General features: G+C 32.2%; 22 protein-coding genes, 3 long non-coding RNA genes and 2 pseudogenes across 64 annotated transcripts; 12 read left to right on the forward strand and 15 right to left on the reverse strand.

Moving 5' to 3' along the window:
• Positions 1–1,739: 1,739 nt before the first annotated feature.
• LOC145973478 (uncharacterized) lies at positions 1,740–62,691 on the reverse strand. The gene is made up of 3 exons (XM_083102905.1): positions 61,194–62,691; positions 16,149–16,380; positions 1,740–7,815 (listed from the first exon to the last, which is right to left on the reverse strand). Exons 1-3 carry the CDS (start codon positions 61,314–61,316, stop codon positions 7,487–7,489), a joined length of 684 nt encoding a protein of 227 aa, XP_082959031.1. The 5' UTR covers positions 61,317–62,691; the 3' UTR covers positions 1,740–7,486.
• Positions 62,692–75,983: 13,292 nt separating this feature from the next.
• Muted (biogenesis of lysosome-related organelles complex 1 subunit 5) lies at positions 75,984–81,913 on the forward strand. Of its 2 annotated transcripts, XM_083102906.1 has the most exons (6): positions 75,984–76,035; positions 80,354–80,414; positions 80,745–80,881; positions 80,989–81,071; positions 81,467–81,655; positions 81,746–81,913. In XM_083102906.1, exons 1-6 carry the CDS (start codon positions 75,999–76,001, stop codon positions 81,911–81,913), a joined length of 675 nt encoding a protein of 224 aa, XP_082959032.1. In that variant the 5' UTR covers positions 75,984–75,998. The 2 variants fall into 2 exon arrangements, with proteins under 2 accessions (XP_082959032.1, XP_082959033.1); XM_083102907.1 differs by lacking the exons at positions 75,984–76,035; positions 80,354–80,414 and having other exon boundaries at positions 80,750–80,867.
• On the reverse strand, positions 77,814–79,682 carry LOC145973484 (uncharacterized). Its single transcript, XM_083102917.1, has 4 exons — positions 79,525–79,682; positions 78,989–79,133; positions 78,626–78,697; positions 77,814–78,306 (listed from the first exon to the last, which is right to left on the reverse strand). The coding sequence occupies exons 1-4, from the start codon at positions 79,575–79,577 to the stop codon at positions 78,178–78,180; spliced, it is 399 nt and encodes a 132-aa protein (XP_082959043.1). The 5' UTR covers positions 79,578–79,682; the 3' UTR covers positions 77,814–78,177.
• Positions 81,914–82,028: 115 nt separating the features above from the next.
• On the forward strand, positions 82,029–82,990 carry LOC145973482 (vacuolar ATPase assembly protein VMA12). 2 transcript variants are annotated; one of them, XM_083102914.1, is made up of 3 exons: positions 82,029–82,455; positions 82,547–82,641; positions 82,727–82,990. In XM_083102914.1, the coding sequence occupies exons 1-3, from the start codon at positions 82,029–82,031 to the stop codon at positions 82,730–82,732; spliced, it is 528 nt and encodes a 175-aa protein (XP_082959040.1). In that variant the 3' UTR covers positions 82,733–82,990. The 2 variants fall into 2 exon arrangements, with proteins under 2 accessions (XP_082959040.1, XP_082959039.1); XM_083102913.1 differs by having other exon boundaries at positions 82,547–82,990.
• Positions 82,991–82,996: 6 nt separating this feature from the next.
• Positions 82,997–84,351, reverse strand: Chrac-16 (chromatin accessibility complex protein 1). The gene is made up of 2 exons (XM_083102916.1): positions 84,040–84,351; positions 82,997–83,864 (listed from the first exon to the last, which is right to left on the reverse strand). Exons 1-2 carry the CDS (start codon positions 84,175–84,177, stop codon positions 83,475–83,477), a joined length of 528 nt encoding a protein of 175 aa, XP_082959042.1. The 5' UTR covers positions 84,178–84,351; the 3' UTR covers positions 82,997–83,474.
• Positions 84,352–84,863: 512 nt separating this feature from the next.
• On the reverse strand, positions 84,864–86,393 carry Unc50 (Unc50 RNA binding protein). The gene is made up of 6 exons (XM_083102904.1): positions 86,038–86,393; positions 85,801–85,952; positions 85,543–85,729; positions 85,307–85,440; positions 85,118–85,219; positions 84,864–85,020 (listed from the first exon to the last, which is right to left on the reverse strand). The coding sequence occupies exons 1-6, from the start codon at positions 86,127–86,129 to the stop codon at positions 84,884–84,886; spliced, it is 804 nt and encodes a 267-aa protein (XP_082959030.1). The 5' UTR covers positions 86,130–86,393; the 3' UTR covers positions 84,864–84,883.
• A 486-nt stretch (positions 86,394–86,879) lies between these two features.
• Positions 86,880–93,923, reverse strand: Man1 (LEM domain-containing inner nuclear membrane protein MAN1). 4 transcript variants are annotated; one of them, XM_083102899.1, is made up of 12 exons: positions 93,618–93,923; positions 93,277–93,509; positions 91,925–92,586; positions 91,221–91,335; positions 90,926–91,167; positions 89,595–89,818; positions 89,386–89,514; positions 89,181–89,310; positions 88,412–88,682; positions 88,113–88,334; positions 87,814–87,998; positions 86,880–87,450 (listed from the first exon to the last, which is right to left on the reverse strand). In XM_083102899.1, the coding sequence occupies exons 2-12, from the start codon at positions 93,465–93,467 to the stop codon at positions 87,299–87,301; spliced, it is 2,523 nt and encodes an 840-aa protein (XP_082959025.1). In that variant the 5' UTR covers positions 93,468–93,509; positions 93,618–93,923; the 3' UTR covers positions 86,880–87,298. The 4 variants fall into 4 exon arrangements, with proteins under 4 accessions (XP_082959025.1, XP_082959026.1, XP_082959024.1 ...); XM_083102900.1 differs by having other exon boundaries at positions 88,412–88,670; positions 93,277–93,512; positions 93,618–93,922; XM_083102898.1 differs by having other exon boundaries at positions 93,277–93,512; positions 93,618–93,922.
• Positions 93,924–94,680: 757 nt separating this feature from the next.
• Positions 94,681–103,532, reverse strand: LOC145973480 (transmembrane protein 47). 5 transcript variants are annotated; one of them, XM_083102909.1, is made up of 7 exons: positions 101,800–101,869; positions 100,235–101,190; positions 99,913–100,099; positions 99,695–99,844; positions 99,522–99,584; positions 99,151–99,398; positions 94,681–96,658 (listed from the first exon to the last, which is right to left on the reverse strand). In XM_083102909.1, exons 2-6 carry the CDS (start codon positions 100,286–100,288, stop codon positions 99,184–99,186), a joined length of 669 nt encoding a protein of 222 aa, XP_082959035.1. In that variant the 5' UTR covers positions 100,289–101,190; positions 101,800–101,869; the 3' UTR covers positions 94,681–96,658; positions 99,151–99,183. The 5 variants fall into 5 exon arrangements, with proteins under 5 accessions (XP_082959035.1, XP_082959037.1, XP_082959036.1 ...); XM_083102911.1 differs by lacking the exons at positions 94,681–96,658; positions 100,235–101,190 and adding an exon at positions 103,084–103,532 and having other exon boundaries at positions 96,666–99,398; XM_083102910.1 differs by lacking the exons at positions 94,681–96,658; positions 100,235–101,190 and adding an exon at positions 102,853–103,531 and having other exon boundaries at positions 96,666–99,398.
• Positions 103,533–103,820: 288 nt separating this feature from the next.
• On the forward strand, positions 103,821–110,420 carry LOC145973488 (uncharacterized). Of its 3 annotated transcripts, none has more exons than XR_014439486.1 (4): positions 103,821–103,982; positions 104,445–104,488; positions 104,717–108,985; positions 109,739–110,420. It is a non-coding gene; the product is annotated as an uncharacterized LOC145973488 (long non-coding RNA). The 3 variants fall into 3 exon arrangements; XR_014439485.1 differs by lacking the exon at positions 109,739–110,420 and having other exon boundaries at positions 104,717–108,651; positions 108,783–109,708; XR_014439484.1 differs by lacking the exon at positions 109,739–110,420 and having other exon boundaries at positions 103,853–103,982; positions 104,717–106,698.
• On the reverse strand, positions 105,557–113,032 carry Crebb (Cyclic-AMP response element binding protein B). Of its 16 annotated transcripts, XM_083102920.1 has the most exons (9): positions 112,616–113,032; positions 112,045–112,180; positions 111,560–111,772; positions 110,917–111,066; positions 110,635–110,758; positions 108,844–108,933; positions 108,158–108,301; positions 107,689–107,758; positions 105,557–107,582 (listed from the first exon to the last, which is right to left on the reverse strand). In XM_083102920.1, exons 3-9 carry the CDS (start codon positions 111,749–111,751, stop codon positions 107,438–107,440), a joined length of 915 nt encoding a protein of 304 aa, XP_082959046.1. In that variant the 5' UTR covers positions 111,752–111,772; positions 112,045–112,180; positions 112,616–113,032; the 3' UTR covers positions 105,557–107,437. The 16 variants fall into 16 exon arrangements, with proteins under 16 accessions (XP_082959046.1, XP_082959045.1, XP_082959052.1 ...); XM_083102919.1 differs by lacking the exon at positions 112,045–112,180 and having other exon boundaries at positions 112,616–113,031; XM_083102926.1 differs by lacking the exon at positions 112,045–112,180 and having other exon boundaries at positions 111,659–111,772; positions 112,616–113,022.
• On the forward strand, positions 112,211–115,332 carry LOC145973487 (uncharacterized). Of its 4 annotated transcripts, none has more exons than XM_083102935.1 (5): positions 112,234–113,154; positions 113,783–114,166; positions 114,435–114,539; positions 114,630–114,722; positions 114,816–115,315. In XM_083102935.1, exons 2-5 carry the CDS (start codon positions 114,040–114,042, stop codon positions 115,097–115,099), a joined length of 609 nt encoding a protein of 202 aa, XP_082959061.1. In that variant the 5' UTR covers positions 112,234–113,154; positions 113,783–114,039; the 3' UTR covers positions 115,100–115,315. The 4 variants fall into 4 exon arrangements, with proteins under 4 accessions (XP_082959064.1, XP_082959063.1, XP_082959061.1 ...); XM_083102936.1 differs by having other exon boundaries at positions 112,234–112,671; XM_083102937.1 differs by having other exon boundaries at positions 112,215–114,166; positions 114,675–114,722; positions 114,816–115,330.
• A 601-nt stretch (positions 115,333–115,933) lies between these two features.
• LOC145973495 (uncharacterized) lies at positions 115,934–117,600 on the forward strand. Its single transcript, XM_083102949.1, has 4 exons — positions 115,934–116,426; positions 116,708–116,815; positions 116,902–116,994; positions 117,069–117,600. Exons 1-4 carry the CDS (start codon positions 116,294–116,296, stop codon positions 117,275–117,277), a joined length of 543 nt encoding a protein of 180 aa, XP_082959075.1. The 5' UTR covers positions 115,934–116,293; the 3' UTR covers positions 117,278–117,600.
• A 223-nt stretch (positions 117,601–117,823) lies between these two features.
• Positions 117,824–121,308, reverse strand: LOC145973500 (annexin B9-like; annotated as a pseudogene). The gene is made up of 6 exons (XR_014439489.1): positions 120,633–121,308; positions 120,119–120,454; positions 119,807–119,895; positions 119,488–119,737; positions 119,161–119,341; positions 117,824–118,581 (listed from the first exon to the last, which is right to left on the reverse strand). The product of XR_014439489.1 is annotated as an annexin B9-like (transcript).
• Positions 120,995–123,045, forward strand: LOC145973498 (uncharacterized). Its single transcript, XM_083102951.1, has 4 exons — positions 120,995–121,675; positions 121,957–122,064; positions 122,155–122,247; positions 122,323–123,045. The coding sequence occupies exons 1-4, from the start codon at positions 121,579–121,581 to the stop codon at positions 122,532–122,534; spliced, it is 510 nt and encodes a 169-aa protein (XP_082959077.1). The 5' UTR covers positions 120,995–121,578; the 3' UTR covers positions 122,535–123,045.
• A 21-nt stretch (positions 123,046–123,066) lies between these two features.
• Positions 123,067–126,521, reverse strand: LOC145973499 (annexin B9-like; annotated as a pseudogene). The gene is made up of 6 exons (XR_014439488.1): positions 125,868–126,521; positions 125,361–125,696; positions 125,049–125,137; positions 124,730–124,979; positions 124,399–124,580; positions 123,067–123,266 (listed from the first exon to the last, which is right to left on the reverse strand). The product of XR_014439488.1 is annotated as an annexin B9-like (transcript).
• LOC145973496 (uncharacterized) lies at positions 126,180–128,894 on the forward strand. The gene is made up of 4 exons (XM_083102950.1): positions 126,180–126,910; positions 127,192–127,299; positions 127,390–127,482; positions 127,558–128,894. Exons 1-4 carry the CDS (start codon positions 126,814–126,816, stop codon positions 127,770–127,772), a joined length of 513 nt encoding a protein of 170 aa, XP_082959076.1. The 5' UTR covers positions 126,180–126,813; the 3' UTR covers positions 127,773–128,894.
• Positions 128,080–131,803, reverse strand: LOC145973494 (annexin B9). Of its 3 annotated transcripts, none has more exons than XM_083102946.1 (7): positions 131,745–131,803; positions 131,141–131,183; positions 130,609–130,990; positions 130,306–130,385; positions 129,979–130,225; positions 129,639–129,820; positions 128,080–128,276 (listed from the first exon to the last, which is right to left on the reverse strand). In XM_083102946.1, the coding sequence occupies exons 2-7, from the start codon at positions 131,168–131,170 to the stop codon at positions 128,226–128,228; spliced, it is 972 nt and encodes a 323-aa protein (XP_082959072.1). In that variant the 5' UTR covers positions 131,171–131,183; positions 131,745–131,803; the 3' UTR covers positions 128,080–128,225. The 3 variants fall into 3 exon arrangements, with proteins under 3 accessions (XP_082959072.1, XP_082959074.1, XP_082959073.1); XM_083102948.1 differs by lacking the exon at positions 128,080–128,276 and adding an exon at positions 128,308–128,507; XM_083102947.1 differs by lacking the exon at positions 128,080–128,276 and adding an exon at positions 128,552–129,052.
• On the forward strand, positions 131,452–133,547 carry LOC145973501 (uncharacterized). The gene is made up of 2 exons (XR_014439491.1): positions 131,452–131,988; positions 133,200–133,547. It is a non-coding gene; the product is annotated as an uncharacterized LOC145973501 (long non-coding RNA).
• Positions 133,548–134,073: 526 nt separating this feature from the next.
• Homer (homer protein) lies at positions 134,074–142,553 on the reverse strand. Of its 2 annotated transcripts, XM_083102945.1 has the most exons (7): positions 142,055–142,553; positions 140,945–141,101; positions 140,723–140,854; positions 140,388–140,639; positions 140,145–140,291; positions 139,792–140,067; positions 134,074–139,688 (listed from the first exon to the last, which is right to left on the reverse strand). In XM_083102945.1, the coding sequence occupies exons 1-7, from the start codon at positions 142,078–142,080 to the stop codon at positions 139,503–139,505; spliced, it is 1,176 nt and encodes a 391-aa protein (XP_082959071.1). In that variant the 5' UTR covers positions 142,081–142,553; the 3' UTR covers positions 134,074–139,502. The 2 variants fall into 2 exon arrangements, with proteins under 2 accessions (XP_082959071.1, XP_082959070.1); XM_083102944.1 differs by having other exon boundaries at positions 140,145–140,639.
• A 454-nt stretch (positions 142,554–143,007) lies between these two features.
• Positions 143,008–146,046, reverse strand: Pngl (N-glycanase Pngl). Of its 3 annotated transcripts, none has more exons than XM_083102940.1 (7): positions 145,816–146,046; positions 145,339–145,687; positions 144,894–145,165; positions 144,607–144,825; positions 144,340–144,514; positions 143,812–144,231; positions 143,008–143,685 (listed from the first exon to the last, which is right to left on the reverse strand). In XM_083102940.1, the coding sequence occupies exons 2-7, from the start codon at positions 145,555–145,557 to the stop codon at positions 143,122–143,124; spliced, it is 1,869 nt and encodes a 622-aa protein (XP_082959066.1). In that variant the 5' UTR covers positions 145,558–145,687; positions 145,816–146,046; the 3' UTR covers positions 143,008–143,121. The 3 variants fall into 3 exon arrangements, with proteins under 3 accessions (XP_082959066.1, XP_082959069.1, XP_082959068.1); XM_083102943.1 differs by having other exon boundaries at positions 145,910–146,042; XM_083102942.1 differs by having other exon boundaries at positions 145,339–146,046.
• A 12,052-nt stretch (positions 146,047–158,098) lies between these two features.
• Positions 158,099–158,917, reverse strand: LOC145973002 (uncharacterized). The gene is made up of 3 exons (XR_014439330.1): positions 158,846–158,917; positions 158,443–158,512; positions 158,099–158,152 (listed from the first exon to the last, which is right to left on the reverse strand). It is a non-coding gene; the product is annotated as an uncharacterized LOC145973002 (long non-coding RNA).
• A 4,341-nt stretch (positions 158,918–163,258) lies between these two features.
• On the forward strand, positions 163,259–166,825 carry Ilk (integrin linked kinase). Of its 2 annotated transcripts, XM_083102260.1 has the most exons (8): positions 163,259–163,444; positions 163,557–164,132; positions 164,507–164,672; positions 164,763–164,955; positions 165,031–165,111; positions 165,183–165,625; positions 165,735–165,965; positions 166,128–166,822. In XM_083102260.1, the coding sequence occupies exons 2-8, from the start codon at positions 164,044–164,046 to the stop codon at positions 166,272–166,274; spliced, it is 1,350 nt and encodes a 449-aa protein (XP_082958386.1). In that variant the 5' UTR covers positions 163,259–163,444; positions 163,557–164,043; the 3' UTR covers positions 166,275–166,822. The 2 variants fall into 2 exon arrangements, with proteins under 2 accessions (XP_082958386.1, XP_082958387.1); XM_083102261.1 differs by lacking the exon at positions 163,259–163,444 and having other exon boundaries at positions 164,029–164,132; positions 166,128–166,825.
• A 402-nt stretch (positions 166,826–167,227) lies between these two features.
• On the forward strand, positions 167,228–169,200 carry Su(p) (prostaglandin E synthase Su(P)). The gene is made up of 5 exons (XM_083101448.1): positions 167,228–167,557; positions 167,629–167,703; positions 167,924–168,261; positions 168,339–168,450; positions 168,529–169,200. The coding sequence occupies exons 1-5, from the start codon at positions 167,267–167,269 to the stop codon at positions 168,889–168,891; spliced, it is 1,179 nt and encodes a 392-aa protein (XP_082957574.1). The 5' UTR covers positions 167,228–167,266; the 3' UTR covers positions 168,892–169,200.
• Positions 168,870–171,062, reverse strand: LOC145972672 (uncharacterized). Its single transcript, XM_083101449.1, has 9 exons — positions 170,759–171,062; positions 170,532–170,687; positions 170,293–170,423; positions 170,090–170,222; positions 169,901–170,023; positions 169,751–169,834; positions 169,500–169,652; positions 169,237–169,365; positions 168,870–169,151 (listed from the first exon to the last, which is right to left on the reverse strand). Exons 1-9 carry the CDS (start codon positions 170,898–170,900, stop codon positions 169,042–169,044), a joined length of 1,161 nt encoding a protein of 386 aa, XP_082957575.1. The 5' UTR covers positions 170,901–171,062; the 3' UTR covers positions 168,870–169,041.
• Positions 171,063–171,128: 66 nt separating this feature from the next.
• On the reverse strand, positions 171,129–176,729 carry Oseg1 (intraflagellar transport protein Oseg1). 3 transcript variants are annotated; one of them, XM_083101445.1, is made up of 17 exons: positions 176,316–176,727; positions 175,986–176,095; positions 175,791–175,911; positions 175,502–175,712; positions 175,330–175,403; positions 174,978–175,248; positions 174,743–174,904; positions 174,329–174,626; positions 173,823–174,193; positions 173,357–173,749; positions 172,809–173,223; positions 172,511–172,737; positions 172,295–172,382; positions 171,995–172,210; positions 171,702–171,871; positions 171,447–171,608; positions 171,129–171,366 (listed from the first exon to the last, which is right to left on the reverse strand). In XM_083101445.1, the coding sequence occupies exons 1-17, from the start codon at positions 176,366–176,368 to the stop codon at positions 171,280–171,282; spliced, it is 3,429 nt and encodes a 1,142-aa protein (XP_082957571.1). In that variant the 5' UTR covers positions 176,369–176,727; the 3' UTR covers positions 171,129–171,279. The 3 variants fall into 3 exon arrangements, with proteins under 3 accessions (XP_082957571.1, XP_082957570.1, XP_082957572.1); XM_083101444.1 differs by having other exon boundaries at positions 171,130–171,366; positions 171,995–172,382; XM_083101446.1 differs by lacking the exons at positions 171,129–171,366; positions 171,447–171,608; positions 171,702–171,871 and having other exon boundaries at positions 172,056–172,210; positions 172,284–172,382; positions 176,316–176,729.
• Positions 176,730–176,933: 204 nt separating this feature from the next.
• LOC145972673 (hsp70-binding protein 1) lies at positions 176,934–178,579 on the forward strand. Its single transcript, XM_083101450.1, has 5 exons — positions 176,934–177,112; positions 177,203–177,428; positions 177,511–177,913; positions 177,985–178,222; positions 178,316–178,579. The coding sequence occupies exons 1-5, from the start codon at positions 177,069–177,071 to the stop codon at positions 178,524–178,526; spliced, it is 1,122 nt and encodes a 373-aa protein (XP_082957576.1). The 5' UTR covers positions 176,934–177,068; the 3' UTR covers positions 178,527–178,579.
• A 330-nt stretch (positions 178,580–178,909) lies between these two features.
• LOC145972674 (putative glutathione-specific gamma-glutamylcyclotransferase 2) lies at positions 178,910–186,731 on the forward strand. The gene is made up of 4 exons (XM_083101451.1): positions 178,910–180,419; positions 183,574–183,609; positions 183,730–183,992; positions 184,974–186,731. Exons 1-4 carry the CDS (start codon positions 180,252–180,254, stop codon positions 185,233–185,235), a joined length of 729 nt encoding a protein of 242 aa, XP_082957577.1. The 5' UTR covers positions 178,910–180,251; the 3' UTR covers positions 185,236–186,731.
• The last annotated feature ends 21,556 nt before the right edge of the window (positions 186,732–208,287 follow it).

Genomic DNA, 208,287 nt, shown 5'->3' on the forward strand with positions numbered 1-208,287 from the left:
GTAAATATAAATATGCGGATTAAAATGGAAAATAAATAATATCTGCGGGATTTATAATATCTAGAAATACGTCGTCGACTGTATTAATTGATTACTCAAGTGAGGTTATGATTGAAATAAATTTCGCGAATTTACGCGCTTCAACAAATCACGAATATACAAATGTACACAAAATTGCGTATATTCCGCGGTTTGCAAATATTAGTATACTTACAATTAGTTGTAATATATAATTACATTTGTATTTATTAATTAAATGCGATGCTGCTTACGAAGTCGATTTATTTCACATCCGTGTCGCACCGTCAATAATCGAAAACTTCATTGTATTGTATTGTCTACGACGCGAGTCAAAGACGCGATGGATATTATATGAACTCTCCACAAAATAGATATAATATTGAAATTCAATATCACACGCGCAATATATTTCAAAAGCGAAATACACGTATTATTAATAAGCAATATCACGCTTTATTTAAATCATTGGAAATCCGGAGATTCTTTTCATTCTCCGGTAAATTAGATTTGAATCGGTAAAAGATTCAAGATATATGATTCGTGCCATATAAAAATTATATTAAATGGAAGGAGAGAGAGAATCCAAACGTAATCAAAGAAATAAATATCTCGTAATTATCGTAGAGGAAAGCTAGTAATAATTTATAATTCTCATCTTCTATTTCGTCTGCGCGAATTCTACTTCGTATGAATAAATGACGCGCAATCTACTTTCGTATACAGCAAATCGCTTGTTCGTGTCATTAATCGCGAGAGATAATTAATCATGCAGACTGAGAATCAACAAAATGTAGTGATCGCGTTTACCGTGTTCTTTTATTAATTGATACGACCGCCTTTCGAGAAATAACGCTACAATCAAAATGGAATGACGCAGCTACCTGTCCTGCCCGTTCCAGCCTCGCTGCTTGAATGACAAGGTCAGCGCGCGTAAGCGGAATGGTGGGGGAAAGGAATGCGAGCGAGATGTAAACATACTTATGCCAGTGTTGTTTTCCTTGACATTAAAATAAAAAATTATCAAATAATTTTTTCTCTATTTTCTTTTTAGATTTTGAATATAATTTCAATCATTAATTTATTATCGCGTTATTTTGTATTAAGAGGACAGCTTAAGATGACAGCCAAACGAAGATATAAATATTCTACAAAATATATGTTTGATATTATATAAATAATTATGAATAATAAAGAAACATACGATATTTTATATTCTATTAAAAAATAAAATTTCTCTAATATATCTGAACGTCTAACATTTATACTATTGATTAGCATCGACGATTGAACTTCCGCTTTACGTCGATGTAAATATATTCGCGGATTTGTGAAAGGTCCCTTTTTCCTTTTTCTTTATTTCTTCTTCTCTTTCTTTTTCTCCCCCTCCCTCTTTCATCTCGGCTTTCTTATTCAAAGAGTTCCTTCCTATTCGGCACAGAGAGTAAGTTTCGAAACTTTCCGTTGCATTTTGTAAAACAAGTTACGTGACGTAACATGTTACAGAGCGCATTATATTGCCCGCTGTAGTGTTGAAGTTGGTTCCGCGTGCGGCATCGTAACTTTATGTTGTCGGCAAGACTTCCGTAAATTAATATCGTAAGGGAGAAAAAAGACTCGGTCTGAAAACATCTTTGTCACCGGATATACCGGTGCATTATTATTGTAAAGAGAAGGTAGAAAAGAAAAGGATGGGAAGTATGACAGCTAAGAGCTGCGTGAAACGTCCAAGTAATTTTTTTATTGTTTCATATATTTATACACATAATAAGCATGTACGATTACATCGTATTAGGTACTATTTAGATCGTATGTTTTTATAATTTATATACGTGTATATATATATATTTATATAATATTCAGCACTTTTTGTACAATAAATAAAGACTTTATAGAGCATTTTAAACATAACATCGCGCGATTTCGTGCAATTGGCGCATCGAGTATACAATAATTTAATTTAATAACGAGCTCTCTAAAAAATATCCATCATTACATTTAAATTATCACGGAAATTTGCGACAGTTTTCACGATCGATATCACGAATATCTTGTTTTTAGCTCGAAGTCAAGATATATACAGGATACATTTTCGCAACAGATGTCACGGTTTTATATATTCTTATTTGATCACGTTTATTCGTATATTAATTAATTAATAATTAGTGATGTGCTAACAAACGCTATCGATTATTTCAGATATGTGATGAAAATTTTGAATCCCGTCCAATTGTTATTTAAGAACGATATAATTTGTGAAATTTTTTAAAGGTTTAAAAATACCTGCAAGGGAGAATTAAATGCCCATCATTCTCTCTCTCTCTAGATGTGTACAATATATTAATTCTCGTCGAATACGTAAAATCAATTAACAATTTCAATTAAAGTCATCCATAAGCAATATGCTCAAACTAAATTTTAGAATGTTAAAATTTAATTTCGCGCGCGCGACAAACGTGATTAAGTAATAAATTCCGGACAAGTTGGAAATTCCGATGAAAGCATCGAATCGCCGTCTCGTCTCGAAATTCAATACAAATCCGAGATGGGAACCGATAATAATCCTCCGATAAATGACGAGACATGGAAAAAAGTAACGACAATCTCGACCGAATGCGCGGATAGAAATGAGAAATACGCAGCTGCTTCGTAAGTTATAGGATTTCCGTGTAATCGTCCCGATAAATCCGCGACGTATGCTTAAAAAGAAATATCGTGTTTAAGCTTAATTCGGAAGTGAGTGTGATAAAAATTGATGGCGCGGGCTCTCGTGTGTGGTTAGCGCCGTGGCCTCATAAATTCTGCATAATGGCACGACGATGTTAACGGAAACAACGGCAGCCTCGGTAGACAAGCTCTCGAACTAGCGAGGATCGATAAGCCGGTCTTCTTTGGAGACCGAGTTTATCGAACTACCCTGGGCTTAATCACGTCCCACCGTAAGCTTTAATTGTTTACACGTCCCTCCACTACGTTACTGCGGAATCGATGCAACATTGATATTCAATTATAACAATTATCGCGACTTAATATTGATTCAATTTCCATGTTCGCGATATAAGCTCCTATCAAATTTATCTATATCGATACACGTAATTATTTTACATCCTCATATCTTTGTCACAATACCCTTAACATGTCGAATTAAAATCCAACATTGAAATAAGAATACGAATTGTCGAGATTATTCATTTTATTATCCTATTATAATATTTATTTATATTTATATTAAATATTATCTCTTTGAATATATTTTTGGCAGTTTTACGGACATCCAAATGACTTATCAGACTTTTTAAAGAATGTATTTGTGTATGTGTGTATGTATGTGTAAGTGAGTGTGTGATCGTTATTATAATAATATGTATATTAATTTAATTATGTCGTTAATTACAATCTCACTTCGCACTTTTGTATAATCGATCGATAATCATTCTATATATCTTTATGGCATTTATATATATATATATATATATGAGATTATTTTAACAACTACATTATTTTAATAAACTTTCTAGTAATAACGGCATCCCGATAATTAGCAATTTATTCTATAGAGTTATATATATTCTATAGAATTATTTATATATATAAAAAATTAACAAAATATTAAATATAATTATTGTATTTCTCGCGAGTAGCTTTATTTTAAAACGAAAATATTATATTTCACATTATTTCAATTATTACTCGCATTTTCAAACAGTTTAAACTATTATTTTCTTTATAATTTATATAACACTATAATCGTATATCTCAATTCGCCAAATTAAGAAAATAACAAAACCTAAATTAATAATAATTTTTCTAACGTTAACAAAAGTTCGAGGAATAACGTCGTTTAATTATGCGTTCGTAGTTTATCAATAACAGACGTTCTTAATTCTAAACGACTGTAGAGAAAACATTCGAGAATCATAGATTGAATATGAAATTGTCACGATACATCGATATCACGCGATATTTGGTTCAATAGTTCAGACTTTAACAGATAAATATGACGATTCACTATCTATCATCTTCGCAGAAGATCAGCTTGATCGCCGACATCTATTGTCATTTTATGTTTGCTAACGAAGACATGTACGACATGCATTTCTATCTATCATATCTCGAGTTTATGCGAAAGAACAATGATAGACTCATTCTTGAAGACACACGAATCATGGAATATAATTATTTGCATCAATGAGATCGGAAATCACGCAAGTCCAATTTTTTTTTCAAACATCAGCTACTGTCAGAATCTTATTCTTTAATCGTATTACGTATAAAAAGAAATAAAATGAGTACTATAATCTAATATTTTGCGGAAAATAAAATTCTTACACTGAATTCTTAAAAAAAAATACTCATGCGATTTCTGATCATACTGATTCAATTAAATTGAACACTTAGATTTCCTACCTAAAATTACGAGCAAAGTTTCGAAAAGTGTCCACTTTTAATTATCCTAATCTAGTATCGCGAATAAAAGTATTTATTAAAACATCTACTTATTGATTGAAATTTTATTTAATGTTTCAAATTACTAATTAAATTAACATTTTACAGAATGCAAAATTTCTCTCTATAATACTGTTTTTTATTTCTCAAAAAGACGTACCTACTAAACTAGATAATAATCAGTGCACAAACCTTTTCGAAACTTTAATCAAAATTACAATTATTTATCGTAATGCAATCGGTCCGCAACGTTGGACCTATCTCGAGTGATTTGTATAGATATTGATTTTCAAAATATGCGCATGAAAATGTCAAGCTTATATTTTCTTTTCTCTTAAAATATTAGAAATTTTTAAAAATATACAAACATTCAACAACTGAACAAGAGTTCATCTTATTTGTTACTTTAGATGGTTTTTTGATCAATAATTATGCCAGAATTAATTTACATAAATTTGTTTCTTTCAATAAATCCAATAATTATTGACGATCTTCTAAGAAATATAGTTATCTATTTGCGCGATTTGAAAATTTGTCGTTTGAAAATTCCAAGCGCAAATACGGAGATTTCGGTGATTTCGTTACGCGATGCGGCAGAAGAGAAGGATGACGTTGACATCGCAAGAGCGTCGCGATATTCGCGAGTTATTCGTGACTCAAGTTGGAGCGGAATAGTACAGGGTGTCTTGAGAGATAAAGAATTTACAATCTTTATTTACTCAACCAAGGAAAATATCTATTATCTCAGACATTAAACACAAATATATAAATAAGTAATTTCTTAAATTATCTGCATCTTTCTGCACGTATGATAAAAGTAATTAAAATATTCTCAAGCGTGAAACGAGAGATTAAAAGATTAATAAATGCTGATTCAAGTCTAACTCAAATAGATATCGATTTCCACTTATTGGGTTTGCATGATTTGTGCTTACCTTAGTTAATTCCTTTCTTCAAAACACCCCATATATGAAAAGCTCCGGAAGAGGCGAGAGCGAATCTCGCGGAAACTTCTTCTCGCGGAACGACATTATCGCCAGACAGTTCTGCAATCTGCATGAGGTTGCTGCATCAGTGGAACTTGAAATCGTCGAGAACATACCTCACTCCGTTCACTCGCGCGACGCAGACACATACGAGGATGCAAAAGCAACTTCCGCATCCTCATTTATTTCCCTGTAATCCGTGCTCTTCACGGCAGAAACACGAACCGAGCATGATCATCGAGATGTTCTCCACGATAAAGCAATTCGAGGGAACTTTTCTGACGGACAAGTATCGAAGAAGGGAGGAAGAGGATACGAGAGCGTAAGCGCCGCTCGAACATTCTTCAGCCTTGGTCAAAGAGATGCCGAGAAAACGCCAAAGAGGTGCGCATCCCTCTCGGATATCGGAAAAGTATTTGCAGAAAATCCTCGACGCGGTACTCGTGCGGCGAGATTCCGATATTCCGTCATTCTTAGTGCCCCTCTATTGCGGATTTCGCTGAGATTTGCGCCGCTAATGGGGACGAGGGACCACGTGTTTTTGCAGCAGGCAACTAAGTAGATAGGGTGACTTTAACGAGTTCGCTTAAACTTTGAGATTACTTTTTTTTTGCTCTCTTGCGTGAAAATCCGCTCGTACAAAATTATATTCGCGACTGTATCTTCGCGTTTTGCAGAAAGTAAAATTAGTCAAAGAATAATTATTATAGCATAAATATATTAAGTCGCACGTAATAGAGACATTAAAATAGATTTTAGTGGTCAACAAGAACCGATGTAAAAATTCCCCTGGTTAACGAATCTTATCATGGGAAAAACGTTAGCGTTATAACTCAAGATGCCACACGTGACACACACTGGGAAAAAAGATTAACTCCGCAATGTATATACAGTGCTTCCGTGGCGCGGAAAATATATTTGTGCGGCGAATCTTTTTTACACTCGCGTTTTTTGTATGCGGTTGCCGCGAAGCGTTTTTTATTAAGAACTTGACAGCAGAGAGCGAGGCAATGTCCTCGTCGAGAGCCCGGGATGGTGGAGAAATCGCCTAATGGGTAATTTATTCTCGAAAGGAAGGAACAAACGACGAGGATGTCGTTGAAAAATATTCAAGTGGCCAATCGATCTAGGGATCTGGAAGCTTCCATGAGAGAAGCCGATAATATCGATGTTTTTCCTCCCTTCGATAGTGTCCATCTTACACGATTTGATCCTTTTAAGGTTCGTCGAATCACAAATCCCGTCAACGAGGTCCGTTCTTTCTGTGTGATTGCTTTAGAGACCGGGAACGCTGCGGATCTAAATCGCAATTCCGCTTTTCGTAATCGAATATCCATGATAAACGAGGTTAAGCTAATTGTAAAAGGAATCTTCGATGTCCAGAGCGTCCTGTCGCGATATAATAAAATTTAACCCTTTGAATGCGATTCTCTCGTTTTCAAGACTTTATATTAAACTTTATATGTTAATATATATTGAAAAGGCGCGTTAGAGAGAGAAAGAAAATATAATTGGTCTTAGCTTCCTCAAAAAGCCTTTTAAAAAATCATTTCATTAATATTAATGTATCTAACAATTACTATATAAGAGTATTCGTTTCGCTTGTATTTGCCACATATTATTAGCATGTGTTATGTATTATTGATTAAAATAATGTATCTAGTAAAAAGCAATGACTTTTATAAATTCAATTCAATATTGAAATTTTCTAAAAGAGAAACGATGAAAGGGAAGAGGATTAATTAAAAATTATTTCATAAGAGAATTGAAATGATGCAAAATACTATAATACAACATGAAAATTATCAAGAAAATAATACGCTGAATGTTTAATTCAGCTCGCGAACGTTTTATAATTAACTTGAACGTACATCGAGCGGAATCACGGTGAATTTCCTGCGATGTTTGAGATTATTCGCGCGCAGCATCCAAAGTGTTAATAATCGTGTTAATTAATCGAGACAGAGAGAGAGACACTCGAGCTTGGTTGGCGATCGCGCGCCAAGGTTCTCGATATCGATCGTCTACCTAATTCACTACTGCCAGGACCTAAAGAGGAAGCTCGACGAGAGGAGACCGACGAGGGTCGCCCAAGTGACGAGATCGAGCGCACCCCTTCTGGATCCGGAGCCACCGTTCATACAGGTCTCCCGGATGCTGATGATCTTCAGGCCGCGGCGGCTCAACAGATTGTGTACGCCTCGTTTGTCGCTCTTCTGTAGGATGTGCTGGCGCGACAATAGCAGCGAGTAAAGCTGACTGTCGGGATGACGGGAGCAGAAAGTCAACACCATGTCCGAGGCGACGGCCTTCATTACGTGCACATTGCCGGTGAATTGCTTGTACTGCTTCTCCGTCAAGGTACCTGCAAATTAAATCAACCAGTTAAAAAGCAACGACGCGATACGCAAGGAAGTAGAGAGGGAGAAAGGGAGAATCTTTCCTATCGAATTTCCGGTTTTTCGCCTCAGTTCCGCGCGTCCGCTATGCGCACGGAGTTAGAATCTCTTGTACAAACAGAGCTGTCGCGACTGTAGAAATAAATGTCTGCCGACGACAATTCTATTTCTACAAATTATTTTCATTTCTGCGACGAGTGCTCTTGAAGTAGGAAGGAGGATACGATAAAGAGTGAATCATTCTTAATATTTACTAATTTTTAGTTCATGTAGAAACGATTTATGTAAAAATATCATAAAAAATATAAAAAGTATATAAAAATATAAATTGAAAAAGCAAGTTTTTTTTCTTAAAAAAAAGTATAACACACGCACATTATCTCAATAAAGCTTAATGATTAAAAATTGTTTCAATGATATTTAAATAAAAACTTTCTCCGAAATATCTAATTATATTTGATCAATAATAATATTGGGAGACAAATATTTTCACGCACGTGCGATTTGTATTTTCATATAAAATATAAGATATAGGTATGAGATATTGTCAAGTTAGGAAAGGCACGATAATAAAGAAGAATCAAGCAAGCAACAACAGCTTGACTTTTCAATTTCCTGTCTCCATTGATATAATGAAAAAAAGAACGTGATATGATATACAACATACATCTATGTATGTACATATGTGTAAACATATTAACAATATTAAGAAAAAAATAATAAAACTCAATTTTCATCAAGAAATATTAAAATATACTTATACATATTATGACCATTTTTTTTATCTTCTTCTCTTTTAATTAATCTGCTTATAGTATTTGGAAAGGGCTACTTCGAGTAATGAATACAAGTATTCCAAAGCAATAAAAGCTGATGCAAGTACTATCCAAACTAAAGTGTTTTCTTTAGAAATTTCTACAACGAGTAACAAATAGTATACAATACCATTGTAGTTAGTATCATTTATCACAGACTTGACACTTTTATCTGAACATACTTAATGGACTAAATCGCTGCTTTGACAAATATAAGTTTCAACTACTGTATTCCGGAGATTCCCAAGGTATAAACTTCAAACTGTGCACGATGTTTAATCTACGGAAATGTTTAATCTACGCAAGGAGAGAGTAAATTGACTTCTGACTGAAATACAACGATCGATGTTTCACCTAATGTAATCATTTATTTTGCAAACAATATAAAGAAATTCAGAGTCGTGTTTTCTTTGTCATTGTGTCAGATTTTGTTTTATCTTGTCACAAATATTTCAACTTTGAAGAATTTATTATTTAATTAAATAATTAAAAATCATTAATTTTCAAAATAAAATATTTGAGTAATTGAGGAATTGCAATGATTTGATTACGATGCCATTCCATCGAGACGATGTCTAGATGTATTCGATCATCTATAACGCTACGCGAGATGTACAAATGTATATGGAAATATGTAATATTACGGCTTATTACGTAGTTGAGAACATACTTAACGTTATGAATCGATGTTTTACCTAATGTAATCATTTATTTTGCAAACAATATAAAGAAATTCAGAGTCGTGTTTTCTTTATCATTGTGTTAGATTTTGTTTCATCTTATCACAAATATTTCAACTTTGAAGAATTTATTATCTAATTAAATTTTAATTAAAAATCATTGCTTTTGCCAAATAAAATATTTGAGTAATTGAGGAATTGCAATGATTTGATTACGATGCCATTCCGTCGAGACGATGTCTAGATGTATTCGATCATCTGTAACGCTACGCGAGATGTACAAATGTATATGGAAATATGTAATATTACGGCTTATTACGTAGTTGAGAGCACACTTAACGTTATGAAGGAAATATATGGAAACGAGACGCGCGCGCAAGCACGCGTACAATCTATATGCGCGATGTGCGACCATAAGCGATGTACACGCATTCCGTATTCACGGGACCATCGCGATGTCGGAAATATTTCACCAGGGATAGCACTCGGCATTTAGAAGCATCCGCATTTCGAAGCAAAGTGGACTTACATATAGAGGAAAAGCGATCCTCCTTCCACCACATTAACTGCTTTTAATTTTTAATACAATCTTGATAAATCTTTGACAGTAGTTTCGGAGCCAAAGTTTCTTATCAGCAAGAGAGAAGTTGGAGAGAAAGAGAAGGAAGTCCTCGCATGTGTCACAACTATTTAATCTTCTTACATATAATCTTCTTCTCCGAAGTGTATACGTACATGTATTTGTCTTCTCGTTATATAAAATACCTATGTATACCTATGTAAAATATTTTATGCCCTCGTCGGTTCTCGGGATCGGAGAGGAAACACAGAGCCTAATCGAAACGTCGCTGAATGCGATGACGTTTCGTGCATGTATTATAGATGTGTGACATATTGATCATTGCCGCAAAGCGCACTGACAATTCATCGGAATGACGATTTACTGAAACGGTTGCGAATGACATTCGCCATACGACTAGATTGTTCCGGCTGTTAAGCAAAGCGACATGAATGGCAGAGGCAATGAAAATCGAAAACGCGTGATCACGAGCGATATCAATGTAATTGCGTCATGAGTAATTAGATATTTATCTCCTCTGCGTTGCGTCCTTCCCGATTGTGGAAGTCAGAAATTAAATTAAAGCGACATGGTAATTAGATACTGTACTAATTGCATACACTGCGAATGCGCCTGCGACGTCATCGCCGTAATCGCTTCAGTCGATACATTGTCGTGATTAGTATTCAAATTTGTTCCCATAGCGTGACATTATCATTACATTTTGCTACAACTACGGCTCTATACATTGTTGCTCAAAATTGAGCGGTTGAGCATTGGATCGCAATGTAAACTTCTCTCTTGCATGCATATGTAACCAATTATACATTAATGTATACCTTATCTATGAATTAATAATCACGTGTATTAACAAGCAAACCAATTAACCGATTAGTTCCGTAATTATGTTTCAGTCTTCATCCCATATAAGTATTACAATATAGTATTGCAGTATAGTGATATGTTTACATACACACAGAGAGGTGTTTAAATTAATTATTTAATTTATTACAATATAGTATTGCAGTATAATGATATGTTTACATGCAGAGAGATGTTTAATTTAATTAATGTTTAATTTAATTATTTAATACTAGAAAAATATATTTTATTATTTTTATTAATTAACCGATTAGCTCCGCAATTATGTTTCAGTCTTCATCCTATATAAGTATTATAATATAGTATTGCAGTATAGTGATATGTTTACATACACACAGAGAGGTGTTTAAATTAATTATTTAATTTATTACAATATAGTATGTTTACATACAGAGAGAGGTTTAATTTAATTAATGTTTAATTTAATTATTTAATACTAGAAAAATATATTTTTGTTTTAAAATTATGAAATCGTTCCTTTATACAATTTTCCATATAATAATTTTATTTCTTTGTGTGTGTATAACATCAAAAATATTTTTATATATTTATATGTATTTACGTGTAGCTTTTCTAGAAAAAAACATTGTTGGTTTACGAGTTGAAAACTAGGTCGATCGTATAATGATACGAGATTCTTATTTTGTTTTATTAAATTTTGATTACACTTGCAATTTCAAGTAGATAGCACTTACATCGATGGCCTCTTCAGTATCTCGTCCCGTCAAGCGTCGCGTCTAGTAACCGTAAAGTATGTTGCATGAAAATTACAAATTCCATCGCGAAAAACTATCCTAGATCTCCCTTTTTAGAACCTAAAATACGGCAGCTGCAGCTTCTGATGAGATTCCCGGTTGAAGTCGAGGGAAGTTAGATTCGGTGAGAGGAAGATGTCGGAGAGGAAAGTTTTCATTTCCGCGTTCTATAAAACGGCAAAAACACACTCGCGGCGAATCCTAGCGGAGTCCTAGTACTTCCGGTTTAAGGAGCAGCTAATGCACGGAATTGATTTAACTTTCTCTAATAAAGTCGCTTATGTTGTGCCGAAAAAATGAGCGTTTACCACACCTTCAGCTTTTTTTTCTCTGTTAATGCAATCCGAAAGACAAGAACACATTTTGTTTTTTTTTTTTTGTACAGTTAAATACATGCATAAATATAATTAGATTTAATATTTAGGATATCGATAAAAAAGGGAAATGTATTTTAAAATTTTGTGAGAGATAAAACATTATATTTTGAATTATTAGCAACGTTCATTTAATTTCAGATACTTCGTTTTTATCAAATTTAGTTTTTAATCAGATTTTATCAAATTTAGTTTTTATTGTTTTTCTATTTTTTATGTGATGCGTTATACCTAAATTTAATTAATCTGTATCTGAATTCAATTATTTATATATACACACACATATAATCGCGCGCGCGCGCGCGATGTGTTAAAGTGCAATAAAAAATTAATATTAAACAAATTAAAATTTTTATTTCTATATGTGAGGAAAATAATCAATTATTGTATTTGTACAAATCACTTAAAAATATATCAAAACTATTTTATCGCGTTTGAGTTATATTCTTCTATAGAAGATATTTCCCCTTCTCAGGAATTTTATTACCCTGGAATTTTCCTGGTGTCTCGATATTGAAATACTGGGTCAAAATTGGTTTTAACAAGAACTTTCTGATATACAAAACATTAAAATTAAAAATATTCTGTAACAATTTAATAGAAATGCATTCATGCTTAAAAAAATAATTATAACAGTCATTTTTATGAATAATATTATGATATATATAACAACTCATTAAATTTTTTATTAATTACATTTTTACAAATCGATTCTAAAGTGATTAAAAAATAGATTTTTATAATATTTAACAATTTATTTTAAAATCACATCATAATAAATTATATAATAGTCTATTATTTGATTAAAGTGAGATAGAGAGAAAGAAAGAAATTTTAAGAATAATCGTTTTTTAATTAATTTTATTAGTAATTTTATAACTATATGTCATACGTCGCTTGTAAACAATGCGTAATCACTCTTACTTTACAACAGGAAACTTATTCAATCTCTTTACGTTTCAAACACAAGAGTCTCCCACATTTCGAATTTTCTTGATTAGAGATCCTTTCGTGAAAGGATTAATACAAGAGCGAACTTCAATGTTGACGTTTCCCGATGCCGTCCCGAAGTTCCAAGCGACTTTACAAACAATGTCCATATATCAATCGAGCATACACTTGCAAATTCACGATGCCGAGGCATATTATCCCGCCAGGAGCTAGCTTCGGTTTTCAGTTTTCGGATTAGTATGCTCTAGCAAGTAGACTGAAACGAACTCGCGTAAACCTCAATCCGTATTATGTACGTTCTCGTTTACTCGCGCGCTATTATATACCGGATCCCGTATTTGCTGTTGGCTCCGATTGCGAAGAATAGCGAGGACCAGCCACAAAGGGTAGATGCTTTCCGAGGGACGATAGAAATAGGAGAAACTTGCAGAGTCGACCGAAAAGAAATTAAAAAGAGCAGATGGTCGTGCGACTTTTGAAAAATTATTTTCCGCGTCGTCGACCGCTTTCTCCTCACGAGAGCTCCTCGCGACGAATTTTTCGCGTTCTCCCGTCATTTTACGACAGCAGGCATTCGTAATTGGATGCCTCGACTTTACTGACTTACGATGGCTGAATCTCTTAGCTCGACTGACGGTTAACCGATAATCACATGGACGATTCCACGAATTCATTAAGATCATTATCCGCAGGTTGAGATTTTAATTATCGTCAGCAAATCGTGTTCCAATGAATTATATCGATGTACGAGGTGTTCAGTCTGATATAACTTTGTTTAATATCTTCATTTATATGTTTTTATTTATTTAAGAATTTTGTACAAATGTGTGATCAATAAAACAAGTGTATTATTGTGTCTCCCAAATAATTTGTATAATTGATAGATTTTATTAACTCTATGAAAGAAAATCAACATAAATCATTAATGTATTTTTTTCTTTGGAACGATCATATTTTGAGAAGATACTCGTGAGATTTTTATACTTTGCATAACATCGACTATTTCTGAGTGCAAAACAAATTTAAAAAAATACTATTTTTGTGTTTCCACTTCAACTCTAGATTGACGTTAATATGCTCTTCTTTTTTTGCATAAAAACTTTTCAATCCATATTTTTAATCCATTAGCAAATGTAAACATAGTAAAGAGGTCAGGCTTAAATAAAGCACTTAATGAATTAAATAATTTCATTGAACCAATTTAATTTTTACTTATCTTTCTTTTTTTGAAATTTTTACCGTTATTGATATCACTAATTAGTCCGACTATTAAACAAGTATGTGACTCATATTTCTTTCTCTATTTTTTTACATATTGCAAATTATTCTATTATAACTATTATTATTATTATTATTATTATTATATTATCATTCTATTGTAACTACTATTTTATTTTAGTTTCCACTTTTCTAACGGTAAAGTAATTTACTGTTCGGCAAATTATTGTTCTATCAATTTTCAATAAAAAAAATACAATTGATCAAAGAGTTTATACATAAAAGAAAACATGTTTAAAATGCTGCTAGTAATCTGTATTTTTATGTTATATAACTTTTATTTTTCCCTTCATGGAGACAATTTATTGTTTTAATTTTTGTTGTTTGTTTACGCATTTAAGGATTATTTCGAAAGACTCACAATACAAATTTTGTTAAAAAATAAACTTCGATTGTGATTTTTTATGAGTTCTTCGTTTTCGAGCTCAACCTTGTATAACGATGCATTTAGAGGATATCAATTGTCCTGAGAGTCGCTAACCTAATGGCATGTCTCTAATACCGACGTAACTTTGAGTACAATCAAGTCGGCCGAATCATTAATTCAATTTACTCCTCCGCAAGGAGTTACCCGAAACTTTCGACTATCCACCTGGCAAGTGCGACGTGATCGGTTATTTGGACCTATGATAATCATCCTCGGAACTTTCAACTTTGCGTCTGTTTGTTCGCCGTCAAAATAGAAACTTTTATACGCGAAAGAGAAAAAAGCGATAATTTTATTCATAATTTTATTTATTAATAAAATTGTATAAAGGAGAAACTCTTTTTCATTACTTAATCTTTTAATACTTTTATATCAATTTTTAAAAAATACTTATTTAAAGAAGAAAAATTAATATTATTCAATTGTTCTTTTAAACTTTTTCTAGTGGAAAAAATGACATTCTAAAAGAAATAATTCCAGTTTATTCTCTACGTTCAGTTACTGGCTGATGTATTTCTTTGGATATATAGACAATGGATCAATAAAATCCAGAATACGCACGAGAGAGAGAGAGAGAGAGAGAGAGAGAGAAAGAGAAAGAGAAAGAGAGAGAGAGAGAAAGGAACAAGAATGTGACGCGCAACAGCGCAACACGTTTCCGTCGCAATTTGAAACAAATTGAAAAATTCCTTCGTGGCAAAAGCTGAGTTCTAATTTTGTTCCCGCAAAAGCGATGAAGGAAAATACTATTCAAAATCTAGCAAAAGTTCATATGTTAAAAATTTACAGACGTTTTATCAAATACTCGTCAGCTTTCCTCGCAATTTCATTTCTTTAAAGAGATCCTTGGGAGAACATCGATAGAACGCTACTCGAGAATAAAAAATTAAAAATCTCCGTTTTATCATGAGAGGTTTTTAATTCGGCTAACTGTGTTGAACATAGAAAATCAATTACGCGATGAGCGTAACTTGTCTTCTGATTAAAACGATCATGATACTTTGAAACTTGTCGTGGAGAAAAGCAGAATGCTGAGAGATTCGATTAAGATATAAAGAAGTAAGGGATCATCCTCGCCCTTTAATCGACTTCCAAAAGAAATTGTAACTTGAAATTGTTACTCTAATTTCGCTATATATTACTAATCACGATTCTCACTTTATATAATTATTCATCAAATTTCACAATACATACTCTCTGTCTCTCTCCCTCTCCCTCATGTTTACATGGTTCATTACATACATCTCTAATATATGAATACATTAATTTGCACATCAACGATAATACATTTCGTTTCAATATTAATTTACATATTGGAAAACCATCATCTATTAGATTAAATTTTAACTATTGCGATGTTAAATTACTATTACATTTGTGTTCTTTTGCCATTTAAATTTCTAATGAAAATTAACTATATGAAAAACATTTGTACATTTTATTATTATTAATAAAAATATATCTAAAAATTGGATAAAAAATATAAGACAGCAAAGAAATAATAATGAATTAAAGTGATATGCAAATTAACAATATCTAACTAGTTTATAAATAGTGCGAAAATGAACGAAGTCTTACCGTTTTGTGGACTCATAGTTTGCCAGTAACCTTTTCTTTTGGCAATATCTGGTATTCGAAAGGTGTACTCCAAATTTCCAGCCTCCTCGTTCCATAATAATTTCAAGGAAGCATAGTCTAGTGGCTTCAACTTTACGATTGGACACGTATCAACGACGTATGATCCGCTCGTTCTTTTCGTAGGGTCCAGTCTATGTTCTAGTACTTCCACGACGTACCATTTGCCCATTATCTGTAACAAAATATTTTCACAAAATTAATATAAGCGTAAGATATGCTAAGTGCAAGTAAATAAAAAAATATTATTCCTTCGATATCAAGCATCCATTCTTTTTTCTTAAAAAAATATTTCTCAATATTAAACAGTCGCAAAAAAAGATTAAATTCTCGTTCAGAAGAAACTGGTCCTAAATTGGTCAAAGAACTTGCGGAGAAAAGGAAATGCAGGACTTGCAGTATATGCGCGAGAGAGTCGAGGTAATCCAGCAACTTTGGTGAAGGTAGGTGTAGATAATTCCGTGAGGAGCTTAAAGCAAATTACGGGCGATTTATTGGTTGAACGGCCGTTAGTGATTAAGCCTGTGGAAATAATATCGGAGCTGAATCACCTCCGAATACCGATCGACATAATGCGCATGGGATTTTATTTTTTCAAACCAGCCGTTTCAATTTCATAGCACCATGAAATCTTATTAATCGGATATCGTAAAAAGATCGCTTAGTACTAATCTCCTTTATATTTATTTATTCTTCGCGCGTATTTATCTCTCCTTTTTTATTACTATTATCGGGAAATAGATCGATGCCGCAACTCTTCAGCTTCTTGCTTCGTCGCTTTTACGATAAACAACAGCCAGGCAAGGGTTAATCCCACAGAACATTAGTTCTAAGTTTCATCATCAAGGTAATAAGGAGTTCGTCGATCTTACCAGGATACAATGACGTTGATTGATGTGTGTTAGATCAAAATTCGGTCAAAGATACGCGTAGATAAGATTTAAAGGTTAATCTTCTAAAAATTCGGCTCGATTGTCGAGAAAATCAAATTTTTGTTATCGCAACAGGATACAATAACGCAAAATTGACTTCGAACTATCGCAGGTCGAAAAACTAAAAGCTAATTTTGACAATCTTTCTATCTGCAATCGACGGCTATCTATAAAAAAATTTGATTTATAAAAAACATCCATACGACTCTTTCGCCGATATTATTATAAATACGGTTTATACTTTTCGTAGCAAGATTCATTTTAATTTAATTTGCGCATAAAGCTGGTATTATGCACAAACATGATTGTTTATTCAATTTGCGCATACATTTATACATGCTAATGTATCCATTGAAAACACTTAATCGTCAAGTTGACATAATGCAATAATGTAGATTATCAATTTGTTGAATTTAGATGATACGATACGCGGCTTCACTCGCGGAAAATGCTAAAGAGAATTCGTTCAACAGTGACCGCAATAATCTCGCGAATACCTGAGATACGTAAAAGCTCCTTCGTACTTTGCTTTTATGATACCAATGAGTTTCTCGCGCGAATGTACCTCTGCTGCTTTGAAATTGTTCATAAAAATATGAAATATCTTTCTCATTCCTATTACACATTTTTTTTTATTATTTATTCTCTTTCTCGCTGTTTTAAAATTTTATTCAATGGAAACTCTTTTTTATTGAATAACATTTTAATTATTCAGAAAAATCCCGATATTTTCCCTAATGAAAAATATATTTATTTATAAGATATTTTATATACACGAACACACACATACACATATAACATTAAAGAAAACGCAAATCGAGCAGATATCAATGTATCACTATATATGCATGTATATATATATGTAGGTACCCTATCTTTATTGTACCGGAAAAGCGCCGTAAATCATTGTCGTCGAGGTGTACGCGATACTGGGTCACGGCATGTGTGTGGCCGAGGGATTAAAATTAACGAGATAATAAATATGGCCTTTGTCGAATAAGCCGCAAAAAATTTCAATTGCCTTTTCGAGGGAGTCGCATCGTGCGAACAATCGCGCTTATTCGCGGTTATTCGCTCGAAAACGCTCCCTTTTTTGTAACCAAACGATTGCGATTGTATATAAAAATGCTGTTGCTATTAATTGGAAAGCAAAGAGGTTATTTATTTGATACAAAAACGTATCTGTAAAATTTAAAATTTATAGATACGAAATATGCAGACTACGTACAGTGTATAAATAATGTTGCTCGTCTTAAGAAACTTTGATAGGCATCCAATAATGAACTTCGCCAAGTTGTTTTATTATTCAATCTTATAAATGTAAGACCTACACAATATAATCTCGATACCGGTCCGTTGAAATTAAGGAAAGTTTAATCAGTATCAGTCTTGAAAAAGAAGAGACTATACAGAACGTTCGAGACAGATAGCCCGCATCATCATCTCATGCGCTGGTCTTACAATTTATATCGCTAATAATGCTAGATAAATACAGGCCTTTGTTCAAGTTGCGGAAGTAGTTAGAAAGTTTAATTGATCCAGCAGACCATTATTACATGTAATGTGATTACGTCACACGTCCTGCTTGAATCGTTTTCGATTAGCCAATAAATTACGATCGAAATCTAATCCTTCGCTTGCGCGTGTTTCCGTTATATCCCGCAGAGTGTGAAACATTCTGTAAACATGTAAGATTATCGTTGAAAATTCCATTAAAGCAGAACTGCATGTAATCATAATTTATTGGCTAAAACGAAAACAATTCAAGGAAACCCAAGGATGAAAAAGAATTAAAAAATCTAGAAAATAATAATCTTTACATTTAATTATATATTTATTTTAAAAAAATTGTCACCTTTTTTTGAAATAGTGATTACTTAATTTATATAAATTCATTTTACTAAAAATAAATTGAGCCTTCCTTCCGTAAGATATTTTTACGTTTTATAATTGTATACATTATTATTCTTATTTATTATTTGTATCATATATTATTCCTACCAGATATTCGATTTCGTAAAAATTTTCTGATTTTATACTCATAAAATTTAACCTGTTATTCCAGAAAAGTCACATTATTTGTAGAATAAATTAATATACTCACTGCAACATTCTCATTGGTCTACATGAATGTAATAAACATGTTTTTTCCGTGAATTGAATCACTAATATTCTTAAAATAATTGGAATTTTAAAATCCAATATTTCGAAAAATCTTACATCTCTTTAATAAAGATTTAATATTTACTTATTTCTATAATCAGTATTTTTCACAGAAGATTTGTCATGTAAAACCGGATAAAAATCGCCAAGCCACACACGAAGGTTTTAAGGCCGACATATTTGCAAACTAAATCCACATTTTTTTCTATATAAGATTTTCAATAAAAGACGTAAAAAATGATCTTATTCTTACTTTTTTGAGTCAAAAAAACTAAAATTTATAATTAATACATACATATTTCTCTCTTTTTAAATTACAAAATTTTTACAGATATGTCTGCGCGTGCGATTAATTTCACATTTTGATAAATCAGAACATTGCAATCTTTTAGATTAATATATTCGATATTTTGTATAAACTGTACAATATCATACACGTACATATTTGGTGTAATAATTTTTACTGTGCGTTGTGTTCAAGAAATTAATTCGGGTTTGATTCTGTGTAAGGTTTGCGGGTTATAATTGCAAGCCGAATGACATGCACATGCGTTTCATTTGGATGCAGCGGTGAGCAAAATTACGGCAAATAAACCAACGGCGCATCGTACGAGGATAAATTTTCGTTTATTAGACACTACCGGATGCAAACGTGACTTATGCATTCACTATTGTAACGAGGACGTCAGCATTTTTACGGGAAAGTGTTGCAGTAATTAGTAGGAAGAGAGTAAATTACCGTGCGCGTATGCTGTCTAATAGCGGGTAATTTCCGAAATAAAGAAAAAAAAAGAAGCGACGTGAAACGTGTTTTTTTCATAGTTACACTTCGTTTCTGTTGCCTCATCGATCACGCAGCAATGGAGAGAGAACCCGCCCATCCAAATATATTCAACTGCTCAAACTCGGTTTACTAGTCGTATTCGTTTCGGAAGCTCTCTTGCAGCAGCGCATACTTTACAAAGTTGAGGAATATACTAGTACATATTCACTCGTACTGTTTCCAAGTGTTTTATCGAAAATATTATTTTATATATTTCTCTCCTATATAACATCCTATATAACATTCTCGCCTATATACATACATCTTTATAAATTGAGGAGCTGGACTCAAAGATGGAGGCACATAACTTTTAAGGCGGCACAGAGAGGCTGGAGGATTCATTGGTTTTTGGGCTAGTTTTGGGGCTGTCGTCCGACAGCTGGCAATTTTTCCGGGGGAAATGTGCATTTGCATTTTTACGACTTTCGACGGCGCTTGCCGTCGCGACGCCTCTTTCTGACACCGTCGAAACGAGCGGCAAAAATTGCGCCGAGTGGGGTCGCGTACGATCACAATTTGGAAAAGAGGAAAAAGGAATACAAGAGAGAAGTCGCTCCTCGAATCCATGCGGCACATTATTGTATTTATGCGTTTATTAAATTCTACGCGACATTATGGACGCTGAATTCTTACAATGCGACACACGCGCGATATGAAATTCAACTTTTACATTTTACATATTCCCGCCACATTTGATGAAAGTAATAAGGAAAAGAATTTTAATACAGCAACATCAGATATAATATATAACGTGATAATCTATTTTTAATATATTTTCTTTCGTATATTAAATCAGAGATATTAATATTTTCAAGTATGATATTTTTGACATTTTTTTTTTTTCGTATACAAGTATTATTATCCAAAATTTTGGATAATCCACAAAAATGTGTATTATGTGCGAACAACTTTCGATATTAAAAACCACAATAGATATTGTACATGACAGCGTCATACGATGTATAAAGTAAATTAGTTCTTCAATGGTATGTGTACACAGAGGGGCGGGAACGTCGAATTTTTAAATAAATTGTCACGTTGCGGTGTCTGCGCAAAAGGAATTTAATTAAACACGGGAATTTGCTTCTCATCGATTCGGCATCTCGTTTAAACGCACATTGACTTGTTATCGGTAATTTCATATACAAGGCATTCCAGAATCGAGACGATTTAATCAAGACGATTCTTCGATCTATTTGGAATCTATGTTTTTTGAAAAAAAAAACAATGAGAATCCAATAACTTCCGAGTTCTGAACGATTAAAAATTAATAGTTCCTTAACTATTAAGAAAGTAAATTTTGTGCGTGTATATTATATGTGGAAAATAAAAATAAAAATATTGAAATATATATTATCAGGAAGAAAAATAATATATTATCAAAATTGCTTCAAAATTGCAATATTATAGATTTCTTCTCGATAAAATAATATATTTTTATAAGTATTGAATGCATATATATACTAGCACGTGTTGTTTACGTTCTTTCTAGATACTATATTTTCTCCAGTCACGTGTCTCTCTTCGTCCCGCCGGAAATAAATCGACTGGCGGACGTTTCTTGTATACCGGGCAAGACACAAGGAGGGTGCGAGAATACGGGTGGCTTAAAGGGAAAGAGAGAAATCTCGAGGTTCATGGGACAAACCCCTCCGAACACAGAATGTCGTGGCACGAGGAGCTTAAAAATGAAAAAAGAAGAAGACTGTCAAGATACTGAAGCCTCTCGTATATCTTTTCGCCGGTATCGTTTTTATATTTAAATCGATACTCCAATGGCGCAGGTGACAGTTAGCCCTTTTTCATCTCGATCCGAAGGTCGATTGCGAGTCGTTGATAGTCTTCAAGCGTCTGCGCCGCTTTTATCCCGTTAAATTTATTTATCAGTATACATTTTTTATTATAAAATTACTTGCAGTATATTTTAGATACGTTCAACGTTAATTCTCTTTTAAATAACACCAAAGACTGGTTTATCTTGTAGGCTTTCTATTATAAATTATGAAAAACAATACGATTTCTCTTTCACTCTCTCTTTCTCTCAATAAATTTATTTTTTATTATGGATTTTTTATAAATTTAATAAATTACTTAGCCATTCGCAGCTTCATAACTGAGCTCTTTCACAAGATTGACAGCTGAATTTCAATAATACTGAGATGTTTATTACGTATTTTGTAGCAGGCTGCTTCACGTGACCAGTAACATTTTAATTATCGGCCATTTTCACAGTCTACAATAACAAAAACAGAGTTGCGAGTGGAATAAAAATCGATGGATCTCACGGAAAACACGGAAAATGAACACAGTAAATAAAGAGTTAAAACAACCCTTATTGAAACTTTATCAATTTTATAAAGATTTCACGAATTCGAAGTTAATTCTATCGCTAAAAGAATCGCTTTAATATTTGCATTCTTCGAGCTTTTCTCGAGTATTTATTATATTTTGAATTCGCGCTACACAAAGAGACGATAAACAAAAGTTTGAGCAATCTCTCCTCTCATCCCTCTCCTCTCATTTATTCATACTCGCGTCACGCGTCTCCAAAGTGGATTTTATTATCCTAATGAACCGGATTAGAGCCGCATGATTCGACAAGGGTAATTTGTAGCGGCAATTTGTAGCGAAAATGGCGTGTTATTTCCCCATGCATCCTGATTTTCTCGAGCGTGACAAAACGTGTCGGGTCGGTCGGATCGGTGACAAAGCTCCACTGCCTGCCGACAACTTGAATTAATCAAACTAATTTTACTTTGTAACAGTTTAATATGCGCTCGGGCGTGCAACCGTAGCGGTGAAACGGAACGCGTTTCGTTCTGTTTGCCGTTATACAGGATGTCCCAAAATTACGTATTTCTTTTGTAACGATTTCTTTTAATCTTGTTCCGCTCTAGCATATTCTCAATCATTTTTATTTTTGAGAGACGTACACTTTCACACATGTGCGTCCGCTTTTGCTCCTAATATATATTGCTAATTTATATAATTCTTGTCCATTTTCATTTTTTTAATACGTATTTACGAAATAAAATTTATATAAATTTTATTCGATTAAAATATATCGACGCATCAAGTTCCCTTTTTTTTTTTTTTAAATCAATTCTGTGCATAATGAGTCAAATAATGAAAGTGGAGGTATTTCTAAGACACCCAATACACATAGTACACCATGTCGATCGCAAGCTGCTTCCGTAATTATATACGCTGTAAAACAATGCGCTTGAATCTCAATGATCAATGTGGTCGATCAGATTGAACAGAATGTGACGCGTATATACGATTTCATATGTAATCCAGTGCATTTCGATACTGTTTGCAACCGTAGAGATTGTAGTTGATCGAAATAGCTGAACCGGTGAATGACTGTTTACCAATAAACGATTATGCATGCATCTTTGTAAACACATATAAAGTAATGCAAGTTTCAGAATTTTTCAAAATCAATAACAAGTTATTCGCGTAAGTATTATATAAAGAGGATATATATTCTACACACACAACCATCATAATACTTGTAACGATTAAACATATGTAAGAAAATTATATTTGCAATTAATATAATATTCTATAATTATTGAATAATTTATTCGTGAGTTTAATAACACAATTAAAAAAGATTAAAAAGGATTAGTAAATAATATATATTCTGTTATTATATTTATAAACCATTAGAATTATGATAAAGTTATAATTCTGATTTTACACAGCACGTTGATTCTAAGAGAATTATTATTATGTGTCTCGCACTAACAATAAGACATCAACGTGTTTTTATACGAGTTTATACTCCAAAAGTTTATTCACTCGCAAAATTTCAGTATGCAGGCAGAACTACAGCTTAGAAATATTATTATTATTTTCATTTATGTCTTCAGGCTGCGCTCATTTTACATTTCGAATCATAATGGCGTACAATGGATATATATATATATATATATAATGTTATATATATAATCGGGAAAATCGAATTAATTATTATTAATTATTATCCCGAATATGACTATTGAGTATTTAAATCAATGATTAGGATTTAGGATTATTTAATCTGTAATTATATATGATTGATATATGACTGGTATATGATGAAAATAATTAAGTTTAAAATAATTTTATTTAAATTAACAATGATTAGAAAATTATGATTGATGACATAATAAGTTTGCTATTATGATACAAATATTGTGGAATTTAACAATTTATACAAAAGTGATTTGAACTATGCAATGGCAATCAAGTGAAACGAGACAGCTTTAATTAGTCGAAATTATCTTATTATTAGTCCACATAAAATTTAATTTTTTATTTGTTGATAAAAGTGCTCCCGAATAAAAAATACTTTAGTTTTGAGAAATGTATTGAAACGGAAGATAGCTTCATTTCACGTATATCCTTACGTCCGCTTTCCAATACAAAATCAGTTGTCCTAGTCTCGTCGACGAACAGCCCTTATTTATGCTAAGCCCTTACTTATGCGTCACATTTGCATATCGCACTCAACGACATTCGCGGATGAAACGCTGACGCGTCTCTCGCCGAGGCGGATCTCACGCGCTTTTCGAGATCTGATATTAAAATCCTCGGTTGGAATATCCGCGAGTTCGTAGAACACAATCGTACTTCTCGATCATGTGGCTTTTCTATTGTTATAGCGATCCGGATGTCCAATCGTGTGTGTAACATCAGTTGGAAAGCTCGAATGCTGAAGTTATTAAACGTTGCACTTCCTCGCTGTTCGATGCAAATGGGTTCAATGTAGTCGTGCCCCGAAGTCTCTGCTCGGGGGTGGAAAGGTGAGAAGCGCATCTCGAGTTTATCGAAGAAACCGGGAGGTTTCCAAAGTTTCTCGCTTCACGTTTATGGCTTCATGCTTAAAGTCTGTATGCTCGGGAGGGTGGCGAGTCACATACGGGGATTGCGAGGCACTCGATCCGTGACCAGCTATAAGATTTCGTGAAGTTGTACGATCGCAATTCTCCAACGTCTTCCCACCATTTCGTGCTATTCCGCAGCCGAAGATCTGTTCTCGCAGTAAAAGGAAGAAACTACTCTCTCTATATACGAGTATATACGAAAGAAGAAACCACCCTCATCCCTACATCGCGCCAGCAGGGGCTTGATTGGATTGGCGACCGCAGCTAAATAACAACTCGGTAGTTCATCGATACCGATTCAGGACCCGACAGCTGAATTACGCTGCATTCGGAGAGGCAGCTTTCCTTTTCAATTAACCATTTCGCATCTTTATAGGTCCTTAATTTGAGATCCTTATAAACGTTTCGAATTCTCGAAATGATTGAGATAATCATGATGTATAAAATCAAAATAATCGCGATGTATAAAATCGGGAATTTGATTATTAAATATATTATTTCAATCATTGTTGAGAGACTATTGAAATAGCTGAGTTTTGCGCAAAATTTTAAAAATAGAATTATGACTAATTTTAATAAATTTATATATATACTATAATTCTTGTTATAAATTATATTCAATTATATAAATATTCGGCTTGTTCATTTTTCACGTAGATAAAGCTCGCGCTTTATATCTTTCGATCTAGCCTAACGGAAGCCATTAAATGTTCCATTAATCATCTATCTGAAATAGAACACCGGCAATCTAGACGCCATTGAAAGTCGATTAATTGCGCCCCTTTCTTCTTTTCCAAACGCCGCGGTTTGATAAAGAAATCGATCGGAAACACTTGACGATAAACTGCTCGAGGGATATTTCGGGCCTCCATATTCTGTTAGGTTCGCGATTCAGAATATGGCAAGCTGCTCAAAAGTTTTTCAATAATCCTTTAAAAGCAATACATCCGCGATATTGTCAATGTCGATTTGACTAACAATTTCGCGTCTAGTGATATTTCATGAATGCAACTCAAATGGACAATAACGCGACACTTTTAGTTTAACGTAATCCGACATGTGACGGGAATAATTAAGACGAGAAATTCCGAGATTAGCCTGTGGAAACGAAAATTTGTCTCGAAATAAAATTCAAAACACATTAACGAGATTAGCCTGTGGAAACGAAAATTTGTCTCAAAATAAAATTCAAAACACATTAACACAATTACCGTTTTTCTTACTTGGCACATAGTAGAAAACTGAAGAGTCCATTATGCAAAATACGACACGCGAAAAAATTAAATGGCCATCTGTAGACGGCGCGATTCATTCATGAAAAGTCGAGAGACGCACCGAATTAAAATTACCCCGTATTATTTCTTCGTCCGCGAATAATGAATAAGAAAGGGAAATTGTACAGTGAAATAAAGAGAATTATAGAGAAGGAAAATTTAAACACAACTTGAACGTACACATCCTGAATTCCTGCGCTCGATTACGAGTGTAAACGACTCCAACTGCAGTATCGCAAATGCCTGAAAGAAAATCCAATGACTTCGACGTCTACGAATGCGCCTTTATCTCCCTGTAGCTGATTCTGATCGTTTCGCAGTGAAAGAAAAAGCGAGGAAAAATAAAACAATTCCGAAGTAGACTATGTACTTCGATTGGACCGGGGGATTGAAATCAAGCGACATCCGTGGAGAAGTTCCTCGATACCACTTTGAATTGTGCCGAATAGCAGCGCGGTTCGAATGGAGAACGATATAATTAAATGTCTGTTTCCGACATCGGAAGAAACGCGAAAAGAAGTCGTGCTGATTGTCCCACTTTTGCTTGTTTAACGAGAAGTTGATTAATTCGATAAACACGTTCTTGCTAATACGTTAAAAGCTAATAATTAATTTAAAAAGTTGTGGACTTAAAACTTCAAAAGTGAAATCTCAAAAATGAACAAAACTTTCATTTTTTTTCAGTTTCACATAGATTTTGCTGTAACAAATAGTATATATCTTGCACATTATTGTACTAGAAATTAAAAAATTGTGACCGATAAATAATCATTATTTTAAATATAATATTAATACTAATGTCAAAAATAATACTAATTTCAAATTTATTTGAAAAATCTATAACATAAAAATATAATAATTACCAAACATAATTTTTATTGAATTAATATAATAATATAATTAATCAATATAATATATTCTTTTTCTAATGCATTTAGAGAGAGAGAGAGAGAGAGAGAGAGAAAGTGAGAAAGAAGTGATTAATTATAAGCAAATGTGTCAATAACATTTGATCCTTTATAGCTTATAATTTATTATATCATCGAAAAATACAAAAATATTAATTAAGCTATTTTATTTAATTACGATTTTCCAGTGTATTAATTTAGTTTATTAATTAAAATACCTTTAATAATTATCATTTTTAATTTCTATTCTCAATTATTTGAATCAGTTACATCTTGCGTATCTAAATCCCAATGTAATTTTTCTTTCCATCTTCTGTTCATTAGAATTAATGCATTACTACACATTTCCCTAGTGTACTTTTCATGACATAATAATAAGAAATTAGTATACTTTTCGAATATAAGTTGAAAAATTAGTAGCTCGATTTGACATAAAAAAGATAATGATTAAATATATAGCAATGAATAAAGAATTATTAATATTTAGTGATTTTCGAGATAAAACATTCTACGTAAACTACTACGTTAAAATTTTTGATATTTTATCCATATTATTATGCATTTATTAACAGTAATTTCCACGCAGCAGCGAGTTTATCTCGGCATCAATTGAACATTACCATTCATATCATAATATTTATATCGCTATTTTATCCAGGCCTGGTACACGCGATTACATCGGCTATTTCCCCAATAATAATTATTCGCTTCGCTAGCATCCTTTCGCCCATTTATATATTAATTTGATAAACGCGATTGGAAATATATTTGTCATGTTGCCAGCTCATAATGCATATATCATATGACGCGTTGCGTGAATAATTTGCATGATATAACAAGATTAAGTTTATCATGCGCGGAAAACATCAAATTAATTACATTAATTAGCACTTGCGATTAGCCGAATAACTTTTCCGCGACAAATTTAATACTCGTAACGTTGCTAGCAGTTATAGTAATACGTGTATGTACATAAATCGACAAAATATTATCGCGAAAACTACAAATATTTTCCAACATTCTACGTCGCCTGCGGTTAACGTACGAATCTCTTCGTGTAGGATGCGCATCGTTACGTGTCACACGCACACGTGCACGCGTGCAAACGCATACACACGAACATTTGGCTAAACTCGCGTCTCGCAAAAGCTATTTACAAAACCCCGCGTGTAAAAATGGCGATACGGACAAGTTCACCGCACGAATTTGAATCTTATGCATACTGTAGCAGTGTCGGTTTCCTGGCGTCGTAATATCAGCGCGAATGTGTGTTTGTTAATCTCCGTGAAATCCCGGATTGGCGGGCTGAAATCTTCTGAAATCGAGAGCTTTCACCCCGTAGGTAGGATGCTTTTAAACCCCTCGCACGAGGATGGGCACATTGCTTGTATTTTTTAATGCACATTCCCATGCATAGTGTGTGTAATTTCACGTATGCGTAATTTAAATAAAATTGAAGAATGATACGCAATATGATACGAGATGAGATGAAATGAGAAGTATATAATATAGAGAAGATTATAAATTAATATGCGAATAATTATGCAAACATCAGTTGAAAGAATATTAAAATAATATACTTTAGCTGGAAAAAAATACACATATAGGATTAATATGTGAATTAAAAGTAATCGGACCGCAATAATAAATTTAAGTTTACGTTGCTGTTATCTATAATTTTTTCATGTGTAAAATTGTGTACTTTTTGACGGTAAAGTATTTATTTATTTTTATTTATTTTTATTATTTATTTATTAAAAAGTATCTTTCGTTTCATAAATCATTAAATAACACGATATAATGCGCAATGAAAATGATAATACAATCGAAAATTATTTTGATTGCGTCACTCTGCTGAAAAGTAATCCATCGATGAATGAACGCTCAACATCGAAAAATATTGACTTGAAACCGAAGTGTTTGTTAAATTGACAATGTCAACTTAATCCGTTCTGCGCAACGTTTCAAAATCCGACAACGGACGCGTTTCGTAACTGCATCGGATCAGGCATTCACGGAATTTCCTATCGTCGGTGGATGATCGATTAATTTTTCGATCCCGACGATGCGAAATAACGACCGGCGCGTCAAATGCTTCGCACGCGCACAATAATTTCCGGCAGGTCCCTCGGGGAATAATTAGACAGCAGTAATTTTAGCACCGTGCGTGCGTGATTAATAGCTGGACTGAAATTTCTCGATAATGTGCAACCAATGCATCATTTTCACATTTTCTAAGGAAAGCGACATAACGAGTCGTTCGCTCCAGATTGATTAAGAAGACTAATTTCAAACTGCATTAAATATATTACAAACATATTGCGATATTATAATATACAATGTAGTCTTTTTTTATACAATTTATAATTACAATTAAAACTTCTTTCCTAAAAATATTTTGTCTTGTTTTAGCATAAAAATAATTTCTTCCTAAAAAAAAAGAATTCTTCTTTAAAATTCTGTTAAACATCTCTTGTGCAAATCGTGAAATAAAAGTGCGCATGAAATCGCATGCTTGTGCAATCGTATGAAAGTGAATTTGACAAAAGTCCGTTAGTGATGCAATACAATGTAACGTGCTTGTAACATGATCGATTTAAAAGAACTATGTAAACAGTGTAGAAAAAAAAAACAGAATGACTTTTGCGATTGATTCACGTTAGCAGCATGTAGTAAAACGCGAACAGGAAGCAGAATGAATTGTGTATCAGCGAAAACGTGATTGGTTTTTGTACAAAAAAAGGCTTGCGAACCAGTGTTATCCATTAGTGGTTTGCTGACACTATTACATATATATATATATGCCATGTAAGCCTTTAATCGAACATTATTTATCAAGCACTTCTCGAGGGATAAGAAACCATCTTATGGAACGAAGCCGTGGTATCCGGTGGGAATTCGGCTTAAGAGACTAACATTAAATTTCATCCTGTTCAGAATAGAGAAAGTTCTTCATAAAGTAGGATCAAGTGTTATTAATGTGGATTTATTGTATTTTATATTTGAGTAAACTTTAAAGAGATCTCTAAAGGCCACACATAATGCGTCTGTTGTTCATAGAATTTTTAATAAAAAGAAAAAGACAAAGGTAATTTTTGAAGCAAGTGAGATTTTAAATATCGAGAGATCCCACGCAAGAATTTGTGAATCGATATTTTCTTGACTTTAAACTCAAAACCTGTCGAAAATGACATTTACAACGATGCAAATGGATTGTATCTCATGAATATTCGAGTTTTCCTAATTGACTATGAATACGATAAATTAGCGGGACATTACTATTGAGTTACGATACGATTGATTCAGGGAAATCTCCTTTTCGCATATCGACCAAGGCTTTGCGCGTTGCTTCAGCGAGAAAAGCAAATGAAGATAGAAAGAGATAAAGACGGAGACAGAGAGAGAGAGAGAGCTAAGATTTGCATTTAAACTTAGGTGGTACAGACCAAGTTTTCTATGGCTTCGGTGCCGCGCGCCATTAGTACGGCCCATGGCATTATTATATTTTGTATTTAACCAAACTTCGACGCTTGTTCCCCAAGTTAAGCCTGCGCCGCATCGCACGGACCCAAGTTTTCAGTAGTTTCCACGTTTCGCACCCGTTGATGGAGGAATTCACTTCATCCGCGAGAAAAAGAAAGAGGGAGAGAGAGAGAAGGAGAAATAAACGGTAACGTTTACCTTTCAAAGGAACTGACGATTCTACCATCTTTTGTTGGTCCTTTTGTCACGTTTCTCTCGCTTGCACTCTCGCACGTCTCTTCAAACTCATTGCGTCTCTTCTATCTTGTTTTCTTCGTCGAAACAATGACTAGAAATGTTCCAAATTTCTTTCGTAATTCTGTTCAGCACATTCTACTCGAAAACGTCAATTAATTAATAATAGTAAATATTTATTTCCTTGTAAAAAGGGACAACTGATGATCACTTTCGTAAAACTATTTAAATATTCTTTTTAATATTTTTTTAAATATATATATTATTTTTTAAAAGTATTTAAAAATTTGTTTATATTTATTTTTTTCTATATTTATATTATTCTATTTATACTATTTTATATTTATACTATAATATTTATCTAAATTGAATTGTTGAAATAAAAGTTAAATATGAAGCATCGATATTCTTCGATTTTAATGTAAATTGAAATTTAAACTGAAACGCTTATATACGAAAAAATACTCGCGCGGGTCATTCATTTTTAAAAATTATATTATACATGTAACAAATATACGCGCGAAGAGGTTAGAAAAAGAAAAAAAGATTAATAATTGCGCGTTAAAAAAACAACTAATTATGATTACACATATTAGTACGACAAGTAAAACAATCTTTCTCTTTACACTATTAAATTGTATCAAAGGAGTTAATAATTTAATAATTATTCAAATGACAAGATTACATCAAAATACACGACGATCAGTTGAAAGATATTTATTTTTAATATCTTGAACATACTATTTTTAAAGAATGACCGCAAAAATCGCCCGTTTCGTGGACCTCGAGTTTTGATACGATTTTGGTGGTAAATGATTGTATATCATCAAACATTCATCCCCTAAAAATTTCGAATTGAGCATACCTTTTATTGCTGAGATATGAAGGGTTGAAGTTGGTATTATTCACGAATGAAGGGTACGCATTTTACACGTTCAACACAAGATACTTTAAGGTTATTCACAATTTTGAATTAAACGTCGATTTGAGGTCACGATAAATTAGTCTTCTAACAGATAAACAAATCTTATCTGAAACATTTTTTGATATGAGAAGTAACCTCGAGGTATTTTGTGTTGAACGGATAAAATGGTATACCCTTCATTGATGTATAGTGACCAATTTAACCCCTCATATCTCAGTAATAAAATGCTCAATCTGAAATTTTCAGAGGATTGATGTTCCATGATGTACAATCGCCCGTTTCGTGGACATCGAAGTTTGAGTCGATTTTGGCGGTAAATAATTGTACCGCCAAAATCGACTCAAACTTCGATGTCCACGAAACGGGCGATTTTAGGCCTGTTTTTGCGATCATTCTTTCTACAAATTCATATCAAATTACGAGAGAGATTAAATTATATTTACCTGATATACAGGGTATCCCGAAACTAACGCTTGATATTTTAAAGGCAGATTCTCTAGCCAATTTAAAAACGATTTTTCCTCAGCGAAAATGTCGCGGCACTAACAGTTTTCGAGTTATAAACAATTGAAAATAAAGGGTTTTTCTCAAACTAAGGCTTATGGGAATAAAATATTAATAAAGTCACATTCTTTAGTCAATTTTAGGTAGAGTTTACTTTAATAGAATTTTAATTTAAGGCTTAGTTAGAAAGATACATGATGACAAAAATTGGGAATATGCAAAAAATAATGATCTCCCTCGACATTTTCGCTGAGGAAAAATCGTTTTTAAATTGGCCAGAGAATCTGCCTTTAAAATATCAAGCGTTAGTTTCGGGACACCCTGTATACATACTGGCTCGAATTCGTACGTTCGTGATCATTGAAGGGAACAATAACAATAACAATGTCACGCGACGCGACGCGCGTCAATGTTTCGTTTGACTAGTGACGCATGCGACCTCTGACGTGAAAGTTTATTACGTCTCGACGTCCTCGCGATCAGTCCGTATCTCGCGCACATTTTTCCCGGACCGGGAGCGAATGCCGCGGCCGAACAAGTATCGGAAAGTGTCGAAACGAGCTACTGTGACGCGTTAATTAACTCGCACGATCGGAATTAACGGTATGCTCCCCGATATTCGGCGCGCGTCAATGTGTCGTTCGACTAGCGTAGTGATTTACACGTGACCCGGTCATCTGGCGCGGACTTTATTCCACTACGTCGCGTCTCGGAGCGTCTGCAGTCATGTGTCATGTGTCGCGATCTCTCCGTATTTCGTGCATATTTCGTGCATATTTCTCCGAATCGGATGCCACGGCCGAACGAGTGTCTACATCACGCCAATTAGCGCACGCAATCGGAATTAACGATGCGTTCCTCGATATTCGTAGTCGAGGGAATAAGTGAACTTGATCGCGCGTCGCGCTGTCATCAAGAGCACCGTTTCCCGCGCTATTTGCTCGCGCAACTCAGAATGGTACGATGAACCAGTGTTGATTATAATCAGTGATATTTTTCCATGAACATCAACGTCCAGTGAAAACGGAAAGACGACAGCGAGTGACGGCGAATCGACGATGGTGAGTCCAATTATTACGTTTGTACGACTGATGATTTTCTGCCCGCGACGATTTGACGTACGCGAGGCTTTGCGGATGAAAAGGAATGCGTAATAGGGAATGCAATTGGTTTGGTTAAAGCGGCTTGCACCGGTTATAGCGGTTAATGTCGTCGACGCGGCGGGGAATTTGCGAAATGGTCGCGGCGTAAATTTCACGGCCGCTTCGCGGCCTGAAACGCGCGCGTAATTTATAATTTTAATAACCGCGGCGCCGGCGCGTCTCCCCGGGGGCCGACTTTGCTCATTCCACCTTACGTGACGACAATCTGCCTGAGTAATGGCGCTAACGAGTGGGAGAAGAAGTTTCAAAGAAATTCAGCCGCCGTTCCGGCGTCTTGTGTGTACACGCTTTAACCCATTGAACCTATTATCGTGTAATATACAGTATATATTTTTATTTTAATATCACGCACAAAATTATTCTTTCTTCAAAATTTCAGATTAGTATTAAAATTATTACGTAAATAATTTTTATTGATTTTTTCTCTATCTGAAAAAAGTTACATTTTTAAGAGAAAAATTAATAATCTCTATAAATTATAAAGCTTTTATAAATTAAAAATCGATCCTTGAACAATCGAAAATAAAATTTTGAAAATACAAACAAATAACAAAATTTAATTATTTGTTTAATTCGAATTTTGTATATTTTAATTGTTTTGCATGTTAAAATGCAATAATATACTTTACGAAAATTAAGATTTATCGAAAATTAAATTTTAAAAGTACAAACAAATAACAAAATTTAATTATTTGTTTAATTCGAATTTTGTATATTTTAATTGTTTTGCATGTTAAATGTAAATAGTATTTTGCAAAATTTAGAAGCTAATATAAATAATAAAATAAATAATATTTTTCTTATATTTTTAAATTAATTTGTAATTTAGCTAAAAATCAATTGCAAATTTATCGAAGAACATCTTGATCCTGGACCATTTTGTATACACAAATAAGTACGTAAATAGTTAGTGCAGATATATATATAATATACATTTCAAAGTCATAACAAAAGAAACAAGAGATGCTTAATTGGTTTTATAATTTTCTACGTTCTTTTTTAATGTGTATTTTAGCCATGTAAATGCGCATATAATAAAAAGGAACGAAAGTTTCATGATTTTACTATATATATATTCGCGCCTTTAAAAACTTTGCAATGTCTTTACATGAGAAGTTCTCTTGTGGGCAGTATGATCTTATTAAAGTATCATCTTTAAGTCGTACTACGCGTGTTCGAAAACTTAAATGAAAATTTGTAAGTAGCAAAAAAATTTTTCAGGCAAATGTTTTTCTTTAATTATTGGCTTTCAGTTACATCCATCAGTTCATTTTAATCATAAATCCTTTTTATTTGCTCGCTAAAAAAAATATTCAACCATTCTGCTGTCAATTTTTTTATTGTATCCGTATCAAATTGATCATGATAAACGTAACTGTCGTAAATATACATAATGGCATAACTGGATAAAAACTATAAGATGTAAAATATGAGCCAATTTTGGCTCACCAATTTTATTATGACATGAGAAATATATATTACGTTAACAAACAATTGCGACAAAATTTTGCGCTTCGATAATATGCACGTCGTTTTAGACATTCTATTGACATTTTGTTAGGAAGTTATTCAATTAAGTATGGATATTAATTGGATTAATGGAAGAGCTGGAAGAAATATAAAAACCTATAAATAATTTTTAATTGTTTGCGTACTAAATTGATATCTTTTTAAATGTCTTCATATATATATCAAATCAGATAAATAATATTAAAATAAATATTAAAATAGAATAAATATTAAATATATATACATATGTGCATATATATATATATATATATATATATATATATATATAAAATATATATATATATTTATTTATTTATGTCTAATATTTATTCTATTTTTATATTTATTTTATCTGACTTATGTTAAATATTATTTATCTGACTTATATTAAATATATATATGTTCACACATATTTATATCCTCTGAAATAAAATATCTAATTATCTTCTTCAATTGTAATAACAGAAAGAAATGCTTGATAATTTAAATAGCTGAACATATTTCAACGCAAACATGAAAATGCAAGAATTTAAAATATATACAAGGGTAAATTAACATTACCGTTTGCATAACGGTATAATTTCGTCAGAACTGCCAGAATAATATGGACGCAAGAAAGAAAGCAATTTTCCATTTTCAGAGCAACTAAAATAATACAAACGTATATTCTTCTATATATTTCTGTTTACACTATGTGTTTTAAATTTCTGTTCATATTTTAACAAGTTTCTCGATAAAGTACACTGTAAAATAAAAAATAATGCGTTAAGAAAAAATTACTCAGAGAGAATATTTTCTATATATTTTTCTGTGAACATGGTTTTCACATATTTTAATGTTTAATACAATTATTTAAGAGAATATTAAAATCATGTATTGTGTAGAATTAATACATCGCATATTTACGTAAATTTACGCTATTGAAACGTTCGGGCATCTCTATGAGATATTGCTGAGGATATAATCATCAGAGATTTTCCTCGATACGTCGCATATAATCGCGTTGACCTAAACATCCCACAATACACAATGATATACATGTTCGCTACTAATGTTGGCGATTGCATTTGCGGGAGGAAATCAGGGCAGGCGAGGGATTTGGGAAGCATCGAATATAGGTCACGGTACCTGAATTTTTAGGTTTGTTGTTTTTAATTGAACTAGAAAGGAAAATAGAATGAAATACAATAGATATTTATTTATTTAAAAGTTTGAAAGAAAGAAAGGAAAAATGAGAAATGCACGTGCACTATATGATGTATCTCCATTAAAACGAACATAGAGATAGGATCAAACTCGCATGTAAATTGGAAACATGCACATGGCGATAGGTATGTCAAAAAGAGCAAACAATTCGAGACATCGAATTGTGTAAATATAAAATATTTATTTTTTTTAAATGTAGATTGTATTTTTTAAAATTGTCCAAACAATAAAATTGTTTAAATATCTGCGTAATTTTACGTAAAAATTTCTAGTCACAGATAATTTTTATACAATTTTGAATTTAATCGCAGAAAGCATGAAACTATAATTCTGCATTTTTACTGAGAGAAAGTTCCTCTGAGAAGTTAAGCTCTTTAGAACTTACATCCTTCCACATCCTCTCGGAAATATGTAACGATCTGATCTTATTTCAAGTGAACAGAACGACTTTACGATGTTGTAATCACATTGGCCACGACATAGCATTTTCCCATAGGCAAAATGATTACGCAATCGATGTCGAGGGAGTAGCTATTTTTATCTCTAATTTATGCGTTAAATTTACGATGTATCTCGTTGTATCGGTGCACGGATAATCGCCACTATATAATTCTGCAGCAAATCGATTTTGTCCGAATGTAGCAAAACAAAGCATTCTATTCAGCTTCATTTGAAAATAGCTCAAATCCTAAATCCTAGCCTGTAATTATTTTGTAGATATTCAATGCAATAATTAAGTAGCAGTTCTATACACTAGAATTTTAACATGTTTCCTATAATTAGTAAACTGAATTCTCTGAATAAAGTTTATAGATTTCGAGATATCTGAGAGAAAACATTTCTTTCGATTTTCATATTTTCGGTAAAAACATATTTTATTACATAAAGTAATACATTTTTAAAGAACGTTATCACATACTACATTTCCTTTGTATATTATTAGATTATTTCGCGTGCTTCGATGATGCGGATACACCGAAGTTTAGTTTCCTGAATATCTGCTAAAGTTATTATCTGTTATCGTGTAACTATAGGCCAGTATATCAGATGATATCAGATGATATCAGTTAATGATTAAACATTGCAATCGTTAATACACAAGATTAAAATCTTTCCCTCGGATATCACGTTATTCTTATACCAATATATTTGTACGTATAATATTAACACAGCTTATAATTAAATTGAATTATCTATCTTTAATTAAATTTTAATGTTTTCGAATTGCTTCTGCAATTGCTTCCATTTATAAAAGCGATATTTCATATGCAGCTGTTCAATATGCATATAATATTTGATGTGTAATTATTCCTGTTAAATACAATGTAGTAAATCGTATCGTACATTCTGCGAATGTACTTGCATATTACAATCCAGCATTAGGGAAACCATAGTTCAGTCCATAATGGAACTGTACGGATGTACGATTTCCTGATTCTATCGTGTTCGAAGTTACTATCTAGTGTCTCGTCTAGTACAGTCCGCGACAAATAAAATAAGGACTTACAATGCACATACACACACTCACACAATTGGAGATTAAAATTATGTTTAATATAATTATTGAAAACTGACATTTAAAGTTTCTTCTTAGAATAAATATTAGAAAGCAAAAACAAAAAGTTTCTCTCTAAAATAGGTCGTTATAAATATAAAATTTAGAATTGGAATATTACGCAAATAAGTGTCTACTTTTTATAATAATTATTGCATTTAAATCAAGATAATTTAATAAATAGTGCTAATTTTAAAATAAATATTTAAATAGAAAAGAAAGGGGCAAAATATCTAATCGATAAAATCAACGATTGCGTCTCTAGTGCACATGACACGGTTATGAAGGCCATGAACGTCAGATATATAGGTCACGCAATGCATTTTCTTGCGTCCTGTGCATGGTCAGATGAATGGTTATGTTGCAATTTTGTCCGATTGTGTAATTACATTTTGTTTGGTAACATATCTGTAATTTACTAATTTTTTATCTTAACATATTAAATAAAAAAAGCGTTTGTCTTCGATTTAAATAGTTTTCTAAAAATTAAAGAAGAAGGATACACGAAAAATATAATATGAAAGACCTGAAATATTCATATAAAGTCATCAATATAAAATAAATTGTTTAAATATGTAATCATTATATTAAAAATATCCAAATTCCTTCAAGTATGTATATTGTATGAAATTATTCGTAATTTGCATAGTTTTTGCTTCAGAACATCAGATAAACGTCGTTAGTCATAAATTTAATTTGAGCATACTTTGATTAACTACATTTTCATGAGAGTTCTCAAGAGTTCTCAGTTATTATTTAAATTTTTACACACTTTACTCTAAAAATGTATAATTTAAATATAATGCAACTAATTTGAAGTAGCAAAAAATTTTGAACTGAAGCAGAGAAAATTTTAATATATAATTATTAATACATTAATTAAAATTTTTAAAAATGCTGTACAACTCTGTCATAATGTTATAAAGTAGTGCAGTGTTATTAACATATTATTAACATATTATGATACACATAAACACACACATACACACACATATATATATATATATATATATATCATCACTTGTACATTTATCTTTATATATTTTCTTTACGGAATCGCAAGATATATTATTTGAAGTTCTTGATAAAATTAATTTTTAAATTTTTATATTTCCCTAAAAATGCTAATTAAGTACAAAAAACTTATTAGCTTTGATGATTAATTTTGTACGATCAATATATAGAACATAAATATTATGTTGATATAATTATTATTATCATTTCCATCTTGTATAAAAAAATTTCTAAAATTACGAAGTAAAGATTTCAATTTTGTCCCAATTTTTGGCGTCGACTATACAGCTTCATCGTCGCAATCTGTGTAGTCAAACCTCGCGCGTGCACATGTTGCAGCGTATAAATGATTCCGACTAGAACTTCGTCGTTCATAGACTAAAGCGGCGGTGACGTTGAAAGGGAGACGGTGAAAAAAAAATTCGTTGCAATCGATATTCTCTCCACCTCGCACGAACTTCCCTCCCCAGCATCCGCATCGCGCCGCTCTTGCGTTGATGTACCTACGTATACGAATTTATCAGGCACTTCTGCGAGAGAGCTCCTCTTCTCAGTCCGACGTCACAATATAGAATGCATTTCCGTTTACGGCTGAGTCGTTTCGCGATCCCTTTTGTACGCGGTCTTTTTCATGCCAGACTTTCGCGCTTGACCCTTCTACTACCCCTCTTTTTGCTCAGCGCTCATCCACGACGGGAATGTTTTACCTAGCGCGAATGACGTACACGTATCCCGAATATATTCCTGTATGCAAATCGCGCGAGAGGCGAGTATTTGCGACGAACTGTAGGTTATCGATGAGAAATTCCGAGAAATGAAACTTTCCGAGTAACAAAAAATCGCGCTAACATTATTATATTTTTATTATATAAAAAGTAAATATATTTATTTATTTAATGAAAATATCGAAAATTTGTGTATACTTATTTAGTAAATTTAATTTCTGCGATTTTAATTATTCGACATTTATCGCATTTTACTTAAAGTAATATTGTTTACCAAAATCTAGTGACCTATATTTGTGACATAATTGAAATAACTGAAATATTTATAATTTTAGGTGCCGTGTAATATATAAAAGAAATTTAAGAAATTTAAAGAATCAGAATCATAACCTAAATTCTATCTCACGATGTATAGATTTTTTAACGTGATTTTTTAATATATGTATAATATTACATAACGTTCTTTGCTTCCTGTTATTTTCGGGCAATCTTGAAAAATAAATTGCAAATTATAATTAAAAAGCAAATTAATTGAGTTTACAAAAATAACTATAGAAATAATTCGTAATATATCCTAAAGAATATTTTATAATTTCTGCTCCATATTATTTTATGAATAATGAACACGATTGTCATCAAGACACACGATTCTATGAGTTTTTTGCAATCGTAATCTCATTAGAGCGAAAAGTTATGCGAGCTTAATTTACAATCTATGAGGAAGTTAGCAATATACGTGTATATTGGGGCAGTTCTTGTCTCGGATATTCCGCAATCACTTTTTTATCTGTGATCGTCTGCAAACGATGTAAAGTGCCTATACGCCTGGATCAAAAAAGACCGCCTAAGAAAACTCTTAGAAAATTGAATTTCTCTTAAATTGATGCAGCACACGATCCTTGAACTCTTTGAGAATTATGTTGCGATAGGTTTTCTATTGTAATGATATATCCTTGTAAACATCTCTTTTGGAAGTATTTTGGAGAGAAGAGTTTTTGGAAAAAACTCTTGATTAAGAAAATTCCTTTCGTAATGAGATAGATATTGTACGGAGTCAATAAGAATTAATACATTGTAATGCGATACTGTTTGTGTAAGAATAGATGGATGTATTTACATTCAATGCAATACAGACCGCAATCGATGTGGATTAGCGTCGAACATTAACGTTACCTAGCTCGGCAACATGGATTACCATGTTCGAAAATCCACTGTTGCTTGGTTATGTAATTAAATTTACTTCCCTATGTAATCGTGTGGAAAGCAGAATATAGTCTCTACATTAACTATTAACTCTTCTATCAATTATAAAGCTTTTTTCGAACTTTCATGCAAATGGATATTAATTATATAGTCAGTCCACTCTGACGCATAAAATTTTTACTATGCTCTTAAAATGTACACATTTTTTCAACGGTTAAAGTGCATGGCTTTTCATTATAATATAAATGCGAAATGATGTTATAATGTGATGAATTGAAATTAAAAATATAAATTAAAAAATTAAAATATTTTATTATTATAAACTTTATTAGTTTAATGGACATGAAGAAAATATACACGAAAAAATTACAGAAACACATTTTTACGAGAAATAAATTAATTTCATAAATAGTTTATCATTTTTGATATAAGATGTTCCTAAGTAAGTATCAACTATAATTCTTTTTTATCATAGATTTTGAATCATATAAATAATTGAAAATATATATAAACAACTTTGCATCATAACATCATAATTGCTAATAGATAATAAAATAATTTTAAAAAAATTTTATTTTAACCATATCACTTATTTTGAACGATTGTTACTTTACATTACTAAGATGTTTAACATTGAAAATTATCTTAATTATAAAAAACAGTATGTCGTAAAAATTTTTATAAGGAATTACTAACTTAAAAATAATTAAAAAATATATATATTTAAAGAATAAAGTGGAACATTCTATATCATTTATTGTTAGAATAAATAAATGTACTATCTATGTATGAAGGAGATACTATATAGAGATAATATATGATTGGTTTAATTTTAGATCAGCACCGCTAACAATATTTAAACTTTAAAATCGATAATTTTAACATATTATAAATATCTCTTTATCCGGCTGCTCTTTCAATTATGATATGCAAATCCGCTTGATAACCTCCATGCGAGAAGTTTTTTTTTTATTAAAACTTCTATCGACGTCTATAAAGTACCCGGTTCATCATCCAACATTATTTTATTTCCCAAGTGTACAAGCTTACTGGTTAATTTATTTTCGTTTATTAATGAACTTGTTATAAAAAGTATTATATTATAAAATAAGAAAAAAGAATTATGAAAAATAGATTATAATGTGTAAAGATAAAAAATGTATAATTATATGAAAAAATTTGCTTTTAATAATTTGCTTTTTCTTCTCTGATACATAACATTTATAAGTTCAAGATTTGTAGTAGCGAAATTAATTTTAAAGATTTAAACTGGATACATGATTTGTATTATTCATAATGTATCTACGATGTATGGTCGGGCGGTGTCAAACTTCCGAAGTATATGTCAGAGGGGACGTCGAAACAAGTTAGGATGATCGAGTAACATACATTTGGCATTCCTAAATATTTAAAATATGTCACAAGAGATATGAGATATATAAATATTTATAGGTACTTATTTAAATCATAGTAGAAGACATGATGCATAGTAAATACGATATATAGAAAACGAAAGAACCAGCAAAATAGCTAACAAAATTAATAGATTATTTTCTCTTTACATCGAAGAAAAATCAGAATTAATTATTTTCAAATATAAATTAATATTCTTAGAATAATCGTATCACGGGAGAATGCACATTGTAATAGAAGTTGCGCTATGTGCGAAGTGTATTTCCATTCCTCAGCACTTCGATGACCCAATTTATCTGGTTATGCGAGTACAATACGCAAATATCGCACACGTTCAATATGACCCTTTCTCTACCATTGCATCTCTCTACGTATAATGGTCAGGATTCTGCCGTGCGGTTAAAACTTTTTAATTTGTAACAAACCTGCAGTTTTTGTTCCCTCAGTCTTCTCATATACGCATCATCATATATTTGCTTGCATTATATTTTTTATCTTTTTTTTCCTATCGTAAAGCGCCTGCATTTTACAATGTGCATGCGATGTTATTTGAAGTAAATGTGTCGTATTTTTCTAAATGAAACGGATAAAATTACGGAGAAATTTTCCGTTGCAAAATGTGAATCATTGTCGCAAGGAGAAAAATATGCAAACGCTAACGAACAACATTCGATAGCAACGTCGTCTTTCATCGTCTATCAATGGACGTTATCTCACGAAGACAGCTTTAGCAGCTCCCGTCGACCGACACATTTTACGAGTCGCAGACTTTATCGGATGTACCGTACGTGAGTAATGAAACAGACACGAACTATTGCCGCATCACGGCAGGCTAAAAGCGCGCACTCGAAAAATAACTTTTCTAAATTGGATTACGCTTAGCTCTTTTCCCTTTTAATGAATTTCATAAATCGCCTGATTGAACAATTCGTGCAACAAATAACTGACAGTAGGCCAGTCGTTCGTACATCATGATTTGGTTATCACGCGTACCGCGAGTGGTACTAATAGCATACACGCCATTAAATTATCGACAGTAATTACTACTACGTTTCGCGGGAAAACGCTCCGCTACATGTTGCAGAGAGCTAGTGAGAAAAAAGGGTCTGAAACGTGTTTAGCTGCCATATAATTTACGATTATTTGACACGGTGTAATTTCGTTTCGCAGAATAGAGTATAACGAAAAAAATCTAATTCAGGAAGCTGTCTTTTAATAATAATAAAATAGTTTTATTTGTCAGTTCTATTCTTTTTATCGAATTTCTTCGTAAAAAAAGCAAAGAACAATTATCGAGATAAGAAAGTTTGTTCTTTCACATTTTATCTAATTGAAGATAATGAAATTTTTAAGTCTAAAAAATGCAAGCAATAATATCAGATTTGCTTGAGATATTTAATCGTATTCTCTGAAAATCACTTAATTTTGAAGTTAAATATTTCTAATTGATAATTCGGAGAGAACCGCATCAAAACTAGAAGTTGACAGAAGGATATTATAGCGCGTTGAGCTTAATATTATCGTTTATTATCTGTTTCGCGATATTGCATTTCTGTCGGCCACGTTCATTATTTTTAACTACACTAGTAATAAATGCATTCCATTTGCATGTTGGTTTATGAAATCCCATATCACTGTTAGCTGCAGCACCTTAAATTGATGTTGTAAAAGTTGTGCTTGCGATAAGGGAAACCCATTTAAGTTGTGCTCTTTCCGCGATTAAATCATTTTCGTCTAAATTTCCTTCTGGCAATTCTTAATTTTCAAAGTTGCCAAGAAATTAAAATATGTTTGCAAGTAATAGTAAGTGAGATGTATTCTGTTTTCTCTCGTAGTAGAAAATATTATATAATATTATTTAACGATAATTCTGGATAACGTTTATATTTAATTTTAAATGTGGCAAAATGTAAAATAAAATTCTAAAAAATTGCGTTTATAATAAATATTTGCTAAAGACATATGATTAAACAAAACTTATATATGATTTAAAAAATTGATCTAGTTGTATTTAAAAAATCAAGAGATTTTTGAAATGCCTATGTAACATAATTTTCGAATATTATAAATGAAATAAAATCTAGATTTTCGAGTAATAAAAACTTTAACATATATTTTTTGTGCAGTTAATTAAGCGATTTTAATTTGATTGCCAATCTCTAACAAAATTAATGCATATTTAATCGATAACGTTCACCATTTAATTAAAAGATATTTGCAGCAAGTTTAAAAAAAAAAATAAATCACATTTATGTATAAAACTACCTACACGCGCTGTCGTTCATTTTACAATAGTATAGTTTTGTTACATGCATTCGTTACTCGTACAACAGTAATGCACTTCAATTACGCGATCGTTTTTGAAATTCCATGTTATTGCCGATTGAAATGGTTATCATTGATAGAAAAAAACGGTACATAAGTTACGTTGACAGCATTACTTATATGGATTTGGGGGAGAGAAGAAAATTTTAAATTATTTTTAAATATTGTAACAAGATTAAAACAATTTACAATTACATAGATTATAAAAACTTTGACATCATTTTTCTATTCATTAACCAGACATAATATTTTTATATTATATTTTAATTATATTTTTATATTCATAAGTATTAAAAAATCATTAAATATCATAAATCATTGAATTAATTTTCTATACGTGCAAACGAATATCTATGTAAAATGATATGCCTCGTAAAAATCGAGAAGAAACGCCTCCGAGTTTTCCCTCTCAAAATATATTTCCATCGTTGAATTTTTTTACGAGCAATTTTAAAATCTGTAGAAAGTCTATGATAACGCCCTTACGATTCCCTAGTTTTACGATATTAGATATAAATATGTTAATAACTTGCACACATGAAGCAAGAATATGAAATTTCTTTTCTTCTATATAATCTTTTTACAAAATTCCGTAAAACCTTCATTTCGCGCCTCTTCTTTTATACTGATATCGACTAACAATAAGGTATTCATGGGTTTGCTTATTAAAATTTTTAAAGCTAAAATATAAGAAACAAGAAAAAATAATCACGCATCATTCAAAGTGATAATGAAAAATAATAAACCTAATCTTATGTATATGTGCTTTTTTCACATTTTAATTTTCGAACGTCATAAGTTTCTTGCTTCGTCTCATCCAATTGCCAATGTCACTCAGTTGATTTCTTTGAGCTTCTTTCATTTCTATCTTATCCGAATTTTGTATCGATGCAATATATGCATAAATGCTAACTCGGCGTTATGTGTGTTCGTGCATGTCGATGTGTATGCTCGTTCAAGTAATAAAGAGGATAACACATCGTGTATCGAAATACATAGAGTTTCGCCATATATCGTACATAGTGCATACATGTATATACTGCAGCGTGATGCATGCAGATTGGATTGAAGTCGTAAGAGAAAAGCACGCGCAGCGACGATTCTAGGATCCAACATCGAGGCGCAGCCATCTTGACGAGATACGGGATGATTCGTACGATTACTGTACAAAACATATGAACAAGAAATAAATTCCTTATTTTTATATCTTGAAGTAAAAGTTTTTTTATAGAAGAAAATGCCGGTAAAGCCGGAAAAAGACGTCGTTTAGCACTTTTTTCACATTTAGAAATTTAATTTAAGTTTATTTATTTATTTATAAAATTTATTTTTTATTTTGTCTTATTAAGAGATCTGTGTAACTGCTTCTCGTTCGATAACATTTCAATCTCAGACATTTCTCAAAGACAGATAACAGAAAATTATACAAATTCTGCATCGCCCGGAAGTTTCGTTTTGATGCCCGACAAGGCAGTCGAGCGAAAGGTTGTGTCTAGAAACCGCGGTAAATCCGCAGTTAAAAGCTTCTCGCTTTTCCGAAGATACAGCCCGAAAAGCAGATATGCAGTCTCTCTCACTCTCTTTCTCTCTTTCAGCGTGTCAAACCCGCGAAATAATTCCTGTGCACAATTATTCATCCTCGCGTCTGTCGTTTGTTTATTTTCGCTATGAACACACGCATGTATGTACGCGTGATTCCGTTATTGGTGTAGGCACACTCGCGCAAATATGCCAACCAAATAATTAAGCTCTTGTGCTTCCGGCTAATACGTGTGTGCGTGTATGAACATTAAGGAATTAACTACCTTGCATCAACTAATGAAATGCATTTTATGTTATGACATTTTATTAGTTATACTTTTAAAATTTTCTTTTATCTTTCCTCCTTTAAAACTAGTGTTTTCAAAAAAATATTTTTATTATTAAGATTACTATTGTTTTTTCTCATTAACAAATGAAATTAATTAATGTTTTGTATATTATTTGATGCTTTACTATAATTAATAATACAAAATTTTTAGATTTTATTATGCGTTGGTTTGTGTGTGAGATATAATATTTATAATTTAAAAAATTATGAATCTAAAAATTATATATAAAGCTTGAAATTAAATTAAAATTGCATGAATACTTTTACAACTACTATATTTTTATATTGATATATTCTAGATATTTGCGTCTCTTTGGTCAAATTTGCTGTTGAATTTTTCAACTAAATCTCTTTTATAAAGTCTGCACGCACACATACATAAAAAACTGTTGTAATGTCATGCAGTATAAATTTAATTTTAAAAAGAGGAAGGGAGTACTTCGATAATAGTAAGATATTATATAACATGAATGTTGAAGAAAGACAGAAGTGAGATTTATCTGAGTTTTGATGTAAATGGAAAGCACCTATTATCTCAATAAAAAGTCTATTTTGGACATTACATACATTTTATATTGTATTTTAAATATGCACATCTTTTGAGGGCTCTGCATCGCTCGCAAAAATATCGAGTCATATAACTTTTACATGATGATAAATTCCAAATTTACTTTAATTTTTCAAATTCAGTCATATGTCTCATTTCTTTCATTTTACAATTTTACATCAAAACATATTTAGCATAGTGGCGAATACATCCTTCGACTGTACGAGACATTCGGTTTTTTTTAATATGTACAGTAAGAAAAGAATTTCATTGACACATTTTTAATAACTTAATATATTCAATCTAAATTTTTTATTTTTCTAAAAATAGTATCTCTTAATTTTTCAAGATTTTATGTCACATTTTTATTTACAAAATTTTATTCATTAAAACATTCATGATACATTTAATAAATGTTACCATTAAAATTATAAAATTATTTCACATAATAAGTTTGTTAAACAATCCATTTCCTCGTGAGAGAGTAAGCATCAAAGTTCAAAGAATTGTTCATATAAAAGGACTGGTAGTTTAAAATAACATTTTAGCGCAGAACAAACAAACGCTTTCATAAACACATTAATGTTGTTACGCATGCAACATTATCTACCTGAAATCTTTTCTAAGAGCTTAGTATTTTTTTAAGTATTTTTTTGTGTCGCGGTAAGATTCATACGGTATATCACAACAGTGTCTCCGCTTCAGAAAATAAAGTCACCGGCTTGTTCGCTTTGTTTTGCGGGCCAGACAATGCGGATCTTGAATACAAACAGACTCAGCAGCCTGTCAGAGAAAAGCATATTCTTTCGTCGCATCCATACGATGACGGGCAAATATAGGAAAAGTTCCTTCAAATTCGAACATGATAGAGAATTCAGAAGCTTAGAGACAGATGTACGACGTAGCGCATACGTTGAAGATACATTTTCAGATGCAAATTCAATATGAGAATTATAACAAAACTTGCAGAGCGAAAAATCTATAATCTTAGAAAATCCGTAATTTTGTTTACAAAAGACTTTTAAATGAGATAACAGGATTCGAAGGAGGACTCGAACTTTTTGAAAATTAAGAAACACATACGTTTCCGTGTTTGTCGCCGATTCTAGGCACGTTGTACGAGACAAGTTTTATAGCCGTTCGAAAAGAGTTTACGCGGCGGAACAACAGATTCGACGTTTTATTGCGGTATTAAAACGTAGTATAAGTGCATATTCCGCACGCATATGCATATGAAATAGTAGTGGCGCACCTACAAACTCGACGTTTGTCGTTGCGTCATGCCGGAATGTCGTCGGCACGATAGTCAGGAGTATTCCCTCGTTCTCGTATGACATTTTCACCGTTGTCTCGGAATCTTGAACAGCCACGTCGCGTCGGAGGAAAGCTCGGATTTTCGCTTGCAGACGCGACGTGCGGCGCAAAGTCTCGTCGAAATTTCTTATGAACCTTTCCGACTCTCCGGCATCCCCGGGAGGTGACCGAGGAGGGAAGTTCTCTCGGAGAACGCAATCTTGAAATGCGCGTTTCACCGCAAGCGGGAAGGCGACGAGAGGTCGGCGATGTTTCATCGCGAGATTATATAGACGACCGCTTTATTAATGCTCGGTGCACGTGAGCTTGCGTTATTCCGAGCTTTCGGAAGGAAAGATTCCTGGAATGCGCGCATTCCGATTCTTATGGCCTTTCTGTAGTCTCGCGTCTTCCGACGATCCCGGCTACGACAGAGCTCCTTTCTCCGACCCAATAATTCTTATTGCGAGCTTTTTAGCTTTAATTATAAAAAACATGAAAAAATATGGAATTATACTGTAAAGTTATATGAACTATTTTTCTCTTTACAAAGAGTTTGTTAACATTGAAAACCATTGATAAAATAAATTTGCACTGATCTAAATATACAAAGAAATCTTAGACGTTTTAGATTATTAATGCAAGCCAAATTTAATTTTTTTGTTTAAAGAAACATTAATTTTTTTGCAGTTAGTTACAAAAGTATTTTACTAACAATGCTTTCAATAAAATTGGTTTTTGCGAAAGCCGATTATTGCCAGCCATGCTAACTCTTCTTTTTACCTGGGAACACATTATGGTAACATATTATCGGATTACATTGTTAAACTCCGTTATATCGCGCATTCACCTATATTCACGTAAATTTTATGTTGTACATCCATTAATGTGTATATGCATCATGATACGAGATAGCCTCAAGGGACTTTGCCCCAAGGTATAATAAAATGCTCTTTTTCTCTCTCGCTATTTCTCTCATAGACATATACTCATGTACATTCTCTCGCACGACTTGCATGAGTGAGTTAAAACGATGGAGAAACAAAAAGCAATGTCCGTTCATCTGTAGGACTTCCGGGTCGATCGTGATCGATCGGAAAAGAATCGCAGGGGCTTTGCGCTACCTCATCCGACAGAAAGCCGAGGGTAAAAAGGGGACGTTTCTTGCCCTATCGCGGTAGCAAGTTAACCGCTATCTGGAAAATGTTGAAAAACTTTCTTTCTTTGCGCAAAAGAGATCTAGACGAAGCGCCAATTGCGCAAGTTTCTATATTATCAGATCGAGTCATGTCGAATCGAATGTTTGTCGCGAATTGAGTGTTATCAAATTTTTCGTTCGGAGCTTTAGGCATGAGAGAGATGGAAAAAAGCAGATTATACATTTGTAGAATGATCGAGGATTGATAATTAAATTTTTCGCTGAAAAACAGCGAGAGAAAATATGAAATTAACTTCAAATTTATTTAACACATTTTATTTAGTGTATATCAAAGCTTATACTTGAATATGCGTGATGAAAAAAGTCTTAAAACTATATAATTTTAATTTGGTTTTTTTATCACGTATGAAAAATATTCCCTGTTTCTCTCGCGAAGAACCGGTAAAATATCATTTTTCGAACTCATTTCATATTGATCGAAGAGACTTCTATCAATATTTTATAGTGGGGCAAAAAACAATAGGATTGCTCACGCATTTTGCTAAATTGGTAATGTCATGCAAAGAAGATAAATCATCATTTGATCTTTTTATTTTGAAGAAGATAATGAAAGCTTTATATAAATTAAATATCAAAAATACAATAATTTTTAAAAACTGCTGTTGAAAGATTTTATATATATTCTATCCTTACAATTTTGTACTTCATTTTATATGAATATTTTTCAGTGCAAAATAAATTAAAGTTGATGATAACACGATTATCAATCAAAATGCGAGAAGAAATTTGTGCTCGTATTACTGAAAGATTTGATTAAAAGTTATCTCTGTTTCCGATTCATACAGTACAAGTTATTAAATTCATTAGATATTAAGTTTTCTCGTTTTTATTTCGTGTCACATTTTTCGTGCTAATCTCATTTTTCTTACCTACGTAATCGCCATATCCTGCAAACTATATTTTAAAATTCTTTTTCTGCGTGCGCGGAAAGCATCCTTTCGAAGCGGCTAATCAGAAGTTTTCACGGAACATTTACTATCGTTTTTATTCGCAGCATCTTCCTGGCCTCGATTCATTCGACAGCTACCGATCGATCATTCACCCAATACATATTATGTAAGAGCCCATCAAGCTGATCAATGGCATAGACGCGCCCACTATTTCTATGAGTATCAAACGAGGCAAAGAATGAAAATGTGCCTATCGACAGAGCGTTTTACTATTATCTATTGGAAATAAATTTAGCGCGACTGATACATTACGGATAAATTTAGAAAATACAAAATCAATTCTTTAAGTATTTTTATTTATCACTGAACTAATAAAGCTATCTTAAAATATCTCGTAAGATTTTATCAGAAAAATGTACCATAAAACTTATCTCTACAAAAAGTAATCTTCGTTACTTTATAATTATAAATTCGCGTAATCGTACGATTTAAATTATTGATTAATCCTATTATTATAATTATTAATTACGAGATAATTATGTGCTATATTTGATTATTAAATAATTAAATATGCCGCAATATATTAAACGCTAGATTAAGTTTGTAAAATATATTATATATAAATTATTAGGATTTATTACGAATATCGAATAAAATAGTATTATATAATATTTATATCGATAAGTAATTTTAATAGGCAAAAGATATGAAACAATATTAAAAATTTTAGCTATACAGAATTTTTGTCACAAAAATTATAATTTTTATGGCAAAAGTTTTAGAATCTCGTTAATACGCTATATATAGAACTATATATAAAAACCTATCTATAGAAGACTATATATAAATAACTACATATAGAAAAATAGACATTTATGCATCTGGGAAAAGAACCTCCCTCCAATAAAGACGTCTGCGTTCGAAACGCAAATCTTCTCTGATCTCTGACGGTCATAAATCTCGGAGAAAAGCCACTTCCTGGATTTTCCTGGGCTTTAAAAGCGAATTTAAAATAGATTTCGCAGTAATCGCCCGGTATCCCGCTTTGTTCGGAACAGATAGTTACGACGAACAGATCGTGCACGCAATTCGACAGTCGTTCGGAATCTACCTATTGAACAACCTTGATTCCCTGATAATACGTAAAATAGTTATAATTTTATTTTTACGAACTCGAAAATATCCATCATATTTAACATATAAATATTATATTGAAGAATTATTTCGATTTAACAATATCGTGCAATTATAAATATGTAAAAGTGTAATGATCGATGACGACGAATAACGGCCATATGAAATATAAAGTGTCGATGTGAAGTAATGATTGTGTGCACGACCTGTAAGTGTAATTGAAAAAATATTTTATACGAGATATTCTCTTCTCTTGTGTGTGTCTTGACAGTCGATTCATCGCGCGTGGTCTTTTATTCAAACGCGGCGAACATGCGTCGAGACGACGAGATCCAAAGTCGCACGCGATCGGTGAGGGGGAGGATCTTCTAATAAATCTTCTCGCAATCCCGATCGATCGTAAATCGTCGAGCTACAAAGAAAAGCGAGCGTTTCCACCCGGTGGCACGGAAACATTGGATTCTTTTCCCCGGGCTTGAAAAGCGAGCCTCGCCTAAGCGGCTGCGGCTATGGCAGCGCACCAAGGTGTCAGGATGATGTTTCACCCATCCTGCAGGACGACGCATCGTCGCGGCGGCTTGTGCATAAGCGTGAGTCTCGGTCGCTTTATGCTCTCGCCGTGTGCCTTTTAAACGGAATTTATGTTAATCCATTCGCTCGCTTTGGGGACTTGTACCGCGAATCTACGGCATGAGGGAGGATATTTTTGGCGAATTGGATCGGGTAAACCCAGAGGATTAATCGTGCAGATATATGAAATGCACCGTAGCCATCGAGGATTCAAGTTTGCACAAAAAAAAACCTTTGCCCGAAAAAGCATCGGTATTTTTTACAAATTAATTATATACTTTTTTAGAAATTTTATTTTTTTTTAACAGATCTTTGTAACCACACATTTAGGAGACACTTTATTCAAGTAATCTAATACTCAAAGTAATGTACAATATTTATCATAATAATAATAATACATATAATATATAATAATATAATATAATAATAAATATTTAATTTTTATTTTAATATTAATTATTATATATATAATAATAAATTATTTTAATATATATAGTAAAAAATTTTTTGAATTTGTGAAGTATTACTTTGATCGTATTAATATATTAGAATAACTTGATATTTAGAGAAATGTAAATGTGATACACATTTAAAAAATATTGCATTTTTTCTAATTTGTACTTTTATGTTTTTAAAAGGTAAACTGATAAATTCAAAATTATATCCTGTTTCGCATCAATATTTATTCGAAAAATAGATAAAATAGAATAATTTTGAAACTATCAATATTAAAATAATTGTATCCTAAATGTTGTGATTACTAATATTTGCTTAAAAAAATTAAATAATTAACATATTATTCCTAATATGTATGTTAAATAGAGAAAATTGAATCACTCAAATAGCGAATATATTTAACTGGAATTAGATCTGAGTAAATGAATTTGATGGAAATTTGATTTGCGGATATATACTATACCTCATGCAACCAAGGAACAAGTTATAGCGAATTCGACGAGAGGGCGAAATTGGGACCATCAAGTTCGAAATTAGAAACTTTCACTGTCTCAATATGGTGCTCGCCTACAGTAATTCAGTAATCCTATACCTCCTGTAACATTTCATGTTAAACTAATACATAGAATAATTCTAATAATATTATTAAAGAAATAGTATTATTAAAGATTACGTAGAAATTGCTATATTGAATGCAATTTATAGAATATCACACATTGGATATTTTATTTTTTATTAAACATAAAGGATTTATTTTTACTTCCAAATAAAAATATTATATATTAATTTTAAATTAGAACTAAAATATTATAAATCTCTTTTTAAAATTATATAATAAATGAAAACTTTGGAAAGATAATTATTTTATAAAGAGAAAATTTAGAAGTTGTATAATGTTCTTAATTCTTGTAACATAATTTTTTTACGTTATAATATAACTTTTTTTATGTAATATTGAGTACAGAAAATATTCTGTATATTTCTTATACGCACTTTCAAACTGATAAGATATCTTAAAGATTTTACAACATCCAAGTATTTCTCATTCTTAATATAGTTTAAGTGTCAAAAATAAGTCTCTTGAATTAAAATTCTACGAAAGTAAAGGTAAAAGAAGTAAAAGTAAATTCTAGCAAAATTTGTTTTAAATAAAATCCGTTTTAAATTCAACAAGTCTTAATAGAATATTCACCTATTGAATCACTGAACCTCGTAAGATGTCACGTAGCGTCTTTGTAATACACGACACGTGTGTTCTTAATGACATGCTAAACTGTTAAAAGCACTCAGAGAACTTCATGAAATAGCACACAATAGTTCAGACTCCTTTTCACACGGGAAAAATTCTCAAGAATGCACTTACAAATGCAAATGACACAATATAAAAACTTTTGTAACACTTGCACATAATTCGAGTTATACACGTACACACAACATTTTCTCATTGTATATTTAAAGCATATATTTTAACAAATCAAGTTTAATTTATGTTAATATTATGTTAATTTAAATTTAAATATGAAAAAATTGAAATATATAAAATTGATTATATGATTTTTAAAGACATCGTTATGACGTTACAGTAAACTTACAGGGTAAACCCTTTAAATATACACCATGCATATTATTTTAATTGTTTTAACATTCTAAAAAACGGGATATAATTTCTCTTTTAAATTTATTATAAAAATATTTTTCTTATTATTGCACTTTCTGGCAAGATATGATGTAAAAATAATTTGACTGATTTTCACATTTTTTTCGTCGTTATTATTTATGTTATTGACAGATATTTTCTGTATGATATAATACGTAACTCTCTATTTCCCTTTGACGGTTGCATTTGGACAGGCGGTTTATTGCAAGCGTACCTTTTTGCACGCACAATCATTTTCGATATCAGCAGATGCATCTTTGACGAACGAAAGCATTGTTACATCCAAAATTGAAAACGAACACGTTGCGAGTGTCCTTTTTCAGAGGACAGCAAAAGGAAAGAAGAAGAATGAAAGAGAGAGAAAGGAAGCCGGAAAAAGGTAGGCCGGCTCTTTTTCGTCTCGTGGAAAGCTGCCAACGCGCGCGAGCATGTCTGCAATTATAACGAAGTGCACCGTTGAAACCGATTCAACGGTTGCAACAGCCTGCCTGTAACTTCGACCGCGACAACGTTTTGTCGCTTTGCATTCAGTTCATATTGTATATCCAATGGAATGTTAATCGTTAATAGCCGTTCAGAAAATAAGAAAAAAAAGCCCGTGATATAAAGAGAATACTGAAAGAGAATTGCTTTTGCTTCACTCGGCGATAATTTCTCCGTAACTTTCAGTAATCGCGCTTTTATGAGAAAAATGGATTAGGGCATCGCACATTTCTTTCTTTCGAACGAATAGGAAGCTGCTTAAAGATCGATAAGGTCGAAAAGTCAAACTTTTCGATTCTACCTCCGAGTTCGTTCTCCTTGGAAAATGTACCGTGAAAGCCTATTAATAATAAAAGCGACGGATATATTTTGATGTTTAACTAACGAGCGACTGTCTGTTAGTATTTCATCGTGTGCAACATGTGTGACAGGGGCTCGTTTATCATCCCGGGATTATCTTTCCTTTTTGCATAAATGACGCTTTCATTATAGAACAGACTCGCATCTGAATTATTTTATAATGTATATTACATTGAGAAAAAAATTGTGAATTTATCTTCTTTTAAGTTGAAAACAAAGACCTCCGATTATCGATAAGAGAGAAAAGATTTTATATAAAACTCATATATAAAATTATATAATGAAAATTTGTGTAATAATATCCGTTTATACATAAGACTTACGAGCTTTGCATAAACTTTGCGAATATACGCGGCAATCCACAATTATTTAATCGAACGTATTTGGAATATGTATCCAACCTCAAAGAGAGGCCGCTCGAGAGACGAAGAATTCGTTCCAGAAGTTTAGATACGAAGCGAGGGGCGAAAGAGAAAGTTTACTTCTTTCTCTCCTCCCTCGAAAGTGCAAATGCAACGCGTCGCTGCAAAACAGAGCGGGCGTTTTCAGCTGCAACAGCTTGCCCATAAGCCGTTGCTGCGCGTAGCAGCTATAATTTATATTCGGTACATATATTTATATATATAAAGAGACTTTTGCGCGCATAACCGGCTTACGTAGCTCGTCGTCAGGACAATAGGAACGATATATATACATGCGAGAGGCGAAATCTTTGATTTTGTCATGATATCGTGCTTTTCTGTGATAGAAGGATAGATCTTTTCAGTTTACGAAACGTTAGTCAATGTTTAAAAACGTACATGTCAAGAGGCCAAAAGCTCTTTCGGCCATGTACGCGGCTGAACGAAACGGAATCGGGTAAAGTTTCAGAGATTCCATAGCATTAGAAAGGAGATTTCCATAAATAAAGAGAAGAAGAGCAGACGCTTTATAAAATTTCTCCGTGAAGGCCGCAAAGGCCGAAACAAGTCGAGATGTTTGCCTTCAAAACGAACGAAATTGTACTGACAGAAGGACGAACAAATATTTAGACAGACGATGATTATGTGTTGGTGCGTTATATAATAGATACATATATTTTTCTGCAAATACGGAAACGTGTAAACGGATGTACGCGATTAATCACGGCGAAAATGATCGAAAATAGAACATACGACGATACGGAAATCTTTGAAAACGACGAGACAAATAAACGGCACGATGTGACAATTATGTTCATTCTGTTCGTCGCGAGACACATTATCCGGTATATGTCACGGCATTTGCATACTGTTATCAACACGCGCATACCCTAACCCGCGTACTGACAAGTGTCTATTAGTCAGCGCATTTGAGACTCGAAATTATTTTGGAAACAAGATCTCAAAGTGTCAATCAAGTAATCAGTGCGAAATTAATACAAATCGAAGATTGATTAATAGCACTCAATACTATAAAGAATTTTTATCGGAATATATTTGATTTAGAACCATAGATCCCATCTCGAAGATCAAATCTATCAGATTAAATTGAGGGTTGTCTTTCTATAAATTAAAGCTCGCCGCGCGCGTGTTTTAATAACTGTTCTTTAATAATACCTCAATTCGCCGGGTTTGCATATAATGCAAACACCTGCTACTTGTACAATAAATTCTAAACCATGCAAATTACCGGTGCGAAAAGTTTAAGGAATAATTCCGCAAATAAATTTCGATGTCGCCGGTGAATACCCCTCTCTTTCAATGTGCTGTACGCACAACGGCACAATGAGAAATGGCCATGGTTTATTGTCTGCCGCGAAAACTTACACCGAAAGCCTTTTCAACAGGAAAGCACGGAGAAAAGTTTCCTATTTTTTCTTGTTTCTTTTTCTTGTTTTTCTCTCGCGTGAGCAAGATAACGCCTACCGTCGTTGCCGCCGACGTGGCTGCTGCGATTTCGCCGTGTGCCGCGATTACGACGCGGTCGCAAATGAAAGCGCCGCAGATGCAGTTTGCAGTTACGTTCGCTCTCAGCACGTCACAGGCGGGCATTTGCAGGAACAGTTTATTACACGCTATTTCTAGAGCGACAGGCGAAATGCGGGCACAAATCCACAAATGTGAATATCAATTCGCTCGATTTTAGAAACTACGGTCATTAAGCGCTTGTTTTTTTTCGCAGAATGATAATAAATGGTCTTTTCAATATAATGTAGACATATTCAAGGTTAATTAATTATGGGGTGCAAATTATAAGTTTGTACAAGTTCGAAAGTTGATAAGCATTCTGTGAGATCGTATCTGGAATTTAAAGAATTTTGATATATGCATAATAAAATCAATTCTCTTATTCTCTGCTTGATATTCAAAAAATAAAAAAGTATGTATTTAGCTGTAAAATACGACGTGAATCCGATTATATTTTAGGTTTTTTGCGCAAAGATAATTTTTGGGTCTATATCCTTTTCTCTTCGCACTTTGCACATATAGATAGTATTTTCATCATCACTTTATACTCTCATAGATCATAGACAAAGTCGGATTTTTCCCTTGGCTCATTGCACGACTATAGAACGCAACTCATAGGAATCCTATTGAAAGACGACGAAAAGAGAAACGTCGAGAACTGGCTGTACGATAGAGGCTTTTGATAATAATGTAGCGTAAGTCCAGTTCGTGCAGGGGATATGAGAAAAGCTACGAGAAAGAGTGGTCTTTCAGACGTTAACTCGGCATTGAAACGAAGAAACGAGATAGTTTATGAAATACGCGAAGAAAGATTTTGTTAAAGTTACGTTTTCAGGGACGATGATAATATTACCTTTGCAATTCACATTGCGATTTTTCTTTAATTTATACCTATAAAAGAAGAATAAAGTTACGAAATCGAAAATTTATGTTTATTTGGAATATGAAATTTTCACAACGGTAAATTTGCGTTAAAATAATCATTGTAGGGAAAATAAAAATTACGATATAAAAAATACTACAATTTATATGAATAATTTACATTTTTTAAAACAATAGATGTATAGAAATTATTTTTTCACACACATTTTTACCCGATTGAATCCATAAAAAATCATATTTTCGTTTATTTGTATCCTTCTGTTTCTTATAAATAAAAATATTATCCAATTATGTCAAAGCATTCCTAACAATTTAAGTTCGGGGGGGGGAATAAAGAAATAATTAATTTAATATCTCGCTACACAATCTCGGTATATAAACTTTCAAGAAAACTGTTGTCAGTGACTAACTTTCTCGCGTGATATTAATAATAATTGAAAATAAAGTTTTAACTCATTAAACTCTATATTATAAGAACAACTTTATATTAAAGTTCTTGATATAAACATACATTTAACGATTTAAAGTTTTTAAAGTAATTTACATAATATATATTTTTAACTTTATAAGTTTTTAATATATATTTTTAACATTATAGGTTTTACAAACTTAAAAGCGATAAAGAATTCAGAAAATATTGTTAGCTACGACATGATTTGTCTTAGATGAATATTTAATGATACTTTAGAATTATCGATCGCCACTAATATATAGCGAGCACAGCATGCGTTAGCGTATGAGTAACCTTGTTCCATTGAAATAACGGGTCTTGAACACGTCGATTTAATTCATAACGACCACTTAATGCACCCTGCGTGAAGCTCTAAGCCGACATAACTTTGATAACTTCATACATATGTCGATAATATATATAGACATTGCAATATTATAAGAACACCCTCGAATTATACATATAATATAAATGATACAATATAAAATGTAATACTGAAATAATTTGAATAATTAAACATCTTAATTCGCTGTAAAGTGCTCGAACTTATTTGGATTAGTCGATCTTAGTACGATCCCTAGAGAATATTTAAAACGTTCAACAATTTTTGTAGCGTTATGCACACGTGGTACTTTGCTTACTGCTACATATGATGGAAAGTTATGCACAGGAAAAAGTGATACATTAATTACGTAGCTAACCTCGTGGGATTGGAATTACGAGTCTTGGACGCGACCATTTAAATTATGACCCGCACTTAATGCACTCCGTATGTAACTATATAAGCTGAAGCGGCTCAACAACTTCGTAGAGGCAGTGTGCCAGGAACCTCGTAATTGTTTTGAATTAACGATACTTTAAGCTGCACCCAACTGCGAACCATTACGCGGTTCGTCCATAACGATTGTAGGTCCAATTGTAATACTTGTACACAGTTATATAGTCTCTATGTTAAAAAAAAGGAAAGGAAAAAAAAGAAAAAAATACTGCTACATATTCGCGCTATCAAAATTATCTAGGTCTGTTTTAGTGACATTTGCATGTTGGTTCATCTAATCACTTGTTTTTTATGCGACGCAAGTTGAAAATAGCGTTTCATGTACTAAAATGCAAATTTGCATGCGTCCATTACCGTCGAATTAAATTTTGGCAGTTCTTTGGTAAGGAAGAACTGGTTGACCCAATTTTTGAGACCATGACACACAGCGTTAAACCTAGTTTGATCAATGAACGCGTCATGTTGCACACACATGTATAGAGCGAAACATATACATCCCGCGTAAAAAATAAAACTAATGTATCAAGTTTGTTTAAATGAATTTCAGGAGACACATTTACAATAAATTAAGAAATCTAATTTGATCGAAAAAAATAAAAATTCTATTAAAAACAATATCTATATATATAAAATTAAATAAATTTGAGTTTCTTATTCATCTCCTCTCTTAAAAATTTAATTTCTTTAATTTGCCAAAATTAAAGTCACATTTAATTATTAATATGATAATAATATTGATGCGGTGATGTTTTAAAAACAGTCGTTACTGGAAAAAAAATTAAAAAACTTAGTATAGTAGGTTTTCTTTTAGTTTGGAATATAAAAAATCTGTAGCAAAGCAAATTGAGTAAAACCCCCTTTTTTGCTTGAATATAACGCACAAAGACTCGGATTTCAGACTAAATCTCACTAAACTAACGAGTTTCTTCCGTTATATTTTTTTTCTTCTATGTGCTTGTTATCTTTTATTAATAAATTTTAAGAGATACAATTTTAAAAACAGTACTGCCATATCATTAATATTGCTAATTTATCAAACTCGCTATATCCGATATATCCAGGTCGACATATCCGACTTATTGAGATCTGTCATTTCGAGTTTCGAGTTTTCTGAAAACGCCAATGATTAGAAAACTTATTTTTTCTGTAATTTTTGTTACGTGTTTTAAATGAATTCCCTCGTGCGTCCCTCGAACAAAATCAATACAAAGTTTATGGATGTTTTAAACTCATTTATAATACGTTTATTGGTATATTAAACAAGCATATTACGTTAGAGAAAATTGGCGACTATATAATATTGATAAAGTTTATCTTTATTAAATGCGGAGAAAATTAAATAACGTAATTAATTAACATGAAATAATAACCACGCAATACTGCGTGGCAGAATATTGAAAATTATGTTGACAAACGCTATATGAAAGTTAATGGCACATTTGTATAATGACGAGTATTTTTCTTTCCCGAAATGCGAAAGTTGTATTAAGGCAAATGTATGCCGAGCAGCCACGAGTGATGCTTATGACGCGCCAGTGAATTATCGGCGAACATCATGGATAATGCTTGTGACGGGAAATATATTAAAAGCCTGATATATTATCCCTTTGCTTATATAGACGTTTTATCCAAATATCATCTTAAGTGTCGGTGACATCTAAGATGCGCTATATGTCACAGAAGATGCACGAATCTTTCGTAATTATTCTTTTCAAATGCACGCTCTTTATGAACGAAAATGGCTGTCATATATATTTTCTCGACATTTTTAAGAATCATATATTTAATATAAAAAACGAGTTTGAATTAAATTTATAAAGAATGAATAAGAAAGGAAATACTTTAATTATATTTAATTAATATACAAATTATTCGTAATTGTCATTGTATTTCAAACGATGTTCTTCCAATTTTAAACAACTAAATATTCTCTAAACATTCTTAAGAACTACATATTTAATAGAATTTATAAGAATTATAAAAAATATAAAAAACATAATAGATATATAAGAAACATATTTATAAGAATTGAGTTTAATGAATTTTGTTGGATTTATTAATAAATGTAGAAAAATGAAAAAGCTATAATTACGTACAATATCTATACTAAAAAGAATATACGTATATAGAAATTGTGAACATATTTCTATAGAAATATTATTGTTATTCATGCGTGCGTGTTATGTGTGAATGGATAGAGTGATAGATAGCGAACAATGATAACAAGACGCACGTACCTTGTCGAGATCTATCTCGTCTTGAGCATTGAGAACCGGGCAGTGAGAGATCTTGTCTGCACCGATGGTGTTATCGCCTCTAGTCAGACCGGCGAATACCAACACTAGCACGCACCACTTCATCGTTCACCCGTTAGAGACCCCGAACTAATTAAGCGCGATCCCTACAAACCTCAATTACGACAGGCGATTAATATAGTAGCCCTTGCGCGCGGATGTTAAAATTCCCACTTTTATATATCGTTTATATCGCTCTGATGACGTTAATTCTCCGCGCAAGTAACTCAGTTACATCTATTCAACGTTATTATGGACCATGTGACGCTTTAAGGAAATTCTTTTTTCACGAATATTCGGCACTCTTTATGTTTTTCATACCATAAACATTTTTTTTTTTTAATTATGTTTTCTTTTTAAATTGATCGAGGTTAAATCGATCTTTTTCTCACGGATATGTTACTTGTAATATTTTTTTACTAAGATGACAAAGCACTCTTCTGCAGCAGCATCGCGATATTTGTCGCTCCAATTTAACCGAATCACGCGACTCCGCTCCAGCTATCTTTCTCTTTCACTCTCTCGACTTATGCTCGTTTCTATCACGCTATCTGCTCGTCTATCCCGCTTTCGATACTGAAACGATTTAATTGAACATCCAGCGCGCCTAGGCCGCCCCGCTTTTGGCCCGCGATGATCGATGCTTCTTCAGCGCATCGTGCTTGATCTCTCGCAATATTCCACCGATTCCAGTTTCTCCCACGATTTCCAACAAAAATTGGAATAGTGCACGCTTGAAAGGGCACAGCACCAATATCGGAAGTTCTACGAGTGTCGCTTCCTCCAGATATCCATCCTAAATCGATGAGGGTGATTTATCGATAGTACACTCGAAACTCCTGCTTTTTATTTTACCGCAAAATAAATCGCTGCTTCGCAGTAAATCCGTATCGAGTGATTATATTATTGCTGCTAACATACAACGTTAACTCCGAAAACGTTCGAAGGATCAAGATCAGCTCGCAAATATTACTCTGGAAGAAAGTAATTGTCCAGAGAGTATCTCTTTCTTCTCTCTTTAGTAAAATCTTCGATAATCGTACTGGATGCTTCCACCGAACGGACAGATCTTGGAAGATAATTCTCAGAGAAACGGACAGAAATTCCGTACCGATGTAATCGAGAGAGCCCGAAGGCGAATTCCACACGAAATGAAGTCCAGTTTCTCTCACGGTATCTCTACCGGATTGCTCCGTCGTTTTCAATTTCCGTTTCGCTCTTCGTGACTGCCAACGAACTTCGCTTCCTCTCGAAACGGGATTCGCACAAAATCAACACAAGTATACCGATATTCACAAATGTGCCACGTTGTTTTCGCGGTAATATGCGATTTAAACGCGAAACGTAGGACGCGATTCGCGAAACGTAGCTATGCGCGATAGTCGCGATTCAGGAGGGATGTGTACGCGACGAAGTCGGAGGGCACTCTGACGTTCGCAGTCTGCCTGCGCTGGTCCTCGTTCGGTACGGCCGTCCGTCCGTCCTCCGTCGGCGTCGCCAGAACGAACGGAGAGCAACGAAGAGAGAGAGAGAAAGACAGATATCGAGGATAACGGGGGATAACGAGACGGAGGGCGAAAGAGCGATGGCTGGGAGAAACGCGAAGGATCGCGAGGGAATCTGAAAACGGATACAAACTAGGACAAAGTCAACGGATTGTTATTTCCCTAGAAACGCCGTGAAGACGATGATGGTTTGGATTCCCTACAACGCGACGAAGATGCTTTGCGGTAGCAAATTACGAGATATAAATAGAAAAGGAAATATTTGTAGAATCGACCCACGGATTTTTTCAAATTTCATTAGTAAATTGCAGAATCTAGATTCCTGCTGAAAAAAGAAGACTCGTCATCCTTGCGTTTCTTCTAGTCTGTAAAATATAATTATGTTTTAAAAATAAAAATTATCTCTCGTGAGATATATATGATATATATTCTGATATTGAGAAATAAATTAAAATAAATAATTAGATATTGAGAAATAAAGTAAAATAAATAATTAGATATTGAGAAATAAATATTTTTAAAACAAATTTTATTCGTAATGTTAATTCAATATATTCGTAATGCTAATTCATCCTTAATTTGAGCGTAAAAATCACATAATTTTAATTTGCATAATCGCCGTCAAAATAAGTAAGACACTTCTTTTCTTATGAAATTTCTATTAGATTTATTTCCGAATAAGTTAAAGATAAAGTAAAATATAATTCGCTGCAAAATGATAATGCTATTTTAACTTATCGCGAATAAAGATGCGCAAGTAGCACATTATGAGATGTAAATGCGAAGTTCCGAATGGAAATAGAATTTTCTATTTGAGAAGCGGAAGAATGTGAAAAGGGAGAAGGGAAAATTACGTATGTGAGGAGAAAATTTTACGAATATTGCCTTCAAAATTGCAACTGTGTTGGGCTTCAGTTTCCTCGGCGAAACTTCTTTTTCGAGCTTTCAACGATGCCATCAGAATCGTATCGACCGCACCAAGCATCTTACTCTTCAAATAGAGTCACAATGGCTGAATCAGGCACCAAACGAGATAGAGTTTTCCAATATCTTAATATCTCACGCCTCATTATCTCTGTCGCTTGAGAAAGAAGCCTAGAATTCAGAGCTTCGTCATAGACGAAGGATGAATTATCGAGAATGATTATCGAAAGATGATATAATCAATTAAATCCTTTACTTCCAATATAATTATTTCTTTAACCTCCGACATCAATAACTACATCAATAATTATAAAAGCTTGATTTTTTAATTCAATTTATTTGCGTGTATTTTTATCTCTCTCTGTATTTATTCGCGCAATTTATCTGAAAAATGTAAATTCATGATTCTAAACTTTTATAAACGTTCCTAAATATATATTTTACAGTTACATTCTTTTTACATTAGATTCTTACTTGTAATGTTCCCTACTACTTATATAAGTGTGCAATGAGAATAATTCTTTTCTTATATCTAATGGATATAATTACGTAACCAGAATACACAAAAGGGAATACCTCAATGACAATTATAACCGACAATGATAGGCGGCGAACAATGTCAAAATGCAATGGGAACAAAAACGCGGAAAAATATTGAAGCAACAATGTGAGACCGTCAAGAGCAAAATGTAAGTAATAACAGAAACGAAAAGAGACAAAGAGAGCATTACACCGGAAACGGCGAACGAGAAGCGCGCAAATCAAGATAATAAGACACGGGAGAAGAATGGACCGCGAGAGAACGAAGGGACGAAGACGATGTCCCTCGTGGGGACCACATCGGTGCAATGAAAGTTTAATTCGCTCATTCAATCCGCCGTACGACAGCATCCCGCTACTACTACCGCTGATAAAGAAAGAGCAAGAGGACGAGAAGAGGAGAGAAAAAGAGAGTATCTGCAAAGCGCGCCAAGATGTCCGGAACGAGGCGGAAACACGATGGTCACCGCACGTTATGAAGAGTGATGGGAAGTACATATGGAGACAAACATCTGTACTTTTCCCTCCAAGTATGTACTTAGATCCACACTTAGATGCCCTGAAAATAAAATAATTTTTACATCTAACATACACACATGGATACACATTGACAATAAGAGTAACACATGTATAATATGTCTGCTTTTATTAATGTCAGTATCGATTTAAAAATGAAATTACCATTGTTGAAAAAATAATATTAAATAATATTAAATAATATTAAATAATATTATATAATAATATAATATTATATAATATTATATAATATTATATAATAATATTAAATAATAATTTTTATACTAAATAAATATAATATGCTTACATTAATTATATATGATAACTTTCTGCGCTAAAACAATACAATAAATAGAAAGGCAGTATTATCCTAATTTCTATTATTCTGGTTTAGCATTATCAATTCTTCTCGCTTCGCAGACGTCCCGCGAATTCTCGACGGAGAAATTGAACTTAGAAATTGTTGGCCCGTGCTTAACAGAACGATATGTTGTCAGTTTCGCTCCTTGGGGAGATCGATTGTTGACTCGAATGTTCGCAACTCATTCGTTTTTGTCATCGACCGCGTTTCATGAGTAAATGCTTTATCGGTACTACGCGAAAATACATAATTATTTACATCGTACAACATATCATTGATGACTGATGCGAGTTTGCAATGTAATTTTGTATATTTTTTCGACTGCATTAGCAATTTGTTATTGCAATTATACCTTTGACCTTTGCAAACCTTTATAATTAAAATTGAGCGGTGCATTTTGAACATAATATTATCCGACCTAATGGTCGGCGTAGACAAATTTTTCAAGAGCTAAATTAAAATATTAATAGAAAATTGAATTAAACGTACTCCACGTTTGTGAACAAGAAAATTTTGTCGCGACGATTTGTCATGCGTTAAATATTTATACGTTATACACTCAATATAGAATCAAACATGGCGTATTTACTAATTATATGCGATGAATACAAAGCATCCGTATCGGTCAATACCGAATTACATTCCATCATCGAATGCTATGTAGCGGTTATACATTTCGGTGTAAATATTTATGAGGCAATTTCACTCGTATATATCGTTTATATTTGTCTATTTCACATATATGAAATGAAAATTATAAACTTTATCAGATGCTGATTAAAGAGAATATATCTCACTTGCATCTTTCCGCGTTTTTTCTGAAAATAAATCGGTAACCTTTACTTTATCGTTGTAAAATTATTCAACGTAAAATTTATAATGTTCACGTGCAGCATCGAAAGCACGGTAACGCGGTCATTTATCGAAATGACGAAAAGAGTATAAAAAGACATGAAAATATGATAAGCTCGTTACGCGCTCTTCGAATTTCGCGCACGCTCGCCAATCTCGTCGAAATGCACTTCTTGCCAGCATTTCGCACAAGTGGATTAATTAAAGCAGGAGGAGATTATCAACTGTGCGCCTGAGTACTGTTAAAGCAGTTTTAAAATACGGGAACGAGCGGGCATTAGAGGGAGATTCACGGGGTAGTCGCGCCAGAGAGCGGTGCTAATTTCTCGAGAAAGAGAGGAGGATTCTCTTCTTCACAAAGTGCTTTAGTGACCTGACGAGCCGAAGGCTAAGATATATGCGCATAATTTCATATTCAAATTCAGTTACCGTGAACATTATAAATAATTAAATTTACAGTTTTAACTGGCAGCAAGCGGGACGTCTCTGTCGAGAGCGGCGATTCAAATTCCACCCTCGGTTCGTTTATCTGTTCGCGCCGCGAATCCCGTCTGTCAGAATTTTATCAAATGCGTGTATCCGTACATCTCGTGCACGAGCAGGATTACCAATTAACTGCACAAAATGCGCCGATGTTGTCTTTAACGTTAATGAACATTTATGATAGGGGTAGGCGAATTATTGTTGCATTTAGTTTAAAAATTATGCTCTCGACGATTAAATATTTGCTGTTACAGGCAAAATGTAACTCTCGTGAAATCAAAACGCGCCTCGTGCATTCTCAATTTACCCGCTAATGAAAGCTAAAGTTTTGTCCGACTGGCACGTGAGGCTATACACTTTGTTTCTGTTATTATATAAGCTCGCTGCAATAAATCTGCCTATTTTCATGAAAATTATACCGAACAAAGTATTTGCTATATATTTACAATGCGCTCTTGTTGCAATTTATCCTCTCTTTAATTAGCGATAATTTCATATAATTTCAATATGTGAAAAGTGAGATAAAAACGGCAAAGTGTTAATTGTTAATTATTACAATTAAACAAAATGTTAACACGGCGATATGTATTTAAGACAACTTTCGTTAGGATGGGACAAATATACGAGTATTTTCTAAGAATTTAAGTTTTGTTAGAATAAGCATAATAGTGTTAATATGTCTATAGCATTTCCGAGAGACTTCAGAAACGAGATTCAACTGCGTTGCGCAACATGTAACGTCACGGATACATTCGTCTCCGTTGCTCTCCAGGAGATTTTCGCCGTAATAAAATTACATCCGTGCATTGCTTCTCATTTTCGTTCGTGAATTAATACGTATCGCGGAGCGAAAATTCATATCAAAACTTTCCACGAGGTTAAATTATGACACATATATCCGGGGAAAAGTCGCAAATTAAAGTACAAAACATCGCGGTTAATTCATCAATTATGGCACTTTGACAGTCGCAAATCGCAAATACGAAGAGGGACGAAGAGAAAATAAATTCCTTACAATTAGATGCGGTAAGGTATTCCAGAGAAACGATAACGGTTAAGCCGACTTGTCTCGTTCCTTTCCTTGGCTGCAGATGCTATCGAGCAGCCGATTTTATGTAAACGAGAGAGAAAAGAACGATGATTATTTCGTCGTAAGGTTTACGATGACGACGACGGCGTGAAATAAGAGAGAGATCGCAGCATCTATGTGTCAGAACGTGCTGCATCGACGTTGCAGCGAGTAGTACGAGTCGACAACGGGCCGGACCATTATCACTCGGGAGGGGAATACGAGAGGAATAACGGCAGACGGAGGGGGAGATCGTTCGCTTTTCGTTTAAATTAAACTCGACGATATCTTCGATTTTGCGCTCTATTCCGCCCCCCTTTTTTAATTTCGACAACAGGTTGAACGACGAAGGCTTACCGGGTTAACGAACGCGAGTAGAATCAATTTATTCTCAAGTGAATATGTCGAACGGGGGGCTGGTGTTTAAGGAACGCCACGTGCGAAAGTATATACTGCAAAATTGAAAGAAATGAATTATTTCGCAGGATTCGGATTGTATTCGTAGCAGATTTTAATTAAATATGGAACGTCAAGTTCGGAAGGCAAAAAATTCCAGCAGTTTGATACTACTTGTATAATTGGTAATGGCCATTTTATCATTGTAAGATTTGTATAACTATTGTAATGACTATTTTAAGCGCTGGGTTATTTATTCGTATATATATTTATCTAATGTATAAAAGAGAGATAGCTTGATTCGATGCCTTGTTTTTAAAAATCACTGATAAAATGAAGAAGACAATGTTTAATTTGGATACTTATACTCGGATATATAATATTATACTACACTTTAAATCAATTAAAGATTAATTTTAATATCTATTAAACATTAGAATCAAACAATTATAAATTATCTATTTGCAACAACAGTTTTAACTATCTTTATTGTTAATGTGGTAATAATTAAATTAATTAATAAAATTGCGTTAGGCTTGTTAAATTGCGAAAAGCTTGTTTCCGTTTAAATAATTATTAATTTGCGCATATTTAATAAATCATTTCATTAGGGCAGCAAATGTTATGAACTATGGATTATAAAATAAACAAATTGTTTTTGTTAATTTATCTATTAAAATGAAATAATATAATTTTTAATAATTATGTGGTAAATTTTCAAGTTTAAATTAAATATGAAAAGTAAATCTTTGGTAAATCAAATTTATATAGAAATAATGAATAGAAATATTTCTTTCGTATATTTTTAAAGTGGATTTTGATAGAATTTTAATTCAAAATCTAGTTATTAAAATATATAACGAGAAAGCTATAAATGATAAGCTCTTTTTGTATGCTTTTCATTAAAAAAGACATTACTTCAAATTAATTAAAGAAAACATGTATTGTTAAAAAATAATGCTAGAAGAATGAAAAGCCTATATACAACGTTATTAGGTTTCAGCATAGATGTTTTAATGACCCCGAAATAAATCACTGTAATATATGTTACAATTTTGAAGCATAATACCACTCGCCAGAATTTGAATCGGAAATTCCCAGATTCATGTGGAAATATATCGATCGATTCAATGTGCGGCGTTCGACCAACTCCATGAATAAATTTACATCCATCGAACCGGCAAGTCTCTACTTTTCTAATTGCAATCTCGCTTATTTGCTCGACACGCCGGCGTTTCTAGCGTATCGAAGCAGGAACGTGCATGTGTACGTCCGCTAATATTTTAATAGTCATGACGGTGGCGCCGGTGACTGCCATTGTCGATGACGGGAAGAGATTTTATCGACGTGTTGACTTTAGCGCCATTTCGCTGGGGCTGCCGGCTGCCGACTCCCAGCTCAATCGCACCGTGAAAATCGGATATGACGTTTGCTCTGTCCGCTATCACGAGTATTCCCGGCAGCCAATCAAGATCATATTACGCAAAAGTTCGTACGTGAAAAATCACGGTATCCAATGAAACGTAGGTAATATTCGCGCGCTCGCCTTTTTTTTTCGCAAAACTAGAAACAAAGCGAATAATATCAAAGATTTTGAGTGCAATTTTTTCGTAAACCTTTGTCGCTGCCAGGAATAAAAAAGTCTTGATTTATCTATAGATACTTATATCTTTATCTACGAATTTATTAATCTTTCCCAAGACTCTTCTCCTTTCTCAAATTAAGTTATGAAGTCGGAAGTGAGAAATCTCATGTGAATTTTTTTCTTAGATGTGTCGAAATAAATTACATTTTTAATATACGTCACCATTTGATAATTCATTAAAATTGCTCGATAAATATACATTGATGAAATATACAGAATTTTTTTCTCGATATTTATGATTAATAAATAATGGTAAATCCTGATTAATAATCATAAGGCTTATTTTTGCCAGTACACGTGCAGATTGAATTATATTTGCATTATGATGCAAAATAATAAAAAAGAGAATTTTCAACGTACATTTCATTAATCCATATTGTCAAACGCGACTAGTGGCATATGAAAGAACCAATTTATTTCCACATATTTTTTGCAAAAAATTTACATGAATTGAAATTTCCCATTTTTGATAACAGAATTCAATATGACTGTAATGAAAATACAAATAATACATTTTTTGAGATATGTAATTTTAAAATATTTATTATTATAAAATCTAAAAAAAAAGAGAGTCTCTAGAATTTTTTTGTTAAGTTTTCTTATTTTTTTTCAACATGTATATTCTCTGTGATTTATCTTAATTTCTCTAAAAATATTATTCTAAACGGTTTCTTCTTTAGATTAGTGAAAATAATTCTCCTCGAAACACTACAATTTATTCTTCAATAATCTTAATGAATAGCCCGTAGACTTTAAAATGTTAAAGTCAGGAGAGAGTGGAGAGGAGAGAAGGAAAAAGAAAGAAAAAGGAAATTACGTTAAATCCAACAAATGCTAATATTGTTCCACCATGCGCGAAATCCGCTATTTAATCCAAATCTTCGCGACTGCACGAACGGCAGAGATATCTTTCTGACTTTCTGAGATGAAACGCGCGGAGCTCCTTGAAACTTTTTTTTTGCACACACGCATACATACACGTACACACAATAATCTTTTATGGGGAAGAGTCAATAGATTTATTTTTCCATTTAACTTCGCGACGCTAGACATAAAGCGGGCTTTGGCGTAAGAAAGGATACGGCGATTGCGAGCGCGAGTGTCAATAGCACCGACGCGCAAATACTCGGCGGACGAGAAAACATTTTCGGCAATGCCACACTAGAGTTTGCGATGCTCACAAGTCCAAAAAGCTCACCGGGTACCGTCCTCCACGGCAAACACAGATCCTCGTCCGTCAAGTACGGTATCCCGGGAGATAAGCCGGGAAATACTACGCGTCGCGCTTTTGAGATATCGCGACTCAGCATGAAAAACTGATATATTATGTATTTATTTATTTCTCTCTCTTTCTCTCTCTCTCTCTCTCTCTCTCTCTCTCTCTCTCTCTCTCTCTTCTCACGTATTCGTGCACAGTAATGAATTATTCACCTTGATAAGATTACGGGTGTCCCTTTCGCGTATGCAAACATATGCGCTGAACTACGTGATTGGACAATACGGATGCAAAAACGCACTTTCGACGCGGACTGCACACGAAGCGTATTCGCGTCGAATAAAATTGTCGCCTCGTTATTGTACGCGAACATATAGAAGCGAAAAATCTCGTTCGTACGCGCGTAAATCACCATCGCTCGGTAAGATTTATTGCGCGAACGCATCTTCGAATTTTCCCGGGAACGTATAAGTGACTATATATGCATCTATTGCATCTAGCTGTCGATCAAACTGTCGCACCTTATTTTTAGTTAGATTTGAAACGCGGCACGATATGCGTATCTATCATTAGATAAATACATATAAGATATTTCAGAAAATATTTTATATACATATATATATATATATATATATATATATAAAATATTTTATATATATATATATATACAGGGTGTTTCTTAATAAGTGCGAAAAATTTTAGGAAATGATTCTTTGTCGAAAATTAAAGGGTTTTTTCATATAAATATATACCTACATCTCTCCCTATGGAGTTACACTCCTCCAAAAACGAGGATAAAAATTAGATTTTTATTTTTTTCTCAAATTTGGAACAAGTTAAAGAAATGAAATTAGATGGATATTTTTTACTAGAAAGGTTATTTATTAATATTTTTTTCAGCCTCCCGTATTGTTATAAGGAGACGAAATTAGCAACTCCCATTCAATTTTTTATTAGAACTTTCTAATGGGCCAGAATATGATCATCTAAAATATGCATTAAAAATATGCATTAAAAAGTTTGATTTATTTAGAAACTTTTTTATTTCTTTTAGTTTTTTCATAAAATCAGTAGTTTTCAAGAAAAAAAAATAAAATACGTTATCCTGCACAGCACGATGCTAAATAGCATAGGTTCGAATTACGAGAAGTTAAATTTTAAAATAAAAGTAAAATTAGAGTAAATGTTGGAAAAATTGGAACAAAACAAAATTATAATAAAAACCTAAAAACCTAATTTTTACTCCCATTTTTGGATAAGTGTAACTCCACAGGGAGGGATGTAGGAGTATATGTATATATGAAAAACCCCCCTTAATTTTCGACAAAGAATCATCTAAAATTTTTCACACTTATTAAGAAACACCCTATATATATATATATATATATATATATATATATATATATATATATATATAGGGTGTTTCCTGTCTAAAGGCTATTATATAAAGAAATTATATATATATATATATATATATATATATATACATATATATAATTTCTTTATATAATAGCCTTTAGACAGGAGAGAGAGAGGAAGTAGCTTGAGGGAATCTGGTGGTAATACCGGAACTCAAATCTATTTCCTCCGTACAATGCGGCAAAATAGAAAAAAAGAAATGAGAAAAATCGTTCCTTTCAAAAGAGATTCGCACAGAACGAGATTCAATAAGGTCTGTCGGGCGTACACGTAGTAGCGCGACAGGTTTGTATAAAGGGGAAAAAGAAAGAGGTGCCGGACGACACGTGGGCGGAAAGAGTGGCGAAAACTGGCGGAAAGCGGGTCGTTCAGAAAGTCCCAAGCTCTTGCGGTGGATCGAACGGGGAGGCGATGCACGAAGAGGGGCGGAGGGGCGAGTAACGCGGTAATTAATATCAGTTTAACGGCAACTTGGAGGATGCAATAAGTTAATAAACGGAGTCCCGCGAAGTTTCATGACCGCGATCGAGCATCCGAGCGGATCTGAGTGTGCCTTTAGCTACTTACACACACATGTCCCTACTTATGTATAGATCCCAATCATGATTTCCTCGGTTAAGGGTGCTCATTGCCGTAATTACGGCTAGGGGACGATTTTACTTTAAGAATTGTAATTTCACACTCTCTTTCTCTGCGTTAATATTTCTTCGAGAATTAGAATTTCGTTGAAATCTTCGTTAACTTTATCTCTTCCTGGAATTAATAATTTCAGAAATTATGGATTACGCTTTTTTTTAATGTCTCTTTCGTTTTCGAGGCGATCTAATTTCCCTAGATTATCAAATAGTTATGATGCTACGAAAGTTCTCAGAGAACGTACGCTGCAGGAGCGGAAAGAAAGAGCTCACGCAAGTGGGAATCTCTCCTTTCGTAGATCGGAACTCTATCTAAGCAGGCACGCTTATCTGCCTCATGGGTTTTGCCAAACTATTGCTCGCACATCCTCTGTAGTCGATTCTCCCCCCTCTTTGCCTCTCTCTTTATCTGTCCGTCTCTCTGTCGGTCCACTTATCTATCTTGCTATTTCTCCGTGTTCCGATTAGTGCTCTGGTATTGATCAGAATGCTTGTAGCTGAGATCTTGTATAGCTTGTTAAACTCGCTTCTCAAATCATTCTAGAACGGTGTACATATTTGCAATAGCATATTCGCGAAATATTTCTTATCTATTTATTTATTATAAAATATTGCATTGTTAACTATTACATAAGAATAATAAGAAATTATTTTGCTAGAATGATTTCGATTATACTTTGAAAAAATGTGACTTTACATTTTCGAGGCATCATTATTCCATTTTTTCAAATTTCGGAATTGTAGTCTTCTTACCATTAATCTCTTATGTTACTGATATTAAGATAATTAAACTATATGTTTTTATTTGGAATATATATGCGCGAAAATAATATACACTAACAAACATGCACTGGAAAAACGTCTAAGCAAGAGCGGCGTAGATGGATGTGGAAAGGTGCAAACTGTAAGGGGAGAACAATCACAAAGCTTGTTAGGCGTACCGTCGACTCCGACGTGTCACTAATAGGTATACACACGTGCATAAACATACCCTTAGCCTTCAGCAAAAGACGTATATGCGCTTAGAGCACACCTATGTGCCTGCATCAGTTCAAACCAAAATTACATCGACAGAACGCAAAACTTTCGCGGAAGCCTCGGATTAAAATCAATAATCTGATTATATGTTTGCATAATATACAATCCTTATATAATGTACCTTACATAAGCGAGTCGAAAAGTAAATGCGAACAGCACGAGAAGGGAGGATCTAAAAGTTTATTATAAAAATGTTTAAGAGACGTTTTAATACTTTATAATTATAAAATTATATAAAAAACTGTTGCCTCCTTTTTCCTTTGTCACATTGCGCGCACACAACTGCTATTTTTCTATCTAATAAACATCTGCTTATAAGAAAAATATAAAGTGGATATCTACGCAGTCACAAGAAATATTTCTATAACTGTGACACACCATATGCGCATATTCATCTTGCATATTTTATTCCTCTTGCAAAAGTAATGAACGCGAGATTTGTATTTGCTGAATAACATTTGTAAATATGATAAGCATCCGCTAGTAAAAATATGATATTTGATCATGCAATAGTATAATATTTATTAACAGATCAATCAGACTATTTGCAAATCATTTTACTGCTAATGATTGGATTCATGAAAATTTAATCCAATAATTATAATTTGTTGATAATTTATTAAATAAATTTAACTAATTATAAACTTTCTCTCTCTCTCTTTCTCTCTCTCTCTCTCTCTCTCTCTTTGTTTTTCTATAGAAAGGTCTTTTTATAAGTGAGATTTTAATCCCTCTTTCGACCCCCTCTCGTTTCATCTTAATCCACCCTCACTTTATTTTGATCACTTTTTCCGTTCGAAAGCATCCATTATGCCCAGCCCTGCTGGTGACTTTGAATTAATGGCTCAACGTGTAATGTGTTTTATGATGAAGACACAATTAAGTCCTGAGTAGAAATAATAATTGCAAATATTGATAAAAATTATTATATAAGTATCATCTGTTTTATTTATAAAAAGACTAATATTTCACACAAATATCTTTAAATAATAAAAAATATAAAAAAATATAAAAAATATAAAAATATAAAAAATATTTGAAAATTTATATATGTATCGAAATGACTTATTGTTAGTTACTTATCAAAAGATAGTTTGATTGAAACAACGCGATTGCTTCATATTTATGCTTTATACGCTATAAATGATCAGATACAGACAGGTCAGATACAGACTGTATGACGATGTCGATGTTCGCCGATGATTAATACTCACTATTGCAACGGGAATATTAACGGCGAAGACATCGATCCTCTTTACAAGCTTTGATGTATGACATATGGAAAGGGAGCAAGAATCGATTTAATCGAGAATCGAGGATTCGATCAGCATGCGTGTATTTGTGCACGCGTGTGTGTGTGTGTGTGTGTGTGTGTGTGTGTGTGTGTGTGTGTGTGTGTGTGTGTGTGTGTGTGTGTGTATGTGTGTTCACATATCTCACATGATGAAGGGACTGAACCGGAAACCTACAATTAGTCACCTCAATTTTCGTTTCGTTTAATTATGTCAGAACGACAGACTGATATGTGGGCGAACGCAAAGAGAGATATTACTGAATGAATTTTGCCGTTATACAGAAAGTCTCTGAAAATTACAGACAATTTCGAATCGTATTGAAAATTCGAAAGAGAAAAAAGTTCCCATAATTAAATAAAAGCTTGGAAATAGCAGTCAGAAAATAGAATCATTTATTAGTAATTTTAAAATTTCAATATTCTATTTCCATTAATTTTAAAAATCTTGAAAAATTTAAACGAAAAAAAGATAATTATATCACGAGAAAAATATAATTTATTTTACAATAGAACTGAATTTTTTAATGATACTCCATAATCCGTTCACAATAGGAACAAGCTCGGGCATATCTCTCTCGATCGACGATCCGGGAATTGTGAGATCAAAACTCTTCTTCGAACTGGCACAGCCATTAAAATCGATCGAAGAAAAGACGACAAAACCTCGGCTACACAATGGCTTGTGCAACTGGCGAGTTCTATACACCTATCGGGTGCATCGAAATTTGGAGGACTCGTTTACAGGAAATCGGAGAGAGAGAAAGCGATAACAAACCGTTCATTCAATACGATGGCTTCTGGGACAAGACTCTCTGAGAACGCTATCATCGAAATAGAAGGTATCTCGAGTCGAGGATGAAATGGACTCACTCCATGTTCATACTTGGACACGGTAAGATCCACGTATTTGACGTATACAGGATAGGTAGATTGTGAAACGTGAGAAACGTTTATAATAGTGTTAGAATCAAGCTCGGATCGAGTTTAAAGTCTGTCTTATTCCACGTTAACAAAACTCTCATCAAGAATTGTTTATAAACTAACTTAACTTCAATACTTTCGCGCTTGCTTGACAAGTTTGAAATTAAATCTTTGTTAAAATAAGATGAAATCAATCTGAAAATGAGATTTTATTATACTCTGGTTATATTCTTTTGAAATTTAATGGAAAAAAAAATATCGAAAAATCTCTCTTTAATGTTTGATTATTTGATAACTAAATTTTCGTTGAAATTTCTGTCGAAGAAAGGCCGATTGTACACTTATCGAAATAATATGTGATGCATGCATGATTTCTGTATCTAACAATGCATTTCGTATGGTCGATCATAATAGTTGTACTTTGCGAAAGGAGATTCGGTTGAGAACGAATACCGTTTAATGCTTTCAAGCATGCTCTCCTTGGGGCTTTGACTTTTACACGAGAGAGCACAAGTGCTGGATTAAATCTCTACCGATAATCGGCGCTTGGCCTCGTAATATATCGTGGAAAGTACGAAGAACAGATCGTTGCGTTTTTATCGAACACACATTATCGAAAACTGCTTCCAATAATTTCAAGAACACTTTTTGTGTATTATTTTTTTAAATAATAAAATAATCAGATAAATATCTACAAGAATTAAAATATCTTTTATATACATCTTTATTACAATATTTGTTATATATTTTAAATGCGGATAAAAAATTATAACTTTTATTTTGAATTGCGGATAAAAGATTAAATTAACGATAAGATTGAAACAAAATTTTGGAAGGTGAAAAGACATTAAATAAAAATTACAGGAAAGAATATGTGGTTTATCAGAAGGAATAAATTTTTTATAATAGTTTAAAAATTTAAATAAATAATAAATTTTCACAAATCTTGTAATCGTGTAACTTTGAAATTTACAAACAAGTTTATATCCTTATATCTTATAAGTTGAAATCTTTAATAACTTTTAAATTTATATCGTAAATTATAAATTATTAGAGTATCGACGATATTTTGCTAAAACAAATTTATTCAAAACTTATCAGAGAAACTATCATATTAAAGTAATGAATATTATGGAATATTTGTATGTGGAATGAGAAATATTATATTTAATAATAAATATAAAATTTTCTAGTCGAAATATAATCCGTAATTCGTTATTCGCTTGTTTTATTTTTATAGAATTAAGATTATGTTATTTATCTTTTCAAATGCATTATTTTTTTCACTAAAAACATGCAAGAAATTTTTATTAGGATGTTTATTAAATTTTCATGAGTAAAAATTAACAATCTTGTATATTTTTTTTGCACGGAATATCGTAAACGTTAATTAATTCGATGGCTTTGAATTAATTAATTCGAAATCTTCTCTCTTGTCAAAGATAGATATTATTTGTAAGATACGTTTTCTTTTTCATCTTCTCTACACTTTATTTTGATTTTATTAATTATTTAAAATTATTAATTATTTTATATATTATTTAAAAATTAATTTTTATATTCAATTTTTTTACAAAAGGACATAAGACAAGTTACAAACAAATTTTTCACTGGATAGATCTTTCATTCCGAGAACAATTAGATATTTTGAAAGCGTAGAACCAACATTATTATATTTTAAGCTAGAGGTTTACCATCTAATATAGAAACTTTAATAGTAGATAGACTTCTTCGCAATCTCACAATCAGTCTTGGCTCAGTCTCCGAGCTTTATTGAAGGGAACAAAGAATACAAATGAATAACGTCTCCAAAACGGCATTCTTTAAATTCATTCTTTAAATAAATTCAACAGATCTGCTATTGTTGCTTATATATTTATTATTAGTATATATATATATATATATATATATATATATATATATATATAATTGCTTTCTTACTCAGTTATTATGTATAAATTTAAAAAATAATAAAAAGAAAAAAATTTCTAATTACAAGTATTTTATATTAAAAAATAAAAATGTATATAATGTATATTCAATAGCATTAATCAATAGTAGTAATCAATAGTAAGATATTCGTTAGTAAATGAACAAGAAATAATGCTTCTCGTTAATTTTCTATTGTTGGCATCGCTTCGTTACAAGAAAATGCTTCCCCTTCGTGACTGCAAATAGGCTCTGCACTTTTCAAACCAGTGAATACCCAAAAAGAATCACATGATTTTATATATAGAGCTACCTATAAAAAACAAAATAAAATAACAATAATATTTGTTAACAATACTTTAATTACAAGAAATAACTTAAAAAAACAAATAATCGAAAAATAATATAATTATATTTTATTTATTTTTACTTGAGAAAAATAATATTTTATAGTATTAATATTATCATTTGTATATATATGGCACAATTGTTTATTTTTTCATATTATATATAGATAAACACTAATTAGAAGAGAAATCCAGCAAATATATATATATATTTTTCTACTCCGAGTAGAGGAAATAATCTTATGTATGTATAATGTTAATGAGAAAATGAGATATGTTGCTTACTTTCAAATTTTCGATATGCATGTTTACTTTCTCACAAATCAGCATTGGTACGTTTTCTCGAGCGGTACTTTTCTTCAACCTGGACATAGAAATATCAACTTTATTATTACCTTTTATTTTTAAATTTTATTTTTATTTTTATTTTTCATTTTTTATTTTTTCATGTTTTGATTGATTTCCAATACCTTTAATCATATATATATATATATATATATATATATATATATATATATCGCAGTTATAATTTAAAATTATGTATGCGTATATGTATGTTCCCTCCATATTGGAATATAAGACACATAGTTGTAAAAAGTAGGTGTATATGAAAAAAATAGTATAAAAATAATATAGGCACGAACTCACCAAGGCAATACATAATTTTTGACATTTTTCAAGACCTTCTTGATCGCAGATCACATTGCACGGAAGCATGTGTTGTATTATCGGTTCTGTGCCCGGAACAGCGAACACCGCACAATTACAAGCGCTCTTCGTAACTTCCTTTTGCCTTGAAGAATAGAAGAATTTTTTACAAACATACAATTGCAATCGTATTAATGATTGTAAAGTGAAAAATAAATACAATCCATTGAACGCTCTCAAAGGGTTCTATTGAATTCGCAAAAAAAAACTTTTAATTTATCAGTAATAATTTCCAAGAGAGAAAGAGTATATAATTTATCTTAAATCAATAACTATTCGTAAAAAAATTAATAATTATTATTTCATTTTATTTCAATTCATTATTGAGATTAACAGTTTCTAATTAGTATTAATATATTTAACGTATAATTTAATATAATTCGTTCAAAAATTGATATGTCCCTTTTATATAAAAATACATAAACCACAAAAATGTAAAAATACTAAAATATATGTTTCAAATTACGATCTCTTACATTGTCAAACGCACAATTGTAATTACGAAGATAAAATACACCGCTCTTTTCATTGCACTCCAATTAGATCTCGTTACGTCACGAATAAACCTCACCGCGATTATCACGGACGATCGAACGGAACGTAACACAGGTATATATATGTATAGACCCGCGTAATCACCTCTACCCTCCTCTAAGTACACGCAACGGAATGCACGCGTAATCACGTGATACCATTGTTAATCGCGGCATCCTCTTCGCAACAGATTCGAATTTTACGTCAATATTCAACAATGCATTCTCACAGTGATAATCACCGTCACGCAACGTAATTCGAGAATATATCGAACAAGTTTATTGATGTGTACGTGTCGTCTACGTAACGATACTGTCGCTTTGCTAAAAAATGTACGCAAAATTCCCATTAACGCGAACGCCATTAAACGAGCACACGTGGATGCATTGTTTTGACATTTTATCGATCCCATGTGCTCGACTCTTTTGTGTATCCACACCTTTTTAAAATTCCATTTATTCATACCTTCAAAGCTTAGTTCCTGAAAAATCCCCTTCATCGGGGAGTTTGTAATTATAACTTTTTGGAAGTTACATATAAAGTAAGCGAAATTGTTTTGTTACATTTTAAACAGCAATTTACTCCAAAATGATCAAAGAATCTATCTTAATAAATATGAAACATTTTCTAATATACATATGTATATAAATCAAATTAAAATTCTAGATGGATGCAAATTAGATTCAGGATATTCAATACTATATAATATTATTTATTTATTTATTTATTATTAATTAACTTATGTTTTATTTTAAAAATCTTTGTGTGCAGTTAATCAAGTTGGCTACGAATTTCCAAAGAAACAACCGATAAATATTGACATCGATAAAAAGTATTATAATTTGAGCTCAGAATTCTGTAACTTTTCAGAAAATTTATTATAATAATTTTCTTTCCGATAAAAGTCCGGAAATAAAGATTCTGGAATTATATATATTTATATTAATGTATAATAATATATTATTATAATTATACATATTTAAATTAATATATAATAGGTGTATAAAAACTGTAAATTTTTTAAAATTGATACGCATTCTTTATAAATAAAATTTTATCAAGCTTCAATGAAACTGTCGTAGAATATTCTTATCCAAAAATGCAATTATAATACATTTTTTCGATGCCGTTGAATTTTCTCCACCAATTCTGCGATACCCAGTACAAGCGACGATGCAATCAGTGCAGTGGCACAACCTAGTCATGTGACCACGAAGGAGTGCCTGACGATGCACCGTCTGTTTCCACTCCTCGCCCGATACCGACATGGCGGCTCTAACCAAAGGTGCGGCAATCATTGTATGATTATAAATACATACGTATCCCTATAAATACAAAAATAAACATTTTTATCGTTTAAGTATTATATCATAGTCACTGTATCATACGCGATCACGTTTCCGTAGACACGGGTGAAATCTGGAGCCGATTATTCGACCATCGTCCCTTCGTCCAAGGAGAAATAACATTTTTCTTACGAGAGTTTCAGGTAAGCGCCCCGATTGCGAGCTCCAACAAACAGCAATATTATCTTAATCACTAGAGCAATGTTGATAGACTCTAAACTAGATTTAATTAAGAGATATTTGATTAAAATATGAATATATATGAACATAACCTAATGTTTGACATTTAAAATATCATTGTAAATAAAGATGTTAAGAAACTATAATTGCTGTTGTCCACAGTCGCAATTTCTTTAATTTAAACTTCTTTTAATTATTAACTATCAGTTTTTATGCCATTCTTTCCATATAATATTACGAAAATAAATATCGATGATTTAATGTGTTTGAAATTTTTATATATATATTAACAATTTAATTTAAAAATATTAAATTGTGTAGATTTCTGAAACCGTTAAATTTAGATAATTGTGTTTAGGAAAAAAGGGCTGATAGAGAAGTGGAACGTCTTTTTAAAATACTTGAATATTCAACAGAATTGAAAGAAAGCCAATTGGATCGTACTGAACAACTCGGAGATTGTCATTTACCTAGTCTTAAAGCAAATGTGGATGTTGCACTGAGTATGTGTAGCCGTGTTTTACAAAGAGAAGAAAATTTTGATAGTGTATGTGTATTAAATATATTTTATGTTTACCTAAATTGATATTTTTGAGATTGTAAGGCAAAATTTTTAATTCATACTTTGATGTTACAGGACAGTGTGTTGAATGAAAACAGATTAGCCAGAAGAAAAGAGTGGGAGAAATTTATAAATGATATGAGCGATAAGTGTCAAAGAGTAGATCAAACGTTCCAAGAAAAAGAAAACGAGATACAGGAATTTTATGTTGATTTGGAAAAAAAGTTACACATTACTCCATAAGATTAAGCATTAATCCTTAATCTATACATTATCTTTTAGTACTTAAACATTTAATAAAGATTTAATCTATGCAAGTTATTAAAAAATAATAGTTCACATAAAAATTTACATAAATATGCCATTAGAATCAATTATAGATCCTACTATAACAATAAAACCATCTATAAGATTGATAGATTTTATCTTAAATAATGTAAAAGACATAAACGATGCTCCAGATGGTATCATATTTTTATGCAAATCTAAGAAATCTAAAAAAGAAAAGATTGCAAACGCTATATTAAAAATTGAAGATCTTAGCTGGTTGAATAAATATTTAAAAGAATATAGAAAAACCGCGACAAAAACGATTTACTTGCATGAACTTTTCAATGATTCTGATGTGATATTGCCAATACCAAAGGAGTCGCCAAGAAATCCAGAGTTGGAGGCCAGAATACAAAAATTAAAAGCACAACAAAATGCTAGGGAATATCAAACCATGACAAAAAACATCGATTCTACGCGGAAATTTCTACCAGAAGATAGCATTGCATATCAAAGTAAACAAAATACTATTTTTTTTATATAATATTAATCATCTATCAATATTAGCATAAAAATTTAATGTCTCTTTCTAATGTTATTTTACAGTGAAGCAGATAAATAAACAATTGATTGCTGTTGCACAATTTATAATTTCTGTGATAACCGGCTTCGTTTTTGGATTCATCGGAATAGAGCTTATGGTTGGAAATCTAGACTTCGGATTTAGATTACTCCTAGGTATAATTTGCGCATTGATCATTGCATTAGCCGAGATTTATTTTTTAGCTGTGAAATTAAGCGAGACCGATACATCTAGACCGATAAAATCACATCAAGACTAGGATTCAAACTGCATTTGTCTATTTAAACATATGTATTTTATTATAATAAATATAGACAGTATAATTTAATATTCATACATAAGCTACATAATTAACTTTATTATCTTTATATTGTACGAAAATTTTAAAGACGTACGCTACATGTATATTGATTGTTATATAAGATACAAAAATTATTAAATACCCTAAATAAAATAAGATATAGGGATATCTGCACAATTTATTTTTTATAATATATAAAATCTCCAATTTTATATATATACTAAGTGTGCAATTATAAATAAATACCATGATTTTTAATACAAGAAACAATAATCGCATAATTAATTAAATGAATGTGCTTATGTGATATCAATGAATATTATGAGATATATATGTACAAAAATATTATGAGATATATATAAATATAAATGAAAGCAATATATTTGAATATGCTTATTATATAAAATGGCGATTCACATTTATGATCATTTACAGACATATAAAAATAGGATCTTTTCTTTTAAGATAAGTTTTAGTCTTTTGGACCATTTTGTTATTTGATTTGCTTAATTATTTCTATTGATATAGATATGCAAAAAGTCTTGATATTAATAAATTTATACAGAATTTTATCAAAAAAAAAATACTTGTAAATTTGTTAAATAATAATCAGAACGTTTATCTGCTGGATATAAAGAGAGCAATAATACTCATCTCTTATTGTCTTCGCTATCACTTTTTATACTACTTTCACTATCTGAATGACAAGCACCGTTCTCTTTAGTTTCACTTTCTCGCTCACTACCTGACGTATTCCCATTCTCTGCTTTTGTTTCATCACTGTCTGAACAAGAATCTGTATCCGAATCACTATCGCTGTCTGAATCCGAACTGCTCTCGGAGGAACTACTGTGAGATGCATTCTTAGCTGCCATCATTTCCTTGAACTGTCTGACTGTAATCTTTCTGGGCATTATTTCTCTGAGAAATTCCAATGTGTCGTTTGTCTGTACCACTTCTGCCAAGTGTTTATAATCCAAAGAAGATCCTTTGTTACTCTGCATATGTGCCTCTTCTGTTATATAATGTATGAAGAGTTCCTATAAGATATCGAACCAATACTGAGATACTAATAAAATAGTGAAATCTATATTATAATTATGATCATAATGCATTATACCATTGAATTCCTACTGAATTATTCTTAACAAACTTATCGTAATGCGATTACATAAATATATTCTTTGATTTTTAGTTTATATACTTCATTCTTACCGTAGCTTTTGTAACCAAATACAATCCATCCTGTCCGACAGTATCAACATAAGGAGAACTTTTCATGATTGTTTTTACCCTCGAGATTGGTAACCGTAATTCTTTCATTTTTGCAGAAGAATGTGCTTGTGCACTCATTATATATTCAATAGAAAAGAAGTCAAGCAAATAAAATTAAACACGAAGCCACAAAAAGAATAATAATTGCTGATAATAATAAATCATAGATACACAATTTGAAGTATACAATTAATTCATTGATACTCGTAGATTGATGCTTCGGAGTTAGCGTCAGTTATAAAGCATAGATTCAAAAGTTATGATGAAGCTCTACGAGATGAAAATTTAGTTCTTGCAGATAACCAATCAATTTCTTCTTTTACTGGTAAGAATTATATGACAAAGATGATTGGTTTAATTTTCACTAGACTAAGGTTACTAGACATTTTCCGAAATAAATTATCTAAATTTCCATAAATCATAGCTATTTTTATATTTATAAATTTTATTCATATTTATAAATTATTATAGTATTATATATAATAATAAAAAAATAGTATTATACATGTTATATTGAGATTTCTCTCATAATAAATTTATATATAAGACTTTTTTTATTATTACACAAATTGTATTTGAAATGTCGCATTTAACAAAATTTCCTAATATAAATACATAAAGAAAAAATAAATATTAAAAATTATACTTTTAACGCAAAATAAAAATATTACAAATTTTATCGCATTTAGATGTAATTTAGATGTAATTATTTTAGTATCCATGCAAGAGGCGGATATTAAATAAAAAATCGATACACATCGCAGTCATATGTGACAAAACGTATTTATAAAGCCCGATAACGATAAAATTCCATAACTAAGTAACTAACGTTAATACCTGCACATAATGTAGTAATATATATTAACAATATTATTGGTAGTGTGGATAATATCAGATGCGTTTTATGAAGTATTTCAATATCTGAAATATGAAAAAAACAATAAATATATATATAATAAGAAAACAAAAATCAAATTATCCAAAGTAAAAACTTTGCACTTTTAATGTATATACTTACTTGCATAACCAAGAAATGTAATATAAATATAATAACTGACAGCTATAAACCAAAAAGTATTCCCAACAAATCGCGCTGAGAATGTATCATTGTTTATCAAAGCTGCAAAAGAGAATTAAAAATATTAATTAAATATTATTTGAAATGATAAAAGAGAGAGAGAGAGAGATAACATGTAAGACCTCATACCATTGTATAGAAATAATTGTAAGATATGAAGTATGATTAAAGGAGGAAATACTGCATTTAAATGAATATCAAATGCATAGCCCCATTCAACATCTTGAGTTCTATCTATCCTAAGATAGCGATTTGTTATAAACCTTATAAAAGAAAAAATATAAAACTTATTATATAAAACTATCATAAGATATAATTTGTAAAGACAGTGCGACAAGAGATCTGAAGATATTTAGTATACTTACCAAAATATTGTTGCTATTAATAATCCCACACCTATATAATCGATGAAAACCATATAAAATAACAACTTCACAAATTGGAAGAATCTTAAGCTTAATACTATAGCAAAACCAATGGTTGAGATGCAGAGGCAGCATGTAACCAGCACTAAAAATGCAGGATCATCTCTTGCAAATTGTGATTTTGTTTCTGCAAAAACATATAGTGCATTAGGTAAGTCACGGTATACCTTTTATCATACTTATTAGGTGATAACATACGTTTTCTGTTTTGGAAGTTTCTGTATACTTTTTGCGGTGCTACAAATAGAAATATCATTTGCCAGACAGCAAATTCAAAGTCCATTTGTTCGAATTTCAGTAGTTTTCTCAAATACTTGTAACATTTTGTCGCAGCACCCATACAATTATGCCTATAATGTGAGTCATCCTTTTACCATAAAAAGATGTTCAAACGAAACAAAAAATAATACGCATACAAATGACATGACATAGTACCTGTAAACGATGGGCATTGGCAATGAAGATGAGAATTCTGTCGGGACAGGTGAGTGACATCGACTCGCCGGTGGCGAGGTAGAATACTTCATTTTTAATTCTTTTATATGCAAAGTTTTCCTTCCTCGCTATTCTCTTAACGTCTTATATGTACAATTATTTTGAGGCATTTAGCTAAGTAAGCGCACTCGTAACACCCTCGTCATTCGCGAATCGAGTTCTAGGTTTTAGGTTACGTTAACGTGTTATGACAAACTTGAAAATCTTGTCGTGCAACGCCCTCGCGGCAAATATCGCGACCAAAAAAAGTCAAATCAGATGGCTGATAAGAAATTTCACGGAAAAAGAATGTAATACAAATTTATGATGATATCGACGCTCCTGTGATTATTAATATCTCAATCAAATTCATTTGATATACTACATAATTATATCCTTCATATACCTTTTACTTACTCTTTAAACTTACTCTTTAAACAATATTAATTTTCCCATTCTCCTCTTGTACATTAACATTTTTCTTACTTTACAAAATTATTTAATTTTATATATTTTTTAAATACAAATAATAATAATAATAAACTATACATTTCTATAGTATACATCATACATAAAAGATAAGTTGTATGATTATCAAGAAAAGGCATTAACTTGTTAATATATCTTTAAATCATTGTACCTTTACTAATGATGATGTAATCATAATATTCACAGAAAGTCAAACAATCATCAAGGAAACTGTATTACAATTTTCTATGTACATCAAATAAATAATTATTTTTTCTGTGCATATGTTTTATATTACTGATCAATTTGGATAGGCCTATAAAAAACGCGATATATGGTGTTGTTTATGCACATATATTGCTACTTGAAAATACTATTAAAAAAACTTGGATTAAAATATTTTTACAGTTCTTTAAAAGTATAATTAATTATATTAACATTACTGTTATATCATTAATAATATTATAATAATAATTATTAAACTATTAAAAACACATAATTTCTCTGTCTTCATGTTAAAACATATAAAGTAGAATATAATATACAAATTAGCAAATTAAGGAAAAATGTTTTTATAAAATCGAAGCGTTTTCAATCCTGTAATATGTATGTATTGTGCTGTAGCACGCAAAGATATTTTATATTTTGAAACGAAAAAGAGTAAAAAGGTCAGTTCTGGTCAGCAAGTAATTATGCGTATGATCAGATACAAGAGTTCATATTTTTGTGAGTATCCAAACAGAAACGTCAGTTGTTAATTTGCCTCTGCAGGACTCTGCCAATAATGCGCTTGCAGGGATAATCGTTGATTGTTACTTGGTTTGAGAGGCGTTATACAGCGAGCAGCATCCGGAAATCGCTCGTGATAACGTTCTAATCTCAGGTACTTCACAGTTACTAATTTACCTAGGAAAAAAAAGAAAAAGAATCTATTAAACATTCCAGTATATTAAGACATTGACTGTTATTTAATGCATGTATGCATTAACATTGAGAATTAACATTGGCACAGGTTGTATGAAACACCTCCATTATTCTATTAAATCAAGTTACACTATATGCATATCTACTTTTAATATCCTTATATTAATATCCTTATATTTCATATATCCTTGTAACAATTTTTACATTAATATCATCTAAATAGTATGCGCAAATTTTACATAATATTTTACAGTTAATGAATAATCATTAATACATAATTTTTAAGCAATATCTTGTTTAAAAATTAAGTACAGAGAAAATAGAATATGAGTTTATAACACATACCATCAAACCAACATCCATGTAACGCTCTATAAGCTTCACCGGCATCTTTTTGCGACATACACTTCATATAAACGCAACCTTCACGGCTACCGATGTCTATGCGAATATGGAGTATCTTTACGCCCTCCCCGCATTTTTCCAAAATAGCGTCCTGTACTCTCGTTTCCCAATCATCTTCGGTTTCACTATCAACAAAGAACAATTAAAATCAATCGCAGTTTAATGTTTAAATCATAACAGTTTAAATAATTCACATTGTCAATCTCCCTTAAATATACATATACATTATTATGACTTACATATCTGGATCAAACATATGTCTGATTTTCAGGCAAGGTGTTGGTGAACAAGTCAAACTATTAACTGAACCCTCCATCGTTTCAAATGCTTGTCCTTGCCAAACTTTCGGTTTTTTACCCGAAGTCGCGTTCTGTACAGGAGATTTATTTAAAGCATTATTCGGCAACCATCGCCATACATGAAACTCTTCTCCTGCCACTTGTTGTACTTCTCGTCGAATTCTGAAAATCAGAATTATATCCCGTTATTTTTTTGTATTTTTGTACGCATATAAAACAATGACGATGGATTTTTTTACCTAGATTCATTTTCGTCTAAAAACTTCACTGCCTTCTCCCAGAGACTTGTCATTCTTTTGCGATCTTTTGGTGGAATAAGATTGTCTCGCACATGATTTATGGCGAGAAAACTTTCCTGTGCACCACCAGGTTGCGCGGACGCATTTTGATGATGCGTCTCAACGATACTTATGATTTCACTAACAAGCTTAAATACCTCTCTTTCCGTACATTTCTTATATTTTAAATACCAAAGATATGATTTATAAATTCCAATACCTGTTAATAAAACTGAAGATGCATAGCCACTATTACAATCTTTCATTACATATATATTTCTATTTATTATACAGAATATATCTTATAAGCAGATATTATTTTGCAAACAAAAATTTTGTAAGATGGCATTTCTTTCTTTTTTCATCTATTTATTTATATCATGTATATGTAATCATTATATATCCAAATATTAATAGATTACACTATGCAATTGTATTATATGATAATTGTAATTAAAGAAAGAAATGCTTTATTACAGAGTAATATCAGTTTACGAGATATATTAAAAAATAAAATTATATCGACAGAACATAAAATTGTTTTAAGACATAACTGCTTTACTAAAGTATAACATATATGTATCACACATAATAAATAGTGATCTTATATAAGTACATAAATAATGCATTATCATCAATTAAGCATTATCATCAAAACATGCATATGAGAAATTTCTAATGAGATAGAATCAATAGGTTTTTTCAAATAAATAGTCTGTTAGAACTTTACCAATTGCCACTATAAGGAGAGAGGAAAAGATAGTAAAAAGCTTGTTCTTAACAAGGCATTGCATTGGCAGCTCAGGATTTAGAATTGTCATTCCCAGTTTTTCGTTATGACGAGCAAACAATATCTCTTCCTGCAACAATTACAAAAATAATTAATATATTTATATAATATGAGCACATGATGGATTGACATATTATGTATTTACCAAAGCATCTAATACTTTGAAAGTCTCTCCATTATCGTCATTTATATCAATAAGCGAAATACCCCATTTAGGATTTTTAAAGATTAAAACTTGTGCACTATGCAGATCATCCTTCACTTCAAGGCTCGTCTAAAAACAAAATAAATTATGATTATTGATAGTATATTATATATACTGTTATGTATAGTTACTTTTAATATTCAACTTACCACTTTCTCACTCATAAACATCTCTATAATATCCTTATCGATTAAATATGGTTTAAATGGTTTCTCATTTGAGTTCTCACATATTTTAGACACTGCCTTTTTCATTAGAATAGGATGCAGGCGTCTTATAAGTTGCAATACAGACTCTACGTTTTGCTTCATTACACAATTTACTCCAGGTTGCTTAAGATTCAGAGAGTCGAAACATTGTGGTATGTTGTTATCTATAAATACAGGAGTATATAACATTATAAATTAAGATCATTAATATATACATATATCATATATATAATATAAAATAAACTATATAATACATATAACACGGACCAAATAATAATTTTTACGTGTTTTCAAATGACAAATTACTAGCTTTTTAAACAAAAACCATGTTATAAACGAGAAACATTCTGCAAATAATAAAACTTTTATTCCGAAAAATAACTGTAATTCTTTAAAAAATTGATCTAAAAGAGAAATATCATTCATTGCTTTATGATTGAAAGTATCTTTCCTTTTTCCTCTATATATAACACAAATAAATTAACTAGATTTAATAAACTGCAATTGCTAAATAGATTACTGCACATAAATTCAAAAAAATATTTGAATACTTAGAAAAATAATTGAAAATTTTTCACTAAGTTTTGTAGATTACAAAATTCGATAAATATAACAAAACCATATTATCACATCTTTTGACAGAATAATAAAGAATTTTATTTTAAAACTAAAAAAATTAAGTAATATCTCTTACTTAAGTCAACAATTTTCTCAAATTCTTGAAATAAATTTATTTCTTAACATTATATATATATATATGTGTGTGTGTGTGTGTAAAATTATATAAAATGTGTGTGTGTGTGTGTATGTGTGCATAAACGGGCATTATATTGTGGACTAAATTAAACGCCTGTTCGTAAATAGTGAAATATATTGAAACAGATATATAATATAGCAAAGAGATATATAACAAAGAGAACGGGAAAAGGAAATAAAATATCCAAATTAATTCAAGAAATATGTGACATTTATTATACATGAATGTAGAGAAAGAAAAATACATATTTGAAGATCTGCTTGCATATCTAACTTATAATCTTGGTAATCTTGGTTTTAATTTTATAAAAATAGTAATGAGAGAGATTGATTAGTAATAATGATTAGTAATAACAAAGAAGTATACAATAATTTTCGACTTTATTATAGGCTAATATTGATTAAAAAAAAGCGTATATATTATGCGCTTTGTGCTCCGTTATCTATGAGAAGCAAACATATATCTTTCCAGAGCTTTTGTTTTTAAATATTTCTTTAAATTTCTGCATACCTACCCGTTGAGATTGATGGAATGGTCTCAGTTTTCCCGCCTTGATTACCAAGTCCCAGATATATTATTGCAAGGACTACAAAAAATAGAGCAAGTACTGCCACAAGGCCCATTGATACAATATTCTGATTGTTTCGTACATCTTCCCTTGTATTCGTCGTCGATGGTTTGTAAGTCGTTCTATTAATGATATCCCGGACTCTATCGGCGGATGACGCGTTGTGTCTCGAACTAAACAACGTTTGCCTACATTATATTATACATATAATAATTCAAATAAAATAATAATTCATATATACCTTGATGGTTGACTCGATGGTGAATACATGGTCCTTAAAGATGAAAAATGACCATTTGAATCTCTTTCTTTTACTTCTGGTAGACCAGATGACAGAGTGTGTCGTAATGTAGGATCTAAATATAAAATTATAAAAAAATTTTGCAAATTAAAATGTGCAAATCAACAGGCGATTTTTATAGCATTAATATACAATATAATTATTAAAATTCTCCCATTTAAACAACTATGTTGTCAACTGATTTAATCAGAAATATATGCTTTTCACAAAAGTGTCAGCAAAATGTGCATAATAAAATTATAAATTTCTTTTAATTTTCATATAATTTAATAAAATTTTAATTTTAAACTTAATTATAAAGATATATAATGTTTAAAAGTTATATGATAATTTCTTCAACATTTCTCCTGAAGGAAAATTAAATTGATTAATAAAACTATGATTATATAACAATATTTAAAGGCTCTAAAATATAGAATCAATATATTATATCAGCAATAAATTATACCTAAATTTGAAATAAATAAAATTAAAACTCATTATAAATATATTTTCCCCACATGATACAATTTAAAAAATTCTTTTTTCTTTTTAATCAAATTTTGTATGTATAACTTTTATACTTTTCTTATGTTTGAAACAAATAATTTTAATAATTAAAGTATATTAGATTTTATCATACATATAGTAGAAAATGTGCTTACTTTTTAATGTTGATGGTGATGTATTTATCAGCGATCGTGAACTAAGTCTTCTTGTAAACTCTGATAAAAATGGAGTTTCATAGTTTGCAAGAAGGTCTCTCTGATTTGTATCTCTTCCACTCGCGTCTTCTTTTGTAAATTGAATCGAGGAGACACTTGGTTTTAAAGGAGAAACATTATATTTCATGTCCTTTGTTATATGAACAGGTCTGGTTTTCGATGTTTGATCATAATCAAACATTCCACGATCATGTACTCGAGAATCGGATAATCTACTACTCGGACTGGACAGGTACCTATCGTATGAACGTGCATGTGTGCTTCCAGTATCTTCCACTGCATCCGAGTCTGATCCAGTTTCCAAACCATCTGACACATAGGATGATCTTTGTGTCTTGATAAGTTTATTGTGTGTAGTTTTTGATGTTACACGAGTCGTAGAAGACACGTTCGAATTATCGAAATCTATTGCATTGGGATCCTTGAATTCTGAATGAGATGGCGATAGATTCTCTTTAATTGGTTTCTTTGTTACATTTGTAACATCAGGAATAATCGAAGGTGGAGGCATGGGATTCGCTAGCGTTTGCCGACGCAAATTTGCACTCTTTTTCTTCTTAATGACATTGTTTGTGTCGTCGTCTGTATCATCGCTGCTATATCTAATACACAGATGGAAAAAAAATATTGGATAAAGATGCAAATATAAAATATATATGTATTTCTTATTATTATTTATTACTTAAAAATATTCTAATTATATAATTGAAAATAAAGCAAACTTTTCTAGAGTCCATCTTATTATTATTGAAATTCTTTTTGTGAGATTTTCTGATACAAAAATAAATGCTTTTAAATATTATCCTATCTACTTCAAAAACATAATAATTTCAAGAAAATTAAATAGTGACTCATGCAACAAGAAAAAACTTTGTGTCATATTTCACAAACAAAACAAGACATAAACATTGTGTCGTTCCATACATTTTTTCTATTTAATATTGAAAACAATTATAATTTCTGATATAAATACACGAGAAGAAAATTATGTTTTATCTATCCACGAATAAACGTAAGAATGACATTATCGCATGCTAATATATGTGAAATTTAAATTTTACTCGACAAAATTGTATTTCATTTCTGATTTAGCATTTGACTTTTTGTATTTCATTTCTGATTTAGCATTTGACTTTTTGTATTTCATTTCTGATTTAGCATTTGACTTTTCTCCTTCTTTTTCTCTTTCAGATAGCAAATACATGCTTGTCACGAGCGCGAAGAATGTATATAAATATGACATAGCTAAAGGGGAAGCTTCTTCAGGATATCTTCACTGAGGAAAAGCTCACCTTGCGGCCAAAGATTGCCGGGACCCTCCTCCTCCTCCCCCGCTGTTACCGCCGCGGGTCTCGATGAGGTTTTTCAATTTCTTAATGTATGTACTGCGGGTCGTATGCGTCACCGGTCCCACATCGTAACCATACTCCTTCAGTTTCATCCGCACTTCGGAATCGCTCAGCGTGTCCACGTTCACCGACATTTTGTTCCTCGCTCGTGAGTCTTGTGAGTATAATCGCGGTCCCTACTATAAAACAAGGTTTAGCGGCTCGGCCGTGATTACATGCAACCAGGCAGATCCCGGACGCCTGTTTTCGTTTTCTCGTTTATTTCGATCGATGATCAATCCCACCTGCTCTTGGACGATGCTCTCTGACCGCGCACGTGGACGATTATCCCACGAAGTTAACGTAGAAACGGGAACTAAGAACTCGTCCGTGCGACCTGGAACACGGCTCCGAGGACAAGCTCCCGGTCGTCTTTTCGCGTGCACCCGATTACGCGGCTACTTTCCGCTAAACAATTCGACTCGCTCGGTAACTGAAAAAAAAATGGCGCAATTTCTAACGGTCGAGATCGCGCGCATACAAGATACGCGCCTCGTGCGCGTATCTCTCGACGTCGGCGCGGAATCGGAGGTCCTTTAGGTCCACGATTAGGTCCTCCAATCATTGCCTCTTGCAGGCGATCGGATTGGTTAGCAGGATGGCGGCAACTTTCGAAACAAGACACACCGAATCCAGCGAACAATAGAAATCTTATGAACAATAGATGTCCAATTAGTAAATTTGAGAGACATCAACATTATTTTAGATATAAGCGAGACTTAAATATGTATCTATCTCTATTTTTCTTTCTAAATAAAGACAGATATATATTTAAATCTCGCTTAAAACCAAAATAACACTGGTGCAATTAGGTCTTAGTGATTAAAAATTGTTGAATCTAATAAACGGAAATATAAAATTACCCGATTAATTAATATTTATAATTATAATTTTGGAATAAAATGTGAATTTATAAAAATGGAGTGCAAGCTTATAAAGAAAACTTTATCATTTTCATTTTGCTACACATATATATCTTGGATAATATAAATAATTTATATATTAAATAATCTCGAAAAAAAGCAAGCGCTATAAAAAAAAATGTTAACATTATACATTTCCCTTTCATGAGCTTATACGAGATATCTAAGATTAATTTGAGCTTATACGAGATATCTAAGATTAATTTTGTTCAAAAAAATATTCAACAATATACTTATCATTTAAAAAGATAGTAATTGTTTCAAAATTGAAAAAAAATTATTTTGAAAAGATTTTTAACATAGATTAGAAATATGCTAAACAGAAAATTAGAAATATGTGACAGAGAACAATTTAAAATTGTTAAGAAAAAATTTAGAGTTCATCTCGCTTGAAATGAGATATATACTTATACTTATTTAGTTACAGCTTTAACGTTATATTATGTTCTTTGTACAATACAATACGTTATAACATTGGAATATGGCGCACAAATTATATGTTAACTTACGATCCATACTTATACATGTAACGATATACTTATTATAATACGTGCGATATGTATATGCTTTAAAGTACTATACAAAATGTCGCTGAATGCCTAAATAATCGTGTGTAATATAAGTCAGCGATGACATATTTTTATGATCGTTACGTGTATTGTTGTACAATTCTATTTAACCAAAAATTGCCTAGTAAATAGATTAGAAAATGGCAAATCTGGACTACGTAGCGATTGTGATTCTGTCGCAAATTTGCAAACGTTGACGCGATAAGAAACATTAAATATATGTAAACTTACATCCACACATCATTAATCATGTGGGAAAACTTATTTTGAAATCTTAAATATTTTTAATCTATATATGTATATCGATTCCTTAATTTTATTAAAACGTATATTTGCGGATATGTTTCATTATAGATAATATATTTTTAACTTTTATATATTAATATATTTTCTAATTATATTTTATCGCGTTCCTCTCCTTTTTTTTGCAAATAGATGACAGAATTACATACAGTCAGCATACACAAGACTGACATAACAGATTGTCTTATATGTTATGTGCATATGATATATATAGAAATCACGAATTTATTACACGTACACTTTGTAATCTTTTACTAATTCCTTATATCGCAATATTATTTCTTATATAATAGAGTACTATTGTAGTAAAAAGGGGGATTAAGCAGTTACAGAATATAAAATCTACCGTATAAGCGGAATATAATTTAACAATATTGTACTCAATTCTTAATAGTCTCTCAAGTTTCTCTCGTCTTTTTTCTCTCTTAACTGTATCAACCAAAAATGTTCAAAATTTAACATACAAAAGTACTTTTGCACGCCTTATCTTATTTCTTTTAAAATATATAAAAATTGTATTGTGATAATTGAGCTTCTTCTGAAATCAAACCGATCAATTTCACTTTTTGTAAATTTCTTAATTATAATATCAAAGCATGATTATTGTATTAAAATCAACAAATTTACAAAGAAAGAAATTGATCAATCTGGCTTCTAAGAAACTTATAATCAGTTGTAAGTCAATATCAACTGATGGAGAATTCAATGCGTTAACGTAGACCGTATTCACTGTATATTGTACGCATCAGACTATTACATATTTGCGTGTGTGTATATAATGCTAAAAACTACATATAGTTATAAAATATTATATCTATATATATATACACATATACGTACACGTATCTAATGCAGTAAATAACGCAATAAATAACATCTGCCCGAGCTGCCTCTGTCCCATCCCATACTTAACGTTTTGTGCTTTATAATTAACTTAAAAGATACATGAGGTAATAAGTTCAAGATTCGCTACAAACGATGGACATCGCTATGCATCGCTTTACAATGTTTAAAACTTTGCTTTCAAGCATTTGAAAGAGAATGATTGCTGTTATGCTGCACAAAATCCATTTCGATATACATTATCTTTTTTTTCATAATGTTGCAATCAATGTAAAATGGATGAAGATAATGATCAGCATATACAATAATTGAGTAATGAATATATTTCAGTCAAACCATTTGTTCTATCACAAGGAATATCTATTTTTTTCAATTAATTGATTAATAAAATTCATAAATAATTAATGTTTCAAAACAAGACTTATACATCATCTCAGCTACACCATCGTTTTAATATTTGATAATAAATATTTAAAGAGCTGTCTCAGTCTACAATAAAGTTGCTTATTATAAATCAAAAAAATTTACAGCCATTATAATAATAAAATATAAAACTAAAATTATAGGGCTCTCTTTAGCTTAAGTTTGTTTCACACCGTATATATTAAATAAACTATGTTTTCTTCTCTCAGGATGTGTACCCTCATGCTATACATATTGAAAATTTATAACATGCAATAAAAGTGGCAGATTTCAATATATATAAATATATATACTTATATATGTATATATTAGTAATATATTTAGATTATACATACAAAAAGAAACAGAGAAGAAAGGGAGAAAGAGTAAAAAGAACCAAACGAAAAATGTATATATGTGCATAGAAATTGACAAGTTATTAGAGTATATATAGTATGTATACTATATATCCTTTTACGGAAAGGTTGAGAAAGATAATATATCACAACATATATTTTATCTTTTCTGACAATTCTTTTCTGATAAAGGTAAAAAATAATAATGTATAATTAAAGTAGCAACTGAAAAAAAAGATACATAGGCAAAAATTCTATATTTACTTATCTTACAGAATATTCATGAATTATAACTGCAACTATCTAATTATAACTATCTTCACGCGAATATTCTGCAAGATAAAACAAAAATGCTGTTAATGCATTTTTTTTCAAAAAATTTGATGTGCCCTTTTATAGTAAAGTTACATCTGATTTACATATGTATCTCTTTTTCAGTTATGATATTACTTATAAGAAAATAGATATAAATTTTGTAATAAATTAGTAATTTGTAAATATCTTCTTTCTGATTATTTATAAAGTTTCGATTATGAAAATGTACAAGTTGTCCCAGTAGAAATATTCTGATTATTTGGACGGTGTTACTCGAGTGTTTTTAAGAAAAAAAAATTTATATTTATTAAATAATATATATTTTTAGCATATTAAAAAATGTCTATTTAACCAATATATTGAAAGTATAAACTTCTAGAAGACAGTAATTTGGTACTTTGGTAATTTCTAAATTACTAACGATTTCTCTCTACTTTTTTATGTTTATTAAAATTATTACGTTTTTTCAAGCCAGATTTATATATATCTATATTACTTTTTTTTCTTATATTTGAGTAATATCTCGACAGATTTTATTTAATTTTCTCTGGAACAACTTGTATAAATAAAATACAATTAAAAACTACATAAAACATATGATATGTTTATCATTGTAGAAAAACATTAATTGTGCAGGAAGAATGACAAAGAATATTGTTATAGAACGATAACTTAGATATAATTGTTATGTGTATTAAATAGCGTCTAATGTATCAGGATTGAATAAATCTGGATTTTTTTATAGATCAAAAATTTTATCGGATGCTGTTTTGGTAATTTCTGTGTATGCATTACTAAAGTTCCCAAAGTAAAGTTGAAAGTAAATCTGTGTATCTCTAAAATTTGGAGCTTTCAGCTGTAAATATTAGGGATAAAGTTAACAGGAACGCCATTTGTTTGAAAGCGAGAACAATATATTTAAGAGACTGGACGAATTTTGATATCATAAAGAATATATGTATCAAGATATTTTGACATTTTGAAAATCTAGTGCACACAATAAGAAATCTTATTCTTTATCTAATAGAAAATAAACTTCAACAGAAAATCTATTAATTTGGCTGTTTCTTTATAATTATATTTAATATCACTTAATTATTATTTAATTATATTTAATATTAAATAAAAGTGAATAAAAAAATATAAAGATTATTAGTAAACTCATTAATTGATATTAGTTGTGTACATATGTTGTTATTTATGCAAAAGAAAGAAATTTTTGCTTGAATTATTCTTTATATCTCAAACTCGGTGGAGTACGATATTCTTATTCATTTAGTTTATGAACAATAAATGTAGCATCGTCGCATATATTATACGCGCAGAGAGATAAGCCTTCCAATTTTAAATTGCAGTAAAAAACATACATGTATATAAAATTGTCCAAGATTATGCAAGATGTAGGAAATACATTAACAGAATCAAGCTGATAATGGTCCCGAAATTGTTAGTATAAAAATTGTGACTGTTAAATAAATTTAAAATGAGAAAATTGAAATGCTTGTTACTCTTTTTAACGAGATGTTATGATATATTCTATGTCAAACTGATAATAATTTGAATATACATTTGTCTAATGAACTCAAATTATGTCTATTCCAGATATCTCCAAACAGCTACAATAAAAACTGACTTACAGATTCTTTGACTAGTTTTAAGTTCAATGTTTCTCAATAAAAATTTAAAATGCCATTCTTTTCCTCATCTCATGAATTTTCAGTATTAGATAATAAAGTATCTTGATAATAAAGTTTTTTTTCCTCATAATTTAGGATTTAATAAAATATTAAATAACAAAGGCGAAAATTTTCTATCTCCTTATGAACATATAATAAACATTATAAAAGATTATTTTTTGTTTTTATTTTTATGTATGTTATTGTGAAGAAACATTAATGTTCTGATATTTGTATATTATGAAAAATTTTATCAGAGAATCTGTAAGAATAGTTTTCTTTGCATTAGAGTCAAGAACTCTCTATCAAGAAACCTGTCTTATAAGCTTGTATGTCTTCTCGTATGCACATGTGTCGAATTGTGAGAGCAGAAAAAGACAAAATAAATCACCTAGAGAACAACATCGGGCAGGGAGCAATGCCACTAGGCTAGCTGCGTTCCACTTCGTCCAGCGTGATGTCCCATGCCAATCATGGAACCACCACTTCCTATATCATCACGAACAGTCTTCTTTTCCTTGTAATAAATTTCTTCGCTTTCCTTCTCACATAACAGCAGTACTGCTCCACCAACCAAGAAAATGACTGCGCCCCAACCAACGCCATATGCCCAACCAAATTCCCAATTAGTTCGATTTCCTAAAAATTATATATTTTATAAATTTACAAACATGTATATTTACATATTATTATATACATGATATATTTGTTTCTTTTTGATCTATCAAAGTCATACAATGAAATTAATTACTGAAATCTTACCAAGATTCAATTCTGCTGCAAAACATATGGGATATATGATCAGTGCTATCAAGAGAGACACCACTGAAACAAAATAAGATATATCATTGTATAAAAATTATATAAAAAAAGACACACACATAGAGAGAAAAAACTGTGAAAAAAATAGGAAAGAAAACTTATACATTACTCACATGCAAGAGCCATACAAAACACTGCAAATCTATAATATTTGTGTTTGTCTCTGTGATCCTGTGTGCGCAAACCCAGACCAGTGAGAATTGTCGCAGCAATGTCTGTTAGAAGGCAAACTACACATAAGGCTGCAGCTGCTTTTATATAAGCTGTAATGTAAAGTACAAAATAGTAATCTATTGCCTCTTGTTTCATTCAATAATAAAATGAATAATACCGCTATCTCTTGCAGGATAACATCCTGGAGGATCAGGCATGTTAAAGGGAAGTGGTGTGGGGGCACCTTCCTCGATGCAATGGGCGAACAAGCCCTGTCTCCATCCCAAAGCCATCAGCCAGTCAGTCGATGCCAGACCCATTATCATCAGCAATACCACTATGATGCCGCATATAAATGCAATTACCTATAAAGAGACAAGCACATAAAGTAATCATGTGCGATACTTATTGTATCATCATTGAATATTATCTTCAGTTGTGATATAATACAGAAAGATCTTAAGGACTTTAGGAAGAAAAGTATTTTTTATAGACGATACCTGCGCGATCTCGTTATCGCCCATGTGATCTTCCGCGACCGTATACATAATCATTTTACTTTCGAATTCGCAATCCAACTGTAAAGACACGCGCGAAGGAGAGCGTAACTTCGTAGCCGAGATCGAGAAACTCTCTTAAAGACGAACGACCGAGGACATCGTCCCGGAAGGACGCTCTTAAAACATCGTCCGCAGTTTTCGACCACGTTCCAAGTACTGGCTGGCGCCGAGACAGAACCGAGATCCCGAATCTCTCTAAACAGTACCGAGATACGATGCAGGTCACGAAATAACGTACGAAGGTTTCGAGGGTTTCGCGCGACGATCGTGATTTCGCATAGTAGAGAGGGGAGAGAGAGATAGGGTTGATTAACGGGCGCGCGGGTCAACGGCTTTCATCGCGGCTGGCCTGCGATACATATTGTCGGAGGGCAACCCTTGCGCGAGCTATTTTTTTTTCCTTTTCCGGAGCGGACGGAATGACGGACAATCTCTCACAATGGCAGTGTCGGTTGGCGTCGACGTCGACGAGATACGGAGATACGGATTTTAATAATAAAATTGTAACACGCGTGCACTGTACGCACGAAAAACAAGAAGAGAAAGAGATAGAGGCGAGGAGGGAAAGAGAGGAAACCGCGTTTCTCCAACGGGAACGCACACTCTCCGCTGGGATTGGGAGGAAGCAATTGTGGATTCCAGGTTCCAGGGAGGCTGCGCCCATCAGCGCCCATTAAAGGTCGCGGCGCATTGCGCGCGAGTGCCAATCTCTGCGCTCTCCTGCCTTCTTTTCTTCCTTTCTTTGCCTTTTCTTTCTTTTTAATTTTCCTCTCTCTCTCTCTCTATCTTTCTCTTTTCGTCTCTTTTTTTCGGTCCTCCTACTGTGTACCTCTGTCTATCCAGTCCATCTTCCCATTTTTACATTTTTGCCCCGTGAACCTCCTCATTGTGTTGAACTATATTCGAATAATTTTTGTTTTTCAAACAGAAACAAGAAAAATAATCATTTCCCGTAATTTTTTGGACACTAATACGATTTCAAATGTTATATCACAATTTTGAAAAATTTTGCGATTATAATATACAATAGTTTTTAAAAAGAATTTATTGTCTCGATTACAATCAATATATTCATAATTAAATAAGCATTTCAAAAGAGCTGCAAATTAGATTATTAAGGATCTATCAAAATTTTAAAATATATTGTTCAAATTAAATTGTACTTGTTAAATTAAGTGCTTTTAGATCACATTTATGTCACATCAAATTCAACAAATTCAAACTAGCAGAATCAATATAATAAATATCTAAATTTAAAAATGTTCGAATTTTCACAAAAGATTTATGTATACATTTTATTATTTGTAAGATTCAATACTTTGTATCATTTTGATGAAAATTTGCAAAAAAATAAGAAAAAAAATTAATCTATGTATTATATAAAGTTTAGCTCTGAATGATAGCTATAAAAAAATTAATATATATATAAGTAATATTTTATAATATGAAATAGATATGTTTAATTTGTTTATTATTAATTTGCGTAATTAAACTTTTTAACTTACCTTAAGCGGTCTGGTTATAGTAAGAGTTTCAATAGTAGTCGTTTGAGACATTGTTTTTATTTTGAATTAGCTGTAAATAAAAGAGAAAAAACTTATAATTAAAAAAATGATATAAATTTTGGAGAAAAATGTTTGCATAATCTTTAAATTATTGTGTCAAGTTAAGGAGAATAAAATAATATATTTCAATTGCATAAATAATTGCAAAAATAATGTAAAATTATCAAAATATTTTACTTAAGATATTTTACAGAAAATAAATATTATAAACTCATTTTTCTTAGGATATCTTTCTACAGGATTCTAAGAAAATATATAGAATGGATTTATATTTTATAAGTAAATTTATATATATAATTATATTATAAATACAGATACAATCTATACAAATTTTAAACTTGTTTTTATTACTCTTATATAGAATTAAACATGAATTTAATAACAATAATATTGAATTTATAATATCTTAAGTATCATAAATACAATATATTACAGAATATAGATATTTTACTTAAGGTAAACTTTATTGGCATAAACTTTATTGGCATGTATCAAAATCACAAAACTGAAACAAAAAATATTGTAGTTATTGACATTTGAAAGATCTAGCTAAGAGATAATTTCTTAAATATTAAGTACTATTTCGAATTGAAATTTTGTTTCCATTGTCTATATTTTAATTAAGTCTATTTATTTTAATTATCCTTCTAATTCAATTTAATCTTTTCATTCTTTTTTCCAAAACTTGAATATATACACTTGCTTGCAAAAGATGCAATTAAAACTATTATTTTGTTCTTTGCATATATATTTGTTACTTCAAATTAATCAAATCGTTGATTAATCTGAAATAATAAATACAAATGATTCAATAAATCATATATAAAATTATTAGTTCTTGCTAATCCATTGGAAATATATTTTTAAAAAATCATATTCTAACCTCGACACATACTTTCTCAAGAGGAAAATTAGCATATTTATGATCAAATGTATCGAAAATTTTTATCCATTTTAACTATTAAAAATTAGATGTAAATATATTACTACTACCTTTAGATAGAAAATTCTGTTTGTCCTATTGTATATGCCAACTACTGGCACAAATTGTGGATTTTAAAACTAGATGAGCACTAGATGATTACAAAGATCTCGAGAACAAATCTTGATTTTGGACACAATATGTTTGTTTGGGCTAATTTTTCATAGAACATATATGTAATGTACACGCACAATAATAACAAAGAGACTGTTCGTAAGCGTTAATTATTGTATAAAGCTAACCCTTATAAGACTTCGCGTTTTTTTCACCGATTGCAATTAGGATTTTAGACACACACCACTTGCTACCATTTTTACAAGTTTATAAAGAAACATAAATTTTCACATCCTTACGAGATCCTAACGAGATGTAAATAAAGAGATATAATTGAATTAGCTCTTATTAAAAAAATATTTTAAGACTATGTGTTTAATATTTAAATGACAAACTTCGTAGAATCACGATGCGTCATTTTGACAATTTACGCTTTTCTACACTCTGTCATTCAAGCTGATTCAAGCTATTCATTACAAGTGATTACAAGTAAGCAGTAGATGAATCACTACACTTTCTACAGCTAGGAAATCTCACTCATATCTGAGTGCAAATAAGCAAATAGAATGACAGTATCCTATTTTATTGAGTCTATGCACCAATAGTCATGCGTGGGGTGAATATCTAACACACAATGCGTCTGTTGAAAAAAAATTTTTACTGCACATTTTGGCCCATATTCTGAATCCTCTTTTAATAAAAGTGCCTCTAAAAATGGTTTATAAGCCTTCTGATTGGCTACAAGCCACTTTTAAAAGCATTTTTATCGATAAAAGAAAATTCAGAATATGGACCTTTAACTTTTGTCAAATTCTTACACACTAGCCAATCAATTGTTCGCTTATGAATTAGCCGTAAATCGATTGGCTATCGTATCGCTATCTTGCGCTTAATGCGTCCTATGTGCAAGCCCTTAAACCCCTCTCTAAACCCATATTTGCAACTAATACTCTATCTATAAAATTTATATCTATGGTTAGCATTTTTTTTACTGGTTACCATCTTGTGTTGGTTACTACAATCGGCCATAATGCAACAAGGAGTCTTACGAGGATAGCACGAGGGAGGATTAAATTGTGTTTAAAAGGTAATAATCGAAAAAAATTATAGTCTATAAAAAGAAAAGATTTTAATAATCAATAATTTTTTATTAATTAGTCGTTAAATTATTCTCAAATAAAAATGAAATGTATAATAGTTTATTGAAATAATTAAACTCCTCGCATTATGTATTCTTTGTAATCCACGTGCATCCACTGTAATTGTTTGTCCCATTCTAGTATATATGCTCATAATAGAATTCAGCTTAAATAATTAAATTTGAGCTGTATTTATTATAATTTTTTTTTTAAATAAAAGAAAGCGACTATGATCATTTTGTTATAAAGTATGCATCGTTCTTTTGTAGATAGATCTAAAAGGATGAAATTTTTTAAGTATGAAATTACATGATTATTCATACATGCACTACCAACTGAAATATTTTATATATAATTATGTTTAAAATGGAATTTAAGCATATAAATTATATTAATATTTTTTGTTTCAGAATTATATGATGCATATAGACATAAATTCGATATTGTAGCAAAGGTGAGGATCATTATTTATTTTATATGTATATTAAATGTTTTTAATGCATAAATACAAATAATATATGATGAAATATTAGATGTATGAAACAATAGGATGAAATTCTTAACAAATTTTTATCCTGTTATGATTATTTCTACATGCACTACCATCTGATGTAAATTAAAAATTTTTTATGAAAAGTATATTGAGCGTTGAAAATATAACCAATTTATCATATTTTTTCAGGGTACAGTATAATACGATAAAAAGGTCTACACAGGTAAAAATGACGACAGAGGTTTGGTGATGAATAGTGTAAGTATATATGTAAATAAATATACAAAAGGGAATATTAAAATTAATGAGACTAATTATGCCAAGGAATTTAAAGATTATTTTACTTAATATGTTTATTTGCCGCATAATAAAATTTGTGGAAATAAAAACTGTGGAAATATTTATATTTTTTGATCAATAAATTGAATTTTATATTTTAAATGTGGTACAGTAAATGCAACAAAACAAATGCATATTGCAATGTAAAAGGACTGTTTTTTAAAACAGATCATATTAAAGATTAAATAAATAATAAGTCACTCAAAATTTTGTCTGATTACTATTTGATACATCCTCCAACACATAATTAATCATATAGAATTGCTGTGTAATCAATATATTACATACATTTTGTTTAATAAATGTCAAAATATATATTTATATACTTTTTCTAAACTTGTAAAATAAATATATTTTTAATATATACAAGAAATAGAAAAATTGATACTTGTCAAACACATTGTAGAGTTAACATCAAAAGATGCAAGATTATTAGTTATTCTGTGTTGTATTATAGAGACGAATTATTATGAAGCAATAATTAATTAATATATATTGCACAAGGTTTTCAAATAGGTAATCCTCAATTTTGATAAATTTTTCTAATAAGGATTATAATATTTTAAAGTTCACAAAAATTGCTTTTAAAGCACAAAAAGGGAAGGCAGTATAGTCTAATAAGTAAAATAAATAAACCTTTAACAAGTATCAAAAATTGATAACTGCAATGGCAGTAATAAAATGCACATGTAAAGGATACGGCACATTTATTATCTCTAATGGTTCTTTCACTTTGTTTTCTTTTCTTTTTTTTTCTTAAGCAATGTTTCATAAATTGACAATGTTCAGTATGCATATCAGCATTACAAAACTACGAATGATTATGGATTAGTAAAATACGAAACTCTAAACAATTTCCACTGAAATACGAATTTTCTGATACATATTATTTTAGTATAAATAATTTTTTAGTATCTCTTTGTATGTATCGGAAAATATATGATATATAGTACATATATTTTTGGAAATAACACAAATGTCATATATAAATTCAAAATTATTTATATCAATAAAGTAACAACTAAAGTTTTCATTTACACGCTACGTTATCAATTGCAACGAGTCTTGTTAAAAAAATTATTTTCTTTATTTGGATTTAACGTTATTTCTTCATAGAATCACGCATATTATTCACAATACATTGCGCGAAATTCCAATTGTGTCAGTAACTGATTTCGGTTCGACAACGATGAGATTATGCAGAAACGCGAGTTCTGTATTATTTTTAAAAAAATAATACAATTCTCGTGATAGAGTTGCATATGTGTGTATGTGTATGTGTGTGTGTCAAGTATACATAAAACTATATTAATATACTTTAAAAATATCATATATATATATAATATATATATATATATCTACCCATATTTACCTACAACATATTTTCCTTCATACGTATATACATACATATACATATATTGCGCGTTGCTTCTTTTTTGTTGCAATCAATCATATGTATATGTATACCGCAAGTATACTTAAATCTTCAAGGCACTCCTGATGTATATTACATTTATATTTTACAAGTATTGTGTTGTCCAGCATTTGAACGGGGCATTTTGACGAGAGACGCAAAACAGAAATTATTTTACTAATTTTAAGAGCGATGTAAAATACCGCCCTGTGTACGAGCATTTATACAACAAACGGAAAAGCGATGCAGACATTATGGAAATTGGAGAGATGCGTCTTTTTTTTTCTTTTTTTTCTCTTTTCTTTTTTTATACCACTTTCAAATTGCAATTATCGTATAACTATCTTTATAATTTTCTATGTACGATGCCAAGATTCTTCCATAGAATATTCAAATTTAAAACAAGCATATTAAAAGCGGATCGTTTTCAGCGTTGCATTGCATGCTTCCCAATTTTTTGTGAAACCAATATATAAATAATATATAAATGGTTTCATTATTTTATTTTATAACACAGATCTTGCATTAAGGCCCGTTTCAATAGTAGAAGAAGGCGCGTCTTGCTTTCTCTTTGTCGTCCCGCAACACGATTTCCACAAATATTCATAATGGAAAGAAGTTTCTTTGTGATCATTAAATAGCTGATTTTTATCCATTTTTAGCATAAAATAAATTGCAAAGCAAGGCACATCTTTATCTAATACAAACGGGCGGTAAACAGTAATTACTAAACAGTAATTACTAAACACATGTATACTACATGCCAGTTAAGTTATTAACGCGATCCAAGTTTCAAACTATGAAATCAAAATTTCTTCAAATATGTAGATTTTATTCCGAATGCTCGGAATAAGCTATTAGATTTATCCAAAAAATAGATTGATATACCAAATATTGCCTATATACGTGTTTGCTGCCTCCGTGTCTCATATAACTTTGGCTTCCCGCTTTAGTAATAGCAAGTTTCACAAGCCTTCATATTCGTTACTTAAATACAGTATGTTACAGAGAAACGCTTATTTATAAGAATGCATGTACATCACCATCACTTACCCCTAGTAACATTTAGGTATTAATGTACACAAACAAGACATGTACAGATTCTTCGACTGGATAAAAGTTTTGATACACTGTTGCGCAAACTTCAAATACCAATCTCAGTCGGTTTTCTGCTGATATAATTCTTTTAATGATTTCAGTTCGTCGATTAACGTCTGATTCCTGTTCTCCAATACCGCAACACGATTTTCTAAGCACTTTATATATTCCTTCTTTTTTCTCCTACATTCACGCGCCGCCTCTCTAAACACATTAAAAATGTAGAGATAAGAATATTTTTCATTGCAAAAAAGATATTTATATTTTTATATAAGATTTCTCTGTACGAATGTATCTGTGGAAATCTTACCTATTTTTAAGCAACCTTAACTCTCTCTTTCGCGCCGCATCTTCCACTACAACTCCATGACCTGTGTAAGCTGGAACATTGTCAGAGACTGCACTTTCCAAATTTTTACGTTACGCGCGTTAAAATTTTATATGACTTTCTATTACTTATTTTGCTTGATAAGAATTGTTATCATATTTATCAAAAGAACATAGCTTAGACAATATTGAATAAACTGTATTATCAAATTTTTATAATGTATGTATCACTAATATATTAATGCAATTATATATTTTGTATATATATACTTTTTTATATATTAATCAAACTATAACTATACATAATAAAGCAATATTAATGTGCTGAAAAAAGAGAGAAATTACAATAATGTATTATTTATAATAAATAATACAATATTGTGTTATAAAAGCAAAACATCGAGAAATAAAATAAAACTTTCTGACATCTCGGAAATGATGTAAAAGCACACCTGGGACAAAAAATTGAGTGTCCTGGCCCTGTGCATACTGCACTATAGCTCCACCCGCTGTCGCCGCGTTGCTCATAGTTAATGTGTGAAGCCCCGGAACTCCCTCCCCTTGGGTCGCAATTTGAATAGTACCGGCAGGAATTACTGTAAAATAAATTATATCGGAGATATATAACGCATATATAAACGAAATTAATTTGTAAATAACGATATGTCGCGCGTGCATCACAATAATGCAATGCTGAAAATGATAATGCGCTTGCATTGAAAAAGATTTTATATGCGTGACAATATGATGCTCTTATTGCGTCTTTAATATCTCATTCGAAAGATAATCTTTTAAGATATATTAGCGCTTTTTCCCCCGCATGATTCGAATGAAAAAGTATATCGACAACATCCCATAAGCAAGAATGCCACACCAAGCGAGTATCGTGAAAAATGATATATCACGTATTAGGCAGTACACACAGGGATGGAAGACAATTGTAAATGTGAGAGTGTGCATCTTTTGATTTATACAATTCGTTTTGTTTTTCTTTCTTTTTTTTTAAGTACCCTTCTAACATCATCTCCTTTAGTATGCAGAAGAATACAAAAAAACTACATATATATATCTATATAGACAGCCTGTGGAATGTAATACAGCCAGGAAAGATATGTAAAAGGAAGATAAAGTAACCAACCTGTTTGGTAATGGAGCGAATGGGAAGACACTTCACTGTCCACGTTAGAATCACACTCGGAAGATGATTCTAAGGGGGGCAAACGACCGTCTGTAACACCGAATCAATCCAAACCCCCATTAGCTCGTAACCGATATTGCTAGTATGTATGCGTCATTCTATGTACAATGTACCGCATTTTTCTTTTTTTCCAGAGTAATTTTTTTACCATAATGATAAATGAAAAGAACAAAATAAGAATTTGTCATATGGCTGTAATTTGTTGATTTCTTTTCTGGCTGTTGATTATAATTGTATATTTATCATTTACGCTATGTGCAGTCAGCTCATACAAAAAAAGAATAGAAAATATTTTTATTAAATTTATTTCGAAAATAATTTATTTACCATTAGATAAAAAATAATATCAAAATAATATAGAAAATAATGTAGATTTATCAAAATAATCATTTGTATAAATGAATGCAAAGTATATTCTATGAAAATAAATTTGTATAATTACATGTTTTGATATATCTTATTTCTATATAAATTTTGTGATAGAATTTTGTGACACAAAATGTACTAAGAGCAAGAGAATGACGCGGTTTATAATTCGCAAAAAGATTATCCTACTTTTAATTTGCTCGAGAAATAAATTTAAAAAAAGTTTATTTTTATTTATGTATTTGATGCTATATATAATATCATACATAGAGAATTTTATTTTATTTAAATATCTTTGTGTTATATAATATATATTGTTCTTTTCATTTATCAAAAATCGATATTTGTAATATTGATGTCACCTGATCTTACCTCTTAATATACTCTGCATACATTAGAAATTAATCAAAAAATGTAAATTTCAAGCTAATGAATTATAATAAAATGAATTATAATAATATTTCCATAGTGTATCATAGTGGACAACAATGTGTTTGCTGATGAAAAGAAATTATTTTTTCCGAATCAAGATTGACAATTTTGGGTTTCCTTTTATCCAATTTCTTTTGAAGTACAGGTTTTATCTTTTCTAATCTTTCTTAAATTTCTTCTTCAGTTACTTATTGTTTAATATAACATTATGATAAGTCAAAAGAGCAATCTATGCACAAATTCTTTCAAAATCTTAACTTTTTCACATCTGAATTTCCACATTTGTTTTCAAAGTTAACAATTTACTGTTTCCAATATGTATATATTGTACAGTACAAGCTTGGTATGGCATACTTTTCTTATACATGCAATGGCAAAATATACAATTATGGTATATAAGATTTCTCAACATTGTATACATTTATGTATATTGAAAGACCTTTTGTTATTTGCGATTTAAATTACTAAAGTGTGTTTAAAAGTTTTAACATATTAAGTATTCATCATACTACAGCTGTTGGCAACAGCATAATACGTATGTGACATACATATCTCAATATTTACAAGGATTAAAAAAGAGAAAAGGATACTCTCTTTGAAATATCATTAAAATTAAATATAATTGAAGTTCTTTAGACACATACAATTTTGAAAAATATATATATAAGAATGTACAAGTTACTACATTATTCTTCTTGTATCGACATATATATTCATATTAATTTGTATGAACTGACATGCACTCAAACATCTTATATAATCGAGTAAAAAAAGCTAATGTAATTATTTATCTGTTATATTTCTTCTACAATTTGTATTTGCAACGAATTGTTAAGTAAATTATACAGATGAAACAGTTTTTCTTGATATTGTGTAAATTTCTATCATATGATGTGTCTATGAGCATTTAAAAAAAAAAAAACATTGTCTTACCTGTAATTTCTCCCCCGCCTAAATCGTTGAGGATTTTTCTATAAGATGGTCGTCTGGTAAGAATATTCCTCTTCTTAGGTGAATCTTCATCTGAGAAACTGTCATCGCTACCAGTCTCGACAACCTTAATCAAAAGAGAATTTATCAATTATTTCTAGTACTTTATTATTAAATTATTAAAAAATATCTATTTTTTTACATGTACACTAGATATAATTAAATTATACATTCTGATATCTAAAGAAACAACAAAAAAATAATAAGAAATTGATACAAACTTACCTGAAGAGTCTGCAAACTCCCCTGTGCAGTTTGTATAACAGAATTAGGTTTGCTAACCAGGATAACGTTTCCTTTAGAGATGGCAACAGGCTGTATATTCGTCGCGGTTTGTATTACAGACTGTTGATTGGGTTGTATGACCGATTGCACCTACATAAAGGTCACACAAATGTCAAGTATTACAAAAGGTTACATTAAAACTATACTTATAGATACACATACAGACACACATGGTCACATTATTCCTTATATATATATTTGAAACGAGTATAATATTATACAAGCATCAATATCCAATGATATAATTATAATTAGTTGTAATAAAAAGGAATAATGTACATGTAATTTGTCTTGTATAATGTAAGGAGAATTGCACAGAGCCTACTTAAAACTTAAAACGTATATGATCAATGTCACATTTGCAAAATGTATTCCTATCTTACCATCTAAGAATGAAGGTGACTTAAGGAAACTTTGTAACTTTTTAAGATACAACCAGCATTATGCAAGATCAGATACCTAAATGGTACTTATGTTGTAGAAATAACACAATTCAAGAACAAAATAAATGATATATGCATGCTTCGAAATAAAGAGGAAGCAAATTATCGGACATAGATACACAGGAGAGTCTCCTGTATACCTGTGTTGTTCCTGACGAAGGTAGTGTCAGTTGCACAATGCTGGTAGAAGCTACCAGGTGGTGAGTTTGCTGCTGATGCGTTCTATCGATAGATTGTACCGAAGTTGCAATTGCTGGTGCAGCATCGCCACTCTGGGAGCTCTGGGACAACGGATCGACGGCTGATCCATTTTCCTCGACCATACTTTCCATAGCCCGGCTACCTCGCGAGCTCTGCAATATAAGAAACTTGATATATTATACACATCTGTGATGAGTAAAATTACAATCCGATATATATTCTATTAAAAACTATATATAACAAAATTAATATCACGATAATATCAACTTTATAATACGTATACATTTAAACGATCCAACACTTGTACTCTGGATGCAATAGTGAATTTTTTAATTGAAAAATTGCCATAACATCGTCATAAATTTCCGATTGGATGTAAACAGAGGAAAAAACACGTGCGAATAATACGTAAATACGTTCGTACGCATTTCTTTTACGGAGAATCTTCGCGGGAGCCTCGTCGGAGTGAGAAGAAACGAAACGCGAGTCGTCCTTGCGGTTCAAATTTGCCGCCAGCGACAAGTCCGGCGATGCTTACTGCGTCATTTACATAAGCGGATCTAAAAATAATACAGGGAGAACAATAAACACGCTCGACGGTACGACTGTCGAACAGCAAAGAGACGAGGAATCACGCATGAGGGAAAACGCGAGAGGTATCTCTCGCCTTAACGTCCACCCCGGAAGCGCGATCGCGACAGTCCGATGACGATCCCGCGGAAACGGACGTCGAAAGGTCGCTCGCGTAACCCCCCTGTTAGCCTGTTAGCGGCGAGAGATACGTGCGCGTTTCTCGTCGGGGCGCCATATTTCGCGGTATCTCCGCGCGGTATCACAGCAGACGTAAACGCGGATCGTCTCGCGGACACGGCGGAGAGAAAAGCACGAACGCACGCCCGGGTCGGGCTCGCGTACGATCTCGTCGCGCGTGAAAGTCGTACGCGAGCGCGCTGGTCCATGCCCGATTGTTATTATTCTCCAGCTGGGGTACTTACCAGTTACGTATTTCTCGTCACCAAGTTTGCTGCAATCGGAGTGGGCAGTCGGGCAGGTACGTAGCAGCCACGTCAAAACTCCAGTTGCTTCGTCACTGGTGGAGCCCGCGACCTCTAAGTTGCGCGTCACGATCAAGATGGCAGTCGCCGTTGCCGCGGCTGCCTCGTCTCTCGTCGCTGCTCGCTGGCTCGGCTGGCTGCTGCTGCTGCTGGCGGGCTTTCGCTCTTTTTCCGCCCTCCGCCCCCTCATAATCCGATCTCTCGTTACGTTCTACGCGCGGCATGTGCGGCTTGTGTGCACGATCTCGCGTCTGACTCCGGCCCCGATCGCGAACGACGGTTACGACGATTATGTTCGCGTATTATGTTCCATCGCGCTCTCCGATCTTTCATTCCGCACGCGCGTTTTTCTCCTCTCGCTCTTTCCGTCCATGTTTTCTTTTTTTCCCTTCGTTTGTACACAGTTTCTTCCGTCTCTAGGGCGAGGGTAACGAGGACTTATTTCGAGGAATATTCATACGGGATTTCTTTCCCCGAAAGTAAAAGTCGAAAAAATTATAATACCTTTTCCTAATTTTTTTTTACTCTTACATTGTTTTTCTTGATAATTTTATTTTAAATAATTCTCAACAAATCTAAAATGTCATATATGTGAATGTTGTTTTATAATAATATCATAATTTTTATTTTAATCGTAAGAAAGTTCTTGGTTAGAGGAATTAATGTTCCTCTATAGTATTAGGAATATTATAAAGTAGAATAATGTCAAATTTGAGAAAACCATACTTCAAAATTGTATAGAACAATTTCTTATATACATGTATACAATATTTTTCTATTAAAATCTGCCTTTTCTTATAAATTTTTAATAAACAAATGATAAAATTTAAAAAAATATCAATTTTCTTATGCAAATATATTTTCTGCACCGTAAATAAATCTATAAGCCGTTGAAATAAATATAAATTGTCAATTTATATTTATATTAGGTTATTGTAAATGGTAGGCTATTTTAACATAAAATTTGTAATGATTGGCTATCGGATAGGAAATTTCTAGAGAATTTCTTTCAATAGCAGACATATTGAACACATTTGATCGCAGCTAGATTTGTCCCTTGTAGCTGAACTTTCTGCACTAAATATGAGATGGATATATGTGTTATAGAAGTTGAAGGAAAGAGAAGGGACAGGAAAAAGTGCAAGTTCAAATACAAAGAACAAACGTCTGCGCGGGAAGCATTTCAGAATTTCTCCCCCTATCTTTCTCATTGTTTACGTTTCAAATAAGAAAAATGATACAATAGGATAAACACGATAAAGATCCATTCAAACAGTGAAGTTCGAAGTATACGGTGCTGTACAGAGAGTATCTGAGTATTTGATAATTTTCACAAAGTATCACGATAGTAAGAAATTAAAAATATGAAACAGTTACATTGCATTAATATGCGTATTTGCATCGTCTTATTATTATTCTTTTATGCGGAAATTGTAGAGGTGATAGGTCAAGATATGATAATACAAACGGCAAACTCTGGAACACTCAACAGTATGTATTGAATATATGTATAAAATATATATATAGTGTTTATAATATGATACGTTTTTATAAAATATTTTTTATAGTAGTATTTATTTTCATTAAGAATACTATATTTATTATAAAAGAAATTTCACATACAATATTTTATTTAATTCTTATGAATTAAAGGATCTAGAAAATTAAACTACTTTGAGAGCTACTTTTAGATTTCTATTTCTCTACTTTGCAAGTTTCTAGGTTTTTATTTTAGATATCTATATTTTTTTTTCTTTAGATAAATCTGTTATGAAAATATATGATAATGGTTGCGAATGTATTAAATATCATTGTGGATGCTGTCAATCTATAGAATGGGATGCAGTTTCTTTAAATGGAACATGTAAGTAAATATTCTTAAGCTATGCAATGCTATTAGTTGCTTAATATTAATTTATGTGTTGCATCTTATTGAGACTTTATTTTCATATAGTATGTGCAAATGCAAGTTATTTAGATCGTGATTATGGGATTTCAGTTACAATAACATACAACCATATTACTATTATTAATGAGACAGTTTCAGGTAATATTCAATTACAAGTCAAATAGAGATATGCAATTTAAATATTATATTTTAATAAATATATTATATTTTAATAAATATATATTTTTCCAGCCAGGGACCCACCACCTATCTGTATAGGAGAGAATATTGTGGATTCAGTCAAAATTGATATTTGCTTACAAATCTATGACATAGATGTAGATTATAATAGATTTCATGCATGTTTTGATATTTTAGGAAAAATTATGAAACTTAAAATCTATAAATTAGAGTTAGGTTGCATTGGCAGTATGCAACATAAAAAAAAACAGTATATAAATAATATCACTTTTAATTTGTTACCCTTATTTTTTCAAAAGAAACATTCCGTATCACCTAATGTGATTATGGTATAGATATATATATTGAATAGAATATAATATCTGAATTTACATATAATATATCTTTTTTCTTTTCCATATTTACATAATGCTTAATTTTTGTTTAAAGATATAAGGTAGTAAGATTTGATAGTTTTTTTTATTCTAAAAAATACACTAGTGTTTATTTTTACATAAGACAATATAATAAGACTGTATAATAATTTTATAAAGTATATATATTTTTGTAATTATAAATTTATAACAATATATGGAATAATAGCACAAGTGTTTTATATATTTATCTCATATATAATCAACGTTCCAAACACTTTTTACCTTTTCCTAATTTTTTTTTTACCTTTACATTATTTTTCTTGATAATTTTATTTTAAATAATTCTCAACATAAATCTAAAATATCATGTATGTAAATGTTGTTTTATAATCGTATCATAATTTTTATTTTAATCGTAAGAAGGTTCTTGGTTATCGGAATTAATGTTCCTCTATCAGTAGTAGTATTACAAAGTAGACTAATTATGTCAAATTTAAGAAAACCATATTTCAAAGTTGTGTAGAACAATTTCTTATATATATGTAATATTTTTCTGTTAAAACCTGTCTTACAAACCTTTTCTTACAAGTTCTTAATAAATTCTTAAATGATAAAATAAAAAATCTCAATTTTTTTTTATACAAATATATTTTCTACACCGTAAATAAATCTATAAGCCGTTGAAATATAAATTATAAATTTATATTAGGATATTGTAAATGATAGGCTATTAACACAAAATTTGTAATGATTGGCTATCGGATAGGAAATTTCTAGAGAAGTTCTTTCAATAGTAGTCATATTAAACACATTTGACCGCTGCTAGATTTGTTCCTTATAGCTGAACTTTCTGCACTAATGTACATTAAATATGAGATGGATATATGTGTTATAGAAGTTGAAGGAAAGAGAAGGGACAAGAAAAAGTGCAAGTTCAACTACAAAGAACAAATCTCTGCGCGGGACTGCAGAAGCATTTCAGAATCTCTCCCCCTATGTTTCTCGTTGTTTAAATTTCAAAATAGAAAAATGATACGATATAGAATAAAGATAAAGGACAAACAGGATAAGATCATTCAAACGGTGAAGTTTGAAGTATACGGTGCTATACAGAGAGTATCTGAAGCAATTTTATAATTGTCACAAAGTATAACGACAATAGGAAATAAAAATATGAAACAGTTACATTGCATTAATATTATGCGTATTTGCATCGTCTTATTATTATTCTTTTATGCGGAAGGTGTAAAGGTAACAGGTCAAGATGTGATGGGACAAACGGTAAACTTTAGGCCACTGCATATCAGTATGTATTGAATATATATGTATAACGCAAAATATATATATATATATATATATATATATATATATATATATGCGTTTATAATAGTAGTATTTATTTTTATTAAGAATACTATATTGATTATAAAAAAATTTCGCATACAATATTCTATATAATTCTTATAAATTAAAATAAAGGATCTAAAAAATTAAACTACTTTGCAAGCTAATTTTAGATTTCTATTTCTCTACTTTGCAAGTTTCTAGTTTTTTATTTTAGATATCTATTTTTTTTCTTTTCTTTAGATATATCTTTTCCAACAATATATGATAATGGTTGCGAATGTATTAGTAAATATCATTGTGGATGCTGTCAATTTATAGAATGGGATGCAGTTTCTTTAAATGGAACATGTGAGTAAATATTCTTAAGCTATGCAATGCTATTAGTTGCTTAATATTAATTTATGTGTTGTTATTGAGACTTTATTTTCATATAGTATGTGCAAATGCAAGTTATTTAGAGCGTGATTATGGGATTTCTATTACATTAACATACAACAATGTTACTCTTCTTAATGAGACAGTTTCAGGTAATATTCAATTACAAGTCAAATAGAGATATGCAATTTAAATATTATATTTTAATAAATATATATTTTTCCAGTTAAGGATGCACCACCTATCTGTGTAGGATATTTTGTGGTTTTTGATATTTGCTTACAAATCTATGACATAGATGTAGATTCTAATGGATTTTACGCATGTTTTGAAATTTTAGGAAAAATTATGAAGTTTGAAATCTATAAATTAGAGTTAGGTTGCATTGGCAGTATGCTTAAATATTCCATATCACCTAATGTGATTATAGTATAGTTATATATTGAATTGAATACAATATACCATTTTTCTGAATTTACATATAATATACCATTTTTTTTGTTTCATATTTACGTAATGCTTAATATTTATTTGAAGATGTAACAATAAGATAGTAAGATCTGATAGCTTTTTTATTATTCTAAAAAATACACTAATGTGTATTTATGTTACTTATGTGTGTTTATTTTGACATAAGATCTTACCTGTCTTTATAATAATTTTGTACTTTTGCAAAATATGTATATATTTTTGTAATTTTATAAATTATTATATAAATATTATATAAATATTACATAATATATGGAATAATAGTACAAGTGTATGTATATTTATTAGTTTTGTATATTTATCTCATATACAACCATTGTCCCAAACACTATTTTTATTCTCTCCTTCATGTATATTCCCTCATGTTATAACTATGTTAGTTATAATTATTCATATAATTATAACTATTTTTAATTCAACATTGCTATCAATAGTCTTTTCCATTCGGCAGTGCAATCGTTCTGGAAAAGAAAACAAAAATATTCTCCAGTGTTATCAGTGAAATAAACTAAAAGTTTATTTGCGAAAGTATACATTAATTGCAGATAAAATGTATATTTTTCATATGCATGCTTTATATTATTGACGAGCGAAATGTCTAATTGGGCTCTTAGTAACAGAAATTATTCTTCTCGATCTCTTTAATTCAATAACGCGATCAGAAGCCGCTTAAAGTCTTCGCTGCAGTCGTTCTGTAAATGCAAAATAATGTGGGAAAATTAAAGCTAGCATCAACTCAAGGCAAATATAGACATTTATGTATTTATGTATATGTTACTGATACAAGCGTGCATGCAGTCAGAGATTGGTAGTAATTAATAGTATTAGTGCAAAGAGGGACAAATTTTTCGTTTCGATCAACAATTTACTTGTGCTAGTATACAGTGCCAATCAATAGATCGATTTTTAATTTTCGATCTTTACAGAAACTCATGTTATTTTATAAATAACACTCTCTTGTTATTTTATAATAACGTTTTTCAGATGTTGCATTACTCTGATAAAGCGCAAAATATAAATAACACGAATAACACTATATTCACTATTAACGACCAACAAAATATAATAAACTAAATTAACCAAGGTCTTTGTATAATGTAACAAAACGTTATATGATATATATAATTTCCGGGACACTGAAGTAGGTTTTCGATATAAGGGAGTGTTGCGTACTATCGAAATATTTTCATCCGAGAAGAGTAAGCAAGAGTCTCTTGTAGTCGTCCTGAACAGTCTCCTGAACAATCGTCCTAAAATTTATGGAAAGTTATATGCAATGCTGAGAGTCAGCGCGAGTTAATAAATTACACGTGAGTTAATGAATTGTTGTTAATTATTATTGTTGTTTAGTTCAGTGACTATAAACGTTATATGCAATGCTGAGAGTCAGCGCGACTTAATAAATTACACGTGAGTTAATGAATTATTATTAATTATTATTGTTGTTTAGTTCAGTGACTATAAACGTAATTTTTATTGATCACGAGTTAAAGAAGTGCGTTGTATACGAATGTGAGAAAGAATAAAATTAAATATGACATACGTAACTAATACATTTTTTATACAGAGATAAAAAGCATTATTGTCTTAAATGAATAAATATATAAAAACTATAAAAGCGCTGACAATAAAGTTCAATTTCGATTGAACAAAATGAAAGAATTGAATTAAAGAATCTGTTTAAAAGAGATACAAATTTTATATTCTGTGAATTATTTGTTTTATCAAAATTTTATATCACTATGGAAACAAAATGAAGAAGTTGTAAAAATGAAACAGCTATTCTCAAATAAAATTATTACAATTGCAAGAAGTAGCATATCTCTTACATTGATCGCTTCTGCATGAGATTTCCCATAAAGTTTTTCGTAAGTCTCTTTAATGTCGCCAAATCGATCTCCGATAGTGTTATAATTATGCGTATTAATGTCGAATCGATGGTACCAAATCCGCGCATAGCTTTGTATAGTCTTTCCGCAAAAAAAGCAGTCTTGTCGCGAGCGCATTTCACTGAAAAAGAAACTCGTTTATATAGTTTGAAAACGATGAAAGTAGACAGATAACATTAAGAGAAGAAAATATTTCGAGAGATTAAATTAGCGAAGAGAGGCGCGAGTAATAGCAAATAGATTCTTTTGCATAGCTAATTTAATCACTTTTCTTATCCACAGCTAAGTAACCGTCCTCGAGAGCAAAATTTTCGCTTAATAACGTTCTCCAAACTGTCCCCGGCGATATGTTCGTATTCCTTAAAAGTTCTTCGCAATTGGGATAACTCTTAGTAATGAGAATTGCATTGAAGGTGCTTTCATCGGTACCCCATTGTCCTTCACCCGCGTTGAGAAGTTTTTCGGCATCCTGAAGCGCGGCCTTCTTATCGACATCAGTATTCTCGTTCCTACTGGCCTATATATCCGATTGTTTATTAAAGAATAGAGAAAAACACTAACGAAATGAATGCACGTATTTATCAACTTATCAATTACAGGACAACGATACTAAAAGCCTCTTGAAGTGACCGGAAGTATCACTCTTGAGGTCGTCCTCCAATTCTTTATCGTATACTAGTAAGATAAATTAAATACATATAGATCAGAATTTATAGAAAAATATAAAAAGAAATACACTATATTCTTAATTATTCGAAGTGAAAATCGTAGTTTTCAAACTTGTTTAGATAACATTTCTACTTCACATACAAAAAATACTAAAATAAGGGCAAAAAGCTCTTTAGAAAATGCTCTGCATAAAAGCTCTTAATCTATTTATATTACTATGACTACTTACATTCTTTGTAAACAGCCGATATCGTCTTGATACCGTAATTGCTCAGAGACGCCAAAACCTCGATAAGTGCACCTTCGTCAGTACCCATACCGGAAATGGCATCGTGCAATTCCTTAGCATACAATTCGGGAAGAGGTGTCATCAAGGCGCAGATGGCATTCTCGAAATTTCCGGACAATTCCGACTTCAGCTCGGAGACGAGGTCCTTGCCGTACATCGTCTTGAATTTGTCGGCGATCTCCAATCGTTGGACGATCCCTCGATGAGCGAAAACGTCAATGATTGTCTGTTCGTCAGTCCCGAAATCCTTCATAGCGATGAGCGCGCGCGCGTTTACTAGAAGCATTTATTATATCTTAAAAATATTGCAAAAATCTTTGTAAAAGATCATCTACTCATGCCGGCAAAAAAATTAAAACGATGAGATGAATCATTATGTTACATTCACTATTCTATTTAAATCTCGCTAAGATATTAACATAAATATCTGTACGACATAATATTGAGTACTTGCCATCTTGACTGAAATTATCTGAAAACATTATTAATATTATTCGATTATTTTATATTAAATATAATTAAATAATTTTCTTTCAAACTTTTTAACATACATGTATATTTAATGTTGGAATATATTATTTAACTATTTAAAACGATACTAAAGCATTAATCTGTGATCTTTAGAAAAATAAAAATAATTGCGGTGTTTAATTAAAATTTATATCATAGTGTTTTAAATTATGTAAATCGTAATAAAATTATATTTATATCGTTATAAAATTATATTAAGAGTATCTACGCGCGCTGATAACTCATCTGTCATGATTAATCCATGTAAATCGTGCGATCCGACGATGCGATAGTTTGTCCTTGATTCATTTCAGATACACGTCATGTTATGGACGATCTCATCGTGTAAGGCGCTACATCCATTTGCTTGTTACTTAACGACGGTTACGACGATTATGTTCGCATATTATATGTTCTATCGCGCTCTCTGATATTTCATTCGGCACGCGCATTTTTCTGCTTTCGCTCTTTTCGTCCATGTTTTCTTTTTTCTCCTTCGTTTGTACACAGTTTCTTCCATCTCTATAATAGCAGTCATATTGAAAACATTTGATCGCTGCTAGATTTGTTCCTTGTAGCTGAATTTTCTGCACTAAATATGACATGGATATATGTGTGATAGAAGTAGAAGGAAAGAGAAGGGATAAGAAAAAGTGCAAGTTCAACTACAAGGAACAAATCTCTGCGCGGGACTCCAAAAGCATTTCAGAATCTCTCCCCCTATGTTTCTCGTTGTTTAAATTTCAAAATAGAAAAATGATACGATATAGGATAAAGATAAAGGACAAACAGGATAAGGTCATTCAAACGGTGAAGTTTGAAGTATACGGTGCTATACAGAGTATCTGAAGCAATTTTATAATTATCACGACAATATAGGAAATAAAAATATGAAACAGTTACATTGCATTAATATTATGCGTATTTGCATCGTCTTATCGTTATTCTTTTATTCGGAAGGTGTATACCCTAGGACACTGCATATCAGTATGTATTGAATATATATGTATAACGCAAAAAAAAATATATATTTATATATAGGCGTTTATAATATCTTTTTATTAAATATTTTTTATAATAGTACGTATTTTTATTAAGAATACTATATTTATTAAAAAAAAATTTCGCATACAATATTCTATTTAATTCTTATGAATTAAAATAAAGTATCTAGAAAATTAAACTACTTTACAAGCTAATTTTAGATTTCTCTACTTTGCAAGTTTCTAGTTTTTTATTTTAGATATCTTTCTTTTTCTTTTCTTTAGATAAATCTTCTCCAATAACATATGATAATAGTTGCGAATGTATTAATAAATATTATTGTGGATGCTGTCAATTTATAGAATGGGATGCAGTTTCTTTAAATGGAACATGTGAGTAAATGTTCTTAAGCTATGCAATGCTATTAGTTGCTTAATATTAATTTATGTGTTGCATCTTATTGAGACTTTATTTTCATATAGTATGTGGAAATGCAAGCTATTTGGATCATGATTATGGGATTTCAATTACATTAACATACAACAATGTTACTCTTATTAATGAGACAGTTACAGGTAACATTCAATTACAAGTCAAATAGAGATATGCAATTTTAGTTATTATATTTTAATAAATATATATTTTTCCAGTTAAAGACGCACCACCTATCTGTGTAGGAAATTTTGTGGGTTCAGTTTTTGATATTTGCTTACAAATCTATGACATAGATATAGATTCTAATGGATTTCATGCATGTTTTGAAATTTTAAAAATTATGAAGTTTGAAATCTATAAATTAGAGTTAGGTTGCATTGGCAGTATGCTTAAATATTCCACATCACCTAATGTGATTATAGTATAGTTATATATTGAATTGAATACAATATCTCAATTTACATATAATATACCATTTTTTTTGTTTCATATTTACGTAATGCTTAATATTTATTTGAAGATGTAACAATAAGATAGTAAGATCTGATAGCTTTTTTATTATTCTAAAAAATACACTAATGTGTATTTATATTACTTATGTGTGTTTATTTTGACATAAGATCTTACCCGTCTTTATAATAATTTTGTATTTTTGCAAAATATATATATATATATTTTTTTGTAATTTTATAAATTATTATATAAGTATTACATAATAAATGGAATAATAGTACAAGTGTATGTATATTTATTAGTTTTGTATATTTATCTCATGTATAACCATTGTCTCAAACACTATTTTTATTCTCTCCTTCATGTATATTCCCTCATGTTATAACTATGTTAGTTATAATTATTCATATAATTATAACTATTTTTAATTCAACATTGCTATCAATAGTCTTTTCCATTCGGCAGTGCAATCGTTCTGGAAAAGAAAACAAAAATATTCTCCAGTGTTATCAGTGAAATAAACTAAAAGTTTATTTGCGAAAGTATACATTAATTGCAGATAAAATGTATATTTTTCATATGCATGCTTTATATTATTGACGAGCGAAATGTCTAATTGGGCTCTTAGTAACAGAAATTATTCTTCTCGATCTCTTTAATTCAATAACGCGATCAGAAGCCGCTTAAAGTCTTCGCTGCAGTCGTTCTGTAAATGCAAAATAATGTGGGAAAATTAAAGCTAGCATCAACTCAAGGCAAATATAGACATTTATGTATTTATGTATATGTTACTGATACAAGCGTGCATGCAGTCAGAGATTGGTAGTAATTAATAGTATTAGTGCAAAGAGGGACAAATTTTTCGTTTCGATCAACAATTTACTTGTGCTAGTATACAGTGCCAATCAATAGATCGATTTTTAATTTTCGATCTTTACAGAAACTCATGTTATTTTATAAATAACACTCTCTTGTTATTTTATAATAACGTTTTTCAGATGTTGCATTACTCTGATAAAGCGCAAAATATAAATAACACGAATAACACTATATTCACTATTAACGACCAACAAAATATAATAAACTAAATTTATTATTAACCAAGGTCTTTGTATAATGTAACAAAACGTTATATGATATATATAATTTCCGGGACACTGAAGTAGGTTTTCGATATAAGGGAGTGTTGCGTACTATCGAAATATTTTCATCCGAGAAGAGTAAGCAAGAGTCTCTTGTAGTCGTCCTGAACAGTCTCCTGAACAGTCGTCCTAAAATTTATGGAAAGTTATTTGCAATGCTGAGAGTCAGCGCGAGTTAATAAATTACACGTGAGTTAATGAATTGTTGTTAATTATTATTGTTGTTTAGTTCAGTGACTATAAACGTTATATGCAATGCTGAGAGTCAGCGCGAGTTAATGAATTATTATTAATTATTATTGTTGTTTAGTTCAGTGACTATAAACGTAACTTTTATTGATCACGAGTTAAGGAAGTGCGTTGTATACGAATGTGAGAAAGGATGAAATTAAATATGACATGCGTAACTTAATACATTTTTTATACAGAGATAAAAAGCATTATTATTTTAAATTAATAAATATATAAAAACTATAAAAGCGCTGAAAATAAAGTTCAATTTCAACTGAACAAAATGAAAGAAGTAAATTAAAGAATCTATTTAAAAGAAATCCAAATTTTATATTCTGTGAATTATTTATGTTTTATATCAAAATTTTATATCACTATGGAAACAAAATGAAGAAGTTGTAAAAATGAAAGAGCTATTCTCAAATAAAATTATTACAATTGCACGAAGCAGCATATCTCACTTACATCGATCGCTTCTGCAAGAGATTTCCCGTAAAGTCTTTCGTAAGTCTCTTTAATATCGCCCAAATCGATCTCCGATCGTGTTATAATTATGCGTATTAATGTCGAATCGGTGGTACCAAATCCGCGCATAGCTTTGTATAGTCTTTCCGCAAAATAAGCAGTCTTGTCGCGAGCACATTTCACTGAAAAAGAAACTCGTTTATATACTTTGAAAACGGTAAAAATAGACGGATAACATTAAGAGAAGAATCAAATATTTCGAGAGACTAAATTAGCGAAGAGAGGCGCGAGTAATAGCAAATAGATTCTTTTGCATAGCTAATTTAATCACTTTTCTTATCCACAGCTAAGTAACCGTCCTCGAGAGCAAAATTTTCGCTTAATAACGTTCTCCAAACTGTCCCCGGCGACATGTTCGTATTCCTTAAAAGTTCTTCGCAATTGGGATAACTCTTAGTAATGAGAATTGCATTGAAGGTGCTTTCATCGGTACCCCATTGTCCTTCACCCGCGTTGAGAAGTTTTTCGGCATCCTGAAGCGCGGCCTTCTTATCGACGTCAGTATTCTCGTTCCTACTGGCCTATATATCCGATTGTTTATTAAAGAATAGAGAAAAACACTAACGAAATGAATGCACGTATTTATCAACTTATCAATTACAGGACAACGATACTAAAAGCCTCTTGAAGTGACCGGAAGTATCACTCTTGAGGTCGTCCTCCAATTCTTTATCGTATACTAGTAAGATAAATTAAATACATATAGATCAGAATTTATAGAAAAATATAAAAAGAAATACACTATATTCTTAATTATTCGAAGTGAAAATCGTAGTTTTCAAACTTGTTTAGATAACATTTCTACTTCACATACAAAAAATACTAAAATAAGGGCAAAAAGCTCTTTAGAAAATGCTCTGCATAAAAGCTCTTAATCTATTTATATTACTATGACTACTTACATTCCTTGTAAACAGCCGATATCGTCTTGATACCGTAATTGCTCAGAGACGCCAAGACCTCGATAAGTGCGCCTTCGTCAGTACCCATACTGGAAAAGGCATCGAGCAATTCCTTAGCATAAAGTTCGGGAAAAGATGGCATCAGGGCGCAAATGGCGTTTTCGAAATTTCCGGACAATTCCGACCTCAGCTCGGAGACGAGGTCCTTGCCGTACATCGTCTTGAATTTGTAGGCGATCTCCAATCGTTGGACGATCCCTCGATGAGCGAAAACATCAATGATTGTCTGTTCGTCAGTCCCGAAATCCTTCATAGCGATGGGCGCGCGCGCGTTTACTAGAAGCATTTATTATATCTTAAAAATATTGCAAAAATCTTTGTAAAAGATCATCTACTCATGCCGGCAAAAAACGATGAGATGAATCATTATGTTACATTCGCTATTCTATTTAAATCTCGCTAAGATATTAACATAAATATCTGTACGACATAATATTGAGTACTTGCCATCTTGACTGAAATTATCTGAAAACATTATTAATATTATTCGATTATTTTATATTAAATATAATTAAATAATTTTCTTTCAAACTTTTTAACATACATGTATATTTAATGTTGGAATATATTATTTAACTATTTAAAACGATACTAAAGCATTAATCTGTGATCTTTAGAAAAATAAAAATAATTGCGGTGTTTAATTAAAATTTGTATCATAGTGTTTTAAATTATGTAAATCATAATAAAATTATATTTATATCGTTATAAAATTATATTAAGAGTATCTACGCGCGCTGATAACTCATCTGTCATGATTAATCCATGTAAATCGTGCGATCCGACGATGCGATAGTTTGTCCTTGATTCATTTCAGATACACGTCATGTTATGGACGATCTCATCGTGTAAGGCGCTACATCCATTTGCTTGTTACTTAACGACGGTTACGACGATTATGTTCGCATATTATATGTTCTATCGCGCTCTCTGATATTTCATTCGGCACGCGCATTTTTCTGCTTTCGCTTTTTTCGTCCATGTTTTCTTTTTTCTCCTTCGTTTGTACACAGTTTCTTCCATCTCTATAATAGCAGTCATATTGAAAACATTTGATCGCTGCTAGATTTGTTCCTTGTAGCTGAATTTTCTGCACTAAATATGACATGGATATATGTGTGATAGAAGTTGAAGGAAAGAGAAGGGATAAGAAAAAGTGCAAGTTCAACTACAAGGAACAAATCTCTGCGCGGAACTCCAAAAGCATTTCAGAATCTCTCCCCCTATGTTTCTCGTTGTTTAAATTTCAAAATAGAAAAATGATACGATATAGGATAAAGATAAAGGACAAACAGGATAAGGTCATTCAAACGGTGAAGTTTAAAGTATACGGTGCTATACAGAGTATCTGAAGCAATTTTATAATTATCACGACAATATAGGAAATAAAAATATGAAACAGTTACATTGCATTAATATTATGCGTATTTGCATCGTCTTATCATTATTCTTTTATTCGGAAGGTGTATACCCTAGGACACTGCATATCAGTATGTATTGAATATATATGTATAACGCAAAAAAAAATATATATTTATATATAGGCGTTTATAATATCTTTTTATTAAATATTTTTTATAATAGTACGTATTTTTATTAAGAATACTATATTTATTAAAAAAAAATTTCGCATACAATATTCTATTTAATTCTTATGAATTAAAATAAAGTATCTAGAAAATTAAACTACTTTGCAAGCTAATTTTAGATTTCTCTACTTTGCAAGTTTCTAGTTTTTTATTTTAGATATCTTTCTTTTTCTTTTCTTTAGATAAATCTTCTCCAATAACATATGATAATAGTTGCGAATGTATTAATAAATATTATTGTGGATGCTGTCAATTTATAGAATGGGATGTAGTTTCTTTAAATGGAACATGTGAGTAAATATTCTTAAGCTATGCAATGCTATTAGTTGCTTAATATTAATTTATGTGTTGCATCTTATTGAGACTTTATTTTCATATAGTATGTGGAAATGCAAGCTATTTGGATCATGATTATGGGATTTCAATTACATTAACATACAACAATGTTACTCTTATTAATGAGACAGTTACAGGTAACATTCAATTACAAGTCAAATAGAGATATGCAATTTTAGTTATTATATTTTAATAAATATATATTTTTCCAGTTAAAGACGCACCACCTATCTGTGTAGGAAATTTTGTGGGTTCAGTTTTTGATATTTGCTTACAAATCTATGACATAGATGTAGATTCTAATGGATTTCATGCATGTTTTGAAATTTTAGGAAAAATTATGAAGTTTGAAATCTATAAATTAGAGTTAGGTTGCATTGGCAGTATGCTTAAATATTCCATATCACCTAATGTGATTATAGTATAGTTATATATTGAATTGAATACAATATCTGAATTTACATATAATATACCATTTTTTTTTGTTTCATATTTACGTAATGCTTAATATTTATTTGAAGATGTAACAATAAGATAGTAAGATCTGATAGCTTTTTTATTATTCTAAAAAATACACTAATGTGTATTTATGTTACTTATGTGTGTTTATTTTGACATAAGATCTTACCCGTCTTTATAATAATTTTGTATTTTTGCAAAATATATATATATATATATTTTTTTGTAATTTTATAAATTATTATATAAGTATTACATAATAAATGGAATAATAGTACAAGTGTATGTATATTTATTAGTTTTGTATATTTATCTCATGTATAACCATTGTCTCAAACACTATTTTTATTCTCTCCTTCATGTATATTCCCTCATGTTATAACTATGTTAGTTATAATTATTCATATAATTATAACTATTTTTAATTCAACATTGCTATCAATAGTCTTTTCCATTCGGCAGTGCAATCGTTCTGGAAAAGAAAACAAAAATATTCTCCAGTGTTATCAGTGAAATAAACTAAAAGTTTATTTGCGAAAGTATACATTAATTGCAGATAAAATGTATATTTTTCATATGCATGCTTTATATTATTGACGAGCGAAATGTCTAATTGGGCTCTTAGTAACAGAAATTATTCTTCTCGATCTCTTTAATTCAATAACGCGATCAGAAGCCGCTTAAAGTCTTCGCTGCAGTCGTTCTGTAAATGCAAAATAATGTGGGAAAGTTAAAGCTAGCATCAACTCAAGGCAAATATAGACATTTATGTATTTATGTATATGTTACTGATACAAGCGTGCATGCAGTCAGAGATTGATAGTAATTAATAGTATTAGTGCAAAGAGGGACAAATTTTTCGTTTCGATCAACAATTTACTTGTGCTAGTATACAGTGCCAATCAATAGATCGATTTTTAATTTTCGATCTTTACAGAAACTCATGTTATTTTATAAATAACACTCTCTTGTTATTTTATAATAACGTTTTTCAGATGTTGCATTACTCTGATAAAGCGCAAAATATAAATAACACGAATAACACTATATTCACTATTAACGACCAACAAAATATAATAAACTAAATTAACCAAGGTCTTTGTATAATGTAACAAAACGTTATATGATATATATAATTTCCGGGACACTGAAGTAGGTTTTCGATATAAGGGAGTGTTGCGTACTATCGAAATATTTTCATCCGAGAAGGGTAAGCAAGAGTCTCTTGTAGTCGCCTGAACAGTCGTCCTGAAATTTATGGAAAGTTATATGCAATGCTGAGAGTCAGCGCGAGTTAATAAATTACACGTGAGTTAATGAATCGTTGTTAATTATTATTGTTGTTTAGTTCAGTGACTATAAACGTTATATGCAATGCTGAGAGTCAGCACGACTTAATAAATTACACGTGAGTTAATGAATTATTATTAATTATTATTGTTGTTTAGTTCAGTGACTATAAACGTAACTTTTATTGATCACGAGTTAAGGAAGTGCGTTGTATACGAATGTGAGAAAGGATGAAATTAAATATGACATGCGTAACTTAATACATTTTTTATACAGAGATAAAAAGCATTATTATTTTAAATTAATAAATATATAAAAGCTATAGAAGCGCTGAAAATAAAGTTCAATTTCAACTGAACAAAATGAAAGAAGTAAATTAAAGAATCTATTTAAAAGAGATCCAAATTTTATATTCTGTGAATTATTTATGTTTTATATCAAAATTTTATATCACTATGGAAACAAAATGAAGAAGTTGTAAAAATGAAAGAGCTATTCTCAAATAAAATTATTACAATTGCACGAAGCAGCATATCTCACTTACATCGATCGCTTCTGCAAGAGATTTCCCGTAAAGTCTTTCGTAAGTCTCTTTAATATCGCCCAAATCGATCTCCGATCGTGTTATAATTATGCGTATTAATGTCGAATCGGTGGTACCAAATCCGCGCATAGCTTTGTATAGTCTTTCCGCAAAATAAGCAGTCTTGTCGCGAGCACATTTCACTGAAAAAGAAACTCGTTTATATACTTTGAAAACGGTAAAAATAGACGGATAACATTAAGAGAAGAATCAAATATTTCGAGAGACTAAATTAGCGAAGAGAGGCGCGAGTAATAGCAAATAGATTCTTTTGCATAGCTAATTTAATCACTTTTCTTACCCACAGCTAAGTAACCGTCCTCGAGAGCACCAGAAAATTCTCGCTTAATAGCGTTCTCCAAACTATCCCCGGCGATACGTTCATATTCCTTAAAAGTTCTTCGCAATTGGGGATAACTCTTAGTGATGAGAATTGCATTGAAAGTGCTTTCATCGGTACCCCATTGTCCTTCACCCGCGTTGAGAAGTTTCTCGGCATCCTGAAGCGCGGCCTCCTCATCGACGTCAGTATTCTCATTTCTACTGGCCTATATATCCGATTGTTTATTAAAGAATAGAGAAAAACACTAACAAAATGAATGCGCGCTATTTATCAATTATTACTCACACAGGACAACGATACCAAAAGCCTCTTGAAGTAACCGGAAGTATCACTCTTGAGGTCGTCCTCCAATTCTTTATCGTACACTAGCAAGATAAATTAAATACATATAGGTCAGAATTTATAGATAAATATAAAAAGAAATACAATATATTCTTAATTATTCGAAGTGAAAATCGTAGTTTTCAAATTTGTTTAGATAACATTTCTACTTCACATACAAAAAATACTAAAATAAGAGCAAACAGCTCTTTAGAAAATGCTCTGCATAAACGCTTTTAATCTATTTATATTACTATGACTACTTACATTCCTTGTAAACAGCCGATATCGTCTTGATACCGTAATTGCTCAGAGACGCCAAAACCTCGATAAGTGCACCTTCGTCAGTACCCATACCGGAAATGGCATCGTGCAATTCCCTAGCATACAATTCGGGAAGAGGTGTCATCAAGGCGCAGATGGCATTCTCGAAATTTCCCGACAATTCCGACTTCAGCTCGGAGACGAGGTCCTTGCCGTACATCGTCTTGAATTTGTCGGCGATCTCCAATCGTTGGATGATGCCCCGATGAGCCAGAACATCGATGATTGTCTGTTCGTCAGTCCCGAAACCCTTCATGGCGGTTCGTATGAGAGTGGCATCTTCCTCAGCATTGAAGGGATCGGCCGGATATATGGTGGGCGTACACTAGGAGCATTTATTGTATCTTAAAAATATTGCAATAATCTTTGTAAAAAATCATCCACTCATACCGGCAAAAAATTGAAACGATGAGATGAATCATTATGTTACGTTCACTATTCTATTTAAATCTCGCTAAGATATTAACATAAATACCTGTACGTGATAATACTGAGTACTTGCCATCTTGACTGATTATCTGAAAACATTATTAATATTATTCGATATTATTTTATATCAAATATAATGAAGTAATTTTTTTCAAATTTTTTAACATGCATGTATATTTAATTTTTAAATATATTATTTAACTATTTAAAACGATACTAAAGCATTAATCTATGATCTTTAGAAAAATAAAAATAATTGCTGTGTTCAATTAAAATTTATATCATAGTGTTTTTAATTATGTAAATCGTAATAAAATTATATTTATATCGTTATAAAATTATATTAAGAGTATCTACGCATGCTGATAACTCTCATCTGTCATGATTAATCCATGTAAATCGTGCGATCCGACGATGCGGCAGTTTGTCCTTGACTCATTTCGGATACGTCACGTTATTGACGATGATCTCATCGTGTAAGGCGCTACATCCATTTGCTTATTACTTAACGACTATCAAAATAATTGTATGTTCACTTTATGATTTAGGAGATTACAATGATGATGATGAAGGCATGTTATTTCGCAAGATGCCGCAAGATAATATTGATCAGGCCGGCAAAGTGACACTTGGGGTGTGGCTTGTTTTACCTTTTTTGACGGATACGTTCTTTCCGGTATCGGTTCTGGTAGCTGGTAACCGACTAACGGTTTGTAAGACGTTCTCCGTCGACGAGAAGCAGCACAGAAGAGAAGAGGAAAGGAATTCGTTGGTGGGGCAATACGTGTTTTATATCCACTTACAATGAAGACAACCGAGGCACCGACAGTTCGATATTTTTTGCCGAATTTTTCATGACATAATGCGAAATAGATGAAATCGATATCGATTCCGGTAAGTTTCACGGCTAGTTTTTAAATGCGAAATAATATTTTAATTTAAAAAGAATCTAACAATCATTTCCAATCATTTTTCTTAAAGAAAAAATGCGCAAAAAATAAGGAACAGGAAAAGTATTGAAAAAAACAATTTTCATATTATAAGTACTATATAGCCGTGTACTTTTTTTATACTTATCAATATTAATTATTAACAACGTTAAATTAATCATAATACCTTAATTATTAATAATGTCGAATTGAATAAATTTACTTTAATTTTAATATTTTTGTTTTTATTATGTGTCTTGTTTTTCTTTATTTTTATCAATTTAGGATCAATTGCAATTTTTAATTTTTATTTTTCGTTTTTGTTGAAAGTGTTAAAAATGTTTTCAAAAACAACTCTTGGTAAAGCTATTAGTTTTGCATCAAGACAATACGACGCCAAGATTATTAGGATAGATTTAGTACAAGAAGTATAAAATCGATACCGATTGTTCAGTTTCTTATAATTTTGATTTTTTAATGCGAAATGATAAATTACAAATCTTTAATAAGAATAGAAAATCCAAAGTGCAAAATAATTATTAAATATAATTGCCGAGATGGCGGAAGTATAGCATAACATTTCTGTTGCTCACAAATTCCAGTTCTCAGAATGATTCATACGATTTTAATGACGTGTTCTTCTAACAACTAAAAATGATTACAATACTCAAAATAATATTTAATATTTAAAAAAAATTAATGTGCATAGCGAGAGATTAAATTACTAAAAAATATTAGATATTAAATTTCGAGATCGCTAAGAAAAATGTTGATTAAATAGCGCGATGAATTTTGAATTAAATTAGAAATCCTTATTTTATAGAAAAAAAAATTGTTTTTATAAATTTAATCTACAATTTTTTATATTAATTTTTTTCGAATGTTAAATTATGAAAACAGAAAGATAAGTATTCTGTTTATTCATATTGTCGATAAAGAGCAAGCTGTTAATCTCTATAAGTAAAAACAGTGATTATATTTTAATCACATTTAGATTTTGACTGTCCAATATTATCAAACAAATGGAGCATAATGTACTAATTAATGATATGATAATGACAACTGATATGTTCGCGTGTCGACTAATTACATCGATTATATTAAATAATTTTACTTACATTAATGTATATATATTAGTTCCACTGACAATTTACAGAGAATGCCGGTTGCTTTCAGAATGATTCTTCGTCGCGTTGTGCACGAATGTGAATACTTTGCTAACTGCGTGGAAACTGTTCTGACAGCGGCGAGATATTAAGGACAACGTTGAGGAAGAGAGAGAGAGAGAAAGATAACGTTCACTTTGGTGGGGCTGACGACGTAGCACCGAACAATGACGTAGGAACGGAGTATCCTGTAGTAGAGCCAAAGGATGAGATGGTGAGTGAATCGTTGCTCGCCAGACTGACGCCGTACAAGATCGATTGGAAATAATGAAAACAATTATGTTATCACTAAAATTTGCACGTCAATATATATTTTACGTACATATAAATTTTAATAAAATGTAAAATGGAACTTTTATTACGTACTTCCTTCATTTCTCAATGAATAATATTACTCATGAAAAGAGCACTTTATATGATTCATAATCCTTCATTGAATGAGAACAGATCGTGACGCTCTTGAACATGCAGAATGCGTAACAGAATTAGCACATATATAGAGTCTCGAAAGTTTAGGCCAGAATTGTAGTCAGAGATTGGAGTAATAATGAATAAATATTATATCAAAATATATAATATATTCTTAGCGAATATTATAAATTTTGTCGAGCTTCCAATATCGTTAAATTCGATGGAAATGTCATTTTTCTGATCGTCTGTGACACCTTTTATGCATTGTATGATGTCACTTGCATAACATGCATGCTTATTCAGAATATTTATTCATTTCACATTACAATAAAAATCCAATGACGCATTGAAAGAGAACTTGATAAATTTAATCTGATACCATGGGATTAAAAAAACATTTAAAAAAATATTCGAGAAAGATTTGTTCAAAAAAAATGATTTGGATTATGATTTTGGAGAAAAGAAACTTGATGTGGAGCCGTCTGAAAATGTTTTATTAAGATTACATATGGCAAGCGAGGCTTTCATTTCCAATTCCTCAAATTGAAAATCCATCTCCTCAACATTTTTTTCAATACATACATATATATATATATACTGTCAGTACGATAAAAAGTGCATTCTCTAGCACATCTTGCACTTGTCTTATCTAATTATCTACTAAAAATTTGTCTAGATTCTTTTTCCTTTATCACTTTTACCGCTTTGAGAGAATCGTTCAGACTTCTTGTGCGAATCGTTCCCTTATATGTCTGTACTATACAATTATAGTACAGCCAAGAATATGCGAGCTGAATGTTATCATTTGTAAATGAATAATATCTCGATAATGTGAATTTCTTACATTTTGTAAAATATAATCCGTAATTTTTTAACAATAAAATATATATTATCAACACATAAAAGAATTTATAAAAGAAAATCGATACATATTACATACTGAAAAATTTTTGTCAAATACGTCGAAATGAGTCTCGTTGATTCTAAATTGTGCGTCGCAAGGAACTACGTTATACACACATCTTCGAAACATACACATATCTTCTTATCTAATTTTTTGACTATATAAGGTGTTCCGCAATACATATACGCGGCTTTGATCTTAACAATTGACGAATTTGAAGACGTTCTTTCCTTAGTAAAAATGTTGAAGTGCCATTACATTTTCCAATATTAAAAAAATTCTAATTATGTATATTATAGTATATATATATAATAATAAAGTATTAAATATACTTTATTATTATTATTATATTTTTATAATCAAATTCTAAGTTAAAGTTTCATTATATAAAATTTTATTATTAAAAACAAAAATGTTTTTGTTTTTAGCCACTTATAATTCAGAAAAATGTTAGAGCTTTCATTTTTACTACAGAATTTAAATATGATTAAAAAGATTTAACTTATCCAAAAGAGTAATAAAGAGTGATATTTTTAAATAAGCTATATAAACTTTTAATCTAAATGGATAACATATTAATATTTTCTGATTAATAAACTATACAAGCTGTGAGACAGAGAAATTATCAATTTTCTAATTTTTCTTTTTGTTTAAATTTGAACATCTCAAAAACGACATTTAATATAAAAAAAATTCTACTCTATATACTTTTCGATTTATTTTTTCAAATAAAACCTTCTCTGGTCGTACCATTAATGACAAACTACCTTATATAGTCAAAACATTGATAACGATTCTATACGATATCTGACATCCTAAATCTCAATATAAATCATTGATGATAAAGAGAAATGATATATGTAAGAACAATATGAATATAATCGAATTAGTTTCGTCATATAATCAGGATCTTTTTACTAAATATTACTAATGTTAAATATATAGATTTTGTTAATTATATTCATGGAATAATTATGATTTGTTATGAGAGAGTGCCTAAATTTAAGAAATAAAAAAGAAAGCAAATTCGAGAAATGCATATTACGCTAATCGTGGCATTTTGATATGTTTTATATATTTGACTATTAAACATTTTTGCAAGCGCACACACACACAAATTAAAGCAATGTATTTGTAACACTGGTTAAAAATATCTCTAATGCAGCAATGCTACTTATATATATAATAATATATAATAATATATAATTTTAAATAATGATATATAATGAAAATATTAATAAGAGATATAGAGAGAGAAAGAGATTTGTGTGAGCGACAGTAATGGTAAAATAAGAGAGTGACTTAATAATAGCAGCAATTGCAATAGTCAAAATAGCAGTGCAATAGCAATGACAATAGTAATGCTTTCCACAATAATAATAATAATAATAATAATAATAATAATAATAATAATAATAATAATAATAATAATAATAATAATAATAATAATAATAATAATAATAATAATAATAATAGTCTCTAAATGTTCATACAGTAAGAAAATGTTATAAAACACATTCTACATTCATTATAAATTTTTGTATAAAAATGCAATTTGCAAAGAAGACTATATAAATCCACATCTTAAAATTATTAACATAATTTTCACATAATTATTATGTAATTTTCCAATAGATTCGATACTAGTGCACATAATCATTTGATTGTAAATATACGCGTTATGATTCATGCAACAATTATTAATTTCAATACATATGTCATGGAAAGTATTTCTATAACATTGTATATTATACGTATATAAAACGTTGATTATTCGCCTGTAGATTAATTCGAAAATCGATATTGAATAACAACTGTTCTAATAAAAGAAACATGATGGATATACATATTAAAAATATGAAGTATACATACAATAACATTTTCACATAATATAAAAAGATAAAATAATATCTATAAAGAGTATTTTAATATGCAAAATAAAAACTAAATATATATAGTTTCTTAAATATAAATAAATTCTCTAATAACAAGATTATATATATATAGTTTCATTGATAAATATAACATTGCTTTAAATCCTCCAGCACTGCACACTGTGTACAGTCTCAGATTTTATATAAATTGCACCACAAACGTCTTTAAAATAAAAACATTATTAATCTAACATCAAATGCGATTTCAATGATATAAAATTAATGATAATTATTAATAAGCAAGCATAGATAATAAATCTTCCAATGGTATGCCACACACAAGTACTGCAGGATTCAAGAACTAAAATTAATGTATGTACAAGATGTATCAAACTCACTGCATTTTCTTTCATTTCTGATTTCTTTAATATCTTTTCCACTTAAGCCAAAGAATTTGCAATTGAAAAAAAGTGCGTATGATGCTTGAAGGGTTATTCTCTCTATATATCATATGTTAGCTGAAACGCAGTAGTTGTGAGAGGCGGATGATGCTTCAACATTAGATAATGTGTTTAAAGAAGCGGATATTATGTTTTGTGATATATCGAGAATCTTTGTTGGAAGAATATCATTTTCTTTCTTGCCTTTTTCATTTAGATGGATTTGCAGGAACGCTTTTACGAAAACATTTCTCTCACAAACACGCACTCGGGACAGTCGCCGTTATTTTATACATAAGAATTTTCATATACGGCAAATTCAACAATAAACGTATGCTTTTTTTTATAGAACTTTACAGAGTGAGACACCTAACTTTACCATCCAAAATATCTTCTATCAACAGTGCAAAAAAAAGCCATACATAAAATGTTTCATAAAAGAGTATGTTTGCAGAAATTAGTGTATCGTGGAAAATTGATGATAACTGATAAATAATTTTTCCATAAAATATCCACTTATCTGAATGTTATGATTAGATATATGAATTCATGGGAGAAAGATGAATGTTTAATTCATAAGAGCAAAAAATAAAACTCATAACATGAGTAAAACTATCATACACGCATGCCATTTTATATATCAATGTATAGTATATATCATGTGATATATACTATATGTAGTATATATCATTGATATATTACACGCATAATTAGCATTAAGAAAGAAAACATTTTGCACAATAACATTCAAAGATAATCTTATAGATATGCGAAGCAATGATTCTTAAATAATATTTCAGAGAAGACATTTTTGTTCAATTAGTTAAAAAACTACACTATACGAGCAAATCTTTTCTCTAAAAATTGCCAAAAATTTCATATTTATCTCAATGTTGCCTTACATCTAAAATTACTCTAAAATCCAAATTGTAGTAGAAAAGTAAAAAAGTTAAAAAAAATCATTTTATAATATCATTATAGAATATTAAATTTAATCTAAAGCATAGATTAGAAAAAATAATTGCAGATAAAAAAATATAAAAAAGATATTAATATATCATGACATTTCTCTCTCTCTTCTCTCTTATATATAAATTGCTTGAAAGTGATTTTTTCTTATTGTCCATATTTTTTCTATTTATATATACAAGCATTCTCTCTCTCATTCTATTTGTTCACTAATTTACATAAAAGTTGATTGCAAGTTGTGTTATTAAAAAAAAAATAAATAATATGTTGTAAGCTGATATGTAAACAATAACTGACTTGTTTCTGAATTAATTAACTTATTTAAAAAATTGTAAAAGCAAAAGAATAGTTTTTGCTAACAAATGATCAATCTTTTGCAACTCATTAATATAGAGTAATTTAAGACATAGATTTATATAAACTTTTTTCTATCTGTTTGACCATCTTAATATAAATAAGATTATGTATTTTTTAGACACCCTGTATTATCCGTAGAAAAACAGGGGTACATTTGAGCATTGGAGTAAATTTGAAAATTTTTAAAGCATCATTACAGTAAAATCATACATTACAATAAAAAATCTTTGTATTTATTAGAATATTCAAACTTTAAAGAAAAACTTTTCTATTGTCGTATAGAATATTAAATTTTTAAATACATCCCAATGTTTGCAAATGTATCCTTTTCTTTCTTATGTATTACCCGTATCTATCAGTACCTGGTCAATATGCAACATGCTGATTGACTCTGTACTTCTTAAAATACTAAATTTTCATTCAAATTTCTCTTAAAAAATCACTATTAAATTCATCCATGAGATATCTCTCTATTAATGATATCCACATATTTTACGAAACATCCTATATATAAGATTCCATCTTGATAATATTAGTCTGATCAATATTAGAAGATACAGATTGAGGAATGAAACATATGAAAAGAGAAAAAAATGAACTTTAAAAAATCATGAACATTTTTTTAAAACATTTTAACAATTATTATATTTAGAATATAAATGTTTAGTGAGTAATAACTCTCTATAAAATTATCAAGTTACAAAAGGCAAGAAAATGCAATATAAATTTCAAGAAAATAATATCAGACAAGCACTAATCAGTTCTTTGAGAGATGAGCAGAGCTTATAATCTTAACTTATATGGAAAAATTTGTAAGATAAAACTTATTTGTTTCATTAATAGAAAAAAAATTCATTTAAATTCTTTTATAACTTTTTTAAAATAAATTATTTTTAAAAGTAATCATAAAGCAAATTTGTAACTGTGCATCCATACTGCATTTATAAGACTATATAATCATAGAGAACATTTCTTTAAAACATAAATGCATAGAATGTCAGAAGGAGAAAAGCAAATGGTAAAGTTAAGTGTCCTATTCCGTGTAACAATAGCACGATTATGGCACGAAACTTATTCCTAAAGACAAATGCTAAACGGATCAGATCGATTTAATATAAATACATGCTCGGGGAGCGATCTCTTCTGTAGTATTATTTTCGAGAGACGACTATCTCAGTATTCTATAATTTTTCTGCTCGATTAATCTGCATTCAATTTTTTGTATTTTTTTGTATTTTTTTCTTTTTTTTGGAACTTCTCCCTTTGTTATTAATCTATGTCATCCATTCGTACATCGTGCTTACAGTAGATACAAAAGACCTAAGAAAGGCATTCTTAGGTTTTCCTATGATGCAAACTTAAGTTTGCAATGTATTTGTAATTTCTCGATGTACAGTTACCAAATCTTGTATGTAACCAGCTAATCTGGCATTTAATGTATCCAAATTTTGTTTTTGAACCTTATTTGCACTCAATGCAAGTTCTAATTGTTCATGAACTACATTTAACATTTCGCGAATTTCTGTATTCTCCTTTTGTAAAGCCTTGCAAAAACAAAAATGAGATATTTGTTAACCAAATACGTCGGATTAATCTAACTTTAACGTACTAAAAGTATTAATATAGAAGAAAATTTTATATACATACCACAAGATCTTTACCCTTAGTGGCCATAGTGAGAGCTTTGATTTCATCATTTCGCGTTCTCAGCTCACATTCCAATGCTTCAACTCTCAATCTTAAGGCTTCGCTATTTCCTTCCGCAATTTTTCCAGCTTCTAAATCGGCGTATTTAGCTTTTATTTTGGCATTTTCATCTTTATACAATTGTAACTGTCTCTTCCATTCGTCAACATTAGCTGTGGATTCTTGTAACGCACTTGTTAATCTTGCATTATTGGTTTTGAGGGTAGTCAATTCAATCTATAATAAAATATCAATTACATTATTTTATCGGTTATTTTCATTTACATTCCTAAAAAGAATCTTTTTGAACATACCTCCCATTTCTTTGCATTAGCAGAACTCTGAGCTAGAGCAAGTTTCAGCCTATCATTCTCGTACTTGAGTTGCACCTCAGCCGACTGTCCACCTTGTGTAGAGCTCAGTTGCGCCGATTTTCCTTGATGCTGCGGACTTTCTGTACACTGCTGAGAAACACTCTGTGATCTTGAATGGACTGTGTTTTTCAATTCATCGTCCACTTTATTCTGACAACTACCAGGTAAAGGACTGCTGCTTACCGAAGATACACTGTTCTGAGCGGATATCATATTGGCATTCGGATTCGGGTTGTTTGATACTGATACATTGGAGTTAATCATCGAAGAGTTTGGCGGATCGATGAGATCTTGTTCCGACGATGGCATACCCGATCGTGATGTAATAGGACTAACATTCGCACTGGTAGCTGGCGTAACTGAAGAACTATTCGACTGTAACTTAGCGTTAGCTAGTTTTGTGGCTTCTTTCACCTCGTGAAATTTCTCGATAAACTGTTGATGAATAATATTTCTTCTGAGAGTATGCTATATGAGAATATTTTACTGTAGATTGCAACCAAAGTATAAATACAAACCTTTCCTAATTCAGCCTCAGATGCAAAACCTAAACCATATACAGTATTCGCCCTGACATCCGACCACTGGCCAAATTTCTGTGACGTTTTTGTAAAAGTCATGTTTGGTGTAATTGTGCTATTTATGACAGCCTAAAGAGAAAAAAAGAGAGCATATATGTTAGATACTAGCCTATGCTTACAAATTGCTTTTATACTCACAAATACAACTTTTAATCATACCTTTGTTCCTTCAACTGATATTATTCTGTACAGACTTCTGGTAGAATCATAAAAGAATGATACTGATATTGCTGCTGATGATGCAGGTACCCAAGATCGTTTTGTCTTGGGATCAATGTGAAATACATGCGCTTTGCACGTAAATATTGGTTGTTCACTGTAATCAATTTAAATAATAAAAGAAGAGTGTGTATACATATATGTGTGTATACATATGATCTTACATATATGATACAAAGTGTCTATTTTTATCTGACCTTATTAAAGCAAATGCATATTCAAAGATATACTATAGAATTGAAATATAAAATTATGAAGAAAAATATATGTATACAATAAGATTTCTGCTACAAAAAAACTAATATTTATTCATATTTAGTTATATATTAATAAATAAAATTTTAAATATTTTATCAATATATCATATTATCACAAAAAATATCATTTCACAAATATATAAGAACAAAAATAAATTTTTCTGAATGATAAAATAAAGGAGAAATTGAATATTACTCAATTTTAAATAAAATGTATGAATGCATAAATACAGGAAATATTTATATTAAAATATAGCCTGCCTAAGTGTCTATATTGTACATATTTTTTATGTATTTTAAATATCAAATAAATCTTAAAAATATTAGAGCTTCTTCGCCTATTGAACAATTTTTGTGTAACATACGGCTCCTCTCTTTAATTAGTAAAACAGCAAAACAGATGTCACAAATGAGAAACTACTACCAAGAAACGAGTGTGACTAATTCGTTTCATTATTTTATAAAAAAAAGAGAGGAAAAATTACTCCAGAATGCACATCATTGGAGTGGAATACCGCATTGATACTGTCAACTGTCAATCAAGTCGGGATAAAATAAAACGCGTAGAACAGATGCTGCGAAGAAACGCAGTTACATCGGCACAGGGGCATTGTCTCCTACATCGAAAGCGATCTAGTTGGTGCGGCACGATAGAGGCACCGGTGATAGGCGTATCAAGAACAATTCAACGTACATGGGAGCGCGAGATGAAAATTCGCGATCGCTTATACACATGAGCGTTACACACCCTTAAAAGGCGGTGTGTATCCTTCGCCGGAGAATAATCACTTACCCCATTGTTTCCTTGCCCGATGTCATATAAGAGGCTCTTCTCAGTCGCACGGTCTCATAAATCGTGTCGCGCGCATTCAACGCGAGCGCGCGGCGGCTATTTTCAGATCGGAACAGGCGAGATTTTCCGAGAAAGCGCCGGGAACCGTTCGAGCGTAGAGCGAGATCCGCGAGTTGACAGCCGCCGCCATCGGCCGAACTACTCTCTCTCCCTCTCTCTCTCTCTCTTCCTCTTTCCTCTCTCTACCTATCTATCTATAGCGTATAGCGACGATCACGCGACGACATGAACGTAGTCGAATCTCTTTACACGGTCTGCCTGGATTTAATCGATTTTCCACGAAAGGCTCTGCTATTCGCCGTTAACCTCTCGACGCGACTCACCGCTCTCCGAGACTTGTCAAATTCACCGAATCCACCGAACGAGGCTTCGCGGAAAGTCGCGCACGCACATCACACCCGACACGATCGTACTCGAATCGCCTTAAAGGTACTAACGCAACGATGCGACAATTATGCTTTGAGGACGGTGCTGCAATCATGGACGTGCGAGATATCTGCTGGCCCTGTGCAAGATAAAAAAAAATGATGAGAGGAAACGTTAAGTTTCTCTATTTAAAAAATGCAAAATAAATTAAATAAGTTTTGCATTCTGTTAATTGACAAAATTAGAAACGAATATATGTAATAAATCTGTAAAATATTATAGGATATAATTAACAGGACACGAATCGAAAGAGAACTCCAATTTCCAGTTATTTCTGAGAATTTAAAGATTTAAAAGTTTAAACTCCAACATTGGAAGATTGTTCCATCTCAAATAATACTCGTAATTAGCAAGTACATCAAAGTATTTCAAGTATTTTGTTGATCTCATTATATCGCTTCGAACTTTGAATTCTGGTGAAATGAGAAAGGATAGTATTGAGGAAAGATAATTAAGATTAATGAAAATATATGCAAAATGCGAGAGATACTATATTTAGATAATAAAAAATTTAACTGGAAGAAAATTCTAAATAATTTAGCCTACAAAACTTCAATCATTAACCATACAGCTTGTAGAAATTATGTGCGATTTTTCAGTCGAATACTAACTATCATAGATGGTTCTTCGATATTCTCTAAACTTTGTCGAAATAGTTGAGCATGTTGCCAAGCAAGTTGACCTTGTCCGCCAGAAAATGTTACAATTATATCTAATTTCACAGCTTTTTGTACTTCTTCTGTATAAAAACTATTGCAGTTAGAAATAGGTATGACAATCACTTTATCATCACTAAAAACAGCTTCAATCTTCCAGGATATATTAGCTTCATGAAACACTTCTGATTTAGCTTTTAGATTAAATGTCTCTAGATACAATTCAGAATTTGCAATTTTAAAAGTCCATTTAATACGTCCACACTGTGCATCCGGAGATCGTGCTAAATAAACCATCTTCCAATCATCTTCCACTTTACGAAAGATTCCACCATCTGTAGTATTTATTCCTTCCTGCCACCCAGATTTTTCCAATATTGTACCATCGTTATGCACAATATGATATATATCTTTAACAATATTATATTGCAATTCAAATGTTTGTCCATATTTAGAAACATCCCAAATATAATTCTTTTCTATGTTGGCCTAGAAAGAGAAGTAAATATGGAAATTAATGATGATAAATTAATAATGGATAGTTAGATTAGAATTTGATAAATTTTTAAAATATGACATTTTATATATTTTCAAAATTTTAGAATATATTTATACCTGTTCAGTTTCACCTCGTGCTAATCTCCATAGAAGAGAACCCGAGGTCCGCCCTTCGTAAGTTTCATCGGAATCCTCGTTTTGTAAATTAGGAATGTATAGCATATTAGCAAGCTCCAACAGACTCCGCTTGACGATATATTCTCTGCGTACTCGGCTGTAATTCGGCGAATTTTGTCGTTGATCACTTAATGATCGTAAAAATTGTATTAAGCTCTGTTCACTGCAAATTTTCCGCCTTTTCAGGACGGCTTCAAGATTTCGTGTATAACGCCATGTGACATCTTGCACTTCATCCTTGGAATAGGCTATTATATATGTTAATTTCTTTTTCCATCCTTTCTCATACATTAATGGCTTGTCTATTATATTCTCACACGGATCTAGGTGAATCCATCTCTTGCTTAATGCTGACCATATCTGAAAATAGGAAAATGAAAAATTCTAAACAATTCTGAGCAGATGATTTTACCATAAAATAAATTCCGTGAAACTACTAAAGTAACTACTATAGTATTTCATATATACCTCTGTCCAAACGTGATCTGTCTCATCACATATAAACCGTGCATCATAATCTAGCGAACGACATAAAAGTGTGAACACATTGGCCCATTCTCCGCAACGACCGCGTCTCAGCATCAATAATGGCTCTGGATGCGAATAACGAGGAAATTCGACAACTACATTGCATTTTTTACATCTAAGATTGAATTAACATTGTAACAATATTGCAGGTCTACCAATGCAATATACAGTCCTTTACATTACATGAAATACTTAAAGAAATCTTACCTGTGTAACTCTATCCTCAAGCATTGACGATTTGTAGATGGTACTACACTCTCGTATACACATTCACTAGAACATCTTGAGCACTTTGGACTGTTAACCCATTTAAAAAATTCATGCTTAAACCAATGTAAAAGCTCGCCAAGCAGCAAATCTTTAGCCATCAATTCTGTCTCAGATTCAATTGAGGCACTTTTATCCGCATTGTTAAACTTAAAATATCTGTAGATAAAATAAATAATAAACAATCATAAATTCCATTATAAACAATGCATATATGATTTAATTACTTTTGTATATTTCTCATCTTTTCCATAACTGCAATTTCTAATTGTTTAATTGGTATAACATTTCTGGCCTTTCTTTGTAAATTTGGATCTTCATAATGCAAAACATCGTGAAAATGTCCAGAAATTCTTTTGAAAAATTCTTTCCGCATTGTAGAATTTTCCTCAGTGTCTTCAGTTACAGATCTGCTCTCTGACACAGCAGATAACAATTTTGACAAATGTTGAAGTCTTGAAAGAGATGCGTTGTCTGGCAAAAATATGCGTTCCCCATCCTGTTACATAATTGTTATTTAAAAAGGATTGTTTAAAAAATATGAAAAATATTTTGTAGCATTCAAATTTAGGTAACAAAAACAGCCATTAAACTAGTAGACGTTACATTGTTATTGTTTTAATTGTAGAAAAGAATTAAAATCAGAAAATATCCGTTGGCTCGAATACAGACCTCGACGTAACCGACGTCGAACAAACACTCCATGGCACCGATAGCCGGCAGAAGCTTCTCGACGACCACTTCATCATCCAGACGTACCTCGCGTGCCTTGTTATTGTTCGGCGATCTCAATACATTACGACAGATATTTAATAATGCTTTCCGTGCTTCGTCGCGCACGTTGTTGTCATTCTCCTCCAGTGACTTTACACAGCGTTCTAGGCTCTCCATATTTGATTAAGACTCACACGTGTATCCAATTATTTCGCGATCACCTGTTTATCTGAATATCATTGTCGGACATTCACCAATCTGGCGTATCATCATTATTGCTGACTCGTATGTCGCTGGCATTGGCTACCTAGAGATAAGCTTGATTATGTCAATACTCGTATGAACCTTCTACACTTTATACCCTCTCTCTCTCTATCTCTCTCTTTCTCTCTCAGAGAGGACTACAAAACTCATCTATATTAAAAATTTATTTACATTTATATACATAAGCGTCTTGCCTACTGGTGCTACTGGCATTTCGTGCACATAGCACGGAATAGGATCAGAAATTGTACACATTATATATTACCCTCTGAGAATATTCGTGGACACTTTGTAGTTCATGTCCACGTTTTTAATGTTTACAGAAGGCGTATCGCTTTCAGGGATCAGGGAGCGAGTGGTCGTGACTCGTGACACCTCTCAGGCTGGAATTCATAGTCCGATCTTATCAGAGAGAAGACTGAGAGATGTCATGGCCTGTTTTTAGGTGATCTCTGAAAGCGATACTCCCTCTATGGACATTGAAAACGTGGACATGAACTACAAAGCCAATGTCCATGAATGTTCTCAGAGGGTAATATATAATGTGCACAATTTCTGGTTTTGTTCCGTGCTATGTGCACGAAATGCCGGTAGCACCAGAGTATAACAATCATTATTTTGAAAATAGTATATAAATATGATAAATAATAATTTTTATAAAAATAATTTTTATAAATTACTTACCTATATGTGTATGTATGTGTGCCCATACGTTGTCCAAATGATTTTAAATGTAAGAATAGACTATATGAATATCGGCATATGTTACCGTCGGCATAGCTTTCAGGTTCATGAGAGTACTGAAACCTCCTCACCTGGCAAATGCCTTCGTTAAAGCGGAGATACAGGGGAGGAAAAATTGAGGAGGAAAAATTTTTTTATTTTTTTAAATTATTTTTAATAGAGTTTTTAAACAGAGAATATAATACATATAAAAAATATATATTACATAATTATAATATATACAACGTAAATTAGAATTAATTTGCAATTACATAAAAAACATATTACAAATTATTAAATTATGTAATATAAAAATAATTACATTACAAATATATATATTACAAAATTTAATGCAGAATATATAAAATACAATGCATTAGAAATATGTATTACAAAATATAATACAAATTTAATATAAACTATAATTTTAAACTTAATACAAAATAAAATTTATTACACGAAAGTGTCCAAAGTATACGTATAATATAAAATTCACTAAAAATTTTTACAGACAAGACTGATTAGTGATGATTAATTACGCGATATTTATTATTAATAATCGACATAGAATAATAGAATTTAATTAGTTTTATATAAATAACGTATAAACGTAAATAATCATGATCAAAAGAGTCATTAATAAAATTGTTGATCATTTCTTCGATTGTAAGACAAAGTATTTGCATTATTGACGCATTTCGTGCAGACCATGAAAAAAAATATTTAAAACGTGTAAAGATAGAACAAGCTTTGATGTAAATCAAAGATTAAATTATAAAATAAATTGCGATTTAAAATTCGCGAGAAAACGCGACGAATAAATAAATCGACAATAATCGAATATTCACACAATTGCGAGATACGTATAATTTTTATAATATAATAATCGAATCAATAGACACGTGCGATATAATTATTATCACACAAATGTTGACAGACGAAGATATTTTAGCAAACATTTGTGATCTGTATTGTTTATGAACATAAAATTCACTGTCCGATTTATGTGCGATTAATATATACGCGACTTTATACGAATTTCACGATTGAGAATAAAATACATATCCTATTTCGCGCCTGATTAGCTGAATAAGAAGAAATGAGCTCTATAAGCTTTAAAATATAATTAAAAATCGCGTTGTGGCCACGTTTAATAGAAAATAACGGAACGAATAATTTTCATTAATATAGTTATCGATCGTCTTTTAAATTACAGAAGAAAACATTTGCACTACCAGCATTTTGCACGAACTACTAAAAACAATATTCAAAGACGTGGAAAGATAAAGCTTCAATGTATAAGTCAACGATTAAATTATAAGATAAATCGCGATTTAAAATTCACGAGAAAACGCGACAAATAAATAAGTCGATAATATGCGGAATATTTGATCGCGATACGTATAATTTTTATAATATAATAATCGAAGCTCTCAATAGACACGTGCGCGATATAATTATTATCACGTAAATATAGAAAATCGAAAATATTTCAACAATCATTTGAGATCTGTAATGTTTGTGAATATGCAATTCAGCGACCGAACGAATTACTGCGAATTTTTATAAGATATATAGCGATTTAAAATTCGCGATAAAACGCGACGATAAATAAATCGAAAATATTCAAAATATTCAATTGCAGATACGCGAGTGACATACCGGTAATCCGATAAAAAGAGGAGCGATCTTAAAAATGGAGAACGATTAACATCTTGTTTCTACATCAGATTTCGCAAGATCAATCTGCGAAGAAAAGTTAAGTGATCCATTGAACGTCGCGAATTCCACTGTAGGAGGGAACGAATCCTGGATCTTCCGGACTATTCCCGATAGCAATGATTTCAGTATTAAATCAAAGACAATTCCCTCGTCATTATTTTCTATTCACGAAATTGACATTCACGTCAGAAAACATGTTCTTTCATTACTAAGAAATATATTTCTTTATTGAAAATTAAATGGATATAACCTTTGTTATTGAAATGTGATTACGAACGATTATATTTATAAATAATAAAATACATGCATTATTGGAGTTTGTGTTAAATGTGCGAACACATAATTTGGGGTACCGTCTGCGCGCGCGAGACGAATCGAACCCGATAACAGCAAGATTTAAAAAATTTCAATTCGAATAGTGTTCAAAATAAAATAAATGAAATAATTTTAAATATATAATTAATTCTAGATTAATTCTCTAGATTCTTATTCTTGTAACGTTTAAATTAATAATTTTTTTTTCTTTTTATCAATATCTTACTGATATAAGGGTACCCATTCGATTCGTCTCTAAATTTTTAAGTATTCGCACATTTTATGCAACATTCATGTATAATTTCGCGTATATATAATATATTATATTAACAAAAATTATAAAAATATTTTGGATTCGTTAATTTGTGCATGTATTTCAAATAATTTTTTCAAATTAATTAATAATTAATAAAATATATTCGTTCGTAATCATTTTTATCATAAAAATTAATTAAATTATGAAATTATTTAAAAAATTAAAATTTATACACAACGCTATATCCATATTTAATCTACTATTAAATCTTTCTGGCATTATATAGACAATAATGATACCAATCCTAATAATGAAGAACATTTTTTAACGAAGAGAAGAAAAGATACATTTCTCTCATCTAAATATATATTATTTAAATTAATTCGACGTTAAAGAAGCGTATCGTCGTTGAATTACTACCGAAATCATTGCTTTCGGAAATTGCCAGGAAAACCTGGGATTAGTTCCAATCTTACAATAAAAATTCCCAATTTTTAACAGGGCACCGAACTAGACGTCGCGAATGGATCTCACAAGAACCGGTGAGAAATAATTCTCCATGATGAAAATCGTTTCGACTCCTCGGCGGTACGAGCCACGCAACTATTATTAACGTTTATTTAACGGAAGAGACAACGATAACTCTTTTTTTAAAACGACAATCTAGTCTGAGAATGCGAAAAGGACGCGGGAAAAACACGGTGATTTCGAAACCGTAATTTATTAATTTATTTATGAATATTTTCCGATACAAAATTCGTAAGTATAAATATAACTGAAAAAACAAATTATTAAATTCATAATAATTAACTCGCGATTCTATAATATCGAAGATGATCGTTAAATTTTGTGAAGCTAATATTTAATCGTTGACTTATCACATCGAATCTTCACACTCTTATTTGATAATTCTGTATATTTAATTAGCAATATTTAGGAATATTATCTGACGAGAGGGACAGTGATAAAAATCTTTTGTTAAAACGATAATTTTGTATAAGAACTTGTATTAAAAATTTTATATTTGATCGCGCGATGTATATACTTAATATGTATACCTATACATTAGACGGCACTCCCGGTTTCGGTACGAGCGAAAATCCCATTTCACTTACGAGAATCAACTTTGAGCCAACCGGTCGGGATTGCAACGACACAACGAGCAAGGACTAAGCCCAAACCGGAAAGAAGACGAAACGATTGACGGAAATAGAGGAAAATGAAGTTCGCCAACTCTTTTTCGCGCATAATTATCCTATCTCGTATCGAACCTGGACCCGCTAAGCACGATTTCAGGTGCTCCGCCCGGACATATTATGCCTCCCGCGGTTGCTATATGCTACACCAGGCTAGTAGACGGCAAAAGAAGAGGATACCCACATTTTTTAAATGCTTACATTCAGCAATTTAGAAAATGGGGAGGCAACCCCTTTTACCGAGCGAAAATCGTGCCTAGGGGAATCCACTCGACTCCTCGACAGGGTTAACACACGCAGTGCGTGTGGCTGTAGACGAGCAAAGAGAAGGGACCCATTGACGACCATTCCGAGCAATCGATCGAGTTCTACCTAATTCGGACCGAATCACTTGACGAAGCACGAAGCAAGAGTGTACGTTGCATAGCAACGTGTGCAAACTCGAAACATCCCAGTTAGTTGGCATCGGAAGTAGAGACTCGTGACAATAAGGAAATTGGGATTTTTATACGAAAAGTCCAACGCGGAAGCGCGAAAACGCGACGACGCGAGAATACTACAACGCGGAAACGCGGTAATGCCGCCGTCTGCGACATGACGGCACCGACGATGGAAAGTCGATGACGCAATGTAATTCTTTTATTAAAACGACAATCTCGTCTAAGAAGAACGCGGAAAAGAACGTGGGAAAAACACCGTGTTTTTCGCAACCGTAATTTATTAATTTATTTATGAATATTTTCCGATACTAAATTCGTAATTACAAATATAACTGAAAAGCAAATTATTAAATTCATAATAATTAACTCGCGATCCTATAATAGCGAAGGTGACGCGAAGAGAACGCGGAAAGAACACGGTATTTTCGCAATCATAATTTAATAATTTATTTTAAGAATATTCAGTTCCGCGCGATATGGAATTCATAAATAGATAAATCTAACGGAAAGCATATCATTAAATTTATAATAATTGACTCGCGATTCTACATTTTATATAAAAATTTTCCGAATTTATTAATGACTCTTTGATATGAAAATATAAACAGTTATTCTTTTACGAATATTTCAAAAATATTTACTATAGAAAGAAATATGTTAATTTAACGAATTAATATTATACGTATACTTACGTATAATCATATATATACATATAATATATACGTATAATCATTATACGTATACTTTCGATAATTTTTCGTGTAATTTACATAAGAATGTATTCACGTAATTTACAATCGTAAATACAATTTCATGTAATATAATTATAGTTATAATTGTATTTTATACAACTATGTCAATAATTAAAAATATCAATATTAGATTATAATTAATATACAATTATAACTATTTACAATTTACATCGTAAATAGACACAATACAATTTACAATCGTAAATACAATTTCATGTACAATAATATAATTATAGTTATAATTGTATTTTATACAACTATGTCAATAATTAAAAATATCAATATTAGATTATAATTAATATACAATTATAACTATTTACAATTTACAAAACACAATTTATTAATTACAAAGTACAATTTACAAAATATAATTTATGATGTTATCAATATCAAATAAATGTACTCGATTTATTCAAATATTTAATAACATAAATAATTTGATATTGATAACATTAACATTTGGACTTAATATTATAGCTATATATTAATTTACACATTTATATGATATATTTTTAATTTTTTAAATCAAATATAACATGCTAAAATATATCTTGAACATTTATAATTATGCAATTTGTTTAATCTTCTTGAAAATAATTTTGATAATTTAAATTTCATTTTTAAAACATTTTTAAAAATAAATTCAATTTAATTTTTTAAGAATAATTTTAAATTATTACAAGGAATTACAAAAGTATCCAAAATATACGTATAATATAAAATTTATTAAAAATTTCTACATAGTCCAAACAAGGCTGATTAGCGATGATGATTTACGCGATATTTATTATTAATAATCGACATACAATAATAGAATTTAAGAATAGAAATTAGTTTTATATAAATAACGCTTAAACATAAATAATCGTGATCAAAAGGGTCATTAATAAAATTATTGATAGTTTTTCCGATTGTAAAAGAAAGTATTTCTATTACTGGCGCATTTTATATAGATTATTAATATTCAAAACGCGAAAAGATAAATCAAGCTTCGATGTAAATCAATGATTAAAGTACAAGATAAATAACAATTTAAAATTCGCGAGAGAGCGATATCGAATAAATAAATCGATTATTAGGAATAGTTGATTACGATATGCATAATTTTTGTAATATGATAATCGAAACCGCTAATAGACAGCGCGCGACATAATTATTATCAAACAAATGCGAAGATATTTCAAGACATTTGAGATTTATAATATTTGCGAATATAGAATTTATTACAAATTTTTAGAAGATATATCGTGATTTACAATTCGCGAGAAGACGCGACAAATAAATAAATCGACAATATTCGGAATATTTGATTGCGTTATGTATAATTTTTATAATATAATCGGAGTCCCTAATAGATACGCGTGATATAATTAATAGAAAATAACGGGTTTAATAAAGAATAACGGAACGAATAATTTTATCAAAGTCTCTCTCTAATACTTTAACTATCTAACTATATCTCTAACTATCGATGTATTAGTAGAGTTTAATAAGATTTATATAATGATTTAAATAATCGCGATTTTAATCATTAATAAAATTATCGATCATCTTCTTAAATAGTAAAAAAAATATTTGCACTATTAGCGCAGACTATAAAAAACAATATTCAAAGACGTGGAAAGGTAGACAAAGTTTCGACGTATAAGTCAACGATTAAATTATAAGATAATATTAAGTTATAAGATAACTCGCGATTCACAATTCGCGAGAGGACGCGACAAATAAATAAATCGACAATATTCGGAATATTTTTGATTGCGATATGTACAATTTTAATAATATAATCGGAGCACCTAATAGACACGCGCGATATAATTACTATCACGCACAAGTGCAAAGATATTTCGACAGATATTTAAGGTCTGTAATATTTGCGAATTTATTTGCGATTAATACGCTATTTTATAGAAATATCGCGATTGAAAGATACATATTGAAAATACATACATCTCGCGCATGATTAGATAAATGAAATAAAATGAATCTTAAGACTTTACAATTTTGAATATAATTAACATATAATTAAAAAATCGCGTTGTTCGCCACGTTTAATAGAGAATAACGGAACAAATAATTTTATCAAAATCCCTCTCTAATAATTTAATTATCTAACTATATCTCTAACTATCGATGAATTAGTAGAGTTTAATAAGATTTATATAATGATTTAAATAATCGCGATTAATCATTAATAAAATTATCGGTCATCTTCTTAAATAGTAAAAAAAATATTTGCACTACTAGCGAAGACTATAAAAGACAATATTCAAAGACGTGGAAAGATAGACAAAGTTTCGACGTATAAGTCAACGATTAAATTATAAGATAAATCGCAATTTAAAATTCCCGAGAAAACGCGACGAATAAATATAATGATCGAAGCTCTCAATAGACACGTGCGCGATATAATTATTATCACGTAAGTATAAAAAATCAAAAATATTGCAACAATCATTTGAGGTCTGTAATGATCGTGAATATACAATTCACCGACCGATATACTTGTGAATTTTTATAAGATAAATCGCGATTTCAAATTCGCGATAAAACGCGACGAATAAATAAATCGATAATATTCAAAATATTCAATTGCAGATACGCGAGTGACATACCGGTAATATCCGATAAAAAGAGGAGCGATCTTAAAAATGGAGAACGATTAACATCTTGTTTCTACATCAGATTTCGCAAGATCAATCTGCGAAGAAAAGTTAAGTGATCCATTGAATGTCGGGAATTCCACTGTAGGAGGGAACGAATCCTGGATCTTCCGGACTATTCCCGATAGCAATGATTTCAGTATTAAATCAAAGACAATTATCCCTCGTCATTATTTTCTATTCACGAAATTGATATTCACGTCAGAAAACATGTTCTTTCATTACTAAGAAATATATTTCTTTATTGAAAATTAAATGGATATAACCTTTGTTATTGAAATGTGATTACGAACGATTATATTTATAAATAATAAAATACATGCATTATTGGAGTTTGTGTTAAATGTGCGAACACATAATTTGGGGTACCGTCTGCGCGCGCGAGACGAATCGAACCCGATAACAGCAAGATTTAAAAAATTTCGAATAGTGTTCAAAATAAAATAAATGAAATAATTTTAAATATATAATTAATTCTAGATTAATTCTCTAGATTCTTATTCTTGTAACGTTTAAATTAATAATTTTTTTTTCTTTTTATCAATATCTTACTGATATAAGGGTACCCATTCGATTCGTCTCTAAATTTTTAAGTATTCGCACATTTTATGCAACATTCATGTATAATTTCGCGTATATATAATATATTATATTAACAAAAATTATAAAAATATTTTGGATTCGTTAATTTGTGCATGTATTTCAAATAATTTTTTCAAATTAATTAATAATTAATAAAATATATTCGTTCGTAATCATTTTTATCATAAAAATTAATTAAATTATGAAATTATTTAAAAAATTAAAATTTATACACAACGCTATATCCATATTTAATCTACTATTAAATCTTTCTGGCATTATATAGACAATAATGATACCAATCCTAATAATGAAGAACATTTTTTAACGAAGAGAAGAAAAGATACATTTCTCTCATCTAAATATATATTATTTAAATTAATTCGACGTTAAAGAAGCGTATCGTCGTTGAATTACTACCGAAATCATTGCTTTCGGAAATTGCCAGGAAAACCTGGGATTAGTTCCAATCTTACAATAAAAATTCCCAATTTTTAACAGGGCACCGAACTAGACGTCGCGAATGGATCTCACAAGAACCGGTGAGAAATAATTCTCCATGATGAAAATCGTTTCGACTCCTCGGCGGTACGAGCCACGCAACTATTATTAACGTTTATTTAACGGAAGAGACAACGATAACTCTTTTTTTAAAACGACAATCTAGTCTGAGAATGCGAAAAGGACGCGGGAAAAACACGGTGATTTCGAAACCGTAATTTATTAATTTATTTATGAATATTTTCCGATACAAAATTCGTAAGTATAAATATAACTGAAAAAACAAATTATTAAATTCATAATAATTAACTCGCGATTCTATAATATCGAAGGTGATCGTTAAATTTTGTGAAGCTAATATTTAATCGTTGACTTATCACATCAAATCTTCACACTCTTATTTGATAATTCTGTATATTTAATTAGCAATATTTAGGAATATTATCTGACGAGAGGGATAGCGATAAAAATCTTTTGTTAAAACGATAATTTTGTATAAGAACTTGTATTAAAAATTTTATATTTGATCGCGCGATTTATATACTTAATATGTATATCTATACATTAGACGGCACTCCCGGTGTCGGTACGAGCGAAAATCCCATTTCACTTACGAGAATCAACTTTGAGCCAACCGGTCGGGATTGCAACGACACAACGAGCAAGGACTAAGCCCAAACCGGAAAGAAGACGAAACGATTGACGGAAATAGAGGAAAATGAAGTTCGCCAACTCTTTTTCGCGCATAATTATCCTATCTCGTATCGAACCTGGACCCGCTAAGCACGATTTCAGGTGCTCCGCCCGGACATATTATGCCTCCCGCGGTTGCTATATGCTACACCAGGCTAGTAGACGGCAAAAGAAGAGGATACCCACATTTTTTAAATGCTTACATTCAGCAATTTAGAAAATGGGGAGGCAACCCCTTTTACCGAGCGAAAATCGTGCCTAGGGGAATCCACTCGACTCCTCGACAGGGTTAACACACGCAGTGCGTGTGGCTGTAGACGAGCAAAGAGAAGGGACCCATTGACGACCATTCCGAGCAATCGATCGAGTTCTAACTAATTCGGGCCGAATCACTTGACGAAGCACGAAGCAAGAGTGTACGTTGTATAGCAACGTGTGCAAACTCGAAACATCCCAGTTAGTTGGCATCGGAAGTAGAGACTCGTGACAATAAGGAAATTGGGATTTTTATACGAAAAGTCCAACGCGGAAGCGCGAAAACGCGACGACGCGAGAATACTATAACGCGGAAATGCGGTAACGAAATACCGCCGTCCGCGACACGTTGACGGCACCGACGATGGAAAGTCGATGACGCAATGTAACTCTTTTATTAAAACGACAATCTCGTCTAAGAACGCCAAAAAGAACGCGGGAAAAACATGGTGATTTCGCAACCGTAATTTATTAATTTATTTATGAATATTTTTCGATACGAAATTCGTAAATATAACTGAAAAACAAATTATTAAATTCATAATAATTAACTCGCGATTCTATAATATCGAAGGTGATTGTTAAATTTTGTGAAGTTATTATTTAATCGTTGACTTATTATGTCGAATCTTCACACTTTTATTCGATATTTTTTTATATTTAATTAGCAATATTTAGGAATATTATCTGACGAGAGGGACAGCGATAAAATTCTTTTGTTAAAACGGTAATCTTTTATAGGACGCGAAAAGAACGCGAAAAGAACACGGAAAGAACGTGAAAAGAATGCGGAAAGAACGCGGAAAGAACACGGAAAGAACACGGTATTTTCGCAATCATAATTTAATAATTTATTTTAAGAATATTCAGCTCCGCGCGATATGGAATTCATAAATAGATAAATCTAAAAAAAGCATATCATAAAATTTATAATAATTGACTCGCGATTCTATAACAAAGGCGTTCGTCAAATTTTATAACGTTTATATTTAATCATTAATTTAGCATCGAATTTTTACATTTTATATAAAAATTTTCCGAATTTATTAATGACTCTTTGATATGAAAATATAAATAGTTACTCTTTTATGAATATTTAAAGAATATATACTATAAAAATAAATATGTTAATTTAATGAATTACTATTATAATCACTATACGTATACTTTGGATAATTTTTCGTGTAATTTACATAAGAATGTATTTACGCAATTTACAATCTTCTTAAACATTAATAATTTTGCAATTTCTTTTAGTATTCCTGAAAATAATTTTAATAATTTAAATTAATAATTTAAATATTTTCATTTTTTTAGCATTTTTTAAAATAAATTCAATTTAATTTTTTAAACTGAAATAAAGCCAAATTACAAATTTCTCTATATTATATTAGACTGCTAACACGGCCATATCTCATATAATATAAAACAAAGGCAACTATTTATAACTGGACAGAATTTATACCGGGTATCACAGAATTTAACATAACATAACTGTCGCTCTCGAAAGATGCAATTGTAATTTATATGAGTATCGATTGTATATTTATTTTAATAATTGCTGGTTATTGCTTATATTTATTTAAATACTATATTTTAATATTTTGTAACTACTTATGTTCACTTTAATCACTATCTCGTAGAAGTTTATATTTATTTTAATAAATGCCGGCAAAAATTGACAGTACGACATAATATTTATATTAATCTAATCTGTATATGTATATCCTGCCCAAATGTAAATGGTTATCCTGGCTTCAGCTGTTAGCAGCCTGGTATAATATATAAAATTTTTATAATATAAAAGTCTCTATGCAGATTTACCAATAAAAATTGATTGATATTATAATAATATATGTAATTAATAAATTTTTATAGAAATGCATAATTTATAATAAAATATAAAATTAATATGTGTATAACATTTATCATATTACATTTATCACATTACAAGTTATTTCATTAATTAATCATTTGGCTTTACATTAAGTTTAAAAACAATATTTACAACAAATGTTGTAATGGATGAGCTAATAAGAAATTAGAGTAAGATAAGTGAATAAGATAAATGCGCGTTATAAGCGAATAAATTAGCATTAAATGTAATTGATACAATTTTTAGTGTTCTTTATTTTTAATAAATTAGGTAAAATCTATACAAAAATAATCTTTTCTCTATCTTTTTTCTTTATAATTAAAATACTGCAATATATTTTCGCAATGGATGCAATATATTTCGAACGAATTTAAAAGTTATTTAATTTAATCTATTCTAGCTCATCCATTTTAAGGCAACGGATTTATTTACAATCTCTATGAATCCGTTACTTTAAAATTAAATAAAAGTTTTTATCACTTACCGGAGCATTGATGTGCCACAGCGGAGTTGTCATTATTGAAGCTACGTTGTCTGTAACATACAAATATAAAATTCATTTATAACAAAGCTCAAAATACAATCAATATTTCAAAAAATTATTATTGTGCGGAATTTCATATCCGGTGTGTAAAATAATAAGCAGATATAAACACGTGGGAAGATTTTATAAATTTTAAAATTACTTTTTAAATAGAAATTTTTATATATGATTTTTATAAAAATCTTTCTCTCTAATTTTCTCTTTAATTCCTTTAAATTATAAGAACGAATTATTGTGCGTACGATTTATAACAATTGATGTACAAATAATAAATATTCACCATCAGGTTGCTTCGCCGATGCAAGATGCCTCTCCCAGGCCTCCTCCTCCTCTCACAATAGTTTGTTGGTCTGTAACATACAAAGAAGATTCAAATTGTAGTCACGGTCAAAAAATTATTATTATTTGCATTTAATTTTATATCCGACGCACATAAATAATAAGCAGATAAACAATTTTATAAATTTTGAAAAAAATTCTACTAATAAGTAATAATTTAATAATTCTATTAAAAGCTATTCGAACGTAGAAACTTTTAAATTACAGTTTTTATGTAAAAATTTCTCTCTTTTTCTCTTGTTTAAGTCAGGTACATAAAAAATGAAATTACGCGATTAATTACTTAATTTAAATCGCGCGTACGCAATTAATAAATAATTATATATAAGCGATAATTTATTTACCATAGAGTTGCTTCACAGGTGCCTGATGCCTCTCCCAGGCCTCCTCCTCCTCTCATATTGTTGACGCGCGATACTTTCAACGGCACTCCCGCACTCACGAGCGATATTTTTATATCGCTATTTTCGTTATTTTACGCGCGATACTTAACGATTTCCGCACTATTTCGATGCGATTAAAAATTTTATATTTGATCGCGCGATGTATATACTTAATATGTCTATACTTTGAACGGCACTCCCGGTTTCGGTACGAACGAAAATCCCATTTCATTTACGAGAATCAATTTCGAGCCAACCGGTCGGGATTGCAACGATACAACGAGCAAGGACTAAGCCCAAACCGGAAAGAAGACGTAACGATTGACGGAAATAGAGGAAAATGAAGTTCGCCAACTCTTTTTCGCGCATAATTATCCTATCTCGTATCGAACCTGGACCCGCTAAGCACGATTTCAGGTGCTCCGCCCGGACATATTATGCCTCCCGCGGTTGCTATATGCTACACCAGGCTAGTAGACGGCAAAAGAAGAGGATACCCACATTTTTTAAATGCTTACATTCAGCAATTTAGAAAATGGGGAGGCAACCCCTTTTACCGAGCGAAAATCGTGCCTAGAGGAATCCACTCGACTCCTCGACAGGGTTAACACACGCAGTGCGTGTGGCTGTAGACGAGCAAAGAGAAGGGACCCATTGACGACCATTCCGAGCAATCGATCGAGTTCTAACTAATTCGGGCCGAATCACTTGACGAAGCACGAAGCAAGAGTGTACGTTGCATAGCAACGTGTGCAAACTCGAAACATCCCAGTTAATTGGCATCTGAAGTAGAGACTCGTGACAATAAATGAAATTGGGATTTTATATGAAAAGTCCAAAAGTTTCGCGAAAACGCGACGACGCGAGAATACTACAACGCGAAAACGCGGTAACGAAGCGCTTGCCGTCCGCGGCACGTTGACGGCACCGACGACGCGAAAGGGTACTTAGCTTCCCATTCAGGAACCTTAAGATTTATCATAAATAGAAAAATTTAAGATAAACCTCAAGGCACCATCCAAGTACTAAGCCCTCCCACCGCGACAAGGTGTACCCCATGGGAGGGTTATATTATATATAATTTTATATATAATATAATACATAATTTGAAATTTATTTTGTAATATAGTACATAAATTTAAATTCGCAAATATAAACGATAAATAAAAATATAAAGATAAGAGAACATCTATTATACAAAGCAATGTTCAAAATAATTGATTTTAAATTTAATTATTGCGCGCAATTAATTTTTACATTTTTACTTTTAAATAGATATATTTTAATATTATAAACTGCGTAATTACAAAATAATTTATATTTCTTAGATATAAACTTTTAAAAATATGATAAATAAAAAAATTTCTATTTTTTTATATATGAAATATTTAAATAAATATATTAATTTGAAATGTTTTATAAAACATAAAAGTATCTGAAAATATTAATTAATAAAAAATTTTATAAATGTTTTAATTATTTTAAAATAAAATGGAATATTTTTTATAAGTATATATGTATTATATATGTTACAATTTAAAATCACTATTAAATCACAATCAAAGAAATAAAACGAAACGAGAAATATGTATATTTTGAATATATATATTATTGATAAATAATTTATATATTATTGCGTCCGCGGAACGCGGTATATATCGAACGCGATATATATCGAACGCGCGCGACACAATCGGCAAAATACATAGCATACGCTGACGCTCGTGCACTCGTAAATAATAACGCGATTTAAGGTACATAAGAATTTTAATAAATCGCGAGTAACATACAAGAATTCAGAATAATCGTAAAACGGATCACAAATAGCGCGCGTCCGCACAACTTGACAGCTGGGCTTAGACTCTCTGACAGTCGTTGTTTATAACAATATCTTGACAACGCGCGCGAAAACGATCTTCTTCGAAAGAATTCAATGGGTGACGAATACATTCAGCGGGACGGGACGCGGGGACGCAACAATATAATAAATAATGAATGTGATAAATAATTTATATTAATGACTTACATCATATCATATCTTATTGATCCATCCACTTCCAAAACCTCCTTTTTTCTTTTGCTTCCTTCGCTCTTTTCTCGTGGCACTTTAATCCTCGTTGCACTTACACTTATTCACGAAAAGTTCCTCGTTGCACTTGCAATTGTGTTTAGAGAAAGAATTTGATAATATATGAAACGTCTCACATCACTACTTCACTGCTCAAGAGCCACTAAGCGAATGATCGTAAGTCAAGAACATTACCGCGGTACTGTTTATATCGTCAGAGTCGACTATGTATAGAAAGAATTTGATAATATATGAAACGTCACTACTTTATTGCTCAAGAGCCACTGAGCGAATGATCGTAAATCAAAAGTATCGCATAAACAGTATCGCCTTTACCGCGATACTGTTTATATCGCCAGGGTCGACTATGTAAAGAAAGAATTTGATAATATATGAAACGTCACTACTTTATTGCTCAAGGTTACTGTGCGAATGATAATAAAGCCGTGTAACAATAGCCGTATTAACAATAGCGCGATACTGTTTATCAAGGTCGAACACGGTGTTATTGATAATTCTCTCGTTGCCGAAATATTTTCTGTAATATAAAATATTCGCGCGCGGAATATTAAATTATAGAAGTATTTTAATTTATTGATTTAAATTGATTATTTTTTAACAATTTATCATGGAGCCTTTCGTTACGCTATTTATTTGCATCTATAATTCGATTGTTTTCTTTGTATTCTCTCATAATCTAAATTATTTTTCAAGTAGAACGATAAAATAACACGGATGAAATATATTTGTGACTCTAGGTATTGAAATAATAATTATTGTCCGTAAAGATCGCAACGATCGAAGCAATTATTTAACATTTTGGATTCCTATCATTTAATCGATTCTCGATTAAATTGTACATTGTTTAATTAACAAGGATTGTTAAAATTTAAGGTATTGGTCGAAATATAATTAATTCTAATATTGTTAATAAAATATAATAAGCATCAATGATCGAAAGTTCATAACATAATTAAGTCTCTTATCTCCTTTTATGTATATTTTGTTTCAATTTTTAATCACGGTAATGAATGATTGCGATTCGATAAAGATTTATAGTTGCGATACAGTTTCATGTCGTGAATTTATTTTTAATTAATTAATTTATATTAATATTTAAAGCAAATTATGTTTCAATACTAATCGTAATCGTGTTTAGTAAAAAAATTACAATACAATACGAAACGTTTCTCACCACTACCTTATTACTCGAGAGTCGAAGACAAAGCCGAAACATAGCGCGCTACTGTTTATATTTTATATTGCTAAAGTCGAACACCGTGTTATCAATAATTCGTTGCCAAAATATTTTATATATTATAAAATGTACATTAACGCGGAATATTAAATTAATAAAGTATTTTAATTTATTGATTAAAATTGATTATTTATTAAACAATTTATCCTTTCATTATGCTAATTATTTGCATCTATAATTCGATTGATTTACTTCGTGTTCTTTCACAATCCAAATTACTTTTAGATTGTCAAGTAGAACGAAAAAGTAACACGGATGAAATATATTTGTGACTCTAAATATTATAATAATAATTATTGTCCGTAAAAATCGCAACGATCGAAGTAATTATTTAATATTTTGGATTTCTATCATTCAATCGATTTTCGATTAAATTGTATATTGTTTAATAACAAGGATTGAGAAAATTAAAACATTGGTCGAAATATAGTTAATTCTAATATTAAAGCTTTAACATAGCGCGCTATTGTTTATTTTTTGTATTGCCAAAGTCGAACATCGTGTTATCGATAATTCGTTGCCGAAATATTTTATATATTATAAAATATACGCTAACGCGGAATATTAAATTATAGAAGTATTTTCATTAATTAATTAAAATTGATTATTTATTAAATAACTTATCACGGAACCTTCCGTTATGCTAATTATTTGAATTTATTCGATTATTTTATTTTCAAAGTCATATTCTATAATATTTAGTTTTGCATTTTAGAAGACTGACTTAGAGCGAGCTAAATAAATAAATAAATAAATAAATAAAAAATAAATAAATGATGTTGAGAAGAAAAAGAACACACATAAATAAATAAATAAATAATAGCGTGGAAAAGGAGAACATACTAATATTTTTATATAATAAATTATTATTAATTAAATTATTTATATTTTTATTTATATTATTTATATTATCAGAGAGACATATATGTTACCCTCTGAGAACATTCGTGGACATTGGCTTTGTAGTTCATGTTCACGTTTTTATATCCACAGAGGGAGTATCGCTTCCAGGGATCACCTAAAAGCGGGCCATGACATCTCTCAGTCTTCTCTCTGATTTTATATTCAAGATTGTCTTGACTCTGGTTTTAGGTCGTCTTAAGATTCTGTTCAGCCAATGAAATAGCCGTATAACATTTTCAAACCTTACTTAAGATGATCTTGAATATAAGATCGGACTATTAATTCCGGCCTCAGTCTTCTCTCTGCTATCAATAAAGATCCTCGAATAAAAGTTCGAACATTACTAGATTAATTCTTACTTATTTTAATTTTTAGCCAAAAATGACGAAATAAATAAGAATAATTTCTACATTGACTTCTGATCATACAATTATCATTTTTAGCCAAGTATACATGCTCGTATTCGAGACTCGAGCATTATCTCATCTCGGATATTATCAAGGCTTCTGTCAAGTCACGTGGGCCTAACCACTCTCCGCCCACTTTCGACTGATTCTTCTGTGTTGTGCATGTGTCAACGTCGCGGCGCGTTGGTATATGGATCTTATATGGTCACCTAGGCTTATGCAGCTTGTGTAATTGATTGCATACAAGTGGAAAGATCAGCAAGCTCATATTCGAGATTCGCCCACGGTTGCGGAATGCGCGATTCCAATTGACATGGTTTTCTCTAAAAAAAATAGCATAACGCAAAGTCAAATACATACAGCAAAGAATAAGGTTCCCATGCTGATGTGTTAGTGTCAAGAATATGGCTATATTTAGCGTATGACGACTGACCGTTTTGGAGCACGAACAGTGCCGTTGCTCTGATATAGCTAGCATATCGTCTGTGTTTACGGTCGATAATTTGTGACAAACGGAACGAAAATGGAAGATATATTTCAATGGTGCCGTGAGGGCAACGCTATGCAAGTCCGCGTCTGGTTAGACGACACTGAACATGACATGAACCAAGGGTAACTACTCCAGAACTCCTTTTTTGGAAAAGATCTACTCCTCAGATATCGGATGTTGTGGTTTCTCAGATGAGCTGACTGAATAATCACATGATTCTGCAAAGAATATTCTTGTTGAGAATATGAAACAAATAGATCATAAATTTATATTTGTTTGTTTATAGTTAAAAAGTTATAATAGTTAAAAAGAAGATAATTGTAACAATTTTATTTGTGACAGTTTGGATATTGTTTCTTAAGAGATATTTTAAGAAACTGTTTACATGTAAACCATAATTTAATAACTTGCCTTTTAATTCCTATTATATTATTAAATAATTTAATTCCTATTATATTGTAAAATACTTTAATTAAATATGTTGCTCTATATATAGAGATGACCATGGATTCAGCCCACTTCACTGGTGTTGTAAAGAAGGACACTTAAAATTGGCAGAGTTGCTCGTCAGCAGAGGTGCACGCATTAATGCTACCAACAGAGGTGATGATACACCTTTGCATCTTGCTTCGGCGCATGGTCACAAGGAAATAGTACAATTGGTAAAAGAATTTAACATTGCTACTTGTAAAAGATTGTTAGAACTATTTGCATTTATATGAGATGGATGATATACAACTTGATTTTTATAGTTACTTAGAAATCGCGCTGATGTAAATGTCATAAATGAACATGGTAATACTGCCTTGCATTATGCTTGTTTTTGGGGAGATCAAGCAATTGCGGAGGAATTGGTTGCAGCTGGGGCTCTTGTGTCCATTGCCAATAAAGATGGTGACACTCCTCTTGATAAAGCCAGAGGTGTCATAGCCAAGAGACTGCATGGTATGTAAAATGTTTGTAAAGCTTGAATTAGTATCTTTTATATTGGGATGTATGATATCTCTTGTTTTTCTTTAGATTTAGCAGTGGAATATGGACAAGATTTGAAGAAAATTCAATTCAAGGATCAGAGCTGGTTAGGCTTGAAAACCAGGAGCCGTAAGTATATTTCTTATATCGCAAAAGAGTTTATATGAGACATATATACGAGTTATATTTATTTTTTCCAGGAGATGCGACTCTTTCTCGACACAAAGGAATCAGTATGGCAGATCTCTCTCTGCATACGCATCTCGCGAGCACACCCAGCGGCGAAACTTGGCGAGGACGATGGCAAAACAATGATATTGTCGCCAAGATATTAAACTTTCGCGAATGTACTGCGCGCATCTGCAGAGATTTCAACGAGGAGTTTCCAAAGTTGAGAATCTTTTCGCATCCTAATGTTCTCCCGGTTCTCGGTTGTGTGAATCAGCCGCCGCAGTTAGCAACCGTTTCCCAATATATGGCACGAGGTAGTTTGCATCGTCTTTTACATGGCGGAACGGGTGTTGTAGTGGACACAGCGCGCGCTCTTCGATTAGCACTTGATATCGCCAGAGCTATGGCATTCCTTCATGGTTTGGATCGGCACAATAGATGCAGATTTCATCTCAACAGTAAACATATAATGGTAAATCTTTAACAACTACTTAATTACAAGAATAACTAAATATTTAAATATTTAAAATCTATGCATAATTAATATCGTTTATCCAAATATATCCCGCACTGCATTTCAGATCGATGAGGATCTAACTGCTCGTGTAAACATGGCAGACGCAAAGTTTTCCTTCCAAGAAGTCGGACGAATTTACGAGCCGGCGTGGATGTCGCCAGAAGCTTTAAGTAAACGTCCCGCAGACATCAATCTTGAAGCAAGCGATATGTGGAGCTTTGCTGTTCTTTTATGGGAATTAGCAACTAGGGAAGTACCATTTGCAGATTTATCACCTATGGAATGTGGCATGAAGGTGGTTATAAAATTCTCATTTATATTACTAAGTTGTAATAATATATATTAAAATTTTTTTATCTCTGTAACTTTTAATGATGAATATATATTTCTTATGAAATTACTTTATATAGCAGTATCGAATTTAAATATCAAATTACTAATTGATAATTTGTTTTAGATTGCATTGGAAGATTTACGAGTAAGCATTCCACCAGGTATTTCTCCACATCTTGCAAAGCTCATTCGCATCTGTATGAATGAGGATCCAGGCAAACGACCGTCCTTTGAAATGGTTATACCAATTCTGGATAAGATGAAACGTTGAATTGTATGTCTGATACTGCTCGATGCAGTAAGACGAATATGAGATATATATACACATCTCCAGAAAAGATTTTAATCAAAAGTGCCTAACGAATCTCTATATTTATTAAACTGCCTGAAGAATTACCATTAACAATGATAAAATATTTTTGTATCATTGTGTTCTATACAAATGGATGAATACTGCCTTTAGAAATTTAAACTAGACTCTAAATGGACTAATATTTTTTTTAGCTATTATATATTTAATATAAATATATAAATGTTTTGTGGAATCACATTTATATATTATAATTTATAAATAAGTATAATTATGTAGCTCGATTTCTGACCACACTAGACGTTAAATTGCTACAATTTTTAATAATAAAAAGAAAAGAAATATAAAATAATAATGCTATTTACACATAGTAGAGAGCATATTTTTTATAAAATTTTTGGTGACTCATTTTTTGTTCGCTATCAAATATATTGTGAATATTATTTGTATATTAATATCAAAGTCACATACAAAAATGTATTATTAAAAAATGAATATTTGTATGCCAATGAATAATTTTATTAACAAATGTAAACAAAAATATATTATTGTTACACATACAAGAAGTATTTAATTCATTGTAATTCGGCGATATATAAAAAAATATTTTGCCACATTTCTGCGATAAAATTAATAAAATACAAATTTGATATATCAGTAAATATTTTAATAACTCTCTCTCTCACACACACACACTTCTCTATTAATTATTTTATTATGTATGTGTGTGTGTGTGTCTATCGCTACTATTCATACATTTTATAAATCTATCGAGAAATTTTTTTCTATAATTTAAATTAACATCTGTTATAAATCTGTTAAAAAATTTCAATATTTACTGTGTCTATATACGTATATATGTACACATACATATACATGTACATGTACATATATAGAGAGGTATAAGAATTTCACATATTCGCGCAAGTGTCAGGCTAATATGTAACTTAAAGATGGCTGCTGTACATAAACTTTTCCGGCTTATAGGGAGGACAAAGTTTTTAAATAATAATGGCTATTATGCAAGCAAGAACCCACGGTCATTTTGTACGATGATGCAGCAACCACAGAAAACACAAAGTTTAGTGAAAATCGGTTTAATCGGTGCTGTTACCGGCGTTGTTTTGGGTGCAGGTTATGCCTTTCACGAGATCAACAAAACTCGTGAAAATATCGCTCTGGAAGGAACGCAGGCAGAAATTACATTATTGAAACATAAACCTCCTGTCACACCATCCAGGAAGGTACTTCAACGATTATCGTGAAAAATTTTACCGCATTTGCAGTATTTGATAAGCTATATTTTTCTGTCCAGGTTGTATCTCCAGTGGATACTACGGGTTTAAATGTCACGTTATTTCAGTATCAAACATGTCCGTTTTGTTGCAAGGTAAGTGAAAAATAAATTCATAAAAAATTTTGTTTATCACATGCAAGTAGATTATTTTAACACTACACATTTATCGAAGTACTTGATTCATTATAAAGATCAATTTCATGTCACTCTATAGCATTAAATTTACATTAGAATTACAAATTTAGAATATATGTTATTATTATTATATTGCACATCAGGTACGATTTATATATAAAATTAATTTCTATCTCAGGTTCGAGTTTTCTTAGATTATTATGGGATATCTTATGATGTTGTGGAAGTAGATCCAGTGCTCCGTAAAGAGATTGGATGGTCCTCTTATAAAAAAGTTCCAATCCTTTTGACTAAAGTAGGAGAAGGCTATCAACCTTTGAATGATAGTTCCATGATAATATCTCTCCTTGCATCTCATTTACATGACAAGTCTTATAAGGTTGAAGAGTTGGCTAACTATTATCCAAGCATAGCGATGCATGATGAACATGGCAAATTTAAATATGAGATCATAAATAAGTATTTTGTCATGTTTAATAAAAATCTTCCAAAGGACAGATCAATGAATGATATAACGTATGTAATCTCTAATTAATATATAAAATAATTTATCACATCTTCATGCTTGCAATTTATCATTTCTTCATTTCTAGTGAAGAACGTAATTGGAGAAAATGGGCAGACGAGGTATTAGTTCACACTCTTTCGCCAAATGTATACAGGACAATTGATGAATCTTATAGAACTTTCAATTGGTTTTCTGAAGTGAGTGAATGTACAGAATAAAAAAAATATATGCAAAAACGCGATGATGTAAATAAAATTAAAAACTGTTTTATCCAGGTTGGCAAATGGGAGGAATACTTTCCATTATGGGAGCGAATGTTAATAGTGAATGTAGGTGCAACAGCAATGTGGTTGATAGGGAAAAGGCTCAAGAAGCGACATCGTCTAAAAGACGACGTTCGACAATCATTATACGACGAGGTGAATTACTGGTTGCATGCTATTCGTTCGCGCGGCACCGAGTTTATGGGTGGCAGCAAGCCCGATCTATCTGATCTTGCAGTATACGGTATCTTGAAAAGTATTGAAGGCTGCGACGCTTTTCAAGATTTATTAACTCACACGAAAATCGGCATTTGGTATAATGGTATGAAAGAACAAGTCGATACACATTCTGGTAGTGTGAATTTAAGTAGATAATATATACATACATCAACGATTACATTTCCGTGTGTATAGAAAATTATTTATTTATAATATAAATGATAATAAATAAATGATATTATTTTAATTATTTTCTCTATCAAAATTCTCATAACTTATGTATATGTATCTTGCATAACAGTGTTCTTAAACTGCACAAGGTAGTTGACGAAATATAAGTTTAAAGCCTTTATTTTGAGCTTCTTGCATTTCGTCACCATTTGTAACAACATAAAGCACGAATGGTTTTAAGTCCGCTGTATAACAATTGAAAGAAATATAGTATTTTTATAATATAATGTATAACATATATGTCTGAATTCTCTGCACCATTACACTTACATGTTTTAGTGATAAATCCATTTCCGCAAAACCTATCTGTATTAGTGGGAACTCCATTTTCACGTGGGTCGGGTATAATCACAAAATCATTCGTGCAGCTCGCACCAGATTCTGCTACCAAGTCTGTACCTATTAAAGTAAACATAAAAGTTAAATGCTGTGGCAAAGTATTACAAAAAATATATATTAAAAATATATTCAATGATATATAATTCGTTAAAAGAAATTCTCGAGAAAAGATATCTCTGACTTGTACGGTTTACCTATTATATCTGGATCAAACGATCCTGTATCTCCAGAAACGGAGAAGGAAAATCTGTCCATTTGAGACCACTCGATACTGCAATATCCTAAAGCCATTCTGACGCATACACCGTAACGGTTATTCACCAATTGTCGCGTTCCAATTTGAGGAGCTACAATCATTTATTTTGTTTAGATTATTCTTTCACAGATGTTTAGATTATTCTTTCTTTTATACCACATTTATGACATTTATTCGATTGACACGTACCTCGGGCATTTTCTGTTGTACCATAGTTGAAACTCATTACAGTATCAGAGACAGTCTTGTAATATTGTAAACATCCATTAGGAGCTGAAACCAAGATGAGAAACAATTCTATGAATTTCTCGAGATAATATAATGAATATGTTCACGTACCTCTACACACAGAATCGCATGCTATTTGCTGAATCCTTATGTTCCAGCGTCGATCGAACGCGTAACCCGCGTTAGTGTCGACGGATATAGTGATCGGCGTCGCTCCGTTGAAGTCAACGTATACTGAAATGCAATTTAATTAATTCTCTATTTTGCTCAATTTGAATTTTTATTAATCTATGGATTTACCATGTTGATTAGTATTTTCCCCGCATATTCTGGGTACCGTTGACGAACCACCAGATACTAGAAGTACGTCAAAATCGCAATATCCAGTTGCATTGGGTTGTGCCCAAGTGGCCTCCAAGAAATCCAACCGCAACTGCAAATATAAAATGTAATAAAATTTAAATGTAATAAACAATTGAAAAATCGATGCAGAATGTACGCACCTGACATATGTTAGAATTACAACGTTGTACCGTGATCGTGCATCGTTCTCCTCCTTGATAAGTGATTGGATATCTTGGACTTACGAAATATGTATTGTTCATGTTAGTAGTAGAGCCGCAAGATTTTTGAACTGTGATATAAAAGTTGCGTTACTTGTATTATTTATTAAGTAAGTATATTATTTTTCCTTCTTTTTAAGTATTTTATTTAGTATTTTTTTTCCTCTTTTGCTACTCACACACACAACAAGTGCCTAATCCGTTAGCGCACGATCCTGAGGGATTACCTCCGTAATTAATGCACTCTCGTCTTGTGAAACACGTGCCGTTGAGTTGATCGGTGCTCGATAAGCACTGGGTGTTGGCGAAACGCACAACACTGAATAGCGGAAAAACTAAGGAATAAAGATATTAAATCATTTAAAATACTTCCAATCGATACTCGTTATTCAATTAAATGACTTACACTTTCCCTGATGATTAGAATGGGAGTTGAATGACTGAATCTCCAAAGCTGCATTATTCTTTAAGGATTGATCCCAATTAATAATTTCACCGCTTATAACAGACACGAGAGCAAAGCAGCCGACTAATAGTATACTGATCATGTCTGGCGATGCAACTGGCTTTAAGAATTACATATTCCGGCTCTAAGAAGATACCTAACGGCAACGATGTATGCTCAAACAATCATGGCAATTAGCAAGTAACCGAAACATCAAGTTTACTGCATGTTCAACTGTGCATTGTATATGAGATAATCCTTATACATTCTTGTATAATACAATCATAATATAATGTATAACGCGCAAGAAAATAACAAATTTTTTATAAATAAAAAGCAATTTATATATGTGTATGTTGTCTCATAATAATGCTGTACAATCATAATAGATTTAAATAGATATAAAATATTCGTAACAATTTGATATATAAGTATATTGTGTAATCTCTACACACACAATAAATTTTTAATTTCACATTATTTCAACCTATAGTCACATTCGGTGTTCGACAAAACGGACAGTGTCCATGTCGTAGTAATGCTAATTCATAATCATCCGAATGAAACAACTAAAATACATAATAATTATATAAAACAAAATTCTATCTAAATTTTCTTGATTAAATAGCATTTTTTTCAGTAAACTTACCTTTAAACAGCATTTACATAAGCTAATCTGGAGATCAGGTAAAAGATTTCTAAAATATCTAGTCTTAAAGGGCTTAGGCCATTTAATAATTATTACAGTGGACGGATCCATACTCTTCAATATTCCCCTTCCCACAATTATCGTAGAATTATTGGATTTTTCCTGTGAAAAGCATGTCATTTTTTAATAAAATAATCATTTTTTTATAAAATAACAGTACACATAAACATATATATTTAGATATGTTCATTATACCTCATATCTTATTAAACGCGCGGTGAAAAGATCAGCTTCATTGGAAGTTACAGTAAATTGATCAGAAACTGTGAGCTCGTCAGAGGATGGTAATGGTTCTTCTATTAATTTCTCTGCTTCTTCATCTGTGATGTCATCCTCTAATTCGAATTCAACTAATGGCAAGATTTCTGTAAAACGATATTAGTTTAAACAGATTTACACTATACAACAATTTTCTAAGGAGAAAAGGGATATAAGAAACTTAAGAATCTTTAAATTATAATCCAGGCTGTATTTTGATTATTACCTACCGAACATAACGAAAGAATATTGAAATTTCAGTCCACATTGCGTACAATTACTACCAGAGATATTACTCGTCGGTAATAACGGATTGAATGTAGAGCATTTGTAACATAGAGGCAATAACTCTTCTGGGTCACGATACGGATAAGATCTAGCAGCTAGAGTGGATGTTTCCACTTGTGCCAGAAAAGTCGCAGAAATTTTCATCGAGCGTAATTGATCTAACAATTGCATGACCAGCTTATTAGCACCTAATATTCGTGCTTGTTTTACAAGACTGTACATTATCGTTACTTTTGAGACACCTTGTAGACGCATATTTTGTGTCTTCATAAGCAGATACCTCGAGATATTAAATAATGCTTCTGGCATCAGAGATGTGAAAGGTTCTTCCTAGAATATATTAACTTGTAATTTTTTTTAAAAGAGAATATTCTAAGAAGATATCGTATAGATATGTAGTACATTAATATATACATAATAATAATGTAACATTGTAAGGTATTATCAAAATATCGTACCAAATATTTATGTACTTCGTGATATGCATAATAAATATCCGCTTTGTTAGAGTATTTAAGGAACATCATTTTTATCTCTTCCGCATTCTTCGATAAATTTAAACTCAATTGCGATAGGAGCCAATAAAAATAAGAGGCATCGCGATATCTTCTTTCTGTTATAGCATTATTAGCTAGCATTGTAAGTACAATTATGGATTCCTCAGGTTGCCCCGCCATTTGGAATGCTGATAAATAACAAATATCAAATATCTCAATGTTATACATATATTTTTTATACGTGATGACAATTTAATACCTTCTTGAGCCTCGGAAAATCGTCCAGTCTCCGCCAGCCATCGTGCATACGGTCCGTATACTCGTGACTTCAATTTTGGATTCCTTTCCGCAAGTTCGAAGGCCTCAGGCCACGCCTGTGCGTCTACGAGTACATCGGCAACGTCAGGATCATCCCCGAGTCTGCTAAAAATCTCTGCTGCGCCATGTGAAGCGCCTAATTGTTTAAGTTTCTTGGCAATCATAGACAAGTTGTCTCTGTCCGCCTTATCCAATTGCCTGCCTACTTTGATCAGCATGTCAATCCAACCGTATTCGGCAATAATACTGATGGCGCGATCGATGTCTCCCGCAGAAAGGAACATCTCGGCTGCGGCACGTGGTTCGCCCAAGCTCTTGGCCCATTCTGCTCGTCGTCGCAACAATACTGTACGATCCTGAAAATAAAGTAAATTATTAAACTAATCTAGTAGATATTATTCAGAGTCTTATCATGCGTCATTTACTTATTTCATTATTTTTATATTTTTATATTGTATACTGAGCTTGAAATGTTTATTATAAACGAACCTGTGTATTACCAGAAGCTATAAATTCTTGAGCAATATCGAACATTCGCAAGTCGGAGTACATATCCAAAGCGTATTGTTGCAAACCAGCTTTTTGATAAAGCTTTGCCGCATCGCGAAGTCTACCCATGGCGGCCGCAGCGGTAGCCATGCAGGCCTCTCGTCCCCATTCACCTGATTTTAATTTCTCCTCGACTTCGGATACGATCTCTATGTAGCGCAGTTTCTTCACTCGCGCAAACGCTGAGTACGCGATGTTTAATTCCAGATTATCTAGACACGTTATTCCCAAAGCAAGCCAATCCGATTCGGCTACGCCTAAACACGCTATGTCATAAGCGTGATTGTACAATCCAATATCCAGATATTGATACATGAATAATGATAATGGTACCTGCAAAATATTAAATTATATAATACATGTTTGTATATTTTATTATCTTGAATAATTCTGCGAGAAGGTTTACCTCTAACGTAATGATGGATGAACCGTTCAGGCAATACAGTTTGGAGCCGTTATGACCTACGACAAAACCGGAAAACTTTTGTCTGTACTCGGAAAAGTTGGCGACTTTTATCGCAAGATAGTTGTTGCCCGCAAAGCACATAATATCCTCGAAAGCGGTGTTGTATGCTACACTGTTGACATTTTGAAATTCCTGCAATTTCTCGCCAGTACATAAATCGAATATGGACAAAATACCAGCCTCGCTGACCACCGCCATCTTTTCTTTCAAGGAACTGATATCCAGACATCTCACAACATCCTCAATTTTTGTAATATGCGCAGGAAACGGATTGTCGAGATATATTTTTACTACATGTCCACTCTTTAAACCTAATATCAAATTTAATTCCATTTAATATTGCTAGTTTATTATTATATTATATTATTTTTATTTATATTATATAATAAAGAAAAATATCATTTATATTATATAAGGAAAAATAATAAATTTCTTAAAACTTATACCTGCTATTAGACACTCCTGTCCAGCGAGACCACCCGCTACTTTGATGTAAGTGATAAGTCCATCGAGTATCCATTCTCGTTCTATTATCCCGTTGAATGAGAGACTTTGTAGACGCTTTTCCAAGCATAAGATTAGATGATTCGATGTAACAACTAACAAATTGCAGTTCAATATCTGATTAAGTTTTTCCCGTATTCTATAATGCATTCCCTCACTGGTACCAGACGGTTCGTAAATGATTACACGCTCGGGCAATTGCACAGCTAATCTGTTTCGATACACTGCGATTCGGCATATCTAAAATTAATTTTCCATATTTTAATTATGTAATAGTATATTTACATTCTATTAAGTTATTTAAACATTTTAGATAACTCGATATTAATTCGAAAGAAGGTTGTCATGATACTTACTAGATCTTTACATTTAATTCGAACCTTTTGATTCGTGATTAAATGCTGTATTATTACATCAGTCATGTTTTCTCTATATGCATATCTGTCCCCATACAGACCATGTACAATGTTCCAAGTTAGTTGTAAATACGTTATCGTTCCGTCTTGAGAACCAAGCACCTATATAGAAAATCGTTAAATAATAAATCATAAAAAAAAGAAATGATACTATAAACAATGTACTATAACTTACAACATGCGAGCCAGTTGGATGAACGGCACAGCTCCATACCCATGATGAAAAAGTACCACCTACATTAACTAATTGTATTCCATCATGTGTCATTAAAAGACACTGCTTATTGCTACCACAAACGAGAAGATATTGTCCTTCTGGAAAGTGAACGACTTTCAATGGTATAAAACTGAGTGATCTCTCTCTTTTGACAACTTCTCCTCCAATATTGTAAAATGAGATAACTCCATTCCAATCAGCGATGCAAAGAATATCCATAGTATCATCTCTATAAAAAGATAAGTATAATTATATAAAAAAATATTCTCTGTTACAAATAACAATTATATCTTATATAGATTGCATGTACTGTATAGGATTCCATGATAAACTCCAGATTGGTACTCCAGGTTGTCGTTCAATACGTGTTCTTTCCTCAGCATTCTAAAAAATGAAATTATTATAAATTAGTTTAGAATAAAAAAGACTTGAAAAAATATATAAAATTAATTACTGAAAATTATTTAAAAGAAATAACGTACCTTATTTCTTATGGATACATATCCAGTTGCAAGACCAAGGGCGAAATATTGTCCATCACTTGTCCATGCGCAGCAATTGACTCTTCCTCCAGACTTATGTTTCTGCACAGCTTTCTGTTCTGCAGACCAAAAGGCAATGTCCGAGAGTGAACAGCTGAGGAGCTGATGCGAGACAGGATTAAAATGCATTGCCTGTACAGCTTCATTATGTCTAAATAAAATAAAAGTATATAATTTATTAAAGATCTTTCACATTTATTATACAGATATATATATATATAAAACTTACGAATATTTTAATATTCCTTCTAACTTGGAAGTCCAAATAATAACACTTTTATCTGCACTTCCTGAGGCAAATTTCTTACCATCTTTCGCATAACATACACAATATACTGTATCCTTGTGACCTGTAAAATATTATAAAATTATATTAGAGAAAAATTATTTTGCATTTAAGTGCTTTATAGATATATAGTTATACCTTTCAACGGTTGAATCAAAGCACCATCATTGGTCTCATATACAAGCACCTGATGGCCAGATGCAACAACCAATTGTGTACCATCCGGATTAAAACAGAGGTCATATATACTGAAATAATATCATTTTATAGTGCTAATAAATAAAATTGTAGTGTGAAAGAGAATAAAAATAAAGACTTGAAAAATATAATAAGTTTATTTTAATTCAAATAGCTTTATTTTAAGTTTTCGCAAAGTAGTCCAAAAAAAATATAAGATCAGAAAATGCAATATATTTGGAGAAGTTAATTTATAATTGTTGAGGTAAAACAAAATTATCCAAATTTTACCATTGATCTGCCTTTTCTTGCACCTTGTCGACCCATGTTGGATGTGCTCTCATTGTGTCACATTTAGTAATGATTGTTTAATATTATTGAATTAATATTACAACAATGTTATCTCATATGACATACGAGGATCTGTTTAGCATTCATACGGTTACCACGGAAACGACATATGAAAGGTGTGAGAAATTCCTTCCCAGGAAATATAACCGTAATGATCATGATATAAGCATTTCCAGAAAATATGTTAAAAATATATTACACGTCATTTATGTCATAAAATGTTATATTTCACTGATAAATTTTGTATTAAACCAGCTTATTCTTAAAAAGTTTATTCGAAAACATTTTCTCTCGAAGATTTGCAGTTTTTTTTTACTTGTAACATCATTAGATGGAGACAGTTTCAAGTTCTGATCTGTATATCAACACTAGATAAAGATTTTAATTACAGAGAGCGATTTATCGACTAATGTAAGTGTTATTTTTTGTCCTTTTTCTATAAAGATATGTTCAAAAATCCTATTGTGAAATATAGTAACTTTCAATTCAGACCAATCAGAAATCTCTGTCTTTTTTATCCTGATTGGTCAATCACTTTACGTAGGATTTTCGAACGTACTCTTATAAAAGCGTAAAAGCCAGGTTAAGTACGCCGTAAATACAAAATCCTATAAAGAGAGATGCGAGAGTTATGATGACTAATGTGAAATATTGATCCCAAAGAGATCAATTTCGAGTTGGATTATTCGATTGATGGGCATATCATTTGCTAAACAAAGTAACGTCAAAATGAGCAAGTACGTACTTTATATCTTGTGTTATGATTAACCTAAATTTATAACCATTTGCATTTTTTTTTTAATTTATAAACGACTGTAACTTTTCAGTCCTAAAAGCAACGAATCTGAGAAGAATGCCAAGCAGGGTCAGTCGAACAGCAGCACGAGACCGCTATCCATCGAAGGCCCTTCCACCTCCAATAATGTCTCCCAACCATTACCAAATCAACCCAGACAGCCAACCAATTTGCAAGGACTGCTCAAATATGCCATGGACGCGGCGCAGTCTGAGGATACGGAGAACAAATCGCCAATCTATCCTTTGGACGAAGAAGTATAGCATTTAATTTAATTAATCAGATGCACTGAAAGCTTTTAATTTGTTCCGTGCTTGTACGTTGCATTGTATATTACAGAAAAAAATGTTTTTGAACGAAGCATTGTCGTCGTTAACGGTGAACGTAATAGAAGAAATGCAGAAAGCTGTACAGACCTTGTCCAATGTCGGCGACCTACGAGCTTACGACGATTCGTCCGAGTACGAGAATGCGCTGGAAAGAATGGCGGATCTTGTCGACAATATCGACATAGCCAATGATTTTTACAAGATCGGGGGTTTTGCGATATTTCAGCCGTGCCTGAACTCGTCGCACAGTAATATCAGATGGCGGATAGCCGATATTATTGCTGAATTAGCGCAGAATAATCCATTTTGCCAAGACAAGTTGCTCGAAGCCGGAGTATTCCCTGTATTGTTATCCATCATCGACACAGATCCGTCGGAACAAGCGCGGATAAAAGCTTTGTATGCAGTATCGTGTAAGTGACAAAACGATATAAAGCTTGGTTTCTTTGATTTTTATATTATATTAATTATATTTCAAAAACAGGTATAGTCAGAGGACATCCAGCATCATTAAAGTATATGGACACAAACGACGGTTACTCGGTACTTTTGCGAGCGATGCAGAGCCCGGTGGAAAAGCTGCAGATAAAATCTGCATTCTTACTCTCCAGCTTATGTAGCAAAGATGACTCGAGCGATATAAAATGTACCTTAGTAAAAATGGGATTTATAGAACAAGCGGCAGGTTTGTTGGGTAGAATGAATTTGCAGTCGACCGTCAGGTAATGTATCTATAGCGTTTCGAAGCCAAATATTATGACTTCTGACATATTACTTTTCATAATATATTTGATCGGATATTATTTTTATTATAGAGAACAATTATTGAGAGTTCTTAATGGTATGGTAAATGATAATTTTTTTCCGGCACTGAAAGAATGTCGGCGTCCACAGTTGTGTTTAAGATCCACATTGGAGCAATTATTGACAGAATTAAAACCTGTAGAAAATCAAGATGAGATAGACATGTGTTCCGAGCTCCTGGATAAAGTATTTTTTGAGCCTGACACTAATCAAGAGAGATAACAAACTTGTGCATCACAATTTTTCTCCTCTAAATAAAATTATATGTAATAATATTATTTTGTAAATTATTATATATCTACCATTATTTAATTTTGTAAATCTAACATCTATCTGTAGTTTTGAATATTTATAATTTTAAGAAATAATACTCATGTGGGCAAGATTTATAATTTTAAGAAATAATACACATGTGTGCAAGATATAACACAAATAAAACTATTATATTAAATAACTGCTTATATATACTATATTAAGTTAAATCGACAGATATTTTGTCGTCAAAAAATTCATAAAACTTATATAATCTAACACATCTAGAAAATATCAACTTTCGACACGACCGACTGAATTAATCAATTGAAATTTTACATTTCCTATATCTTTTTCCTCTCTTGTGCGTTTCGCATATGACTCTATATTTTCTTAAGTAGAAGGTAATTTTAAAACGCATGTGTGTATTAATTTTTTTTCTCAATGTACTCCGATAATATGTACCGGCCTTTTTCCTGAATTAATTCGATGAACGATACGCTCACGTACATCCGGGCACGATGCGTCAATCAAACGACGCGTTTCATCATCCATCCCCACCACGCAACCTCCGTTGCGAACCAGCGTGTACTCTGCCACTTTCCTTCGTCTCTTCACTGCTTCATCGCGTGCTCTGTCTTCCTCTCGCATTCTCTTTCTCCTTTTGGCGCGCGTCTGATCTAGTTCAACCGAACATCAGCCGGTCAGTAGTCGGTAGTCAGCCGACAGTTCTCATCGGATCTCGATATGTGATCGTCTCTCTGCCGGAATTCTCCAGATGTCTCGAAAATTTCGCCCGCTCGTTCGAGACCTTAAGGAAGATTCTGGGAGATCGTGCTTTCCCTTGGAGCGGATCTCCCGAGCTCGGCCGACCGATTGATCCAAGATCGATCCTAAAAATCAAGAGGAAAATCAGAGATCAATCATCATGCAGCAGGATCAACAGCCGCGAAAGAGGAGCGTCACCGCTATAGAACTCGCCGATCACACCCGACGTCACGTCGAGCCGTCTCGCGAATTGGCAAATTGAAGTCACCGACAAATTAGCATCCCCTTTGATCAGGATCCCGAGGTATAAGTTGAAGAGAGAACAGAGATATCGGCGTTAATCCGATGATCGAGAATCGACGCGACGAGCGGCGTCGAGAGTGAGAGGCCACGTGGGTTGCAACTGATCGATAAGGATCCGATGCGAGAGCGAAAACGGAAAACTCAATCTGTGACATTTCTTCCAAGAGATAGAATCTCTCAGAGCGCGTAAATCGCTCTTTCTCTCTCTCTTTTCTTTCAACGGAATTTGTTCTGCAATGTAAACGAGGAGACGCAGGATCGACTCGGTTGAGAGTTTTCATCCTGGAAAAGACGAAAGATGATTCGGAAGAAATTTTTAGAAAAATTTGAAATTTTACAACCGTTCGATAACTAACTTGCATATTCGTACTTTCTTGCGAGATAAGAGAGATTAAACTTAAATTCTTCGAAATCTTAAAGACAGATGATGGAGTATCACAAGTTGCTGAACTTTGAATTGTAAGATATATTATTCGACAATATTATTCAGCGATAATTGAAGCAATTGGACAGCAAGAGGCAAAGCGAAAGAGAGAAAAAGAAAAACAAACGAGACATAGAGAGAAGAGAGAGCGCGAAAATTGCTTGTTGCCCGATTTTTTTTTTTCGCGAGAGCACACAAAAATGGAGAATGCACACGATGACATCGATAACAATCTCTGGGTGTTCGGATACGGATCGCTCTGCTGGCATCCGGGTTTCTCGTACGTCAGAAGCATGATCGGCTATGTCAAGGGCTTTGATAGGCGATTCTGGCAAGGCAACACCACGCATCGTGGGACGATCGAGAAGGTGAATTGACTTTCAGTTTTTCTTCATTCATTATTCTTTTCTCCCTTTATTATTGCCAATTATCGCGCTCGTCACTTATGACTGATTTAATATCTAATAGGCCGTACGTAATAGACGCACGTAGAATAAAATTGGCTATCTAGGAACACATACGCGGTTCAGTGGGAAGCGAATTAAATGAGATAACGAGATTATTAGACAAAATTGGCTTTAAATTTTCGACGAAGCGCTAAACGGAATTCTCTTTTTATTTAAAAAATATCTATTGTAATTTTATACTCAAGAAATAAAGATAAGAGATTTATTCGAAAAGATTTTATGGATTTTTGACAAAAATAATGAAAATTTTTTTTTTTTTTTTGGACGCGCGACTGTCCGATTATTCATATAGTCATATAATTATTATATAATTAATAATGTAATATTGAAAATTCATATATTCATATATTTGTATTATTATTACATAATTAATAACGTAATATTGAAAAAAAATTTGTAATAAAAATATTTAGTACATTAAAAATACTTTTACTACAATGATATCATTAATACGATCAGTCATTAATATGATTATGATTTTGTGTACTGATACTTGAGACATGTATTTTCCATTTACGCGATAATAAAGATTGTAAAACAGCTGAGACTACGGACTTTGAATAAAGCAAACATCCGTGGTAACGACCCTTGATCATGATACGATAAAATAACAAACAGAATCTCGCAACTACTAATACGAAATCAATTTTGCAATCGGGAAGAAAATTGTCTGCAATCGATTTAAAAAAAAAACATGTTTTTATATTTATTATGACGCTTAATGAAAATGTCGGAAATTAATCGATATTTCATCTCTTCTCTTCCTAATCGTATCCGAGTATCTTGACAATGCATGATATCTTATATTTGAGGATTTGTCCTTGCCATCCTTCTCTATTTTCAGCTGTTCGAATGCAATCGTATACCTTTATCAGTTTGAAAATTTGATTGACATATTACGTGGGTGACCGTTCGCGAGGTCTCTATCTTCCTCTGGACGACCAGCTTTTCGAGAAAATCTCTTCACATAATGTGATCGAAATATTTTAAGATAGACTTTTGTATATTTTGCTCAATCTTTCAATGTATATATATATTTTTTTTTTGGAGGGTATATATGTGTGTGTGTAATAAATTATAAATTGAAATGTATAAAGGAATATTTTATAGGTATCGAAGAGAGAGAGAGACAAAAATATGATTATGAAATTTTTTTATTAAAACTCTCTCTAATGTATGACCACGTTTATTACTGCGCATCGTTTTGTCTCGCGATAATTTTCAACCAGATTGATCGTTTGCTAAAAAAAGAACAAGCAGGAACTGATAATAAGGCTAAAAATCGTGAATGACCAGGCAAGGTCGGCAAGTTTTTATAACTGCATTTTCTGCGGGCGCAAGAATATTCGACTGATTGTTAATGTTACGTCACATCATCATATCATCACTGAATTTATTAACTTTGTATTTCGCTATGTCACAAAATACTCACTTTTAATTAAATCACTAGAAATTAAAACGTACGAATAAGTGTGTGTATCTCTCTCTCTCTCTCTCTCTCTCTCTCTCTCTCTCTCTTTTCCAAATTGAATTATTTTAAAACAGTCTCTCTATTGCATTATCACCAGATACATTTGGATAAGCATGGCATTTGTCATCTATATTTTCGTGTATTGTAAATATATACATATGTGCGATTATATGCTCGCGTGATTTCTACGAGTCACGTGACTTTTAAATTCGCGCGAATATTCTATTAATATCTTAATTTTGTCGCTCGCTACAGCATTCTTTCTGGCTTGGCCCAATTCCAAGCGCATACGTGAAAAGATACGGTTTTGTGCGCGCATTGATCGTTTATAATACAAGCGTGTGTTTCGGCTCGATAAGAATTCGCTCATCAACGTTCGTTTTGATAAAAAAAATATGCGCGGCCGAACTTTATGACGCAACGCGAAATAAAAATATAATTGTTCTCGCGAATCTTTCTTTCCTGTTCCTCTTTCTAAAATAATGCGCGGGAAAAATTCTTGTATTTCCGTATTTATTTTATACGTTCCTCCCTCCTTTAATTTTATTTCTCGAACGCGAAAAGGCGACGTTTGACATTTGCAGACTTATGTTTTCTCTTTCGCGCAAAACTGTTCTCGGAAAATTAATATGAATAATTGCCTAGAAATATTAAATATTGATAACAACATATAATGATAACGACATATTTTATATAAGAGTGTTTCTAAAGTGCAATTTCATTTATTTTTCTCGAAAAATGCAAATTTTATCGAGTATATATATGTATATTAATTAAGTAAAAAAGACTGGTCGATGTGCATCTACGCTCGTAGCGAATCGATAAAATGATATCTTTAATTTGATTAATAAGATTTATGGACCAAAAACAGGAAATCACTCTCTGTTTTTATTTGGATATAAATTTCATATAGAAACTGTCAACTCTCAAAGATATTTCTAGGACATCTCTCTGGTAAAATATCAAAGTATAATATTTTTCTTTCTTTCTTTTCAAACACTTACCACAAGACGAATGCGCTTTGCTTACGTATAAATTACGTGAAATTGTATATATAACCAGTTAGAAACCAGTAGTAACCGATATCTTTAAAGAGAAAGATTAGCTCTGTGTATATGTGTGTATGTCGTACATTACTCTTTGTTTGTGACATTTCGCAAGAACGCGATATGTATTTTCATCTTTTATCACAAAATAAAAATTATAATACAAACTATTCATTGCAATATAAAAATATATACGCAATATGACGTATAAAAATATAATACATACTTTTTATATAATAATATCTCTTACATTTCATCACGAAAAGATTTTCAGATTCGAGACTTGATTTTTCATACATGACTCCTATTTTACTTTCTAATCTTAATTTAAGTAGTTTAAATTAAAATATTAGTTTGTGGAATTAATGATATAAAATATAAATATTTATCTTAAATTATAATTAATTTATATATTTATTTTTATATAATAATAATAATTTTTTTTTATTTTATAGGATTATATTTATGTTATTTAGAGTTAAGAATTATATTTGAGTGAATATTATACAATAACGTTTTTTCCTTTTTTATGTTGCAGCCTGGACGAGTCGCCACACTAATCGAGGACAAAGAGGTACGGCAATTTATATCAGAGTAATTAATGGTCACTTCAGATACTATCGTAAATGACCAATTCTTGGGAAAGAAGTGTGGGAGTCTCGCGTGTAATGTAGATTTTTCTCTTTGCCGACAGGGAGTAGTTTACGGGAGAGCGTTCCAAGTTCAGGATAATGAAGCATTATCCTATCTGGAGAATCGGGAATGCGCTCTGGGAGGATACCTGACGACCATCGCGACGTTTCACAGCCGGGACGGGGGCAAGCAGTTTTCCGTTATAATTTACATCGCCACCAACAAGAACGAGCAGTGGCTCGGTGAAGCGTCCTTGCAGACTATAGCACATCAAATCACCGAGTGTTCTGGCCCGAGCGGACACAACGTCGAATATCTCTTACGGTACGAGACGCCCATGCGGTACTTCCTCTCTATTCTCATCCCATTTTCGAGCAATGAAGGAAAACTGTTATTTGGATCAAGCGTTACACTCTGTCTGATTGTAATGATTCGAATATTTTTCGATGCAACGCAAAAAATTAATTAAATTGAACATTAATACTTTTGCAATTTGTTTTGACTTCCTCCCACAGAAAGATAGAGAAAGATAGAGATGTATGTGGGAGGAGGTCGGACGTGTTTTTACGCCCATTTGATCAACGAGCGACAGAATCCATCCGTGGCAACGGCATTGACGCATATCCTGTGGAGAGAGCATTCACACACTTTTCAGCCTAACGAATAATTGCTAGAAAACAATATTCGCAGACTAGAAAAATATGTGAGGCGCAAGTGGCTGGATCGAGAATGGAACCCGAGTCTTTCGCTTTCCGGGCAACTGTTCTAGACTACTGAGCTGTCCAGACCTCACACCTAATGCTGCTTTTTAACACAGTGATATACGACTCCAGAGCGATGTTGGTATCTCATTCGATGGATGCAATGTCGATTGCCATGGAGGATCCCTGAAAGGTCGTTCGCTAACCAAATAAGTGCCGGTGGAGGTATTCGCGTGCATGCTGGCTTCCGACTGGCCTTCTGTATGAAACGGCACCGACGAGCACGCAGTAGAGTGACCACATCCCCCAAGATCCCTCTAGTATATACTAAAAAAATCCCCACTGTACCAAAGAACAGTGGCGGATGGACCCTAAAATAGGGCCGGGGCAAGCCTCCAGAGAAAGAGAGGGATGTATGTGGGAAGAGGCACTTTATTATTGAAGATATGTTTCTTAAAGAGAAATATAAAAAGAACTGTTTGTCTCTTACAAATCTTGTTTCATCACCGTTATTACATTGCTCGATATGCAATCTTTATTAATATTTTATTAATCTACAAGTAAAATATAGTGAGATGATGCATTCATATGTGATTGGTGACAGGTTGGCGGACTTCGTGCACCGTTACTTGCCGGAGGCGCACGACGAGCACCTTTTCACGCTGGAGATGCTGGTGCGTTCGCGAATAAAAGAGGAGAACATGTGTCTGGCGACGTTGATGGGTAATCGCGACTTCGACCTCAACGAAGACGCGGAGCCGACAGGTAATGAACGCGCAGAAGCTAACGATCGGCCGCCCCGCGAGAATTCCTTCCAGTTCAGCGCACGGATACCGTCCAAGAGCTTGCGTTGCGTGAAGATGTAGTTGATCGAATCCGGGTAAAGTTTTCGATCGGAGATACATGCGTGCAATTGCGAATGACAACTTATTTTCTTGCGCGACGTTCAAGTACAAACGACTATTTCGACGAAGATGTTAATTGGTAGCGAGATTACATTTCTATAGGAAGTGAAAATTCTGGGCAAATCAAAACTGTAAAAAAAAGAAGCGGAAACCTTTAATAAGCTTCGCTATGTGTATAATTTTTCCGTTGGCGAGAACACCAATACGCTTCTTTTATCGCCGATATGTATCGGCTTCGGTCTAAATTTAAAAAGCAGCTGCACATTCCATTGGGAATATAGTCTCTTGCTGCCGGTATACGTCTCTTATTGTTAGAGGCTATCATACGTGTTTATAAGACGGCTGTGTTAATTTTGTATCGCGCAACGTGCTGGACACGTGCACGCTTAGAGATCGTGAACTTCGTCGCTTCCTACTTTATTAATGTCAACTTACTCAGCTACGTATTATTTTTTTTAATGTAAGACATTTCTCATTCTTATCTTGGGAAAGCGAGGACCGTAATATGTGCGCGAGCGAGATAAAGTTGAAATTGTCCAAAGTCTGATATATTGAAAACTAGATATCTCGTTTTTAAGTGTTTATAAGCATTCTAATATTGCGAATTTATACTTTGTACATATATAACTAATTTTATACACTGACGCGCGCGTGCGTCTCTTTCACGCACATTAGACTACAATATATATTTCTATAATAAAAATGCTATCTTTTTTAAAGAAATATATTAAATATATTTACATTTTGTGGATATGTAAACGAAAATTGTAACTCTCGTTCTATGAGAGGATGTTTTTATCGGTATAAAATTTAGAAAAAATTATTAATGAGACAAAATAAGATTATTAATGAATGTATACAAAATGAAGCACGTATACACATGTTAGAACTCTCTTATCGTGCGTCAATAAGTTAGGAAATCATCATTCAACGATCGATATGTTAGGAATGTTTCTTATAGATTGTACTATCAATAAGGTAGATTACTAATTCTTTTATATTTAAACTTTTATATCTATAACTTTCCCCTCGATATAAAATACATTTTTCTTAACTAATTTATTCAATTTCTAAATCCTTATAAAATTATTTTCTTACAATATGACAAATTTCATCTGCACTCTTTCTCCATTAATTTTAGGGAATGGAGAAAAAGAGAGAATATTTAATGAAATATATTTTTATTTATTTTTTATTACCTATTATTAATTTTATTATCTAGAAATCGAGAATTTCGCGCAAATAAATGTAATAAAATGCGGTCGAAAAATTCATGAACGGTACATTGTAATATAGAACAGCCATTCATCCAGCCGCTTAGACTCTCCATGAATATTAGACTGTCTATCCTACGGAACGTTGCGTCGTACATTTTAGTTGCCATTATTTTACGTAATAATTCGAACGTTCAAGTTTTAGAAGAAAATTTTCTAGAATATATACGTTCAATAACAGTATTCTAACGGAACAATCATGTCCGCACCCTTCTCTCCCTCTACATCCTCCCTTTCTACTAGCGATATGATATGTATGATTACGTTTTTTATATGTTATATCGAGTAGAAATTCATGCGATTCATTCATCGATGGTCGTAAAAGCGTATCGCCGAAAATTCGATCAAAGAAAATTGCTCGCGTTAGCAATTTTAGTTCTATATGACATGTAATGTATTTATAATGTAATTATATATTCAATGTCACATCAAACAAAACGAAATTCTAAAGTGATTGACATTCCACTGAAATATGCAAGTAAAATATCAACTTATGCAATGTAAGATTTTTTTTTTTAATCTTTACATCAAAGGATTCAAGTAACGCTTTTACTGCCACATGTTATATATTCATATCGATTTGCGTAACAGATCGATAACATCTGTAAAAAAGTAAAGTTTACATCAGGTTATTTTTTTAGAAACGTATGGCATAACCAAGGAATAATCTTGCATCGATTCAAAGGAATTCGTATTAAGAATATTGAGGAAAAAAATTATATTAAAAGAGATAATCTTTCACTGTATTTTTTTAAGAAGAATGATGAACACGAATCTGCTATGATACTTGTGGTGTGGGACCGGTTTTTGCTAAAGTAAAAGGGTCCAGCCGTTCATAAAAAAGAAGAAAAGAGGACACATTTTGAACACAATCCGATTCAGACACGTCGCATTCGTGATGCAGTTGCACGCCGTTGGTCTCTCGACTTAAGTCTCCCGTGTGTCTCAAAGTCACGCGTTCACGAGAGCATCAGGCTTAAAATGAGTTTAGACACTTATTGCGAGATACTATAGAGAGAGAAAAAAAAGAAGATGCACGTCTTTACGTAATGCAAAAGAGCCTACGCAATGCTTGTCACGCATTTTTCTACCCGATCAATCAGTGATCGGAAATATAAATAGCGATCTCGCAAGGTAACAGATTCACATGACCTGATTGAAGCAATCGAGCTTAATTTTTATAAAATTTATAACTATACAAAATCTTCTTTATAAAAGAAAAAGTTGTTTACATATATGAATTTATATATAAATTGTAAAATGTATGTATAAATTTATATACAGGGTGTTTCATTTTAATCCGACCAGTCGAATATCTCGAAAACCAAGCCCGGGAGAGAAAAATATTTCAGACAAAAGTTGTTTGGTTTCGAGGGGGCCATAAGATGGTGACAATGATTTGACCTTGAACAGTCATTTGAAGGTCACATAAAGGTCACCTTAAATTTCTTAAATGGAATACCCTATATATTTTTGCACATTCTTGTAGCTGACATCGAGAGCTTTCCAAAACACTATAATTAAGTACCTTTTCGTTAAGTACTTTTTGAGTTATGAGGCTTGAAATAATTTCTTAATTCTACATAAACCGTAAAATATCTAGTAAAATATTCATTTTTCGATTATCTTACCTTAATACTTTTACGTACAAAATAATGAGAGGAATCAATTGGTGTAAAGAAAACACATAGTTGTTTTGAAGAAAAAATATGTAATTTGCAATTAACAATTCCATATTTTTTCTTAAAAACAACTATGTGTTTTTTTTGCACCAATTGATTCCTCTCATTATTTTGTACATAAAAGTATTAATGTAAGATAATCGAAAAGTGAATATTTTACAAGATATTTTACGGTTTATGTAAAATTAAGAAATTATTTCAACCCTCATAACTCAAAAAGTACTTAACGAAAAGGTACTTAATGATAGTGTTTTGGAAAGCTCTCGATGTCAGCTACAAGAGTGTGCAAAAATATATAGGGTGTTCCATTTAAAAAAATTGAAGTGACCTTCACGTGACCTTCAAATGACTCTTCAAGGTCAAACCAATGATACCATCTTATGGCCCCCTCGAAACCAAACAACTTTTGTCTGAAATATTTTTCTCTCCCGGGCTTGGTTTTCGAGATATTCGACTGGTCGGATTAAAATGAAACACCCTGTATATTAAATTTATACGTTATAAATGTATATATATATATATATATGTATAATTATTATTATAAATTATTAAATATCATTATTATTATTAATATATAATATTATGTATAAATTATTTATATGCATTCTGATTTATATATATTTCTGATATTTTAAGAGAATGAATATATAAATGTATATATTCATTTTCTCGAAAATAATAGAAATAAAAACCAGAAATTCAGAAAAACATTTAATTTCAATCGACTTCGATTAACTTGATTTTCGCAAGAAAATGTATTACAGTAACCTTTATAATCGAAGTCTTTGACGTTACGTCAGACTGAACATTGTTTCAGTTATGAACGTCGATTTCTTACGATAAAGAGAAATCTGCCGCGCACAGTTGAAGTTTTCGAGCCGACTCAAACAACAAATAACGACTTGCCCACGTCTTTATAGAATGGACACTGGCATCCGTCACGCATCGTGACGGTAGAACCAGCCATGTATCTCAGGGATAACGTTACTCCATAACGTAGTGCATCCACTGTCCTGCAATTCTCATTAAGGATACCAAACGGGTATTGATCGAACTCTTTAATTAAATGACATAAAATTTATACTCAATTTTTTCCCCCGAAATCGGGAGGAGAGCGAAAAGATTTTATTAAAAGGTTTTATTAAAAGATTTTATTAAAAGATTTTATTAAATTTTTATTAAGAATTATTAAAAATTTTTATTAAATTATATCGATCTTATTTTCTTTAATATAATATAAATTTTTTAAATATATAAAATGTATTAAAATAATTTAACTCTCTGAATGTAGAAAAAATATATATCTTAATTGCGTTTATAATATATATTATACGTTTATCATATTTACAATCTCTAATAATTTTTGCATCGTAAATGATAATCGCATGCGTTATAAAACATTGTCACAAATGACGCATATGAAATATTCGCTATTTATACGTGTTTAAAGTCACTACTGTCTCATTGATATAAATTGTGAAAAAAATATGATGATGATTTATTCCGAAAGCATGTATATGCATATTAATATCGCATAGAAATTTACGTAACAACGTGTATCGTGAGCTCTGCTCAGCCTCTTATTGCAATGATATTTACTGTGAAAAGCGAATGAAAGACGCTGCATGCAACAAATTGGACATGGCCGGCCTGAAGAAGTTAACAACTCGCACACGAGCCAACTCGAGCGTGTACGGCGTATACGCTTCGTTTCGCTGAAATAATAACGAAGAGATCCCCCCAGACCCGACCCGGTGTGTCGTCACGGTGTAAGCAGGAATTTCTTGTTCTCCTTTCCTTTACATTTTCACCGAAAATTACAAAAAATTCCCACTAGAATCTTCCGCGAGACGTCGCGAAACTGCTCGGAATTAATATCGTACGCAATGGACAGTACAATCGTTATACGAGAAATTAAATTCCTGGCTCGAGAAATTAAATTTCGCAAAAGAAGCCTCGTAAAGTATTTCATTCGAAATATCTTTATCTTCTATCTCGATTGACACACATTTGTATCATCGATCCAGTTTATGAAAATCAATTCGAGAAATCGACCAAATTTATAATCATCAACTTTTCCATCATCAAGTACTGAAATCTTTTCATTCCTCTATCACATTGCGTATCCGAAGAATTAATCAGATACGAATCTGGACGATTACTACTGCCATTAAGTGACACCCACGGTTCTTCAAGGGCTTTCGCGCGTGCGGCGAACTGTGCAAGAAACGTCCTACACGCGAGAACGAATCGGTCTTGCACGTCGCGATTTCAAGTCGCTTGTCGGCGATTGACAAACCAACGATCCGGCAATGCCGATCGCGCATGAAAATGCATAAGCAACAACGGCAAAAACTTCGTTAAGGCTGGCCCAAGGAGCGTAAAATGTGGCACGTTACACCACCATCCGTATAAAAATGTCTTTAAAAAAAATATAATACGCATAGCGAGTAATTGCGTCACTTAACGTGACAGATTTGTTCGAATAATTATAAAAAGATTAGGAGCATGTACACGCAACGTATGTATGAATTAAGCGTAGACGCTTGATGTACATAAGCGACCAATTGAAATTCAAGACTTGTGTTGTGAAGACTATTTTCTAAGTAGCGATTGTATGTGTAACGTGAAAGGATGTAACAGCGACGCGTTAATGACGGCGTTTGCCAACAATTATGATCATAACCACGTCTGCTTTGTAGATAAAACTCGCGCGTTACAAGAGCACCGTCTCGAGAGAAATTTTCCCGAGAAATGTGCAACAACGAAGAAACAATGCTGCGATTCTCGTGGACCGTAAATGCACGAATCAAGCCGTGCATTAACTTGCCTTTTGCCGCAATTACGCACGACGCGTTTCTTTTTATTATCATACGCGACGAAAAACTTTCGCCGGAGCCAACATTTTGCATTTCCTGCCGATTTCAACAGCATGCACACATATGTCCACCATTTGCGACTTTTTCTCGTGCATTTCTTCCTCACATGTAGCTCGCGATTCCTCGAGCTGTGTATTCCAGCTATTGTAATTTATATATAATTATAATTGTAAAAATAGAATTATTCTGTAATAAATCTTTTGTGCCTATTGTTTCGAAGTCAAATGATTCTAATAATATTTCTTGGATTTCTGTTTGAGAAATGAAGTGAAATATAATCATTCATTTATCATTCAGGCAATGCTGAGGAAATAAAAACGAGATATCCATTATTGGCTCATTTGTCGAAATTAGTTTCGTGCCACGTAGACGCGCGATATAATCGCGCTAATATGACGTATCCCGGCGTAATTGTTTGTCCCCGTTAATGCGGACGCGCAAATGAAGCGCGGCAAATCCCAGAGCGGTCGGTGATGCATAATTAACGTCCCGGCGTTGCCTTCCCTTTTGTATCATTTATGCGTAAACGATTAATTGGGACTCGTAATTTCGCCGCATGATTTGCAAAAATTATTTTTCCATCTCTCTCTCTCATCTCGATTTAGATTTGTCTGCAAAGAAACGACATATTGTAATATTTATATGTTGTTTATTTATTGTTATAATATATTATTGTAATATTTATTGTTACAATTATATATATAATTAAATTATATATTATATGTTATATTTTTTTATTAAATTCATATTACATTATAATATTTATAATTATAATTAAAATATTTATAATTAATTTTTATATATGTAATCATAATTTATGAGAATAAGTTATAATCATTATAGTATATTTCTTTTCTATATCTTATATAAGAGGCTGCTATTTTATTTACTTCGCTAGTATTTTCCACGAGATCCGCGATGCCGCGTTTATCGTTGCATTTATCATCATCTTTGCCTCAATTAATAATTCAATATCACGCCGTAAATGCCGCACGTCTGGATGTAATGTAAGGCGAAAGAAAGGGCGCACAAAGGCGCCTAATTTGGCAGAAATCTCTTCTCGTCATTAACGCGCGCGATTGCAATGCACCTCGTCGATCATTTAACGGCGGCCATTATGCGCCGGTGCATCAATTAACTGCATTCGTGCTTCTCCCGTGCATGTGTTCTATCTTTCTCCACAAATGCATGCACATACGCGGATAACAAGAGAGAGAAAGAAGGGAAGAGAGAGAGAGAGAGAGAGAGGAAGAGAGAGAAAGGTTTCTGTGTCGAGCGAACCCCCTGGGCAAAATGTATGTCCGTTCGGTATATTTATACCGTATCGATACCGGTGTAAAATTTGCGGGAGCATCTATCTCCGATAATCCTTGTAATTCACTCGTTTCGCATAACAATTTATTTTCCACGAGCGCAGAGCTCCCCCTCAATTTCCTACAATATTTGAAATTTTTTTCATACAAAAATAAACGTCACGGCTGGACAAATTTTTCGTGCCACTTTTAGAGAGAATTCCGCTTAATCGCGGATTTTCGCGAAAAACTCGTATCAATTTCTATCGAAATATTATCAATCTCTGTCGCTTTAGCTCTCCGAAATAATTCGAAATAATTTATTCCCGTTGTAGCCTAATTGCGAATTAAATTCCGCATCGGGACATGCAACGAACGAACCATTAGCGCAAATTTTTTTCCGTCCCGCTTTCGAGATATTCGAGTGTACTGCGCCCGATTGCGACGCATTGATCGACATACGCGCCCTGCCCAAGTGAGTTCTAATGGCTCGCTTGGAAGGTTATTCATATCCACGATTCTATGAAAACTAGAGCGAAGCCAAGTTTCCGTATCGGCGAATGGCAATTACTCGAGGCCGAAAGGGGTCACTGTCTCATAAAAAGACGTGCGAAGAGGGTTGACGCGACGAGGGTTGACTTGAAAAGTCATCTCCTAGGATCACGTAGGATCGTAAATAACAGGAAATGGAGTGGAGATTTTCAATTGTCGATGACAAGAGATAAAATATAAAGATAAAAATAAAGATATTTATGATATGTTTTCTTTCTTGCGTATATTTTTCGCGTCTTCCAGTGGGTGGATATTTGCGTCACGAGGTTCGCATAAATTCGCGGGGATTCAGCGGAGTCACTTTGCTTATCACCTGCCACCTCCGTGAAACGCTATCTCTTTGATATCGCTTTACACGATTATCAAAGTGGATCGTCTCGCTGTGGGCGTAATGTGTGTATTGTCAACACACTATCCAATATAAAATCATCGATAATTGCGACCTGCGCATTTCAAATATATGACTCTTGAACAAATAAGATTGCTAAAACTAATAATTTTTTTGAAATTTTTTAAAAATACAATATTAAAAATATAATATTCAAAAGTTTATTTTTTTACACAAGAATATAATAAAGATGCAAGTAGGAAACATTTATTAAAAATGCAATAATTGAAACTATATTATAATTAAAATGACAATTTTAAGAAAGTTACCGGAGATGTTCAATTTAAATATTTATTTGAATGATTAAATTCGCCATTTCAGATATTATTTTATTTCATTTTCCTTTTAAAGTGAATGATATCTTTCTTGCAAATTCTTTTCTGCAGCTTTAACAAATTAAGCAGCTCTGAGAATATTTTTTGAGCGATGAATAATTGCATAGTTTGGTTTGCTAGAAATCAATATTATTGAGTTTTATTAGTTTCTGCGCATTGGTTATATAGGTAACCTTCCGGCGCGCATAGAGCCGTATTAATGTTAATTGGCAATCATTTCTCGTTGGCGTTTCGCCTCGCGTGCATGCCGAACGGTGCATTATCTATGCGCCATATTCTAGAAATAAATAATCGCGCACAAGGTAAAACCTCGTAAAATCGTATTCGCACCGTCAGACAGGTGAATTTCAAAGCCAGATATAATTCAGATACCTAAGACGCGCTGATACCCAAATAACATCGAGTCTCACATTCTATAGAAGCTACAAAGACGAATAATCGCGAGCAAAAAATTACGTTCGCCATCATCCACATGATTTTCGACTATTTCTTCCAAGTGATTTCGGACAATTTATACAAAAAAGAATTTATAAAAAATTAATTTTATTTATATACTTGAATTATCTTTGACCATGAACGCGAAGCAGGTAGCGCTAGATAGATAGGGGGAAGACGCGCGGTGTCAGCTGCGACGTCTCTCTTCGAGAAGAAAAGGCGAGGCCCCCCGGGAGGGGATAACCATGAGAAGAGTCATCCCGCTTGCGTCATCCACCTGCCGCGCGCGGTGCGTCCGGTACCGTTTCGAATGTCCGTCACTGTTCTTCCGGCTTCGTAGAGCGACGATCGTCGACGATGAACCGACGGTGAGCCTGATAATTGATCCTCTCCTCTTCCTTCCTGCGACCCTTCCAGGAAAGAATCGCGATCGATCGAGATTAGACGAAAGGTGAGATTAGAGTACTTGACGCGGATCAAAGGATCTCGGCGGATCCGAGAGATCTCGAATCTGCGTCGACAAGGTGTACTCGCGAGAGAGATATACTCGAAGCTGTTGCGAGCGAAGTCGTCGAAGCTTCGTGTCGAGAGATCCGGTCGCTCAATGACTCACGGTTTACATAAGGGATACACGTTTCCAGCGGAACGCATCACGAGAGAGGAGTGACGTACCCCGTTTCGACGTTAAGCTGTAGGAAGAAATATGTACGAAGAAATGTACAAGGTGTCTAAAGTTTTTTGCGCTCTTTCCCATTGAATTTTAATGATTATTTGCAATTCTTAGAAGAATCATAATATTCAGATATCATTTAAATATAGGTATTTCGTCTTTATATTTCATCGTGATGTCAAAGCTTAAATAGTTTATTATATATTTTTATCAAATCTTATTAAATTTATATTATTTTTATTATTTGTTTATATTATTTTAAATTTATATTTATATTATTTTTAAATTATCTATATAATAAGACAATATTTTAAATTTTAATCTTAATTCTTCAAAAATAAAATAGAAAATTTTGGAAATCAAAACTGTATACGATGAAATATAAAAAAAATTGCAGAGAATAATTATTTTATTTCTCGAGTTAAAGAAAAAAATTATTTATTGAAAATTGTGTATTGTATCATTATGAAGACGGAGGGGAAGAATGTACCTGCAGCAAAGTGGACGCTCGTTCAAACGCGCGGTGAAGAGGAGAGAATCAAGGTGGGATCTTTCGCGAAAATCGAGACGGGAAGGTTAACGCGATCGGCGCGAGACGAAGGTGACGTGGTCACGGATTGGCCTAGGCCCTAGGGTTACGCTTGAATTTATAGCCGAGGCTTTCTAGCACGATCGTGCCGCTCCGACTGCGCGTGTTGGTGATGGTTCCATCGGGGCTAATGGCAAATCGAACGAATTCGACGCGCGGTCTCGTTGTATGTATATGTATTGTCGATAGTCGGTGTCGGTGTCGATGGAGAAAGAGGTGGAAGAGGTGAACAACTTTCACGCGACGCCGCCGACGACGAGGACGAGCTTCTTCGTATCGGAATGCTACTGCGCCGATGTCGGGGCCGAGGAAGGAGAGAGGTGGCAGAAACTTACGGCCGATGTGCCCCCTTAACCCCTTCGGACCTCTGCGTTTCCTGCGCTCGATCGTCGCAGAGATTTCCTGAATATAGGGTAACTGCAGCTTAATGTGAGGCGAACGACCGCTTGGGAGATATTGTTGAATAAGTGAATTTTTTCGTTTCCATAAAGATCTCTTCTAAAAATAAAAGTGAGTGGAATAAGAAAATATTTATTGCAAAAATAAAATTGCACACTTTTTATTTATCTTGTGTCTAGTCTTTCAAGTTTGCTTTAGATGATTCGTTATTCGCGATAAAATTCAAGACTAATCACATTTTAATATATAATTTAAATAAATTTTGTAGAGAATTAAAAATTGATTTTTTTCAAATATTGTAGACTAATTTACCATGAAATTTTTAATTTAATTATTTCAATATTATATTTTACATATTTTCGTGAATAATTTCTATCAGAAATATCGCAATGAAAAATAAATATCTTTTTCTCTTAATCGAATCCTTAAACTCAAACTTGTTCGAAACGGTTCCTGAACCAATGACCTCCGTTTCTGCGAGATGCAGATTTGACGTCGGGCGCAATCAAGATTTCGTGTTTTCCCTCATCCTCACTCTTCAATCGAAGTGATTAAATCCAGCCAGGATGTTCCTCGTCCTCCTCCTTCTTCTTCTTCCGGCGTTTAAATTCTCGACGTCCAATCCGTCGTCATATAAGAGAGGCGGACGAAGCGAGAGAGATGAAGCTTATACACGCACCGGCAATTATTATATTAGGGATCCTGCGTAGCCTCCGGGATCCTGATTCTTCATTTTTCTTCTTACATGAAACTAGACTTCTCCACATCTCGCATGTTCAGCCGAACGGACGGATAGATGAGGATTTCTTCGCAAACCCTCGAAGGATCCGAAACAGATGTTCTCGCAAATATAAAATTACAAAAATAGACGAATCTCTTTTAAAGCGCGCGAGATCTCGAGACAAGAATAAAACCTGCGATTATTATAGAACGAACTTTACTGGATTCAGAATAATTTTCTTATTAGTAGTTATTATAAAAATTGCTTATACTGCGATTAAATAAAAATTATATGATATCTTTTTAAACATGAAAATATTTTTTATATTTTTATGAGTAATAAAATAAATTCTTTTATATAAAAATATCGTCAAAATTTGCGAGTTTAAAAAGAAATATATATGAATTTTTCTTTATTTTTTTTAAAAACTGACAATAATATTGTTCATAATAGACGCACTTTTACGCCTTTATTTCTCTTCTCTCGCTTTCTTCAGAAATAATCCAAATATAAATGAATTTAAATTTCATATGCGTAGAGAAACGTAATCAAGCTACAAGATCGAATTGTATCGCACCGCGTTATACATTATCCGTTAGGATCGCGCTCTCCTTTCTAGAATGCAGATTTTCGTTAGAATAAAAGCCCGACCGAGACTGTCCCGCGAACGGGCAATTTCGCCTTAATCGGCGCATTCACGAAGATTAGGTGTATGCTCTAGGATCGTGCGCCCGCGGAGCCTAATGATTAGCCTAATGGGAAATCCGGGTCCGCTCTCTCCCTATGGTGTGCGGTAGGGGTCACGGAGTTAGTCAGGTGAATTCTTCTGTGTTGCAAGTAGACAACCTCCGGATTACTTTGTTCGAGACGGCAGCTTCGCTACCAGAGCCGAGATTTCACCAGGCCAAAGACACGAGAGATGGAGAGCGATGGCGAGATGCCTGCCCGATGAAATTTATCGATATGAAATTTATACTCGCGCCGGATTATTATTTATTAAACGCTTTGCCCGTTATCTATTAATAGAGATTAGTTAATGGAAAATCTTGCGGTCTGCATCTTGCTTAATGAAGAGTTACATAAAGCACTCGCGTTTTCCCACTGCCCACTCGAGCATCGTTGAATCAATCCCGAGTGGGAACGTGCGTCTCTCTGCTGACGATCATTATTATTATTATTATTATTATTATTATTATTGTTATTTTTCTCCCTAATCGCGCATAATTCAGCTTTCTAATATTTTAATAAAAATGATAGAATGGATAATGTGTTCGCTTCCTCGTATCATAATTTCCGGTAGACATGTAAAAATATATGAGAAATGAATGCACATGAAAAGAAAACTGCGGCAAAGAAAATTAAAATGTAGATGAGACGAAAAAATTCGCGCTCCCGGCATTTTCCAGGGAAAATGGCCAGATAAAACTCGTAGCGTGACAACAACGTAAAAAGGAAACTGCGCTGGGGGGGAAGAAAGAAAATTACAGCAGACAATGAGAGAGTAAGGATAAATGCGAGCGTCTAATCTTTAATTGTGTCAGGCAAGAAAAAGAGAGAGAGAGAAAAAGAGAAAGAGATAGAAACGACGCGACGACGTCACTCGCAATAATTCTTACTTCTGTTGCGCGTTTTAACCGGCGAAGGACGACGCGGCTTTACTTTACGTATCATCGATTTCCACCGTGAGAGGAAAAACCGAAAGGCCGCGCGGTTCAGCGGAGATCGGAGGATAAAAATCGATTGTCCCTGAGCGATCTCGAACGAATCTCAGACGCGTGTGTGCGACTTCGCGAACAGGATTTACAGCGCTATGACTAATCCCATGGTAAAGTCTACGGGGATACGGGAGGAATATTCCTCGCGCGAATGAAAATTTGCATATATATTCATGAGATCGCTTTTCAAGTGAGCTCGCTTTCGGGGAAGAAATTTCTTTCTCATAAGTATAGCTTGGAAATCAAATTTCTCGCTCCACACGATAAAAATCCTCATATAAAAATTCACTAAAGATTATCTAAATTTTATTTTTTATATACATTATATTAAATAAGCTTCATACTATAAAACTTTTAAACTGTAAAAGTGTCTCTTGGAGTAAAAAACCGAGACATTGTAGTATCGCGTGGCGTAAAGTCGCAAGGAGAATCGTGACGCGCGCATATCGTCACTGTCACAATCGGACGATTATGCTGCACGATGAGGAATCGATCGGTGGGCATCGAGAGGCAAAGTCGCGGACAATAACGGCGCTGTCGAAGGTAGAGAGTTACGACACGACGGCGAGTTCCTCGCGAACGCGTCGGCGTCCGGACTCGCTGGAAGCACTCGAGAAGTCTCGGTGTCTGATCGCTCGAGTCGTTTATATAGTCGAGCGAAATTAATATCGATGGAAACGTTTCACATCTGTAAAGATCAAATGAGAAAAAGTTGTCTTCGTGAGTAAAGATTTGGGGACATTTCGAGGGAGAGATTTTGAATTTTTATAATTAAGCAATTTACGGAAGCTGAAATCTCAAAGCATTGATAATTAATTGCGAAATCATGTAAATAACTATTATATAACATATTAAAATTTTCCTTAAGAAAGTATTCAAATCTTCTTTAATAAAAGGAGAACAAATTACTTTGATCAAATTTGTTTTACATATTTATATTTTATTTTCATGGTATATAAATCTTTTATATATTTAAAATGAAAATTAAAGTATTTATTTACGATATATCAATTTATTTTTTTAAATAATTAATCTACAATTATTATTTTCGCATATCAAGATGTCACTAAATTACTTTTAAGATATACTAATTTGAATAAATCATCTTGTATATATATGTATAATCTAATAATCACATTATAACAGTAAAGCATATAACAGTAATTACATGTAAAGAAATTTTTCATAACGTATAATGATCGAGAAAAATCGCAAAATAATTTGATTGCGGTTAATTAAAACCCAAGGTAACGTAATGCCTGATTGTTAAGTTATTTAACGGATCCTGTTAAGGTAACAGTAATCTCGCGTCACCTTCAATCGCCGCATCGTCATCGCCGTCATCGCCGTCTTCGAGGTAATCATTGCGCCCTGGCGATCTCGCCGATGTATTCTATGCATACGCGAATCCTTACGTAACTCGGCGACGCGACGATAGTTTATTCATGTAACAGGCATGGCCGATTCCGCAACCAGTTCCGGTGCGCGATGGCCACTTCGTATAACAATGAGTCGGAGACCTATCGAGGCTCACTTCAATAATTTCAATCTCCATTGCGTGGTATCATTGGACGAAGATTTCAATAATAAACAAAATTTCATTGCCTTCAATCCAGTCTCTCTAATATCGGATAATGATTCCGCGGAGGTGCAATTTTTATTATCGCATCCGGGGATATTTTGCGCAATGGACTGTACACTTTCGGTGACGTAACGTGTTTAATAATATCCCTCATCGATGGTACGGCGATTTTCGATGTTTCGAATAGCGGGATTAATGAATCGCGATAATAAATTACAGTATACATCGATAGAATAAAAAGATGGTCGCGGCAAAAGTGGTCTTTGGAAAAAGAAAGAGGATTTTAGAGAGAAAAAATGGCCGGTCGTTACGAAAAAAATCACGGACCGTGTTATCGTCGGCCGGGCTCGTTACCGGGAGACGTGCAAGAAGCGAGTGCACAATTAGAAAGTACAAGGAGGCTCCGATCCGAGAGAATGCGGCGTAACGCAATGCGAGTGGAATTCCGTTCGATTTCCGCGACTGCGAGGAATCATAGTTCTCCCTCGTTCGTGGCGCCGGTCTTGACAGCGGCTGGATAAAAAAAACGGGATGGAGCTAAATTTATATCCCGAGGAGAAAGAGAAAGAGTCCGCCTTGAGTGATAAACAGACCGGAAATATGTAGACCGGCGAAATAATATTGGACCGATCCGTGCGAAAGGTCCATCGCGAAGAAAAGCTTGTCCATCATATCAGGTACTTTACGTCACCGGGTGACCGTTCGATCCACCCTCGATCGTCGCCGAGAGCACGGTCCATCGTCCGATGGAGAGAGAAAACGGAGGGAGAGACAACGTCATCGTCAAAGCGACGACTATTAATAAATATATCGTCCGATGATGACGGTGATTTCGAACGTTAAGATAGGCTCCCGTTGACGTACACGGAACCTGCAAATTGCTCTCTCGCCGTGCATTCGTACACAAGTGCACGCATACAAGCGTACGTATACGAGAACATCTCGCGTGCGGAGACGAGGGAAGAGAGGAAGGGATGCGAGAGAGGATCCGTGCCACTCGGTCATTGGTGAACGTACCGTGCCGTACCGTTTCGTACCGTATACATCCTCTGTCGACGGAGAAGATGCTGCGGTATCTTCCTGATTCGAGATGCATCGCGCGAGAGAAACCTCCGCGCGTGTCGTCGATTAATTAAAGGGGGGGATCTCTTAGAAAGAGCACGGGGGATAATATTCTCGGTCACGTAGAAATGGCATCGTAAATATTATGCTCCGCGTGAAGATGTACAAGCTCTAATTTTAATTCCGCTTATTTTTTTATAAATTATAGGTGCAAATAATTACAAAGTTACGTGATATATATTGTCTCCTCGTCCACTTTTGTTCCCACATATGTGAGAGGTGATTCTCTTAAGTTTATAAATAGATTATTGTTATATCATAAAGGATCAAGAGGATTCATTCCCCCTTTTTAATTCGAGATTGACGTATAAGAAACAGATAAACAACCGATAAATGAATAAATAATAATTTGTTTTAATCATATTGCTCTGTGTTTGTGAGCGTAAATACACGTGAAAACTCGCATTCTTTGATTTCGAAGAGACTCGTGAATCATTCTCAAAGAAATCTCACAAGGACGTTTGCCCTTGTTCCAAAATTGAAATAGAAATATGACATATCGATTTTGATATGCAGTTTTCATGTAACGACAAGCAATATGATAGAACGACATTTGTATCTTTTAATTTGGATAAAAAAATCAGAGAACGCGAGTTTTCTTCGTAGCCGAGCACATACGAGAATTTAAAACTTAATAATCGGCCTCTATCCGCAAAACTTTACGAAATAAAATACGAGAGAGGTAAAAGGAAAATCGACTTTCTTCCTTCTTCTCCCCTCCTTTCTTTCTCTCTCTCTTTTCGCGTTCTCGGCGGATGAGGCACGAGAGAGGTCAGAAGGTAGCGAGGTACCACATCTCGTCTCGGGGCTGGTTTCTCGCTTCGGAAAAAGCGGCGAGAGGTCCCGGGAGCCGCGACCTCAGCGATTCCCAACGCGCGGGCGGCCAGGAAGAGAAGGAGAAAGAGATAGAGAGAGATCACGCTAATTTATAGAAGTAATTCCGATAACGGCGGGATTAGCGGATGACGCGAATAAGAGAGTCACGGATCAATATTCAACGCACGTAGAAAGAGAGAAATTGCGGATTCTCTGTACGTTACATTAATCCGCGTGTGCGATTACGTTTTATTGTGCATGTGGGATTGATAATGCGAGTAACTGTAAAAACAGATGAGACAGGGAGAGTCGCGGGAGAGATGATACCGCGAAGAATGAGACACGAGGAAGTCGTCAGACTTCCAGCGTATTATCCATGCGCCGATTGAAACGAGGACCTAGGCAAGAACGACCAGCGTCTCCTGATCTTTGTCTACGTAATATGTTCCCTCTATTAAAGAATTCTCGTTATTAAAAGTTGACGTAGTTTAAATTTTTTTTTTAATTTAGACAAGATTTTCAAGCGCAGACTTTTGTCTTCTCGTTGCTGTTTCCTTTTTTTCTAATTTTCTTATTCAACGAATAAAATGTTTGGTTTATATTTACAGATTAAAAAAAAACACCTAGTAAAAGATCTGCAAGTATATAAAATAACGTTTTATATGCACATGCGTGTGTTTGTATACACATACGCGCCATTTCCTCGCATCTGGCACCTCGAGCCGAGGTCAAAAGGTAGCGAAACGCCGGCGGGCCCGGTGCCCGGTTCTTAACCGCGGTCGTAAAAAGGCGCGTGGAGGCCTCGAGAGCTGACCTCGCGGTGGTTTCCGACGCGTTACAACTTTCCTCCCCCTTCTCCTTCTCATCTACCATGGGGGTACAACGCGAGTCTGTTAATGACTCTGCGCAATCTCCCCTCCGCGTAACGATAATCGATTACCGTGTTTGTTTCTTGTCGACAAGTGGAGTGAACTATGATTTTCCATAACGTTCGAGGCTAGCGAAGCGCGACCAGGCTACCAGGCTACCATTTACACGAGAAAATGCACGCGGGTTGTGTATCGCGTGGAATCTAGAAACTTAATTCCAAAACGGTTCTTTATTTTTCCATTTTCAGCTTTATACATCTCGATTGTTAGATACTCAATTATAATTAATATCTTTTTAAATATATTTTTAACATATTTTTTAAATATATTTTAATTAATATTTTTTTTAATACAGATAATTTATATATAATGGATATGTCGAAATGAATCTGTTCAATTACATATTTAAATTATATTTACAAAATGTATATGTATTACATTACATGTATATTTAAATGTATATAAATTTAATATATATTTAATAATATTCCATATAAATTTTAATTTTAATATAAATTTTAATATAAATATAATAATATTCCATAATTAATGCATTAATGAAGATATATAAAGTTGGAAATTGAAAAGCAAAACGTCATTAATCATTTTTATCTTCCTACCCGCAGTGGAGGAACGACAGTTTGGATAAATTGTCGTCGCGGGCTCTCAGAAAAGGACGTTCTCGCATAGAGGCACCATTAACGCGTTGCAGCGTACATTCAGCTCTCGCAGAATGTAGGTAAAGCCGGCAGCGCGGCGATGGTAGACCGTTAAGACCCGATCGTTTATAAACGTACGACAGGAAAGGGGGATAGAAGGTGCGCGAAGCGGGGGCGGAGGTGATGGAAGAGGAGGAGGAGGAGGTGATCCGAGCCGTGCGCATACTTTTGCGCGCGGAGTTCCAAATGTCAGCGGAGGATCGACTCACACGGAGCGGACGTGTTCTCTTCGTATGCGAGTGAACGTTACGGTCGCGTTATATGCCGCTGCATATGATCAGGAGAGAGAGAGAGAGAAAGAGAGGGGTCTCTCTCTCCTTCACCCTCTCTCGGAAAATCCTCCGCGGCCACCTACGCGCGCCGCTCGCCCATAATCATTTTCTAGGAATTACTGTTACAGAGATCCCTCTCGCCGTAACGGAGAGCGATGGACCGCGAGAGAAGCGTGATTAGAAGCCGTGTATACACACAATACCTCCGGCGGGTCGCATTTTTAATTCGTACCCTTGACGCCCCATCTATTTTCTTTTGCCGCGTCTAATCCGAGACGGTGCTTCGAGATATATCGAATGATTAATTTAAACATAGTCTCGTACCGGACGAACCGAGTTACCGTAATCAATTATAACTGCAAATATTTTCCTACGGTTTATTAGCAGTTATAGTTGATTACGATAATTCGGTTCGTTCTGGGAGCTTTAATTTTACTCGGCAAACGAGTCACACAAGTTAATCGAAAAATCACGATTCGCGCTCGAGATATCGCGGAATGCATTTGGATATTGAAGAGCGCCCATTTGCGAATATCCGACCGAATGACTCGTCCGTAATTTGAGATCGACGTGATATCGTGGGACAAATCGAGTGTCGCACGGTCGGCCGCGGATTTCCGTTTGTCGATCAAAAACGACGCGCGGACAATCAGCGCGATCAGCCTTAAAAAGGTCCACGAGGTAGGTACACGAGAGAGGCGATTTGCGCGAACGACCGTCGATGATAATGGACCGGATCGTCGATTCGTACGTTACATCGTCTGCCACCTGCGTACACACACACACACACACACACACACACACACACAAGGAGAAAGAGAGGGAGAGAGATTGCCCGGTACTATAGTCGAATCGTGGGAATCGTCGGATTACATCCGCCCAATTAATTTTTTCGCCGGTACCGACCCTACGGTTTCGCATGGCGTTTCCGAACCGGGGGCGGAGAGGAGAGAGAAAGAGGTGGCTGCTGCTGCTCCCGTTTTTTTTTACGCACACTCATTTAGCTCGCTACAAGAGGCAGATAATACCGGGATGCATCTCGTAACGCGATGCAGCTTCTTCCATGCGTCCGTGTGCGCGTCTTACGTGTGTGTCCGGCAACGATTAAGCGGAGGAAATCGCCGTTGCACGATTAATAAGACTATTCGCGGCTGTAGACGCGGTCCTAAAAAGCGAAAGTTTAAATTGGCGGTAACCGAGTGGATTTTCGATGTTGCCTGTTATTATATATCTCGAATCGAATGCGAGTTTCGCAAAAATCTACGATATTTTTCATTCAGGACAATTTGTCATCTATCAATTTTGCATCTCTTATCGAAAATGTGAATTGATATAAAATTCTGATTTTTTAGAAAATGCAAATATTTGTTTAAATAATGCAAATATAATTTTATATAGAAACAAATATTTGTATCGTTACATTTTTTCTTTAAGTCATGTTAATAATTTTCTAAAGATTATATAATATATATAATATTATAAATAAATATTATACATAATATTATATTTTATACATATATGTATTATAATATAAAATATATTATAAGGTAGATTAGAGCTGTTTTTTCTCTTTGGAGAGAAAATTTTTTAATCTTGTATTTGTTGTACGCAAAATGTTAGATATTTTTTTTAAATTATTTCATATGTTTTTTTCCATTTTCCTTTTATAGAAGGGATAGGGTTATACCCTCTCGGAGGAAAAAAAAAAAGATTGCTGTTGCTTCTCGCGCGAGCTGGAGAGAATGCAACGCGTGCACGCCGCGCGCGTGGTGAACAAGTGCGAAAAAGTAAGAGGCCACGCGCTCGCGCACACGCGTGTACGTACACACATACTCGCGTTCTCTCTTTTCTTTCTCTTTCTCTCCCTCGATGTACTCTCTATATATCTTTCGGAGGACTTTCACTTGCCCTCCGCTTTGGCGTACATCGCCGAGTGCTGAGTTTACGAGCACGTGAGGCGGCATCCGAGCATCCTCCTCTTCTCTCCGCCTCCGCTTCTTCACCTAGATGAATGCACCGATGCAGCGACGGATTCAAACTTACGATAACAAGCTTAAATTACAAAGGAAATAGACCATCTGAAATAAATAATAATGAAAAGTAATTTTTTGGAACGAAATCTCTTTGGAGCAGAATTATTTAGAACTGTAATCTCTATTAATTAATCTAACGAGATACACAAGTTGCATTTTGCAAATTAATCTTTTAATAAAGCGTCGAAGAAGCTAATTTAAATTTAAATGAATAAAATATCATGAATTTAAATATAAATATAAAAATATGATTTTAATTCTTATAAATTATACACACATATACATATAAATATTATTGTATAATAATTATTAATTTTATATATGTATGCAAAAATGACAGCAATAGTTTTTGAATATTTTAATTATTTTCTCTTCGATATCGAGAAAATTGTCAAACAAGCACTGATACAACATAAGTCAGATATCGATTCGATGTTTCGAAGAAAGAGATAAAAAAAGCGCGATTATTTCATTGACGAGAACGAGTAATGCTCGGCGACGACAGCTTCGACACGAAGCAATTTTTCAGACCGCTGCTTCCGATCGGCGCCGAATTCTGTAACTATACGGTACGAATAATGTCGACGGTGCGGTTGACGTTGGTGTTGGTGTTGGTGGTCGATGGTCTCGTGGCTGTTGGAGCGCGACGGAATCGCGAAGGGTCCGGTCGCGCAACCCTATCCCTGATCGATGGCGACAGGGTTTGCGACGGTTCATCGGCTGTCTGTCTTCCTACCGTAATTCGGCGCTTTCGTCCCGTCGCTTTTCTAAATTGGAAAAATATCACGAGCCTCTACGCGCGACAAAGTCGACTGCGAAATAAATGGATTTCTTGTACTTTTTATTTTATCAGCCACGGTTCTTAGGACAATTTCCATCAAGGATTCATTGCGTTAATATTTCCGTCAATATTTTCGAGGGGCTTTTTTTAGATTGATCTCAAACAAAACATTCATATACAATCGGAGTAATAAATCGAATAAAAGGAGTAGCGATCGTTATGAATACATTGACGCTAATAAAGTCGCGTGAAAGAAAAGAGAGACTCTTCGTTTCAACTCGAGAGATCCCGCGTGACGAAATCGCGCTCGCTCATAAATTATGCGAATTTCGCGAGGTAGATCGCGATTAAATCGCGGCCAAGTACCAGCCACCTCTCCTGCTAGCGAGAGGGAGGAGAAGGGGGTCTAGTGAGGACGAGATAAAGTCGATGGAATTAGACGGGTAGAGCGCCGTCGTCATCGAGGAACAGAACGAAGGCGTGTAGGAAAGTGTAGGAAGGAGAGAAGACGACAAAATGTGTATATGTATGAAGGAGAAAGAGAGAGAAAGGGGGGAGGGGGAGGGGGAGGCGAGCAAACGAAGAATTCCATGGCAATCGTAATGGGTTTGCAGCAGCGGCAACGGCAGCAGAAGGTAATACGCCGCTGCAGGTAATAACCATCGCGTATATAACGACACGATGAGTCGTGGGTAACTCTCGGCCCTCATGGGGACCCGGGGGGAGGTCCCCCTCGACGGCTTTCACGAGGTTCCCTGGTTTCTGTCCGCGCCGATATACGCGGTGTGCCGAATACACACAATCCCTCTCCCAATCCTCGCTTTAATCCTCTCATAATGATATCGTGGAGGAAAGATGACAAATGGTTAATTTCTCCTCAATTAATATATCCTAGATGACAAACCGATTCCCAATTAGAGGCTTTCGATCATGACAAATAATATCCGTTGCGAAATGACTTCAATCTGCCAACAATGTGGATGATATAATAAGAAATGTATTTCGGATACACGCGTATGTAATCTTGTGATATTCCTTCAAAAGGAATTACATAATTACAGTAAATACTTTCACTTTCTCTATGAAACCACTGCACAATATATAGCAAAAACCGCATATAATAACATATTAATATTTTCCATCTGTCATATTGCAATCTTTTTAAATCGATAAATAAATATGTATACTGATCGAGGGGCACAAAAGACAAATGTCATGAGGGAATAAGAAATAATGAATTATTTTCATTTTATCTCCGATTTTTTATTTTAGTTTAAATTATGTAATTATAAAAGAGAAAGAGTGAAATTATTTTTCTTGCTCCATTTCTGATTTGATTTTTTTTAATTTTGTTCTACTGCATTATTTAAACATTGTATAACAAAACGGTATAAAAGGTTGACGAAAATTAAAACTTTTTATTCTAAAATTAAATATTTTTATCTAAAGTTGAATCTTTTTATTATAAAAAAAATTCATTTTAATTTTGTTCATTTTAATCATGTGTTTAAGTTTGGTCATTTTACATATTATTATAAATCATTTCACTCGCATACAGGAGCAAGATGAAATTGACAGAGAATAGAGTTTAAATAAAAAGAATTTAAATTAGAAAAAATTTAATTTAATTGTCAATTTTACGATATTTTTTATTTGTAAATAATAGAGCTTTAATTGATCGGAAAGAAATAGATTATTATTTTCGCATCATTACAGAAATGAAGAAAAATCGAGTCGTCATCTCACCCTCCTTTCTTCTAACGAATATAATTTCTCTTTTACGTCATTAATAATTAATCATTTATCTCGAATTGAAATACGACTGAAATTGTCTACTTTATTCACCGGGACCGAAGCAGTGACTGTGGGAAACACTGACAGCTCTTCT

Source organism: Camponotus vicinus, unplaced genomic scaffold, assembly GCF_025532165.1.
Source record: "Camponotus vicinus isolate PSW18456_S1 unplaced genomic scaffold, iyCamVici1.0 SCAF_6, whole genome shotgun sequence".
Lineage (NCBI taxonomy): Eukaryota > Metazoa > Arthropoda > Insecta > Hymenoptera > Formicidae > Camponotus > Camponotus vicinus.

What these genes read in the sequence shown, in the direction of transcription:
- LOC145973484 (XM_083102917.1), bottom strand. Translation starts at nt 79,577, where the DNA reads ATGAAAAGAGCGGTGTATTTTATCTTCGTAATTACAATTGTGCGTTTG. An exon ending in AAAAATTATGTATTGCCTTG is followed by an intron (nt 78,698 to 78,988) that starts GTGAGTTCGTGC and finishes TCCAGGTTGAAG; the next exon opens with AAAAGTACCGCTCGAGAAAA. An exon ending in TGCATATCGAAAATTTGAAA is followed by an intron (nt 78,307 to 78,625) that starts GTAAGCAACATA and finishes TGTTTTTTATAG; the next exon opens with GTAGCTCTATATATAAAATC.
- LOC145972674 (XM_083101451.1), top strand. Translation starts at nt 180,252, where the DNA reads ATGGAGAATGCACACGATGACATCGATAACAATCTCTGGGTGTTCGGA. An exon ending in ATCGTGGGACGATCGAGAAG is followed by an intron (nt 180,420 to 183,573) that starts GTGAATTGACTT and finishes TTTATGTTGCAG; the next exon opens with CCTGGACGAGTCGCCACACT. An exon ending in CACTAATCGAGGACAAAGAG is followed by an intron (nt 183,610 to 183,729) that starts GTACGGCAATTT and finishes CTTTGCCGACAG; the next exon opens with GGAGTAGTTTACGGGAGAGC.
- LOC145972673 (XM_083101450.1), top strand. Translation starts at nt 177,069, where the DNA reads ATGGGCATATCATTTGCTAAACAAAGTAACGTCAAAATGAGCAA. An exon ending in AGTAACGTCAAAATGAGCAA is followed by an intron (nt 177,113 to 177,202) that starts GTACGTACTTTA and finishes GTAACTTTTCAG; the next exon opens with TCCTAAAAGCAACGAATCTG. An exon ending in TCTATCCTTTGGACGAAGAA is followed by an intron (nt 177,429 to 177,510) that starts GTATAGCATTTA and finishes TGTATATTACAG; the next exon opens with AAAAAAATGTTTTTGAACGA.
- LOC145973480 (XM_083102909.1), bottom strand. Translation starts at nt 100,288, where the DNA reads ATGATTATGTATACGGTCGCGGAAGATCACATGGGCGATAACGAGATC. An exon ending in GCGATAACGAGATCGCGCAG is followed by an intron (nt 100,100 to 100,234) that starts GTATCGTCTATA and finishes GTCTCTTTATAG; the next exon opens with GTAATTGCATTTATATGCGG. An exon ending in GTTTTGTATGGCTCTTGCAT is followed by an intron (nt 99,585 to 99,694) that starts GTGAGTAATGTA and finishes ATTTTGTTTCAG; the next exon opens with TGGTGTCTCTCTTGATAGCA.
- LOC145973487 (XM_083102935.1), top strand. Translation starts at nt 114,040, where the DNA reads ATGAAACAGTTACATTGCATTAATATGCGTATTTGCATCGTCTTATTA. An exon ending in AAACTCTGGAACACTCAACA is followed by an intron (nt 114,167 to 114,434) that starts GTATGTATTGAA and finishes TTTTTTCTTTAG; the next exon opens with ATAAATCTGTTATGAAAATA. An exon ending in TATTAATGAGACAGTTTCAG is followed by an intron (nt 114,723 to 114,815) that starts GTAATATTCAAT and finishes ATATTTTTCCAG; the next exon opens with CCAGGGACCCACCACCTATC.
- Man1 (XM_083102899.1), bottom strand. Translation starts at nt 93,467, where the DNA reads ATGTCGGTGAACGTGGACACGCTGAGCGATTCCGAAGTGCGGATGAAA. An exon ending in CATTCCATCAATCTCAACGG is followed by an intron (nt 89,819 to 90,925) that starts GTAGGTATGCAG and finishes CTGTATTTATAG; the next exon opens with ATAACAACATACCACAATGT. An exon ending in ACATGGATGTTGGTTTGATG is followed by an intron (nt 87,451 to 87,813) that starts GTATGTGTTATA and finishes TTTTTTTCCTAG; the next exon opens with GTAAATTAGTAACTGTGAAG.
- LOC145973482 (XM_083102913.1), top strand. Translation starts at nt 82,029, where the DNA reads ATGCCATTAGAATCAATTATAGATCCTACTATAACAATAAAACCATCT. An exon ending in AGATAGCATTGCATATCAAA is followed by an intron (nt 82,456 to 82,546) that starts GTAAACAAAATA and finishes GTTATTTTACAG; the next exon opens with TGAAGCAGATAAATAAACAA.
- Crebb (XM_083102920.1), bottom strand. Translation starts at nt 111,751, where the DNA reads ATGGAAAGTATGGTCGAGGAAAATGGATCAGCCGTCGATCCGTTGTCC. An exon ending in GGAGTTTGCAGACTCTTCAG is followed by an intron (nt 110,759 to 110,916) that starts GTAAGTTTGTAT and finishes CTTTTGATTAAG; the next exon opens with GTTGTCGAGACTGGTAGCGA. An exon ending in TTAAGGTTGCTTAAAAATAG is followed by an intron (nt 107,583 to 107,688) that starts GTAAGATTTCCA and finishes TAATGTGTTTAG; the next exon opens with AGAGGCGGCGCGTGAATGTA.
- LOC145973494 (XM_083102946.1), bottom strand. Translation starts at nt 131,170, where the DNA reads ATGGCAAGTACTCAGTATTATCACGTACAG. An exon ending in CTCAGTATTATCACGTACAG is followed by an intron (nt 130,991 to 131,140) that starts GTATTTATGTTA and finishes AAATGCTCCTAG; the next exon opens with TGTACGCCCACCATATATCC. An exon ending in TTTTGGTATCGTTGTCCTGT is followed by an intron (nt 130,226 to 130,305) that starts GTGAGTAATAAT and finishes TCGGATATATAG; the next exon opens with GCCAGTAGAAATGAGAATAC.
- Homer (XM_083102944.1), bottom strand. Translation starts at nt 142,080, where the DNA reads ATGACATCGGGCAAGGAAACAATGGG. An exon ending in TCGGGCAAGGAAACAATGGG is followed by an intron (nt 141,102 to 142,054) that starts GTAAGTGATTAT and finishes AATTGATTACAG; the next exon opens with TGAACAACCAATATTTACGT. An exon ending in TATCAGTTGAAGGAACAAAG is followed by an intron (nt 140,855 to 140,944) that starts GTATGATTAAAA and finishes TTTTCTCTTTAG; the next exon opens with GCTGTCATAAATAGCACAAT.
- Pngl (XM_083102940.1), bottom strand. Translation starts at nt 145,557, where the DNA reads ATGGAGAGCCTAGAACGCTGTGTAAAGTCACTGGAGGAGAATGACAAC. An exon ending in TCGACGTCGGTTACGTCGAG is followed by an intron (nt 145,166 to 145,338) that starts GTCTGTATTCGA and finishes ATTATGTAACAG; the next exon opens with GATGGGGAACGCATATTTTT. An exon ending in AAGATGAGAAATATACAAAA is followed by an intron (nt 144,826 to 144,893) that starts GTAATTAAATCA and finishes TTTTATCTACAG; the next exon opens with ATATTTTAAGTTTAACAATG.
- LOC145972672 (XM_083101449.1), bottom strand. Translation starts at nt 170,900, where the DNA reads ATGATCAGTATACTATTAGTCGGCTGCTTTGCTCTCGTGTCTGTTATA. An exon ending in GTAATTCTAACATATGTCAG is followed by an intron (nt 170,223 to 170,292) that starts GTGCGTACATTC and finishes TTATATTTGCAG; the next exon opens with TTGCGGTTGGATTTCTTGGA. An exon ending in ATGCGATTCTGTGTGTAGAG is followed by an intron (nt 169,835 to 169,900) that starts GTACGTGAACAT and finishes TCTTGGTTTCAG; the next exon opens with CTCCTAATGGATGTTTACAA.
- Muted (XM_083102906.1), top strand. Translation starts at nt 75,999, where the DNA reads ATGAAATGGACTCACTCCATGTTCATACTTGGACACG. An exon ending in CATGTTCATACTTGGACACG is followed by an intron (nt 76,036 to 80,353) that starts GTAAGATCCACG and finishes CTTTGTGTGCAG; the next exon opens with TTAATCAAGTTGGCTACGAA. An exon ending in TTTTCTTACGAGAGTTTCAG is followed by an intron (nt 81,072 to 81,466) that starts GTAAGCGCCCCG and finishes AATTGTGTTTAG; the next exon opens with GAAAAAAGGGCTGATAGAGA.
- LOC145973495 (XM_083102949.1), top strand. Translation starts at nt 116,294, where the DNA reads ATGAAACAGTTACATTGCATTAATATTATGCGTATTTGCATCGTCTTA. An exon ending in CTTTAGGCCACTGCATATCA is followed by an intron (nt 116,427 to 116,707) that starts GTATGTATTGAA and finishes TCTTTTCTTTAG; the next exon opens with ATATATCTTTTCCAACAATA. An exon ending in TCTTAATGAGACAGTTTCAG is followed by an intron (nt 116,995 to 117,068) that starts GTAATATTCAAT and finishes ATATTTTTCCAG; the next exon opens with TTAAGGATGCACCACCTATC.
- Unc50 (XM_083102904.1), bottom strand. Translation starts at nt 86,129, where the DNA reads ATGAAGTATTCTACCTCGCCACCGGCGAGTCGATGTCACTCACCTGTC. An exon ending in AAACTTCCAAAACAGAAAAC is followed by an intron (nt 85,730 to 85,800) that starts GTATGTTATCAC and finishes ATGTTTTTGCAG; the next exon opens with AAACAAAATCACAATTTGCA. An exon ending in TACATTTCTTGGTTATGCAA is followed by an intron (nt 85,021 to 85,117) that starts GTAAGTATATAC and finishes TTCATATTTCAG; the next exon opens with ATATTGAAATACTTCATAAA.
- LOC145973498 (XM_083102951.1), top strand. Translation starts at nt 121,579, where the DNA reads ATGAAACAGTTACATTGCATTAATATTATGCGTATTTGCATCGTCTTA. An exon ending in AGTTTCTTTAAATGGAACAT is followed by an intron (nt 122,065 to 122,154) that starts GTGAGTAAATGT and finishes ATTTTCATATAG; the next exon opens with TATGTGGAAATGCAAGCTAT. An exon ending in TATTAATGAGACAGTTACAG is followed by an intron (nt 122,248 to 122,322) that starts GTAACATTCAAT and finishes ATATTTTTCCAG; the next exon opens with TTAAAGACGCACCACCTATC.
- LOC145973496 (XM_083102950.1), top strand. Translation starts at nt 126,814, where the DNA reads ATGAAACAGTTACATTGCATTAATATTATGCGTATTTGCATCGTCTTA. An exon ending in CCCTAGGACACTGCATATCA is followed by an intron (nt 126,911 to 127,191) that starts GTATGTATTGAA and finishes TCTTTTCTTTAG; the next exon opens with ATAAATCTTCTCCAATAACA. An exon ending in AGTTTCTTTAAATGGAACAT is followed by an intron (nt 127,300 to 127,389) that starts GTGAGTAAATAT and finishes ATTTTCATATAG; the next exon opens with TATGTGGAAATGCAAGCTAT.
- Chrac-16 (XM_083102916.1), bottom strand. Translation starts at nt 84,177, where the DNA reads ATGAGTGCACAAGCACATTCTTCTGCAAAAATGAAAGAATTACGGTTA. An exon ending in ATTTGGTTACAAAAGCTACG is followed by an intron (nt 83,865 to 84,039) that starts GTAAGAATGAAG and finishes GATATCTTATAG; the next exon opens with GAACTCTTCATACATTATAT.
- LOC145973478 (XM_083102905.1), bottom strand. Translation starts at nt 61,316, where the DNA reads ATGAAGTGGTGCGTGCTAGTGTTGGTATTCGCCGGTCTGACTAGAGGC. An exon ending in ACGAGATAGATCTCGACAAG is followed by an intron (nt 16,381 to 61,193) that starts GTACGTGCGTCT and finishes ATTTTGTTACAG; the next exon opens with ATAATGGGCAAATGGTACGT. An exon ending in AACTATGAGTCCACAAAACG is followed by an intron (nt 7,816 to 16,148) that starts GTAAGACTTCGT and finishes TTTAATTTGCAG; the next exon opens with GTACCTTGACGGAGAAGCAG.
- Oseg1 (XM_083101444.1), bottom strand. Translation starts at nt 176,368, where the DNA reads ATGAGAGCACATCCAACATGGGTCGACAAGGTGCAAGAAAAGGCAGAT. An exon ending in TTTGATTCAACCGTTGAAAG is followed by an intron (nt 175,912 to 175,985) that starts GTATAACTATAT and finishes AATATTTTACAG; the next exon opens with GTCACAAGGATACAGTATAT. An exon ending in ATCCAACTGGCTCGCATGTT is followed by an intron (nt 174,905 to 174,977) that starts GTAAGTTATAGT and finishes TTTTCTATATAG; the next exon opens with GTGCTTGGTTCTCAAGACGG.
- Ilk (XM_083102260.1), top strand. Translation starts at nt 164,044, where the DNA reads ATGGAAGATATATTTCAATGGTGCCGTGAGGGCAACGCTATGCAAGTC. An exon ending in GAACATGACATGAACCAAGG is followed by an intron (nt 164,133 to 164,506) that starts GTAACTACTCCA and finishes CTCTATATATAG; the next exon opens with AGATGACCATGGATTCAGCC. An exon ending in CATAGCCAAGAGACTGCATG is followed by an intron (nt 164,956 to 165,030) that starts GTATGTAAAATG and finishes GTTTTTCTTTAG; the next exon opens with ATTTAGCAGTGGAATATGGA.